We start from the raw sequence: 288,358 nt of genomic DNA, 5'->3' as shown, positions 1-288,358 counted from the left end.
CCTTGGTTTGTAAGTTGCTTAAAGGTGTGCGTGTGGTCAACCCTCCTCGGCCCAGGTATTCCACAATGTGGGATGTTACAAAGGTGCTTAATTTGTTGGAAACCTGGCCCACTAATGGTGATTTGTCGTTGAAACAGCTCTCTGCCAAGCTCACTATGCTTTTGTGTCTTATTTCATGTCGCAGTGTTTCGGATGTTAGGGCTCTAGATTTGGCTGGTAGGATGTTTTCCCCTCAAGGTGTTTCTTTTGTTATTACACGACGTACTAAGACCATGTCACGCTCATTGGAGTATCCCGCCTTTCCACATAACAGCAAACTATGTGTGTTGCAATGCCTCAAGTGTTATGAAGAACATACTCTTGCACATAGGGTGGATCCTTTGGGCCAATTACTGATCTCTGTTCAAAAACCCTTCAAGCCCGTGGCTGCGGCTACCTTGGCCAGATGGGTTAGATGGATCATGTCGGAAGCTGGCATTGATACATCTACTTATGGTGCTCATTCAGCTAGAGGTGCGATGGCTTCTAAAGCCTATTTGTTAGGCTCCCGCTTAGAGGACATCCTCAAAGCGGCTGATTGGTCTTCGGATTCAATGTTTAAGGTGTTTTACTATAAACCTATTCCTCATGTTTCTGATGCTGTGATTGATGAGCTTTGAACCAGCATAATCAGAAGCCTCCGGTCCTGCCATAGAATACAAAATGTTCTAGCTATCGCGACAAGAATTTTAGATTCTATTAAGGACACGGAGGCGAGGATTATCCCACCCGTTGGGACAGTTAGATAACTGTAAGTTGTTTGAAATGAGAATGCCTAACAACTTTGTACCCGCCCTTTGAGTCATAGGGTTTGTGGAATTCTTTTTTCAAACTTCTTTTTCTGTTTCAGGAAACGACTCCAACAAGAGTTAATTGCCCTCTGTGGATGGTGCTGCTGCTCTTCCCTGGTGGAGGATGATCCTTTGAGTTATGGATGTTTTTCTCCGTTGAGAAGTACAAAGGAACTGTTCTCTCCGTTGAGAGTTGCGGACTTGTTCTCTGTGACTAGACTGGTTCGCGCAAAGAAAGAGGAGGCCAGATTAGTGTCTCTATACTTTATATGCTTGTTACCTCTGTGATTGGTTACTGTTATTGGAGGCGTGGTTCAAAGCCTCATGGGAAATGTTGCTTTTTACTTATTGTATTACTACTTTCATTGGCTGCTGTTTGTGCGGTAAAGAAATGAGAAAGCATAATCCTCGCCTCCGTGTCCTTAATAGAATCTAAAATTCTTGACGCGATAGCTAGAAAATTTTGTATTACCTGGCAACCAGCCGATCAAGCTTGAAAACAACTCAGCATTCTCAGCACCGAATTTACATCGTTTTCTTTGTTATTAATGATAAATTTACACTTTCATCTTGATGACATATTGGATGAACTTCGCAAGTCAGTGTTTCATTTATTTCTTTATATATTTCTTTTCCTTCTGACCTCACTCGTTTTTTGTTTTTTTTGCTGTGTTTCTGGTCATGCATGCGATTTCACAGAGGGAATTTTGACAAAGCTTTATTAATAACTATTCAAATACAAATTATTACAATTGTGAAACTTTCAACTCATTAGCTGCACCAACTATGCAGCTAAATCCTCCTGCTAAGTTTTTAACAAAATAAAGGTGATCCTTCCATGCCTTGGCCTAGATGGAAGGAGGAGTTTATTAATGATATGAAGGCCGTTGACGGGGAGCGCATGGGCGCCGAAAGAAAGAAAAGCATCTTACTGCATTGCCTTGGTTCCGAAGGCCAAGCCGTGTTCAGAACTTTACCCCAGATGTCTTCACACTCTGATGGATGAGACAATATGAATGTGTATGTAGAAGCTTTAACTAGACTTGAAAAGAGATTTAAACCAACGGATAATATTGCTCTTAACAGATTTACATTTTACACTAGAGCGCAACAAGAGGATGGCTCTAAGATCTCTGAGTTTGCATTGCAACTTTGGAGCAATTTGTGATTAAATGATTTGTGATCAGATCATTGTTCACGTCAAAAACAAAAAGATACAGGAAAAACTTTGGTTTATGAGCGATCGAAAACTGAAAGAAAATATTACCATTGCTAAATAAAGGGAACTTTCAGAAAAATGGATGGATGTGGTTAAGAAAAATACTAATAACAGCAAATCTACTTTGGAAAAAGAAATATGAGTTGTTAAGCCAAACGTAGATACTAGGAACTCCAACGTAGTACATGGGAAGGTCAAACCCACCTACAATAGTTTTGTTAGTAGAACACAAGATCATTCTAACAATTTTCCTTCCTGTTATAGGTGTGGAAGCAGATAACATATTGCTTCTTTTCAAGGATGTCCAGCAATAAACAAGGAAGGTAAAGTTTGCGGAAGAATTGGACATTTCAGCAACGTGTGCAGAGATAGACGTTACAATAGTCAACCGCGTCACATTGCTACCAATACAGATGCCACAAAAGTTTCTTGTGTCAATGAGTGCCAAGAGGTCAATCGGGATTTCAAGAAAGGCTATGTAGCGTCTATTACTCAAAAGGGTTGTGTTGAGGTAAACTGTATGAGATCTCCTCAATGTAATTTTGAGATTTTGGGCATTGATTTAGAACTCATGGTGGACTCGGGTTCACCATGGATGATCATTAGTATGGAATATTTCAATGAAAAATTGCAAAGTGCGTGTAAGATTAAGGAGTTACAACAATCAGATATCATTGCAAAAAGTTTTGATGGATCTAGAATTGACATTGTTTTTAAAGGAAGATCGTCTTTTATCAAATTGTATATTGCCATTAAAGGGGTCAATGTCATGGGTTGGTGTGATCAGTGGGAATTGGGAATTATTCTCAATCCACGATCCAGAGAACCAGTGTCACTGTGCAGTGAACATGATGTGGTAAGTGTCACAACCATTAGTCAATGTATGGATGAAATGAGAGATATGTCCTTTTAGAGTCACAAACATAAAAAAAGTTTTCTGTGATAAATTGGGGAAATTAAAAGAATTTTCCCCTAAAATTGTGTTAAAAGAGAGTGCCATCCCAGTAAAACAAAAAATGAGAGGAGTGCCTATTAATGTTAGGGATGAATTCAAAGAAATGCTACATGATTTACTTACGGATAACATTATTGAGCCAATTGAGTCCTCTGAATGGGTTTCACCTATTGTTTTGGTACGCAAACCGGACCAAAAATTAGGTGTGTGTATTGATTTGAGTGCATCAAATTCCAACATCATAATAGACTGTCATCCCCAAATATCAACGAGTTAGTCTCTCTGTTTGAAGGTGTGCTCATTTTCTCTACTCTAGACCTAAGATCTGCGTACCACCAGATTGAACTTACTGAAGAATCAAAAAAATACACTGAATTCATCACGCCGATGGGTTTATTTCAATACACAAGGATGCCTTTTGGGCTGGCATCGGCAGCCTCTGTTTTTCAGAGTTATGTTTCAGATTTTTAGAGTTGTTGACTCTTTTGTCAAGTGTTTTCAAGATGATATTTTGGTCTTTTCAAAAAATGAATTAGAACTTGAATCACATCTGGGTGAAGTTTGAAAGAGACTTGAGAAATGTGGTCTTACCCTCAAAGCACACAAATGTAAACTTTTCTGTAAGTCGGTTGAATATCTGTGACACACACTTTCTGGTGAGGGTCTTATTCCTAAAAAATCAAATGTGGAAGCCATTCTTAATGCCCCAGCCCCAGTCAACAAGGAACAATTTTTGGGAATTCCAGGAGAGTAGCAAAGTGTCCTGTTTAGAATGTTGAACATTTTGGAATTATTATTAATCAAAATGGAGTTATAAGCAATGAACTAATGTGTGATTCTGTTGCATGAAGAGTCAAAGATAATATGCGCATCAGAAAAACACCCAAATTGTTTCAAGATTAAGTTTAATCATTTCTTTTTCTTTCCTTGTTATTTCTTTTGTTAATAAGGGAGATGTGTTACATCCTATGTTATTACTAGTTCATATATATTAATGCTGGTTTGCACATGTTGCTTTAAGGCATGCAACATGTATACTTTCCATGTGAATTCTATGTTCCAAACAGAACTTTCCTAATGTACTGTTCCATTACTATTGGGCAGTTGCATCTGGATTTTATTGCCTATGGACCTGTATATGCCGTGCTGACAATAAATATATTTACTTATACTAAATGGACTGAAGATTATTACAATTGTTTTAAATGTAAAGATTTTTGTAAAGGTATAATAAATGATCTCCTCAAGTCCATTTAAAATTTACAAAAAAAGACTTTTTTTACATGGTTGATTGGTTCAACACATTATCACAAGGGCAAAGCAGTAAATCCTTAGACCAATTATTAATGGTTGGGAACCTTATATAAATTTTGAGTTTTACATAACGCAAACTCGACCCAAAGGTATGAGAGGGATTTACATGAGCACCATTTGCGTTACAGATGGACACATTCATTTTGTTAGGCACAGGGAGAATTGCCCAGGATCACAGGATATTGAGTGTCCCTGCCAAGAATAGAACCCGGTTCTCCAGCTTTGAGGTCGACCCTCTAGCCGTTAAGCCTTAAAAATAATATAATTAACTAATATTCAAATTATACAAAACAATTAATTAACACAATACATTATGTAAATATTCAATTAAGAAACACAAACATATGACCACATTTTTCAAAAAAGACATAAAATAAAACAAACTCAAACTATATTATCAAATAAAAAAATACACTAAAAATAATTAAATACATTTACGATTAAATTATAAGTTATAACACGAAAATGAATAAAAGACTTTGGAAAAACAATATTCTTGCCTAATATAGCCTGCGGCATGATATTTTGGTGTCACATTATAGAAACATTACTTTCACTGAGCTCCTGGACACAGATGTTTCAGACTGATATTTCAATGAGCAACTGAGATGGAATCAGCAATGATGGAGGACTAATGTTTTGGGGTGTCCCACCTTGTATTTGGTGAGCTTTACCTAAACTTGTTAATTCTTACACTTTTGAACTTTCCTTTAATTCTCTACCCTGCCGTGTAGTGGCCTCAAGAAGTCATGTCGACATTTTAAAAAGCTTCTATATAGACACATCTATCAAGGTAGTTGTGACCTCAGGAAATAAAACAACTCTACAATGGAATCTGATTTACTCTAGCTTCAACATATGCATGTGTACAGTCTGTAACGGCGTGTCTCCTATGATGCTAGAAGGTTTCATCTCAGTTTAGTAGAACACTCCTGTTATTACTAAACATACAAAGTCATCAGCACCTCCTACCTGTGGATACCTGTAGATCCCCACAAGGTCAGCCATTGGTAAGGATGTTGCTGAAGAGAAGTCTCCGATGAACCCACACAGTAAGTCCTTCTTCTGACAGCCATAGTTTGGAACTGCTTCTGTTTTAGCTGATAATATATTTATAGCGCTGTGAAGTGCTTTCATCTCACTGGTGCAAGAGTCGTAAATCTGGTAGCCCAGTGTGAGGTTTGGTAAGAGTTCAGGGTTTCTATTGATCTCTTCTACGGCAAAAATAAGAGCCATGGCGTGTCGAAGCAAGCGGAAGGCAGGTCTGAAAGTGACAGAGTCAGAAACTTAGCATCACTAGATAAAGGCACCAGAATGACAAACACATTCATCTCTCTGTTATTCCATGTACTTCTTTAATGGTTGTGCATAGGATGGTGACAAACAACATCATTTCAGCCACACCACAGCACACTGAACCATGCTGCAGCAGTCTGAATAATACCACAGTAGACCCACCACCACCAGAACCAACTTTCACAGATGCATGACAAATGTTGCCGACTGGATGAAGAACAACTGCCCGCAGCTGAACACAGACAAGAAGGAAGTACTGATCTTTGGCAACACACGGAGCAAATCCTGGTGGCCATCAGACATAGGACCCACACCCACTCCCTCCAACCATGCCAGAAACCTCGGAATCATCATTGACACCACGCTCAACATGAAATCACTGGTCACCACCATCTCCTCCGCCTTTTTCCTCACTCTGCACATGCTACATACGATCTTCAAGTGGCCACCCTAAGTTCAGGCATTTATAAAGCGCACTACTCACCCAGAGGGTCTCAAGGCGCTAGAGGGAGGGGTTCACTGTTTATCGAATAGCCATGTTTTCAGTTCTTTTCTGAAGGAGATGTGGTTCTGAGTAAGGCGGAGGTGGGTGGGGAGTGAGTTCCAGGTCTTGGCAGCCAGGAAGGAGAAGGATCTGCCACCCATGGTGGTTTTTCGGATGCGCGGGACTGCGGCGAGGGCTTGATTGGATGATCTTAGTTGGCGGGTGGGATAGTAGAAGGACAGTCGGATGTTGAGGCATTCGGGTCCTAGATTATAAAGGGCCTTGTGTGCGTGGGTAAGAAGGCGGAAAGTAATTCTTTTGTTGACGGGAAGCCAGTGGAGGTTTTTTAAGTGACCGGTGATGTGCTCTTGGCGCGGGATGTCTAATATGAGTCTCGCTGATGCGTTTTGGATGCGCTGGAGCTTTTTCTGCAATTTTGTTGTAATTCCGGCGTAGAGTGTGTTGCCATAGTCCAGTCGACTCGTGACCAGTGCATGGGTGACAGTCTTTCTTGTTTCGAGGGGGATCCAGCGGAAGATCTTTTTGAGAATGCGAAGGACGTTGAAGCAGGAGGACGATACGGCGTTAACTTGTCTGGACATTGAGAGAGAGGAGTCTAGAATGAAGCCAAGGTTACGTGCATGGTCTGTGGGTGTAGGCGCTGATCCCAAAGCGGAAGGCCACCAGGAGTCGTCCCAAGCTGAGAGGAGGATCCTAGGATGAGCACCTCCGTTTTGTCTGAGTTGAGTTTTAAGCGGCTCTGTTTCATCCATTCGGCTACTTCTTTCATACCTTCGTGAAGGTTGTTTTTGGCGGTGTTGGGGTCTTTGGTGAGGGAAAGGATTAGCTGGGTGTCGTCGGCGTAGGAGATGATGTTGAGGTTGTGTTGACGTGCGATGGAGGCGAGGGGACTCATGTAGACGTTGAAGAGGGTGGGACTGAGTGAGGAGCCTTGAGGTACGCCGCAGATGACTTCGGTGGGCTCTGAGTAGAAAGGGGGGGAGTCGGACTGTGTGTGGAGGAAGTGTGTTTGGTGAGGGTCCTGAAGCAGTTGAACTTACAGGAGAGGCAGGAGAATGGGCCGTGGGTACGTCCTGGGGTAGCTTCGCAGCATAGTGGGGTGCGTCCGGCGTTGAGGGCGAGGAGAGTAGCGGCATCATAAGTTACTCTGGGGGGTTGGGAGCGGCATAGAGCAGGGGGACGGGCGCTGGGCGCGGTCCAGGCGCGGACGGGCACAGACGGGCTTACCTTTGGCGCACCTTCGGCGCAACTGGGGCGCGAACGCTGCGCGTGGACGCTGCGCGTTGGGTCAATGGTCATAAATGGATAGTGGAGGGGCGGAGCGTGGGAGGGGCAGCTGGGAGGCGGGAGCAAGGTCGAGGGAGGGCTCGGGTCAACCAGGAAAATGGCCGCAACAACAACAACAAGGAGCAATGGGGCGCTACGAGGGCCAAATGATGTTACAGATACTGTCGTGGTGGGAGCGGGTTCGAGCGCGGAGACAGAGCTAATAGTGACGCAGTCTCAAGTTAAACACAGCCAATGCAATCACAGATAATGCGCAGCCAATATTATCACAGGTAATGCACAGCCAATATAATAACAATGCACAGTCAGCCAAAGCGCTATGACAATATTTAAACAAATGTGCGCGCAGGCGGAAAGGCAGATGCAGAGATCAGCGCTACGATACCACAAGTGAAGGGTGAGGGAGAAAGCGAGGGGAGCGATCACTCGCGTTGGAGGCAAGATGGTCACCCTACACACAAGATGCACCGTGACACAGGCCCTTGTCACCAGCTGAATGGACAACGGGAACATACGCCAAGTAGGAATCACTGCACATCTCTTACAGAGACTTCAGACCATTCAGAATGCCGCAGCCAGACTCATCCTCGCACAAACCCACATTACACCCAACCTCAGGCACCTCCACTGGCTCCCCATACAGAACAGATGCCAATTTAAGCTGCCGACCCACTCACACAATTCTCTACACAACCATGGACCAGGAATACAATAACCACCACCTGAACTTACATCAACCATCAAGAAGACTATGCACCATCTCTTTTTCACTTGCCCACACTCCCTGCATCGACTGAAGCAGAAGTGGAGGATGGGCCTCCTCTCACATTGCAGCAAAGACCTGAAACAGCCTCCACACACACCTCCAGATATCACCTCACTTCCTGAATTCTGAATGGCCCTCAATACCCGGATGTTAGAATAAACCTCTGGGACCTGCAAACGCCTGGATACTCCATTGGGTGATTAACGTAAATGTATAAATCCTGATTGATTGACAAAACTACTGCAGACTGAACCATGTCATTTTAGACTGGACTACACGTCACCAGGGTGAATAATGCCACAGCAGACTGGACCAAACCACTGCAAACTGAACCATGCCATGGCAGATTGAATAGTCCATCCAGAACACGGCAGACAGAGAGCATCCTGAGTGCCGCAGCCAGACTCGTCCTCGGGACACCGCGTCATGAACACATGACCCGACACCTACGAGACGTCCACTGGCTCCCTTCAAACTCCTCACCCACGCCTACAAATCCCTCAACAACATCGGACCCAAATGCCTTAACGAGAGAGTATCCTTCCACGTATCCAAGAGGAACCTCAGTTCCGCCGACCTCATCCTGGCAGACGTCCCCTGCATCCGCAGGAACAGGCGGGAGAGCCTTCTCCTTCATCACGGCCAAGATCTGGAACGAACTCCCGCTGAACAGCTGGCGCTCCCTGACCCTGCACACGTTCAGGAAAGTCCTCAAGACCTGGATTTTCGACTGATCCAGAGCTGCCCTCCCCCAGCACCTTGAGACCCTCACGGGTGAGTAGCGCACTTATACACCTGATAGATTGATTGAATAGTGCCACAGCAGAGTAAACCATACCAGAGAGGACTGAAACACATCCTAGCATAGTGAACCACACCACAGCAGACTGAACCGTGCCGCAGCAGACTAAATATTACAACTGCAGACAGGACCATACCTCAGCATGCCACAGCAGAATGTCTTAACACTGTGGTGCAATAAGCATCATAACAAGGAATAAACCCCTAGATGCATCATTGTTGCCGTTTGCGATTCCTAAATTGCGAAAATTAAGGAATCGCAATTTAGAAATCGCAAACGGCAATGCATGAACAATTCGCATTTTTTTTTGCGAATCGGCATTTTTCCTTAATTGCGATTCACAATTTGCGAATCGCAATTAAGGAAAAACCTTCCCATTGATTCCTATGGGCCAAAAGGCCCATAGGAATGAATGGGAAGGCAATCACATTTTGCGAATTTCAAATTGCGATTCGCAAAATGTGAATGCAATTTCAAGGGTGCAGGGGGGGTCCAAAGAACCCCTCCCTGCACCCCTGAACTGTAACTTTAAATGCAATTTACACACACACATGCCCAAAGGGCATGTGTGTGTGTAAATTTAAACTTCCAAAAATGCAATTTGTGCATATTTGATAGTTTTAGGTAAATTAGCATGAAGTTCAATTTCATGCTATTTTACCCCTTCCAAACTGCGAATTCGCAATTTAAAAATAATCATGCATTGCATTTAAGAAATCTCTAATTGCGATTTCTTAAATGCAATCGCAATTTTAGAAATCGCAACGTGGTTGGGATTCCTAAACTGGCGAAATGCATGATGCATTCCAAATTAGTCAATTGCATTCGCAAACGGCCGAAAAATGCGATTCGCATCGTTTGCGAATGCAATTCTGTTTGATGCATCTAGGCATAAAAGCATTGTATTAGCCATTGAATAGCACTTGTATTCATAAGTTCATTTTAATCAGCTTGAGATTCCTAATGTGCTTTATGGGTTGGGGAGTACATAGCTACTCCTTATGTATCATTTATATAGTGATTCAAGGCACCTGAAGTTAGGCGCCTACAGAAGTGAGGCCCACAAAGAAGGAATTACAAAAACAAGACATGTGAGGAAGGGAAGCGTATTGACCACTTCCAAGATTCTGAGGCACTTACAGTAAATGCTCACCATATTGTAAGTGATTCGCCAGCTTGGAATGCTAAAGGTAAGGTTTTCCTTTGCAATTCAGAATTTCAGATGCATAAAATAGGGGAAACATCCTTTACAACGCAACTTTTACCACGCAGTGCCTTTACGACGCAACTTTTACAACGCAAACCATTACAACGCATTGTGCTGGGGGGCGCTCTAGGATAGGGAATACGTTTATTTACTATCCAACACCTTCCCTAGTGTCGACAAGGACTGGAGTTGGAATGGTAAATTAAACTATTCACTATCCAGCACCCCAAAGCGCTATGCGTTGTAAAGGTTTGCGTTGTAAAAACCGCATTGTAAAGGCATGCGATGTAAAAGCCTGTGTTGTAATGTCATACATCCATAAAATAGTAGTAGTAAGCTTTATTTCGATATAAAAAAACATATCATAAAAGCGAAACATCACAGTATAAAACAATAATCGAACAAACAACTTACAATTCATTGTACCTTTAAAAAAGATCTGTCCATTTGGACAAGAAAAACATGTTAAAAAGGGGGAGACATTATTGGATCATCAGTTTTTTAGTGGTTCTTATACGCCAAGCCCATCCTAGGAATTTTGCCAAACAGATGGCAAAGAAGGGACTTGTGTCTGAGAGCAGTATTCTCAAAGCTTCCAGGTGTGAACGGGTTCCTAGGCTCCTGAAAAGAGGCTTCAACCACCTCCGTCTGGGAGCCAAATAGGCTCGACACTCAAATAAAAAGTGTGCAACAGATTCTGTTTTCAGCTCACAAAATGGACAGTCGGGAACAGTTTGCAAGGGTGGTTTCCAGGTAGAAGTGAACTGGCATAAAGGTAAAACCCCAACCCTGAATTTAAAATATAAAGCCCTATCATAAGGACTGTGGATCAGGTCCATATAAGCTTCTCTGGAGGGTTTACATTTTACCATCAGGAAGTTGGCAACAGTTTTTGGATGGTTAGATTTGCCCAGTCTCTCACTATCGACCCAAGACCAATAGGCCCTCTTCAATTCCTGTTTGGGAGGTGCGGTTTTGTTTTCCCACGCAGATCCTAGACCAAGCAAGATAAGTGCCTTCTTAACCTCTCTAAGCCAGGTGATCTTGTGCCAGCCAGGGAGGGACAAAACGTCTTTTAGGGCATCCGCATAGCTGTGGAGTTCAGGAACGTTCCAAATTCTGGACCACAGCAATAAGGGACGTAATTTAGCTTGCTCGCAGATAGAGCGGGTACCTGCGTCGAGCAAGAGTGGGATTGTGGGAGTGCTCTGGGGTAGCCTCATCAAGTCTTTATGAAATTTATTTTCTAGGTGGGCCAAAGTGTCCACTCTCTGGGTTCCCCAAAGTTCTGCGCCATACAATGCTGCACTCACAACCCTGGCCCTATAAATGTCAAGAAGTGGCCCGATCGGTTTTGTTGAGGAGGCGCGTTGTTCTTTAAGTAGAGCGCCAACAACCCTCTTGTGGGTTAGAAACACTTTCTGGTGGTGGGCCTTCCAGTTCATGCTATCACAGAGGCGTATGCCTAAATAATCAAATTCTTTGACCCGTTCTAATGGAACGGAGTCTAGAGTGGGGGGTTTAACAGTTTTCTTCGGGGGGTTGAGAACAAGAAATTTGGTCTTGCCAATATTTATTGCTAAGCCCTTGGTATCACAAAACGCCTTAAAGCTGGTAAGTAGCGCCTGTATGCCTGTGGGTGACTTCGAAATCAGGAGGGTGTCATCCGCAAACAGGAGCGTCGGGATTTTCCTTCCGGCCAGGGATGGTGCATCTGCAGGATGTTGTAAAAGATGCTCCACCACTCCATTTACGTACAGCGAAAACAGAGTGGGGGCAAGCACACACCCCTGGCGGACGCCCCTGTCTACTGGGATACACGGTGTTTTTTCTCCCAGGGCACCCCATCTGATTTGAGCAAAGTTGTTTGCATGGAATTTTACCAATAAGGCCAGAAGGTAGGGAGGTAGACCTAGACCGTCAAGGACTTTCCACAATAATGCTCGTGGGACCAGGTCGAAGGCCGTCTTTAAGTCTATAAAGACTAAGTATAAACTGCCTCCTCCTAGGACCACTACCTTCCAATAGAGCATTAAAAGGCGGAAAGTCTGCTCGACGGTGCCTGTCCCTGATCTAAAACCCGCTTGGAAATCAGATAATATCTGGTTGTCGTCCACCCACTCCAGAATCCTGCCCAATACCACTTTCCCCGCCACCTTTTGCGTTGTGTCCAACAAACTGATGGGGCGGTAATTAGCTGGATCTTCCCTGTTGCCTTTCTTGAAAATGGGGACGACTTCAGCGCCCCTCCAAGAGTCAGGGAAAGATCCCCCCAACGTAACCTCATTAAGAAGTGCAGCAATTAATCTGCTCCAAAATGGGGGGTTATTTTTTATCAGGTCGCCCGGGATCCCGTCCGGGCCTGCCGCTTTGTTGGGAACAATACAACTAATTGCCTTCGCTACTTCTACAGCGGTGAATGCAACTTCGTTTGGTGGGAGGTCTGTGGAACTGAACCGTAATAGCAAATCTGGCTGGGGGGACCCTGTTTGCGCTGTATACAAGTTCGAAAAATGGGCAAACCAGGCAGCACCCGGGATGTTACAAGTCAGTTGGTGATCTATGGGCTTGTCTCTTGACCTTAGCAAGTCCCCAGCACCCCAAAGCGCTATGCGTTGTAAAGGTTTGCGTTGTAAAAACCGCATTGTAAAGGCATGCGATGTAAAAGCCTGTGTTGTAATGTCATACATCCATAAAATAGGTATATGGTGAGGAGGAAATACAATTAGACATTAGTCCTGTATTGCTGTGTGCCAGAAAAAGTAGGCAAAAATTAATCACCCAAGTTAAGGGGCCCTCTTAATAAAAAAAGATCCAAATTGTTATGTTATGTTATGTTAAACTGATTTATAAGGCGCACAGATGCTCCAGCAAAGGAGCGTCCTGGCGCACGCCAGGTAGCAGCAAACACAACAAGGCAAGGAAGGAGGACAAGGGGACTAAGGAAATAAAAAGGTTTTTACTGCCCGCCGGAAGGAGAGCAAGTCCCCGAGAGCCCGGATCTCAAAGGGAAGAGAATTCCATAACACGGCGGCACAAACTCGAAAAGAGCGGCCGCCGGCCCGGCAGCGCTTAAACCGGGGTGGAGTAGTGTGCGTCCCCGCTGATTGTAACCGCTAGCTGGGTGTCATCGGCATAGGACACCATAGTCATGCCCCAATGCCTGACAACCTCAGCCAGCGGTCTCACATATAGGTTGAATAATGTGGGACTCAGCGAGGAGCCTTGAGGAACCCCCAGTTCCAGCAGATGGAATTTGGACTGGTAGGGCGGAACGGCAACGCAGAAGGAACGGTTGGCAAGAAAAGAACGGAACCACTGGAGCGCAAGACCGGTGACACCTGCTTCCGCCAGGCGCTGCAGAAGGATCGGGTGGGCCACGGTATCAAAGGCGGCGCTAAGGTCTAATAGCACCAGCGCCGCCGTTTGTCCCGCGTCTAGCACGGAACGCAAGTGCTCCACCATATACAGTAGAGCCGTCTCCGTGCTATGCCCTGCCCGAAAACCATTCTGTGTCATGTCCAAGATGTTAGCTTGTAGAAGGTGGTCAGAAAGGACAGAGTTGACATGCGCCTCAGCAACCTTGGCAGGCCACGGGAGAAGGGATATAGGACGGTAGTTCTCCGGTTTAGCGGCATCCAAAGTTGGTTTCTTGAGGATGGGCACAACTACCGCCTGTTTCCACTTCACTGGGACCACGCCAGAGGTTAAAGAGGTGTTAATTAGGGAGCAGACCGGTGGCAGACTAGTAGACGGTAAGTCGCTAAACAAAGCCGGGCGAAGAGGGTCAGCCGGAGATCCTGACTTAACCTGTTGGGCCAACTTACCAAAACTCACCGACGTTAGTCTCGGGAAAGAATGTAACACATACAAGGTAATGGGGTTAAGGGGGCCAGCAACAGGGGGGGCAGCCCTCGGAAAGGCTCTATAGATGGCATGGACCTTTTCCAAGAAGAACGCTGCCAAAGCCTCACAGTGGGCAATAGAACCCTGGTGAGTCGCGATCACTTTTTTGGTAATGAGATCTTTCAGGGCTTTAAAGATAGTTTTGGAGGGGTTAGTACTGGTACGGAATTGTAGGGCATAGTATGCCGCACGGGTTCTGCATACTGCTCGATGGTAGACTTTTACAGCAGCAGAATACAAAGCTTTTTTATCGCTGGCATAGGCTTTACGCCATACCCGCTCGGCAAGTCTACAGATGTTTTTGAGTGCCCGCAAAGAATCATCGTACCAAGGACTCGGGTCCCTAGACCCACACTTACACGAAACTATCGGAATAAGGGAGTCAAGGGCCCTAGTGACCCACTCACAAAGACGATCATAGCCCACATCAACAGTGTCCTCCAGGCCAGGCGGGTCGGAGGATAGCAGATGGAAGAAATCCTCAAGTTTTAATTTAGACCAACACCGTCTAGAGATTGAACGGACCGTAGGTTTACGGTGCGGCTCGTGCAAAGGGCAATGGATGCATACCAAATAGTGATCGGTCCAAGCCAGGGGGGAAGGAGTCAGGACACTGGCTTCTGCTAGATTAGTAAAAAAAGGGTCAAGAGTGTGACCACCAACATGGGTGGGATGCGAGACCAGCTGGACTAACTGGAGCGCCTCAAGATCGGCAACCGAGCTAAAAACTGCCGGAAGGGACAGATTGTCATAGTGGAGGTTTAAATCTCCAAGAATGGAGAAATTGGAACAGCCAACAGCCAAGGTGCTAATAGCATCTGGAAGGGCCTCCCTGAAAGCCGAATTGCTGCCAGGGGGACGATAAATCAACAGGCCAGTGAAAGTGAAGTTGGGCGTGACTGAGATTTTAAACAGCGCACTTTCACAGCCAGTGATTTTTTGCCCTTGCCAGATACACGAATAGCACGACTTGACCGCCAGCGCAAGTCCCCCTCCTCTAGAAGCTCGGTTGAGGGTGTATACAGAGTATCCAGGTGGAAAAGCCAGATTAATCACAGCCGTGTCCGACTCCTGTAGCCAGGTCTCCGTCACACAAAAAGCGTCCGGTGGCTCCTTACCTAACAGGTCCAGAATATCGTGGTGGTGTTTAACCATAGACCTGACATTCAGGTTCCATAAAGTGAAGGGTGGACGGGGGCGGATTGCAGCACTATCAGAAACGTTGCCTAGGCAGGTAGTGGGCACTAAAAGATCGAACCTCCCACAAGTACAAGAGTAGGGTCCGCAAAGCGGCGCGACCCGTGGAGCATCACAGCTCCTGTGGCTATGCCCGATGGCAAAAAGGGTCTCCCTTGAATAACAGGGCATAATGCCAACAGCGATGATGTAGGGTCTGAACTCTGGCATGCAGAAGCAGTCAGACACAAAATGTATTATCTGTTTGATAAAAGTATGAAAAAGGTGCAGCTTGAAGATATGTGTATTGGAATGAACGTGCACAACCTCAAGCCACATCAAAACCTCAAGCAGAGTCAGTACAACTGTCACAGGCACTCCAAGCAGAACACAATGGAATGTGCTATGACAGAGGGGAAGGGGAACAAGATAACATATCAATTGCAATGCAAATCATAAGAGACATATACTGAGTGAAGAGAAATATACAAGTTTCCCAATCAGACAATATAAACAAATTAAAATAGATCTACGAGAGGCGTACACGCCTAGAAGAACTGCATTTACCGTGATGCTCCTGGGTTACACCCGCTGGTGGGTGGAGTAGTGTGCGACCCATGAACTTTTCATTTACAAATGGTTCCCTCGAGCCATTGGGCTGACGAGCTCGGACAACGCACCTACGCGCCGTGAGTGGTACCAGACCTGTTAATATTTGGCAGCCTGCACAGCGAACCCCCGTAAAATACCTATACTCTGCTGATGAAGGAAAATAATCCTGAAACACCGGTGTCCAGAGTTGGTGCTGCAACTTTGCTTTCTACACTTCCAGATCTACGAGAGGCGTACACGCCTAGAAGAACTGCATCTACCATAATGCTCCTGGTTTACACCTGCTGGTGGGTGGAGTAGTATCCCCTTTCCCTGCCTTGCTCCATACACCTTGTCACCAATGTAATTCGGGGCCCCCTGAGGCAGATAGAGGGCAAACTAGCAGGGGATAAGTAAATCCAAATCAAAGAAAAAATAGTCTGCCCTATATGTTTCAATTCAGAGGCTCATAAAGAGTCCTGTAGTAATGGCAGCACCTACTTCGAGCTCACTAGTCATGTACTGCACATAACATTTTTGACACACTTTCAGAATAATTTTATTTTATTTTTATTTTTCACAATAACAAAAATAATGGAAAAGGGTGTTTAGATACATCGTCATTTATATATATACATAACACAATATAGCACTTGGAGTTAAGAACAATACCTAGCCCGCGGGCACCCTCTCATCTTTCATTCATATTTACCGACCTATTCCACTAGGTCATACTCACACATTCGATTCATCCATCCACATTCACACAATCCAACGACCTCGCAGCCTATCGCAGACAATTACACTGAGGTTGTCCTGTAGTATCCTCTCAGCAGACTGCTGGGGGGAGATATGATATTATTAGCAGGACAGATGTTCACCACGCCAACGCGCGTTTCGGTGCCAAGCCCGATCTACGGCGGCACCTTCATCAGGGCATGTATACGAAGGAGAGGGGGGGCCACAACAAGGCAACTCAGTTTATCGCAGCCGTGACAACTCTTGATTTTAAAGCGGCAAAAGGAGCACACTCTTCATACTTTTGATGGCATACCGTCTATCTAGTCGAACAATAATGCAAGTTCAAGGGCGCTCAATGGGCCCTGCGATATCCGTGCTACTTTCTTATAACAGCTTCCCGCTTTAAATGCAGCAAGACAAGCACTGGTCGAACGTATTTCAGGCTTCCACGTTTTTCTTTTCTAACAGTCGATAGTCATCATGTACACAAGGGATGTGAAAAGCCCAGCCAGGGCGGGCCAACTTAGTTGAGATCCGAGGATCTTCGGGTAATCTTTTCTGCATCCGATATAGCGTCCGCAGCCGTGGTAATCTGGGCGCTCGAAGTAGGTGCATGCCATTACTACAGGACTCTTTATGAGCCTCTGAATTGAAACATATAGGGCAGACTATTTTTTCTTTGATTTGGATGTCCATACACCTTGTCCCCTATGTTCTTTATATGCTTTTCTTGATACTTATGTAACTTTTAACTGATTTAAATTGCAACTTTATTGGCCCTCATGTAAACCACTCTGATTCCTTCGGGTCTGGCCAGCGCTATATAATAACTCATTAATTAAATATGTTCCCATTTAGTACTCTCTCTCTCTTTGTCTACTTCCCTATCTCCTATCCCCTCTCTCCTGAATCTCTCACCTTGCCTGCTACTCTGCCTAGCCCACTGTCTTTTGTGCCCTTTGACTAAGCACTCCTTCTCCCCTTGTTGGGGACAGATCCAATATTTATACTCTGGAGTCTCAGCGTACCCGCTGAGAGAGTCCACTGCGCCTAGGGAGACACACACAGCTGAGGTATGGTATGGCACCCCTTGCCAAAGCACTTCCTCTCCCCTTTTTGGGGAAGTATTCAGTTTGTAGGCCTTGGAGTCTCAGAGACCTCTCTGACAGAGACCACGGTGTAAAGGGATCCTCCCGCAACAGAGATAGGGAAGTGATACCACTCCCCTGGGATCACAGCTTACTGGACTTTGGACGTTGCTTTGACTCGTCTACCGGTTTGTGTCCCTGTTGCCCTTCCCCTCCTCTTTCCATGCAGTGTCCTTCACCCTCCCCTCCTCTTTCCTGCCTTCATTACCTGTCTACTTCCCCAGCTCCTACCCCCTCCCCTGAATCTTTCCCCTTGCCTGCTTATCCCCTTATGTATTTGTGCTTATTGTTTATCTCGACCTTACAAGTAACTATGTTGCCATGCTCTAAGAACTGTGTAACTTTCCTCTGTTACTGGTTCCGCAGCACTGCACGACTGACGATTGGTTAACACAAACTAGATGCTCAGCACACAACCCTTCCGTCAATCAGATCCCCTTTAAACTTCTGCAATTCCTGTGAGGCTCACCTGGGTTTTCTGCAGGAGCGAAATGGATGGAACAGATGCTAGGTCCCAACTTCCCTCACCCACCTCCCTCGCCCACCAAGGTCAAAGCAAAAGAGGGACGATGGGGAAGAAGGGGAGACAAAACTAGGAAAGGGAGAAGGGGTTGAATCCACTAGATCATCCGATGAGGTATCACCAAGTCTTCTGATGTAAAAGTCACAAAGGTAAGTATGTTCCTATATACTGGTAGCCTGTGGTATAGCTATTGGGACTTTTCTAATATTCTACCTGTTCAATTCTAATGTAACAAATGCAACCTGGAAGGTGCCTGTGATGTACACATGTTTTTAGAATGTCCTAAAATTACAAGTTTTTGCGAAGAAGTAAAGAACACCTTAAACTCCATCTTAAACACATCTTTGTCAATAAGCCTCCCACTTGTCATCTTCGGGCTGGAAGATAACATCACAGGCAAGGCGAAATCTTTTCTTTTTTATGCAATCTTATTGGTGAGAAGACAAATTTGTATACACTGGGTAGAGAAAACACCCCCATTACATTCCCAGTGGCTCTCATCTTTATATGAAACATCCAAAGTTGACCTTAAAAGAACAGCAAGTAAGTGTAACATGGCTTTCTGGGATTTCTTAATCAACTGGAGATGATTCCGTTTTTGTTTTTTTTCCCGGGTCCAATGATTATGCCATGAACGCTCCCTGGACCAGGGCCAGCTCAGTTAGTTACGATAAAGGTCCTGCAGGTTGAAATATACCGAGATGGAGCTAAAAGAAAGCACTTTTCTTTCCTCTGGGACATCTCTGCCACTAAAACACTAAATCACGCAAGGTGGTTGGTATCTCCCTCTTCTTTTGAAGGAACGGCAAATGAGGACAAAAAAAAAAAAATATTCTACCTGTTGAAGGACCCGCTAGTCATATGTACAGAATATACACAACTAGAACTACGACCCATATAAGGTAGCAAAAAAATAAACACACACTTATTATTCATAAGGACTGCAGGAGTTTAAACACAGCCAAGGATGAAAATGAAATATACCAACCTTAATAGGAACCACCTTCGGCTAACAATAGAGCCATAACAAAAATATCATCCAGTTCCCCTGGACCAGGAAAAAAAATCTAATTTCCCTAGTCAGGAGGAAACAGAGGGGCATATTATCAAGGGGGGTTTGTCTCCGCTTTTTTGGCTTTAAAAGCCAAGAAAGCGGAGATAAAATTATCTCCCTATTACCGTTAGCGACAACTAATAGGAGATAGCGACCATCTTGGGCCCCGCTTTGCATGTCAGTGATATTTATCACTAATGACATGCAAAGTGGGCGTGCCAAGATGTTAGCGACTGGAAACAGTCGCTAACATCGCTATCTCCTATTACCAACTTTTGGAGATATTCGCGCTAAGCGCAAATATCTCCAAAAGCTAACACCTGCCCTGAGCAGTTCTTAGCCATGTTATCCAATGGGAGGTGGATAACATGGCTAAGAGCATTTGCTCGATAATGCATGAATATCGCTGACTTTTCAGCGATATTCATGCATTGCGGCCGTTTTTTATCGCATTTGCGATAAACCTTGCTAATAGCAAGGTTTATCTGCGATAAAAATCACCGATGTTCGGCGATAATTTTTGTCTCTAAACAAGTTAGAGACAAAAATTATCGCTAGTTGTTGGTAATATACCCCAGAATGAAGAAAAAATATGTGGGGAAAAAATGGAGGGTCGGGGGGCGTGGCTTAGCCGGCGATCATCGCGGTCGTTTAGAGCGTTAAGCTCCGGCCAGCCTGACAATATCCTACCATCTTATCCTGGCCCTGGGCATCGGAGGGGGCTCCCTGCAGGCGGAATCGGCAGCCGTAACATCGGGCTGCCCTCGGTGAAGATTTCATCCCGGTAGCTGCTCTGGGGCCAGTGTGAAGCCTTGCGGACACCTTGGATCACGCGAGGACCGGCGAGGCCTAATCAGCCGGGACCTCGATTTTGGCGGCAGCCCGGGCCGGGCGTGCCTGCTGGTGCCCGGGCGGGACTGACCTCTGCGCCCATATCCTTGGCGGGGCTGTGAGGGCGGTAGCGGAGCCCGGAGCTCGGACCTGGGGAAGGTGGTCCGGCAGGGCGGCGTGATTGCTCCGGCGGGCTCCGGGAGGCCTGCATAACCGGGGACTAAAGTTTGGAGTAGCCCGGCCTGAGAGAGACGGCCGCGCTGGCAGGTGGAGACGTTTAAAGCCTTTTATTCCCGGGGGGACCGTGTGGCTGGTGATCCCCCCCCGACCTGCCTTGCTCCCCTGCCCGTGGCTCCTGAGGCGACACCCTGTTGTGGGCGCAGTGGACAAGTACCGGTGATGGCCGGGGCGGGCGAGAGTCGCCATCTTGCGTCCCCCCAGCACTGGTGGATGTGGCGCTTGGCGGGACGGCTGGTCGTCGGCTGTGGACGGAGAGTGGCCCTACCTGGGTGGGAGAAACCTGCAGACCCGGCAGGACAGTCTTTCACTGCGGCCAAAGCCCGGCTCCGGGGCCTCAAGCTCCAATATGCATTGTTGCATCCAGCACGGCTGCGGGTCGTCTTCCAGGTGCTTCCATGTTGGGAGGTGCAGGGTGGGGGGCGGGGAGGGGAGGGTCTGGGAGTTGGGAGTTTTGGGGGAAGGTTTGTTGGCGTTCTTGCTGCTGCTTGCTGATTGCTATGTACGACACAGTCTGTTTGAAGGAGGTGAGGGGTCATTTCTTGCTGTTTTGCTCATATGGCTAATGCTGGAGTGGGTGGGCGGCTAGGTCCGGGCACCATGAAAATCTTGAGCTGGAATGTGCGCAGGCTGCTGGATAAGGTGAAGAGGGGTGCTGTCTTTCAATATGCTAAGCAGGCGGGGGCAGACGTCCTATTCCTACAGGAGACTCATCTGCTGGGGACACATGCTCTGTGCCTCCAGCGCGCTGGCTATATACATGCATTCCACTCTGGGTTCACTAGGGGCTCCAGGGGAGTAGCGGTCCTTGTTCACCGTAGGCTACCTTTTATTCTCAGGCGCACGTGGGTGGACACACAGGGCAGGTATGTGTTGGTTCAGGGAGAGGTTAGGGGGGACACCGTGCTCCTAGGCAGCGTATATGCCCCACCTCCGTTGCAGTGGCCCCTGGTAGAAAAGCTCATGTCCCTCTGGGATGAATTACCGACGGCCATGTCTATCATAGGGGGGGACTGGAACGATGTGATGGACAGGAGCACAGATAGATGGCGGGCTGCCGCTGCGATCCATGGCGCAGGGGGGGAAGACAGGGGTGCTGCCACCAAGCTGCGGATGCTAGCGACCGGATTGGATTGGGTAGACACCTGGCGACACAAGCATGGGTCCCACAGAGACTTCACGTACTTTTCCACGGCACGCGACTCCTTTTCCCGGCTCGATTACATATTTGTGCCCCGCGCCTTGATCCATAGGGTACTATCAGTAGAAATCTTGCCCAGGGTGTTGTCCGATCACTCTCCTCTACTCCTTACATTTGATACTGGGGGTGCCAGACAGCCGTTCCGGTGGCGCATGTCGGCCTGGCACTTAACGCAAACAGCTTATTATACGCATTTAACCGCCGAGCTCGACCATTTCCTCACGACTAACGTAGGTACGGTGGAATCGCCGGCAACGTTATGGGAGGCCATGAAACCCACGATTCGGGGCATAGACATATCATGGTGTGCGGCGGCTCGTCGTGAGAAGCGCAGGGACCTGGTGCGTCGGGAGGCGGAATTAGTGGAGTTGGAGCGTAGGGGCCGGAGTGAGGGCGGCGGACCCGTTAGGCGGCAACTGGCACTGGCCCAGCAGCAATACACGTTGGTGCTACTGGATGAGGCACGACAGGCCTGGCTGGCTACGCGCAGTCGAGTGTACCAATGGGGGGACAAGTCAAGCAAGATGCTGCACCGGTTAAGCCAAGGTATGATGCATGCCCAGCCGCTGCCCCAAATTGTAGGCCCCGGGAACACGTCTCTTCATGACCCGGTGGTGATAGCCGAAAGCTTCGCGACGTATTTCGAGGGCCAATATGTGCCTGCGGAGTGCCTGGAGGCGGAAGTAGTACAGCGGTTCGTTGATGACCTGCCCCCAAGGGCTGTCACGGACGAGGTGCGTGACCTCCTGGACCGCCCTCTGACCGGGGACGAGCTCGCTGCAGCCCTGGGCGAATTAAACCCGGGCAAGGCGCCCGGCCCTAATGGGTTTCCGAGCGAATACTATTGGCGCTTCGCGACGCAGTTGAGTCCTCATTTCCGTCCGGTGGTTGAGGAGGCATACGAACATGGGATACTCCCCCCTGACTGGCGCCATTCTGAAGTAGTGGTATTTCTGAAACCAGAGAGGCCTCAGGAGAGTCACGCGTCGTACCGCCCCATCTCCCTCCTGAACACAGAGGCCAAGATTCTGGCCAAGGCTCTGGCGAATAGACTAAAGCCATACATCTTGGACCTGGTACACCCCGATCAGGCGGGCTTTATGCGTTAGAGAGCCACCCGCCACAATATCCGGAGAGCCCAGGTGGCGGTTGCGGCCTGGAGGCATTTGGGGGAGCAAGCGGCAGATATGGACAGGTCATTTGACTCCCTGAGCTGGACGTACCTGTTTGCACTGTTGGGCCGCCTGAACCTAGGCCCGCGTTTTCTGGCCTACATTCGGCTGCTGCACACAGATCTCACTGCGGCGGTGCGAGTGGGTGGATGCATATCTCGCCCCTTTCCGATCCGGCGCGGGACGCGGCAGGGTTGCCCCCTCTCCCCATACTTATTTGCTCTCGCAATGGAGCCCCTGGCTGCATGGGTGCGTATAGACGCCCAACTTAAAGGCTTTCGGTGGTCGGCGGACCATACCGATAGGATTGGGCTGTACGCCGACGACGTCTTGTTCTTCCTTACGGACTTTGATAGGTCCGGGCCGAGCCTCCTGCGCATTCTGCAAATCTTTGGTGAGACGTCCGGTCTATATATGAACCCGAGTAAATCCACGCTGTGGCTGCTGGGAGGCTGATGCGCGTTTCTTGGGCCCCAAGATTCACAATCACATGAGCACTCCTATTCCTATAATTGGTTGATAAGAATTTTAAATCCTGTTCCTGAATAAAGTTTTGAACAAAGTTTTGAAAAAAGGTTTAGACCCTCCTCCGAGTGGTAAATTCATTTATTTTTCATGAAATTTATGTTCGTACTCCAATGTTTCATCGTAATTCAAATCATCATGCTATTATTGTAAATACATCAACTTTTCAAAATGCCCGATGCATTTCGAGCTAACAGCTCTTCCTCAGGGGACTTTTTGTCTGAAAAAATATGTCACATTACTAATGGATTGTAAAATGAAGTCAAAAGAAGTCAAAATTGAAAGTCAAACAAACATATGTTTCATTATTACATTGTCACGTTCCCATAATGTATATGTCATGCATGTATCTTGTGCACAGTGTATAACCTTATAACCCTTCATAAATATGATAGCCACATGTTTGAGCCTCTTATATAAGAGGAATAAGTGATACGGGTTGACTGGTTCACTAACCTGAACACTTTCTGCTATGTTCGTATAACTGTAAAACAACAAAAAGTATCTCCATGTTATCTTGGCCCGTCGATGTAACTGGTTTGTTATGGGCTCAAAAAGCGCATATAAGATGCTATCTGCTTTCTGTGATATTTCTCTTACTGATTATGTGTTCATTCCTCCTGTCTCGATCTACTCGCTGCGGCGTGCGACGCTCTATCTGTCAGCGTCTCTGTATGCTGTTATGGGCCGATCACGTGGTATGTTCGCTATGTGGTTACGCTGCGACGTGCAGCGCTCTTTCTATGACTCGGTGTGTCAGGGTGTTTTGGAGTATTCGGTCATGTGATGTTCTACCTTTCTCATACTAGAAGAATGGACTATGTGCAATATGCTGATGTTATGTCAGGCTGTCGGAGACTGGGCGACCGGACTCCAGCTGGCCTTTGACGGGGTGAAGTACTTGGGAGTGTTCTTGTCGGAAGACGTGACACTCTCGTATGAACATAACCTTGCTCCGGTTTGGGACCGTACGCGAGAAGACATGAAAATATGGTCTAAAATGGCTTTGACGATCATGGGTAGATCCGCTATCTTCAAGATGGTGGCACTTCCACGCCTGCTTTATCAACTCCAGAACTATCCCCTTGTGATTCCGCCCAGTTGGTTCCGACGCCTGAACTTGACGTTGGATGGGTTCCTGTGGGCGGGCGGCGCAGTGCGTGTGGCCCTGCGAACCTGTTTCTTGTCAACGTACACCGGGGGACTGGCCACGTCGGATATGCTCTCTTATTACCAGGCATCCCACCTGCTGGTGCTGAACGACTGGTGGTACGCGGACAAGAGGGATCCGGCCTATGCAGTAGAGCGGGTGTTGATGGGGACTGCGTCCCTTCACACGCTCCTATACTCAGTGCAGCTCCGGAAATCCCTTCCGTCGGTCACGCAGGTAGTATTTCTGGTCTGGAGGCAGGCCCTACGACGCATGGGCTGGTGGGGCGTGCTGACTCGGGAAACCCCGCTGTGGCGTAATGGTAGGTTGCCCCAGATGGATGCTCTGATGGGATTTGGAGGCTGGGATGCGATTGGCATCTCGACTCTGGGGGATGTTATGTCCGACAGCGTCCTCAAGTCGTTTGACACCCTGCAGCAAGAATTTGCGATGCCCCGTACCCAGTTTTATAAATACCTCCAGTTTCATCACGCGTTACTGCCCTATATAGCTGGGGTGGACCACATCCCTGACTTTAGTCCGTTGGAAGCCAAACTATTCATAGGGGAATTGCCAGATAAGAAAGTGTCCCGCATCTATCAAACTCTTGTACGGCACTGCTCCTCTGACCTGCAGCGGCTTAAAACCGCGTGGGAGCAGGATGTTGGGGACTTAGATGAGGAAGATTGGGTGGAGGCCCTAGAGAGTCCCAGGGGGATGGCTAACTCCGTGCGCAGCGCCTTATTCAGTTTCGGTACCTCCACCGCACGTACTACACTAGGCAACGCTTATGGAGGGCGGGCATGGTAGCGTCTTCAGACTGTCTACGATGTGGGAGCGCAGAGGGCACATTACTTCACACGGTTTGGGACTGTGGGGCGCTGCAGCGATTCTGGAATGGGGTCTTCCGCTGTTTGGGGGAGGTCCTGGCTTGGGAACTTCAGAGCGACCCTCGATTGGCATTGCTCCATGTTCTGGCTGGAATAGGGGTAAACAGGTACAAACGCCACTTATTATTGCTGGGGCTGACGCTGGCGAAACGAGACATTGCACAAGCATGGAAGGCATCGAAGGCTCCACCGTTGGCGGCCTGGAAAAATGGACTAGACTTCGGCATGGGGCTTGAGTTGCCCATTTTTATGGCCAGGGGTTGCCCTCGGAAGCATTTTAAGATTTTGAAATGGTGGGCGGACTATCGGGGCCTGGAGCTGGACCCACCACCAGAAGACGCTGCCTCACTGCCCTCCATTTGAACAGTCGGGTAGGATGGTTGGACTGTGTTTAATGTACATGGCTGATACTGTCTATGTTTTACACTCTGTGTGGGTTGAGCAAGCTGCAGCACTTAGGGGGGTGGGTAGGGCGGGTGGGGGGTAAAGTTGTTCCTTTACAGTTTAAGTATTCACGTATGTAAACTACTGAAGTAGACAATGCTACTATGATTCTGGCATTGGCTTCTGGCTTACAGAGCAGTGCATATGTTTTCCTGTGCCTTCAGTCAATAAAATCTGTTTAAAAAAAAAAAAAAAAATGGAGGGTCAGACTATGAAACTAATGTAAGCTATACGTGGTTCTACAACAGTCTCTTTATATTTCTTGCAGGAAGAGACGAGAAACAATCAAATAAATTGAAGCAAGTACAGAGCGAAGAAAACACACCTCAACAAACAAAGGAGACCAGCAATCAGATAAGTATAGGAGTGCTACAGAAAACCAAGGGCCCGATTCACAGAATGAACTTGAGACTCAATCCTAAACTTACTACTATTTTGGTATTCACAGAATGCACTTACTACTTTTGGCATTCACAGAATGAACTTACTACTTTTGGCAAACTTAAGACAGACTTAAGACAGACTTAAGACAACATCCTAACTTAAGTCTGTCTTAAGTCTGTCTTAAGTTTTTCTTAAGACAAACTTAAGTCAAAATCCTAACTTCTGTGAATGCCAAAAGTAGTAAATTCATTCTGTGAATGCCAAAAGTAGTAAGTTCATTCTGTGAATGCCAAAAGTAGTTAGTGCATTCTGTTAATACCAAAATAGTAGTAAGTTTAGGATTGTGTATTAAATTCATTCTGTGAATCGGGCCCCAAATCCCCATGTTTGGGACACTCTGCTGAATAAACCATTTGTGCCATGCCTAGCAATGAAAACCAGCACTTAATATGTTTTAAATGTGCCCTTTCTGTATCACTCAAAGCATGGTTGGACAATCTACGAAACTGATTGCAATTCCTTCAGTAGCACTATCGATTTCCCTGCACAGATTGTTCAACACCCATATATTGTTGACTCTGATAAAAGTATGAAACTAGTGAAAGTTGAAGCTAAGTTTATTGGATGGAACCTCAAGCGGCATGAAAACCTCAGGCAGAGTCAGTTCAACTGTCACAGGCACTCTAAGTAAAACGCAGTGGGATGTGGTTTGACAGTAGGGAGGGGGAACAAGGGCTCTTACCAAATGCTGTACAAAACTAGGGGTGGGTGAAGAATTCTGCTCCGGCGGGAGAGTTTGCAGAGTTTTACCCACTTTGTGCTCTGTGCGGAGATTCTCAAAACTTCGCAAAGTAATGTGGAGCCGGGTTTTTCTCACCTGCTGCTCACTAGCAGTCAGTTGGTGAGCGCACGACAGACAAAAATCCCACTAGACCTCCTCTCAGTGAGATTTCTCAATGCGTGCGGTCTCAGCAGATCGCGACTGTTCCCGTTGACAAATCTTCTGCAAGTGTTGAGGAAGCTGCAGCTCGGGTAGAATTTCTACTCGAGTGGCTGATAGCAACAGTGCCCTCCGGCATGGTGCACAGTGCAGTTCATGCTGATTTTACAGTGTGGGGCAAACTCCCGGTGCTTAAAATCAGTGTAAGCAGCGCACACTAACACACTCCGCTGTTGTGGAACTCCACGGAGCGCAGAGTGTTTCTGTCACTTCGCGGAGTTCCTATACAAAACATAAGATACAAATACTGAGTGAAGAGAAACATACATCAAGTTTACCAATCAGACAATGTACATTATATGGTAAGAGAAGCATCGAAACACAGTTCGACGTGGCACAAAAAAATGCCTCTAACAGGAAAATGTTTCCCATGAGCAGTAAAAATAAAAATTTTGAAAAAACACATTGATACTGCCAACTTATGAGCACAACCCCCTTTCAATGCATACTCTGACACATTGTAACTACATTCAGACTGACCTTCCTGCCCAGTGGATGTATTTTACTGTTGCTGCAGCACTCAGACAAAGATGTATGTTTTATACGGATGCCCCAGGTGCAGCTTTGCTCTCACCTGGTAGATGCCAACATGAAAAACGCTTCTGAGCATTGCAAAGCTTAAATCAATGACTGTGTGGGAGATTTCAGGAGGACCACAGTGATAATACTGTACAACACCACAGCAGGCTGAATAAAAACACAGCAGAGTGAACCATACCACAGCAGAGTGAACCACACCACAGTAGAGTGATCAACACCACAGCAGATTGACCAGCACCACAGCAGGCTGAACCAAATCACAACGGATTGAACCGCACCACAGCAGAGTGAACCAAATTACAACGGATTGAACCACACCACAGCAGAGTGGACCACACCGCAGCAGAGTGAACTGCACCACAGTAGAGTGAACTGCACCACAGTAGAGTGAACCACACCACAGCAGAGTGAACCACACCACAGCAGAGTTAACCACACCACAGCAGAGTGAACCACACCACAGCAGAGTGAACCACACCACAGCAGAGTGAACCACACCACAGCAGAGTGAACCACACCACAGCAGAGTGAACAGCACCACAGCAGACTGAACCACACCACAGCAGAGTGAACCACACCACAGTAGAGTGCACCACACCACACAACAGCAGAGTGAACAAACCACAGCAGAGTGAACTACACCACAGCATAGTGAATCACACCACAGTAGAGTGAACCACACCACAGCAGAGTGAACAGCACCACAGCAGACTGAACCAAATCATAGCAGAGTGAACCATACCACAGCAGAGTTAACCACACCCCAAGAGAGTGAACCACACCACAATAGAGTTAACCACACCACAACAGAGTGAACCACACCACAGCAGAGTGAACAACACTACAGTAGAGTGAACCATACCACAGCAGACTGAACCATACCACAGCAGAGTGAACAAACCACAGCAGGCTGAACCACATCACAGCAGAGTGAACCACACCACAGCAGGCTGAACCACATCACAGCAGAGTGAACCACACCACAGCAGAGTGAACAGTACCACAGCAGGCTGAACCAAATCACAGCACAGTGAACCACACCACAGCAGAGTGAACCACACCAAAGAAGAGTGAACCACACCACAGCAAGATGAACCAAAATATACATAGCAGAGTGGACCACACCACACCAGAGTGAATCACACCACACCAGACCTTACCAAATCATAGCAGAGTGATAGAAATCACCGCAATGGAGCGCACACCGCTAGCCCCTCCTCCGGATCGCCCCTCGGGACTCTGGTACTTGTAGTTCAATAGTGGATCACCCAGCTGGGTGCAAGTCGGTACTTGTTGGACTGATGAATCTCTAGACCCGATACATGTCCCGGGTTTTTGGGTATCGCCCGAGACATGGCTCGGGTTTCGGGATAACTTCCCTCATCAGTAGAGAAATGGTTAGGGGTGGAGGAGAAGGCCGCCAAAACAACCGTCAATGGCCTCGATGCCCGAACCGGCACGCAGGGCAGCATCCAGGAGCCCGTCGGCTCAAAGCTCAAGGGAGCCAATTAATAGAAACCACCGCAATGGAGCGCACACCGCTCGCCCCTCCTCTGGATCGCCCCTCGGGACTCTGGTACTTGTAGTTCAATAGTGGATCACCCAGGTGGGTGCAAGTCGGTACTTGTTGGACTGATGAATCTCTAGACCCGATACATGTCCCGGGTTTTTGGGTATCGCCCGAGACATGGCTCGGGTTTCGGGATAACTTCCCTCATCAGTAGAGAAATGGTTAGGGGTGGAGGAGAAGGCCGCCAAACAACAATTCATAGCAGAGTGAACCACAGCAGAGTGAACCACACCACAGTAGAGTAAACCACACTACAGCAGAGTGAACCACACAAGAGCAGGCTAAACCAAATCATTGCAGAGTGAACCACACCACATCAGAGTGAATCACACCACAGCAGAGTGAACAACACCCCAGCAGTGTGAACCACACTGCAGCAGGCTGAAAGAAATCACAGTAGAGTGAACCACACCACAGCAGAGTAAACAACACCCCAGCAGTGTGAACCACACTGCAGCAGTCTTAACCAAAATCACAGCAGAGTGAACCACAGCAGAGTGAACCACACCATAGCAAAGTGAACCACACCACAGCAGACTTTATCAAATCAAAGCAGAGTGAACCACACCACAGCAGATTATACAGTAGAAACAGTACAAGTTACTAGACTGGTGGACATTTGAATGAAAGTATTCATATTTTAATCACATCATTATTACTACCTCATCCCAGCACTAATGTCATAAAGAGTGTACAAACAATGGAGATACCCTCCAGGTCTGCCTTTCAAGGACCTACTCTACCCAGAAACCTCCTGTTTTGTTTGTCACCTTTGAAAGCATCCTATCTTGATTGGAAGTTCCTGCTTACCCAGTGGGCCCTTTTTGGGCCTTTTGTACATTCTCAGGATTATGTTTCTTGAATGTGCTCTTCACTCATTTTCGTTGACATGGTGCCTCCTTTCTGCTGGCATTGTATGAACCCTTGCACAACTGGGCTTGCTTAGGGCTCTGTGGAGCCAGTTCCTGTGATGGCAATGCTTTAACCTGCCGTCCTACAGGGCTTGGAGTTAGGCTCATGGTTCCCGACCTAGATGTTACTGTTGCTGTCTCAATGGACGTGACTCGCTTGGCACCTGGAAGGCAGCAATAGGATGTGGGATTTATCCAACGCATGTTTTCTGCGTGGCCTGGGCCTTGGGTGGAGTGGATATTTTCACCATATAGCACCCACTGACCCTCGAATGGTGGAGCTTATTGTAGGTCTTCCTGCTGGGCTTACGCCCATGATGTAACTGTATGCTGAGCAGCAATGGAGTCTTCACGACCGGAGGACCGGTTAGAGCATGATCTCCATGGAAACAGTCCAATGCAAACTGCCCGGCCAGGTTTTCCCTTGACTGGAAACAAGCATCCTGGGACCGGTTTTGGGTATTACACCTCATCAGCCAGGCTAGCTAGAATCCACTGGCACAACAAATGTAAAAAGAACAGATGGTGGACAGAATGTTGAACAATATCAAATATTCATACCCAGTCACAGATCTAGTCCTAAACCCATAGATTTTGTCCTCACCGTGCCACTCCAGTTTGGACTCAGCTATCTGCAAAGCATTCTTGACCCTGCTTTCTATGAGAGTGTTGACACATGGACGGCAGGGTGCCTGCCTCTCATGCGGGGCCAGAGAGTGTTGACACAGGGGCGGCAGGGTGCCTGCCTCTCATGCAGACACAAAAGGGGGTGGTGATGGAAGGAGTATCTGAACCAATCAAACACTCACCCCCAGTCAAAAGATCTGGGTTTAATCCATCACCGTTCTTTAGCCCACTCTGCCACCCCAGTTCAGACATGGCCATATGCAAATCAGTCTGACCCTGTGCCTCATGGGAACAGTCCAGCCCGAACTGCCAAGCCATGCCTTCCCTGGACCGGAAATAAGCTTCCGAGGACCAGTTTCTGGCATTACAGCCGTCTTCAGCCCGGCTTGCTTGAATCCAGTGGCAAAGTGAGCAAGGGACTCACGTCTGAGCATACCCTGCCACACTTATGGCGGCCAAAGCGGTACAAAAGGGGGTGGTGATGGAAGGAGCAGAGGCATGGAGTGTTGACACATGGGCGGCAGGGTGCCTGCCTCTCATGCAAGACCAGAGAGAGTTGACACTTCAGTGAAGCCAGGAGTAAGGGAGAGACAATTGCAAATATGCTCTTAAAACACAGTGAAAACCTTATCAGCACTGAGGGAGTTACACCATGAAGTCGTAGCAATTCAGAGGGAAAGGTGGCAGAAGGCTGGCAGCACCAAAGCGGCCAGCGAGATTTAGGTGTCAAGCGATGGCAAACCTACGTTACCTGACTCTACGTTGCCCTGTACGATGAGGTACAGGCATGGTCCAACTAGGTAGATCGATATGGTATTTTCATCATGCTCTGGTGGTCCTGGTTCAACCCAATTTCTAAAAAAGGGTCTATGCCAATGGTATATAGCGTGCCAGAAGCAGAATGTTGTCAGAATGTTGGCCAAAGCACTGTGGTGAGCATGAGTCAATGTGGTATATAGGGAATCGTGTGCGGAAGACATTGTGACTTAAAAGGGTTAGCTAGCTTAGGCAACATTGATCAGTGAAAATGCAAGCACAAAACCCCCGTACCAGGCAGTGCTAGCAGAGAATATTTTGACACTTGTTTTGGAATTTCTACAAGGCAAAATGAAATGTGCAGCCCAGGCAAAGGCTTGTGTAGAGACCCTGAACAGAACTGGGAATAGACTAGTGAGGAAGAATAATGAGTATCAGTAAGACCAAGTTGTAAACAGTGATAACAGCGCAGAACCTGCGAGAGGGAACTGAATGTGGTGTAAGCCAAATTTTATTATACAAAAAGGAGGGTTGCCTTTGCAACTGTGAAATTCACAGACAGAGTCGTGCTGAGCTGCTGTCGCCCTGAAGTCGCCGCTCTACCCAGTTGTGCCACTTGCAGGGAGGGCGTTAGAGAGTGTGGAGCGGGCTTCCCAGCTCTGTGAAAGGTTACATTCCAGGAGGAGGTGAAGGGCCTGACTCTATTGCTCTATCCTGACTTGTTAGTTTCTTATTAGTGTGACTTTAATTAGCTGCATTGCAATTGAATTAAGAGTGTGTATTTCATAGTCACTGTGCTGGCATTGGACCACACATATAGACATATGTATTAGATGTGACCATTTTGCTATTTTCAGCTGGAAGGTTGTGTGTGTTTCACCATCTCTGCACCAGCATTGTACTGTCTACTATTGTTAGTTGAAAGGTTGTGTATGTTTCACCATCATTACACCAGCATGGTACTGTCTACTATTGTTAGTTGAAGATTGTGCATGTTTCACCATCATTGCACCAGCATTGTACTGTCGACTATTGTTAGTTGAAAGGTTGTGTATGTTTCACCATCATTGCACCAGCATTGTACTGTCGACTATTGTTAGTTGAAAGGTTGTGTATGTTTCACCATCATTGCACCAGCATTGTACTGTCGACTATTGTTAGTTGAAAGGTTGTGTATGTTTCACCATCATTGCACCAGCATTGTACTGTCGACTATTGTTAGTTGAAAGGTTGTGTATGTTTCACCATCATTGCACCAGCATTGTACTGTCTACTATTGTTAGTTGAAAGGTTGTGTATGTTTCACCATCATTGCACCAGCATTGTACTGTCGACTATTGTTAGTTGAAAGGTTGTGTATGTTTTACCATCATTGCACCAGCATTGTACTGTCGACTTTTGTTAGTTGAAAGGTTGTTTATGTTTCACCATCATTGCACCAGCATTGTACTGTCGACTATTGTTAGTTGAATGGTTGTGCATGTTTCACCATCATTGCACCAGAATTGTACTGTCGACTATTGTTAGTTGAAAGGTTGTGTATGTTTCACCATCATTGCACCAGCATTGTACTGTCTACTATTGTTAGTTGAAAGGTTGTGTATGTTTCACCATCATTGCACTAGCATTGTACTGTCTACTATTGTTAGTTGAAGATTGTGCATGTTTCACCATCATTGTACTGTCGACTATTGTTAGTTGAAAGGTTGTGTATGTTTCACCATCATTGCACCAGCATTGTACTGTCGACTATTGTTAGTTGAAAGGTTGTGTATGTTTCACCATCATTGCACCAGCATTGTACTGTCTACTATTGTTAATTGAAAGGTTGTGTATGTTTCACCATCATTGCACTAGCATTGTACTGTCTACTATTGTTAGTTGAAGATTGTGCATGTTTCACCATCATTGCACTAGCATTGTACTGTCGACTATTGTTAGTTGAAAGGTTGTGTATGTTTCACCATCATTGCACCAGCATTGTACTGTCGACTATTGTTAGTTGAAAGGTTGTGTATGTTTCACCATAATTGCACCAGCATTATACTGTCGACTATTGTTAGTTGAAAGGTTGTGTATGTTTCACCATCATTGCACCAGCATAGTACTGTCTACTATTGTTAGTTGAAAGGTTGTGTATGTTTCACCATCATTGCACCAGCATTGTACTGTCTACTATTGTTAGTTGAAAGGTTGTGTATGTTTCACCATCATTGCACCAGCATTGTACTGTCTACTATTGTTAGTTGAAGATTGTGCATGTTTCCCCATCATTGCACTAGCATTTCATTGTTTACTATCGTTAGTTGATAGGTTATCAGAAGCAAACAAAAGTTATAATAAGTGTCAAGAAGGTGAATAAAACAAAGAGGTCCATCATCTTGCTGAGACAACTTATATATGCAGGCATATGCAATATTATAACAATCTGACATACTCCTACGATACAAACCTAAACCTAAGCAATTGAGGTGTATTGTATTGTATTGTATTTATTTTATTTGTAAAGCGCTAACATTCATCCTAAAAGGACATCACGGCGCTAAAGAAGAATTACAAGTGATTTAACGGCAACACTTTAGAAATTATTGATCTGGGCTGGGGAAAAGGAATGTTTTTAGTTGTTTCCTAAAAGAAAGGAAGCAGTCAGTTGTTCTGAGTTTGTGGGGTAACTCGTTCCATTTTGTTGCGGCAATGTGAGAGAAAGCCCTCTCTCCCATCCTGACAGTCCGAGCTCGGGTGATGGATGCTCTTCCGGACGTCATAGATCGTAGGTTTCTAGAGGGTTTATGAAATCTGATCATATCATGTAGGATGATGGGGCCTGTATCGTGGAGTACTTTGTGTGAAATACACAACAGTTTAAAAATGGCTCGTTGTCGCATTGGGAGCCAGTGGAGCTCACGCATACATTTTTTGGCTGAGTCATATTTTCTTTTATTACAGATGGCTTTGGCAGCGGCATTCTGAACCAACTGCAATTTGGAAAATAGGTAATCTGCCATTCCCACAAACAGTGAATTACCATAGTCCAACCTACTCAGCAATAGTGATTGGACTAGTGTTCTCCTGCTATCTGTCGGAACCCAGGGAAATAATCGTCTGAGCATCTTCAAAAGGCCAAAGCCTCTGCCGCAAACTATGGAGACATGGGATTTCATGGATAAGTCCTTATCCAGTGTTATTCCTAAGTTTTTAGCTTTTGTAGTCGGGTTAGGAGGCAAGCCCAAATCGCTCGGCCACCAACTGTTGTCCCAGACCTGTGTGCATCTGCCAAACAATAGAATTTCGGATTTGTCAGCATTAAGTCTAAGACAATGGTCCTGCATCCATGTTGCCAGTTCGGTCAGGCAGTTTGTCAGTCTAGTTTTAGAATCATCATTTTCATCAATGGTGACCATCAGCTGGGTGTCATCCGCATAGGAACACATTTCGACACCCCATTTTTTGCCGATGGTTGCCAATGAGGAGACGAACACGTTGAACAGAGTTGGGCTCAACGACGCCCCCTGAGGAACTCCGTATTTTATAGGTCGCGGAGGAGATGTATAGTCACCCAGGCGAACTGATTTGGTTCGATCCGCTAGGAACGATGTTAACCATCCAAGTGCTTTATCTTGAATTCCTTTCTCTGCCAGAGTATTCAATAATTGATGGTGGGGTACGGTATCAAAAGCCGCTGATACATCAAAGAGTATCAGAGCAACTGTACTACCTTGATCTACCTTGGTCCTAATACTGTCTGTCACCGCTAAGAGTGTAGTTTCTGTGCTGTTATTTGCCCGAAACCCCGTCTGTGAGGCATCCAGCAAACCATTAACTTCCAAAAATGTGGAAAGTTGTCTATTGACCAGCTTTTCCAGAACCTTTGATAGGTAAGGTAACTGGGATATTGGTCTATAGTTGGCTGGATTGTTAACATCTGTCCCAGCCTTCTTTACTAAAGGAGTAACTAGAGCCTGTTTCCATGATTTTGGGAATTCGGCAGAGCTAAGGGAAAGATTAAATACTCTGGTGACTACTGGACATATTACAGGGGTGAGCTGGGAGAAAATGTGATGTGGACATGGGTCGAGTGGTGAACCAGACTTGACCTCAAGCATGACTTTTTCTACTTCTTCTTCTGAAAAAGGACCAAAAGTATGACAGATGGTATGTGCAACATTTGGTGCATATTGTTCGTTTTTTTCCATCCCTGATTTTGAAAAGGAGGCATAGATGGTATCAATTTTTTCGCAGAAAAAATCATTACGTTTATTACAGTTCTCCTGTGAGGGAGTAAGATGTACGGAGAGATTAGTAGGGCTGCATAATTCTCTAACAATTTTAAAGAGTTCTTTTGATGAATTTTTATTCTCAGATACTCTGCGTGTGAAATAGTCCTTTTTTGCCTTTCTAATTGCTCTATGATAGAGTGCTTGAGCTTTTCTAAAACTATCTTTAGTTTCATCTGTCTTGGATACTCTCCATTTATGCTCAAGAGAGGTACAATTTCTTTTTAAAAGTTTGAGCTCAGGTCCGTACCATCTCTCTGATTTTTTATTGCCTGGTTTGTGACGGGATTGGGTGGTCGAACAATGTTCCAGTGCATTTTTAATATTGTTCTGAAGCAGGTCTATTTCCTCATGGATATTAGTGCTTATACAAGATGGGTGTGAGAAATGATTACTGAATTTCTCCAATGTAAAGGATTTCCAGTTTCTCATATTTGCTATGAATGCACTATGTTTTTTGGTCTGGGGGATGGGGAGATTAATACGGAAGGTGATCATATAATGATCGGTCCATACCAATGGAATTAGAGGGTCGATGTCAATAGATTCGATGTTGGAAAATATCAAATCTAATGTATGTCCTGCAATGTGTGTTGGTTGATGGACTCTCTGAGATAGCTGCAGGATAGCCATATCTTCCACCAATGTAAATGTAAGTTCTGCTAAGAAACCTCCGTCTGGATGATAGCCTCATTAAATGGTGGGTAAGAGTGTAGGCCCCAGTGGTCACGAACTGGACACCCCTCAAAGAGATGTCAATCAGTTGCTGGATGAAAGCTTCAGCTTGTAAGGACCCCTCGAAGTCAGCAGAAGTCTCCCCTCGGATTATACTTGAAAACAAAAGGTTATATATAGAAATAAGCATCCTTGCTTTGGGTCAAGATTTTGATCAGGCTGCATTGTTTGTCTTCCACAGATAGCTGTGTTGCCATATGGACGTAATAACAAACACATTTGTATAATGCATGTAGAACAAACTAGCAAGTGATTGGCATTGGTGTTTGGGATATCTCAGTGAGCTGATTGCGTAGTGGTTTTGTGAGCTCAAACCTCACTGCTAACTCATGTGGTGATCAACAGCAAATACATTTTAGTTTCTTCAAGGTCAGCTCAGGCTTCTATTCTTCTACGGTCAGCAAACTGATTATCTTATAATTGAGTACAAAATAGCACCTGCTCTAATTGCTTATATACTGCAGAAGGATAATATGAACAACTGTACAATAACAGATTATACTATTATTTGAGACTGTCTCACCAACTACCATCAACTCATGCAAGATCCAAGAAACTTCCCCCCAGATGCATCAACAAACCAATTTGCGATTCCTTAATAGCGAAAAATACCGATTCGCTATTAAGGAATTGCAAAATGGAATGCATCAAGAAATCACCCAAAAAAATTGCGATTTCTTAGAATTTCTTAATTGCGACTCGCAAATTGCGAGTCGCAATTAAGGAATACATCCCCATTCATTCCTATGGGCCTAGAGGCCCATAGGAATGAATGGGAAGACAATCTCAATTTGCGAATCGCAATTAGCGATTCGCAAAATGAGATTGCGATTTCAAGGGTGCAGGGGTGTCCAAAGGACACCCTGTTGCACCCCTGAAATTGATATGTGCACATATGTTGCGCACACACATGCCCTTATGGCATGTGTGTGCTCAACATGGAACTTTGAAAAATGCACAAAAGTGCATTTTTCAAAGTTTTTGCAAATTACCACGAGGTTGTACTTCATGGTAATTTGCGTGCCCTATTAGCGAATTCCCTATTTTAGAAAATTTCATGCATTGCATTTAAGGAATCTCAGATTGAGATTCCTTAAATGCAAATAATCGCAATTTAGCGATTTCTAGAATTGCGAGTTTTGCATTTGGGATGATGCATCCCAAATGCAAATATACCGCTCGCAAAAGGCCAGATTCTCAGAATCTGGCCGTTTGCGAGCGGATTTTGTTTTGTTGAATCTGGCCCTTCCTGCCTCCTGCAGGAGAACCTCAGTGTTCCTTCCTCTCACCTGTGATTTCCAACCACTACAAAGAGCCCCTCGGATACAGACTCATAGATAGCAACAGCAAGATCCATCAATACATCAACAAAACTTAACTCTACCTCATTGGTTAAAATCATTTAGTGACAGCAACATCCCCCCCATCTATTTCATGTGTTTTATTTTACGTACGTTTATAGTTGGTAAACAATCATGTGACCCACTCAAAACCTACATGCACATATACATATAATCTCTTCACAGATCAATGCTGGTGAATGCATGATTAGTGCTCTAGGTACTTACTCTGCACAGTACCAGGGTGGATAGTAAAACCATGAGAGGGCATCCCCCACATAGACATTGAGTGTGTGTATCTGTACGACTCCTCCGACCATGAGGTCCCCCTCCTTGTAGTAGGCTGGTTCATCACTGCTTGTCAAGGTACAGCCGGGAGTGTAAGGTGAAACTTCACAAGAAGAACAAATGATGGTGATGGAGTAAAAAGCAAACCACAGGCGCATTGTGACTCTAACAAGGGTGTGCTCAGATCATTGTTTGCTGGGAGTTGATTCAGTCATGATTCGGCAGCAGGAAATCTGAGCTGGTATCTTCTGTTGCTGGTGATTGATCAATGTCTCCTGACTGGATCTCTGCCCGGTGTTAGCAGGAGTGCTCTCACCAACATCCTCAGAGCTGGAAACACAAAGAGACATGCGGGGACTCACACAAAGGCACACATAGGAAGGAGAGTGCCACATTCTTCTGTGTTCTCCATTCTATGGTTACCTCAAGTCCAACAAAGTCCTAACATGTGAGGCACAAACGGGGGTCCAGGCGTATCCCTGATTCCACGACTTGGATGCGCAGCCTTGCCCAATGCAATACCAATAGTGTGGAATACTCCACCCAGATCCCAACTGCCTCCCGCCCAATTGACATCTGGGGCCCATACCGACAGTATATTAGCAGGATTACACGGGATACACACTCCCAGGCTTCTAGCTCTATTGTCCCAGAGGGGGTGGGCTAGGAGGTTTTCGCCAAACTGCCAGTGCGCTGCCTATTGATGTATGCAGGGCTTAGCGTCCACACACTACTGGAGTGGGGTATGCGTGACCTGCTGGTTTTGGACTGTATGCTGGTTGGGACCGGGACGTTTCCCTCCTCAGCTCCCTTACACACCTTACCCAGGCTGGAATGGTTGCTTCACCCTAGTCTTTGCTCTTGTCACTTTTCCTACCCTCGTCTGCCTATGCCTCTGATTATGCCGTCTTACTAGTCAATAGGTGTATTGCTTGCCGCTCTCTCTGTCACGAAGGCTCACTTGTTTTCGTTTTGTTTGTAGAAGGTTATATCTCTTTGTGCCATCTTTCCGCATGTGCAATTTTCCTTCAGATATGGAAAAGTGAAAATGGGATTTTAGAATGTGTTACACTGCTTGTAATGTCATTGGTCTAGTCCTCCATTTACTTCCTTTGTATAATGAACATTAACGTTTTCATTGTCAATGATTTATTGTGTACTTGTATGCTTGCACGGACCAATATGATGCTAATAAAGAGATTTAAAAAAAAAAACATGTGAGGCACAATCATTGCTAACCAGATGTTCTTCAGCCATATCATTGACTCATGTCTCTAACCAGACTTTTCTTAACACTATCATTAATCTATTGTTGGTACCCAGCCTCCTTTAGGGCCACATTGTATCCTAATGTTTTATCCAGGCTAGGGGACCTCAACTTCCACCTGGGGAATTACAACGACAACAACACCCCCACCCTGCTGGACAACCTCGCCAATCTCTGACTCAAACAACTGGTGAACACCCCCACCCACTACGCCGGACACACGCTCGACCCAATCTTCTCCTCCAGCAAGCACATCTCCTTCAGCCACTCCACCGGACTTCACTGGACAGACCACAGCTGCGTCCACTTCAGCTTCAGAAAGAACACAACTCACCACTTCCCGCAACAGGTCTCCCGCAGAAGCTGGAACAAAATTACCGCCGACCAGCTCACCACTTCACTGAATCAAAACGCTCCCGCCAGATCAACGGACCCAAATGAAGCAGCCATCAATCTCGCACAGTGGATCACCCACTGTGCTGACGACCTAGCACCCCTGAAAAACAATCCCAACAAGCCAGGAAGCAAAAAAGCCTCCTGGTTCAACGATGACCTCAAGAACTCCAAAAAGAACTGCCGCACCCTCGAGAAAGCCTGGCGAAGAAACCCAACCACAGACAACATGACCGACCTCAAGAACGCCACCCGCAAACACCACCAGCTGATCCGCACCACCAAGAAGTCAGCATTTAAGGATCGACTAGACAACAACGCCCACAACAGCAAGGAACTCTTCAGCATCGTCAAAGAGCTCACCAATCCCAGCGCCGGCAAAAACGACATCACTCCCTCTCAAGACCTCTGAGACTCTCTCGCCTCGTTCTTTCACAGCAAGATCGCAGACATACACAACAGCTTCGGCGACCAGACCACTGCCCCTACCACTGAACCGAAACCCCCCAAAATCCCCTACCGCCACCCTCCGCGCCTGGACCCCGATCAGCACCGAAGACACCATCTGCATGATGAACTCCATCCACTCCGGATCACCTACCGACCCCTGCCCCCATCACATCTTCAACAAGGCCGACTCCGCCATCGCACCCCAACTCCGGAACATCATCAACTGCTCCTTCAACACCGCTACCTTCCCGGAGAGCTGGAAGCATGCCGAACTCAGCGCCCTTCTGAAGAAACCTTCAGCAGACCCCACCGAACTTAAGAACTACCGCCCCATCTCGCTCCTCCCATTCCCCGTCAAAGTCATAGAGAAGACCATCAACAAGCAGCTCACTGCCTTCCTTGAGTCTAACGGTTCCCTCGACCCTTCACAGTCCGGCTACCGAGCCAACCACAGCACCGAGACCGCCCTCATCGCAGCCACAGACGACATCCGAACCCTACTCGACAACGGGGAAACAGCGGCCCTCATCTTCATGGACCTCTCCGCAGCGTTCGACACGGTTTGCCACCGCATCCTAGTACAACGCCTCAGAAACGTCGGGATACAAGATAAGGCATTGGATTGGATCATCTCGTTCCTCGCCGTAAGAACCCAGAGAGTCCGACTCCCCCCTTTCAGATCAGAGGCCACCGAAGTCATCTGCGGCGTACCACAAGGATCATCACTCAGCCCCACCCTCTTCAACGTCTACATGAGCCCCCTCGCATCTATCGCACACCAACACAACCTAAACATCATCTCCTACGCGGACGACACACAGCCCCCCAGTCGCAGCTGGATCAAGGCCACCCAAAAACTTCCCAGCAAACCACTTCACATGCCCATGGACGCCAACACCACAGCACATAACCTCCACCAATGGATCTCCAACTGCCCCGACACCCTGGTACCCTTCATGAAAATACCAGGCAAACAACACTCCAAGAAGGCCAGCTGGTTCAATCCCGCATTCCACAAGTCCAGACACACCTGCAGACATCTCCAGAAGAGATGAAGGCAAAACAAAGCCCCAGAAACTCATACAACCTTCAAATCTGCCATCAGTGCACACCACTGCCTCCTGAAAACTACTAAGAAGATGTCCCTCTAAGACAGATTAATGCCAACGTACACAACAGCAAAGAACTCTTTGCCATAAACAAGGAGTTCACCAGGCTCAACAGCAAGACCACAGATGGGCCCCCCTCCCAAGTCCTTTGCAAGAAACTCAGCACCTTCTTCCACCACAAGATCAGGAAGATCTAAAGACAGCTTCGACACCCCAGACCTGGACAAAACTCCCACCACCATCGCACACAACCAAGCCACACCCCAACTGACTGTGCTCTGCTAGGCCACGCTGACACAAAAGAGGATCCCTGTCTGTATCACATCTTCCGCATAGCTGCCGCCGCCATCACCGCCCAACTTTTCTGGACCATCAACTGCTCCATAGAAACCACTGCCTTCTCCGACAACTGGAAACATGCCGAGATCCCCTGCTGAAGAAGCCATCCTCAGACGTGACAGACGTCAAGAACTTCAGACCGATCTTTCTTCTCCCATTTCCCGCCGAGATCATAGAGAAGGCCATCAACGCCCAACTCTCTAAGTTCATCGAAGTGAACTACATTCTGGACACCTCCCAATCCAGCTTCCGAGGCTACCACAGCACGGAGACTGCACTCCTCGCCGCCACAGATGACATTTTGCTCCATCCTTGACATGTGTGAGACTGCAGCCCTCATCCTACTAGACCTCTCAGCCGCCTTCAACATTGTCTCCCACTGCACCCTATTCACAAGACTCTGAGTCATTGAGTCTTGCGAATAGGGTGCAAGGCTTTGGAATGAATACACTCCTTCCTCACCAGCCGGACTCAGCGAGTAGGACTACCTCCATTCTTCTCAGAACCCACAGTGATCAGCTATGGAGTTCCAACCTCGTCACTATCTACATGGTCTCATCGGCGCCATCTTCAGAAGCCACAAACTCAACATAACCTCCTACATCAATGATATCCAGCTGATCCCCTCCCTCACCAATTAACCCACAACTGCCAGAGCCAACTTCCACAGTGGAATGAAGGCTGCTGCTACCTGGTTGAAAGACAGCTGCCGCAAGCTCAAATCGGACAAGACCAAGTACTCTTCCTGGGACCCCCCCTTCAGCCCGGGACGACTCCTGGTGGCCAGCCGCTCTGGGATCTCCCTCCACCCAGACGGATTACGCGTTCAACCTCAGCATCATACTAGACTTATCACCCACTATGAACCGCCAAATCAACGCAGTTTCCTCTGCCTGCGTCCACACTCTCAACCTGCTTTGAAAAGAAATTGAGATGGATCCCCACAGAATCCAGAAAGATGGTCACCCCTATAACCATCACCAGCAGACTCCACTATGGCGACGCACTCTATGCCGGCATCACCCAGAAACACAAAAAAAACTACAGAATATCCAAAGCGCCACAGCCAGACCGGTCCTCTACATCCCCGCCACAGCCACATCACACAACACCTCCAACAACTCCACTGGCTCCCAGTCAACAAGAGAGTCACTTTCAAGCCCTTGACTCACGTCCACAAAGTTCTATGTGACAAAGACCCGTATACCTGAGCCACCGCCTCACACTCCACGTACCGTCCAGTCAAATCTGATCCTCCCAGCTCGCCCTCTCCTCCGTCCCCAGGATCCGCAAGACCAGAACAAGAGGAAGGTCATTCTCCTACCTCGCCACCAAGACCTGCCCCGGCACTTCAGGCAATCCGTATCGCTGACCCAATTCTTAACCCCTTCACTGCGGCGGATATTCCGCCGCAGTGCTAAGGGGGCGGGGTGGCCGCGCGGCGCTCCCGTGCTCGTGACGGAACCGCTCCGTCACGAGCCTCGGGTGAGCTGTGCTTGTGATGGAACGGTTCTGTCACGGCCCCGCCCGCCCAATAGAACGCTCAGCGCAGGCACGGAATTCGCGCCGCGCAGGCGTGGCTAGCGGGCCGTGACGGAACCGTTCCGTCACAAGCACAGCTCACCCGAGGCTTGTGATGGAACGGTTCCGTCACAAGCATACAAGGGGTTAAAGGACCTCAAGACCTGGCTCTTCTAATGATTCTCCACCCAGACCGACGAGCAGCCCGTAGAGACCCTCACCAGTGAGTAGCCGCAATTTACAAGTCCCTGATTGATTGGTTGTGTCTGCTGTGCTCTCGAACCTAGTGCGGGCTTCTTCTGGCTAAAGTGATGTTGTGTTTCATTACCAAAGGAGCAATATTGTGCTTATCAATTTTCACTCACCTTACATCAAGCAGATCATAGGCCCAGCTCCTTCTGCGTTGCTGACCTTGCTCTTAGGTATTAAAAGTCTGTTGTCTTCCAGCAGAACACAGGTGTTCAACATAAGCAGTAAACATGCGCTAAGCAAGGCATTATCTACGGTGAGTTCTTATAGAAAAAAGAAAGTGCTTGTGTTTCTCTGGGGCATCATAATAACAGTCTTTGGGCCCAACTAATACAAAGGTGCCAACCTCAAGGGACTGGCACAAGTAGCTACTTTTACATTCAGGAGAAACAGATTCTGTTTATCTTATTTCTGAATTCTGAAGGGAAATTTCCATAAAAACATGTTTATAGTCTGCCTTCCAAACCTCAGAGGTGTTCAAAGTAATACTGATGTGAAAACACTTTAATGGGCCCAGCAGACGCGCCATCTCCAACCTCAAACCTAACATTATGTTGGTCTCGTAAACATCATAGAGAAGATCAACAAGGTTGTCTCAAGATAGCTTCAAATTAGAGTCAGAAGCCTTCTTTGGGGCACGCGATTCAACCTGTCAATAGATCTTTTAGGTCTCAGCTGCGGGCAACGTTACCCAGCTGTTGGCAGACCTGTTGTTTCTAACACATCTCATATACTTACGGTGGGCTTTGGGTTACCCCTTGCTCATGATTAGATATCTGAGTTGTATACTCTTGACTCAATTCTTTCCTCTATGGTCTTGGCATTGACATCCTGGTTTGGGGCAAGACAAGACAAACTTAAGACAAAATCCTAACTTCTGTGAATACCAAAAGTAGTAAGTTCATTCTGTGAATGCCAAAAGTAGTAAGTGCATTCTGTGAATACCAAAAATAGTAGTAAGTTTAGGATTGAGTCTTAAGTTCATTCTGTGAATCGTGCCCGTAGACCCCAAACCAAGCCCAAGGAGATAACTAGGAGAAATAGAAGAGGTGTAGAGTGAGGCCATCACAGGGAAGGGCTGTGAGGAAAAGAAGTGCATGAAGCTATCGTATATGGGGAGGAAGAGCCTTTAAGGAAGCACTTTCTACAGAGTAATAAAAAATGGGAACAAATAAATATATAGATATATTCAACTTGCTACACAGGGAAGATGTAAGGATGAATCTAAGGCAGAGAAGAGAGCGCTGGCCACGTGTTCTAGTGTGCCGACCAATATTGATACAAGGCCTGCAGCTTTTACCATTTATTCCAGCATCTTTTGAAAGCAGCTGTCCACTCTCTCTTGCACAAACGTCTGGCACCTGCAAAAACACAACTGGAGGCCTAACCTCCCACCCCACACTGGAAATGTAGAACCTCCTCTGTCTACACCTCAGGGCCTCCTCCTCACTTCTAGAAGTTCTCAAGAAGCTGCAGACCTGGCTCTTCAACTAACCTTCATCAGATGAGCTTCACACCAGTGCCCTGACACCCCTCGGGCGATAAGTTGTGCTTTAAAGATCCGGGTAATTTAATACAACAATGGGTAAGCATTGGTGGTTCCCAAGCACATGCTGAACCTCTAGGTGGCATCAGTACATAACATAATCAATCAATCAATCATGCCATTTGTATAGCGCACTACTCACCCGGGAGGGTCTCAAGGCGCTTGGGGGGAGGGGTCCGCTACTGCTCGAACAGCCAGGTCTTGAGTTGTTTCCTGAAGGCGAGATGGTCCTGGGTCAGCCTGAGGTGGATGGGGAGGGAGTTCCAAGTCTTGGCAGCCAGGTAGGAGAAGGATCTGCCTCCAGCGGTGGCTCTTCGGATGCGTGGTACGGCTGCGAGGGCGAGGCTGGTGGACCGTATCTGGCGGGTGGGCGTGTAGAAGGTCAGGCGGTCGTTGAGGTACTTGGGGCCCAGGTCGTAGAGAGACTTGTGTGTGTGGGTGAGGAGCCGGAACGTGATCCTCTTGTCGACGGGGAGCCAGTGCAGGTTCCTCAGGTGGCTGGAGATGTGGCTGCGTCGGGGGACATCCAGGATGAGTCGGGCGGAGGCGTTCTGGATGCGCTGGAGTCTTTTCTGTAGCTTGGCTGTGGTTCCGGTGTAGAGGGCGTTTCCGTAGTCCAGTCGGCTGGACTGGTTCACTGAACATAGGTTCAGTTGCACTATAATCTTGATCCATCTTGGCCTTTGTGTGTCGTCCGTGTCACTCTAGTTTTCTCTCATTTCTTTTTTAGCATGCATCATCACGCGTCTTCTTATTTTAATTAAAAGAGGGCCTGTTCTCTCAAGAGGCTCAGAAATCCCTGAGATTTTTCTATTACCAGCACTGTTTGTGATTTTGTGTCCAATTGGAACCACAAAGCAAATGGATAGGCCTACCTGTATTGGATCTACCTCCAAAATAGTTCTGCAGCCACTGGTGCTAATGACCTGCGCTTGCTCAAGGTGGCTTAGGAACATTCTTAAAACAGGTCAAGGGATTATTCCTGAAGCGTCTTCTTTATCTTGTCGTTTTGCTGGGAAGAGACCAGCTTGGCTATTGCTGGGACCACCGCCAAACTACAGAAAAGACTCCAGCGTATCCAGAACGCCTCAGCACGACTCGTCTTGGACATCCCCCGACACAGCCACATCTCCGCCCACCTGAGGGACCTGCACTGGCTCCCGTCAGCAAGAGGATCACGTTCAGGCTCCTCACCCACGCACACAAGGCTCTTCACGACTTGGGCCCCGAATACCTCAACAACCGCCTCATGTTCTACACGCCAACCCGCCAGCTCCGCTCCGCCAGCCTCGCCCTTGCTACCGTCCCACGGACCCGCAGAACCACCACTGGAGGAAGATCCTTCACCTACCTGGCGGCCAAGACCTGGAACACCCTCCCCACCCACCTACGACTCACCCAGGACCATCTCTCCTTCAGGAAGCAACTCAAGGCCGGGCTTTTCGAGCAGTAGCAGCCCCCCCCCCCAGCGCCTTGAGACCCTAGCGAGTGAGTAGCGCGCTTTACAAATACTCTTGATTGATGATTGATTGATTGATTGATTGCGTGTCTTGGTTGTGTCAATAGCAAATTCCCTGGTGCGCCAATACTAAGCTCTTGGGTTATTTGGATCTCATACGTCTGGACATGTTTAAGCATGAAGTGGCCAAAGGTCTGAAGAATCTTGACCACATCCCCTTCATGATGTTCTCTCACATTTTGAACATGAATATTACCACGTCTTGATTTACCCTCCAGTTTTATACATTTCTCCCAGAGCACCTTGATCTTCGCTTCTATTTTGACATTGGTGGCCTATATTTTGTCAATTTTTGACTCATTGCAATAATATTGTCTTAATTTGTGGCCACACACTCACTAAGCCCTCTATCTCCCTAGTGATGTCAGCGATGTCAGATGCTGATTCCGCTTTCAAAGCTTGCATCTGTGTGGTGATCACGCCCAGACGAATATATGTTCCCGTTCCATTTATCTTGGATCCATTCTTGCACTCTTTCCTGTTGGGGTCGATATTCCAGGTAAATTCACAGTAGGACTACTTGATTCCCCCCAATGCGCTTATGAGATATAGCCCTTCTGCTCCTGAAAGTTCAGCTAGTTAGCAGTGTCACGGGTGGGTCATCGCCTCAAAGCATGGACACTCAAGGTTTATGCTTGAAGAACAAGATTTGAATAAAAGATGTGTCTTCCATTAGACACCATTGTCTCAAGCCCTTTGAGTGAGGGGAGCCGGCATTAGGAAACTTATCAGTATGAGGAAAAGCAGGGAGTGGAGCAACTGATTAAAAACAACAGTGCTTTTACCACGCATTCTGTTACAACGCGGTTTTTACAACGCAAACATTTACAACGCATAGCGCTTTGGGGTGCTGGATAGTGAATAGTTTAGTTTACTATTCCAACTCCAGTCCCCGTGGACACTAGGGAAGGTGTTGGATAGTAAATTAAATATATTCCCTATCCTAGCGCGCCCCCCAGCGCAATGCGTTGTAATGGTTTCGTTGTAAAACCTGCGTTGTAAAAGCACTGCGTTGTAAAAGTTTCGTTGTAAAGGATGTTTCCTGCAATGTCCAGAGAGTTCAGTGGATCCCCAATCGGTGTGCAGAGGTAAAAGCGGATAATTCTAATGCTCTTTTTGTGGCAGTGAGGGCAGCAGTTAGACTTATCAGAGGGTAGCGCCAAGCATGTGTCGTCACACACAGAGGCAATAAATGGTAGACACACTCAAGCTTAAATCCGAGACCAATCAGGAAAAATAAACTTGAATCTTTATATATATTTTTAGAAACCAATAACTTCATTCAACAGTGAATAAACGCTTTTTATGTCAATTTTTAACCAATGCAGTTCAAGACACAAATGCTTACAGGTTTTCAAGCATCAACGGGCAATACTGTCAGGCAGAGACCAGCACGATCAAAGGGAAGACAGGCATTAGGTTTGATAATGGATAAGGATAAGGATGTCTCGGCCTGGGGAGATAAATGGTGGTCTGAGATTCTCGGGAACCCTCCCGAGCCTAAGAGTGAGGTAAAAAACCTTGGAGTTTGGCTAGACTCCTCTCTTAATTTTATCCATCACACTAAAAAGGTTGCCGCCATGTGTTTCGCGATTCTTCGGAACCTTAAGCCGATTTAAAAAAAATTATTTGACCCACCCACCCGTCAGCTTATAGTGAAGTCTTCCATCCTTTCTCAATTGGATTATGCGAGCTCTCTACTTTTAGGGGCTAATCAGGCTGAGGTGGGAAGACTGCAACGGGTGCAAAACGCGGCAGCCAGAGCCTTGATAGGGCTCCCCCGCTTCCATTCGATCTCTAATACCCTGACTAAACTCCACTGGTTACCTGTGGAGAAGAGGATTCAATTTAAGACCCTTGTTTGTCATTTAAAATCCTGAAATCCGCATCTCCACCCATGCTCTGTCCCCTTCTGACTCCTTATATCCCTCTGCGAACCCTGCGTGCGAAGGGTCAGCACCTGGTAGTGGTTCCTCAAATAAAGCGCTCGCGGATGGGAGGACGCTCTTTTCGCTATCTTGTGGCAAAATGCCTTACCACTCCAGGTATGCGGCTTAAACGACCTTCTGACGTTTAGAAAGGCCATCAAAACCTATCTTTTCTGCTAGACTGCTCTGTTATGTTATAGCCGCGAGTCCATTCCTGCTGTAGCCGATTCTCCTGCTTTTTAAAGTGCCGGGATGCCCCTTAGCTGGGGCAGCTGCGCGCTATATAAGAATTTATAACATAACATAACATAACATAACAGAGCCCCTCCAACAGATTTACTGGCGTGATCGACGGACAATGGTTCCCAGAGTTCAGGAGAAGTTACTGTGAGTATTCCTCAGGCTGGTGGATGCGTTGAAGGGGTCAGTTACCAGACTGGTGACCAACAGGCCTTGGCTGCTGTAACTTTTGGATGACGAGGTGAATTGTGTCAACACAGTCTGTGTCGGTCTTCACCTCAAGACTGTTTTTTACCGGGGTGTCGGGATTAGTACCACTAGTACAAGGGAGGTCCCAGGCAATTGCTGAAGGCTGGCAGGGCTCTGGGGTTCTTGGAGGCTGCACAGGTCTCAGATAGGGACGGCAGATCTCAGTTGTCGAGTCCTTTTGCAGCTGTCAGGGTTTGGAGTGGTTTCTTCTGCAGCAGGGCTCAGTTCCTGGATCAGCAGCATTTCTTCTTCTTTTGTCTCTTTAGGCCCATAGAATCTGACGCGCGGCGGCCGCATGCTGGTGACAGAACCGCTCCATCACCAGCCGCGGTTGAGCTGTGCTCATGACGGAGCGGTTCCGTCACGGCCCCGCCCGCTCAATAGAACGCGCCGCACAGTCGCGGAATTCGTGCCGCGCAGGCGCGCCGAGCGGGCCGTGACGGAACCACTCCGTCATCAGCACAGCACGACCGCAGCTGATGACGGAGTGGTTCCGTCACCAGCAGGGGAGGGGTTAATAAATAAAACACTGACATCAGTAAGGATTTATTAAGACAAAATATTGGTACCAAATGCCTTAGAAATCAGTGAACCCATCATGGAACTAGGAGACCCGTGTTGACAAGTATCCAGCCCATGTACTCCTTATGGGTTCCCTGTTCCCTTACACAGAATTGGCTGGACATCGTAGGGGCTTATCTGCTCATGCAGCTAGGCCCACACATAGGGTATAGTGCACCAGGCCTTGGGGCTGAAGGCCTGCAGTAGGTTTGGCTTACCTGCACCTTATGCAGTGCATGAGAGTTTCCCAAAGAACCAGAAAGGACTGGGTATAAACAGTAACAAAAAGCAATTCCTTTCCGTGTTATTACTTTTCAGTATGTGACCGACCGGCCTACACGTTAATATGACCTTCTGACATGCAATAGTGACACTAATGATTGTATCTGTACACCAGTAAGCTTGTTTATAACTCTGTTATTTATTAGTTCATCAAATTTTTAATTAAAAAAAATTTCTGTATATACACAACACATGTTCATATACCATTTCAAGACAATTGTATACTCAAATACATGATGCTACACTAAGTATAATAATATCCTATACAGTACAAATTATAGATTAGACATCTCGTACATGATAGTTAGTTTTTCATATAAAACACAAAATACATCATATCATAAATAAAACAATAATAAAAATCCTTAGTCGACGCGTTTCGGTGCTTTGTTCTGTTACCACACCTTCTTCAGGACAGATCTTTAAGTTAAAAACAGTGTATCTTCAATCTAAAAATAAATACGTACAATTAGTCTTATTGCTCTAATATTGAGAGTAAAGCTCATTTTAACTACTTTAACTACTGGTTACACAGAAAGTCACTAACATGTTAAAGGCGTGGCACAGTGCATGGGAGGCATGGCACACAGCACTGAGTGTCATGTCAACTTCTTGGATTTTCCTGCACCAAGGTGCACAGCCTGCATAGTCTTGTTGAGGGGTCCCTGAGGTGGCACAACCAGTGCTGCAATCCCAGGGGACCCTCTTTGTTACCCATGCCCCAGGTACCAGGGACTAATTGGTTGACTGAAGTGGTGCTAACCGTGGTACAGTGTTTGGGAAAGAGATCTGGCCCTGGGACCCTGGTTAGCATGGACAGAGGGCACTTCCAGTTCAAAATCACCTCAGACATCAAGCAAAAAGTGGAGGCTAACCATGCAAAAATAGGCATTTTCTTCAGCACAAGGTTTCCAATAATTAGGCAAAACGACCTTAGCGCAGAGGGTACCCATATGAAAAACCCAATTAATTTCAAAGCGTCATTCAGGTTTTACTGAAAAACACACATAAACATGTTTAATGCTTGCAGTATGAAGAACCAAAAAATGGTGCCATAAGCATTTGTAATTTGTTAATTAGCTTCCTCAGAATTACTGAACAGTTCTGAATCTTTCGTTCAGGAATACAGAAACAGAGTTGGAATTAATAGTTGTGCATTCATTGCAGCTATTAACCTACTGCTCTCTGTTCATTAGCTTCTCAGTCAAATCTGTTGAATGGCCTTACTGCTTTTCCTTGTATCTGGTCTTTGGTGATGTTAATATGACTGCTTGGTTGTTTATATTTCTTTAATCTTTTGAGTATTTCTATAATCTTAGAAGGAACTGTAATTTATGTCTGATCAGAGACTCTTGAGGGATTTGGCATGGACTACAGGTCTTTCCTCATTAATGAGAGCATTATATCCACAGCTCATCTCCTGACACTGCTGCTTATGTCACAATGGTGACCATAGTGAAGTGGAGTGTCATCTTACTCTATGTAAATGTAGTGGTACTTGTATAGCGCACGAATCACCCATGAGGCATCTCGGCGCTTGTACGAATACCGCTGAGGAACCCTTCCTGGCCTTTCCCTGTGAAGTGCCCACTCCTGGGCACCCCCAAGGTGAAGCCAGGCATCCTTGCGTTGTGGGGGCCGTTGTGGAGATTAAGCAAACTATTGCCCAGAGTTGCAGAGTGGGACCCATGATTAGAATAGGCACCGAGGCGAGAATGATCAGGTCCGGGGAAATTGAGCCCAAGACCCACCGAGACGGGGAATTGAATCCTGGTCCCGGGCCAGACCTCTGCATCAGGGTCTGCCGCTCTAACCATTGACTTTTGTGCAAAGGTATCTACCCAGGCAGACAAATCAGACAGGAAAGCTGGCTATCGTGAAAAACACATAATTATAAACTACACATTGATACAATTAAAGCAATGGACTGGAGTGATATCAAAAGATTGATTTTTAATATAGTTAAAAAGCAAGTAAAAATACATATGATTCAGTAAAAAATGGTTACATGATATAAGTAAACATTACTTCATAAGACTTTTCATTGATCGATATAGAAAAGATATATTAATAAACATAAATGAAGGGGTAAAGGGCTTTTTCTTAAAAATAGTTTCTCAAATCTTTATATAAAAAATTATATATAAGGCTGTGTGTCAATGCGTTTCGACAAAGTCATTTGTCTTCATCAGGACAGATCGATATTCAGCCACTTTTTCTAAATAAAAGTAAAACAGAATCACATATAAATCACAGTACATTGCTTTTTTTAAAATTCACAAAGAAAGAACATGATTCAGTATAAAGGAAATTTTTCCCTCTTTTTTTCTCTCTTTTTTTCTTCACATAGCCAGACTTATATCATAGGACAACATCGATTTAAAGACACAAAGTTGGAAAACACTTATATATATCTCACATAAACATCACAGTATCATCAATAACGGGATTGACCCTGAAAAGGTGTTCCTTCTATAGAAAATGGCGTAACATTATCAATGACCTTTGTTTTTTTATTTTTTTATATATAAACCTACCCATAGTTCAAGTTTAACACAGTAAAATATTAGAGAGGGGGCTTCTTTCTCATATGTATCATAGGAATATATCTCATCTATATCTAGGATTATAAAGGTAGTCAGCCTATTACACCTAAGTAAGAGGAAAGCAAATTATAGCTAAAGATTAATTTTATTGAGGTGAGAAAACATTATTGAGCCTATATTGGGGTATCCTTTCATGATATTCGATTTAAGGACCAAAGGTAAATATACCAAATAGATAAGGAAAATCTAATCCTTCTAGTTACAGTTATGCTAGACTACAAGACCAATGAATGGTCGATATATTGCACGAGATTACTCACTCAAATTATAATCTGCGTAAGTTTATTTACATTTCGTTAGCGAATATCCTTACCCAAGGAAAAGAGAAGTTATCAACAAATAAGTTCGTGGTAGATGTAGCGGGTAAGGCACCTCTCCTCTTATGTCCGGAGACGGTATGTGATAACTGTTTAAGAGGGAAAAAATTCGATGTATAAGGTCCTACAACCATTTAAAGAATATTGTTGGATTCTATCAGTGTTTCAGTGAAGCGTTCTCTTTAAATAGTATTCTTACCTGTTTGAACAATAATCACTGCTTCCATCTTACAAATGCCTACAAATACTCTTCATCATCTTTTAAAATCAAGGGAAAACGTTCCTCACTGTTTTCATTAAAAGCCGGTTATTAGGTTCGCTAGAAGGAAATATTGTCTTATATTATTAACTGGTCAGAGAATTATTCAAAAAGGTTCATACAAAACCTCCTTTCTATTAGTGTTTACCTTTCATACGAATTTCAGGGAAGTACTGGGAAGGGCGGAGACCGTGATGTAATTTTTCTTTGTTTATATTTCAAAGGACCTCTGTATCTTGATAAGCAGCTGCAGTTCGTGAAAAATGAAAATTAGTTTGCGTTAAAAGGCTGCGTTAGGAAATGCATGCAGGGACTCAAAAACCTTCTTTTTATCGATGCTCACCCGTCATGTAAAACTCATGGACATCTTGATAAGAGGGGCGGCAAATATGATATCCCTCTGCTCCGTTCCGTTTGTATATCAGAATGCGGCCGTTGTTCAAAGGCGGCTGCAGTTAGTGATTACTGCCTGTTAAACGTGACAAAACACCCGTTTGTAAAGATAAAGGGCGGTGGAGGCCAAACTTGCTCAGTAAAAGTAGCAAAATATACCTAAAAGGTTACGATTTTAATAAGTATTCCGTTCGGGAAAAGCAGAAATGCAGGTTGACCAGGCGAGGATGACACGAAGCTTTAACAATTGCTTACCGATTATAACAAAACGCAGAGGCGGCAGACGTGATCTCTCTCTGCTCCGCTTGTGTTTTGAATGGCGGTCTTAGTTCAAAGACGGCCGCAGCTGGTAATTAATGCCTGTTCAGCAAGACAAACATCCGATGTTTAGTAAAAGGGTGTCGGCGGCCAAAGCCACTCGGTTAAAGTGGCAATAGATGACTAAAGATCTTAAAAAGTATTCCGTTTGGAAAATACGGAAATACAAGGCAAGAGTTGCATGGGGCTTCTGAAATAGCTTACCGGTATAACAAGCGCGGAGTGCGAAGCGTCTCTGCCTTCCACAAGGGTTCGTGTAGAAAAGGATGATTTCCTGTAGTCCTTTTACTACGGTTATTTATTTCCTTAATAGGCTCCGCCCTTCTGTTGGCTCTGCCCTAATTTAAAGAGATACTTCCTTTACATAGGTACTTACTATGTACTCAGTTAGTATTGTATCAGAAAAAAGGGATTTGAGGTTAGAACAAATTTATACTGAAAATTTTATAAGGAAGAGGGCGAGCATTATCATTTTATAGGACAAGGGGCGAGCATTGTCAGAAAGGAAAGAATATATTTTCCATTGCATATATTCGCCGCAATAATATGACAAAGAGTTCTATGGTATCATATTATCGCGTTTTCCCACGGCAATTCTTGGTTTAATCCATGGTCAAAAGTTCCAAGGGTGAAGATCCAAAAAACTTCCCTTTTCCTACGAACATCATCACCTCCTTGATTTTGCTGCACATGGATTTTTTCTAAAATCCGCCATTTCAATTCTTCAGGTTTATGTTTGAATTCTATAAAATGGCTTACCAACGGAGCTGTGATCTTTTGCGTTTTAATAGCTGACCTGTGTTCGGTAAGCCTAGTCTTTATCATACGTGACGTCTCACCCACATAACCAAGGTTACACGGACATGTGAGTAAATAAACAACATTTTTTGTGTTGCACGTCCAAAACTCTCTTGCTTGAATCTTTGTCTTATTGAAATCCATTGTTTCACCTATTATAATGGTATCACAAGAATGGCAGGAACCACAACGTGAAGTACCTTTGATCGCTTTTGCGCCATCGATTGATTTTTGAATAAAGGGAGTACTCATAGTTTCACCTTTATGTCGGGAATGAACCACGTGATCTTTTAGGTTTTTATTTCGCCTATGGGCAAACATGGGTTTTTGTAGTTTGTTCTGATTGTCTATGACATTTAAAAGGTGCCAGTTTGAATTAATTATCTGTCTAATTGTGGAATTCATGGTTGAATGTTTAGTAATGCAAACTAATTTTGGATCAACTTTCTGTTTTTCTGAGTTAAAAAGAGTGTCACGATCGTAAAATGCTCCTCTAACTAGACGACGAGGATATCCTCTTTCAATGAACTTTAGTTTCATGATTTCAGCTTGAGTGTCAAAATCTTTTATGTTGGTACAGTTCCGTCTTACTCTCAAAAATTGAGAGAAGGGGATACTGTCCTTCTGGCATCGTGGATGGTAGCTCTTGAAGTGCAAAAGGGTGTTTCGAGCGGTGGGCTTGGTGAACAAGTCCACTTCGAGAGCACCCTCATTGTTTTTAATGTTAATGTCTAGGAACTCAACTTTCGATTCATTAATATGTGCCGTAAACCGTAGATTTTCATCCGTAAGGTTTAGCCACAGAAGGAATTCATCCAGAGTCTGTTTCCCATCGGTCCAAATGAAGAAGATGTCGTCAATGTAGCGGTACCAATGGGAAACAGACTCGAAGAAAGGTGCTACCTCATTGAAGATAAATTTGTTTTCAAACAGGATCATATATATATTGGCTATTGACGGAGCTATTGAAGCTCCCATGCTTACTCCTTTGACTTGTAAAAACAAATCCTTACCAAATTCGAAAAAGTTTTCCTTCAAAACTAAAGTCAGACAGTCTTTAATAAAAGGTTTAGAACAGGGAATCTTGTGTAGATCGATAAACCACATTGTGGCCTCAATTGCTTCTGCCTGGGGTATATTACTATACAGCGACTCTACGTCGAGAGTCACTAAAATATCATTATCTTCTTTGAAGGCTAAATTTTCAACTTTAGTAATAATATCACCAGTGTCTTTTACGTAGGATTGCGAAAGAGAAATGTAAGGGCGTAGGACCTGGTCCAAGTATTTAGAAAGGGCTTCTAGTGGGGTCCCGATTGTAGAGACTATTGGACGATATGGTGGATTTTTTTGGTCCTTATGGATTTTAGGCAATCCATATATACAGGATACCTTTCTGTCGGATTTGTTTAGGAATTCATATTCCTTTTTATTTATTATGCCCTCATTCATAGCTTTAGTGGTTAATCTATTTATAGTTTTAACTATTCTCTCAGTTGGATTAGTTTTTATTTTTTTATAAAAGGTCGGGTCATTCAACATTTTAATCATATTCTCTTCATAGGTGTTACAATCCACTAAGACTATCCCTCCGCCTTTATCACTACTTTTAATGACAATGGTGTCATTGTTCTTCAAACTTTCGAGAGATTGATGTTCTTCTCTTGAAATGTTGTACTTAGGTTTTGGTATAAACCTTAAAGATTGATCTAGCCGTTTCAATACGACCTTTTCAAAAATACCCACTTCTGGGCCCACCTGCTGTAGAGAAGGATTAAAGGTGGATGGCAGGGCTACAATATTATTTCTTGTACTATCTAATTCTAGAGGATCAGTCTGTTGGAAAAAAAATTTTAATCTTACTTTTCGTAAAAAAGAATGGATGTCTCGATAAAGTTCAAAAGTATTCAAATTTGCATGAGGGACAAACGATAAGCCTTTAGAAAGGAGTGACAGATCAGGGGCGTTGAGGATATGAGAGGATAGATTGAATATTGGGATTACATCCCGTTCCTCCAATACTGCTTGCTCCTCGTCTCTAGATATTGCTGAGGTTCCTGGGCATATTGATTGGTTTGGTAGTTGCCCCTCGAGTGATTCTGAAACCTCACTCTCTGTCGGCCACCCCTCCCCCCTCGGTGACCTAAAAAAGGTTGACGAGAATTTCTTTGGCCATTTCTGGGGTTAAAGGGTCTATCATCCTGATATCCCACATTATCTTCCCCTTCTGATTCTGAATTTGAAGCTGAAGAATGAGAAAAATTATTTATTCTATTTTGGAAGGTATGGTTATTTGTTCCTTGTTGTGAGTCAGGCTTATAAAAGCCTTCTACAATGTAGGGATATGTTTTCTCTACAGAGTAGAATCTCTTGTCTTTAACAAATTTGTCTTCCTTCCTTTTCTTTAAATATTCAGAGAATGATAGTATATCTTTTTTAATTATCTCTAGTTGTTTATCCGCCTCTGCTGAGGTCGTGGATTTTTTCAATTTGTCTTCAAGTTCTTCTATTTCTTTCTTTATTTCAGCAACTAATTCTTTAGATGTGGAGATGATCAAGATCATAAGATCTCTTGAGCACCGGCTGGCGATCATGCTCCACTTCACTAGAAAAGTTTTCATGTCTACAAAAAGACCTGGAATGTTCCGAATTCTAAGGCCCATAGGGATTATGCCGTTCTTAAGATAATTCAGCATAAATTCCCCATGGGCTTCTACTCTAATCAGTTTCTTCTGAAGATTTAATAGCTTGTTGTAATCACTGCTATTTTGTGGATTTCCTGTTTGGTTAGCACCAAAATCTACATTGGTTCCTACCAAAGTAGCAAAATCCTCATCAGAGAATCCGAACGTTTGAAGGTTAGACATTCTTATTTAGAAGATTAATCCTAAAAGGTTTTTTGAGAAAATGTTACGCCAAATCCTTGGAGACAAAAGCAATTATCAGTTATTGGGAAATCTGAAAACATCCAGTAAAAATAAGGGATAATTTCCAACAGACGAAGGGTAAAGTAGAAGAAAAGGTCCCACACGGATATACCGTGGGTAATATTTTGTGGGCAACAAGGACCCCCTGATATGGATCGTACTCCTGGGTCAGGGAAAACAATTTTTGTGCAAAGGTATCTACCCAGGCAGACAAATCAGACAGGAAAGCTGGCTATCGTGAAAAACACATAATTATAAACTACACATTGATACAATTAAAGCAATGGTCTGGAGTGATATCAAAAGATTGATTTTTAATATAGTTAAAAAGCAAGTAAAAATACATATGATTCAGTAAAAAATGGTTACATGATATAAGTAAACATTACTTCATAAGACTTTTCATTGATCGATATAGAAAAGATATATTAATAAACATAAATGAAGGGGTAAAGGGCTTTTTCTTAAAAATAGTTTCTCAAATCTTTATATAAAAAATTATATATAAGGCTGTGTGTCAACGCGTTTCGACAAAGTCATTTGTCTTCATCAGGACAGATCGATATTCAGCCACTTTTTCCAAGGAAAAGAGAAGTTATCAACAAATAAGTTTGTGGTAGATGTAGCGGGTAAGGCACCTCTCCTCTTATGTCCGGAGACGGTATGTGATAACTGTTTGAACAATAATCACTGCTTCCATCTTACAAATGCCTACAAATACTCTTCATCATCTTTTAAAATCAAGGGAAAACGTTCCTCACTGTTTTCATTAAAAGCCGGTTATTAGGTTCGCTTTCATACGAATTTCAGGGAAGTACTGGGAAGGGCGGAGACCGTGATGTAATTTTTCTTTGTTTATATTTCAAAGGACCTCTGTATCTTGATAAGCAGCCGTCATGTAAAACTCATGGACATCTTGATAAGAGGGGCGGCAAATATGATATCCCTCTGCTCCGTTCCGTTTGTATATCAGAATGCGGCCGTTGTTCAAAGGCGGCTGCAGTTAGTGATTACTGCCGATTATAACAAAACGCAGAGGCGGCAGACGTGATCTCTCTCTGCTCCGCTTGTGTTTTGAATGGCGGTCTTAGTTCAAAGACGGCCGCAGCTGGTAATTAATGCCGGTATAACAAGCGCGGAGTGCGAAGCGTCTCTGCCTTCCACAAGGGTTCGTGTAGAAAAGGATGACCATTGAGCCACACTTCTCCACCATATGTCACATTGGTGACCAGAGTGAAGTGGAGTGTCATCTTACTCTATGTGTATGAACACCACAGAGGGGGGTGCGAATGAACACTAAGGAGGATGGAGTGTGTACACCTCAGCAGCAGTGACTCCAGATGAGCTTTGAAAAGTCACATTGTCCAAAAAATCCAGCATTCACTCAGCTGTGGAAGTGAGTAAATGAAGAAGTCTCAGCTGGCCAAGATTAGCAGAAACTTGCTCAGAGATTGGTCTCTGCATTGTTGTTTGAGAGATGCACGTTAAAATATTCACTGCGTCCAAAGTTAGAGAGTGGTGCTCCTGAAACTCACAATTTGCCTCTGTATCACTTGCTTTTTAAAAAAAAACAAATTACCTCAACCGGTGGATTCATTTGTGAGTAACAAGTTGGAAGCTGAAGGATGTACGTTGCTACAACGCATGTTTTTACTACGCATGCCTTTACAACGCAGGTTTTCCAACGCAAGTCGTTAAAACGACTTGCGTTGGCGGGTGCTGGATAGTGAATAGTTTAATTTACTATTCCAACTCCAGTCCCCGTGGATAGTAGGGAAGGTGTTGGATTGTAAAATAAACTATTATCTATCCTAAAGCGCTCCCCAGCGCAATTCGTTGTAATGACTTGCGTTGAAAAACCTGCGTTGTAAAGGCACTGCGTGGTAAAAGTTGCGTCGTAAAGGATGTTTCTCGAAGCTGAATGGCAGAAGAAGTGAATAACCAAACCTCCCCCTGCTGTAAAAAAGGTGGATGTTGGTACCGTGTTGGGTGTGTGGTATGATTTCAAGCACACGCTAATGCTCTATTCCCTGTAAAGAATACACAGGTGATGTGTACTGGGAAGCCTTTTTAAATTAGGAAATTGATCAACCAGCTCTGTTAACCCTTGAACTACATGTGGTTGCGTGCATGTCGGCCATGTTGGTTTGGGAACAGTTTCTTTGATCTGCACAGCTGTGGAGTCAGTGGGATGAGGCGCGCGTCTGATTGTGGAAAGCTGTACATACTGTTTGAAGAAGGAGATGTCTAATAAGGGATTGCTAGAGACAGCTCGGTCTCTTTTAGGGACCAATGTGATTTCAATTGAGATAGCCGCAAGAAACTATCAATCTAACAGGGTTTGTAAAGCACTACTATTCACCTGTGAGTCAAGTTATGTTATGTTATGTTATGTTATTATTATTTGTACCGCGCACAGCTGCCCCAGCGAAGGGGCGTCCTGGCGCATGTCAAGTCAAGTCAAGTCAAAATTTGTATAGCGCACTACTCACCCAGAGGGTCTCAAGGCGCTTGAGGGGGAGGGGGGTCGCTACTTATCAAATAGCCAGGTTTTGAGTTGTTTTCTGAAGGAGAGGTGGTTCTGTGTAGGCGGAGGTGGGTGAGGAGAGAATTCCAGGTTTTGGCTGCTAAGTAGGAGAATGATCTTCCTCCCATGGTGGCTCTTCGGATGCGTGGAATTGTGGGGAGGGCTTGATTGGACGATCGTAGTTGGCGGATGGGGGTGTAAAAGGTCAGGCGCGTGTTGAGGTATCTGGGTCCTAGGTCGTATAGGGCTTTGTGTGCGTGGGTGATGAGACAGAACGTTATTCTCTTGTTGACGGGGAGCCAGTGAAGGTCTCTCAGGTGACCGGATATGTGATTGTGGCGTGGTATGTCTAGGATGAGTCGGGCGGAGGCGTTCTGAATTCGTTGGAGTTTTTTCTGTAATTTGGCTGTGGTTCCGGCGTAGAGGGTGTTTCCGTAGTCCAGTCGGCTTGTGACAAGTGCTTGGGTGACCGTCTTTCTTGTTTCGATGGGGATCCATCGGAAGATCTTTCGGAGCATGCGTAAGATGTTAAAGCATGATGATGAGAGAGGGCGTGGCTTAGCCGCTGAGAGGAATGGACGCGTGAGCATCGCGCTCCTCGCTGGCTTTCCTGATTATCCTGGAACCCGCTGACGGGGGCTTGACCGCATCCCCACCCACGCACCATCGGACCCTCGTGGATATCGAGGAGCGGTCCCGGTGACAGCAGAGGGGCGTGCTAGCCTCGGGATCCCCGACGCGGCGCCGGCCATTTTGAGCGGCCTGGGCGCACGGCTGGATCCCCGTCCTTGCGTGGGCGGGTGGCCGACCCGCGGTGAGAGCTGCCCGGCCGCCGCCCATCACATGAGCCGGCTAGACGGGGGTGCAGCCGGAGCCTCGGCGGAGAGACACGGACCATTCCCTCGAGGCACAGGGGCAGTGACAACTAGCGGAGCCCATCGGAGGGAAGACCGGACCGGCGCAGGTGGCGGCGAGAACTTCTGGAGCCCGGACCCGGGGAGGCACGGCACACCTCCGGGAGTGGACATCTGACGGTAGGTGCCCCCCCCCCCCTCTCCTAACTGCATTACTCAAACCCCTGGCAGTGGGAGCCTCGGGGGAACAGCGCTGGGGGGACCACCGAGGTGTCTGAGGCCTGGACCATGCTGTTAAGCGCTGCTGGCCTGGGCGCTGCTACGTCAGGGAGGCCTCTGAACTGTGGGCTCCAGCCCCCGGGACTGGTACTGGCAAGACGCGAACTGGGGCTGGCCCACCCCACCCTGGGTCAGGATCCCTCCACATCGGAGGGGTACACACGCTGCCGACCGCCGGACTCCCGGACGTGGGGTGTTGGACCTGGCGCCCCCCCTGTGCTACAGTGAGAAGCGGGTAGTGGCCCTGGGACTGGGGGCCCTTCTGCACGCCTTGCGCCCTCTAGGGAGCGGAGATTGAGGTGACGCCTTGCGCCGGAGACCGGCTGCCACCATGGGGCGCCGCCTAAAGCCCCCAACAGATGTGGAGGAGGGAGCAGCGAGCAGCCAGAGCTCTATAGTAGACGAGGGCCCGAAATCGGGCCTCCCGCAGGGCCAACTGGACCAGATTTTACAGGCCATTGCAGACACCAGGGAGGCACTCCGTCTGGATATCAGCCAGGTGTCCACGAGCCTGGGGCTCCTGCGAGCGGACCATGGCAAGTTGGCAGACCGGGTCAAGCAGACGGAATGTCGAATGGACGCGCTGGAACCAACGGCCAAGACGACTGAGGTTGCACTGGTGGAGCTGCAGCACAGGGTGCACCTACTGGAGCAGAGAGCAGAAGACGCGGAAGGGCGAAATCGCCGCAACAACATCCGAGTGGTGGGCCTGCCGGAGAAAATTGAAGGGGCGGACATGCTGGGCTACCTGGAGCCTTGGCGGCGCGACGTGGTGGCGCCGGAGGGTCTGACCCCGTTCTACACACTGGAGCGCGCTCACCGGGTCCCGGCTCGGCCCCCAGCTGAAGGCAGACCTCCTCGTCCAGTGGTGGCGCGCTTGCTGCACTACAAAGACCGTGACTTTATCCTACAGAGGGCGAGGGCGCTGGGGCCATACCGAGTGGACAATGCTCAGGTCTCCATATACCCGGATTACTCTCTCGAGGTGCAGAGACAGCGTTCCACCTTTCTAGCAGTCAAGAGAGCACTACGGGAGGAGGGTATCCGCTATTCACTTCTATTTCCTGCACGCCTGCGGATCATGTTAGATGGTAAATCTTCCTTCCATGATTCTCCAGACGAAGTGTGGGATTGGCTGGAACGCTACAAGGCTGGGTCGGATGCTCACCCTGCACTTGAAGACCAGCGAAGGAAGACACAGAAATCCAAGCGCCCCAGGAGACCCAGAAAACGACCGCCGAAGGCTGGGACACCTTCTGTCTCGCAGACCGAGCTGGAACGCAAAGAGGCCCTTCGGGCGGTCTCTACTATTTCCAGAGCGGTCACGGCGGTGTCCGCGGCGGAGACGGGCTCACGGGAGGGCTCAGAGGACGCAGTGTCGGAGGAGTCGGGCGCTGGTGGTCCGGGGCCACCTCATGTCACGCCTGGGACAGCTGATGGCTTATTGGATGAGTGACCCTCAGGACCTGTTCTACTGGTATCGTATTTGCAGCTGGACCCCTGTTTGGGACTAGGGCAGAGGCATATGACTGGGCTGTGTGGAGTGTTGCGGGGTGGTGCAGGGATTCCCTCCCGCTGCTGATGGTTTATGCCTTTGCGTGGGTGGGGATGTGGGGCAACTGGGGTGCACTGAGGAGGGCTGGCCTGGTGGCATGGTTAGCTCAGGGCCTGTTGGGCGTAGCGACAGGCCGCCCCCCCCATTTCTCACACCTATTGTGGGACTCTGGTAGTTACCGGAGATTGTTGTACTCAGTTTATTGACATTTGGATGGGACTCTGCTGTTTGGGGCCTATTCTGGGGGTGGGTGGGACATGGGGTTACTGGGAGGTGTTCAGGGGTTGGTTCAGGGGTGTTGTCAGTGTGTCTAGACCCTTATCTATCGACAGGACTGCCATTATTTCTGTGAATGGGGATCATACCTGACCTAAAGTGTGTAACCTGGAATGTGAGGGGACTGAACTCTATGCTGAAGCGCCATAAGGTACATGCCTATCTTGTTCGTAGGGGGGTACAAATAGCCTTTCTGCAGGAGACGCATATTGACCAACGTGAAGGGCGGGCTTTACAGCGCAGATGGCGGGGTCAACTATTCCACACGAGCTACTCGGCCTTTGCGCGGGGGGTTTTGATCTGGGTGCGGGCGAGAGTCCCCTTTCAGCCAGTGCAGACGGTGCTCGACCCTGAAGGGAGGTTCGTAGCTGTGCAGGGCCGCCTGGATGGGAGGGATGTGACACTTTGCAGCATCTACGCCCCCAATGTAGACCAAACTGCCTTCTTTGCATGCCTATCAGGGAAACTGGCGTCAGTGCTAGCCAACGCGGTCTTACTGGGGGGGGACTTTAATTCAGTGCTTGATGTGGGGTTGGATAGGTCTCACCCTCCGCTGGCGCAGGCAGCAGCGCACAGGCTAGCGCAGAGCAGGCGAGCGTGGCAGAGTAGCTGGGGCCTGGTTGATGCATGGCGAACCCAACACCCGACGGAGAGAGATTTTTCGTTCTATTCCCCCCCGCACGAGCTTCATATTCGCCTTGACAGCATTCTATGCACGCCGGATATTCAATGCTTGGTCCGCCACAGCGAATACCTGGCTAAGACAATTTCTGACCATAATCCTTGCCTGGTGGCGGTCCACTGGACGCGCCAACGCCAAGCTATACCGACGTGGCGATTGAATCCGTTGGCGCTGGAGGACACTGTGTTTAGGGCCGAGGTAGGTAATGGGGTGGAGGGCTATTTTGGTGCTAACGCGGGCGCTGCTTCCAGTAGGGCGCTGGAGTGGGACGCCTTTAAGGCAGTGATTCGGGGAGTCTGCATTTCAGCCACAGCGGGGGTCCGCAAGACTCTCCTACAGGACCTTACATGAACCGAGGATCGCTTGCGCGAGGAGGAGAGGCGTTCCCACACGACCCCGGAAGCTCGCGAGGCGGTTTCGGTGGCACGGGAGGAAGTGGCGGGGGCGACTGAGAAGGTGCGCTGCTTTGATTACAAGGAGTTCCTTGTTCGGGCTCATGCTGAGCGCGACAAGGTGGGCTCACTCTTAGCCTGGCTGGCCGCTCCAGGAGCCCGCGGCACCCCGATTGTGGCTCTGACTAGGCCGGACGGGACTGAGGTTTACACTCAGTCGGAGATTAATGGCCAATTTTTCAAGTACTACGCGCACCTTTATAGGAGTGCGATGCCAGGTGTGCCAGAGGAATTGGATGAGTTTCTCCAGGTGGCGCAGCTCCCTCAGCTTGACCCTGAGCACGTGGCCCGATTGGGTGGGGACATCTCTGAGGGAGAAATCCGGGTGGCCATTAAACAGATGGCTCGCCGCAAGACTCCTGGTATAGATGGGCTACCAATCGAATTTTATGCTGCTTATGCAGACGTGTTGGTACCGCGATTGCTTGTGGTATACCAGGAGGCCTGGGAAACTGGAACCCTCCCTGCAACCGCCCGAGAAGCCTTGGTGATCCCCTTACTGAAGCGGGATGGCGACGCTACCTCACGCTCGGCCGACCGCCCACTGTCCATGCTCACGACGGACTATAAGATCTTGAGCAGGATTCATGCGATGCGACTGCTGGCCCATATGCGCGCTTTAGTGCATCCGGACCAGGCGGGGTTTATCCCCCAGCGCACTACTGCCACCTGTGTGCGTCGACTGCTTCGGGTCATGGGGGGCTATGTTGATGGCCCACTGGGAGCCGCTGTTCTGTCGACCGATATTGAAAAAGCGTTTGACAGCATCGAGTGGCCGTACCTGCTTCGTGTGCTGGAGGCCTTTGGCCTGGGCGAGCGATTTGTGAAGTGGACCGCCTTACTCTATGCTGCGGCCACGGCCCGAGTCAAGACCGGGGCTACTATTTCGGCCCCATACAGGGTGGGGCGAGGGACCAGACAGGGGTGCTCCTTGTCCCCCCTCCTATTTGCGTTAGCTATAGAGCCCCTGGCAGCTCATGCCCGCCTGGGCCATGCATATGAGGGCCTTCAACTGAGAGGCGATACCCACTTCATATCCCTTTATGTCGATGATTGCCTGCTGTTTTTGGCTGACGCGGACGCTGCCCTGCGCAGGGCTAGACACCTGCTGTTCGATTTCGGCCGACTCTCGGGACTGAGGGTCAACTGGGGGAAGTCCTGCATCTTCCCGCTGATGCCGGGAACGGACGACTCCCAGCCGGAGGAGGATCTGCGATGGGAATATCATTGCCTCCCTTATCTAGGCACACGCATATATCGGTCACAAGTGGACCTCCTGGAGGGTAATATTGAGAGAGCGATTCGGAGCCTACGTGGCTGCATGGGGTTCTGGCGGACGCTGCCGTTGTCGGTCGCAGGGCGAGTGGCGTTACTTAAAATGGTGGCGCTGCCCCGACTATTGAACTTGTTTCGCGCACTACCGGTCTGGATCCCGGCATCTGTGTTCACCAGGTTGCGCTCCTTGCTCACCGAGTTCATTTGGGGAACGGGCAGGAGGCGAGTGGCGCTGGCCACATTGATGCGCCCTAGATCGGACGGGGGACTAGCTGCCCCTGATTTCGAATGGTATTATTTAGCGGCCCAGTTGCAGTGGCTTACCCAGGCGGTGGCTCTCGAATTTAGAGGCCCGGAGGGGACTGCAGGCGGGTTCCTGCCGAGACATATCATGTCCTTCGTTATTTTGGGACAGAAACTGGACCTTTCCCTACTCTCAAGCGAGGAGCGGACGATCCGCAACTGCTGGCTGCGCTGTCATAGGCGAGCTGGCGTCGCTCGCCCGTATGCCCCTGAGATCCCACTAGGGATGTGCACTGCCTTCCCGCATGGTGGGGATTGGTCAGCACTGGCGACTTGGGAAGAACTAGGCCTGCAAATGATCGGTGATCTGTATAAGGAGGGATCATTGCTTTCGTTTCAGGAGCTGCGCGATGATTACGACCTCCCGAGGGGGGATTACCTGTTACACGCCTCGCTGGTGGCTAGTATCCAGCGCCATTGGAGGAGGGGTCTCTCTGAACCACCGACATCTGAGAGCTGTCAATATGTGGTTATGGCGGCTGGCACTTACAAGGCCGTCACCTGTCTCTATCGGAGACTATCAACGGAAACGCTGCAGCCCTTGGACGGATTGAAAACCAAATGGGAAGAGGATATTGGGCGACCGATTCCCGAATCGACTTGGCCGCAGCTTTTGCGGCGAGCATGGAAAGGCACTAGGGATGCCAGGTTTCAGATGGTCCAATTTTTCTCTCTCCACCGAGCTTATCTGACGCCGGTTAAGATCTCACAGTATTTTGAGGGCGCGTCTTCACTCTGCCCTAGATGTGGATTGGAAGGTGCGGATTTTGCCCATATGTTCTGGGCTTGTACGAAGCTAACTGATTACTGGGAGGCGGTGGTGGCCTGCCTGAATGCTGTCACGGATCGGCACATTGAAGCGGATATGGGCGTTTGTTTATTATTATGGTTCCCTCACACCCCCCAGAATCGCATCACTAGTAAATTCTATGACTTGGGCCTGATACTGGCCAAACGGGAAATCACCATGCATTGGAAATCCAGCTGGGCCCCCAGCTACTCGTGCTGGAGATCTACCCTGGAGCGATGGGCGAAGGCAGAGAGTGCGTTGCGGCTGCAAAAGGCCAGGCGACTAGATAATGATAGGGCGCTAGAATCAGGCAGGGCGTGGGAGGCCCTAGAGACCGAGCTGCAAATACCTGAGGGAGATCAGAGCGGAGATAGTGAGGCACAGACGCCATAGGATGTTTCGGAGGTGAGGTTCCCCGTTCCTGGTACGGTACACAACTGACATAAGTAACGACAAGGGTTATGGGAGTTCAGGTTCCCTAGTGGAAGGCATCGCCTACCTTCTCCTTTCAATTGCTTCCAGGAAAGAACGGCTTGTTGATTGTTGGCTGTTGAGAAAGAGGACTCTGACGCACTGACAAGGGGGGTGGGCCACAGGGAGGGATTGGTTGCGGGATTGTTATCATAAAAGGCATGTACTCAGAAAAGAAACGTCATCCCATCCTCTTGGATGTGCATTTAAGTACTGATTGCACTCATGTATAGCTGTATTCTGAAATGCCAATAAAAATTGTTTTTACAAAAAAAAAAAGCATGATGATGAGATGGCGTTGACTTGTCTGGTCATCGAGAGGGAGGAGTCTAGAATGAATCCCAGGTTGCGGGCATGGTCTGTTGTTTTGGGTGCGCTGCCCAGGGCCCGTGGCCACCATGAGTCGTCCCATGCAGAGGGAGATGATCCTAGGATTAGGACTTCCATCTTGTCTGAATTCAGTTTTAAGCGGCTGTTCTTCATCCACTCGGCTACGTCTTTCATCCCTTCGTGTAGGTTGGTTTTGGCGGTGTTTGGGTCTTTGGTGAGGGAGAGGATCAGATGGGTGTCGTCGGCGTAGGAGATGATGTTGAGGTTGTGCTGGCGTGCGATGGGTGCGAGGGGGCTCATGTAGACGTTGCAGAGGGTGGGGCTGAGAGATGATCCTTGTGGTACGCCGCAGATGACTTCAGGGGCCTCTGATCTGAAAGGGGGGAGGCGGAGTCTCTGGGTTCTTCCGGCGAGGAACGAGATGATCCAATTCAATGCTTTTCCTTGTATCCCAACGTTACTGAGGCGTTGTACAAGGGTGCTGTGATAGACCGTATCAAACGCTGCGGAGAGGTCCAGGAGGATCAGGGCAGCTGTTTCCCCGTAGTCGAGTAGTGTTCGGATGTCGTCTGTGGCTGCGATGAGGGCGGTTTCGGTGCTGTGTTTGGCTAGGAAGCCGGACTGTGAGGGGTCGAGGGACTCGAGGAAGGCGGCGAGCTGACTGTTGACGGTCTTTTCTATGACTTTGGCAGGGAATGGGAGGAGCGAGATGGGGCGGTAGTTCTTAAGTTCAGTGGGGTCTGCTGTAGGTTTCTTCAAGAGGGCACTGAGTTCGGCATGTTTCCAGCTTTCCGGGAAGGTAGCGGTGTTGAGAGAGCAGTTGATGATATCCTTGTGATGGGGTGCGATAATGGAGTCGGCCTTGTTGAAGATGTGGTGGGGGCATGGGTCGGTTGGTGATCCGGAGTGAATGGAGTTCATCAGGCGGATGGTGTCTTCGGTGCTGATCGGGTTCCAGGCGCAAAGGGTGGTGGTGGGGGGCTTCAGTTCGGTGGTAAGGGGGGTAGACTGGTCGCCGAAGCTGTTATGTATGTCAGCGATTTTGCTGTGGAAGAACGAGGCTAGAGAGTTGCAGAGGTCTTGAGAGGGAGTGATGTCGTTGGTGCCGGCGCTGGGATTGGTAAGCTCTTTGACGATGCTGAAGAGTTCCTTGCTGTTGTGGGCGTTGTTGTCGAGTCGATCCTTGAAAGCTGATTCCTTGGTGGATCGGATCAACTGGTGGTGATTGCGAGTGGCATCTTTGAGAACGGTCATGTTGTCTGTGGTTGGGTTTTTTCGCCAGGCTTTCTCGAGGGTGCGGCAGTTCTTTTTGGAGTTCTTGAGGTTGTCATTGAACTAGGAGGCTTTTTTGCTTCCTGGCTTGCTGTGATGGTTTTTCAAGGGTGCTAATTCGTCAGCGCAGTGGGTGATCCATTGTACGAGATTGATGGCTGCCTGATTTGGGTCCGATGATTTGGCGGGAGGGTTTTGGTTTAGCGATGTGGTGAGCTGGTCGGTGGTAATTTTGTTCCAGTTTCTGCGGGGAACTTGTTGTGAGTGGTGGTGGGTCGTGGTGTTTCTGAAGTTGAAGTGGACGCAGCTGTGGTCCGTCCAGTGGAGACCTGTGGCGTGATTGAAGGAAACGTGCTTGCTGGAGGAGAAGATTGGGTCGAGCGTGTGTCCGGTGTAGTGGGTGGGGGTGTTTACCAGTTGTTTGAGTCAGATATTGGCGAGGTTGTCCAGGAGGGTGGTGGTGTTGCTTTCGTTGTTCTTTTCCAGGTGGAAGTTGAGGTCTCCTAGGAGAATGTAGTCCTCGGAGGGGAGGGCGTGTGGGCTGATAAAGTCAGTGATGTCTTCGCTGAATTGTGTGCGGGTTCCTGGTGGTCTGTAGATGAGGGTGCCTCTAAGTGTGGTCTTGGGGTCGGTGTGTATCTGGAAGTGAAGGTGTTCGGCGGCTGTGAAGGTGTCGTCGGAGCTTGTCGTGATGCGGATGGTGTTCTTGTGGACGATGGCGATGCCTCCTCCTGGTTTGTTGATGCGGTCCTTTCGGATGATCTTGAAACCATCCGGGATGGCTATGGCGATGTCGGGCGCTGATGAGGCGTCCATCCAGGTTTCTGTAAGAAAGGCGACGTCCGGCGTTGTGGTGTCTAGTAGGTTCTATAGTACAATGGCTTGTCTGTGGACCGAGCGGGTGTTGAGCAGGATGCACTTCAGGTGGTTATTGTCGGAGCTCTGTTTGGCGATTGTGGATGTAGTGTGGGTCTTGATGCAGCAGAACTTGCAGGATTGGCAGGTGAAGGGTCCATGGGTGCGTCCTTGGGCGGCTTGGTGGCAGTCGGGGAGATGGCCGGTGTTGAGTGCAGAGAGGGTTGCGGCGTCGTACGTTAGGCGGGTGGAGTGGGTTTTGCAGGGGCCAGGGGGTCTGGCGCTGGGCGCAGTCCAGGCGCAGACGGGCGTAGAAGGGCTTACCTTTGGCGCGCCTTCGGCGCGCATGGGGCGCGTCCGCTGCGCGTATGTCGCTCTAACATAAGTGGAGAGTGGAGGGGGCGGAGCGAGGGAGGAGCAGCTGGGAGGCAGGAGTGGGGTGGCGAGTGGGGAAGGGATCGATTTGGAGATGCTGTAGGGGACAGGGGTGGGACCGCGGATGAGCAGCGGCAGGGACGGGCCGAGAGGCACAACAAAATGGCACCAGAATAATAATGCGGCCAAGATCGGGGCGCAGTCAGGAGGTCACCTGCACTAACACCAAAGCAATGCAAAGCTAGGCACAGATGCAGGGGTGCGACAACAAACGGACGAAATCACGATTAAGATGCAGGGGTACGATATTAGACAGATGAAATCAGCGCCAATACCAAAATGATGCAAAACAATGCTAATCTGGGCACAGATGCAGGGTTACGATACCAAGCAGATGGAAGCAGATGGAATTACGAGTCCAGGCAGTCCAAGCAGATGGAGTTTAGGTACAGGATGGCAAAAGCGATTCAGGCACAGTCAGGAGCGGGAGGAGCGACCGGTTCTGACCAGGTCAGGTCGGCCACCTCTCAAGGGTCTCAAGGTGCTGGGGGGCAGCTCCGTTGAGTGCTGAGGTCATCTAAAGAGCCATGCCTGACAGCCGGTCCGCCGGAATATAAATCCCATAGAATAAATCCCATCGCTATCCGACACTGTTGTGACTGGGTAACCCATCTGCCGAAATCCAAACCAGCCTCTTATTTTGTCTTTAAATTAAGGTTTTTCCTTCATGCATTTGTTTAAAACCCTTTTCTAAAGTCGCGTATGATTTCTTCTGGCCCCATGAGGCATTGTATTGAGTTTTTGGTAATGCACTTTCAAGGAACATTTTAACCCCTTCGCTGCAGCGGCTATTCCGCCGCAGCGCTAAGGGGAGGCGGGGCCGCGCGGCGCTCCCGTACTCATGATGGAACTGCTCCATCACGGCCCTCGGGTGAGCAGTGCTTCTGACGGAACGGTTCCGTCACGGCCCCGCCTGCTCTATAGAACGTAAGCGCAGGTGCGGAATTCACACTGCGCAGGCGCGGCGAGGGGGCCGTGACGGAACCGTTCCGTCACCAGCACAGCCTACCCGAGGCTCGTGACGGAACGGTTCCGTCACGAGCATGGGAGGGGTTAAAGGATGGCTCTGGAGGATTGGCTATTGTCGACCAAAGTATTCAATTGAGGGTATTTTCATAGTAAAGCTGTAATCTAAAAAAAAAAAAAGTGCTGTGTCTAGTTATTATTTACTTTATAAGTCCAAATTCTAGAAGAAGCTTTGATAGTGATATTTATATGGGGATCTTAAAGACTCGTCTGTAACCTTCATCGATAAACCATCAATGGAACCTGAGGTTCTACCTAGGGGAATGTCGCGACTATCAGTGAGTGTTAGAAGAATCTTTGCTGCCGTTACGGCTAGAATTAGACCCTGATGTCAAGTCAGCCAGTAGCGATGACTCCAAATACTTACCTTCATTGTCTAAAATTGCCCTGAGGGGGGAACAGCGTTTACATCGCAACTTTTACAACAAAGTACCTTTACGACGCAACCATTACAACGCAACTTTTACAACGACTTGCGCTGGGGGCGCTCTAGGATAGGGAATAGTTTTAATTTACTATCCAACACCTTCCCTACTATCCACGGGGACTGGAGTTGGAATAGTAAATTAAACTATTCACTATCCAGCGCCCCCCAACGCAATATTTTACCAGCTCAAGACAAAGGATGCTCTTTACAGATAGCAGAGGGTATTCTGTTTGTATTCAGAGCCCCATCCCACCCAAGAATGTATCTTTGTTATTTTGAATTCATAGAATAAAAAAATATTTCTTCTGACACTCTAAGTCTGAGGAGCTGTTGATGTTTGGGGTTGAACATCTGGGACGCTGGAATGTTTCTGCATTTGTTTAGTTTCTTTGGTTTCTGACACAGGCTACTTTTCCCCAAAAGACATCTGACTGAGTTTTCTTATCCTCCCTCTGCTCCTCCTCATACTGCTTTTTTGAGCTTCTCAACTGATTGAGCATGTATAGTGTTAGTGCCAACTTCTTAGAGTGCTAAAGCTTGGTTTATTTTCTGTTTTGATGGTCTGCAGGCAGGTGAGATGTTGTTTCTGGCCACACACTTGTCCTGTAGTTGTTCCTTTGTTAATGATACCAAAGAAAGTTCTTACTGTAGAGAAGGATGAGTGCTGAACTGAAGGCTTCCCAGGTTTTTATTGGGTATGCATGCTGACCCTCAAAGCTGCCTATTGTTTCATCTGCTCTAATGGCGAGCTGGACGTGTGAACAATCTGAAAATGTAATCCTCTTGCAGTCAACAATATACAGATGGCCAGCATTATCTGGCGCCTTTGGGTGGCTAGGCAAGAGCAGATTGAGTTCCATGACGCCGGGACGATGGCCGTCTCTAGTTTGTATAATTTTAGCAAAGGGATTGAATTTAGAAAAATCGCAAAGTAGTCAACGATTGATTGTGAGCATGTAAATGTAAATGTATTGCGACTTATATAGCGCATGTATCACCCGAAGGCATCCAGGCGCTTGCCTTGGGAACCCGTCCTGGCTTTTCCCTGTGAGATACCCCCTACTGGGTATCCCCAGGGTGAAAAACAGGCATCCCGCAGCGGGTGGGCCGCCGTAGTGGAGATTAAGCAACTATTGCCCAGAGTTGCAGCGTGGGACCCCATGATTAGAGTAGGCACCTAGGCGAGAATTATCGAGTCCGTGGACATTTTTGGGCTCAGGACCCTGCCGCGTCGGGAATCGAACCCTGGTCCCGGGCCAGACCTCTGCATCAGGGTCTGCCGCTCTAATCAGTGAGCCACACTCCTCCATAGCATGTCCTATAAAGAGCAACATGTAGCGGGTTGTCGTTTGCAGTTCTTCCATTTAGCACCCCCATAACTACGTACTCAAGTTCACGTATGAAATATCCACCTCCTCTTCAATTGCATGAAGTAAATACGGAGATTCGTATGAAAGTCTCTGGTTAGATGAAAGGAGAGAACCAGAAACTGTTGAAGTGGTCCAGCTCCCTACGGACTTTACAGTGGAACTAACCCCCAGATTCATCAAAGTCATGTTTCGTGAGTCCTTAATAGCGAATTTTAAGGATTCGCTATTAAAGACTCGCAAAACGGAATGCATGTAGGAATCGCAATATTTTTCGTGATTTCTACTGATTCCTTATTTGCGATTCGCTAATTTCTAATCGCAAATAAGGAATGGCTTTCCCATTAATTCCTATGGGCCTCTAGGCCCATAGAAATGAATGGGGAGTCATTCCTTATTTGCGATTAGCAATTAGCGAATCGCAAATAAGGAACCAATTTCAAGGGTGCCAGGGTGTCCAAAGGACACCCTGTTGCACCCCTGAAATTGATATGTGCACATATGTTGCGCACAAACATGCCCTTAGGGCATGTGTGTGCGCAACATGAAACTTTGAAAAATGCACTTTAGTGCATTTTTCAATGTTTTTGCAAATTACCACGAAGTTGTACTTCATGGTAATTTGCGTGCCCTATTAGCGAATTCGCTATTTTAGAAGCTTTCATGCATTGCATTTAAGGAATCTCAAATTGAGATTCCTTAAATGCAAATAATCGCAATTTAGCGATTTCTAAAATTGCGATTTTTGCTTCCCAAATGCAAAAATACTGCTCGCAAAGGGCTAGATTCTCAGAATCTGGCCCTTTGCGAGCGGATTTTGGTTTGATGAATCTGGCCCATAGACCTTTGACTGGCCATGCCAATGCAGATGGCATTTCCTGGTTTTTCCCCTAAGATGATGAGAACCACCAGGATAAGAGCTAAGTTGTTCTTCACCTTTCCTCTGGAAGGGGGCATGTAACGAAATGCCTCTTTTTGCATGTTCACCTCCACATTTTTCGACTTATGCTGCTGTTTTTTTGAAAATGCGCTGAGTGCTGCAACCAAACATCAGTGTCAGTGTTTTGACCCTATAAAATTAGCATATTAAATTGGACACATCTAATTGGGAAGGCCTGAATTACTTATAAATCCATTGTATATGGTACCCAGGGCACCCAGGCCATGCAAGACAGAGGCCCTGATTGGCAGAGGGGTTACTCAATCCCAACTTTGACGGATATCCTGTCCGTTGAAATATAAATCCTATAGGATATAATGGGATTTACATTTTTTTGGCGAAGATAGCGAAGATAGCAGAATATCGAAAGAAGATGCAACGCGGAACACGAACTACACTTACCACAGTCCTTAGGGGCGATCCCGCTGGTGTGTGAGTAGTGTGCGACCCCACCCCCAATTGTTACATTTTAGTAGATGAGATATTCATCACCGATGTGATTGAGTAACCCTCCGCCGAGCTCTAAATCTGCCCAAGAGTGTCCAATCTGGAAGGACAGTGGTTTCATTGCCAGTTCAACTTTGCCATTTAAACTAATGACAAAGCCAACTCATCCCTTAACATTACATGTACTTCTCCCATTAAGAAGGCCTATAAAGTCCTAGGACAGGGAGCTATATTTTGTTAAGTAAGACATATATTTTACAAAACAAAATTGTAAATTTTCAGTGGGTAAAGTTGGTAGCCCCTTTGGCTAGTAAGGAGTTAACGGATGGCATCCCAACCCAATAACTTTTGACTGGGACTGCCAAACTGGCCCATGTGAGGTATCAACTTAATCATGGCATTAAGTGCGACCGGATGCCAAGGTCGATATTAATGTCACTATTAAACGAGGGTAACTTTTAACTCGTCCAGCAGCCTCAGAAAGTAGACACCCACAGACCGCTTTCTGACCACTTGGCGAGATGTGAGAATGATTTCCAGGCTCAGGACCAAAGGCAGTGCTGCAGCAGTGAGGTGTTATCTCCTTTGGTACGTTGACCACTCGGGGTTAGACCAGAGGCTTGCTTCAGAGGGAAAGGTGCCTTGGATGGGCCGCCTAGCACAACACCCCTCAGCAGGATGCCATGTGTTCCTTTAGACAGTATAGCGTCAGGACCAGAGAGGGGAATCTTGCCCCAAACCAGTTTTACCACGGGCGTGTTGTCCTCAGATAGCTGCTTCACTAAGGTGGGCAATCCTGCTTCTCATAACTGAGGAAGGCTAGTGCTTTCTTGAAGGGGGGCAAGATGAAGCACTCACATAGGAGACCTATAAGTCACATAGGAGTGACTTATAGGTTACTATGTGTTTATATATAAGGTAGATATAGATATACTATATCTAAGTAAGGGGTGATTACACCACCTTACCCAAGCTGAGTGATCAGCCTGTGGTGTTAGTTTCGATAGCCAGCCAGGGGTGGCATAATACAAGCTACAGCCCCTGGTAGGCCTTGGATGCACCTATGCCTTGGGTACCTATGGTACACTATACAGGGGCTCACAAAGGTGACCCAATATCCAATCTGGTATGTACCTAAAGTACATGGTATCAATTTAGAGAGAGAACCGCTGGGCTGTGGGTCTGATTAGCAGGCCCACAGCCACACTAAAGTCGAAAAACCAGAAAATCACAGCAAAAAGTGGGGGTGACCATAGGAAGCAGACCCTATTCTCCTACAGGCTAGGTCATGTCAACCCACCACTTCTCAACCTTTCACAGCAACATGCCTTTTTGTAGCAGTTGTTCTACATAAGCACCTCAATAAATCATGGAAAAATACAATGAATCAATAGCTTGCTCCCCAAAAGCTTTGGGAGAGATATCCGGCTGTTCTAGAACAACCAATGATGAAAATAACACTCACTACACAATATGATTATTGGGGTATCTGAATTAGCGATCATTAATACTGAAATCTCCAATGCAAATTTCCCATAATGAACCCTTAAGTCTGCCAACTGGGGTGGACACGGTGGACATGTGTTTTGGCAATTTCCCTGAATGATAAGAATAACTTTGGCAGATCTGAAATACACTCGAGAGCAGGGTACATACCCCTCGACACTTAATACTAGTTCTATGCCCCTCTCCACCTTTTTAGTTAGGCAGTTTACCTCTGGAATAAAATATTGTGCTAGGACTAACTGACCTATTTTAACCCACTCCCTTCCTTCTTCATCTACACATACTAGGCCCCTCACCCTCACTGCACCCACCGGCAGGAACAAAAGATCCCCGACAAAGAGCCCCGGTTCCGGGTGCCTGCCAGGTATTGCAGCGCCGACCTGGCGAGGGGCAGGCTCAAATGACGAAGCATGACACCTAGCTTGCTGCGTGTGTGAGAGCCCTAGTTCCAACAAGGAGAATCCCCTCTCCTTATCACACACCGTTACCGCCTGCCTGTGACCACACTACCCCCACATGCTTGTGATCCTCTATCACACCTACCACGAGGAACTTCGTACTTCTCTTCCTTGCATAGATCTGAAATACAATCATCCATAGAGACTGCCACATTGCTAATGTTGACTGATTGTTTTCTTCCTTTACCCGCTATCACGCTAGCGGGTTTTCCCCGCTGTGCGCTGAAATTTAAAAACAAAGCCAGCTCGTCATCCGCGTAGCGCAGTTAACGCCCATGACGAACTGGCTTTGTCATCCGCGTCGAAGGGGTTAAAGACTCTTTGGAAATGGCCTAAATGTTCCCCCTGATGCACTGTTTGCCCAGTGCTGGACAATTTGTATTATTACTTATGTGGGATTTAGATCCACATCTAAAACAGAATTGCTGATTTTTCTTTTGTATATTTCTGTTAAACTTATTTTTGGTAGAGCTAACACCTCCGAGCAAGAATGCACATTAATGTGTGAGGTGGAAGGATACTCAATAGACATACATCTGCTTGAAACCATGGAGCCTTTCAATTGCTTTGGCCACATCAATAACCTAAGCTAAGGAATGATCCCTACAGCTCATCAATCATTCCTAAATTTTCTTTGAGCAGCAAAAAAAGCTAATTAATCTCTCAAGCAAGTGTCTAAAGATTCACCAAAATTGCAAGTTGACCCCAATAGTCATCAATCAATTTCTTTCTTTTGAAAAAATGTAATATCTCATGCAGATTTCTTGTGTGCAGGTTTTCAAAGGGCTAGAAGAAGAAGTGCTGCACACAGAAAACATTAGCGATGCATGCAACAAAGTTATTATCGCAGCATCACATTTACAAGGCAAGGCATCGCAGATTCAGGCGTGCAGAAAATAATGTAGTGTTGCACCGCAAAAGGTATGTGCATCATGACCATCCTTTAAAAAAGCGCTAGGCACCATAAAAGGACGCAATGTATTTTGGATGTCCAAATACACACAATGACAGAGAACCTTGCACCACAACTTAATCCTGCTACCAATAACTCCCTGGAAGGATCTCATGATAGAGTAAGAAAAAGAAAAAATAGGTTCACACCAGAGCTTGTAGAAATATTAATACCTGAGGTCAGCAAACATGAGCACCAGTTATTTATAAATACAAAAATACCTCAAGGTAATCAGAATGCATTATGGAACTCCATATTAGCCAAAATGAATGTAGTTGCACCCACCTCCAGGATGGGTGAATAGTCTAAAAAGAGATGGAATGACATCAATGCCGTAGTAAAGAGAAGTTACCATGTAATTGCTGTGCCGCGGCACAACTGGAGGTGGACCTGGATATACAACTCATCATCCATGATGTTAAAGGACTCTATATCTCTATCCTAAATCGAACTCGTCCGCATCATACAACTACGCCTGGTTAACAAGTGACTGAAGGACTTCAATTATATGTGTTTTTTACCTTCTTCTATTTACATATCGAGTTTTCTATGTCAAAGACGGGTCACCTGATGAAGGCTTCCAAGCCGAAACGTGCGTAGTGCATCTAGCGCTTTGCCTGCATCATGTCTCTCTCTCTTTTTTAATGTTTAATTATATGTATGTTTGTATATATTTGAAAAATTCCAAAAATAATACCAATATATCATGTACTGCACTGAAATGTGGTGAAAAATTATCCATCTATAAATAAGCCAAAAACTATATTTTTCAAAATAATAAATCCTAAAAAATATATATATATTTGTGTAGTCGTTGACAGTTTTGTACATAGTGGGTTTTTAAACTGTAACTGTATCGTATGACTAGTTATAGGCCTTTCCAAACCAGGTGGACCTGAGAGCAACATTGAGTTCACACCTATGGAGGAACAAGTTTTAACTGTAATACGACCTGACTTGGTTGGTGGGGTACAAAGTCCTGCGGAGCTTGAGGAAAACGAAGTTCATGGCAAAGTATAATATTACACACATTTCTATTGATTATAAAAAGGTTGCAGGCCATGCAGTCATATTGTAAATGTGTATTGATCATGGTAGTAGTTGTATATGTGTAAGGTATATGTGTGTTGGATAAGATTGTAAGGGGCAGATTACCAAACATCTAGCGTTGGGTTAGTGTCTAGCGGTAAGGGGACATTGCATGTACACACAACAATGTTGTTACCAGTAAAAGCAGTGTCGATGTATGTCATGATCTAGGAAAGCATAACCATGTCTATATCAATAAAAACATTATCACTGTAGGCTATGACAACTGTTCACAAGCGATTGAGAATGTCGATCAAAATGACACCAGTGACTGCCTTATTATTTTCAGGATTTCAATGTGAACTCGTGTCGTTGCTGTCGGATTTACCCAAGGTGGCCTCCCCATCAACCCTGAGTCTGAGATACGTGGTCGGACAGGCTTCTTCACCCGTTTCAATGCCGATCAAATAACAGGTCACAGTTGGATCCCTCTTAACCCACAGATAAGTGCATGCCCAGGGATTACCTTGATCGATCCCACAGATAGATAATTGTACTACAAACGGGAAACATCCTTTACAACGCAACTTTTACAAAGCACTACCATTACGACGCAACTCTTACAACGCAAGTCATTACAACGAATTGCGGTGGAGGGCGCTCTAGGATAGGGAATAGTTTAATTTACTATCCAACACCTTCCCTACTATCCATGGGGACTGGAGTTGGAATAGTAAATTAAACTATTCACTATCCAGCACCCCCCAACGCAAGTCGTTGTAAAGACTTTTCATTGTAAAACCTGCGTCGTAATGGCATGCGTTGTAAAAGCATGCGTTGTAACGTCATACATCCCTACAAACAGGTCCTCCAGAGATAGCCCTAAAAAAACATTTGGCCGAAGGCTCACGTTCCCCAAAAATACTGCAAAGCTAGGTGCCACATGTAGATAGAAACACTCAGACAATCCGGATACAACAAGCACACCACACTTAGTGATCTGGCGTTCCTCATACCAGACATCTGGACACATATGAACTGACTACACAATAGCTCTTCCCAAATTCGAGAGCCATCTGTGTCCTTATCAGACACCCAAACTTCTTAATGTATGAATGTAATGCCTTTTAAGAATGCAGAAATCGATTTATAGTGCTTCACACGACATGTTTAAAAGCAGCCAAAACATGATACACCAAGAGATTTTCCTCAGATGCATTCTGTCAAGACTCTCCCAGTCGCTGCGTTAAATTAAACCAATTTGTTCCTGTTTTGCCAAAAGCCTCTTGTCTTTTAATTTGTTTAGGGTAAATTTCTATTTGAGCAACATTTTGGTGAAACAGCCAGGAAAGATTGGTTTATCGAGCCCAACTGCTGTCAAAAGGACAAGGGCCCCTGCCAGAACGGATTCATCTGCATAAACAAAGATCGATGAGCAGGTGCGATAATGGATTGGAAATTCTGCTGAATCCACGAAGCAGAGGTCGAACGGAAGACAGCCTTTATAAAGTAGGAGACTTATTCTGATTCTTCGTTCCAGTAAGTAGCATATGGCAAACTAGGAGAAGCGTAGATAAATTTAGCTTTTTCTCTAGTCAGCACAATAAAGAGGGTACTATTTGGGGCCACTGTAGGGGACACAGGGTACACCTCATCCCTGAGTGATAGTAAAGGATTGCTTGGACCTTTAGGCATCCATCGGAGGTACGCTTCATCCCTGGGTGTCAGTAGGGGATCGCTTGGACCTTTGGGCGTGGTACAGAGGTACGCATGGGCCTGAGTGTAATGTGGAGATACCACCTTGATGTTATGTTTTAGCCACTTGACCCACTGTGGATTAAGAAGTCGGTACACACTTCCCTGGAGTGTGATATAGGGTTTAATTCAGGTGTTAGAGAAAAACTGGCACCTTGTTGAATAATGTATAACTTGTGTCTGGCCACAGAAGGCTGTTAAATGTCAGATTACTCCATTTTCTCCACACAAATCGTTGTAAATGTTTGTCCTCTGAGCTGATAGCCACAGACTATCAAGCTTACTTAACTCTGCGTGCTGTGTGGAGCATCCTCTCTGCCTAGGCTGTAAATGCTAAGTTTAGAACAAAAAGAATAGTTTTTAGGTCAACCATTCTAGATTTGATATTTTTATGTATTTATCGATATCGTGCTGCCATTATGTTTTGTAATATGATGCATGTCTAAACGTTATGTCATTGTCTCTGCTATTAATGAAATAGTAACCCATTTCTTGGACTAGGATTTAATGTTTGCTAGTTTACTGCTATAGACCAACTCGTACTGCTCTGAACTAACAATTGCATTCTGTTACAGGTTGTTATTATTTCATTTGTCTATAGTTTTATGTTAAATAACCTTTTCAATGCTGAAGTACTAAAAAAATATACCACAGAGCTATACTTACCAATAGCCCATACACCTGATTTACCAAGAATAAGTCAGTCGGCAATGGAGAAGGGTCAATCGTTTATTTTGCAAAAGCGCCCTATATAGGGGAGCCTCACTCTCGCCACAGCCCTCAAAGGTGTGCAGAGGAGACTGCTGGATTACATACAAAACAGTGCATATATACTTTCAGCATACCTCATGGAAACCCTGTACATGGACATGGAAAAGTACCACTTCTCGTGAAGCCAGCAGGAAAACCCATATAAGGCACAACTGATTCATTCGAAACTCAGCTCAAACTATTCCGGGGGTAGGTCAGTGAAGGTGCCTCCCTGTCATTCTAGGAGCACGGGAGTACAGGCACAGCATCTGCAAAAATGTGCTCATCTCACAAGAAAGGCAGATGTGACCTTGAGTTTCCCAAGTTAGAATCAATGGTCCATTCATAGCCTAGGCCAACCTCTCAAGCTCTCTACACAGTAGCAGGTCATGTGCTTTCCTAACTAACGAAAGAGACATGGGGAAAGCAAACCAAAATGGCGTTTGTTCAGTCTACGCCCGATTCTTAATGTATGCATGGTTCGAGTGTATTTACAAGGGGTTTTCCTAAGGTAGCATGTTAATATATTGGATACATTAGGTCAACATTAGCTGATATTGATTTTACATTCCTTCAGACCGCCCTTTTGGCATGATGTAGCCAATATATAATATAGCAGATCTTCTAAACCAAGAACACACCTTCATCTATTTGCATGAGGTCGGTAACCTCCTTCTGCACTAACTGCTTCTCAATTTTTGCCTGTCTTGAAACTGTCAATGAGGAAGTGAGCTTGGCAGCACAATAAGAGCAGCATGCCGGGCCACAATGAAGGCACAGGCAACAAACAAATACCACCCCAAGTGCTCCAGCAAGAATCATGAAGATTTTCCAACCCCAAGTGGACAAGAGATTCCAGAACCACCCTGTTAAGGACCAGGTACCAGTGTCAGCATGAACTTCAGCAGCTAAGTGATGTAATTTTTGAATGGCTAAAGGTATAGTTGGAGCAGAATCAGGGATATACACACAACGGGAGCTGCCAATCACTCGGCATGCTCCTCCTCGAACAGCTAGGATGATGTCAAGCACCATCCGATTTTGAAGCGAAACGAGTCTCGTAGCCTGAAGCTCTACCGTCAGGTTTGTCAAAATTCCAGCAGTGGTTTGAACTACATTTTCCACTACTCTAGAGAGACGTCTAACATCCCTACTAGTAAAAATAGGACCCCATTTAGGAAAGAGGCCTTTGCTATGTCCACAAACTGCTGTGAAGCGGTGTCAGTCTGGTCAGTACTATCAGTATCGATACTTCTACTAATTGGGCGTGGCTTGGACGCTGGTGAAATGGCGGCGTAATTTTTGACCTCCTCCAGGCGGCTACGATCTCGAGCTGCTAAGAGCTGCCCTTTCAGTCCCTTTCCATATTCAACCGGATAAACCAAATGTTTATCCGGTTTATCCGGTATAAATGTCGGAACTCCATCCTGGCTGATCCTGAGATTCTGGGCATAATCCGAGCACGGAGAACGGAGAAAACCACCCTCTGTCGATGACCGCTGGTTCCCCGGACTCGAGCGGAGCCTAAACCCGGCTGAGCCTGTGGAAAATTAGTACGGTTTGGTAAACATTATCTGCGCCATCTTGCCTTTTCCCCTGATGCCACACTTTTTGTCGTGCGCGCCCGCCATTTTAGGTGCCTCGATCAGGACCATCCCTTTTGCATGCCACTGGCCCCCAGCATAGCCCTTCACCCTCACCAAGCCTGCACGCTGACCAACCCCCTCGCTCGCACATGCTTTGGGTCATAAACCCCCCTTCAGCGCAGCCCTGACTCAGAACCCCATCCTGTTCCCAGCGCGACCCCTCCCTTCATTCCTTTCAGGGTCCCAGATCCTTTGATGCAAAACCCCTTTTTCCTGTGCCCGTTTGTCTTCCTCGTTCCCAGGCCGACACCTAGCTCTGCCGATACTGTTTGTTGCCCCTCCCCCGTACAGTAGAAAGCTTCCCTCATCAAAGGACCCCCGAGCTGATCAAAGCCCCCACCCTATGAGATCCGATCAAACCCCCACATTCCGTGAATCAGCGGAATGTCCAGCTGTGCGATAATCATCACCTGTTGTGACCAGGGAGGGGACTTCAACTGTAAATGTGTGTGGGAACAGGCCTGGGGGAGAGATTCAGAGGATGTCCTTTCATGCTTCAAAGCATTGCCATGAATATGTAATATGTAATAAAGTAATAAACCCGAGATGTGGTTAGAGCACCTCATGACGATACCTGCTGTCTGATTTGTCGTGTTCTCCTCCGGAGAGAATAAACCTTGTTTCCTGCCTTCCAGTCTCCAGCGCCTGCCTCTTCATTAATTAATAATTCGTGGGTTACAGAGGCGATACCGCCGGGCAAATATCGATTGTCCCCGACCTTAGTTTCTACAATTGGCGTCCCAAGCGTGGGGCCCATCAGCGACTCGTGGATCCAGTGGGAGAGGTCCTGACGACAGAGTGAACGACTGCAACGATCGGGAGAGCTCGTGCCCAATAGACCCTCGTCTGGCAGCCGATCATCCGAACTTCACTAGTTCCGAACAGACCTCTCTCGAGTGATCCACGGTCCTGACTGGGAACCATTAGGAGTGCTGCGAGAAATACGAGAGAAAGAGGACGATCGGGCGCTGGATTCGGAAGACAAGAAACTGTCCATACGGTCCGGGTAAGGTCGTGTAAACACGAAAAACTGCAAAATAATTGTATTGGTTGTTCAGAAAATACTAGTATTACTCTTTATTGACTTATTTGGAGATTCACTGTCTGCGCACGGAGAAACAGTAGGCTCTTTCCCTTGTACAAACAGTGAAGGATAGGTAACGCAGCCGTCGTGCCTATTTTTCTCCCCCACTGATTCTATTATTTATTAACGGTTTTCGGGAGATTCCCTCTCCCACACTGATTAACTGGGTTCTTTGACCCCGAACTACTGTTCACGGATCGTTTTCTGGAGATTTGCTGTCTGCAAACAGGAAATAACAGATTCCTCTTTATGGATAGTGAAAGGGTAGAGGACGCAGACTTTTGCGCCCCTACTTATTCTCCCCACTGACTTTATTTTATTTTATTTTATTTTATTTTTATTGGTTGTTCTTTGTTATTGGTTCATGAGGTATTCACTGCCTGCAAACAACGTAGAATAGAAATATTCTGTCTAGTCTTTGCGCACAGTGATAAGATAGGCAGTGCTGACTTTTTGTCCCTCGTTGCGAGCCGTCATGTCTGTCTTCTCCCCACTGATTGATAGCTGGTTCAGCCCGGACCGTTTATTAGAGGTGGATCATCTAGCTCCGCTGGAAGGCACCCCTAATAAAGACATGTTCATAAACTATGGATTAGTTACCATAGCCTATAATAAATTGTGGCACAGGTATACCAAAGAAAGTCAAGACAAACAGTGGCCACTGGTAGGATCCTTCGATCTTGATAAAATAGAAACGTTAGAAATAGCCCTTCGTAATAATAAAACAACGCCTATTATGCTCGACAGTCTCGGTATGTGGCGCAAAGAGGCAATGCAACGAAAGAAAAGAGACGAGGACAGAGCAGGTAGAGGAATATATCAACAGGACAACCCCTGGACACCATGACCCGAAAGTTATCCCCCGACACTACGCACAGGACGGCCAGACTTAGGGCAAGACCAATGTGCTTTTTGTAAATGTGTCGGACACTGGAAAGCACAATGCCCGACTTTACTGAGCGAGGGTAGGAATAGAGGACCGACAGGAATAGCAGTCCGGAAGAAAGGAAAAAAGCGCCAGACAAAGAAGAATCAGACTGACATGGCCGGGCCAGATAGAACCACCACGTTCGATTATGCCCGATGGCACAGATTTCGCCAGACCGATTTCAGCGACATGTTCGAGTTTTCCTAGATCGGACAATGATAAGACGGGAACCCAGTCTAGCTCTAAATTAACAGACGGAGAAGGATAATTATGGCCAATAACTGTTTTATATTTGTCTTGGGTCTCTGTATGTCGTACTTGTACTGTCTCCCGTCTGAGTTTGTGTGTACGTGAGGCATGAATCTACGTCATCCCTCTGCATGTGTTTCCGTGTTACTTAACCTCTGTTAACAGAAACTTTAGCATGAAACAACCTGGAAAGAAAGAAATGGGAAAACAAAATCCGTAGGCCACTGATGAACTTGAACTTTTTATTTAACATAACGAACAAGAAATAAATAACAATACGTAATAATAAACACCTATTAAAATACCCTAACAACAGAAAACGTTTGAAACAGGAACGGTAAAACCCAGAAAATGAAAGTCAACGGAACATTCGCCCCCCACACTCTGGAACCTTCCAAAGTAGGGCAGGGTTACGGCTACGCCCAACCGGCAGCAACCCATATAAGGCGGGCCCTGCTGCCAGCAATCGGTCAGGAAATCATAACATAGGGTGGAGCCGGAGGAGAGGCAGGGGCCAGCGGAGTCCGGCCGCAGCGGCCCTGGATAGCTGCAGGCAGTCCCGCCACATGCCTTCCCGGCCCGGCCACGGTGGCGCATGGGAGTTTCAGGTAGTCCCGCCACATGTCCCCCTGGTCCGGCCACCAATGGCCAGGGACCGGGGCCAACTGGATCCGGCTGCAGCCGATAACCTAAGGAAGCCCGGCCCAGAGAAGGACGAGACACCTCTTTCTTTTCCCCTCCGTGATAGCCGCAGCAACACGCCAGGCGCCACTTCTGTCATGAACAATGGCCGCGACAACTCTGGGTGGCGGGATGTCCTGTTCATACCTCCACGAAAATTAGTCCAAGCTGGGCTGGGAGGGAGAGGCGACGCGGACGAGCCTCTCCCACCTCCCTGGATAGGAGGTCTCCCAGCCCCCGGCCCAGCGCCGAACTCCCCCAGCCAGACGGTGGTGCCAATACCTGCGTAGCACCGAACGTACCATGGTGGCGCCCCAGTACTTGCGCAGCACCGAACATGCAACGGTGCCCATATTTTCGGAGCACCGAATATGCAATGACTGCACCGATACTTGCGCAGCACCGAATGTGCGCCGCAGGTGGCCATACCTCCGCAGCACTGGGCATGGGCCTTGTGGAGCACAGGGTGTGGAGAGACCGTCATGCATGCCCATGAAAGAGAGCGGCCTGGAGTGCACCGGGAGAAGGAGATGGCGCGAACGAGTCTCCCTCGCCCCCCAAGTGGGGGGCATCACGGCTGCACCCTAGCCGAACGTCCCACTTCCACAACACAGAGTTCCATTCCCTATTTGTCCTCAGGAAGGTCTCTTCCACTCTTGCAGACTCGACGAGAGGGGACTGCTGCAGGGCCTCAAAATGGCGTCTGGGCCCGCTGGAAGGTGGGTCTCGGCCGCTAGAGTAACTTTGAACAGCAATGTAACTCGGTCGCTCGCCCACTGGAGCACGAGCCCCCACCTCCGACAGCATCTCCACAGCCTTGAAGAGTCTACAAAGGTCCCCGGAGGAGCCCTCGGCCCCTGCAGGCTTCCGGTAAGGGACGACTGCCTTGATCACTAACGAAACAAGCATGACATTGCCACTCTTTCTGTTAGCGGGAATTCTAGAACTGCCGAAAAGGACTCTGGTCCAACTGCCGGTTGTAGGAAACATTTTTCTCTGATGCTACTTCCGGACTAACCCGGCCCCGCCCAAAATGGCGCCGGTATCAATAGGAACTTACGAACACCTCGTGGTGTTCCTTTTAACTAATACAAAACTTGATGTTCTGAGACATATATGATCCTTTGTACACTGGACAAGAAAGAAGGAGAGCTCACTCGACGAGCATGTAAAAGGATCCTGTTAAAAATGTTGATTACAAATGTACGATGTATTATATTTTTATATAGCTGATGTATAACCTCGCTTATGACGCGCGCACACGGTATGCATATAGGAAATCTGATTGCAACTATTCTGACTATGTTCCTAAATTATGAAATAAATGCCCCCGATCCCCCCAACCAATTGATAGACGTTTTTGTTTCCTACGGATGAATGAATAAACCTTTCTAACGTTTTTATTGCTGCAAAATAACACCCCCACTGTACGCACTTTAGCCATTGCCGTGTCCGGCCAAATACGACTGCACCCTCATAATCTACGTACTGAAATGACTTTGCAAAAATAAAGGTTTTCGAAACTATGAACGGGTATTGCATGCTTTATTTAAAAATATGGGATCGGCGGGAGAATTCTTTTCTGTGCACCCTACTCTGCTCTCTCTTTAAGGTTAATAGAAGATGGTTGCCCAGCCCCGGATGGAGGATCGAATCTGAGACACGACACTCTGCCGACAAAAATGCGACTGACTCAGGGACTCGCGCATGGAGAAGGACCTCGACTTCTGGGGATGGGTAAAAGCGAAATGGTGTAATATAAAGGATGGGTGAAAATGTAACGATGTAAATGATAGAATATTATAAAGATACGACACTCAAAAGGTACTAGGGAACAGAGTTGACCGAAGAGCTGATAAACCTTAAAACATCACAGCGTTGAAAGAGATTTAAGGACCCCGATAGTTAAATACACCTACCAACTAGAAACTTCGCGCTAAGTACTTCTGATTCTCTGACGTTTTCCTACTCGCAGCCTATAAGGACACACTGCCCCCCCCCCCTCTTTGGCTCCAGAAACCACGACCTCAGGGATTCTATCCCGAGGAGATAAGACGGGTATGAGGTAAGTAAAGGACTCTTGAATCCATGTATTTGATATGCGTGAATGTTGTCCCCCTCCCTTCCCCTCTTTTCCCTCCCTCTGCAGGTTACATCAGAGATCACAACCGAGGTGTGGCGAAGATCTGAAGCCTTGCCATGTCTGATACACGAAACAGACTAGCGCCACAAGGTGGCACCTAAGCACACCCACCAACTGCTCATGTAACAAACGAGCCACTAAATAGTATGACTTGATAAGAAATGATCACCCTTAATCCAGGTTGCGCGAGTGGACACATGCCACATGTGTCTGAAACTATGAAAGAATGTCTGTGCGTGACTGAAGCGTCGACTCAACTGGTCAGAGGACCAAGAATGCAAGGAGTACGACACAATGATGCCCTTTTCCTTTTTGTCAATGCATGTCCCCCGTGCCCGACCTAATGTTTGCCCGTCCTGAACCGCATGCTTTCAAAATACTAACACAGACCCGCGATGTCTTGTATCGAGTAATGCGCTGAATAATCTATCTTAAATACACGGCCGCTCCCTATGTCGCACGTGTACTATCTAGCCTATTGTTGCACATCTCTCTCTCTCTCTCTCTCTCTCTCTCTCTCTCTCTCTCTCTCTCTCTCTCTCTCTCTCTCTCTCTCTCTCTCCCTCCTCCACACTCTCACTCTTCCGAACAACTAGCTCCTAAATTGGCAAACCGCCACCCCTAGCACACCACCCAATTGGCTTCAAATACCGCCAGTATTTGCACAAAACTTGTCTTTAATGCAATCACCCTAACGCTGTGTCACTACCTCTCCTTTCCGCTAAAATTTTTTTGATGAAACCGAGAATTGGCCATAAGGGAAAGGACAGGTAAGACGACTGAGGTTCCCTAATCTGACCCGTAATGAGGGAACTACATGTCAGCGGCTCCTATGATGAAATAAAATGCCTCAGATGACGCGACCTTCGCCGTTCCGAATTGTCGCAATACCCAAACCGTAAAGGTAATCGAAACCTCCCCATCTTCCCAGGACGCACCCAGTATTGTATCAGCTGCCCCAGATAAGAGTTTTAACTATCCTTCACCCCAGATTGTAAGAGATGGGTCGACTTGCGACTAACGCAGGCCAGCTGTGGTTCCTAGAAATGATTTTTTGATAGGCAAATTACAGAGTTTGGAATTCGAGAAATGTCACTGAACGCTCACCAACTGAACTGTGGCCTTCTGCCGATAATGCCCTTATAACCCAACGCAAGACAATATTCCCTCACCACAGTTTTCTATGTCCCTAGTTATTTTCCCTTGAGACCCCTGTCTTTTCTAATTTAGTAATCAGGCCGTAAGAGGCTGCATAGGAACCAGAATGATGTTTTACAAAGTTGAAAATTAGTACCGAAGCGAAGAAAACCATTACAATGAACCCTGTTGAAAGCGAAAATGTTTAGTTAAAAGGCAGGATGCATTGATAAAATGAAAAACGCTTAGCCTATGTTCGTCCCTCAGCGAGATACCTATTAGTACCATGTTGATAGCTCACAACACCCTTTGTAGATATAAAGCCCTAGGGAACGGTATAGCTTTTGTCAGGCTTGTATTACGAAGGTGGATCTCCATCAAATGAACTGTCGTGACTGTAATAAATAGTTGTGAAGGAAAGTCATAAGTAAATCCAGCAGGTCCACCATCGATCATTTATATGTCAGTTGTGAACCCTAATATAACGGACGTTTCCATTTTTCTGCCTGGAGCTGGGAGAGAAATAGACTATGTGATTACCTTCCTCTGCCAATTCTCTAAAGACTGTCTATTCAAACTCATTTAAGGGTGCGACTGTCGGAGGAAAGAAGGACCGGATGTGGGAGCACGTGGCCTGACTACAGACTATGGAACATCTGCGACATTGGCCAAGGCGAGACCGCGACAGAAAGGAGTTGCAGGACGAGGCACTATTCCCGACAAAATGAGAGGAAAGGGCTAACCCGATGCCCCTGCTCAATGTTCAAATATGTGCCGAAAGGTCCCCGCTCCATAAACTCGGTCATGAGCCCGCCTACCTGAAATTTTCCGTCCCCCTAGTCTGTTCCCGACCTGGCCCTGCTCCATCCCCCTTTTTTCTCCGACCTACCCTATGGACTACTTACACACTCTTCTTCCACCCGAACTTTTTGACTATCGACTCCAAAGGACCCAGGGCGGAAAAAAAAGACCTTTTTGACCAGAAACGCGAGGAAAGGGTCATGCCCTGCAACACGGAACTTAGAATAGAGCTGGACCCGTAGCTCCACCGCCGGTGCTCCACAGTGCCAACAGAAGACAAAAAAAAATGCTGAGAAACTCGCTAAACTTCGAACATTCCTTCATTTTCGTTTCTACTATGACTCATTTCTCTCCCAGCCACCATTGTATTAATTATGCTCCAAACAAACCTGAACAGAACTCACCTATGTAATGACCTATCAACGCATGTTCCAAACGACTATAAGAAGCTATGAAATGTACCCCACGCTCTCTCTACAAAATCATTTCTGTTTGTTACTATATTACTGCGACTTTCCTGCAAACAAGTTTTTTATCGATAGACCCGCCTCCTAAGATGAAAGATTTTAAAAATGTAATGTTTATAGCTCCTTTACCTGGGTTCCTACCTTTTTACTTATGACCACCGCAATAGACATGAATAGGAAATAGACCAGCAAGATGTCTTGAATATGTTAAAGGGAGGACTGTGGAAAATTAGTACGGTTTGGTAAACATTATCTGCGCCATCTTGCCTTTTCCCCTGATGCCACACTTTTTGTCGTGCGCGCCCGCCATTTTAGGTGCCTCGATCAGGACCATCCCTTTTGCATGCCACTGGCCCCCCAGCATAGCCCTTCACCCTCACCAAGCCTGCACGCTGACCAACCCCCTCGCTCGCACATGCTTTGGGTCATAAACCCCCCTTCAGCGCAGCCCTGACTCAGAACCCCATCCTGTTCCCAGCGCGACCCCTCCCTCCATTCCTTTCAGGGTCCCAGATCCTTTGATGCAAAACCCCTTTTTCCTGTGCCCGTTTGTCTTCCTCGTTCCCAGGCCGACACCTAGCTCTGCCGATACTGTTTGTTGCCCCTCCCCGTACAGTAGAAAGCTTCCCTCATCAAAGGACCCCCGAGCTGATCAAAGCCCCCACCCTATGAGATCCGATCAAACCCCCACATTCCGTGAATCAGCGGAATGTTCAGCTGTGCGATAATCATCACCTGTTGTGACCAGGGAGGGGACTTCAACTGTAAATGTGTGTGGGAACAGGCCTGGGGGAGAGATTCAGAGGATGTCCTTTCATGCTTCAAAGCATTGCCATGAATATGTAATATGTAATAAAGTAATAAACCCGAGTATAAGAGGCCAGGCCTCAGAGATGTGGTTAGAGCACCTCATGACGATACCTGCTGTCTGATTTGTCGTGTTCTCCTCCGGAGAGAATAAACCTTGTTTCCTGCCTTCCAGTCTCCAGCGCCTGCCTCTTCATTAATTAATAATTCGTGGGTTACAGAGGCGATACCGCCGGGCAAATATCGATTGTCCCCGACCTTAGTTTCTACAAGCCCGCTAGACATCTCGGAGCGCCACGGAGACCCTGCATGCTTCGCAATGTGAGACATCGGGTTCACACGGCGATGTCTCCACTTCGATTCCGCCCTGCAAAGGACTCGTGAGTACAGGATGCTTCAGAAATAACTGAGAAAAGTAATTTATTTGTGAGTAAAAACGGCGCGAAGGCACTGCTCAAAATGGCGGCTTGCCGATGCTCCTAAATGCGCACGAACACCCAGCGGCCCCGTTACCATGATCCACGCTCTCAAACACAGACTTGTAGGCTGCAATAAAATGCTCCCCATTGTGTGATTTCAGCTATTATTTAATGGGACACTGACCTGGTGGTCCGACGCCAACGAGGGAGTACCAGACCAATGCATGATATCTAAATTTTTATGCTAATGAGCTGCTGGGTCCTATTTGCCTACAGCTAGTGAGAACTGAGATAATATTGTTTGCCCTTGTGTCAAAGTGAATGCCAGCAGCCAGCGACCGTTAGAAGTTATTCACGCTTTGCAACACGTGAAGTAGAGACTATCAGTGGACCTTCTTACATTTTCCAATGTTAGGATTGCTATGCTAGTGCTCTTGCGCTTACTTATCAACGCAACATGTTTTTCAGTGCTATTTGTCACGATAAGTAATGTTTATTATATTTACACAGGAAATGTCAGACCATAAATCTATTGTTTGTTCTACAGCTTTTATGATCGTTATGATTGCTAGGTTGGGTAAGCCGATGAACGCATTTACACCCTGTTTGAGAAGGCATATGTTTACCGTTACCAATGGCTTTATCTTTTTGGCTTACCTCACCACTTTGTTAACTGGCACATGATACGCACAACTGCTTGGCAGTGGTTCACCTCAGACTTCAGACTTCAGACTTCAAACTTCAACATACCCTGGTCAGTACTAGTTATAGTGCTTAGTGGTGAGATTTCGTACTCATAGTCTTGCGCCAGTTTATTGCAGGTGTTTACAGATTTTCACAGATTTTCACAGATTCTCACAGATTTTCACAGACTGTGTGCTGTCTATGCACTGTTCATGTTTAGCGGATTGTTACTGAGCGACCCTGCTATACACAGTACTCCAACCGATGTATAATCCATGTTGGTTTGGCAGGTATGAGACTCCTGCTATGTCCACCTGCCTACTTCCTCTAATGTTTGTTAGACCACTAATCTGCAAGTTGGTTTGGCTGGTATGGGATTCTTGCTATGTCTACCTGCCTACTTACTCTAGTGTTTGTTGGACCACTAATCTGCAATATGTTTCGCAGCTCTTATGAATAACATGTTTGAATAAGCTGCTTGGAGGCGGCCTCGCGGTCGTTCCCGAGTCGCCATGTTCTTTTTCTACTATTGGGGTGGGAGGGGAGGGTTGGGGGATGGGGTGGTGGGTGGTGGGAGGAAGGGAGGAGCGGGGGGAGGAGTTGTACTTACACTGATTGTATTATTTGTATTTGTATTGTTTTGTTTTGACTTTGCTGATCCTTCTAATTTGCGACCTATTGTGCAACCTTACGTACCTCTTGCAACCATTTTGACTGTTATTTACAATATGTTTATCTTCTGCGCAGTGCTATACATAGGACTACATGCAACCTTTAATGACAATATAGCTCATGGCAGTAAGCTTGATTACCACACATGGCAACGAAGATGACTCACATTATAGATACTCCTATAGGGACGACAACCATAAACAACCTTAAAGTGCTTTCATTGAATGTAAAGGGCCTGAACCAGCCGATTAAACGACAAAAGGTACTCGACTATCTCCGAAGACAACATGGTGACATTGCCCTATTGCAGGAAACAAGACTAGAAGAAAAACACTTTCATACCCTACGTAATAAATTCTTTACTGAAGTTGTAGGCTCTAGCGCTGTGTCTAAGAAAAATGGAGTAGTAATTTTGCTAGCCAAGAAGTCGAATGTGGAGGTGATTTCCTCCTCTATAGACAACAAGGGGAGATGGGCCTCTGTGAAACTAGTTAAGGACGACACTGAATTCTACGTTACAACGATATATGCCCCTAATACCCACGAACCTTCCTTTTGGTCAGGGCTCACAAAACAGCTACACACTATCCCAGACTCATCGGTCCATATACTAGCAGGAGATTTCAACCTACCCTTTGATCCTGCCTTAGATAGGGACTCTAGATGCACCTTCAGACCTGGCAAAGCGCATAAGGAATTCACTAGACTATGCAAAAAATTCCACATGATAGACACATGGCGTATTCAACACCCCGATGGTAGGGACTACTCTTTCTACTCCCCACCCCATGACTCGTTTTCAAGAATTGATTACATTTTCATAACCAGGAATGCAATACCCAGAATAGATGAAACAGATATTGCACCGCGGCTCGTTTCTGACCACTCCTGCGTTTCACTCACTCTGTCAAATGTCAAACCAACAACTCGCCAATCAATGTGGCGCCTTAATGATACCATTTTGAGCAACGAGAAACACAGAGAAACTATAGAAGGAGCCCTAAAAGACTACTTAATAATTAATAAAAAAGGTGACACCTCTGACTTAACTAGATGGGAAGCACTTAAAGCCGCGATAAGAGGACTGATTATAAAGATATCATCAGCAATGAACAAGGATCATAATGCCGCCCTCTTAACCCTGGAAAAAGATATATCTGTGCTACAACGCGAGTACCTACACAACAGAAATCCAAGATCACTATCTGAATTACCCAATCGAAAATATACCTATAAAAAACTAGTGAGTGAAAGAGCGGGAGTCTGGCTAGACAAGAGGAAACGCTTTAAAATTTGTGACTCTAATAAGGCGGGGAAAGGTTTAGCAGCCTACCTTAAATTTAAAATTCAAAAGAAAGCGATAGATTCACTAATGGATGACCAAGGCAACCCCACTTCGGACCCCAACAAAATTGCAAATTTATTCAAAGACTTTTACGAGAAGCTGTATGCTAAAAACAAAAAGGTAAATAAGGAAAAGGTGGTGGACTTCCTCGCCAAGTGCACACTTCCAAAGCTTACCCCCTCAGAACAAGAATCCATAAACGAACCGATATCTGTAGATGAGGTTACGAATGCGATCAAGTCCCTTAAGAGTGGGAAGGCTCCTGGCCCCGATGGGTTCACGGCAAAATTTTATAAATCCTTCTCACACACGCTTACAGAACCACTTCTGAACGCACATAGTGAGATTAGTGTTACGGGCGAGGTAAAGGGAACGATGGCTGAGGAGGTGATAGCTGTGATACCTAAAGAAGGGAAAGATTCCAAATTGGCAAAGAACTACAGACCCATTTCACTGATAAACCTAGACTGTAAGCTTTATGCATCAATCTTTGCAAAACGTATCCAAAGAGTTCTGCCCTCCCTAATCCATCCCTCACAAGCCGGTTTTTTGAAAAATAGATTGTCTAGTGACAACACCAGAATCCTAAGCCATGTCATAGAAAAGGCTAAGCTCCTCCCCACGCCAACTGTGGCGATAACACTCGACGCAGAGAAAGCGTTTGACAAAGTGGACTGGTCATACCTGGAAGCGGTATTACAGAAATTCAATTTGGGCCCACTTTTTACTAAAATGATAATGTCATTATATACCTGTCCCACCGCTAGAGTGAGGGCTGGTGGAGCCTTCTCGTCACCTTTCAAACTAGAACAAGGAACCAGACAAGGCTGCCCCCTGCCCCCATCCCTATTCCTCCTGGCAATCGAACCCTTTCTGTACCGTATCCGAGAAAATCATGACATACAGGGAATCCCATTCAATGAGTGTGTTATAAAACTCACGGCATACGCCGATGATGTTTTAGTACTTAGTGAGCAGGCTGACAAAGCTGTACCCGCGTTACTTTCCACGATTGAAGAGTTCTCCGATGTATCCGGATACTCCATGAATAAGGACAAAACTGAGGTAAAATTGCTAAATAATTTGGGTAATAGTACCATCTTGGGTGACTCTGGGCTCACTTGGCAGCCTAAGAGCTTCCAATACCTTGGCCTGGAATTCGAGAAGGACCTGATTATGACGCTGAAAATCAATGAGGACATACTCTTCAAAAAAGTAAGCAAACTCCTGGAAGGGTGGTCCCCGAAATTCCTCTCGTGGTGGGGTAGGGCGGAAACGTTAAAGATGATGATCACCCCCTTGATCAATTATATGGCAAGCATGCTCCCAATGACCTTCACGGAGGACTTTCTGAAAAAAATAACCAAATTAATTAGTAATTTCCTATGGAAAGACAAAAAACCGAGAATCTCTATGAAAAAACTGCAGCTCCCCAAACAAAAAGGTGGACTAGGATTGCCAAACTTTCGGAACTACCAAACGGCCTTTTTATGTAAACAAGGAATCTCCTGGTTCCATGAAACTCCCGGCTACACGCCATTATGGGTAAACATAGAGAAAGCTATCATTGGTAAGGGCCCTCTATCAGCAATTTTAACCATGGACCTGTCCCACCTCAGGCACTCCAAATACATCATGCTTAATACAAAAAGGGCTCTTCTCAGACTTGACCGAACACATAAATCTGGCCTACAGTTAGGAAAGTCGTCGTCCTCGTCTCTATGGTGTAATCCACTCATTAAGGTTAATGGCTCGTCCCCTCTTTGGAAGCATTGGTCAGACAAAGGACTCAATGTTATCTCAGATCTCTACGACAACCATGTGCCGCTGCCCTTCTCTTCAATTCAGTCTAAACACTCCCTTGAACCAATTGACTTCTATGCTTTCCTTAAGCTAAAGTCAGCTATATCTCACTCTCGATGACCAGACAAGTCAACGCTGTCTCATCTTCATGCTTCAACATCCTACGCATGCTCAAAAAAACATTTCGCTGGATCCCCACCGAAACAAGAAAAACGGTCACCCACGCACTGGTTACTAGCCGTCTGGACTACGGAAACACCCTCTACGCCGGTACCACCGCAAAACTGCAGAAAAAACTCCAACGCATCCAAAATGCTTCAGCCAGACTCATACTAGACATCCCCCGCACAGACCACATTTCCATTCACCTGAAAGACCTTCACTGGCTCCCCATCAACAAGAGGATAACGTTCCGTCTCCTCACCCACGCACACAAAGCCCTATACGAACTTGGACCTGATTGTCTCAACACGCGCCTTTCCTTTTACATCCCCACCCGCCAACTGCGTTCGTCCAACCAAGCCCTCGCCGCTGTGCCACGCATCCACAAAGCCACCATGGGGGGAAGATCCTTCTCCTACTTAGCGGCCAAAACCTGGAATTACCTTCCCACCCACCTACGCCTTACTCAAAACCACCTAGCCTTCAGAAAACAGCTTAAAACCTGGATATTCGATAAGTAAACCTCCCCCCCTTCCTCAAGCGCCTTGAGACCCTCTGTGTATGTAGTGCGCTATATAAATCTCGACTTGACTTGACTTGACTACACGTACATTCATACAAGCAACGCCATGGTTAGAAAAGATGCTCCCTCTCCTGCAATCTTCAAGCCATTTTGTATCTAAAGTCTACAAGCTCCTCACGCCGAACTTGAGTAAAACACTAAGACGTAACGAAATTAAATGGGAATCAGAACCTAATGACACCGGTATAACTATTGACTGGGATAAGATACACGCCTCAGCCCTCACACACAAAGTATCACCAATCCTCTCGCAGACCAAATACATGATACTCAATAGGGTGTTCTGGACTCCCCAGAAATTATTTAAACTAAAACTAAGAGACTCCCCCACTTGTTGGAATTGCTCCCTGGCTGATGGAGATCTTCCGCATATGCTGTTTCACTGTACCTTGTCGAAGAAATACTGGTCTGATATATTTGACTATATTGAACGCATATTTAACATCAAACCTGTGAGGGAATTTATTTACATTATTCTAGGTGCCATCAACTCCTAGACTTGTTCCTCACCTTGGCCTGTAAGGTTGTCCTCTGCCACTGGAAGACGGCTTCTGAGGTTTCTTTCACTGCCTGGAGGGAGTGGTTGGCTTGTATTAGAGGGGTGGATAATCCGGCCCTAAACTCATCCCCATGGCGCACTACAAGCAAGAGACTCTGGTCTTCACTGGACGCGACCTCTCTCTCTTTCGAACCACCGTGAGGTCCCCTCAATTATGTATGCACATCATATTGCGATAGGCAACCCTGGCACACGCATTGTTTGTTGAAATTCATTCTGGTTGCACAACTAGGCTTGTAAGTTTTATAGGCGCATCAGCATAACGTTGGCATATGGCTTGTATAGTTTCCAGAATTGATTATCACTCTATGCCCACAATGTTATCATAAATACGTTGTTCTGTATTATTGCTTTGCTGAAGCTCGGCAATGTTTCCCATGATCAAACATTTGACACTTTGCTTATAGACCCATATCTCAAACGTCAATGTCAAATGTATGACTGTCAAATGCTAATCAATGATGACGTGTGGCTCTGATCTCTCTTATTTTCATTTCTTATTCTCTCTTTTTCCTATTTCATTTTTCATATTTCATATTTTCTTATGTTCCTTTCCACTCATTTCATTACCGTAATGTAACCACATGACTGTATCACATTAAGCCTGTACATTTGTTTTCTGTTTTATTGAATAAAAATGATTTGAACACAAAAAAAAAAGGATCTGAATTTTGTTTAGTCAGCTGGTGTGTCTTATGATAATTAGAAGGGGCTATATATACTGGAGGATAAAGGAAAGACAGGGAACACTGCCCTACCCATCCTCGGGGAAGCCAAGTGTAAGCATTCTCACCACAGACAAAATACACATTAGGCGGGGTTATCAATGGCGGGGTGCTATTGGTGTGTAAAGAGTAGCTGTAGTTACATCTACTATCTCCCACCCTCACATGACCCTGCCTTTTAATACAGAATGAAGCAGTACTATTTAAAATAGGAACTGACATTGCCCTGTCATCGGTAACATTACGGTCTTGGAAATACTGGAAATATTGTGTGGAGTTAAAATGTTCAAAATCTAACATTTCTTCCTTCAACCAGGTAGCATTTTCATTGGTGGTATACATATTAAGCATGAGCGTAAAATCCGTTCCGCTCGCGGATTTTGCGGATTTTCGGTAAATTCGCAATCCGCGAACTCTCGCGCACTTGCCGAAAATTCGTAAAATCCGTGCAAAGCGGATTTTTTGCTTGGTCACACTTGCCAACTAGAATACTATACAATTTCGCGGGAGTAAACACTTGCGAACACGTAGATGCGGCAGGCAGCGACAATCTCGCAATTGCGAGATTGCAAAATTTGCAATTTCGCACAAGAAATCCACCAGCAGGCAGCATAAACCTTGAAAATTATGATTTTTATCAGAATAACTCCTCAGGTTGACATTTGCCTGCACTTTTTCTTTGCAAGGAGTCCATTTTGGGGGGGGTTGTGGGAGGAAGGAAGTGCCCCACAGTCTCCAACTTCCTGTTCCTGTCCAGCAGGCTCCTCCCAGTGCTTTCTTCATGTGCTGGTCACTTTGATTTGGATCTTGACCTGGAAGGGTTACTTTTTGTGGATGCTGCTGGATATTTGGATTTTTGCAAAACTGAAAGCACTTAGCGGGTGCAAAAGTTCAATCTTATCATTAGTAACCATTCCCTGTAGTGCTTCCTGAGGGGCCCCTTCAGAGTTCATTTGCCTACTTGCAACTATTCTATGACCCTGCTCTGACCCTCACAGCAGGCTCAGAGAATAGCTACAAGTATACAGCAAAGGTCCTGTTAAAAAAATTACACTGCAACAGAAAGCAATTACAGACAAAACTGAAAGCACTCAGCAGGTGCAAAAGTTCAATCTTATCATTAGTAACCATTCCCTGTAGTGCTTCCTGAGGGGCCCCTTCAGAGTTCAGTTGCCTACTTGCAACTATTCTATGACCCTGCTCTGACCCTCACAGCAGGCTCAGAGAATAGCTAGAAGTAGGCCACAAAGGTCCTGTGAAAAAAAATTGCACTGCAACAGAAAGCAAATTACAGATAAGGAAGCAGGTGCCAGCCAGACTGGAAGTTTAAATTCAGTGACACATTAATCAACCCCAAATTAATTCATGTCAGTTGAAGCAGGGCAGGTGTGCTTGCTTTTTTTCACCCCCATAATCTACAGTGATAAACCAACCAGAGGGTGGCAGTGATGTACCAGAGGGTGGCATGGGTGTACCAGAGGGTGGCAGTGGTGAAACAGAGGGTGATGTGAACCTGTGATGATGAACCAGACGTAGAAACAACATAGTTGCGGCCGTTGCGAGCCGACAAGTAAGTTCGCAATTGCGAACTCGTACACAACCCTCGCGAACTGGCAGAAACCCTTGCGAACACAAAAAAAATTTAAAATCTGCAAATTCGCGAGAGTTCGCGGATTTTGCGGATTGCGAATCCGTAAATACGCAAGTTCGCGGATTGCCAATTCGCAAAATCCGCCCATGCTTAATACATATTCATACAGGCATCTGGATCTAAAGATCCCTCTCCCTGGTTTCCCAATGCATCAAATCCCTGATGTTGTTCTATATAGCTTAAAACAGCTTCATATTCTTTTTCGGTATATCTTTTGGGGTCGGCTACATAATGCAGATACATAAGAGATAGCAACTGAAACCAGGCCTCACAGCTCGCTAAATGTGATAATGGCAGAGAAATGAATAAATGATGACAATGCATTGCAGATGGCAAAGGCCACATACCCAACAGTTTGTCTTGTTTGTAGTGCTATGAGCTTCATGCAATATTTCAATGAACACATTTTTAGCATATGTTTCTCGATGTCTTTCCTTGTGGGGAGGCAAAGTATAAAAGAAATGCTCAGGTGGGGCTGCTGTAGTACCTAATACCTTATGCAAAGGATATTGAAATTCTAAATACATAAACACACTCATTAATATTATCATAATTACTGCAATAATGATTACAAAGGCTACCTTCACTCTAGTAGCCCAACCGGAAAACATGGGGACATTTTCGAGATAAGGTCTGGGAGCTAGAGGTCGCTCGTCTTCAAAGGCAAATCAGGCAAAGGGCTTCATCCTAACTAAAAAGTCCAAACTAAACTCGGGAAAAGGTGCAAGCCAACTGCCAGAGGGTTTCTTCTCCCTGTGTCCGTCTAGCGCCTCACAGGCAGGCTCCTATTGTTCATCCAAAGAAACAATTTTCACTTTAATTTCACCGTTGCAATTTTAGGCCCTTAATGTAACACAGTCTTTCTTTCTGAACAGAGCAATGTGACAGTTCCAAGCTCTCAACGGGTTCAGTCCAGTGTCTTGCTCAATACCCCAGTAAAGAGCTATCTCCAACCCTACAGCTCAAGTCTTTCCCTACCTCCTAAAATCCGAAACTGGGGTACCGCGTTGCTTTCGGGGCCGTAAATTGTATCGAAAACGGCCAGGTTGTTCCTGGTCATGAAACAACACTGCAGCAGGGACATTCGGTGCAACAAGATTTTCAGAAGCCTCTGAGGAATCAGCCTTATCAAGAGATTCAGAAACTGGCGCTGATTCGTCCCCTTGCGGTGTCAATAATCCTTCCTCTTTCCCGATTTCAAGGGCATACGAGAAAGGCACAAAACTCAACCTCCGCTCTCCCTCTTGCGTTAGAATTCCGTCTCGGTTCTGCTGATCAAAGGGAGCGGTAGGGGCAATATCTTCACGTGTGAAACATGTATACAGTGCTTCTTCCCGTCCACTTTCACTGCTGTCCGTGTTGCCAAAAGGATCTGGTAGGGACAGCTCCACCTGGGTTCCAAACTCGATTTCCGCTGATAATTTCGAACGAGGACCCACTGTCCTGGCTCCAAGCGATGTCCGGGACCCTCCGGCAGCGGCTGCAGTACAGCTGACACCTGTTGATGAATGAAACGCAAATCTTTAGTTAAGCGTACAGATAATCTGTCATCATAGGATAATAATAATAATAATAATAATCCACATTTGTAAAGCGCACAATCACCCGTAAGGGTCTCTAGGCGCTGGGGGCCGTCGGGAAGATTAAGCGAGCTATTGCCCAGAGTAACATGGTGCTGGTCTAACCTGCCGCCGGAGCCGGGGATCGAACCCTGATCCCCAGATTCCAGCGTCAGTCGCCCTGGCCGCGGCGCCACACCTCTCCTCAAGATCTCGGAAGGACCTAGGTCTCGGGACACCCCACACATTGGCTGGTCGACCAAAAACGACCAAAAACGACCACATAAGGTGACAGCACGGCCCTTGAATGGGGGTTACTCTTAATGACATTAATGCTAGGGGTAGAGCAGCAGGCCAGCTCAAACCCGTGCTCTCTTGAATGTTTGCCATTTTTAATTTCAGTATGCCATTATATTTTTCAACCAGTCCTGCAGACTGAGGATGTCGTGCTGCATGAAATTTCTGTTTTATCTGTAAACCATTACAAATATGTTTGACAAGTTCTGCATTAAAGTGTACCCCGTTGTCTGTCCAAATGACTCGAGGCAAACCAAATCGAGGCAGGAACTCTGATTAGGGCTTTTTCAGTGGCCATAGCGGTGTTATCTTTGGTAGGGTAGGCTTCAACCCATTTACTAAAAGCACATACCACCACCAGCACGTACTTAAGGTTATTCACCCTTTCAAGTTGAATATAATCCATTTGTATTACTTCAACCAGTAAAGAAGGAGGCACACAATTTCCACTAAGGACTGTCTCCCTCCCTCCAGGATTATGCTGTAAACAGACCATGCAGTATTTAACCACATGGGCATCAGTCTTTGGGACATTCAAGTTATTCCACAGAGGGTCCAATTATGCACAAATACCTTTCGCTCCAATGTGAGCGGTACCATGGTCCATCATCACAACTGCGTATACCAGTACATTGGGCAAAAGCCATTGTTGTTTTTCAGTCAGATCAATCCAGCAATTGTTTCTGTCCAACTTCCCTATTTCCTGTTCCCATTTTATCATTTCATCAGGAGCGGCTTCTTTCTGTAATTCTCTAAAACTTTCAATGGTATTGTCAAACACTGTGGTCTCCACCACCCATCTGGCTGATACACTGGGGAACATAGCAGACATTTTAGTTTGCGCTGTATCTTTTGCTACCTGGTCAGCAAAGGCATTTCCCTCCCCTGTAGTATCATTGATTTTCTTGTGGGCACTACACTTAATGATGGCCACCTTCTCTGGTAAGGTTAATGCATTCAACAATCTTTCGATCAAGGGACCATGTTGTATTCTTTGACCATGGGAGGTAAGAAATCCTCTTTCCCTCCACAGCCGCCCAAAACTATGGGCCACGCCAAAGGCCTACTGGCTGTCTGTAAAAATATTTACTCTTAAACCTTCGCTCAGTTCACATGCTCTTAATAATGCTATTAGTTCAGCTGCTTGTGCTGAATGATGGGAAACCCGAGCGGTCTCCACTACTGTTCTAAGGGTAGTTATAGCATAAGCAGCTGTTGAGGTATTCTGACACTGCACACACCTTTCCCCTCCTGAGGCTGTAGCCGGGAGGTCTCTTGTCTTTCCTGTTTTAATAATTATATTCGTGTTTTTACTTGGTGACATGGTCAATCGTAATTTTCACACCTGAGCTTAATAGGTGTTTGAGATCCCCCTAGCACTCAGCAGCGCCTAGAAATCAGCTTACCCCCTCCCTGCAGCTCCGGTCCCGCTCTCGGCCGAGTATTGACGCCGAGAGCGCTGGGCGCCGGTTTTGGCGGCCATCTTGGGTCGGGCTGGGTTGGTGAGGCCATCGACAGCGCTATAAAAGGCGCCAGTAGTAGGAAGCAGGTAATTCTGACACTGCACACACCTTTCCCCTCCTGAGGCTGTAGCCGGGAGGTCTCTTGTCTTTCCTGTTTTAATAATTATATTTGTGTTTTTACTTGGTGACATGGTCAATCGTAATTTTCACACCTGAGCTTAATAGGTGTTTGAGATCCCCCTAGCACTCAGCAGCGCCTAGAAATCAGCTTACCCCCTCCCTGCAGCTCCGGTCCCGCTCTCGGCCGAGTATTGACGCCGAGAGCGCTGGGCGCCGGTTTTGGCGGCCATCTTGGGTCGGGCTGGGTTGGTGAGGCCATCGACAGCGCTATAAAAGGCGCCAGTAGTAGGAAGCAGGTAATTCTGACACTGCACACACCTTTCCCCTCCTGAGGCTGTAGCCGGGAGGTCTCTTGTCTTTCCTGTTTTAATAATTATATTCGTGTTTTTACTTGGTGACATTGTCAATCGTAATTTTGACACCTGAGCTTAATAGGTGTTTGAGATCCCCCTAGCGCTCAGCAGCGCCTAGAAATTAGCTTGCCCCCTCCCTGCAGCTCCGGTCCCGCTCTCGGCCGAGTATTGACGCCGAGAGCGCTGGGCGCCGGTTTTGGCGGCCATCTTGGGTCGGGCTGGGTTGGTGAGGCCATCGACAGCGCTATAAAAGGCGCCAGTAGTAGGAAGCAGGTAATTCTGACACTGCACACACCTTTCCCCTCCTGAGGCTGTAGCCGGGAGGTCTCTTGTCTTTCCTGTTTTAATAATTATATTCGTGTTTTTACTTGGTGACATTGTCAATCGTAATTTTCACACCTGAGCTTAATAGGTGTTTGAGATCTCCCTAGCGCTCAGCAGCGCCTAGAAATCAGCTTACCCCCTCCCTGCAGCTCCGGTCCCGCTCTCGGCCGAGTATTGACCCCGAGAGCGCTGGGCGCCGGTTTTGGCGGCCATCTTGGGTCGGGCTGGGTTGGTGAGGCCATCGACAGCGCTATAAAAGGCGCCAGTAGTAGGAAGCAGGTAATTCTGACACTGCACACACCTTTCCCCTCCTGAGGCTGTAGCCGGGAGGTCTCTTGTCTTTCCTGTTTTAATAATTATATTCGTGTTTTTACTTGGTGACATTGTCAATCGTAATTTTCACACCTGAGCTTAATAGGTGCTTGAGATCCCCCTAGCGCTCAGCAGCGCCTAGAAATTAGCTTACCCCCTCCCTGCAGCTCCGGTCCCGCTCTCGGCCGAGTATTGTCGCCGAGAGCGCTGGGCGCCGGTTTTGGCGGCCATCTTGGGTCGGGCTGGATTGGTGAGGCCATCGACAGCGCTATAAAAACAGACAGCTATGGCTCCGCGCAGCGGACGCGACCAGCGGACGCGCCGGACCTGCGCCGGAGTCGTGCCAGAGTCCTGCCCGTCGGCGCCCGTCCGCGCACGATCGGGCTCTGGGCTCAGAAACTCCGGTACACGCATCTGCTATTCCTCATTGGATCTCCTAGCACTGAAATCTGACAGGTACACCCTACCTCCTATTACATGTACCACTCTTAAGGAGAATAACATCTTGCACTTTCACAATTGTGAGAACTTGAGTCTTCCACCCCCCCTAAAACTAGCCACCCTTAATACCAGGTCATTGCAGAAACACCACCTGGAAATTTTCACCCTTTTACAGGATGAGACGATCGACATCCTGACACTCACCGAAACTTGGTTGAGTGATGTCTCTTCCCCGGATATCATCGCCGCACTTCCTAGCGGGTATGATATGATCTGGCATAATCGGCCAGAGGGGGCCCGAGGTGGGGGTGTAGCAACGATCTTTAAAAGGCAGCTTACGGTAACCAAAATCTTATCGGAGACCATAAATACCATCGATCTACTAGGGATAAAAATTACCATGAACAACTCCTGTCTTATTATTCTAACAGTGTATTGTCCACCTCAAAGTACCTCATTGTTCAATGATCTTTTTTCCCCTATAATATCAGATTTATGCACACGTTACAAAAACATCTTGGTAACTGGTGACTTCAATGTCCATTGGGATAAAAGTGATCAAGATCCGTTAGTCCAGAAATTACAGACCACTATGACCGCTCTTGGACTGGTACAACTTGTGAAAGCTCCAACCCACATAAAAGGCCATATTTTAGATCTCATCTGGTCTTCTATGCCAAAGGTGGCCATCACAAGCATTACATCCTGCATCTGGTCGGATCACCACCTAATCCTATGTGACATACCTCAAAACAATTCTCAGACCAAACTTCCTTTAAAAATCAAAAAGGTGCGCCAATGGAAAAAAGTGAATTCCGAGACCCTGGCCAAAACCCTGCCCAAATATAAACAGAATTTCTCCCCAGATGGTACTGACCTCGACTCAAAGTATGATGCGATAATAACTACCCTCAGGCAATCAATTGATGAGTTAGCCCCCGAAAAGACACAAAAAGTAAAGGGTGCGGAGAAAGGAGCCCCTTGGTTTACCCAAAGTCTACGCGAACAAAAAAGAAAGCTTCGTTGTCTTGAAAGATGTTGGAGGAAATCCAAAAGGGATACTGATAGGGAATCATATAGAACATCGTTTCAAATATACAAAAAGCTTATTGTTTCAGCGAAGAAGGATTATTACGAGACACGCATAAATAACGCTACAAACATCCAGAGAGAAACCTTCCAAATCCTGAAAGAGTTAAGCAAGAAGGAGGAAAAGGCAGACATATTGATCGACTGTGATACCTTTCAAGGATATTTCCTTGAAAAAGTATTGACCATCTTGTCTGATATCAGGGAGAACAATCCAGTCTCACACGCCGAACAACTACCTCCTGTAAACTCCTCAATCCCTATCCTTACCAGATTCCCCGAAATCGACTCTACCATCTTAAGACAACTTATAGCATCCACTAAGTCAGGCTCGCCAGCTGATCCCTGCCCACCCGACATCCTTCGACTAGCAACTCCGATTTTAGAGGATCAGATCTTAGACCTCTTAAACACTTCACTAGCGATGGGATCATTACCTACCTCCTTTAAAGAGGCACGCGTCAGACCCCTGATAAAAAAGCCTGGGGCAGATCCAACCAGTCTGAAGAACTATAGGCCAATCTCCCAGCTGCAATTTTTGGCAAAAGTACTAGAACAGCACGTGCTAAAATCTTTGTCATCCCTCCTGGAATCTTCTCCAGGAGCAGCAAGCTGGATTTCGTGCTCACCATAGCACGGAACTAGTAATGCTGTCTGTACTAGATGAGCTTAGATGCATGGCTGACAGCAAAAAGCCAAGCGCCCTGATATTACTAGATCTTTCAGCGGCGTTTGATACTGTCAGCCATGCACTGCTTCTGGGTAGATTGGCCAGGTTTGGAATAGGAGAGCAAGCCCTCAAATGGTTAACAGCCTTCTTGTCGGGGAGGACGCAGAGGATCCAGCTAGCAGATCAGGTTTCTGATGTGGGTACCTTAGCCTGTGGAGTCCCGCAGGGCTCTGCACTTTCTCCACTCTTATTTAATCTCTATCTACAGCCATTGATAGAGTCCCTGGCTAATATGAACTGTAAAGTTTTTAATTATGCCGATGATACTCAGCTGCTGCTGAGTATCGACAACACACTTTCGGCTCAGTCTAAGGCCCAAGACATTTTACGTTTTACAGTAAATTGGATGTCGTCCAACCTATTGAAAATCAACCCAGACAAAACGGAGGTTCTAGTAGTTTCAACCTCCGCCTCCCCATGGAGTGATCTGTTTTGGCCACAAGAACTTGGACCTTCTCCAAAACCGTGCCCTAGTGTCAAGAGCCTTGGTATGAAAATCGATCAGGAACTCTCGATGACTAACCAAGTGTCCGCTGTAGTTGGTTCTTGTACCAATCTGATCAGACAACTGCGTAAGCTCGTCCCCCTACTCTCAAGGAACATGCTTAGAACCATTGTCTCAGCCACAATAGTGTCTAGAATTGACTACGGCAATGCGTTATACCTTGGCCTCCCAAAAAACTCCATCAACCGTCTTCAGGTTACTCTGAATGACGCGGCGCGTTTGATATTCGGAGTGCCGAGGCGGACTCATGCCTCCCCTCTGCTTTATAGGCTACACTGGCTGCCTATAGTACAAAGAGTCGCATTCAAGAGTATGTGTATCTGCCACAAAGCAATCCACGGACAGGCGCCGGCCTATATAAAAGACAGGCTAGAAATATACGAACCTAAGCGCGCCTTGCGATCATCCGGTTCTTTTTTGCTATCCTGCCCACGCTTTAAGCTGGCAACAAAAGGAGGCAGATCCTTTTCAGTTCAGGCTCCGACCAGCTGGAACAAGCTACCGGAGGCGCTTCGTAGGGAACCCAACCTTCTCCACTTTAGGAAGTCCCTGAAGACTTTACTCTTCAAAGACGCATTTACACCTCAGTAGTCGGCCACTTGTTTCAGACACTTGTATACTTTCATTTTGTTTCTTGTTGCTGTATTTGTCAGAAGCGCTTTGAGACCTGTCGTGAGCTGGCGCGATACAAAACTCAGTTACAAATTACAAATTCAGTTACAAATTCAGTTGTCGTGCCATCTGGTAACTTGAAACAGGAGCCATCCACAAACAACTCCCCTTGGGGTTCAGATAAAGGGGTGTCAGTGAGGTCTACTCGTCCCTTCGTTACTTCTTCAGTCCAAAATATACAATCATGGGCATTGTCCTTTTGATCACTCGAAGGGAGGGGTAGTAACGTGGCTGGATTCAGAGTGGCACATCGTTTAATAGTAATGTGGGGTTCAAATATAGTTAATTCGTAACCAGTCAATCATGCACTCGTGAGGTGCTGAGTTTTTGTTCGATTCAATAATATATCCACAGCATGCGATACCATCACTGTGAGGTCAGTATTCAAAACAATCCCCTACGACTGTCGAATGGCCACCGCCACTGCAGCAGTAGCCTTTAAACAGCTAGGAAGGGCTCTGGCAACATTATCCAATACTGCCGAAAAATATGCACAAGGTCGTTGCTTTCCGCCAAAACCTTGTGTTAGCACTGAAAGTGAACAATTGTCCACCTCATGTACGTAAAGTACAAAAGGTTTTCGGTAGTCCGGAGTACCCAAGACGGGTGTAGAGCAAAGAGCAGATTTCAAGGAATCAAAAGCATCCTGACATTCATCCGTCCAGGGCAAGGGTTCATGCAAATCTTTGGTAGTCAAATGCAACAAGGGTTTAGCCAGAAGAGAAAAATTAGTAATCCATTGGTGACAGTAGGAGGTTATACCAAGAAAAGCACGAACATCACGTTGAGTACGGGGCACAGACATGTTAGTAATAACAGTTATTCGTTCAGGAGTTAGTCTTCTCCCCGCTTTCGACAGTAAATGACCAAGGTAGGTCACTTCCTGTCGACAATACTGAAATTTGGATAAGGATACTTTTTTACCGTTAGCTGCTAAATGAGTCAATAATTTGACGGTGGCCTCTTTGCAACCGTCTGCTGTGTCTGATGCCACCAGTATGCCATCCACATATTGGATGAGAATATTACCAGGGGGTAGGACTAATTCATCTAGTACTGCTTTTAGTGCTTGGCTATAAATACTTGGACTCTCGGTATAGCCTTGAGGTGCGCGACAAAATCTAAAACTGCGGCCAGATAATGAGAATCCGAAAATATGACGGCTGTCAGAGTGGATTCAAATGCTAAGGAAAGCATTCTTCAAATTGATCACTGAAAAATACTGGGCAGTAGGGGGAACCATCGTAAGAATTGCAGTGATACACATTAACACCGTCACTTCGGCTTGCTTTTTCCACCTCCGCCGAATCGGGAAGATTCGCAGGTTTCTATCTCAAGAGGCCCTTATTCTTGTAATCCTCGCCCTTATCACCTCACGTCTAGATTATGCCAACTGTCTATACGTGGGGGTCCCTGCCTGCCATCTTTCCCGACTCCAACTGGTCCAGAACCAGGCAGCCAGATTAATTTTTCGGCAGCCCAAACATCAGCATGTCACTCCTTTGCTGAAAACTTTACACTGGCTCCCAGTTGCACAGCGGTGTGTTTTTAAAATGGCCTGCACCATTTTCAAATCTTTGTTCCTATGTGCTCCTGCTTTTATTTCTTCTTGTTTGCACGCCTATATCCCTTCCCGCCACCTCAGATCCTCGGCTCACAACCTCTTGATCACCCCCAGGTTCAACTGCAAGAAACATGGAGGAGCTTGTTTCTTCTTCCTTGCTCCTGCTACCTGGAACTCCCTCCCTCTTTCCATTCGTCTGTCTATCGACTATCGTTGCTTTCGCAATTCTCTGAAAACCTACCTGTTCCGTCTGGCGCACGGCTAGCGGCCCTGCCCTCGAATGTTCTTCTCCCACCTGGTCTCGAGCGCCAAGAAACCAATTGGTGTATGTGCGTGGTACCAAATCCTTTTTAACAATAATAATAATAATAATAATAATAATGATATCAGGAACCACAGGATATTGGGGAATCACTATCTTATTAACCTCTCTGCGGTCAATCACAAAACGATAGGTATCTTTATAGTCAGGGTCACTGTCCAGTGGGGCCTTCTTCAAAATTGGTAAAATGGGGCTATTACAAACATTAGCAGCTGTTTCCTCTACCACTCCTTTCCTAATCAAGTCACGAATGATGTGTAATAAGGCCTGTTCACCCTCTGGCGAAATTCGATATTGTGGGATACGTGGCAAATGTGCATTCGGTTTCAAAGTAATTGATACAGGGGGTATTTTTAACAATCCTACATCTGTGTCCCCTCGAGCCCAAAGGGTCTGGGGAATCTTGGAAAATTCAGGGGGAAGATGTTCATTTTTGGCAAAATATTGAAACGTGCATTTAGTGGGAGGCTGCATGGTTAAATAAACACCATCAGGAGGGAGAACAATATATGCGAGCATGCAATTTCTTTAATATATCCAATCCTAACAGATTCTCCCCACAACTGGAAGTAAGCAAGAATGATTAGTCCACAGGAACTGGGCCGATAGTAAATGGAAGTGGCTTGGAAATGGGGCTAACCACGGGAATTCCTGAGAAACCCACTGATACATTATTTTGCCCAGACAGAGCAGCCCCTGGGACCAGTGAATGAGCAGCAGAACTATTCATTGCTCTTGTATCCACCAAAAACTTCTCAGATGTCCCCATCAATTGCCCCTGTACATAAGCCCCCCCCTGTTGGTCAACTGGTACTGATATGTGGCCCCTGCTCTGTCCGTGGCTGTCTCATGCATAACCATTTCCATCATAACCATCCTCTCGATAATCTTCATTGTAGTATTGTCTCCCTTGAGGATCATCAAAATAATTCCTCCCTGTCTCTCCACCGGACATTTACCCACGTCTCATACTATTCCGATCACTACCGCCTCTTCCTCTAATAAAAGTTCCTCGTCCGCATAATAATGGACATTGAGCTCACCAGTGTCCCTCTTGTCTACAATTGGAACACTGATTTATCCTATGCTCGGAGTCGGACCCATTCCTCCGCCATTTATCCTATGCTCGGAGTCGGACCCATTCCTCCGCCCGACCCATCATTGCCCTTCTTGGAAATGAACCTCTGCCCACTCTCCCAGCATTTTGTCCTCTACTAACTTGTTGCAACAGCACTCGGGTCTTTAACTCCTTAACCTTTTTATCAGACTTGTCCTTGCTCTCATTCTCTCGATGTTCATAATACTGGGCCATGCTGAGATTAACTGAAGGGGTTGAGGTGGTCCATGTACTTTCAGCAGCCTGTAATCGGGCCATTACTTCAGGCAATAAGTTAGTGACAAATCTATTTACGAATAATCGGATGCAACCTTCTGTGGACAAGTCTTGTCCACTAAAGTCAATAAATACTTTTTCAAATCGGGTGAAGAAATCAGATACACTTTCATCCTTTTTCTGCCTACAGGCCGTTAATTTGTCCCAATCCACTTTTCGTGGGGGAATAAGAGTTTGCATGTAGGTTATGATTGAAGTGGGTATAGCTAAAATTTCATCCTTAGGCTTATCACCCGGTTTCCGATCTTTATCCCATACTTTAATCTGATCCCAGGTCCCTCCATGTTCTACAGCATGATCTGAGTCGTGTTCCTGTCTCCATATATCTACCAGGATCAAGAGGCCGAAAAATAGCTCTATATCAGCTAAAGTCATAACGGCCGAGTTTGCGGCTTTCGGTTAATTCTTTATAATAGGCTGTAGGATTTTTACGTGGGTCAGGAAGTTGGGCTTTTACTGTGAGAACTTCGCTCCACTTCCAAGGTGTATAAACCCACTGCTCTTGGAAACGTGCCTCTACACGATTTCTGGTCACAGTTCCACCTCCATCTCTTACTTCGGGAATTTCTGGATGAAAAAGAGGATGCACTTCTCTCATAGGATATTGTGCCCCCCAGTCTGGACATTTTCTATGCATTCGTTCTCGGTATTGTATCCGGGTCTTAACATTCTGGAATACTTCTTCGACTTGCAATTCGAACTTAAAAGCTCGATCCCTGATATCACACAGTATCTGAGGAGCCAGCCCTTCCTCAAAACATTGTTCCCACAAGGAAATCAATCGGATTGCCATGTGTTCCAATGCTAATTGTTGCGTAACTGGTTCAAAATGTTTCATAGTACTCCAAATGTCTTCTAAGGGATAAACCGGATTCCGCATCCATAGGGATTGCTGAATCACTATGGCCCATCTTTCTTCAGTTCCTAAGGACGATCGAGTAAAAACTCGTCGACCTTCCAACCCTCCTACGGGGCGACGTGGAGTAACATCTGAAGAGGCAGTAGTCATTCCCATAGGGGTGACTGTTGGTCCTCCGGATGGGGGTGTTAAAAATACCTGGGACAAGGGAGAAGCAGCAACCGGCCCGGGTAGTAAAGTAATCAAATCTGAGGTAGTTGGACGAAGGGTAGGAGGAGAAGACAATGGAGCCGGAGGGTGCACGGCTACCGGTGCGGTAGCAACTGAGGGCACTGCTGTGGGAGATGGGGCTCCAGCCCTCCCCGTCCTATCCACTGGGACCGCCGGATACAAACCTTGGGGGGCATATGGAGGTGGCGAACGGGTGTCTAATAATTCCTCTATTTCATCTTCTGCCTCAGTCCGTGTCACATAACTTTTATCTGTCTGTAATCGAAACAGCCTATCCATTTGTTCAATATTTTTTTCTACCTTTTCCTTTTCATATGCCACTGCCTTTTGGGTAACAGTCTGTCCTGCTTTAATTTTTCCCAATTTTTCTTCTCTTATTCGCCCTCGTTTCACCTCCTTTAACCCCAGGTTCAGGGAGTCGAACATAGTTTGACGGCTCCTCTTCAAAAACAAATTGTTCTGTAAGTAATTAATGTTTCTATCATCAAAAGACCCCGTTAAAGGCCAGTGTAATTCTGAGTTATCTTTAGTATACTTGTTCCATAGTGTATTAAACAAAATGGGAGAAATAACATGTTTGACGTACATGTCAAAACTGGGACTGCCTTCCGGAAGAGCAGGCTGTCTTTCTTCCAGCCGTCCACTCCGCCGACGGCAGCATCCAAAACACAATTTACTAAAACACGACATATTAATGAATTCAATAACTCATACCATTTCAACCAGACTTACTCACATGGACACGTCCGTTCACCGCATACCCTTTCACTCCTGACTCATATAATCTCACTTACTTATCATACATCATACATAAAGTGCATAAAACTCGATCGATAGAAACAATTCGGTCATGAATTCAAAATACCAAATGACATGTCTTATACTCGAACAGAGCCCGTCGACTCCTGTTCGGGGAATCGATCACATCGGATTCCAGACCACCAAAGATTCACAAAAAGACAGTCCAAAGACTGCCCTGAGATCACTAGACAGGCGAACCACGAACCCTCTTACAGACCATCCCATAGTCCTGTCCTGGTTGGGCCGGGCGTCTGGGCACGTAGCTCCAGAACCCAAGCTTACCCAGTTGCTCCTAGGGCTTTTCCGAAGGGGATTTGGCCGAGTGAGCACCCTCCGTACAACACTAAGGCGTCCGATGTTGGCTCAAATAGTCACCAAACAAGTCTGTGGGGCATCCGCCCGTGCAGTCATTCCACTGCCACGTCCGACCCCCAGATTCCCTGTGGTTAACTAACCACCAAATTTGATACACAGTTAACTGATTCTCTGAGCCACTTCTCGAAAGTGCTTGTTCCAAAGTCAACAAAAGACTAACAATACAATTCACTCACCTGCGCGTTCTTCACTGACGACTCCTTTATAGATCAGCACGGTCAGCCCAAAGGACTCCGGCGAAGGGTTATTTAGCAGCTGGGAAGGTCACTGGGCTCGATAGTGGAATTTCCTTTTCTACTACAAACTGGTTTCTCAATTAGGATCCTTTTTCAATCCACCCACTCGACCAGAACCCCTCCCGTCCCTCTTCTCCTGTTTACAGGAGGGGAAAACCCTATCGCGGAGTCCCGGCGGAGTCGCCAACTGAAGTACTAAAAAAATACACCATAGAGCTATACTTACCAATACCCCATATACCTGATTTACCAAGAATAAGTCAGTCGGCAATGGAGAAGGTTCAATCGTTTATTTTGTAAAAGCGCCCTATATAGGGGAGCCTCACTCTCGCCACAGCCCTCAAAGGTGCGCAGAGGAGACTGCTGGATTACATACAAAACAGTGCATTTATACTTTCAGCATACCTCATGGAAACCCCGTACATGGAAAAGTACCACTTCTCGTGAAGCCAGCAGGAAAACCCATATAAGGCACAACTGATTGATTCGAAACTCAGCTCAAACTATTCCTGGGGTAGGTCAGTGAAGGTGCCTCCCTGTCGTTCTAGGAGCACGGGAGTACAGGCACAGCGTCTGCAAGAATGTGCTCATCCCACAAGAAAGGCAGATGCGACCTTGAGTTTCCCAAGTTAGAATCAATGGTCCATTCATAGCCTAGGTCGACCTCTCAGGCTCTCTACACAGTAGCAGGTCATGCGCTTTCCTACACGGGGAAAAGAAACCAAAATGGCGTTTGTTCAGTCTAGGCCCGATTCCTAATGTATGCATGGTTCGAGTGTACTTACAAGGGGTTTTCCTAAAATAGCATGTCAATATATTGGATACATTAGGTCAACATTAGCTGATATCGATTTTACATTCTTTCAATGCATTGAGTGTTTATAGAGCTCGTAGCTAGCAGTCTGTTTTCAGTACCACCCCATGTACACTGTTTCCCAAAATTAGAGACGTATTTGTGATGATTTTTTGAAGAATTTCAAGACAATAAAAATATGTAAAATCCTTAAATCATGGAGACCCCATTAAGCCATCTGCAAGTGTGGTTCCCCACCCATGGTTGGATGCTAGAGAGATGCTACCATGAGTGGCATGAAATCACCAAAATGCACGCATTCCCCTGGACTGAGGGGGAACCTTCGATATCAACATCATGGAATGCACCAGAGCTTACATCCGATGCAGACAATGGGGCCAAGAGAGAGAAATAAAATTGGCCCTGCTGAATCTATAGGCCGATCCCCGGGTGGCTGAAAAATGCAAAGCACATAACCCTAAAATGAGCAACTACAAGGAAGAGAGCTCCAGCTCCTCCAAATCCAACAGCGAGGGTGAGAGGACAGGGTGGGGCCCGCCAACACAGAAAGAAGATAGAGTGGGCACGCTGGGGATCCTGCGGGTGCTTAAAGACGTGTTCACATCACTGAAGTGTAGGACCACCCTGAGAAAGGCCCCTTGGACACAATGTAAGCAAATGGGACACCATACCACTTTCTAGTGGATACCTGTGAGGCAAAGTCCTGCTTGAGAGAAGGAGCTGCACCTGTGTCCAAGAGCACTTCCACAGTACAAGGAGTCCTGGGTTCCATGGCAAAGGTCCCCCTCACAGAACCTCTTGAACTAGAACTAGGAGGAAACTAGCTCAAGGGACAATTGCTATACTGTACATCCCCTCTGACTAATATATTAGGGCAGAACCTGTTGTCCAAACGTATGATGTCCATCCAGTTCACAAAGGATTGACCTGTACCAAGTCTCTCCCCTGGATCACCTCTAGAAGGCGAACCACCAGGGTGATCCCGGACCATTGAGCCCATGCCAAAGGGTTAGTCGAGGATCACATGTGGGAACCTCTCAGAGCTATCGTTTGCACTCGTTGACGCGCGGACATCATTTTCCCTCGATACTACGACCACAAGCCTCAAGGCTAGGGATAGCGGATTTGCTTCCCTGAGCCTCCCGATCGCTTATCCGGCGTCGGACTTTTTCTAATTCCTTGAATACAAAGACGCTTGGAAAGCATTCTCTTCCACGCGTCCTCCGTCTCTAACACCCGATCAGGACCGGGTTGGAACTATCACCGGTCCGACGACACAGCTTATATCATCATACCCTACAGCCCTGAAGAGTCACGGGTTCACCCCGGTGTTGACGAAACACGTGTCGGCTGGTTTTTTCTTGTGAAACAAGTACTGAAATTGATTGAATAAACACCTTACGAGTCAAAGACATTGGAGTTTGATCCTATCCTTTCCATCAAATGAATACCGAACTTAACTGTTGAATATATATGCAGGTTGTGTGCGCTTGACTTTGTGTTCAAACCTCTCAGAGCCATGTAAATGAGCTCTGCAGTGGACCGGCCGTGCCCAACATTTCTTAGTAAGAACAACCAAGAAGGTAGAATGTAGGGTGTGAGGTGAGCCAGAAGCCTAAATCCACGGCTCGCACCAACCCACCGCAACAAGACCATGTGCTACCACGGGGTAATAAGTCCAGCCTTTGTCACCACAGGGGATTCTGGGAAGGGAAACTTTGGGGGATCCACGCAAGCCATACCTCATTGGAATCCCCAGGGTGTCTAGTTTACAAAAATATATGGGTTTGGTAGGTTTCCCTAGATGGCTGCGAGCCCATGGCCAAAAAACAGGTGCACACCCCCACAGAACCAGTTACTTTTGTGATAGGTAATTTTGAAGTCTCCACAGTATGATGTGGGCCATTTCCTGTTGCAGCTGTTATGCTTACCCACACAAGTGAGACACTATGGGGGACCTGAGGGTATGCTGGGTGGTAGGAAATGTGTCTCAGCCCGGTGATCCCACAATTTTCCCACACACAAATTTGAGAACAAAATTATTTTTTCAGCAAAAGTTGAGTGTTTGTAGGGGATTCTGGGTAGAGAAATGTTGGGTGATCCACGTAAGCCATATCTCATTGGACTCCCCAGGGTGTCTAGTTTTCAGAAATGTGTGGGTTTGGAAGGTTTTCCTAGATGACCGCCGGGGCCAAAAACTCATGGGACCCTTCTTGCAAAAGAAGATATTTTTGTGATAGGTAGTTTTGAAATCTCCACAGTCCGATTTGGGCCATTTCCTGTTACAGCCACTATGCCTACCCACACAAGTGAGGTACCATTTTTATCAGGAGACCTTGGGGAACGCTTGGGAATGCTGGGTGGGAGAAAATTTGTGTCAGCCTGGAGATCCTACATCTTTCCCACACAGGAATGTAAGATAAAATAGATATTTTCAGCTAAACTTTGAGGTTTGCTAGGGATTCTGGGTAGGGAAATGTTCAGGGATCCATGCAAGCCATACCTCATTGGACACCCCAGGGAGTCTACTTTTCAGGAATGTGTGGGTTTTGTAGGTTTACCAAGATGGCTGCCGAGCTCGGGGTCAAAAACTCAGGTGACTGCCCCTTTGCAGATTCTTTCAAAATAGGTAATTTTGATGTCTCCACCATATGTTTTGGGCCCTTCCCTATCACAGGTACTTGCCCCTTCCACACAAGTGAGGTACCAATTATATTGGGATACTTGGGGAAATGCTGGGTGGTAGGAAATGTGTTGTTTCTTTCAGAAGTGTGAAAATGTTGGCACAGTAATGCAAGGAAAATGTGACAGTCACATTTTGAGGTTTGCAGGACATTGTGGGTACGATAACTTGTTGGGTTCCACAAGAGAGACATCACCATGTACTCCCATGGGTGTTTAGTTTACGAAAATATCTAGAGTTGGTACGTTTTTCCTGGACGAAATGTACACCTTGGCAGAGAAAGATAGAAAAGACAATTATTACTGTACAACCATCTATTCCTCACGCACAGAGACATGCTGGTTGGAATTGGCACGAGGGCGAGTGATGGTTCAGTGTATAGAATTTTATTAACAGGAAATTTCACAAAAATGAAATGCACAGTCAGTAATTGAAAGGATAAAAAACTGAACCAGTGACTCACAGCTCGTGATCTGTAAAGCCATGTCAAGGCCCCAACCGCTTTACAGGCCATTCACACTACTTTCGTACGTGATACACACAAGACCATTCTCACTACCAAGCATGGAACCAACACATTACAACATTGATGAAAAAGGACAAGGTACACCCTGCTTAAGAAAGACAGAGAGGACAAACATTACTGCACAACCTACTATTCCTCAAGCACACATACATACCGGTTGGATTTGGCACGAGGGTGAGTGATGGTTCAGTATATACAATTGTATTTACAAGAGATTTCACAAAGATTAAATGCACTGTTAATAATTGATAGGGCGAGAAACTGAACCAATGACTCACAGCTAGGCCTGGGCGGTAAATTCCGTTCCGCTCGCGGACTTTGCGGAATTTCGCGTTCCGCGGAGAACACGAAATTGCCCAAAATTCTGTGTTCCGCAACTTCGCAACATTTTTTGCTTGTTCGCGTTCCCACATCCGTGTTCGCAGGATATTTCTCTCGAGCACGCAAACAGCGATTGCAAACAGTAAAAAAGCATCGCGAACAAGCAATTCTGCGTGTTCGCGGAATTTCTGCATGTTCGCTGAGATTTTTTACCGTTTTGCAGAGATTTGCGTAGCGCGATTACGCAAATTCCACCGACCCCTACTCACAGCTCATGAGCTGTAAAGCCACGACAAGGCACCAACCTCTTTACAGGCCATTCATATACCTTTTATACATGTAACACATACAAAACCATTCACACCTCCAGCCGCGAGTCCACCACATTGCAACACTCACACCAGCAGACAGCGCCATTCAAGGGCCAATCACTTTCACACGCCTACATGCCTGACACAGCAACCACACCAGCTGACAACTTGTGTGGACTGGCATTTGGCTAGCAGTGTGTGTAGTGTCAGCAGTAAGTCACTACTCATACACCACCAGCCAAGCGCCAGTCCACGCACACCACCAGCCAAGCACGAGTACACGCACACCACCAGCCAAGCGCCACCCTACACACACTCGCAACCAAGTGCCAGTCCATTCACACTGCCAGCCAAGTGCCAGTCCACGAACACTGCCAGCCAAGTGCCAGTCCATTCACACTGCCAGCCAAGTGCCAGTCCACGCACACCACCAGCCAAGCAACAGCCTACACACACCGCCATCACATTTAGGGTTTTTTAATACAAAAAAGAAAACACAAACAAATTATAGGTAGATAGAAATCTACTATCACAACATCTGAAACTAAATACATTGCACAAACACCAACCTTGAACCTAAACAAAAATATAAAACAATACAGACCATGGAGTTCACTTTACCACTCATGTATGCTCCCAAAAATTCTTATGCTTGTGGTACATTCTAAAACAAGGAGGCACACAAAGCGCAGAGTTAGAAGGACACTCGGGCAGTACATTTGAGTCTCCTTCAGTGTACCTCTTCACCAACAGACTCTACATCACCTACTGGGAAAGTCTTTTGAGGGTGTAGGAGGAATGTGAACAGGAAAGTGGTGATTTTTCAATCTAGCCACATCCTCCACCACTCCAACTCTAGGAACACTTGCTTGTTCCACCACAACAAGGCTGCCTATTACAGACTTCTGAAACTCAGCAAAAGTCATATTGTGTAATCATTATATATTCAAGTTATATATTTTAGGTGTGGTATGACTATTTTGTAGGGAAAATGGGTGGGAAGTTAATTGAGTAAGAATTAATTACTGATTAATTATTCATTTCTATAGAATATTGATTTTGTTGATAATTTTGTGAATTATCTAACAATTGTATTTGTTATGTTATATATTAGGTGTATTTTGTTGATCCACTTCTGCGAAATACCAGAGGTATGGGTCCGCCTATGTAAGCCTAAGAGACCTTCTGTGGTTATAAAATAACCTACTAGCAAGGGAGGGTGAAATATAGGTATATTTTAAACCTGTTTCTATTTAGCATTATAACATGCTTTCTCCCTTTGTATTTTATGGAATAGTAACTATGCTGAAAATGATGTTTCTAATAATATGTCTGCTTGTATTAGCTAAGGTGCTGCACCTGAGATCACGGCGTTAGAAATAAATATTTCAAACTTGCTTGTGTCTTCTTTTACTCCATATTTTGTACTGGTATGAGAGAATAACAATAGAGTGTTCTTGTTTTCCACATTGCCTGAGGTAACCTAAGTCACATGTTCTGGGTTGTCTAATCATTGGTTCCTTTGCTATAGGACAGAGAGCTAATGAGACACTGATGCTAGTCTGGTAGGGGATGTTGGGTACTAAGGTGAGTTTTGGCACACCCTAATTCACTAAGGTCATAAGTCTCTGTGCACAGTTCTATGTAGGAGCAGAATCCCTGCAACATGGCGCCCTAACGATGGTGGTCATATTTACAAGAGGCTTGAGTAGTGCTTATATCAGTCCATTACCCCCTCACTATTGTTTCCGGTTAACAGTGGTGACGGATAAACCTACCTATAGTTACATAGGTCTTTTCAAGCTTGAATCTATCAAAATGGTTTCCTTTTGAATTACTACCCATTAGTGCTACATTGTATTGCATTGTACTTCTTTTTTCTGTGTTGTTATGGCTGACATTGACATACCGCAGCATAGTCGCATTGCGGTCCGCAATCATTTGCAGGCTTATAATGTCACATTGGAGGGCATTTTTTAAGTGAGTCCTAGGAAACCAAGGGCTATGTACTGCACAGCTCTAGGGCGATGCGCCTCTAGAAATATTTTGTCAAAGGTAAATACATTATGAAAACATGTTTATTCACATTTTATTCATACGTTTGCTTATAGTTCTCCAAAATCATGTTAAATGAGAAAAACCAATTCAAATACAAAAGGAAAATTCAATCTAATGCAAGTATATCTGAAATGCATATATCAATCAAAAATGCATATTGTGTTTACAAGATTTTCGAAAGCTCAAAAGAAGCCAAATTTAAATAACCCAATGCATTTCGAGTTCAACCTGAACTCTTCTTCAGGGGTTTGTTGAACTTCACATAGAATATGAATGTAAATCAATATTCAAGATTCAAATCCTTCGGAGAGGTACAGATACGGAATCTACAACAGAAAATACAAATGATCACAGGTTGGTCAATGCGCTATTTGTAGTGCACTTTCACCTATAACCTTAGGGTTTGCATTCTCAAGAAAGATAATGTGAATTAAAAAATGTAATGATAGCAAGAAAAATAACGAGAAAAGTAATATCCATGTGAATAGAGCTTGCCGATGTGATCGCTAAAAGTAGTCCCTTATTCCACTGAATCCAACACCAAAGGAAACATTGAGATGAAGATTACCCTAGTGCAACGAAGCAAGAGATAAATCAACAGATAAATCAACCCCAAACGTAAAGTGAATATGTCAATACCTAGCTGGCTATCGCAGTTGAGGTAGCCTGAAGCTTGTTCACGAATTAAATTAGACATGCACCAGGTTGCCTGTGAACAGGATCACATGTATAATCACCCAAAAGTTCAATGCGTATGCGATAATCCCCTCCTTAGCAACCAAGAATAAATGTAAAAAGACATACCCCATATATCCGAAAATGGAGTGTATTATTTCCGATGTCTCCAGTCTACAAGATTCGAGATGCTCCATGCAATGTCTTGTCTGAAAAAATTATGAACCACAATGTCACCCCTACCACTTATCTCGGGCGATTAATGTGTGTCCTCAAAAAATAGAGAATTCTTACCCAAAAGTTCAGAAATGGATCTTAATCTCCTCAATATTCTTGTCAAGTCGGAACTCGACCTCTAGAAAAATCAAAGAACAAACTATCACTGCTTCCATTTAAACCAGACTAGCCCTCTCATACCAAAGAAAACTCGTCGAGGGTATTGCACATACCTGTATATTCTCTTGCCACCAGCTGTCCTGACCCGTAATAACACTGTAACAAGCTTGATACTCGGCGTCCTGAGTTAAAGGGTGCGCCGCATTCGACTGTGGTAGTCTTGAGGACTACAGTAAAATAAACCTATTATAAGATGGCGCCTGAATCTAACTTCGAAATTCTCGATAAGGAGAAGGTTCGAGACCGCTATACATCTCAATTCAAAATGAAATAGTCTCATGAGAGGAGGGAAAGTGCTAGAATGTATATGTTGTAAAAAGAAAGGAAAAAACCAGCGAAAAAACCCAAGTCAACAATTATAATAAAGGTGAAAAATGTTCAAGAGAGAGTGCAAAGGACCCCTTACAATCTAGTAGATGAGAAAATGCAAGAAGATGAGAAAATGCACATTAATAAAAAGCACAGCATTTCATAATGGTCATTAAGGCCCCCCGGGATTACAGTCCCCAGTTTTTTGATTCATGTAGTTTCTTTACGTGCTAGTGTGGTGTTGATGTCCATGCCAGTATGTGTGGTGATATGTTCTAGAATGGTGAAACATAATTGCGGAATAGTATGCGCAGAGTTCACCCAATGTGCTGCCAGTGACGAGTTCATATTTTTATTTCTAATACGACTCTTGTGTTCTACTATTCTTGTTTTGATCTTTCTACTTGTTCTGCCCACGTAGACAAGTCCACATGGGCACTTGATTGCGTAAATAACATTTTCAGTAGTACAATCAGATGTATGTCTCAAAGTTATAGATTTTCCAGTTTTGGGATGCTGAAATTCTTTTCCCACGATTACATTGCCACACTGGCCACAGTTGTAGCATTTTCTCATTCCTTTGAATGCACTCTGTTGTTGTGTGTTCCTAGTGGTTTTTAATAACTCTCTTAGATTTTGCGCTCTGGTGTGTGCAAACAACGGTGGTTGAGTGAAAACTGTTTGGAAATCAGGTTCATTCTCCATCAGCTCCCATCTTTTCCGAATAATGGCTTTGATTTTTGGTGCCTGTACTGAATGTTTCATGACAAAATCTTCTCTTTTTGCAGTGGATTTTTCATGTTTTTTCAGTAGATCTTCTCTAGCTTTTCTAGACACTGTCCTTTTTGCTTCTTGTAGAGTGGTTTCTGGATAGCCTCTTGTTCTGTATCTTTTCTCTTGTTCATCAATTTCTTCTTCACACACTTTTTTATCCGATGTGATTCGCTTTATTCTCATCATCTGTGAAACCGGTAAATGTTTCTTCAATGACAATGGGTGCGCACTGGAGAAATGTAGAGCACTGTTTACGTCAGTAGGTTTTTTATAAACCCTTGTTTCTAGACCTGTGTTGGTTTTCAATATTTCAATGTCCAAAAAATGTATTCTCTCCTCATTGATTTCAAATGTAAACTGAATTCTACTATTGAAGGTATTCAATTCTCCGAGACATGTTTCCAACAGCTGACGTGAACCTTTCCAAATTACTAGAATGTCGTCAATGTATCTGACAAATAAAATGCAATGTTGTTTCCACTCTGGGTGACTCAATATATGCTGGTATTCAAAGTGCGCCATGAATGTGTTGGCATATGCGGGTGCCCCCAGAAATCCCATTGAAGTTCCTGTCCTTTGTACATAAAAGTGATCCTGCCATCGGAAGTAACTATGGTACAATGAAAAATGTAGAAGTTCCATCAAAAATACACATTTGTCCTGCAGTAAATCCGATTCAAGTAGCCTCCATTCGGTGGCTTCCAGTCCCTCGTTGTGGGCTATGGACGTATACAATGCCACAACATCAATCGTGCATAGAAGTATGTCCTCTCTGAATGTTTCCTTAATGACTTCAAGTTTCATTAGACAATCCGTGGTGTCCTTAAGGTATGTCGACCAAGTTTGGACAAGTGTTTGAAGGTGATAATCTAAAAAGTTGCCTAGATTTTCATGTATGGATCCACATCCCGCAACAATGGGGCGGAAGGGCGGGTTCTCTCTATTTTTGTGCACTTTGGGCAACATGTATATAGATGGAACTTGTGGATACATGTTGAAAAGAAATTGTCGTGTTTTGACATCAATTGCTACCATCTCCACTCCTTTTTCAAAATAGCACTTAGAGTTTGTTGAAATCTCTGGGTAGGATCATCAGGCAGTCGAATGTAAGTGTCTTCACTATGAACATGCGAATTTACACTACGTTGATAGAAATCAGTATCAAGAACCACAAGGGCCCCTCCCTTATCTGCAGGCTGGAAAGTTATGGTTGTGCCTTGTCTCATCATGTTAAGAATCCTCCGTTCTTGTGTCGTGAAATTAGAATATCGGGATTGCGAGTATTTGATTTGTTCCAAATCTTTTCTAATTAAAACCTCAAAATTATCCAGTGTTTTATGGGATATCAGTGAGATAAACTTGCTTTTGGGTTTAAATTGACGTTCGGTTGTAGATTGCGTCTCCGATGTATCCTCATTGGAAAAGAACCACCTCAATCTCAATTTTCTCATAAATTTGAATAGGGACACTTCTGTCTCCAGTTCATTAGAGATGTATATGGGAACAAATGTCAATCCCTTGTTGAGTATGTGAAGTTCTCAGTTAGTCAATACTTTTCGTGAAATGTTTATCACTAAGGATCCCTCCTTAATTATTTCTTCACGTCTCTTCTCGGTCTTCCCGTTTCTGTTGGAGTAGAATCTTTGACTTTTTTTGTGATTTTGTCCCCTACGGGTCCTCCGTTTCCTGATGGTGTTTTGTCTGGGTTTTTTTTGTCCCCATGGCCTACTTCTAAAAAAGGTTGTCCCGTGGATAAGCTTGTTGCAGTTTCCTCTCTTGGTCTAACTATGTTCTGTGATGCTGATATAGCACTCGGCCTCTGCATTGATAGGTCTTGATCAGTGGCAACACTTTCTTCTGATGAGGCAGTTCCAGGTTTTTTTAAAGCTCTTTTTTAGGCATAGTTCTCTGCCCGAGTGTAAACCTCATCCAACTTGTAGTCAATAGTATCCCGTCTAAATTTACGCGTCTTGCATTCATGTACCTCACGTGCATGAGTGTCCAGTGTTTTATTGATGTTTTCCAAAATCATTGTCCAATCATCGTCTTCTAATTTACTGGACAATTCATCCTTAAGTTTGTCTATATCCAGTGTGAGTTCCCTCAGTGCGGATGAGATTTCTTCAATTAGTAGCAATATCAAATCCAAAGAGCACTTGTTTAGGATTGCATACCAACGTGCCATGAAAGTCTTATCAAATTTGAAGAGCATTGGGCGAAGTGCAATGCGCAATCCTCGGGGTATCCTTTTGACCTTGTGATACTCTATAAGTGTGGTAGCGTGCAAGCGCTGATTAATCTCTTTCTTCATAAGGTATTCCAATTGTCATAGTTGATTTGTTGTAGATCCGGTCACCGAACCAAACTCCCTTACCTCTCTGATTAATGCATAAATGGTATTAGCTTCTTCTGTAGAGTAGGCTTTTGTTTCTGCCTGATTGGTGGTAAGGTTAGATATGTCTTGCCACATTTTTATTCTCTGGTGCAAGGTCCACAAGTTGGTACCAAAAGGTAAAATGTGAAAAGGAATTGGTGGGTCTGCACACCTTGGTAGATGAATGAACAGGAGTGTAAAGGTATGTACTCAGATTCGTAAGAGTGAGTGCGTGCAGTGCAATGGGAGGGGTACCAAATCCCTGCGTAATCAAATTTGAAGTGAGTCCTAGGAAACCAAGGGCTATGTACTGCACAGCTCTAGGGCGATGCGCCTCTAGAAATATTTTGTCAAAGGTAAATACATTATGAAAACATGTTTATTCGAATGTTATTCATACGTTTGCTTATAGTTCTCCAAAATCATGTTAAATGAGAAAAACCAATTCAAATACAAAAGGAAAATTCAATCTAATGCAAGTATATCTGAAATGCATATATCAATCAAAAATGCATATTGTGTTTACAGGATTTTCGAAAGCTCAAAAGAAGCCAAATTTAAATAACCCAAAGCATTTCGAGTTCAACCTGAACTCTTCTTCAGGGGTTTGTTGAACTTCACATAGAATATGAATGTAATCAATATTCAAGATTCAAATCCTTCGGAGAGGTACAGATACGGAATCTACTACAGAAAACACAAATGATCACAGGTTGGTCAATGCGCTATTTGTAGTGCACTTTCACCTATAACCTTAGGGTTTGCATTCTCAAGAAAGATAATGTGAATTAAAAAATGTAGTGATAGCAAGAAAAATAACGAGAAAAGTAAAATCCACGTGAATAGAGCTTGCCGATGTGATCGCTAAAAGTAGTCCCTTATTCCACTGAATCCAACACCAAAGGAAACATTGAGATGAAGATTACCCTAGTGCAACGAAGCAAGAGATAAATCAACAGATAAATCAACCCCAAACGTAAAGTGAATATGTCAATACCTAGCTGGCTATCGCAGTTGAGGTAGCCTGAAGCTTGTTCACGAATTAAATTAGACATGCACCAGGTTGCCTGTGAACAGGATCACATGTATAATCACCCAAAAGTTCAATGCGTATGCGATAATCCCCTCCTTAGCAACCAAGAATAAATGTAAAAAGACATACCCCATATATTCGAAAATGGAGTGTATTATTTCCGATGTCTCCAGTCTACAAGATTCGAGATGCTCCATGCAATGTCTAGTCTGAAAAAATGATGAACCACAATGTCACCCCTACCACTTATCTCGGGCGATTAATGTGTGTCCTCAAAAAATAGAGAATTCTTACCCAAAAGTTCAGAAATGGATCTTAATCTCCTCAATATTCTTGTCAAGTCGGAACTCGACCTCTAGAAAAATCAAAGAACAAATTATCACTGCTTCCATTTAAACCAGACTAGCCCTCTCATACCAAAGAAAACTCGTCGAGGGTATTGCACATACCTGTATATTCTCTTGCCACCAGCTGTCCTGACCCGTAATAACACTGTAACAAGCTTGATACTCGGCGTCCTGAGTTAAAGGGTGCGCCGCATTCAACTGTGGTAGTCATTGAAAGAGGACTACAGTAAAATAAACCTATTATAAGATGGCGCCGGAATCTAACTTCGAAATTCTCGATAAGGAGAGGGTTCGAGACCGCTCTACATCTCAATTCAAAATGAAATAGTCTCATGAGAGGAGGGAAAGTGCTAGAATGTATATGTTGTAAAAAGAAAGGAAAAAAACAGAAAAAAACCCAAGTCAACAATTATAATAAAGGTGAAAAATGTTCAAGAGAGAGTGCAAAGGACCCCTTACAATCTAGTAGATGAGAAAATGCAAGAAGATGAGAAAATGCACATTTATAAAAAGCACAGCATTTCATAATGGTCATTAAGGCCCCCCGGGATTACAGTCCCCAGTTTTTTGATCCATGTAGTTTCTTTACGTGCTAGTGTGGTGTTGATGTCCATGCCAGTATGTGTGGTGATATGTTCTAGAATGGTGAAACGTAATTGCGGAATAGTATGCGCAGAGTTCACCCAATGTGCTGCCAGTGACGAGTTCATATTTTTATTTCTAATACGACTCTTGTGTTCTACTATTCTTGTTTTGATCTTTCTACTTGTTCTGCCCACGTAGACAAGTCCACATGGGCACTTGATTGCGTAAATAACATTTTCAGTAGTACAATCAGATGTATGTCTCAAAGTTATAGATTTTCCCGTTTTGGGATGCTGAAATTCTTTTCCCACGATTACATTGCCACACTGGCCACAGTTGTAGCATTTTCTCATTCCTTTGAATGCACTCTGTTGTTGTGTGTTCCTAGTGGTTTTTGATAACTCTCCTAGATTTTGCGCTCTGGTGTGTGCAAACAACGGTGGTTGAGTGAAAACTGTTTGGAAATCAGGTTCATTCTCTATCAGCTCCCATCTTTTCCAAATAATGGCTTTGATTTTTGGTGCCTGTACTGAATGTTTCATGACAAAATCTTCTCTTTTTGCAGTGGATTTTTCATGTTTTTTCAGTAGATCTTCTCTAGCTTTTCTAGACACTGTCCTTTTTGCTTCTTGTAGAGTGGTTTCTCTTGTTCTGTATCTTTTCTCTTGTTCATCAATTTCTTCTTCACACACTTTTTTATCCGATGTGATTCGCTTTATCCTCATCATCTGTGAAACCGTTAAATGTTTCTTCAATGACAATGGGTGCGCACTGGAGAAATGTAGAGCACTGTTTACGTCAGTAGGTTTTTTATAAACCCTTGTTTCTAGACCTGTGTTGGTTTTCAATATTTCAATGTCCCAAAAAATGTATTCTCTCCTCATTGATTTCAAATGTAAACTGACTTCTACTATTGAAGGTATTTATTCTCCGAGACATGTTTCCAACAGCTGACGTGAACCTTTCCAAATTACTAGAATGTCGTCAATGTATCTGACAAATAAAATGCAATGGAGACATCGGAAATAATGCACTCCATTTTCGGATATATGGGGTATGTCTTTTTACATTTATTCTTGGTTGCTAAGGAGGGGATTATCGTATACGCATTGAACTTTTGGGTGATTATACATGTGATCCTGTTCACAGGCAACCTGGTGCATGTCTAATTTAATTCGTGAACAAGCTTCAGGCTACCTCAACTGCGATAGCCAGCTAGGTATTGACATATTCACTTTACGTTTGGGGTTGATTTATCTGTTGATTTATCTCTTGCTTCGTTGCACTAGGGTAATCTTCATCTCAATGTTTCCTTTGGTGTTGGATTCAGTGGAATAAGGGACTACTTTTAGCGATCACATCGGCAAGCTCTATTCACATGGATATTACTTTTCTCGTTATTTTTCTTGCTATCATTACATTTTTTAATTCACATTATCTTTCTTGAGAATGCAAACCCTAAGGTTATAGGTGAAAGTGCACTACAAATAGCGCATTGACCAACCTGTGATCATTTGTATTTTCTGTTGTAGATTCCGTATCTGTACCTCTCCGAAGGATTTGAATCTTGAATATTGATTTACATTCATATTCTATGTGAAGTTCAACAAACCCCTGAAGAAGAGCTCAGGTTGAACTCGAAATGCATTGGGTTATTTAAATTTGGCTTCTTTTGAGCTTTTGAAAATCTTGTAAACTCAATATGCATTTTTGATTGATATATGCATTTCAGATATACTTGCATTAGATTGAATTTTCCTTTTGTATTTGAATTGGTTTTTCTCATTTAACATGATTTTGGAAAACTATAAGCAAACGTATGAATAAAATGTGAATAAACATGTTTTCATAATGTATTTACCTTTGACAAAATATTTATAGAGGTGCATCGCCCTAGAGCTGTGCAGTACATAGCCCTTGGTTTCCTAGGACTCACTTCAAATTTGATTACGCAGGGATTTGGTACCCCTCCCATTGCACTGCACGCACTCACTCTTACGAATCTGAGTACATACCTTTACACTCCTGTTCATTCATCTACCAAGGTGTGCAGACCCACCAATTCGTTTTCACATTGGAGGGCATGGCAGTTATTTTAGTGATGAGTGCTGAAGTAGCATACCCTTTTGAGATTTTCTACTCATGGGTGATGTTTCCTGCTGTGGAAGCGGCTACTCAGGTGTTTCACACTTATACTCACACAGCCGTGCCTGTGGAATATATCCCTTATAGGACACAGGAAGTTCCGATTTCTGTGTGGCAGCACCGTGTTTGGTTTAATGGCAAACTTCCCCACAGTGAAATGGCGATTAGATTAGGTCCTTTGTCTATTCCAGGCGCTTTTCCTGCCTGTTTTGGCTGGATTGACCCCGCTTCCTCGTGCGGGGACAGTCCCCGTTGCTGACTTGAGGCTCCTATATAACTCCGCAATAGGGGTTATTAGGGCACTGGTCCAATATATCACCTGCAATTTCCAGGGCCCCTGGTGTTGCGGCGCTTCCAGTTGGACCGAGCGGAATGAAGCTTAGTCCCGTGATGGTTAATGCGGTTATGGGCAAGCGTCCAGAAGATAAGGATGATATGGCTTTCTAGCTTGCCGAGAAATTTGACCAGCTGGAAGCAGTATTTCCTAATTCGAGTCCTGTAGAAAAACACAGGATTCTTACAATTAGTTTGCCCAAGGACTTGGTGCCTGAAGCCGGTGACTGCGAGTCATGGGGAGGAATTTTTACAGCAGTGTACACGAGGTGCTTCGGCACTCCATCAATGGCTGTCCTTCCAACGGCCATTAAAAGTGTTCAGGATGAGCACGGACCGGAGCAGAAGCTGAATTGGGAATGAGACTTGTTGGCACATTTGATGTGGTTTCCGATCTTGTCCCTTCTAACATTAAGGGAGATGCGGTTAACTTTCAAGTGGCTAATGCCTTACGCGATGTCCCCGATGCCGACAAACCCCATCTGTTACCGTGAATTATTACGGCGGCTTATAAGACCATTGGCCGTAATAGTTTAGGTCTCAAGCCTTTTGATACAAAAGACAAAAAACAGACTCCGGCTCCGAAGTCTGATAAGGTTGATCAATCCAGAATTGGAGTAAGAACAAGAAACAGGGTAAACAGCAGCAGAAACAGGAGTCACGTCCCGCGTCACCTGTGCCTGCTTCTACTGACCGCACTTATGACTTGCGCGACCGTGCGACAAATAAATCGCCTGATCGTTTTCAGGTTCCTGATCAACATTCTCCTCATTCTTTACAGGACACATCGGCCTCACAGTCCGGTGGTGGGAGGGGCGGGAGAGGAAGGGGAGGCCAGCAGAGTAGCGACCAGCTCCGCCCGAAAGACAGAAAAGGCAAACAGGACGATTCTTCACAGGAAAGACTCCAGTTTCAGAAAAAGAAAGTTGCCACTTTAACAGCGATATATGCCACAGATAGTGAGAACGCAGTTTCGGAATCTGACATGGGCCCTGGCGCTGTTGGACAGCGTGGCGGAGATTACCATTGTTCGAGAGGCCCTGCGTCCACTACTGAAGGTGACAGCGACTGACAAATTTGTTGTTGTTGAGACAGCTGACACTGGAATAGCACCCCCTGACAGGCTTTATGAGATTGACCTTTTAATTGAAGGTGACATACAACGTACCATAAAAGGGTATTTTGGGAAAATCTTATGACTACCTATAATATTATGTTACCTTTTGTTCTCGCAGCTCCGAGAGGGGAGGGGGTAATCCTCCCAAGTTTCGCACATATAGTGTCTAAGGAGCATGCGCTGAATTTTGCAGAAGAGTGGGCGAAGGAATTTGCGCCGGCTTTGTATCGACTCACTGTGGTTGGGATAAATTCGGACCCCAACATCAGATTTCCTTACGGTCAATGCAATAGCCTCAACCTCAATACCCCATGCAATGCGAAACAAAGGCTTCCGTGGCGGAAATCCTTGAACAATTGGAATATCAAGGCGTAATTGAAACTTGTGTGTCTCTGATGAATAACCCACTTTTTACTGTGACCAAGCCTGACGGTTCTCACCGTTTGGTATTGGATTACCAGGATTTAAACTCGAATTGCCATAACTGTGCAGTACAGAATACCCACGGCTCTGCTTTGGTAGATGGTCTTGTGCGTAAGCAGTTTAAAACCACGCTTGACATATCCGATGCTTTTTTTGCCCACAACTTGTCTGGTCGAAGTTCCCAATGAACCAGTTTTACCAGTGGCGGTAAATAACGCCAATTTAGACGCTTGGCCATGGGTTATAGGAATAGTCCAGGTGTGTTTGCTGCCGGTATTGTCTCTCTTTTGGAGAGAGTCGACCCGGATGCCTGTTCATATGTGGATGACATTTATCTCACAGACGACAAAATATGGGCGCATCTGTGTCTCGTTGACCGCATAATTTGTTGTTTTGCGGACTTCGGTTACAAATTCAACTTTGCAAAGTCTCACATTGCAAAGCACACAGTGTTGTTCCTGGGATATGAGCTCAACAATGAAGATCTAGGATTGGCCCCTCACTTCTTGGAGAAATGCGCACAACTGCGCGCTCCGATAACACTGAAAAAATTACAATCCTTGCTGGGATTTTTTAATTTTCGAGCGTACTTACATTCCCGATTAAGCCTAGCGTATCAAGCCACTGTATGCTTTGATACAACCTACTTTTAACAAATCGTGCTGGCTGCCTGAACATTCAGCCCTTTTGCAATCTTTGCAGGCTCATCTACTGACTCGTGATAACCACACCAACCTGGGGATAAGAATCGTCCCTGGGGCGGTGGGTTTCACGTACCTTACTTTTAACGAAGGTGACACAGTGCCTATCGCTTACAAGTCACACTTGTACACTTTGGCTGAAATGTGGTTTTCCACTGTGGAAAAAGTTTTAACAGCAGTGAAAATGGCGATTCTAAAGGAACGCACACTGTCACAGGGAAAACGCATGTTGGTTGTTACCCCGTATCCTGCCCTAGAAGCAGTGACGAAAGCCAGTGTACCAAATTCTAAAGCTTTGCACCCCCAGTGGATACAATGGGCGACATCATTGACGTCTCCGATGTCACGTTAATTTTTTATGCCTTCTTGCAGTCACAGGAGTATTTACAATATGAATTTGTTCATCCTGCTCCTTTGACTATGCGTCCTTTGGAGGATTTCCGTTGCATCATTTACACTGATGGTTCTACGCAAGTAGCGCATGGGTCCAAGCACGCATATATTTCAGCCTGCGCAATTGTGGTCGGTACAATGGTGAATGGAGAGTTCAAGTCCGATGTCGTGCATACACAGACATTAGGGGACTGTACTGCCCAGTTGGCAGAGCTCCGTGCTCTACTGTTTGCATTGGAGTGTGCAGATCCTGGTGTGACTACTCTTATTGTGAGTGACTCTTATTACTGTGTCCAGTCTTACAATGACAATCTGTTCTTTTGGACTAAAAATTATTATCGCAATTCCAAGGGTAGCACAATAAAACATAAAATTTGTGTATGTAATTCATACTCTCGGTCATCAGCGTGTGGGAGTTCACGCTGTTGGCAATAGTTTGGCCGATGAGGCCGCAAAGTCAGCAGTAGCGACAAATTTGGTTGCAACAGTTACACGTTCCAAAAGTAAGATTGATGATGATATCTTGGCAGCAATTGCCGCTACTGAGAAGGGAAGTAAATGTCCTACGGGATTTCCTTCAAAGTATACTTATCACTTAAGGCCTGATAAAGTTCCTTATGTGAAAATACCCGACGGTGGTGACAGATTGATTCCCAACGCGGACCGCAGGCCCTCACTGATTACAGCTGCCCACAAAGGTGTTGCATCTGCGCATGCAGGTGTTTCGGCTACTGTGTCTCAGCTACAGCAAAGTTTCTGGTAGCGGGGACTGTACAAACAGACGCGTGATTATGTCCTTCAATGTGACATCTGTCAGCAGATCAAGCCTTCGACTGCTGCGCGTCACAGTTGTACATATCTAATAAACCACTTGGGTGTGTTTATTTAGATCACTGTGGTCCTTTTTCCTCAGATACTGCGTATAAGTATATCTTAGTTGCAATTGATTCATGCACATGCTTTGTTTGGGTTTGGCCACACCGCAGCGCTGATTCGCGAACTGTCATAAGAGACTTGCATGTCTTGGAAATTTTTGCACTTTCCATTCGGACCAGGGTCCAGTGTTCGCTCTAAGGCGTACTAGGATGCCATGAGTTCATTGGGGGTCCAAGTCAAATTTTCGCCTCCATACCGGCATGAGGGTAATAGTGTTGTGGAGCGAATGAACCGTGATTTAAAGCAGTCATTGACCGCCAGGGTTATAGGTACTGGCAGGAACTGGCTAGCCCATCTCAATAGCGTACAGTGTAAACTTAATAATCTCCCTAGAAGGTCTCTGGGTGAGCGGACCCCATATGAAATGCTCTTTGGTATCAAAATGTTCATCCCAGGTCTTGAAGGTCTAGACCAGGCGGGGGCTGCTGCCCCCTTTGACATAGATGAATATTGTCATGTTTTACAGAATCTACAAGAGACAAGAGACAGTCTTGCAAAGGAACACTTGCCCTCCACTTGCCCTCCACATCTGATGCTGCGTTGCAGATCCGGGTAGTTGGCTGGCTACCCCGATTTGGAGAACTGGTTTGAGAGAAGATTGAGAACAAGAAGAATTTGGTCCTTCATATCGAGCTCCAGTTCCTGTGCTTGGCGTGCAGGGCACAAGAACGGTCATTTTACCACCTCTTCCAGGTCGTAAAGAAAAAAGGTACATCTCCATTGACAAAGTCAAACTACACTGAGTGGCCGATTCTTCTTAGTATGAAACCTACGGTGTCCTGTCCGGCACTGCAGAGGAATTCTGTTTTGGCTCCGGCTCCTATTTTTTGTATAAACCTATATGTATTATTTTATATCGTTTTTATTATTTTTGGTAAATGTATTTTTTTGCGTTTAATTTGTTAATTATTTATATGTGTTTTATATTAGTAAATTAGAATTATACTATATATAGTATAAAATGTAATTAAATTATGTATTTTACATTATAGCTATGTTATTTTTTAAATATTTATTGTTTGCAATTCCCTATATGGTCCTATTGAAATGGAATATTTTTGTCTTTTTTACCAATATTAGAATATAAAACGAAGGAGGATGTTAGAGTGGCTAGGGAATTCTATAAGTCTACCCAAAATAGCTCAAGAAGAAGATGGGAGGAGTCGATTTGGGCAGAGATGCTGACCGCAGCTAAGGCAAAAGATAATGTGGGGTTCTGGAGGTTGGTGGCCAATGGGTCCCATGCAGGCAGAGTTGTGAAGGATGTTTTTTTAGATGAGTTGACTTGGGTAAATCACTTTACATCTCTCTATAAACAGTATGACAATGGGACTGATGTTACACCTTGGTCTTCCCCACCGATTGAGTGCATGAACTTTACAATCAATGAGACAGAAAGAGCCATTGCTGACCTAAAAAGTAGCAAAGCCCCTGGCCCCGACAAAATTCCAGGTGATTTGTATAAACACGAGGCCGAAGTCTGGGCCCCTTATATAAATCACCTGTTCAATGCCCTGTCTAGCAATTGCCAATTTCCAGACAGTTGGCGTGCTGCGGAGTTTGTTCTTATATTTAAAAAGGGCAGTAGGTCGGTTCCGTCGAACTATTGACCGATTAGTTTGATGGACATTTTGCAAAAGCTTTATTCCAAACATTTATTGTTTCGAATGAATGATTGGATTGAGGAGAATGCCATACTTACCAAATTACAAGCTGGTTTTAGGGGTAAGATCAGTACCATAGACCAGGTGTTTAGATTTTGCTGTTTATATTGGAAGTATGTGCTTATCAGGAAGGGTCGTTTGTATGTCGCCTTCGTGGATCTGAGGGCGGCTTTCGACCTCGTTCCTCGCAATCTGCTCTGGAGGACACTCAGTGAAGCTGGTTTTCCTGGATGCCTCCTGGCCCAAATAATCCATCTACATGATAGGATCCACGCCAATATCAGGTGGGGACCATGTGGAGAACTGACACGCGATATCCCCATAGAGCGTGGAGTACGCCAAGGATGCGTCCTGGCACCCACTTTATTTTCGCTCTTTGTTAATGACATCCCTGATTATCCCTGATCCCTGATTATCTGAGCAGTAGTCCCAACGATTCACCTAAACTTAGCGGGGAGTTGGTGCCGGCGCTACTTTTTGCGGACGACACCATCTTGGTATCACAAACCAAGAAGGGTCTGCAAACCCTTCTGAATTCCTTCAGCATATACTGTATGAAGAAGGGCCTAGAGATAAACATTAATAAAACCAAATGTATGGCTCTAAATCCACCTAAGCCTGATAGGGGGACCCTAAGTTTGGATGGTCAAATTTTAGAAATAGTGGATAACTTTTCGTATCTGGGTGTAGTGCTAGATTCGAATCTAACCTGGAAAGACCAAATAGAGAAAAGTAAGATGTCATATGCCCACAACGTTAGACCAATTATCAGTAAACTAAAAAATTGCTCAAGTAAAAGTATTACTCCTGCACTTGAGCTATTCAAATTCAAAACACAGTCTGCTGCCCTTTACGGGGCCGAGATATGGGGAGCTTGGTCGAAAGATAGCTTCTACGGACCAGATAACAGATTCATGAGATCAATCGTAAGGGTCCCCAAAAGCACCCCCTTGATTCCACTTCAAATGGATTTGAATTTTAAAAGAACTGATAACTATGCAACCTTAAGACCACTAATGTTTTGGGTACGTCTATGGTCCACCCCTGAATTAATTGATTATAGGAAAGGACTCCAGGAGATATTGGGTCTTGATTCCCTGCATTCCATTGTATGGCTCAGGCATATAAAAAAATGGTTCTTTATCCTGGGCTTATCACAGTTTTGGGAATGCCCGGAAGGGTTACCATCTAATGCAAAACTCATGGTGAAACACATATTTTGGTCTTTCATTTCAACCCGTCTAGTAAGCGGTAACAGTATCGGATCCCTTACCCAAAACTTCCTAAAGTTTAAGGAAGAGCCTTTTTTTGAGACTTTCCTGGACGAGATTGAGCCTCCGCTCGCTAAGTCCCTATTCCTGAAGTTTAGGTATGGGAACCTTATGACAAGCTGTAATGTTGAACGCTGGTCTAAGAAAAATGGGGACGGGGTTGACCCTATATTAGGGAAGTGTGTAATGTGCCCAGGCTCGCACATGGAAGATGAGAGACATATCCTTTTTTTCTGCTCAGCGTACGACAAAGCAAGAAAAAAATGGATCAAAGCCTTGTGTAATATCCTAGGAATAAGAACATGCTCCCAGGCGTATAGGATTGCAAAGACAAATACCCTACAAATTGTCGTATTTAGTATTAGTAGATTTCTCCTGTCAGTTTACTATTCAAGAAGGAAGGCTGGTCAACCGTTATGAGTAGTTAAATTATGTAAATATTTTGCCAACTAATATGGTGTATGACTTTGCCTCTTGAGGAAAAATGTGATTGGTGACACAACTTTTTTATATGTATTATGTATTTTATTGGAAATGGTCTTAGCATTTTATAATGAGATGTATTTTATCCTGTATATGCAATATATTTGCAGTGTGTTAGGCTGTTGTTTTATATGTATCTTTTATGGCTGAAAGTCGAAATAAAGATCAAATTGAATTGAATATTAGTGAGAAACAATGTTTTTTTCTGTATTTTTTTATCACAATATTTGTGGTCTCAATATTATGTTGCTTCACCAGTTCACCAATGGCATTGTTTGCTGTTGGGTGGGTGAGTCAGTAATGTTTCTACGTCCATGTTAGATTCATACCACATTTAATGAATGTCCGTCTATTCAGTGATATAATCTGATGTGCTTACGTGGAAGGTTTGTGCATGTTAACCCCTTCGCTGCGGCGGCTATTCCGCCGCAGCACTAAGGGGGTGGGGCGGCCGCGCGGTGGTTTCGTGCTTGTGACGGAACCGCTCCGGCACGGCTCGCGGGTGAGCTGTGCTTCTGACAGAACGGTTCCGTCACGGCCCCGCCCGTTCTTCAGAACGTTAGCGCAGGCGCGGGATTCGCGCCGCGCAGGCGCGGTGGCAGGGCCGTGACGGAACCGTTCTGTCACTAGCACAGCCCACCCATGGCTCGTGACGGAACGGTTCCGTCACGAGCGTGGAAGAGGTTAAAGAAATACACTTTTCTTTTTATTTTGAGGAGCCTGCATCACATGTTTACATTAGGTGTGTTGCACGATATACATGTCAACTGTTTTAATGGCTTGACTCGAGTACAGATTCCAACAGACTATTTAGGTGACCCCCCTGTCTTCCATCAGACAACCAGACACCTCCGCTCTGCGTCCCTTTCTGCAACCCTAGCAGATCATAGCAGATGTGGAGGTCGCTCCTACTCCCACCTACCAGCTTCTTCTCCTACCTATCAGCTCCTTATCCTACATAGCATTTCCTTCTCCTACCTAGCAGCTCCTTCTCATATCCAGCAGGTCTTTCCCCTGCATAGCAGTTCCTTCTCCTAACCAGCACCTCCTTCTCCTACCTAGCAGCTCCTTCTTCTACCTAGCAGCTCCTTCTCCCACCAAGTTGTTCATTCTCCTACCTAGCAGCTCATTCTCCTACCTAGCAGTTCCTGCTCCTGCATAGCAGTTGCTTCTCCTACCCAGAAGCTCCTTCTCCTACCTAGCAGCTCATTCTCCTACAAGCAGTTATTTCTCCTACCTAGCATCTCCTTCTCCTACCCAGCAGCTCCTTCTCCTACCTAGCAGCTCCTTCTCCTACCTAGCAGCTCCGTCAACTACCTATCAGCTCCTTCTGCTACCTAGCATTTCTTTCTACCCTGCAACTCTTTCTCCCACCTAGCAGTTCCTTCTCCTACCTAGCAGCTCCTTCCCCTGCCTAGCAGTTCCTTCTCCTACCTAGCAGTTCCTTCTCCTACCTAGCAGCTCCTTCTCCTACACAGCAGCTCCTTCTCCTACACAGCAGCTCCTTCTCCTACACAGCAGCTCCTTCTCCTACCTAGCTGGAAGGACATGGAATGAGCTACCCTTTCATCTACGGACCTCCCCATCTCTTTCAGAGTTCCAAAAGTCCTTGAAGACTTAGCTATTCGGCTTATCAACTGTACCCTGCCAGCGCCTGGACACCATCACAGGTGATAAGCAGCGCTGTACGAATCTACTGATTGATTGATTGATTGATTTAGAGCCAAGTCAAAAAACCTTTACTTAGCTCTAAGTCTGTTTATGCATTTATTTATTTATATGCTTCTATAGCGCCTGAATAGACCCCCGAAGGGGTATCTCTGCGCTTTGCCATACAGAGGAACCAGCTATTATGCCCGGGCAGTACTAGTGGGTGGTGGGCGGGGGGGAAAAGAATTAAATGCTGGAAAAAAGATGAGTTTTCAGGATTTTTCGAAAAGACAGGTGGTCCGTGATGAGCTTTAATGAAAGGGGGAGGGAGTTCCAGAGAACAGGTCCTGTATATGCCAGAGCCTTGCCTCCTTGGCGGGTTTTTTTAATTTTAGGAACCTTAAGGAGCTGGAGATTGCTGGAACGTAGCGAGCGGCCAGGAACATAGGGAAGAAAGGCTGTGGTGAGAAATTTGGGGCCCTTCCCAATCAGGCATTTGTGAATTGTACACAAGATTTTAAATTTTGTACGAAGTCGCACTGGCAGCCAGTGGAGTTCCATCAGTAGTGGAGCACCCATCACTATTTGCAACTTGTCAGTCACTTGATAAAATGATTTGTAAAAGTCGAAGGCTGCCAACATGGAACCCCACCAATTCACCGATTTGCAAACTTTACCGTCAAGGTTTCTCGTAGCAGAGATGAAGAAGAGTGCGTGCAGTGAAAATACTTTTACAGTGAGCGATCCCTAGTCAGGCACTCCAAGCGTTGTGTTGTATGTGACCACAGTCATGCGTTTCCAGGGAGAGCTATCAGGAATGGGACGGGCATGGGCGTAGATTGAGGGACGATTGAGGGACGATGTTCAGGGTGTGACACCCCCGGATGCATTCTTGTCTGGGTAGTTGGGTCTCGGTCCGTGAGTTGGACTTTCTCTTTCTGTGTCAGTTTTTCTCAGCAATCTTATTTCACTAAAATCTTTTAACTTCTTGGTTTATTGTAGAGGAAACTTCAATATGTATACACTCACCGGTTTACCAATAAAAAAAGAAATCTGCAGCCATGGATGTATGACATTACAATGCATGCTTTTACATCGCATGCTTTTACAACGCGAGTTTTACAACGCATACCATTACAACGCATAGTGCTTTGGGGCGCTGGATAGTGAATAGTTTAATTTACTATTCCAACTCCAGTCCCCGTGGATAGTAGGGAAGGTGTTGGACAGTAAATTAAACCTATTCCCTATCCTAGAACGCCCCCCAGCGCAATGCGTTGTAATGGTTTGCGTTGTAAAAGTTGCATCGTAAAGGCACTGCGTGGTAAAAGTTGCGTTGTAAAGGTTGTTTCCCGCAGCCATATGAGTACTCTTCCAATGGGCGCGAATCTACAACTTTTTGGAGTTTACAAACATTGGCGGCAGTAGGCTTGGAACGCGACAGTCTCAGGTTTCCAGGCATACTACTGGTAGTCAAACACCCAAAGGTTGATGGGATAGATGTTTGTTGTTATTCATTTGTTCAGCGTAAAAAAAAAAGTAAATGTAGGGCTTATATAGCACACGATTCACCCCCGAAGGTGTCTCAAGGCGCTGTACACATACCGCTGTGGAACCCTTCCTGGCCTTTCCCTGTGAAGTGCCCACTCCTGGGCACCCACAAGGTGAAGCCAGGCATCCTAGCACTCTTGGGGCCATTGTGGAGATTAAGCAAGCTATTGCCCAGAGTTGCAGAGTGGGACTCCATGATTAGAATAGGCACCGAGGCGAGAATTATCAGGACTGGGGAAATTGGCCCAAGACCCACCGAGGCAGGTATTGAACCCTGGTCCCGGGCCAGCACTCTGCATCAGGGTCTGCCGCTCTAACCATTGAGCGACACTTCTCCACAGGTGAGTAGTCGTGCTTTATAAGATTACTGATTGATGAATTGTTGTCTAACCACTGCATGTAGCCGTTTCTAAATGTGAACTGTGCATTTTGGAAATGCTAACAACCATCAACTTTTAGTTGACGGTAATATGTGCATGTGTTGGAAAATGCACAAAAATGCGTTATTCAAAGTGCCATGTAGGGTACACATGTGTGTGTTTTACATATGCACACTTACCTGTTTTTGTGGGGTGCTTCAGGGGTGCCTTGGGCCCCCGGGCACCCTTGAATTTGCATTTGCTATTTGCGATTACCACTTAGGTAATCACAATTAGCGAAAGCAATGCCGTTCATTCCTATGGGCCTGTAGGCGCATAGGAATGAATGGAGTCACATTGCCAAATAGCGATTCGCAATATTCCGAATCACTATTAGGTAATGTTAAGGGATCGCACATTTGTTTTGCGATTCCTACATGCATAGCATTTTTGCGAATTACAAATAGCGAATCGGGAAAAGGCTTGATGCGTGTGCCCCATACATCTGTTTTTAACTAGCACGAAGGACTGTAGATTGCTGAAAAAGTGTCAAGATACAACATTATCTCTTCACATGGACTCGCCCCCCCCTCCCAGCTCCTCTTCAGACCTCAGCTGTGGTCTTTCTTCCTTCACAGCATGAGCCCTCAGGGGCTGTGTCCCTGGTTCCTGTGCCCTGAAGGATGTTTCCTATTTTGTTCTCTGCTCTGTGTCTCTCTTGACTGCGGCAGAGTCCGCAAGGACTGCGCGGTCCTTGCTAAGTACAGGCTGTCGCGGAACAACAAGTGTCACCAAGAGGCGGTCGTTAATGGCAGCAACTGTTTTAGACACAGTCCTTGTCTGAGGTCCCCTGAGCCTGGCTCTCTCCATCCTCAGTGCCTTCAATGCACAAGAACCTGCAGTAAAACTCATATCAGCAGAAAATACATGTTATTCAATTTACCATTTATTCATTACACAAAATAAAGAACTGTGATCTGCTCTGTTGGACTGAAGCAGGTGGTGGGTCAGTGACTGACAGCTTCTGAGGCTCAAGTATTCAGTCACTGATGGACGGATGTACGTCGTTACAACGCATGCTTTGACAACGCATGCCTTTACGACGCAACTTTTACAACGCATGCCTTTACTACGCAACTTTTACAACGCAAGTCGTTACAACGACTTGCGTTGGGGGGTGCTGGATAGTGAATAGTTTAATTTACTATTCCAACTCCAGTCCCCGTGGATAGTAGGGAAGGTGTTGGATAGTAAATTAAAACTATTCCCTATCCTAGAGCGCCCCCCAGCGCAAGTCGTTGTAATGACTTGCGTTGTAATGGTTGCGTCGTAAAGGTGCTGCGTTGTTAAAGTTGCATTGTAAACGCTGTTGCCCCTGATGGGGCAGTCATAGATTTGTTAATCCAGAGAGTCCTCTTTGTCCCTCCGCGCCGGGACACTCTTGAGTATCTGTGCGCGTTATAAAATTAAATAACATAACATCTTGCACTGTCACCAAGTCATCTTGCTTTACAAACAGGTTGGACAGGATGTATGACATTACAACGCATGCTTTTACCACGCATGCCGTTACAATGCAGTTTTTACAACGCAAACCTTTACAACGCATAGCGCTTTGGGGTGCTGGATAGTGAATAGTTTCATTTACTATTCCAACTCCAGTCCCCGTGGACACTAGGGAAGGTGTTGGATAGTAAATTAAATCTATTCCCTATCCTAGAGCGCCCTCCAGCGCAATGCGTTGTAATGGTTTTCGAAGTAAAACCTGCGTTGTAAAAGCACTGCGTTGTAAAAGTTTCGTTGTAAAGGATGTTTCCCGGTTGGACATTGTGTCAAGCTCTAGGGCTGTCTGGATGAAAACACAGCCTAACTACAAGAGAGATTCAAAGTGCAGATCACAGAAACATTAAACCGGTGTAAAATGCAACACAAAGCTGTATTCATAATGTTGAATGTAAACAAATCCTTTGGGTAAATGCAACAAATGTCTACCTTATTCTACTGTCTGGATTACAAGACATGGATTTGAAACATGGAACTAACCTGCCCCTTTTCTGCATTATATGAGAAGCAAAAATTTGCAAAAAACAGATTGCTTTATTTCAAACCTAGACTGAAATATGCTCCCAACTTGAAAGACAGTTCAAAGTGATTTCTTCCACTTGATATAAACTTGCAGCTCCTTGATAAGTTTAGTGTGTGTTACACATACTTGGTACATTCGCCGGACACTCAGGGCCCGATTCACAGAATGAACTTAAGACGCAATCCTAAACTTACTACTATTTTGGTATTCACAGAATGCACTTACTACTTTTGGTATTCACAGAAGTTAGGATTTTGTCTTAAGTTTGCCTGATGATTACTCTAAAGCGCTGCCGGCCATTCCTTGGTTGTAGGCACTGAGCTGTGTTCATACTCACAATTGCCAATAAAGGTTTTGAAAATTAAAAAAAAAAAAGTTTGTCCTAAGACAAATTTAAGACAGACTTAAGACAAACTTAAGACAAAATCCTAACTTCTGTGAATACCAAAAGTAGTAAGTGCCTTCTGTGAATACCAAAATAGTAGTATGTTTAGGATTGAGTCTTAAATTCATTCTGTGAATCGGGCCATGCGGCCCAGATTGATGCAACTCAGGTTATGAAGCAAAGTTGTTCAGCTGGGCTGCATTAAATGGAGAGAGCAGAACATTGCCATATATACAAAGAGGCTGCACAGATCTGCCCTCTCCCTGGGCTGGTGAACTGCCCATAGCTGTGCTCTCTTATGCCATGGTGCAAGGGTGTCTGCATTGTGGTCAGCATAGATTGTGTACAGGAAGGGATGCAAAGCTTTAAATACATGTCCTCTTTGTATGTATGCCGCAGGATGTAGCAGACATGCAAAGAGGAAAAACAGATAGAAGTATACATTTTCCTCCTCATTCCATCAGCCTCAGGGGGGATCAGGAGTTTGGCAAAAATCAATGTCCACAATTCTTTGTAGATAAGGCGTTGCTTCAAAATCCATGGGAGGATGTGTGGGAACGCCCATGGAACACACATGGAATGACATCACTTTGGCGCACTTTGACGATTTGCATGAAACTTGGTGCCTCATTTATGAGGCCGTGCGTCACTTTTACGCCGCCGGTGCGTCACTTTTTGCGACGCACCAGCAGCGTAAACAATGTGCCTTGTTGCACCATATTTACAAAGTGACGTATCTAGGTAGATGCGTCACTTTGTAAACCCCTGCGCAACATTATACCTGCGCCAGGTATAATGTATGCAAGGGGGGCGTATTGACGCCAGAAAAGGTCATGGAAGTGATGCAGTAAAATCTATAGGATTTCGCTGCGCCACTTCTAGGACACAAATGCGTCAATTTCTTACGCCTGTCTCACAGCTGGCGTAAGACTGACGCAGGCCCTTTCACATGGGGCTTGCCCCATGTGAAAGGACGCATTGCTGGAGTTGCGTCACTTTTGTGACACACTCCAGTAATGCGTCACTTTTGCGCCATACAGATACGTCAGAAATACTGATGTATCTGTAACTCCTTGCGCCATGATGCGTCATACTGTAAATATGACGCATCATTGGTGTCGCAAGGAGTGCGCAGTGAAAAGTTACGCATCGCTGTTTTCACGCAGTGATGCGTCACTTTTCATAAATGAGGCCCTTGGAATCCAGCAGGATAATCTCAGTTCAAACCAGGGAGGCCATGCGACCAAACCCCACTATATACAGCCGCAGTGGGTGTGTAGCCTGTGTATAGTGCAGAACAGGAACACACTAGGGGAACGCGGCATAGCATAAAAAAAATTGGAATTCACTGCAAAGGACACATTAGTTTAGCGAAAACAAAAACATCATATTCAGTACTTTTTCGTTGGGTATAAAAAAATAAACAAACATGGATGTCGACAAAGAAAAAAACATGACAAGGGCCTTAGTTATGATGTGCGTTACGCGTTGCACCATAGAGAGAAAATGCAGGACTTTTTGGGATTTGTGTAAACTGAATCATAAGGAAATCAAAAAAATGTAAATTGATGTAAAGCGCACTACTCACCCGCAAGGGTCTCAAGGCGCTTGTACGAATACCGCTGTGGAACCCATCCTGGCTTTCCCTGTGAGGTGTCCACTCCTGGGCACCCCCAAGGTGGAGGCCGGGCATCCTAGCGCTGTTGGGGCCGTTGTGGAGATTAAGCAAGCTATTGCCCAGAGTTGCAGAGTGGGACCCATGATTAGAATAGGCACCGAGGCGAGAATTATCAGGTCCGAGGAAATTGAGCCCGAGACCCGCCGAGGCGGGGAATTTAACCCTGGCCCCGGGCCAGACCTCTGCATCAGGGTCTGCCGCTCTAACCATTGAGCCACACTTCTCCACAAAAGGCATATGTAGAGTGCCCACATACTCCAGGGAGTGTCCCAGCGCTAGAGAGAAAAGTCACCTGCAGAATAAAAGAAAGAAGGTTTAAGCCACTTGCTGGAAAAGCTGAGGGCCATATTTATGAGCCCTTGCGACAGTTTTGCCCTTCTGTTACGTCACTTTTTGTGATGCAGCGCCAGCGGAAAACATGCATCCTGTTGCGCCCTATTTACAAAGTGACGCATCTATGTAGATGCGTCACTTTGTAATTCCCTGCGCTACATTATACCTGCGTCAGGTATAATGTATGCAGGGTGGGCGTTCCCGCATAAGTAAGCCTCGTAGAAGTGACTTGGTGAAATCTAACAGATTTCACGGCGCCACTTCTAGGGTACAAATGCGTCAATATCTTACGCCTACTGTCTGAGGCAAGCCCTTTGACATGGGGCTTGCTCCATGTGAAAGGAAACATTGCTGGAGTTGCATCACTTTTGTGACACTCCAGCAATGCGTCACTTGTGCACCATACAGATATGTCCGAAATACTGACGTATCTGTAACTCCTTGCGACATGATGCGTCATACAGTAAATATGATGCATCAATAATGTCGCAAGGAGAGCGCACTGAGAAGTGACGCATCGCTGCTTTCACGCAGCGATGCGTCGCTTCTTATAAATGAGGCCCCAGGTTTTTAGCCTCCTCCTGGAAACCAAAAGCTCTGGGATGACATGCGATTCCAGAGGGAGTGTGTGGAGGAGTGTGGCTCGATGGTTAGAGTGGCAGACCCTGATGCAGAGTACTGGCCAGTGACCAGGGTTCGATTCCCGCCTCGGCGGGGTCTCGGGCTCAATTTCCTCGGACCTGTTAATTCTCGCCTCGGTGCCTATTCTAATCATGGGCCCCACACTGTAACTCTGGGCAATAGCTTGCTTAGCCTCTACACCGGCCCCAACAGCGCTGGGATGCCTGCTACAGCCTGGGGGTGCCCAGGAGTGGACACTTCACAGGGAAAGCCAGGAGGGGTTCCACAGCGGTATGAGTATCAGCGCCAGGAAGCCAACTAGGCGACACCGCAAGGTGACCGTCTGGTGACAGTGTGCTCTATAAGTACCATGACATTTACATTTACATTTCAGGCCTTTGATCTGAGATAAGAAAAGGATTATCCACTAATTCTGGCCTGGCAATCTTTAGGAATGCTTGCTAGATGGCCATAGGTTGACCATAATACCCTTGGCGGGGAATATTCATAAATCCACCTTCTCAGGTGCACTGCTCCCATCTCATGCAGTCCACTTGTTTTTACAGAATTGTATGCGGACGCACATCAAAGATAAAGAGATATTTGGTGACTTTAGATCGATTCAAGCCCAGGATCACAGCTATAGCTTCATGATTAACCATACTACGTCCCTTTCTGACTTCGGAGCCACAGGCCACATCATTTGCCTCCTTGCCACCACTTGCACCTGGTTGCCCAATGGTGTCCCACACTTGGTCCTGATGAAGACCCTCCTGTAAGAACTACATTTCTCTACACCTACCCCCGGGGTATAAACGTCGACGGCTTGATATTGTTTTCACCGTTGTGGACAAACAGAGATAGGTCCCTCATGTGTCCCAACACTATGGTGTTGTAAATAGATCGGCCATGTGTCTCAGGCCGGACTAGCATCTTTAAACCTTTTGGATGTATATATTGCTAACTGCACTCCCCTTTTTTCACTTACCCTCACCATTGCACATTGCTGCATTTACCCTTCCCTTCCTTCTGGGGCACCTTCCTTTAAATGTTTTAACATTGATGTGTTCCTTGTGAACTTAAGAACTCTTGTTCCACATGGAATAAATGTGTTAAACATATTGTAAAATTGTTCTGAATTAATTTTACAGGCGATGTTTAATGGTGTGCTTAAACATTGTGTCCAGTAGGGCCATTTGTTCCATGTACCATTCTCATGCAGGGCTTGATGACCCAGGGCCACTGTCTTAAAGAGATTCTTCATGGGTAGCCAGTGGAATGATTTCAGACGCGGGATCATATGGGTTCTAGGAGCAAGATTGAGGAGGGTTCTGGCTGCCGCAGTCTGGGCTACTTGCAGACCATGTGTGAAAAGAGAGAGGTACCCCTTAAACTAGTCAATGGAAGTGGGCTTATCTAACCCAAAATATCAAAGGTTCCCTTGAGTCAAATTGCAAACAGATTCACATAAACATACCTATAGGTGCAAAGGGTGCATTCATATATAACACAAAAGATTACGGGTATTAAAAAAATCATTTATTATGGATACATAGAGATTAAAAACAATGTTGTTAAGCTAGCTAATCTAATGTCCTAATCTAAAAGACAAAAGTACAAAACAATCAATTATGACCTGCACAATTGAAGCTAAAGACAGAAAGAGTAAAACATAAAAATTGTTAAATACAGGTTGTACATTCGGACTCCATTATAGTTTCATCGATATTTTGTTACTACAGCATCTGCGCGTCAACATCGATATCAGAGTCTTGAGTTATACCAGGGCTGGCGTTGACGCGTTTCGGTGGGTTCTAGTGATAATTACCACCTTTATCAAGACTTTCTGTATATCTGTCACAATAAGGGGGTCCGTCGAATCTCCCCTAATTTCCCAGGCAGCTGGTATTCTAAATGTCCAGGTCTGTACCTTGTGTTGTATGAACAATCGTAAAAATATGTATGATCGGTTTTCCTTCCTGTTTAGAAATCTGCGAATGAATATTATTTGTGCTGTTACGAGTTTGTACTAGTTCTCATTTCTGGAGAAATTTTCAAAGGTTCGGCCGCTATTGTACAGGTCCCAGATAACCTGCGGCGGAATGAGTCTGAGAGCAGTATCTCCCGAATGTAAATTATAATTATGGGTCGATGCCGTCTCGCTCGCTCGCTATCAGGATACTTGCAGTTACCCTGCTACGTCCCTGATTATGACGGCGCGTACTAGGGTTCCGTGATGAATACAATCTTCTGAGTGCAGACCACTCAGAAGATTGTCAGGAATACTTAGATAAATTATATTTCCATACTGGAGCCTGGAAGTAATCATGGCCTGGATCACAGTTTTCTAGTTTCAACAGATAGAAGAGGTCAACAATGTTTATGTAGCTGCCAAAAATAGGTGCCCACAAGAGCCTGAATTTGGGGATGAAATGACAGGATACAGTCAAATTTGACTCCCAAATGTTTCACCGAGCTCAGATGAGTAGTTGAATGAGGGACACCTTGAGGCCACCAAGAACTTCAAACCTCAGACCAAAGATCACAATCTCCGTTTTATTGGATTGCATTTTAGTTGGTTAATGGACAGCAAATTGAACACCTTAGTAAGACAGACTTAATAACTCCCCATCAAATGTTGCCCCTCTTTTACAAGTAAAGAGCAGCTGAGTATCGCCAGTGTATGATATTACTTTAGCCCTCGGCAAGAATTTCCCTTCTACTTTGTTCTTTTTGGTGTGAGTGCATGTGTGGATAGAGTCAGGACAGACTTTCCATTGAAAAAGCATATTTTGTTTCTTTACTAACTTTGGCTTCTTCATGGATCCTTTTGTGTAAATCAATGAAGCTGGGACCAAAAAAAAGGGAAATCCAAAAAGTGTGATTTCCTGTTTTTTCATAACAGAATGTGTTGTTTTTTTGCCAAAGCATGACCCAGCCAGCCCGAGAGGATACATTATGTCACATAATAGAAAGTATGGCTTAATCCCCAGTGCAAGCTCCATAAACATAATAAGATAAAGAAAGGAAAAATATCAAAAGAAACACATTAACATGTGCATATTGTAGGAGAGTAGGGTCTGCTTCCTATGGTCACCAGCCACCACTTTTTGCTGTGTTTCACGGGTTTTTCGACTTTAATGTAGCTGTGGGCCTGCTAATCAGGACTACAGCCCAGTTGTTCTCTCTCTAAATTGATACCATGTACTTTAGGTACATACCAGATTGGTTCCTGGGTTACCCTTGTGAGTCCCTGTATAGTGTACCTTAGGTACCCAGGGCATAGGTATCCCAGAGGCCTACCAGGTGCTGAAGCACATATTATGCCACCCCTGGTTAGCCTTCCAAAATAGCACCACAGGTCTGCACTTGCAGCCTGGGTAAGGTGGTGTAAGCACCATTATTTAGATATAGTATACCTATATCTACCTTTACATATAGACACATATTAACCTATAGGTCACTCCTATGGCAGGCCTTGACAATCCTGGAGGCAGAGTGCTTGGTTTTGTTTGAGAGGGTACCCTAGCATGAGCTGAGCCCCTCTGCAGCTTTCCAAACCATCTCCTTATAGCTGTTCTATGATATAGCCACACCATATACTCTTTAGTGCATTATAATCCTCGCGGTAAATGCTAATTTTGGTTTGGCTTTATCAAAACATGTCGCAGTGTCCTAGTCATAAGGGGTTCCATCGTGGTCCACCTCTAGGTGCCCTTAACCTTTAAAATTGTAACTTGTTTGTTCTCTATAGGAAAGTCAATGGTGATCCGCGGCCGTGTTTAGACACTGCACGCGTCCCCGGTGGACCTCCTGCGTCCCTACCTTTGGTGGTTCCTGGTTGCCCCAGCGGTCCTACAGGCCCAAGCCTGATTTCTATCCCTCACGTGGTTCTTATACCACTATTTTAGTATATGGTTTGTGAGGCCCCTATAGCAAAACGTATACTGTGCAACTTATTGTATGCTAATTAAGTTCCTTGTATTGTACTTTTACCTCTGACCTCGTAAAGAGTCCAGAGGGGTTGTGTTTAGAATAAATACATATATATTTGTTATATACCTTGTGTGGTGTGCTTTCATTTGGTCATTCAAGAGAATATAACTGTTAAAACAACTTGCTTAAGTCGCCTCTAAGTCTTAGCCTGAAGGCTGCTCTCCACAGCTACCATTAGGATAGCTTTCTATAAGGTTGACTTTACAACCTACCATCAATAAGGGTCGTTTGGACTGGTGCAAGGTGCCCACTAGAGTAGTGGACATCATATACCAGGCCAACTTCTCACACATATTACCCAGTTCGTATCCACCACTGCTGCCGATACAGCGGTCAATGTCCAATACATGCCTAAGTCATAAGACTTGAGAGTCCACTCATCTGTCCGTACCTAACCTCGGCATCTAGTTGCTGTTCTGCAGTCCGTATATGCTCCAGAGTCAAGCTACAATAGTCTGCCGATCTCTGCCGGATCTTAGAATGTTTTTGAGGCCATCCCCTTGCCTGGAACATTGTGACCTCCAGACCAATACAGATGTTGATACCGCACTTCCAAACACCCAGAAGCAGCAGGTCTGTGTCATTCCGCTGTTGTGCAATGTCTCTTTAGGCCAAGTGAAGCCAAGAAAAAGTAAATGATGTTTATATCTATTACCACCTATACCTTCAGCACTATTGAGGTGAATCAATTTTGGGGCCAACAGGATATCCTAGGCAAGCACTTCAGCCAAGCAGGAACAACACCATGCCAAAAGAGGGTTAGCTCCCTACAGTCCCGCCCAGTATGGAGAGATGTAGCGTCTTCAGTCTCATACTCTAGGCACCCAGGAGAGCAAATAAGGCCCATACGCTATAGGCAGTGCCTTGCGAAATTGGCTCTACGAAGATACTTGATACACAGGTGTGTAGATATTGCCACCCCGCGAGGAGACTCTAAAGCCTCTACGTAGTCGTCATCGTCAATTTTACCCCAAGTCCCCTGCCCCACCAACCTGTGGAGCTGTTTGTATCCAGGGTCTGGTATATTTTGGAGTTGTATTCGTTGCCATAGTGGCTCATTTAAAGTTTACCCTCGAGTGAATTGAAGTTCGGGAGAGCCGAGAAAATGTGGATGTATAGGGATAGGGCATGGCGCAGCTACAAGTATTTATAGAATTGGCTATGGGGCAGCGGGAATTCAGATTGGAGCTCCTGAATGATTTAAGTATGAGGCCGCACATAACATCACCCAACGTGGATATACCTATGTGGCCCATCCATGAATCCCCTCAGCCCAGTGCCCTGCAACAACGGTGTCTCATGTGTTAGACCGCTCCACTCTCCCATTTTACGAAGGGAATGCCTGCATACCAGAATCACCTCTCTGGTCACTGGGAGAGGGTATCAACCTCTGTACAATAACTTTAGTGTAGATGTCTCATCCATTACCCATCGTTCTACGGCATATGCTAGATCCTAAAGTGTGCCATACCACCACTCATTTAGAACCTGCAGGTAGGAGGTGGCATGGTAGAATTGAATGTCAGCAGCGGCCATGCCTCTGCAGTATGTGGATTGGAAGCAGGTTCAGAGTGCCACAAGAGCAGTATCCCCGCCCAACAAAAATTGACCCGAGATTGCATTAATCTCTCACAACTAGGTGGAGGAAATGCAATATGGATAGTTCTGTAATTGATACAGGAGCAGTGTAGCAAATTCATCTCAAAGATGGCGGATCGGTCAAATAAGCATAGAGGCAGCTGGGACCAAGACCTGACCTCAGCCTTGGCATGCTCCATGAACTGGGCTAAATTACGGTCCCACGAGATAATTGGGACATGCAATAAATATACACTGAAGTATTGCAAGCCATCTGCAACATAGGCTAGCTCTGTAGTCCACCCTAAGTCAACTGACGACCCCTTCACCAGCAAAAGCATAGACTTGCCCACATTCATAGAGAGCCCCGACGTCTCCCTGAACACTTGCATGATTCCCAAATTCTGATTTGCCAAAACTGGGAGGGGCCGACCAGAAAGAACAACACGTCTTCGGCATATAGTGCGATGTGATCTGAGACTTCCATGGACCATTCAAAGCCCAGCACCTGAGCCTCCACCATGACCCAAGTGTCCAGTGGCTCCGTGGGCAAGTCAAACACCAAGGGGGACAGGGGAAGGCCCTGTCTGGTGCCCCGGCCGAAATGGGAATGGGGCCGACACCGACCCCGCAACACTAACCAATGCAGTCAAATCTGTATACAACAGTCGAACATAAGAGAGAAATCAAGGCCCCATATTAAGACACTGGAGGAGCACAAACACATATGTCCATCTCACAGAATCAAAAGCCTTGTCTATGTCTGCTAAAAGGAGAGCTGCTGGTCACCCCAGTTGATCTACAAGAGCCATGGCATTATGGGCACAGCGAATATTGTGACGAGTGGCACAGTGGGGCATAAAGCCGACCTGGTCAAGATGGACCAAATCCGGCATAAGAAGTATCACCCTGTTGACTAAAGCTTTAATGAGGGAGTTTGACCTCAATATTTAGAAGAGAGATTGGGTGGTAAGTGGAGGGAACATTCAACGAGGAACCCGGTTTAGGGAGTATAACTAACTCTGCATGTCCAATCTGGAGGCATCCACGTCTCTTTTAGCCCAGCATGAACCGATTCTAGTAGGTGAGCCCCCACCAGCTGCATATATGAGCTCTGAATAATTCACTAGGGAACCCATTGGGGCTGGGGGCTTTCCCTGGGTGCCATTCTGTATGGGCGGCAGTCAATTCCTCTACTGTATGTGGAGCATCGAGCAGTGCCTTGGCCTGTAGGAGTCAAGTCTTTGGGGGAAGGGCCTCTATGAAATGATTGATTCAATGTACTCTCACAGCCTCTTTTTCTATGTTTGAAGCCTCATAGTAGTCAGTGAAGCTTATGGCCACCTCACTAGGACCAGACACCAACGTCCCCGAGCATCCCGGCACAGTCTATGTAGCAATTCTCTACATTTGTCTCCCGACTGGTATATGCGGTTCATGAAGGCTCGTCATGCACACTTGGCCTCCTGTAGGAGCACTCTTTGATGCTGTTGCTGTTGCTGGGTCAGGTCCATATGTCATCACGCCATCCCACCCCCTTTGTCCTGGCCTTGCGTCTCCAACTCTAGCTCCTGAGCCTCTATCAGAGATAGCTCGTTTGACTGTAGTTTACACTCTGCAGTACAAAAACTAATACTTGCGCCTCTAATGGTGGGTTTCAATGCCTCCCATAGTATGATTTTGGAAGAGGCAGTTGCCATGTTATGGGAGAAATCGTCTACCATGGCCTGGTGCATGTGTGTTTTATATAGCAGGTTTGTAAATGTGTAAATGTAAACGTGTGTGACTTGTAAAGCGCACAGCTGCCCGTAAGCGTCCCGGCGCTGAAGACCGCTGGGGAACCCGTCCTGGCTTTCCCTGTGAGATGGTCCCTTCTGGGTATCTCCAAGGTGAATCCAGGCATCCCCGGCGTCTGTGGGGGGCCGTTGTAGAGATGAGGCAAGCTTAATGCCCAGAGTTGCTGAGTGTGATCCCCGGTTAGAGTAGGCACCGAGGTGAGAATTATCGAGTCCGCTGACCCTGGTCCACGACCCTGCCGCGTCGGAAATTGAACCCTGGTCCCGGGCCGGTCTCTGCTTCCGGGTCTGCCGCCTCTAACCAGTGAGCCACACCACTCCACTGTGCCACTGTGAGAGTTGCCATCTGGATGGGGTATTATTTGAAAACAACAAGGGAACCCAAAGAAGTCAGCAAGGGACCTTGGGAGTCAGTATTATTAAGGCAACAGTGGTCCCTTACAATTAATAATGCTTAATCAATAAATATAGACGAAGCCGTTGCTATATTTGAAAACGACATGGCCAGCCGGGCAGAGGTCTAGGTATTTACTTTTCAGTCAATGTAAAACATGAATAATACACAATATACAAGACAGGGCACAAGTCTGTACCCAGTCAATCACAGAAGAAATATCAGGACAGGGAACAATTAAAGGGAACGAACAAAAGGGCTTAGGCAAGAGCTTAACGTTCTGTAAACTTGTTAATCCCACAGTTTTGATTATAAAACAGAACAATATTTACAGGCTGGATCTGGATCCAGAAAGTGTGTTTTTTATAATTTTGGGTAAATCCATTCAGGAGTTTAAGAGAAATGAAGGCTCAAAAATGACATACATATATCGTGCCACTGTGGAATCCCGGATATGCTAATGGAAGCACACTTTATGACTGGTTGGCTGCAACCTGAAGGAACAGTTGCACCCACCATCAAAGGTTCAGGAACTCAGTCCCTTAGTCCCACAAAACAGAATAAGATATTAGGGGGCAGGGTAGGGAACCCCGGATCCCCTGGGCCTTGTGGGTGGAGGGATTCCGATTTTGGGGATCCACTGCAGTCCTTTCTGGAGAATCGCTGTGGATGAGCGCAGCAGGAAATAAAAAGAGAAAAAGGTGTTTGTGTTCTGTAGGTGGTTGGGCACAGGACCTGGTGGTGTAGAGCAAAGGACTTTACATTAAAAAAATCATTGACATTCTCTTAAAACAAATATGTTGGGATTTGTAATATAACTTTAGTTGACATTAAAAAAGTTTTGAAATTCACTTAAAAGAACAAAGTTTGAAGGGACTGTGGTAACCTAGCAATCATTTGATTAAGCATTAGCAGAAGACATCTCGTGTTTAGAGATTATCTTGTCCGTTTACGGAATCCATTTTGTATTTCTGTCGGCCATTTTGGCTGCCATGTGCATGGTCCTACCTCCCTGTCAAGTGCTCTTGAAATCTGCCTAGAGACAAGATATCTTTATCCTCCTCCGCTTTGCGCATGCTCTGTTTAGCGCACAACTGTTGCTACCTTGTAACTGTCAAGATGTGTATACCAGAATAGGCTAACAGACAGCCCTTCCCACTTGTTGCTAGCACACTCTCTGAATGACCTTATATGCACTGTAACCATCATGCTGTGCCTTGTACCGCCTTCACATGAGCCCCTGTGTGGGTATAAAAGAACCAAGTTCCTTCTCGTCAGTGTGCTACCTCATACTTTACCAAAGGGTGTTGTGTGAAATTAGTTCCACCTCTTGAGGTTTAATAAACTCTGTCTTTTCTATTCCAGTTTCTGTGCCAACTTCTTACTATTGGCCTAAAGGACTTTATGCAGAGAAGGGCGAATCCCTTGCACTAGTAGGCCTGGCTGAGGCTTGCCACGACAGGACTGCCAAATGAAACAAGATTTTTTACCTAACAAACCACTGAAACTCACCAGTGCTAGTTACATCACCTAACTAGAACAGCGCCCGGCTTGTACCCTCACATATTACATCACTCCTGACATGTTCAATGACTGCATTGATAGCATCCTTAATGACATGAAATGACATCATTCATAACAACACTGAGCACGGCGAGGGCACGGGTTATAGTTACTCCACCTGCAGCAAGACCCTAACACCAGGGGTTTGAGTTTTCTTTAGGGATCAAGTTCCAGTTACTTGAGATATCTAGAACTCGTCCGCGAAAGAAACTTTAACTCTCACCCCGGCCATGCACAGTGTTGTCATCAATGATGTCATTTCAAATGCGTCAATGGTCTTTTCAATGGTGTCATAGAGCATGTAGTGTAATATCTGAGCTGCAAGGAAAATGCATGTTCACCCCCACATTTTTGGACTGTTGCTGCTGGGTTTTTGAATATGAGCGTGCACTGATGCCTGCTAACCAGACCTCAGTGCTAGAGTTCTAACCCTATATCACTGATATGTTTAATTGGATGCAGCCAATTAACAAGTACTGATTACTTATAACTCACTAGTATATTGACCCGGGGTACCAAGGGCGTGTAAGGCAGAGTGTCCAGTCAGGTCTGCAGCACTGTTTGCGCCACCCTGAATTTGACAAAGGACAGAATGGATCTCCGCCTGCCACTGCAGACTGGAAGGGTACTCTTTACGCTGCTAGTTCGACGTTGCCATTACAAGTAACGACAAAGCCACCAAGTCGCTTAGTGATATATGTAGGCCTCCCCTAAGGAAGGCCTAGAGAGCCCTTTTGCAGTTAGGTAAATATTTTTAAGTAAGACATATACTTTTCATATGTCTTTTCAGCAACAGTTGCAAAATGTTGTTGTAAAGGATTCTAGCCCCATTGGCTAACACTGCGGGCATATTATCAAGGGATTTATCTCCGCTTTTTTGGCTTTAAAAGCCAAGAAAGCGGAGATAAAATTATCTCCCTATCAGCAACAGGGTGCTAACACGCAAATTCGCATGTTAGCACCCTTTTTCTCTACGTTTCCCCTTGCATCTCTAATGAGATGCAAAGGGGGCGTTCCAGAGAAAAATAATAGGAGAAATGTTGTTAAGCGACATTTCTCCTATTATCAAGGATTTCGCTAACCCTGTTAGTGATAAAAAAAGCAGCGATAACCGCGGTTAGCACTGCTCTTTTTACACCTGGTATTTTCCTGACTTAGCCTCGATATCCTATGGAAGGTGGATATCATGGCTAAATTTGTGAGCCCCTATCATCAAGCTAATGCCAAACTTCGAGCGATTATCGTTGGTTTTCCAACGATAATCTCTCATTTGGCAGTTAGCGCGAGGATTTTTATCACTTCTGAGACAAACCTCGCTAATAGCAAGTTATCTCTGCAATAATTTCCGGCGATGCTTAGCGTTATAAAATTTGTTGCTAAGCATCGTTAGCGTTAAATATCGCTAATCGTTGGTAATATGCCCCTGGGTTCCTTGATTGAACCCCAGCCTGGCTAACCTCTTAATGCAATGACCTAACAAGTTCAAGAATGGTATCAAACTAATTGTGGCATTAAACCCAACCCGATGCTCATTTTGAATTTAATGTCACTATTAAAGGTAAGCAACATTAGAAAGTGGCTTGCTGCACTCCAGTTACTCCGGAAGCGTCACTCACACCGCGTTTTGCCTACCTGGGAGATATGGAAACTACTGGCAGGCCCAGGAGCAAAGGCACTTGCAGCAGAAGAGGTGTTACCTTCTCTCCCAGGTTTGCCACTGGGAGTGTTAGCCCAAAAGATGAGCTTCAGAGGGCAAGCCTCCTTTGAAGGGCTGACAGCCACAACACCCCTCAGCAGGAGGCCGTTTGTTCCTGCAGACAATTAGAAGACGGATCTAGAGAGGGAAATCCCGTCCCCTAACTGGTTTGCCCGTGGGCGTATATCCCAATGATAGCCGCACCTCTCGGGTCGGATACCACTTTCCTGATGACCAAGGAATCAATCAATCAATCAATCAACGGCATTTGTATAGCGCGCTACTCACCCGTTAGGGTCTCAAGGCGCTGAGTGGGGGGCGGGGAGGTCGCTACTGCTCGAACAGCCAGGTCTTGAGTTGTTTCCTGAAGGAGAGATGGTCCAGGGTCAGCCGTAGGTGGGTGGGGAGGGAGTTCCATGTCTTGGCTGCCAGGTAGGAGAAGGATCTACCTCCGACGGTGGATTTGCGGATTCGTGGGACGGAGGCGAGGGCGAGGCTGGCGGAAAGGAGCTGGCGGGTGGGTGTGTAGAATGTGAGTCGGCTGTTGAGGTACTTCGGGCCCGTGTCGTGGAGAGCCTTGTGTGCATGGGTGATCCTCTTGTTGATGGGGAGCCAGTGCAAGTCTTTTAGGTGGGCAGAGATGTGTCTGTGGCGAGGAATGTCCAGGATGAGTCGTGCTGAGGCATTCTGTATGCACTGGAGTCTTTTCTGGAGTTTGGCTGTGGTTCCAGCATAGAGGGTGTTCCCGTAGTCCAGACGGCTGGTGACGAGGGCCTGGGTAACCGTCTTCCTGGTTTCTTTGGGGATCCATCGGAAGATCTTTCGGAAGGAAGGGTCATGTCATCTCATAAGGGTCAAGAAATGGGCAATCTGGGATAGCCAGATCCTACACTATGCTGGAAACACATCACTAGGTGGAAGGGGACCCAGTTGCCCATTGGCTAGTAACCACGTGGTCCCCTCAGGGCTCTTTCCTGGGATATCTGTGACACTGCTGGCATCCTGACCCTCAGATAATAATAATAATAATAATAATAATAATAATAATAATAATAGGGGCATTTATAGAGCGCTGAGTTACGCACACCGCGTGTCCCCGCGCTGAGAAGTGGGAGAGGCGGCAAACAGGGAAGAACAGCTGCCAGGCAGGCATTTATCTAACATAGAGGTGGGTTTTTAATTTCACTCGAAACCTCATTTCTTCAGGTTCCAGGCGCAAATTATACTTATTATTATTATTATACAGATCATGCTGGAGTTGAAGAAATCGCTGACGAACGACTGCCCTGCTGTACTTGAACTGCACAAAGAGAGTCTGCACATTCAAGAGGACTGACCTCGCTGCACTTTGGGCTAGTAAAGCTTGGACTGTGCCTGCAGCTTCTGTCGCAGAGAAAAGTTGGTTCACAGCCTTCACCCACAGCAGTGAATCCAAGAATCAGTCGGTGATCCCTGGAACCAGCACCAGAAACAAAAGAGCTGAAGAAGGCCAAACCAACAAGCCGGTAGCCTCTTCACCGTTTTGCCACTTCCGTTTGTAAGGCGCACCAAATCTGAGATAGCCAAAGGTTGTAGCCATTTTTGCTGATATCGGGAGTTCTATCAGAGTCTGGATTCATCGTACTCAAGGGACATTAGCCCCCAACTATGGATTTTGTCCAACCGTGGTGCAGGGACACCAGCAGCCTAGCATCTGCTGGCACAATACTGTATCACAGAGGACTTTGAAGGACTCCAATGTCTGTGGTCAAAGATGCCCCTCATCACCTGTGGACCGAGGGACAATCACGTAGACACCCTCGTTGACTGCACCTCGACCAGAGCATCCTTTGAGCATCCTATCCCTGCGTCATCAGCATTAAGACTACTCCATTGATGTCTATGGGGATTAGCTCATAACAATAATTCCCAATTGGAAAGCGCACACATATCACCCCTTAAGAGTTTCAAAGTACTCGGGCTGTGGGGGAGATTAAGCGAGCCAGGGATTGAACTGTGACACTCAAAGCTCTGGAATCAGCCACTCTGGCCTCTGCACCACACCTCCCTCTCTTAGAACTTGCATTAAAAATGATCTGGTGGCCGGGTAGCTGTCTGAAAATTCCTCTCTAGCCCTCCTGACCTTTTCCCGGCTGGATTTGGCAATCCGACCTGGGCCGGAGCGCTCACACTAACTCTTTCAAACTTTACAAAAGTTTACAACATTTTTGATGACCATTGTGTGTTTGAAGTTGCATTTAAAAACAAGCATTGGCACTGCCCATAGATCTCGCCTTTGGGACCTTATAAGTATTTAGTTATCCAGCACAATATCCTTGGTGCAACATCATCAACTGTTGCATGGCTAAACATTTATAAAGTCCCAAAGGCGAGACCTATTGGCTATGCCAATGCTTGTTATTTTTGAACTGGTGTCTCCCACCCTAGCAGTTAGTGACGCACGAAGCTCATTGGTGTGTTAATGTCCCTTGGCTGGAAGCCATGGGCTATTCCAGCTGCTCAGGTTCGTTCCGAACCCTTCAAAGTTCGTGACAGCTGCTGAGGCTCACGCTCCAGCCCTCCCTGCCCTGTTATCCAAGCCCTGACTCTTTCGTGGTCTGCCACAGGGGCTACTAATGCCACCAAGAGGACCACCACAGCCCCTCCCAGGGCAAGCGGCGAGTTTAATCCCACACTCAATATGCGGTCAGTGGTCAGTTAACCTTGAATGCGGCCCTCGGTCTGCAGAACTTGAAACTAATATGTGGCATTTTCATGTATTTGAACACTAATTCTGCAGCAGGGGGAAACTTCCTTTACAACGCAACTTTTACAACGCACTACCATTACGACGCAACCTTTACAAAGCAAGTCATTACAACGAATTGCGCTGGAGGGCGCTCTAGGATAGGAATTGGTTAAATTACTATCCAACACCTTCCCTACTATCCACGGGGACTGCAGTTTGAATAGTAAATTAAACTATTCACTATCCAGCGGCCCCCAACACAATTCGTTGTAACGACTTGCGTTGTAAAACCTGCGTCGTAATGGCATGCGTTGTAAAAGCATGCGTTGTAGTGACATACATCCGCAGCCGGGGGAGGGAGAAGAAGAAGTGGTGATGCCTCCCCTTTAATGTAGCCCCGGTGCGACTCTGCTCCTAAGATGTCTTCCCTGGCCGCTCCCCCTCAGAGCGGGCACTGGACGGGGCCAGGCTGGCTCAGCTGCAACAGTTTCTCGGTGCCGGCGGGTCCGCTGACACTGAAAGGCTACAAGCCTCCTAGGGCGGCCGCAGCCTCTGACTAGGAAAACATTGGTAGCTGGACAAGAAACCAGATCCCAGCCCTGCGGACGGCATGGGCGAGCTGTGTGGAGTACCTGCCAGTCCCCCTGAGGGGGGTGAGGGTGTGGCGGCCATAGAGGGTGATTTAACAAAGGGGAGATATGGATCTACCTTAAAAAACACTCAAACAAAATGAGGCCGAGCTGTGGGGCATGCCGGTTAGTCCCCTTTTCAGTGGTGATGGGGGAATTAAGGAAGAGAAGAAACGGAACTAGCTTAACATTATATAATAGAAAAGCTCCTTAAAACTTTAAACTTAAAAGTGTGAAGAAAAACAATACAGGGCTGAGCTATTGGGGTCTGTCAGTCCCTCCTGTGGAGTAGGGGGTGATGTAGGATGGAGAGTTAACTCTAGAAGACGAAGGGCCCGATTCACAGAACTAACTTAAGACAAAATCCTAAACTTACTACCATTTTGGTATTCACAGAAGGCACTTACTCATTTTGGTATTCACAGCAGACACTTACTCATTTCGGTATTCACAGAAGTTAGGAGTCCTAACTTTAGTACTCCTAAATGCCTTCTGTGAATACCGAAAGTCTTAAAATGAGAAAATCGGAATCCTAAAGTTAGGAGTCCTAACTTTACTACTACTAAATTGAGAAAAATCCTAACTTTAAGACTTTAGGTATTCACAGAAGGCATTTAGGAGTCCTAAAGTTAGGAGTCCTAACTTTACTACTCCTAAACTGAGAAAAATCCTAACTTTAAGACTTTCGGTATTCACAGAAGGCATTTAGGAGTCCTAAAGTTAGGAGTCCTAACTTTACTACTCCTAAACTGAGAAAAATCCTAACTTTAAGACTTTCGGTATTCACAGAAGGCATTTAGGAGTCCTAAAGTTAGGACTCCTAACTTCTGTGAATACCAAAATGAGTAAGTGTCTTCTGTGAATACCAAAATGGTAGTAAGTTTAGGATGTTGTCTTAAGTTAGTTCTGTGAATCGGGCCCGAAGAGCCATTCTAGAATCCAAAGCGACATCAAACCGGGAACTGCAGTGTGGACCACTGGGGCCTAGTTGTTGAGACACAGAGGTACCATTCAGTCCCTCTTCAAGAGTCAGAAGATGGTGAGTGACGTCACTTTCCCAACACATTCAAACTGCTTTGTGGTGATCCCTGCTCAAAGTATGGAAGTACCTGTCAGCCTGCACTTCCGAGGTCAAGGGGTCCACATTTTACTGTATACATACATTAACGCCCACACAGACATAGGTACAGACAGGCTACTAGAGGTCATGGCCTCCACTGTGGAGAAGCTCAGTCCAACCCCCACCACATTAGTGTGCTGTATGCAACCCGGCAGTGGGGGCGAGTTCACCCGGCTACTTGACCACCGCCCACGGAGCGCCAATGTGAGGTTCAGATAAGCTCCTTTTCACGTGCCCACCCCCACGAATATACCAACCTCCACACACACAGGCAAACACTGCTGTGATGCGGCCGGGGCCCAGCTTTGTCCCTACACATCAGCCTCTTCTTCAGGAGTTTTCCAAGGACAGCAGGACAGGGGTGGGAGAAGTGTGTACAAGATGGTAGGGTCTGTGGTGAGAACCATGCAGACTCCAGGGCGGGGGAGAGGTGGTGGATGGAGGGCAGTATGAACTTCATGGCAAGACATATATCTCTCCAGCCCCCCAACTACACCCAGACTGGTGTGTGCAGGGCTGGGCGCTAGCAGTGAAACTAGCCTGCCATCACATGTTCAAGGCTTTGCCATGTGCTACAGAGAACAGGGCAGTGATGGGGAGGGTGGACAGGCCGCCAGGGTGCCTATACAGGCTCTGGGCCCTGACAGCCAGGCTGCAGGGAGGATGGCAGGGTCTGTATGTGGCAAGTACCCTGCAGTAACAAACAGCCAAACACAGTGAAACATGCCAAGACAAACACTGCACACGGAGAGACTGCCTTGCCCACCGCACTCCAGGCAGTGGTCACTGTCATGACACACACCAAAGGGCCTCCTTTGGACAGGCAGTGAAATGGTGGGAGACGGTGCTGTGAGGCACACCAGTGCCCCATACACAGATGGGCCGCTATACTCCATGCCGGGGGTCACCCCAATGACACCGTATCGCCTGGTGTGGACAAGCAGTCAATCATCTGGAAGAAGGTGCCAAGACACACAACGCCCCACACACATGGACCACCGCACTCCAGGCAGGGGTCACTGCCATAACACACACCGCAAGGCCTGGTGTGGACAGGCATTCAAACGGTGCTGAGAAGGTGCTGTAACGCGGTACAAAAGGGGGGTGGTGATGGACGGAGCATCTGAACCAATCAAACACTCACACCCAGTCAAAAGATCTGGGTTTAATCCATCACCGTTCTTTAGCCCACTCAGCCACCCCAATTCAGACATGGCTAACCCAGATCTTTTGACTGGGTGTGAGTGTTTGATTGGTTCAGATGCTCCGTCCATCACCACCCCCTTTTGTACCGCTTTGGCCGCCATAAGTGTGGCAGGGTATGCTCAGACGTGAGTCCCTTGCTCACTTTGCCACTGGATTCAAGCAAGCCGGGCTGAAGACGGCTGGAATGCCAGAAACCGGTTCTCGGAAGCTTGTTTCCGGTCCGGTTCTTGGAAGCTTGTTTCCGGTCCAGGGAAGACATGGCTTGGCAGTGAGGCTGGACTGTTCCTATGAGGCACAGGGTCAGACTGATTTGCATATAGCCATGTCTGAACTGGGGTGGCAGAGTGGGCTAAAGAACGGTGATGGGTCAAACCCAGATCTTTTGACTGGGTGTGAGTGTTTGATTGGTTCAGATGCTTCGTCCATCACCACGCCCTTTTGTACCGAGAAGGTGCTGTACACCCCTCACATACACAGATAGGCCGCCACACTTCAGACAGGAATCACTGCCATGACACACACCGCAGGGCCTGGTGTGGACAAGCAGTCAAACAGCGGGAAGTGTGTGCTGAGAGATGCACAGCACCCCACACACAGGCAGGGGTCACTGCCACAACACCACTGGGACTGGTGTGAATTGACCTCAGGCACCTCGGGCAGCAGTGAGCCCGGAAGAGGTTAAGACAGCTGAAGAGTTAGGGTTTCCCTGCACCTGACGGTGTGCCCTGACGTGTTTGAAGAGCCGGGCAGTGCCATGTTGTACCACCGCTACCAGAGCCCGTGGCATGCCAGCCACATTAATAAAGTGGATTATATTTAAAGCTCATCCTCTTACGCCGTTTGTTCTCCTCGCTGTGCTAGACTCGCGCCTTAGATTATTCTACCACTGTAACGCAGCCAGTGGGACCCCGGATGCGAGGGCGGGGTCTGCTTTGCCATGGTTACATTTAAGCTGTTGTTTGACGGTTGTGAGCACCGACCCTCACTTTGGAGACCCGGGCGTATTTCCCACCATCTAACTTTGATCCAGATTGAGGAAGAGAAAACGCAGATTCGGGCAAAGCAGAAGTAAATGGTGACAAAGGAAGGAAGCAGGTTGAAAAAGAACCTTCAAAAGAGTGAGTATTGCGTGAATACTTATCACATCATGGTGATATATTCAATATGGATACTGGGACATTATCTATCAAAAGTTTGACAAAGACCCATCTACCTAATTGGTCCGTACAATGTGAGAGTATTTTAACAGAGAGAGATTTTTTAAACAAAATAAGAACAGCATTACGTTTACCGACGCCCTGGGAAAAGAGGACTTCGCCCACCCAACTTCTTTTCAACTTTGCAGATTCATCAGCTGATAGATGTGACTCTTGTAAACAAGCGATATCTGTTTGCAACTTAGCTAAATGAGTCAAAATTCTCTGCCGCTTAACGGGTGAATGTAAACCTCTGACATTCCAAGATACCATTTTTAAAGGCATAAAAGAGATAGAAAATAATGCTGTAAATATGGAAACAAACAATGAATAAAATATCTAATACCATTTCCATCAATGAAGCAACTTTAACTATAATGAAGCAACTGAGATAACAAGAAGAAAAAGAGAAGAGACAGATAGTAAGAAATATGTGATAAGTGATCATAGAGAACGGGCAATGAGAGAACAAAAGCTAGCACTAAAGATGAAAGTGAAGGTAAGTAGTGTGAAAGAATAAAAAGAGTGAAAAAGAAAGAAAAGGGAAGGAAAACAGTATAAATGCTAAGAAGAGAAAATAAGAAGAGAAACTTACAAAAATTCCAGACCATACGAGGTGTGGGAGGCCACACGGAACAATGACTTGTTCGAGACTCACGAGGGAAGGCGGGAAAGGATAACGGTACCAATGGAATGTAGTAAAACTTGAGGAGATAAGCATAAGGTATAAACAGTAAAAAGAAGAAGGAAAAACAAAGTATTATGCTCCAGAAACTGGGCAATAAGTGAACTATATAATAATGGCAAACATGAAATAATAACACAATGAAACTTGTTTCAAAAGAAGGATCACAGGTAAACTTGTATCACCAAAAGGAAAGTGAAGTTCATACAAAAAGGTATAGGTACACTGAGTCACAAAGAACTATTTCGGATGTGATGATGAAGTGGTGTCCATTGAATAAGTCGAAAAGGAGTATAGAAAGCTTTTGAGCTTCAGTGGATCTTCATAAGTAGTAGTTTTGTTGTTGATAGTTACTTTCAACAGGCAAGGATGAAAAAGACCATATCTTGCTCCCATCGAGCGCAATTGGGGCCTCATTGCCAAGAACTCTTTGCGACGGTCTGTGGTTGATTTAGGGTAATCCTGAGTGAAGAACAGCATATTTCCCGACCAAGTGATTTTATTCAAAGCTCTGGCAGCAGAAAGAGCTTGCAATAGATCGGTGTATTCAAGAAAATATAATATCACTCCTCTTGGTTTACTCTTTGACGTCGCAGATGCCAAGTGTGACAAGGATCCCAATCGATGAGCTCTTTGAATGTTTACGGTGGTGCTTTCCGGAAGCTTGAGAAGTTTGGGAAGAAAGGACCTCAAAAGGCGATGGAGTCAGTCCCTTCTGTCCCCTCCGGCAAACCATAAATACGTAGATTATTACTCTATTTCTGTTTTCTAAATTTTCAACTTGTTTGTGTAGGAGAGATACCTGAGAGCATACGGTCTCTATCTTAGAAGTCGATGCATTTAAAGAAACTACATTTTGCTCTAGAGTGGTGACGCGATTTTCTACACAAGACCATTTATTAGACAATTCTTGAAGTGTAGAAGTAGTCTCTTGAAGTGTAGAGGTAGTCTCCTCAACAAATGGGCGTAAGGCCCTGATTTCCTCTAGCAGTAAGTCCATGGTAACTGAAGAGACTTGCTTAGGAGGAGAAGGAGGAATCTTCTTTAATCTTTTAGTTGAAGCATTAGTACCACCAGAAGCCATAGTAGTCGCTGTTGATGACGTGGGTTTCGGTGAAGAATTAACTGAGTCATCCATACCTAAGCACTGGTAACGTGAATTAGTCAGAAGGAGAAATGTAGATTTAGAATGAAGTGTCTTTTAAAAATGTTTTCTCATAGATATGCCAAGAACTGCAGTGAGGAGTCAATAACAGTAGCACTGTGTAAGAGAAAAGGTTAGATAATGCTCTCCCCAATACAATAATACAGAAAGCAGAAAAGGCAACCTCAAGAAATATAAAGAAAGAGAAAGAAATCGTGAAAGGCTAAAATCTTCTATACCAATAGAAATTTCTAGAAAGGAGAGCTCAAAACATTACATTAAAATGACATTGTCCATCCAGTACACATATTATAGGATAGATGACTCTTAATGTAGTAAAATGCAGAGTTCACATTATGCAGCAGACCTGTAGAGAGTGCAGTACGATGCAGCAGGTGAGGAAACAGGTGAAAGCAACCAGAAACCGTTTAAAGAAACTGCAGGAGCATTATTATGACCATAAATAGGGTTAAATGCACATAGTCAGTCAGCACTCTTTTGTAGAAGACCTGTAGAAAGCGCAGTACGATGCACCAGGTGAGAAAACAGGTAAAAAGCAGACAGAACCCGTTTAAGGAAGTTGCAGGAGCGTTATTGCGGCTATAAATAAAGTAAAATGCATATATTTAGTCAGCGCTCCTTGTTAGATTCAGAATTCTACTATCCAAAATGGCGGGTCCAAAGCAAGAAGAAACACCTTGTCATATTTGTTTCCCATAATAACCAAAAGGTAAAGTCAAGAAAGCTGGGAAGGCGTTTATGCACCAATTTTAGTAGATGCTGCGATGACAAAATGCCAAATAAGCTTCCTCATACCGCCTGTGAGCTCCGTCCGTGTCGGGGCATAAAATGGCGGGCGCTATCACAGGAGTGCACCGTCACAGGTTACCATTGCCGTCAAGGGGCTTCCACCGCCGCATTCATGATGTGGAGCCGAACAACATGAAGCTGGGTGCTTCCGACGTCCTCTCCTCGCTATTCGGAATACAGCCTAGGCGAAATATCACCGTCGGGCCGATTCCATCGCCGCCGCCTCTGGAGAGCAAGAACAAGCCGCCATTACCTCCGGGGCGCTAGCCACTCCCCCCCCCTGCCTTGGAATAAATTGAGGAGGTAAATGTGCTAGTTAATCTGTTTTGCCTTGCTCAGTGAATGTAAACTCAATTTTAAGACACCTCAGTGGGTTGCAGATCTTACTGCATATACCTATGTGTAGCCAGACGTTTCAAATTATAATAGTGGTAAGATAGTTCATGTGCCTAATGCACTAAACAGTGAGATCACCGTGTACACAGAATAAATATAGTTGTGTCTACTGTAAAGTCTTTCATGCAACGTACAGATCACAGATTTATACGAGGCATACTAGTTCACTGGATTAATGTGGTTGTTGCAGAGATCCTTGTGCAACCTACAGGAGACAAGTTACAAAAGTAGTAAAGCAGCTCAGGGTGCTTTACACTATCAGCAAATAATTGCATATAAGATTCAAGATAATGTAATTTTTTATAAGGATTTACGACGTTACAACGCGTACTTTTACAACGCGTGCCGTTACTACGCAACTTTTACAACGCAAGTCGTTACAACGACTTGCTTTGGGGGGCGCAGGATAGTAAATTTTTTAATTTACTATTCCAACTCCAGTCCCCGTGGATAGTAGGGAAGGAGTTGGATAGTAAATTAAACTATTTACAATCCTGAAGCGCCCCCCAGCGCAAGTCGTTGTAACGACTTGCGTTGTAAAAGTTGCGTGGTAACAGTACTGCTTTGTAAAACCTTCGTTGTAAAGGTTGTTCCCCATTTATAATTATAAGATTGTTAAAATGAGCTCTGTTATGTGGTATTAACTTATTACAGTTTGTAAGCTGGTGCGTTGGTTCGACCAGCTAAACACTTGCTCAAGAAACATTTAGTGATCGACAGGACACAATTTCAAAGACATTTCATCCTTCTAAGCTCGAGTCTGTTTTACTGTCACCTAATTTCTGGTGCAAACATTAGCCCCTCGACAGGGTAATTATGATAATCCTCATTTATGGTGGTCGGAAATGCAACAGGTATGCGATATTAAAAAAACAAATGTTCAGAATTATGGGGGTCATTACGATCGTTGCGGGGTTGGGACCGGCCGCCATGCATACGGCGACCCCGCACTCCTAATGGCGGTCGTATTTTGCAATTTAACATTGCAGCACCCGCCGGGTGCTGCAATGGGCTCCTGCTGTTGGTTTACGCTCTCCTTTGCACTTCGTTGTTTTACAGCTGCCACACTTTGAATATGTTTACGTGTGACATGTACGTGTCCTCATGTGTGACATGTCCATGGTTTTTGTGAGACACTTCCGGTAACGTAAAGCAAATTTAATCACAACCTCAACAGAGAAAATGTCTGAGAACTTTAATCTCGCCTCTGTACAAATTATCTGAAGAAAGTGTATTCTCCTCTACAGCCACGCGATGGCAGTGTCGTCCAAGACATGAGCGCCTCGCTGGCAGTTCAGTTTAGGTGCAGGTTGAAGGACGCCCATTTGTGGAGGAGTGAATTCAAGGTGTGCTTGAGAAGAAATGGCTCTGGTTAACCTCTTAAATAATTTCTTCGGTCCAGAATGCATTTACACTAATCATTTTCTTAAAAAAAAAAAGTAAAGTATTGTAACTTGTTGGCTTGCATCTTATGAACTGGAAGTAACAATAGAGTCTCTGTGACAAACGCAGTAACCCACTGAGCTATCTACATAAAATACAAACCTGTCCTCTGCATGTTACACAGTGTGCTTTGCAGCAGGTCCATCAGATCTTAGCTGCTGCTTCATGAGTCAAAAGTGCGATTAGACAGAACACAGATCCCACTGGCAAGTGCAAACTTGCTAGGCACAGAAAGATCTGTGCAGCAGGCGCCTTAACCCATCAGATATTTCAAAACGCAGCCTTTTTGAGACCAATTATGTAAGCAGAATATATTAACTGCCTCATTTGACCTTGCTGCCAATTTCTTTGCAGCTAATTTGAAACAAGTAAACCTGTACCTTGACTGTCGCTCTCTCCTTTTCATGACTCCACTCCCTTTCCTCTGCCACACATTGACCCCCAGTTTATGGATTCTCATAGTATGTTTTTTTTGTTCACAGTTCCTCCTCCGATTGGTCTTAATATCTTTGAGACAGAGAAGCGAAGCATGAGAAAGAGGTTTATCGCAGGCTCGTGGCGCCACCCAGTGGACTCTGTGCTAATGTCAGGATGGATTAGTAAAACTAGCAGTCATTCGGGGAGGCGAGCTGTCAGGAGGGGGTCAAACCTATACGTGGGAGTGCGGGGAGGGAGGGGAGAGGCGTGTCAGCGCTCACATTGAATGCCCAACCGGGCACAGAACGCGCAAGATGCAGAGACATACACAGACAGCTCACCACACGCAGAGGAGCACACATGCTCACCACACTCACAGTTCAAGCACACATGTGCATCACACTCACTATCCAAGCACACGTGCTCACCACACCACACACACAGACCAACACACGTGCTCACCACATGCACCGTCCAAGCACACGTGCTCACCACACAAAACCACACACACAGTCCAAGCACACATGCCCACCACGCACAGATAGTTCACACACATATGCTCACCACATGCCCAGTCCAGGGCACATACTCACCACATAAAGTCCAAGCGCACATGCTCACCACACGCACAGTTCAAGCACACGTGCTCACCACACACACATTCCAAGCACACGTGCTTTCCAAACGCACAGCAAAACACACATGCTCACCACACACACAGTCCAAGCACACGTGCTCTCCACACACAGTCCAAGCACACGTGCTCACCAGACACACAGTCCAAGCACACATGTGCACCACATGCACAGGCCAGGCACATGTGCTCAACACACATAGACAGTGCAAACACATGTGCTCCCAAGCGCACATGTTCACCACAGACACAGTTCAAACACACATACTCACCGCACACACTATCCAAGCACACATGCTCACCGCACTCACAGTTCAAGCACATGTATTCACCACATACACAGTCCAAGCACATGTATTCACCACATACACAGTCCAAGCACACATTCTCACCACACACAGTCCAAGCACACATGCTCACCACATGTACAGTCCAAGCACTCATGCTTGCCACACACACAGTTCAAGCACACAAGCTCACCACACACACACACAGTACGAGCGTACATGCCCATCACATGCACAGTCTAAGTACACATGCCCACCATGCATACTCACAGTTCAATGCTCACCACATGTCCAAGCACATGTGCTTACCATATGCACAGTCCAAGCACACATGCTCCCTTCACACACACAGTCCAAGAACACGTGCTCACCACACGCACAGTCCAAGCAGACATGCTCACCACACATACAGTCCAAATGCACTTTCTCACCACACACTCACAGTCCAAGCACACATGCTCACCACACACACACACAGTACAAGTAGACATGCTCACCACATGTACAGTCTAAGCACATGTGCTCAACACACACAAACAGTCCAAGCACATGTGCTCACCACACGCACAGTCCAAGCACACATGCTCACCTCACACACACACAGTCCAAGCACACGTGCTCACCACACACACAGTTCAACACACAGTCCAAGCACACGTGCTCACCACACATACAGTTCAACACACAGTGCAAGCACACATGCTCACCACACGCACAGTCCAAGCACACATGCTCATCACACACACAGTTCAAGCACACATGTGCACCACATGCACAGGCCAGGCACATGTGCTCAACACACATAGACAGTGCAAACACATGTGCTCCCAAGCGCACATGTTCACCACAGACACAGTTCAAACACACATGCTCACCGCACACACTATCCAAGCACACATGCTCACCGCACTCACAGTTCAAGCACACGTGCTCACCACAAACACAGTCCAAGCACATGTATTCACCACATACACAGTCCCAGCACACATTCTCACCACACACAGTCCAAGCACACGTGCTCACCACATGTACAGTCCAAGCAAACATGCTCACAACACACACACAGTCCAAGCACTCATGCTTGCCACACACACAGTTCAAGCACACAAGCTCACCACACACACACAGTACGAGCATACATGCCCATCACATGCACAGTCTAAGTACACATGCCTACCATGCATACACACAGTTCAATGCTCACCACATGTCCAAGCACATGTGCTTACCATACGCACAGTCCAAGCATACATGCTCCCTTCACACACACAGTCCAAGAACACGTGCTCACCACATGCACAGTCCAAGCAGACATGCTCACCACACATACAGTCCAAGTGCACTTTCTCACCACACACTCACAGTCCAAGCACACATGCTCACCACACACACACACAGTACAAGTAGACATGCTCACCACATGTACAGTCTAAGCACATGTGCTCAACACACACAAACAGTCCAAGCACATGTGCTCACCACACGCACAGTCCAAGCACACATGCTCACCTCACACACACACAGTTCAAGCACACATGTGCACCACACGCACAGTCCAAGCAAACATGCTCACAACACACACACAGTCCAAGCACTCATGCTTGCCACACACACAGTTCAAGCACACAAGCTCACCACACACACACAGTACGAGCATACATGCCCATCACATGCACAGTCTAAGTACACATGCCCACCATGCATACACACAGTTCAATGCTCACCACATGTCCAAGCACATGTGCTTACCATATGCACAGTCCAAGCACACATGCTCCCTTCACACACACAGTCCAAGAACACGTGCTCACCACACGCACAGTCCAAGCAGACATGCTCACCACACATACAGTCCAAGTGCACTTTCTCACCACACACTCACAGTCCAAGCACACATGCTCACCACACACACACACAGTACAAGTAGACATGCTCACCACATGTACAGTCTAAGCACATGTGCTCAACACACACAAACAGTCCAAGCACATGTGCTCACCACACGCACAGTCCAAGCCCACATGCTCACCTCACACACACACAGTTCAAGCACACATGCTCACCACACACACAGTCCAAGCACACATGCTCACCTCACACACACACAGTTCAAGCACACATGCTCACCACACACACAGTCCAAGAACATGTGCTCACCACACACACAGTCCAAGCACACGTGCTCTCCACACACAGTCCAAGCATACATGGTCACCAAACACACAGTCCAAGAAGACATGTTCACCACAGACACAGTTCAAACCCACATACTCACCGCACACACTATCCAAGCACACATGCTCACCGCACTCACAGTTCAAGCACATGTATTCACCACATACACAGTCCAAGCACATGTATTCACCACATACACAGTCCAAGCACACATTCTCACCACACACAGTCCAAGCACACATGCTCACCACATGTACAGTCCAAGCAAACATGCTCACAACACACACACAGTCCAAGCACACATGCTTGCCACACACACAGTTCAAGCACACAAGCTCACCACACACACACACAGTACGAGCATACATGCCCATCACATGCACAGTCTAAGTACACATGCCCACCATGCATACACACAGTTCAATGCTCACCACATGTCCAAGCACATGTGCTTACCATACGCACAGTCCAAGCACACATGCTCCCTTCACACACACATTCCAAGAACACGTGCTCACCACACATACAGTCCAAGTGCACTTTCTCACCACACACACACAGTCCAAGCACACGTGCTCACCACACACACAGTTCAACACACAGTCCAAGCACACGTGCTCACCACACATACAGTTCAACACACAGTGCAAGCACACATGCTCACCACACGCACAGTCCAAGCACACATGCTCATCACACACACAGTTCAAGCACACATGTGCACCACATGCACAGGCCAGGCACATGTGCTCAACACACATAGACAGTGCAAACACATGTGCTCCCAAGCGCACATGTTCACCACAGACACAGTTCAAACACACATACTCACCGCACACACTATCCAAGCACACATGCTCACCGCACTCACAGTTCATGCACACAAGCTCACCACACACACACAGTACGAGCATGCATGCCCATCACATGCACAGTCTAAGTACACATGCCCACCATGCATACACACAGTTCAATGCTCACCACATGTCCAAGCACATGTGCTTACCATATGCACAGTCCAAGCACACATGCTCCCTTCACACACACAGTCCAAGAACACGTGCTCACCACACGGACAGTCCAAGCAGACATGCTCACCACACATACAGTCCAAGTGCACTTTCTCACCACACACTCACAGTCCAAGCACACATGCTCACCACACACACACACAGTACAAGTAGACATGCTCACCACATGTACAGTCTAAGCACATGTGCTCAACACACACAAACAGTCCAAGCACATGTGCTCACCACACGCACAGTCCAAGCACACATGCTCACCTCACACACACACAGTTCAAGCACACATGCTCACCACACACACAGTCCAAGCACACATGCTCACCTCACACACACACAGTTCAAGCACACATGCTCACCACACACACAGTCCAAAAACATGTGCTTACCACACACACAGTCCAAGCACACGTGCTCTCCACACACAGTCCAAGCATACATGGTCACCAAACACACAGTCCAAGAAGACATGCTCACCACACACACAGTGCAAACACACATGCTCACCACACTCACAGTCCACGCAGACGTCCTCACCACAAGCACTGTCCAAGCAGACATGCTCACCAAACGCACAGTCCAAGTCGTACACCTGCTCACCATACACACAATTGAAGCACACATGTTCACCTCACACACAGTCAGAGCACACATGTTCAGCACACACATAGTCCAAGAACACGTGTGCGCCACATGCAAAGTCCAAGCATACATGCTAACCACACACACAGAACAAGCACACATGCTCACCACACATGCACAGTCCAAGCAGAAATGCTCACCGCACACACATTTCAAGTACACGTGCTCACCATACGCACAGTCCAAGCACATGTGCTCACCATGTACACAAAGTCCAAACACACATGTCCACCACACACCCAGTCTAGGCACACGTGCTCACCACACACACAGTCCAAGCACATGTGCTCGAATAGCACTCGTTACAACGCGTACCAATACAACACGGGTATTAGTACGCGTTGTCAATTACAACACAATACCATTACAATGCAAACTTTTACCCCGACTATGCCTTCACCACGCATGCCATTACAACGCAAAAACATACATGATAAAGGTATAGTTGTGGTAAAAGTTCTAAGGTAAGTGACAGTCTTCTCACTACATTTACACTACCCAGCACAACCCCACTACACTACCCTAATCCCTAAAACACTACCTCGAGCACGACCTACTACAATACACAAACACCACAACACTACCCTAAACCCTAAAACACTACCCTTCACTACACAAACACCACAACACTACCCTAAACCCTAAAACACTACCCCCAGCATGACCCTGCCCCTACACTACAAAAACACCACAACAATACCCTAAACCCTAAAACACTACCCGCTGCCCGACCCCCTACACTACACAAACACCACTACACTACCCTAAACCCTAAAACACTACCCCCAGCACAACCCCCGACCCCCAGTCCTGTCCCTACACTAAAGCACTACCCAGCACACCCCCTACACTACCCTAAACCCTAAAACACTACCCTCAGTACGACCCCGCCAAACCCTCTAAACACTAAAAAATAACTCCCACCCCATGCCCAACCCCCCTTACCTCTCTCTCCTCCTGGTTCCTCTCTCCTCCTGGTTCCTGCTTTACGTCATCTCTGAGGGTTGGTGCACGTCGTTGTGAGGAAACGGAACAGCCTCTGTTTCCCTACAACGACATGGATCGTCTACATTTTTTTAGAACGCATGGTCATTTACTATACATACCTTTACAACGAAATTCGTTGTAGAGGCATGCGTTCTAAATGACCATGCGTTCTAAATTAATGCGTAGTAATAACTTTGCAATTTACAACGCATGCGTGGTAATGCATGCGAGGAATGGTATCGCAAAGTAAAAAACTTGTAGAAATGGCTGTTTACCCATGTGCTCACCACGCACACAGTTCAAGCACACATGTTCACCGTGCACTCAGTCGTGCACAGGTCAATGTTCCCTACACATGAGTGTCAAGGACACATCTAGGAGCTAGCATTATCCAGAACTAATAAACAGCAGCCCTGATTAAAAACACACCAGATACCTGCTGAAGTAAGGATTACTTATAAATCTCAGGTCTTACATACATGTACACACCTTCGAGGGGGTCAGGATCACCCTCAACACGTGCAGCATGGGGTTATGTCACTCTGCATAACACAACAAAAGCAAAGTGCACTGCATGTTGGGGATGTATGTCGTTACAACGCATGCTTTTTCCACGCATGCCTTTACAACGCAGGTTTTACAACGCAAGTCGTTACAACGACTTGCGTTGGGGGGCGCTGGATAGTGAATAGTTTAATTTTCTATTCCAACTCCAGTCCCCGTGGACACTAGGGAAGGTGTTGGATAGTAAATTAAACCTATTCCCTATCCTACAGCGCCCCCAGCGCAATGCGTTGTAATGGTTTGCGTTGCAAAAGTTGCATCGTAAAGGATGTTTCCCGTGCAGGGGGCCGGTGTTGGCGCTAGGCAACCAGAGATGTGGCAGTGCTAGGAAAGGACAGGAACGTGCAGTATTATGTTAAATATTGCGCAAACCTGCCCTTTCACGCAGTACAGCAAGGTGGTTTGCTGCGTTCCACAAAAAAATGATAAATATGGGCCCTCATTTCTTTTGGAAGACATGCCTTATATCACCAATCTGACCTCCAACACCACAATGATTTTAGTTGAATCTTTCACTGTGGAAGGCATGTTAACTGTCGGTCAGGCAGACTCCTGGCAATAATTCACCCACACTAGCCCAGTGCCCCCCCCCCCACCCCCCATTCGCGGGACGTCTCCTCCTGCGTTTGCTAATAATAACCAACTCCTTTTGTACAATAGAAAAAAATAAAATAAAATAAAATATAAAATATAAAATATAAAATATAAAATATAAAATATAAAATATAAAATATAAAATATAAAATATAAATAAAATAATAACCACAAAGCTCCCTAAAGTAACTGAGATGGCCCAATCCTTCCCTGACACTGGTTTAAGTCTTGAGAACTGATTTCCGGGTGGGAGGGGCACCTCCCTTCTCTGCCCCTTGGCTTCCCATATCAGATTGTAAAGCTTGGTCTGTCCAGAAACTATCCTAGTAGTGATTTGTGCCAAAAACATGACTTTACTTCATCTCAGACAGGCTCGCGCGCTGTCTCCTTCCTCCCGGAAGTGAGTGGTTTTATCAGAGCACACACACACTGGCAAACAGGAAGTGAACCCTCTGCAGCCGCACGAGTCACCCAGCTCCTTCCTGGGGTTTAGTGGAGTAACCTGTCAACAGCCCTGACACAAATCAGAGAACAAATCTGTGCATCACAACAAGGTGTCGACAAAACCTCTTCTTTGCTTCCTTTTCTTCGCTACTCGCCCCCCTGCGGGTCATTGAACCGGAAGCTCTCTTTAAAAGCTCCTTTTAAAACCTGCCTTTTCTTGGCTCCCCTTATCTAGTCAGCCTGAGCTTCTTTCTTTTCTGCTTCCCTTTCTTCTGGGTTGTTTTGATTTAAACATGCAGCCCCAGGATGCACCTTGGGTGTTGCAGTGCGCTTTATAAGTTTATAATTCATTCATTCAACTGAACGCGTCCATCACTATTTGTCATTTATACATGTCCTTTTTCTTATCACACCATGACTCAGGGCTGCATCTTACTGCAGGTTTCTCGACCATAGGATATGAAAAATGTCCCAAAAAAGCTGTTAGCCCAGGCTCCACATTTGGTAGCCAGCATCTCTTATTCTGCTCCTGGGCCTAGTTCCCCAGGCTGCCAAATCACAAATGTACCTATGTGTGACATTTCCATGTTTTCAGCATTCTCATGGGTGATATTTTAAAGCACTATGGGGCATATTATCAAGGGCCTAATCGCTGCTTTAGCGGGACTTTTTCCCGCTAAAGCGGGGATAATTTAATCGCCATATTAGCAAGCTGTCGCTAACAGCAGTTAGCGACAGTTTGTAGGCGATAGCGAGCGGTTTGGGGCCCGCTTTGCATGTCTGCGATATTTATCGCTAATGACATGCAAAGTGGGCGTACCCAACCTGCTAGAGACTGAAAGCAGTCGCTAACATCGCTATCGCCTATTATCAACGCAGGCACAGCGATAAAAAAATGTGCGCTAACCGCGAATATCGCCAAAAACTAACGCCTGCTCAGACCACTTCTTAACCTGTATATCCAATGGGAGTTGGATATTCAGGTTAAGTCCCTATTGGCGTTAATGCCTGAATATCGCTGGATTCCCAGCGATATTGAGCTATCGCCGGATATTTGATCGCATTTGAGATAAAAGTTGCTAATAGCACATTATCTCTGCGATAAAATCCGGCGGTGCGCGGCGATAGAAAAAATATCGCTAAGCTCATTTAGCGATAAATATCGCTAGTTGTTGGTAATATGCCCCCATGTGTGTCACTCTATTACGTGTAGGAGAGAACAGTTCTGTGCATTCATGACAGAAAGTGTCCACTTTGTGCATTGCACTGATAGTCACTCAGCCTCTGGACAGCTACAGTGCCTTTAAAGAGCGTGTGCAAGTCCAGAAACAGCACTTTCCCCATCACTCCTTCCGCCCCAGGGTGTGCAGGGCCTGTGCTGTGTGGTGTCTTGGTACCTGCATCTCTTTGCACCAGGATCAGAGGCTGAGTTTCAAGGACAGGGCTGTAAAAAAACTGTTTAGAATGTGATACAAACTGAGGATGGAGGGATGTGAAATGTGAGTAGGGGACTGAGATGCAATATTAATAATAAATGTGTTCTTGACCATAATGGTGGAATCTGTCATACACAAGTCCCTCTGGGGGTAAATACAGAACTGAACAGGAGCATTTGATTTCATTCAGATCTTGGAGACTTTGAGACCAATTGAAAAAAGGCATTTAGGAGTACTCTGACCCTACTCATAATTGTCTGTGTAAATTAGCCCTGAAATGTCTAACTCCTGATTAGTAAAAGTGCAAAGTGGGCACAGTCCTTTCTGTTGGTACTAAACATTCCCTGTATGTTCCCATATTAGATGTTTTGTGACAACTTCACAAAGCCTTTAGGAGTAGTTAAAGTAGCACTACTGGTTTACTGCTTCCCACACTCATTCACCCTATTAGCAGGGCCACTGGAGTTATGCAGCCAGGTAGCACCAATGTACATGGCAGGGTTGACTAAGTTATGTGGCATGAAAAGGGGAATTATGCGGCATAATGCAGCACTGTTTTGACAGTATTACTTCATTATTTTCTCATTTTTGTGCACAGTGATACTGTTTGGGTAGAGATTTCACCTCATTAATACCAGTTTAACAACCTCTACAGGAATAATCAACTCACAGATGAACAGTTAACATTTGGAAAGTGCCTTCTACTGCGCCTGAACATGTTGCAACGTTTTTGGTAACTTTTGATCCATTTAAGCTAGAAAAAAAATTCTACTGATTATGCAGCAGATGGTGGATTATGTGGCAAATGCAGGAAATCTATCATTATGCACAAAAAAGCCACAGATGCAGAATCACATAATTCCACTGGCCCATCCTAATAATGACATTGGGACCTTTCAATATATATTTGCACTTGTTTCCAGTGCTCTGTTCCATTCCAGGTATCAGCCTGGTTTCTGATTGCCAACTTTATGTCGTAAGCATAAGGTGATGTAATATGTAGGGTATCCTCCAATACTATTTCATCTCTTCTTTGTCTGGATTTAATTATTTGTGCTAGTGAGTCAGCCGATAAGGTGAAGACTACAAGAAACACTCAGTCTTATTCCTCTAGATATCTTCCAACAGTCAGATATATGCAGGGCTTAATTTGTAAAACAATTAAGTGCCGGGGCTCTTGTCAAGAGGCCACCACAGTTTGCATCACAAATGCCACTGTATTTAAACAACTACTAACCATCACTTCTACAAGTGTGGCAATTCAGTCTGTTCAAGGCTGCCAAAGCTTGAGGATTGGCTTGGGGGCAGGTGTTAGTTGTTTTTAATGGATATTGAATTACCAAACAACTGTTTCTCTGCTCATCTTTACATTGCACAAAGATCACCGTCATGTGACAGCTGTCATAAGTGCGGGCTCCGGAAATTAAGTTCAGTTGTTCGCAATTAAGAGCCGGGGCCGAGCTTGGCAGTTCAAGCTGGACTGTTCCCATGAAGAACAGGGTCAGACTGATTTGCATATAGCTGGGTCTGAACTGGGGTGGCAGAGTGAGCTAAAGAATGATGATGGATTCAACCCAGATCTGTGACTGGGGGTGAGTGTCTGAAAAGTTTCAGCACTCCGTCCATCATCTCCTTGTGTATGCTTTGTTTCCCGTAAGTTGGCAGGGTATGGCCAGACGTGAGTCCCTTGCTCACTTTGCCACTAGATTCAAGCTAGCCAGGCTGATGAGGGGTGTTACCCCAAAACCGGTCCAGGGAAGACCTGGCTTGGTAGTTCTGACTGGACATTTCCTATAAGGAATAGAGTCAAAACTGACTTGCATATGACTGGATCTAAACTGGGGTGGAGCGATGATCTAAAGAACGATGTTGGATTTAACCCAGATGTAATAGTGACTGGGGTTGAGTGCCTGAAACCTTTCAGCTCTCCTTTCATCATAATATTGTGCTTGCTATGAACATTGGAACCACCACCTCAAATTAAGCACTGGATATATGCCTTCCTGTTTTCACTCAGGCCTCACCGACGTGTAGGACTACCATTCTGAGAAATGTGTCTGGAAAAATGACTCAGCACCCACCAACTATCATAGAAAATGCAAAAGTAAATGTAATGCAGTTATATTGTTACATCACACTGGGATGATAATCCACAGACTCTGTCTTGGCTTTTCTTTAAAATATTTCTTTATTCAAAAATCTATGTTTAAAAAGAAAAAACTTTCTTCTTTGATTTTTGACGTAGCTACTTCAAAAATAAAAGTAGGAAGGTGCAGAAGATAAAGGGGCATATAAACAAGGCGGTGATATAAAATTATCGCCGTTTTTGCCGAAAAGCTGCAATAATTTTATCGCCTTATCAGCAAAGACACGCTATCGCGTGTTTTGCTGATTTTGCTCCCGTTTCCAGCACGCCAAACTTCGCACCGCTAATGAGATGCAAATTAGGCGTGTATGTGGAAACAACATGGGTAAATATCGCGAAAGGCAGCTACATGATATTTACAACGCGGGGAAGCGATTATTTTAATCGCGCTAAGTATGCCTTTACGCAGGAATTTAACGTCTGTTAAATTCCTGTCGCGACCTAACATGGGAGGTGGATTCATGTGATGCGACCACAGGGTCGTATTATCAAGCATATCGCCGTTTTACATGGAACATGGCTGAAAAACCAGTGATGTTCCATGGAAAAGGGCGCTATCGCTGGAATATTCATCGCCATGGCGCTAAACGTTGTTAATACAACGCTAGCCTGGCGAAATATTCCAGCAATAGGAAATAATGTGGTATGCAATGTCAGCGATAATCATCGCTGCCTGTTGCAAATATGCCCCAAAGTGACATGTCTTCCAGACTCACGCACTGCTGTTCTCCATCCTCAAAACCCACTGCAGTGATGAGTGTGTTTCTGTTGCCTCTGTCTCTTCTTGTAAATCACCCATCTGAGAAATGTGTCGCCCAGGTCAAACCTCAGGAGGTTTTTAGACATATATTGGCAGTCTACCATGTCAAAGGCCTTATGGCCATCTAAATTGACTAAAGTGCGTGTTTCTTGGGTTCTCCCCACGTGTCCCATCAGTAGAAACACCTTTCTGGGGTTCATGCTGCTGCTTCATTCGCCCACGAAAGCTGCCTAGTGTGTATGTGTTGTTTCTTCAGCTGCCTTTGACCGATGTCTTGCCAGTGTTTTCCCCAAAATGTTGTTGTCCGCATTTACCATTCACAGGTGTCTATAAGGCTAGCAGTCAAGGAGGTCTCTTTCTACCTTTGGGAGCAGCACCACCATTGCCCCCCTCATCAATTCTGGGAGATTCTTTCTCCTGGTTTAAGTCCAACAGCCAGGCGCCGGTAGTTCTGCACATTTCCTTTAGAATTCAGTTATCAAGCCATCATTCCCGGATGATTTACCAGTCCTCCTTCGTCTGATGGCTCTTTGTATGTCACCTTACTCCGTTGGTGATTTTAGTCTTCATGGCTTCAATAAAACCCTTACTCATTAAAATTCAAAAGGCTTAATTTCCTCCCATGATCCTCAATCCTGACAGCAATAACACCTTGGCATTTACAAAGTGCCAGCATTTCAAACCCTGTCCCTTAAGCAACATCAAAAAGTGGTGCATTGTGAAAGAGACATTAGGGGGTTCGCTGGCAGTCAATCAATCGATCAATCAATCATGGTTTTGTAGAGCGCACTACTCACCCGTGAGGGTCTCAAGGTGCAGGGGGGGTGTGGGCAGCTCCTTTGGGGTCATTCGAAGAGCCAGGTCTTGAGTTCTTTCCTGAATTGGTGCAGTGTTGTGGTCTATCGGAGGTGAAGTGGGAGTTCGTTCCAGGTCTTGGTTGCGAGGTAGGAGAAGGATCTGCCAGCTGCTCTGGTCCTGTAGAAGAGTGGGACGGTGGTTAGGGCCAGATCGTCTGGGCGGAGGTTTCTCTTGGGGGCTTGGAAGGAGATACGTCATTGAGATATTGGGGTCAGGTGTTGTGGAGGGCTTTGTAAGCGTGTGCGAGCAGCTTGAAGGTTATTCTTCTTTCGACTGGGATCCAGTGGAGGTTGTGGAGGTGTTGAATGATGTGGTTGTGTCGTGGGATATCGAGGATAAGTCTGGCTGCAGTGTTCTGGAGTTTGCGGAGGAGGTCTTCATTGATTCCGGCATAGAGGGCGTTGCCGTAGTCAAGTCTGCTGGTGATGAGAGTGTGGGTGATGGTTCTGCTGGAGTCGGGGGGATCCACTTGAACATCTTGCGAAGTAAGCAGAGGGTGTTGAAGCATATATAGGATACGGTGTTGATCTGGCAATTCATGGTGAGTGAAGAGTCGAGTATGATGCCGAGGTTGCGTGCATGGTCTGTTGGGGTGGGTGGCTTTCCGAGGTTGGGGGCCACCAGGTGTTTTCCCATACGGAGGGGGCGGAGCCGAGGATAAGGACTTCTGTTTTCTCCAAGTTGAGCTTCAGGCAGCTGTTGCTCATCCAGGTCACAACGGCTTTCATCCCTTCCTGGAAGTTGCGCCTGGTGATGTTGGGTTCCTTGGTGAGGGGGAGGATGAGCTGGGTGTTATCAGCTTAGGAGAAGATGATCAACCTGTGTTTTCTGACGATGGTTGCGAGGGGGGCCATGTAAACTTTGAAGAGTATGGGGCTGAGGGAGGATCCTTGGGGTGCTCCGAATCTGATCTCTCTCAGCTCTGAGAGGAAAGGCAGGAGTTTTATGCTCTGTGTTCGGCCTGAAAGGAAAGATTGTATCCAGTCTAAGGGTTTTCCTTGGATGCCGGCGTCGTGGCGTTCGGTGGCTAATGTGCGGTGGGAGATGGTGTCTAAGGCTGCTGATAGGTCCAGGAGGGTGAAGACTGCCTTATGGCCTTGGTCGAGGTGTGCGCGGATGTCGTCGGTGGTGGCGAGGAGGGTGGTCTCGGTGCTGTGGTTGCTGTGGAATCTGGATTTAGAGGTGTCTAGGATGCTGCTGGTTTCAATGAAGTGTGCTAGCTCGGTGTTGACTGACTTTTTGATGACTTTGGCAGCAAAAGGAAGCAGTGAGATGGGCATGAAGTTCTTGAGATCCATCAGGTCTGCGGAAGGCTTCTTTAGGAGGGGGATCACTTTGGCACGCTTCCAGTTGTCAGGGAATATCGCGGCCTCGAGTGAGCAGTTGATAGTTCTGCGTAGCTCTGATGTGATGTCAGTGGTGGCCCTGTGGAAGATGTGCGGCGGGCAGGGGTCAAAAGGTGCTCCGGAGTGGATGCTCTTCATTGTCTTTATGGTGTCTTCTGTGGTGAGAGGGGTCCAGGTGAGAAGGGTCTGTTGGGTGGAGTCATTGGGGGTGGGAGTTGAGGCTGTGCTGTGGTCTTAGTTGTCGAGGTTGTCATAGAGTGCCTTGATCTTGAAGTCAAAGATGAAGCTGAGTTTGTTGCAGAGGTCTTGGGAGGGAGGGACGTCGATTGTTTCGCTGTTGGGTTTGGTGAATTTCTGTATGATGGTCAAGTTGTGGGTGTTGGAGAGTATTCTGTCTTTGATGAATTTTTTCTTTGTGGATTTGATGGCTGTTTTTTAGGCAAAGCTTGTGTCCGTGGTTTCGCTGTTTCTCCGCGTCTTCTCCAGTCGTCGGCAGGAACGATTGGATTCTCGGAGATCTGTGGTGAACCAGTTGGCTTTCTTGTTGTGTCATCTCGTGGTGTTCTGGAGGGGGTCAAGAGTATTGGCACAGTTGGCGATCCATTGGTGGAGGTTGCTTACTGCTGTGTTGGTGTCTGTCTTAGTTGGGGGTGAAGTGCAGGTGAGGGCGGAGGTGAGGTGTTCTTCGGAGACTTTGTTCCAGCTTCTGCGTGGGAGGCGGAGGGTGTGCTTGTGTGCGGTGGGTTTCATAAAGGAGAAGTGGATGGGGTGGTGGTGGTCTGTCCAGAGCAGTTCTGTGGTGTGGCTGAAACGAATGTTGTTTCCTCCGGTGAGGATGGGGCCGACTGTGTGTCCTGCTGTGTGAGTGGTGGTGGATACAAGTTGCACACTTTGTAAGCAGTTGTGAACTGAATAGGGCAGAAGGTAGCATCTCAATGCTTGCCCCCACAGAGCACAAACTGGCATTAGTGCAGATCCAAATAACTAACCTGTCCTCATACTTCTGATCCTGTTAAGCACCCTCTTTCCCCCCTAACCTGCTGCTCCCTCCCTGTCCTAATTAAACTGCTCTACTCCTTCCTCAGTGGACACTGATTTCTGAGGTTCCTCAGAGCATACAAGATTTTTCAGGTCTTTATTTTACACTTTCATACCCTTGGGTTGGCTCACACCATAGAACATGCTTAAATATACATTTAAAACCCTTATGATGGTTATATTCAAAATAGGTTATGATTCAGGTTTTGCACTACGCTTATGTTTACTATTTTTTTGTCAAAACTATTGTGTGTGCCTCAAACATGTATTCCGTCATGGCCAGCTTGGCCAAATTCCTAATGTTCCGCTGCTTCTTTTTCATACAAGAAGTATTTATTGATATTTCATAACAAGTGGTCCCACGGCTGGGTTCGGTGAAAGCAAAACAGATATTTTCAAATATTCTGGATTTTCAAAACCACTATTTAGAATAATGATGACATCACCAAAGATTACACAACATGACATTAGGCTCAATCATGACGTCACAGGAAATCAAATCCCATGATTCTTGATGCGGAACTCAAATCAGAAGAAACGACAGCGTGGATTTGGACCTAGATGACAAAATTATATATAAAAGACTTGGAGTCATATTAGCAAGAACCTCGTTAAAATTATTGCCGTTTTAGCGGCAGGAAACTGCCGCAAAAACGGGGATAATGGACTTGCTAATATGTGTTATAGAATTCCAATAGAAGCCCAGGTTAGATGTGTAGGACATGGAACCTGGGCTTCTATTGGAATTCTATAAGGCATATTATCAAGCCCATTATCGCCGTTTTAGCGGAAGTTTCCTGTCGCTAAAACGGCGATAATTTTAACGAGGTTCTTGCTAATATGCCCCTTAATGAGTGACTTTTGAACAGTGTGGCCAGCATTAACCCCACTAGCACTGCACTGACCAACCAGATACCAATAGGGGCCTTATCCAGGGTTAACCACAAAACAAAGGATTAACAACATCAGAAAAATGAAAACACAACTCAACGTGCTACAATGCAAAATAAAAATAAGGAAAAGACAAAGCACGCACTGCCACTATAACAGAGCCTTCAGAAGAGGCATGAGAAGAACAAAAAGGCACCACAGTTGTAAGCCTTCTTGGACAAAATCTCCATGGAATTGCTCCAAAAATTAGAAACCTAGAAAATGACCTTAATGAAACACATCTAAAGCCAGCCCTATGCATGACCCAACCCCCATAGAAGGAGACAAAAGCAATCTTCCACACTAAGGGGCAGATTTACACGGTCTGGCGCATCGCTGCAAATCAGCAGGGATGCGCCAGAAAACTTCCGACACGCAAAACTACCCGTCGCCACCACGGATGCGCTGCATTTATAATGCGGCGCGCCATGGCGCACGAAGAGGCAGATGCGTATTGTATCTTCTGGCGTAAGGTTGGTGCAGTGCTAGAGTCATGTCGAGGGCGTGACGCAACTCCAGCACTGTTCCAACCTGGCCTATCTCTAACATGCTGCATCACGCCTTACGCCTGCTTCAAGTAGGCGCAAGGTTTTGACGCAGCGGCGTCGGAAAAGTGACTGAGTGAAATCTTGTAGATTTCACACAGGCACTTTTCCGAGGCTGTCCTGGGATGGACCGCCCACACTGCGACGGTACGCCAACATTATACCTGATGCAGGTATAATGTGGTGTCGGGGTTTACGGCGTGACGCATCTCCCTAGATGCATCACTTTGTAAATCCATCACAGCATAGCGCTTGCTTTACGCTGCCGCTGCATCACAGAAGTGACTCAGCGGCGGCACAAATGCGTCCCAAGCGCCTTGTAAATCTGCCCCTAAATACATTCAATAACATCTCAGAAAAGATTTCCTCGATATTATCATCGCAAACAAACCATCAGGGTCTACTTCAGACTCAGCACCTTCAAAAATCTTTTTGGAAGGTATCCTTTGCACAACCTATGCAGAGGAGGTGTTAGAAGCGTAATCATCAATTGCTTAGAACAAAGTTCATTCCCAGGTGTGCTGAAACACTCCTCCATTTGACCATTCCTCAGAAAGACAAACCTCGACCTATCTGACTCATCAAACTACATACCAATATCTACAGGCCCAAAAATACTTGAAAGAACAGTGTTTACGCAGCTTTCCAAGTTTACGGGGGAACATGACTTAATATCAGGACAACATTCTGGTTTGAGACCAGGCTGAGGCATGGAGTTCACCATCATATCAATTTGGGTTGACCTAAAGCTTGCTTTGGACAAGAACAGATTGACTACCTGATAACTTCTGGTCCAATGGCCTTTGACATATGCAACAGCAAACTTGACATAACCACCCAAGTCAAGAACGTCAATGCCTCATGCTTCCACACTTTGAAAACGCTGAGGCAGATTTTCAAATGGCTTCCAATCAGCACCTGGAAAACCATCACAGACACCCTGGTCAAAAGCAAGCTGGAGTGCAGAAACACACTCTATGCCGCGATCGACAAAAAACCCTATCACTCAGAAGTTGGTGGCCAGAAGCGCTCTCAATTTCCTAGACTGCACCCACGTTACACCACACCTGAATGAACTCCACTGGCTACTCAGGCACAAACAAAGTACAAACACAATTCAAACTCCTCACCCACACTTTCAAGACACTACATAACATTGGCCCAGCATACCTCAACAATCACATCTGCTTTCACAAACCTTCCAGACACCTTCACTAGTCCGGACTCCTACTTACACACATCGAATCACATACAGAAAACCAGATCTGACTGCCGAGCCTTCTGCATCACTTCTAAAGCATGGAACAACCTGTTGCTACACATATGAGCCTTCTCCTCACTTGTTCAACTCCACAAGAAGCTGAAGTCCTGGCTTTTGAGCTATTCCCGTTAGGCCATAGGTTTGGCTAGACTCAGACCTGCTCAGCACCAGGATAACCTCTGAATGATAATGCACACTACAAATCTGCATAACATACACTACTACAAAGACGCCTGCATCTCACAATATGTGAAAATGCTCTAAAGTCGATTGCTTCTTGCCTCAGACAGACAATCATGATATACCTACCATCTTTCACACCAGCTCCCCACACCCAGTGTTGTGGTGTACCTCATGGGTCCACCATATCTGCTCAATTATTCAACGTCTACCTGATCCCCTGGCTAGATCTGATGTCCTGATTACATCTTTCAACCTCACCTGCTACATCTACGCAGAGGACATTTAAATCCTTCTAAAAGTGGATGGCTCACAAGACCTCCCCAAATCACAACATGACCACTGAAGTCATGTATTAAAAGCATTATTAGCTAGTAAGCACCTGAAGCTCAACACCACAAAGACAGAGATCATGACATACAGACACCCGCTAATAAACTAGCCAACGTCTATGTGGCCGAAGGAACTCAAGGCACATCCAACAACATCAAGAGAAATAAGAAACCTTGGGGTAACCATGGATACAGATTTGTCCTTAACCCCTTCCGTGCTCCCGTCGGCTGTCGCGAGCACTACCTGGCTGGTGCTGCGAACGGCCAATGGCCGACGTGGCCCCACCCACTCCTTAAAACGCCCGCACTGCACCGAAATAACGGCTGCGGTAAACAGGTTAATATTACATGCCAAGGAAATGCAGTGTACCAACCTTTCAGGGTAGCACATCACCTATCAACACAGAATCTTCAACCAAGACTAGCTCTGTATGCCCCTTAGCAGATATCAAACAAAAATTATCCTATACTGAACAATACTCCAGTTCAAGACCTCCACTGTCACCTCCACCCCACTCGAAAGTCTGAAACGATTCAGTGGTAGTCCTGCTACAGCCAGCACACCTTCTGATGATGTGACTGATCGTAACATTTTGCAGCCATAAACTTAAAAGCATCTTGGTCACTAGACCAACCTTATCACTCTGCAAAGACTAAACCCACACATAAAGGTGGGACTAATATCAAGGAATTTTGTGCATTTATATTTTTGTGCCTCATTAACAATGTGCAGAATGTATTTTCACACTTAATTAAACATATATACACTGAAATAATAATGTTGTCTTTGGAACAAACGTTCTATGATATGTAGATGTGTGTTTTTCTGACTTTTGTCAGCTAGGCATCAATTTAGGCCAAGTCGCCATTTTGTTTCAAAATGGACGTCACTCTTGTCATCTTTGCCCTTCCCTGCACATCTCACTGCCCAAAGTTTCTGCAGCACATAGCCAAGCAGAATATTATTTGTTTATTTCTAATGTCTTTGTTCATGCTGTCTTCGAATAACTTTCTTCAGCTCAGCCACAAAACTGCAACTATTTCTTTATGGTCTTTCTACTAGATCACTGTACCCGATTCATTCATATAACACGCTGCTTCTTATGCATCTAGTTTGTTCTACCTTCTACGAAAGACATTAGCCTAGAGGGGGGCAGAATAATTATTCATGCAGTGGGATAGTGCTTCAGCGCTAAGGCAATATGAGATGTTATAAGACTGGCCGCTGATTTCCTATGATTGATACATTTTCCATCTTTGTACAATGATTATGCAATTCTGTTGAGTTCACACATGAAAATAATATATAAACACCCTTGATTTGACACTAAGCTAGAGACATTCCTGTACTATTATGGGCACTGTCCATTTCTTTACTAATTTTGCTGCCGACTTGGGACTTAAAGGCAACTTTATCATTTTGCATTTCTCTGTTTTGTCTTATTTCCTGAGAGCCTTCCTGTGCAACCTGACCTTTAATCCCTTCCATGCTGGTGACGGAACCGCTCCGTCACCAGCCTCGGTCACGCTGTGCTGGTGACGGAGCGGTTCCGTCACGGCCCACTCGGCGCGCCTGCGCGGTGCTGATTTCGTACCTGCGCGGCCCGGTTCTATTGAGCGGGCGGGGTCGTGACGGAACCGCTCCGTCACAAGCACAGCGCGCCCGAGGCTCGTGACGGAGCGGTTCCGTCGCGAGCATGGGAGCGCCGCGCGGCCTCCCCTCCCCCTAGCGCTGCGGTGGAATTGCCGCCGCAGCGAAAGGGTTAAGTTGTGTAATAAAACCCTTTAGCCATTCCATTGATCTAGATCGCAGTTTTGGAGTTGATCATTTAACTCAATTGACTGTATTTCTTGATTTGCGATGCGTTGGGATGTGCCGTACCTTGGGGACACAACGGCTCATGAAATTAAGGTTTAACACCAAACCTGAAACTGTGAACGTACTGTTGAGGTAAATTTTGGGGTATCAAAATTGTGGGGCTACCGTGCCAACACAACCAATACTCTCCTGGACTAAAAACACACCCTTGGCAACCTGGATTTAATCACCAAACACAAAAGCCATATAGTAAAGTGTGTCTCGTAAACAGATCTACAGCGAGACACAATCATCCAATTATTAAATTATTCATAGAAATAAAAAAGCCAAGGAATGTGGTGGGAGATCCCTAGTTGACACAACAGGGCTGATGCCCAAAGGCTCTCCCCAAAATTGGGAGAGCCAACATTATGGAGGGCATGGCAGGGCCAGACTGCAGGGTAAGATGGTCGACCAACAGATGTTGGCAGTAGGAAAGGGCCTCTTTTGACATGGTTAGCCCCCACTTTATGACTGGTACATTATGTGATTTCGAATGAACGTGCACTGGGTCCCTGCTAACTAGGTCCCCAGTGCCAGAGCTTTTCCCCAAAACTGTACCGTACTCTCCAACTGACAATACTTCAGCCCCCTTGCAAGTGCCTAGTAAATGGTACCCCTGGTACCTAGGTCATTGGGAAAGAAGAGGATCCTCTAGGGCTGCAGAGCCAATTGTGCCACCGTAGGGACCCCAACCAAGACCATGCAACCTGCCATTGCACGCTGCATGCTTTGGTGCATACAAAAGTGAAGAGTTGACATGGCACACGTCCCTGTGTGGCATGCCCTCAGGCACTGCAGGAGATATGTTATGTTATTATGTTATGTTATTAAATCATTTATTAAGCGCACTAACACTGATTAGTTTCTTGGCGCTAATTTGACGGTAACACAACAGGGGTAAAGAAAGATAGGTTAAAAAGCTTGTCTGAAAAGCCATGTCTTCAAAGCCTTCCGAAAAGGTAGAAGATCTTGACAGAGCCGAGTTTCCAGTGGGAAGGTATTCCATAAGTAGGGAGCAAGTGTTGCAAACCTACGTCCACCAGAACGTTTAAGCTTGAACGGGGGGATCTGAAGAAGGCCTAGGTGGAGAGAGCGAAGGTTGCGGGGGGGAACATAACTGGTGATTAATTGATGAATAAATTCAGGACTTCTGCCATGCAGTGATTTAAACATCATACAACCTGCCTTAAAGGCACAGCGTTGTGTGATCGGAAGCCAATGCAATTTAATGAGAAGGGGGGTCGCTGCTTGCCACCTTGGTTGCTTCAAAATCATTCTGGCAGCATAGTTCTGTACCATCTGGAGACGCTTGAGTAGATAACCTGGAAGACCGAAGTAGATGGCATTGCAATAATCCAGATGGGACAGAACAGTGGCGATCACAACCTGGGTAGTAGCCTCAGGCGTAAGTAATCGCCGAACCTTCCTGATTTTTTTTAGTTGGTAGAAACACTTGGAGACCACCTGGCCCACTTGTGCCTTTAGAGAAAGGTCATTGTCCACGATAACTCCCAGTGTTTTAGCCGATGGTGATGGTTGTGGAGCTTGACGCAGGTCTAGGGGCCAGTATTGGGGGCCCCAGTGTTTGGCGCTATCCCTGGTCAATACCAGTTCAGTTTTACCTGGGTTTAATTTCAGTTGATTTTGGTCCATCCAGGATTTAATAAACCTCATGGTCGACTGGAAGTGACTGACGGATTTTGCGGAGTTGTCGACGGTGAAGAGTAACTGCAGATCATCTGCGTAATTAAATACTCTCACCTGTCTGTCCCTCAAGGTTTGTATAAGGGGGAGTATGTAAATATTAAAGAGGTGAGGTGACAGGGAGGAACCCTGTGGCACTCCGCATGGGGTAAGTTGTTTAACACCGGTTAGGTCCCCCAGGCGCACCGCTTGAGAGCGGTCCTCCAAGAAGGATCTCAACCAACAGGCCGCCGTGCCCTGAATGCCGGCCTGTCCGACACGGTCGACCAAAATATTGTGGTCGACCATGTCGAACGCGGCCGACAGGTCCAGGAGCACCAGTGCCTGGGGAGAACGTCTGTCTGCACAGTCTCGGAGGGTGTCCAGCACTGCGGTGACCACTGCCTCCGTTGAATGTGCAGGCCGAAATCCAGCCTGATGGGGGTCAAAGCAGGAGGACTCCTCCAAAAAGTTAGAGAGGATTCTCGCCACGTGTGCCTCTAGAATTTTTGCCAGGTAAGGCAACAAGGAGATGGGCCTGTAGTTTGCCTTACATGCCGGGTCAGCCCCAGGTTTTTTTAATAGAGGTATGACCGTGGCTTCTTTGAAGGCAGACGGGACTATGCCCGACAGGAGGGAGTCATTAAGGAGAGCAAGAACTGGGTTGGGGTAGGCGGAGAAGCATTCTTTCAGGATGCGGGGGGGGGCAGATATCCAGTGGGGAGCCGGATTTAACTCTCATCAAAAGTTCCGAAAGCTGGCCATGAGTTATGGATGAAAAGTTGGTAAGAGTGGCAGAACCGGTCTTGATTGCCATGCCAGTCGTGATTGGTGTCTTTGGTTGGAGAATGCTAGCTTTTATATCTGTGATTTTGTCACTAAAGTAGGTGTTGAGTGAATCACACAAACACTGGGTAGGAATTACTTTAGGACGAACATTCTCCAAGTTGGTCAGTTCGTTAAAGACCGAAAAGATATCTTTGGATTTGTTTGTTGATTCTAGGATACGGGAACAAAAATACTCTGTCTTCGCTGCAGAGATGGCATTCATGTATTCCTTCCTCGCACTAGTATATTTAATTTTTTCCTCTGTGTCATAATCGCGGCGCCACAGGCGTTCAAGGTGCCGGAGGGCCTGTTTCCTGCTTTTCACGTCGGCTGAGAACCACCTGTTGGCATCCGTGCGCCGTGCTAGTTTAATTGTTTTATAAGGAGCATGAAGATTGCTGGCCGTTTGTAGCCAGTTGTTTAAGGTGGATACTGACAGGTTTATGTCCTTGTCCAAGGAGGGGACGTCATTGGCTAGTGACTGTAGGAAAGCGTCCTTATCCATAGTGTTCCAGTTTCTGGCTGATTTGCCAGTAATTGGCACCGTGGTTCTGATATGCTTAACACAGATCTTAAATCTGAGAATGAGATGATCTGACCATAGGCAAGGCAGAATTAGCTGGGAGGACACACAAGTAGTATTAGACCACACTTGGTCTAAGATGTGTCCTTTAACATGGGTGGGAGAAAGCACCAGTTGCTTAAAATTGAGGTTAAGCAAAAGGTCGGTCAGTTCTGCCGATTGAGAACCCTCTGCTGGATCTTTATACCAATAGTTGAAATCGCCTACTAACATGACCCTGGTGTGATCCAAAGCCAGATTAGCAATTTGCTCACTAAAAGACATAGGAAACAGTGGCATTGAGGTGGGTGGTCTATACAGGAGAACACATACTATAGTCATGTGGGGAGTAGCAATTTTTAATACAAGGTTATCTGTGTTGACTAGCGTCATGCAGGTAAGAGTGGTGACATCCAAGCTGGAATGGATAATCGCCGCGACTCCACCTCCTCCTTTCCCGGTAGCGCGGTCAGCCTGAATAATGTAGTAGTCAGGTGGCAGTGCTGCTATAATATCGGGTGCTGAAGTAGGGGTTAGCCAAGTTTCTGCCAGAAGGAGGATATCTGGCTTCTCCGTGTCTAATAAAAGGAAGATGTCCATCTGATGCTTGACAAGAGAGCGGGTGTTGAGATACAAGATGGCGAGTTCATTAGTGGGTAGGTTGGGCGAGGCCGGACATGCTGCACGGGTGGAAAGGGGACAGCCTTGGCTCAAGATACCATACTTGCAGAGCTGATGGAGTGTGTTCTTTGATAAAAGGAGAAGGTCGTTATTTGTATTACACTCCATAAGGTCGGCCCTGGAGTAATGAATGGTTTGGGTATTATGAGGTGCCCCTAGTCCCGGTCGGTCGCGGACGGGCGCAGATGGGCTTTCCTTAGGCGCGCCTTCGGCGCGCATTCGTCACGCCCGCTGCGCTCGTCCGCTGCGCTTCCGAGGGAGACACATGATTTATGGAAGTATGGGCGGAAGGCGGGGGGCGTGGCCTCCGAGGGGGCGTGGCCTACGGGCCGAGCGAGGCGTGAGTGAAGCGTTCTGCGCCAGGTGACAGCGGCGCTTTCCCGCTTTCCAACAGCGTCAGGGGTAAGTGCACAGTTAAAATACACAGCAGTTATACAGTTTTAAAAGAGAGACTATCTCCCGGCTTTCCGCCTCAGGAGTGTTACAGCAAATGGTGGCGCTCGTAGATCAGCGTCCCTATGTAGCAAGGGCGGGGGGCGTGGCCTCCGAAGGCGGCGTGGCCTGCGGGCCGAGCGAGGCGTGAGTGAAGCGTTCTGCGTTCTGCGCCAGGTGACAGCGGCGCTTTCCCGCTTTCCAACAGCGTCAGGGGTAAGTGCACAGTTAAAATACACAGGAGTTATACAGTTTTAAAAGAGAGACTATCTCCAGGCTTTCCGCCTCAGGAGTGTTACAGCAAATCTAGGTAGGTCATGCCTACTGCAGGCCTTCCAGCCCTAAGGCAGGGTGCATTAGATCACATATGCGGCCATATCTATCAATCAATCAATCAGTCATTTGTTAAGTGCACTACATACCCGCAAGGGTCTCAAGGCGCTGGGGGCCGCTACTGATCGAACAGCCAGGTCTTGAGTATCCTCCTGAAGGTCAGCAGGACTTGGGTCTGTCGTAGGCTCAGTGGGAGGGTGTTCCATGTCTTGGCAGCGAAGTGGGAGAAGGATCTCCCGCCGGCTGTTGTTCTTCGGATGCGCGGGACGGTGGCGAGTGAGAGGTCGGCGTAGCATAGCTGCCGGTTGGGGGTGTAGAAGGAGAGCCGTGTGTTGAGGTAGGCTGGGACGGTCTTGTGGAGTGCCTTGTGTGCGTGGATGAGGAGCTTGAAGGATATCCTTTTGTTGACAGGGAGCCAGTGCAGGTTTCTCAGGTAGGGGGTGATGTGGCCGTGTCGTGGTACATCGAGGATCAGTCGTGCCGAGGCGTTTTGGATGCGTTATAGTCAATTGATGAGCTTGGTCGGGGCGCCCGCGTAGAGGGCGTTTCCGTAGTCGAGTCTGCTGCCGACGAGGGCCTGGGTGACTGTCTTTCTCGTATCTGTCGGGATCCATCTGTAGATCTTGCGGAGCATGCGGAGGGTGTTGAAGCAGGAGGAGGAGACGGCGTTGACTTGCATGGTCATTGAGAGAGTTGAGTCGAGGATGATTCCCAGGTTGCGTGCGTGGTCAGTGGGGATCGGGGCTGCTTCCAGTGCCGTTGGCCACCAGGAGTCGTCCCAGGCTGACGGGTTGGAGCCGAGGATGAGGACCTCCGTCTTGTCCGAGTCCAGTACCTGAGCAAATATGTCTCTGCAATATCTCATTCTATTCTTGTATATTGTAAGTGCACAGGGAAGCCATAGGGGAAACTTCCTTTACCCCCACAGTCTCAACAATAACTAGCCTTTACAACGCAGTCACAACTCCGACTGTGACATTACCATGCCTTACTATAATCCGCAAGTCATTAAAACAACTTGGTATAGGGGCCCGCTGTAGGACTGGTGCTGGATTTTTAAGTCCAACTCATTCCCTACTACTTCATAGACTGGAGTTGAAATAGTAATTTATACCATTCCAAAGTCCAGCGCCCCCTAAAGCAAGTCATTGTTATGACTTGCGTGGCAAAGTGACATGTGGCAACATCGCAGTCGGGGCAGTGGATGCGTTGCAAAGGCATGTGGGGTAAATGCATACGGGGTACTGACATACAACCAACCACAGAGAGTACATGTGCTGGACACCCATCATTATGAGTTCCCCAGCACCATGATGGCTGCTCTGTACCGAGATGTTTGGTACCAAACATCTCATCTTAATAAACCCACACTTAAGCCTGTGTTAGGTTTGTTGATAAATGCACATGGTGAGCTCATTAGAGGTGTCCCCTGAAAGTCTACCTCCTACTAATATGGTCTCTGACTGGTCTCAGCCACCCTGCCACGACTAGACATCTTCTGACCTCATGGGCTGCGAGCCAGCACTCTCATAGGTCGGGAACAAAGCCTAATCTGGGAATAGGTGCTTCACAGGTGATGCCACCTTTGAAATGCAACCCAGGCGTCTCCAGCTAGTGGAGGGTGACAAGACCTCCTATCCTGCCCTACTTTTGGTGGGAGGACAGGAGGGGAAATGAGTCAGATTAGGAGGTGTGACCACGTTCAGCCAGCACCACCTTTAAGGTGGGGCAGGTGAGATGGACCCCACAGTTTAAATTCCTCTATCTTGTGTTAGAGAGAATTAGACAGCTGGGGTCAGGGTTATGCCCACTACCCAACCCTGAACTTCAGATATGACGGACCTAGGAAGAAAATGCACAAAGAAGAGCTGGTGAAACCTGAGAACCGAGTATCTGCTGTTTACTTAGGGAGCAAAATCTGGCCTGCCGCTGCAAGACTCAACCATCATGGTGAGCTGTCTCGTCCTGCCGCTGTGAGGGCTCTAAGAACCCCAGAGGACCCCAGCAGGGGCGTAACACAGGCCCCCGCAGCCCACGCTGTGCGGGGGGGCCTCTAGCTCCAAGGGGCCCCCTCGGCACTGAACTCTGGCCGGGAGAGCTCCTGATTGAGCCCAGAGGGGGCCCCCCTAAATACAGTGCAGGGAGGACCCCTCACTTTTCGTTACACCAGTGGACCCCAGCCTACAACAATAGCCCAAGAACTCCCTTGAAGTAGAGGAGCAGCAGAGTTCAGCTTACCAACTTGCAGCAACCACTGCTGCAACCGCTCAGGAAGAGGTCCTCGTACTCCAGGAGGTCAGATCCATCTCTCCGCTGAGTGTGAAGATGCCAGGACCTACTGGAGCCGTGCCATACCATTCCCCGGGGTACCGGACCACTTGCCACCAGCACTGACCGAAAGAGTCTACTCTGGACTCCAACTGTCCAGGAAGCAAGCTCCAATCGAGAGATGCCAGAACCTCAGAGACCTTCATTGTGAGTGGCACAGCTGTCCAGAAATTGTACCTGCAACGTGCATGTCCCTAACAGCGAAGACCATCTTGACACGCGGAGCCCGGCTGACCAACCTGTTCTGCACCCAACCTGCCAGGTCTGGGTACCGACAAACTAGCTATGCTCCTGAGGCCCTTGCAACCTGATCCCCCATTTTGGAGTTCTCAGACTTGCCTACAAGTCACGCTGTGCAGCTTGTTTTCAGATGGCCCCCTCCTTCGTAGCATACCAGCTACCAACGCCTTCACCACACTCCTCCTGGCTGAATCCGGGACTCTCCCGATGATCTGCTGGTGGAACATTGGACCTTCGCCTCCTGCTACACTAACCCTTGAAGGAGAACCTCTAGAACCAACTGGATGTTTATTTACGCATTTTTTAATTTTCTCCCATAGAAATTCATTGTACCTAACTGCGCACAATAGTGAACAATTTTTTTACCTTTAATAATCTATAAGAAAATAAGTACTTGCCTGTGAACGAAGTTCTTAGTTTGAATATCGATATAGAAATCTGTTATTTTGACAAATTGGTCTTGAGTGTGTGTCTCATTTATTGCCTCTGTGAGTACAACAAATGCATAGCACTACCCTCTGATAAGCCTGACGGCTCACCCACACTACTACAAATAGAGCGTTAGTATTATCTACTTTTGCCTCTGTAAACCAATCTCGGTGTCACTGGGAATCACCGGACTCTCTGTACAGTGTACGTCATTTTAGTACTCTATATAGAGAGCCACCTTTCTTGCAGGGACCTAATGCCCCGGGGAGTTCTCACAGTGATTGTTGGTGGTGGGAGGGCGTGGTCTTGGGCCACCTCAGTTAAAAGTGCTGTGAGATAGAGTTTGTATATCAAGGAAAATGTGTCGAAAGAGTTGGGCTCTTTGTCCTGCCATCCTCGCTGTGATCACCTCCTTCAGCTGCTGTGGGCACCCTCTGCGGCCGTAAGGGGCTGCAGGCTAGGGGATTTTCTTTTCCTCACCCACCCATCCCTTTAGTCAGTGGAGATGGTGAGGTATAGATGTGTCTTGGAACTAAAATCAGCTGCTCTGCCGCTGAGTGTTAGAGTATTAATTAGGGTTGGGCGTAGTTTGCGAAGTAGCGCTACGCAAAGCTATGCAAAGTGCACTTCGCACAATGTGAGCTACGCGTAGCACTACGCAAACTGCGTAGTACCTTGTTCGCACTGTGCAAGATGTCATTTTCAATGATTGCACAGTGCGGACAAGCATCCAGCACTGTGCAATCATTGAAACGGCATCTTGCACAGTGCGAGCTGTAGTTTTCTGCCTCTCGAGTAGATTTTTGCCAGAGCAGCAGCTTTCTCAACGCGGACTGGTAGTTTCTCATCGTGAGCGGTCGCGAGCATACGCGACCACTCGCAATGAGAAACCTGACCTCCCCGCGTTGAGGATCTCGCCGGGAGGTTTATTTTCCACGCTCGCGATCGGCAACTTGATGTTGCTGATCGCGAACGAGGAAAAAGTCTCGCCGGGATGTCATTTTGCCTGCTCGTGGTCGCCAACTTGACGTTGAGGACCACGAGCAAGCAAAAAATGACCACTGCACAATGCTACACGTGTTTGCACTGTGCTACGTGCAGTTCGCGTAGTGCGAAGTAGTGCAAACTTCGCAAACTACGCGAGCGTAGCATAGTGCTTTGCCCAGGGTTAGTATTAATATGTGTGGGCCAAGAGTGTTACATATGAATTGACATTACTATATAGTACCCAGGCTCGACGTAGGTCAGCCTTTCATAACTTACCTGGACATAGTAAGCAGCGTGCTAGTCTGATTGTTCCGTATCTGTGGACTGAACATTGCACATCTGGTGCTCCTTTTGCGCAGCGTCTTCACTGCCTGCCCTTGGATCGCCCGTATGTTGACCCACCATGTTGGCATATTTCTTATGCAAATAGACCTGCAGCAATGTTTTCTCCCCAAACAATGTGTCTTGTGTGTGTTTTTATTAGGTGATTGCTGTGTTTGTGGGTGGGGTGTTTTGCCGACATTGGCACTATGTGCTAGCGCGTGCCTGAGCTCCTATCTGCGGTACAAAAGGGGGTGGTGATGGACGGAGCATCTGAACCGAACTGCCAAGCCATGCCTTCCCTGGACCGGATACAAGCTTCCTAGAACCTTTTTCTGGCATTACATCCATCTTCAGCCAGGCTTGCTTGAATCCAGTGGCAAAGTGAGCAAGGGACTCACGTCTGAGCATACCCTGCCAACTTATGCGAACAAAGCGGTACAAAAGGGGGTGGTGATGGACGGAGCATCTGAACCAATCGAACACTCACACCCAGTCAAAAGATCTGGGTTTAATCCATCACCGTTCTTTAGCCCACTCTGCCACCCCAGTTCAGACATGGCTATATGCAAATCAGTCTGACCCTGTGCCTCATGGGAACAGTCGAGCCCGAACTGCCAAGCAAGCCTGGCTGAAGACGGCTGTAATGCCAGAAACCGGTCCTAGGAAGCTTTTTTCTATCTGTAGAAAAAAAGGAAGAAGCCCCCCGCCACTTACTTTGTCAAAACCGCCTCTGGTACAGTAACCTACTTCTCTCCCTGGAGACCGCATACTAACTGGTGCATGAACCGTTTCTGTTTATAAAGCCCTTTCCTAACAAGGCAGCAGGAAAAAAACGCCCTGTCATTATGCTTCGTAGTACTAGACCATTCGGTTAGTTCAAAATTTCCGCCGTTGCCGGAGTAGTGGCAGCGCCACGCTGGGAGAATTCCCCTCCTGAAAAACATAAAGTTAAGGGAAATGTATGAGGAAAGGAGTTGATATTAAAATGTTTCACGTAATGCAGAACGCATACAAAAAGATTGGGAATTACACAGGGATAGTATTTCGCCGTTTCCCTGCCCAGAAAACAAGTCCTACTCTGGGTTGGTTAGATGTAATGACTACTACCTAAGTGTGATATTACTTCAACCACGCTACTCACTTATAATGTAGAGCAGATGCGTCCCATGTTTGATAGGTTTATTCTTATTACTGATTGCATTTAACCGTGGACGAAGCGGTCTGTGTTTTACGATACATATTTCATACTAATGGCTGCTTCGTTGGTTCTTATCAACCGTTGAGATGTCCCATTATCAGACAGATGTTACCTGAAGGATCTCTCAATGATGCATTCCCAGTGAATCGTAACACACTCTTATCACGCTCAGATGTACCATTGCTAGACAGATGTATATGAGAATCTCTCAATGAAACATTCTCGGTGTTATCCCGTATTACTAATCACTTGTAAGCAGGGGGTTACTGTTTTAAAGTGTCTAATCTTTATAACACAATATTATGGGGTGGGACTCCTTCATAGTTATTGTTAGATGGCTCTCGAACTATCCTCATGCGACTGTGTACACACAATACACTAAACCCTGTCTAGGAGGTGGACACCTCCCTGTGACAGGATGCCGATTGTCCCACTTCCTCTGCCCGAGCATGGCTTAGCAGCAGGAGGGCAGAAATGTGTCTCTGGTCAGGAGCAGCCATTTTGTGCTGTCCGTGTCTAGAAGGTTAGGACCGGGAACACGATGGGGACGATTCACAGAACTAACTTAAGACAAAATCCTAAACTTACTACTTTTGGTATTCACAGAAGTTAGGATTTTGTCTTAAGTTTGTCTTAAGACAGACTTAAGACAGACTTAAGACAAAATCCTAACTTAAGTTTGTCTTAAGACAAACTTAAGACAAAATCCTAACTTCTGTGAATACCAAAAGTAGTAAGTTTAGGATTTTGTCTTAAGTTAATTCTGTAAATCGGGCCCTGGGAGCCTAACGGAGGGCTCTTCCAGTGCTTTGAATCATACTTCCCACACCTTTTACGGTGTGTGTGCAAGATTTGAACATGTTTGACACCAAACATGATAGGATTCGTTGCAGCCAGTTTCGAAATGGTCATCGAATAATTACGTGGTGCCCCTCTATATAGTACATGGCTGCTTCAATGACAACCCGGGAGAATGGACCCCGTAGGCTGCAGGGGTGTCCTGCTTATGCAGGGGTATCCTCTCACTTAGAATCAAGCACCCTGCTTTCAGGATTGTTAAGGCCTGCTAAAGGGGTGACTTATAGGTTTTAGGTTCAGTGACCATAGATATAGGAAACCTATATCTTTAGTAAGTGGTGATAGCACCAACGTACACAGACTGCAATAGCAGGCCTGTAGTTCTATTTTGAATGACCTCTAATGGGTGGCATAATACATGCTGCAGCCCACGAGGGACCTCTGGGGAACCTATGCTCTGGGTACCTTGGTACCATATGCTTGGGACTGACAAGGGTACCCCAGTATCTAATCTGGGATGTACCTAAGTACTGAACACTACACAACAATTTAGGGAGAAAGCAGATAGACTGGGGTCATGATTAGCAGGACCCCAGTCAGACTAGTCAGAAACAGCATCACAACAAGCAAAAAGTGGGGGTAACCATAAGAAGCGGATCCTGCTTTCCTACAGTAAGTTTCCAAACTACTAAGCGAAGGTGCAGTAGCATGTTTCTAACACACACAACAGGTACATGATGTGTACGTCTGTCCTGAGAATAATCATCGACTGTGGACAGTGCAAGTTTGCATCACACACAGAACAGGTACAGTACGCACCGACACTACAAGATTGCCCTCACACAAAGAGCAGATACAATACAAGAATTGCAGTAAATGTTTCCTAAGGATCCCACACAGCATATGCACAAAAAGAGCAGCAACGCAAGCTTCAATTACACAGATAGAAAGGGTGCAGCACTGGCAAGAGAACGACAAACTTCACTCGAACAAAGCTAGGACAATACAGGCCTCTGCAGTGCAAGCGTCCCTCACACACAGAGCAGGTACAGTATGGTCATCAACAGTGCAAGCTTCCCTCACACACAGAGCAGGTACAGTACGGTCATCAACAGTGCAAGCTTCCCTCACACACAGAGCAGGTACAGTACGGTCATCAACAGTGCAAGCTTCCCTCACACACAGAGCAGGTACAGTACGGTCATCAACAGTGCAAGCTTCCCTCACACACAGAGCAGGTACAGTATGGTCATCAACAGTGCAAGCTTCCCTCACACACAGCGCAGGTACAGTACGGTCATCAACAGTGCAAGCTTCCCTCACACACAGAGCAGGTACAGGACGATCATCAACAGTGCAAGCTTCCCTCACACACAGAGCAGGTACAGTACGGTCATCAACAGTGCAAGCTTCCCTCACACACAGAGCAGGTACAGTACGATCATGAACAGTGCAAGCGTCCCTCACACTCAGAGCAGGTACAGTACAGTCATCAACAGTGCAAGCTTCCCTCACACACAGAGCAGGTACAGTACGATCATGAACAGTGCAAGCTTCCCTCACACACAGAGCAGGTACAGGACGTTCATCAACAGTGCAAGCTTCCCTCACACACAGAGCAGGTACAGTACGGTCACCTACAGTGCAAGCTTCCCTCACACACAGAGCAGGTACAGTACGATCATCAACAGTGCAAGCTTCCCTCACACACAGAGCAGGTACAGGACAGTCATCAACAGTGCAAGCGTCCTGCACACACAGAGCAGGTACTGGACAGTCATCAACAGCGCAAGCTTCTCTCACACACAGAGCAGGTACAGTACGATCATCAACAGTGCAAGCTTCCCTCACACACAGAGCAGGTACAGGACGTTCATCAACAGTGCAAGCTTCCCTCACACACAGAGCAGGTACAGTACGGTCACCTACAGTGCAAGCTTCCCTCACACACAGAGCAGGTACAGTACTGTGGAAAAGTAAATTTTGCCATGTTATATGTGCCTACGTGTTCCCCATATTATGCTATATGTGCATGATCGATATGCATGTATTCCCCTATGATCGATTAAAGACGCAATTATAGTTGTGTCCATCTCTAGTATGCCAGTTTCCAGTTCTCGTGAAAGCAGCGAGTATTAGGCCTATGTTACCACATTTTACAGTGTGCACGTAAATTCATTGAATTGTCCCCGTTTCTAGGCCTCAAAAGGGCCCGGACATCAGATTCAAGCTCCAGTCTCCTGAACCCTCTCCGAGGAGCGATACAGCCCCCACCTGCATCCCTGACCCTTCACTTACTTCCTGCCTCGCAGTGCCCGGCCCGGCCTGGCTCTGCCTCCCAGTCTGCCAAGAGTATGTTATGCTTCTAGTTATCAGTCCAGCCCTCCTTCTCTGCATTCCTAAGCTACTGAATCGCATCAATAGCTTCAGCCATGGTCTAGCCTTCCTGTCTCCATGAAAGAGAAATACTGTATTAATATTCATAGAATATTCCTAGCACACGCAATACATGTAGAATTACGCATGCACCAGTCTTAGTGTCAAGTAGCCTTTGCCCTGATAACTTTTGGATTCTATCAACATGTACTCCAAACACCAGATACTAGATATACTATAGGTACAAGTCGCCCTGACACTGTAGACTTTAGTCTCCTCTTCTAGCGCAGAAGTCATAGCCCCCAGTTTTTCCTGGTAACACGTCATTGCCCGTTTGCGCGCACCACTAGGTTAAAGGTCCCAGCTGCTCAGGTAGCCCCCTCCATGTTTCCGCCCCATTTATGACACTTCTGTGACGTCTACATCACATGTCTATGTATACGCCCTGTACACGCCTTCTTGTTACACCCATTTTGCTCTTATCTTTCGCGACTGCTACGAGTTACGCCTACTGCTACGCCTACTGTATTGAATGTAATGTAATTGTTTTAGTATATATACTATGTACTGTTACTGAAAGTTACCCTTCCCCTTACCCATGCCATTCCCATTCCCTGGCAGCTGCCATCCATTCTATTTCCGTGCAGGCTATCCCGTTCCTGTCCCTTCCCTTATGCCTGATTAAAGCCTGTAAGACTCCAATACCTCGAATCCTGTCTCTTATTTATTGAGCTATCTGTTTTATTCACTGTATTCAAAAATAGTACCGGTAATTAATTATTTATTTACCACATAATGGCGCCCGAATAGGGACTTGCCCTTTCCCCACGCGCCGGCGAAGCCACGCAGGCCCCCTGACCCTCTGCAGCCGTGACGGAACCATACCGTGCACGTGCAGATATTTCTGCTTCAAGTATCCCTCAGGCCCACGGAGGAGACGGAGGTTGCGGTCCAGCATCCAGACGAGGCGGTGAGGAACGCGGCGAGTCCCGACCAGAGCCCAAGCCGAGAGTACAAGGTCCGAGGTATCCGGAGGCCCACCTGTAACTGAAGTCCGAAGTTCGTAGTCCGACGTCGTAGCAGTCCAGTCCAGTCCGAGGCCTTCCGTTCTTGCTGCCCGGTGAGTACCGTTGCTGGGGTAGTATCTAGACAGGGTCAATTAATTTGTCTCTGGTCCAGTGGGTTTGGGTACACAGATCCAGTCCGAAGTGTTCACCTAGGTGGACACGGGTCCTGACGTGTCTCTTTATGGGACCGGTATGTTTCGTACTGTTTTAGCAGTGCATCTAGTAATTCTAGTAAGTTTCGTTCTCGAGAAATTCATGTGTTCTGTTTTCAGTATACCAGGTAATATTCTGTCCGAACTGTTATTCTAAATGTTATTTAATGTGTTTTTAATGTCGTGGTATGAGTGATTTGTTTTTCTAGTCATTACTGTGTTTATCGTGTATTGTATTGTGTTCGGATTCAAGTTTAGAATGCCTCTGTTCTCCAAGTTACGTCAGTTAAAGACCAGAAAAGGGTTACTCGAGGAAGCAGTTCCTGTCCCGCCTAGGGACAGTCCCGGACATTTTATGTATCATAAGCATGGCTTAGGTGCCATATTATATCTAGATTTATGGGCGGACTATACCAGGGAGTTGGAAGAGAAATATAGATGGCCCATATCAGGTACATGGGATGCCGAGTGCATCATGCGAGTAGAAGAAGCATTATGGAAAAAGAAAGCCAGACAGTCCCAGAAAGATGCCATCAAGTTATGGCGCAAAGAATCTCATAAAAGAACTGAAAAAGAAATCAGAAAAACAGAATTAAGTAGGGAATCCTCAGAAAGAGCCCAAGAAAGAGAATTAATCGAAGTAGGTGAACGAGTTAAAGCAGAACAGTCCGACAGACAGAGAAATGCCCTTATTAAGGGTATGTATCCTCTTCTTGCCGAGGGCTTGCCAAATGCAACCCCGGAAGCACCATGTAATTTCCCGCCGCCATTGGTCCCGATTAAGCTACGTCACAAACCGACTGCAGCTGATATTTTTCTCTCGTCCTATTTGGACGATACAGTCCCAGAATATGCAAATCCTGTTCCGCCTGCTCCCGTAAATAATGTAATTCCTGTTCCTCCAGCCACCAGGGCCGTGGGTACAGTTCACGTTACCGCACCCGTTACAGCATCTGTTACAGCACCCCCGGCCCAGCCTACAGTACATGCACCCGCTACATCAGTCACTCTCCCAACACGTACAGTACCCACCGACAATTCCAGTTTAGGAGCCGCGGGGGGAAGTCCTCCTGGTACCCCGCCTCCACACAGACGTATGACGCTATATGAACTAGCGTTACAGCGTACGCCAAAAGTTCATACATTCACAGATATCAAGCGAGCACTTACCGAATGTCGTTATGATCCAGTCCCAGGCGATGGTACTATGGTCATATATTCATTACGTTTAAGACGGGTGACCGACTATTTGGACACCCTGCCCGATATGAGAGAACATCTAGACAGAATATATCGCTTTATCCGTACAGGAGTGAATCCAGAAAGTGTTCGCGAAGCCATGGCTCAAAGAAAGGTCGAGACTCAGCTCATGCTTTTAAAGTTTTTAATTAATTGTTTAATAAGAGAACAAGATTATCTGGAAAAAGATCAAGAGGAAATGAAAGTCCTGACCAGGTGGAGTGACCATATAGCCGAGGGAAGACACAAGACACAAAACTGTATAGAGAGTATGTACAAGAAAATTCGTAGGGAAATAATAAAGTTACACGAGAAACGAGAAGCAGCGCAAGTAACCGAGAAAGAAGACGACTCTCCTAATGAAGAGGTAGACGACGAGAATCCCTCCAGAATAGCGTATGTAGGTAGAACTAGACTTCCCGACCGACATTCACGCCTAGATCACAAGAAAGTTTTCCCTCCTCCAGCACCAGAACAAGGTTCTCTTGAGCAAGTATTCCAAGCTACCGATCACATTCTGAAATCACGAATAGGTTATAGTGAGCTCAGTAAAATGCATGAACAAGAACTAGCCCGATCAGCAGTCCGGTGGACTACTGATTCTACCACTTTTCCAGACGAAATAGTGGCACAAATGTTTCTGAAACTGCCTCCAGCCGAGCAGCGACTGGTGGGTATGTCTATGATCCAGCACCTCATCACATTGTATGAGGAACAGCATTCTGATCCAGGTCCGCTACATGATGTTTTGAACGAGTTACTCCAGTACAGATGGAGAGGTCTAGGTACTGATTTAATTAGTGTCATTCTAGAACAGCGCCACAAATATCGAACGTTTCTGAATCCACATTTTGTTCACGTCTCATCTCCAGAAAGTAAATCATTTTACATAGATAGACAGAATCCGTTACGAGAAGTACACCCAGTTAGGACAACGGGTGGTGATCTAGAACGAGTATTTGTTTACACCCCCATCACAAAGATGGAACTCTTAGAGATGAAGAAGCTAATTCCCTGTCATGACAAAGATCCAGCAGGGTTCCACCGTGAATTAAAAGACATGCTCCGTATGGGAGAATACACGTATCCCGATATCATTAAAATGTTAAAGGTCCTGTTGCCCGCAGGGGTATATGAAAAACTCAAGGAAAAAGAATGGGAGGTGGGAGAGAAAAAGATCGATTGGACAGCTCTAGAAGCTGAAGATAATACACGAATACCAGGTACCGGTCTTGGGGGTAAAGCTAAAGAATTGCCCGAGTTATTGATACAAGTTTTGCCAAGATTACTTGCCACGAAAAAGGAAGATTGGGATGCCATTTCAGCTTGTAAACAGAAACAAGATGAAGACACTAGTGATTTCTATTCTAGATTTGAAAAATGTTTTATTATTAATAGTGGTCTGAAAACAAGTAGTGAATCGTACCCTCATCTTTTTGTTACCAAACTAGTCGAGAATTCAAGTCCACAAGTTAAAAATAGAGTATTGAAAGTCGAAAGTACCTGGCAAGCTAATACTCCGTCACAGATGCTTCAAATGCTCCAGTATCACCAGAACCGAATCAGGGAAGAGCAGGAACACGAAAGGAGACGTATGAAAGACACGAAAATGAAAGTATTAGTTGCACAATCTGTTCCACAAGACAGTCAGAAGAGGGGTCCGAATCAAGCCAGTCATCCTGCAGCTCCCGTTAAGGGGACCTGCAATTACTGTAAACAGCCAGGTCATTTTATAAACGAGTGTGCAGTTCTGAAACACAACATAGCTACTGGTAAAACTAAAGAAAGACCACGTCCGCCTAGACAAGAACAAGTTTCACAGACTTCTCAGCCACCACAGAATGCACAACAGATAGTCACAGCACCGCAGCCTATCGCTGCAACACAGCATGTTACACAGCAGATGTACCAGTATGCACAGACAGATTATCCAGATTATCAGCCATATTCATGAAACAGCCTAGAGAGGGAGGTAGGCTTGCCTCTCATCGAGATACCTGTAGATCAAGAGGGTCCCTATGTACACAGTCAAGTATTAGGGAAAGACAGAAAGTTTCTGATTGATACAGGGGCAAGTAGGACTACCATCAGTCATGACGAGGTTCCAGGGGCTCCGCTCTCAGGCTCTAGAAATATTTCCCTTGGATTTTCAGGAAAACCTATTGTTAATGAAATATCGAAACCAGTTACTCTAGAAGTCGGTCCATTGTCCCGAACTACTGATTTGTTACTCACGAAATCTTGTCCAGAAAATTTGTTAGGCATTAAGACATTGAAAGAATTAGGAGCAGTCATTTGTTGTTCCCCAGAGGGGGTCCGCCTGTTCTTGAGAGACTTCAAAGGTCATTATGTATTACGTGATTTTGATCCAAGATTATTGAATGTACCACAGCATTTATGGGCGCAAGGTCCAACTGATGTAGGTTGTATGCATATCACACCCCATCGTGTGACTCTAAAGCAAGGTGTTGTTCTACCCCGAATCAGACAGTACAAATTGCCACCTGAGGCTGTAGCCGCCTTATCCAAAATTATTGACGAACTTATTGCTCAAGGAGTGGTTGTAGAAACTGACTCCAACGTATGTAATTCTCCTATCATTCCAGTCCTGAAACGTACTGATCCAAATGCACCTCCAGTTTATCGATTAGTGATTGACCTTCGAGAACTTAATAAATGTATCATACCCCAGTACCCAGTAGTTCCAGATATTTCTTCCCTATTGACAGCCATTGATTCTGAAGCAGAGTTCTTTACTGTTATTGATCTCAAGAACGCATTCTTCAGTGTCCCCATTCATCCAGACAGCCAGTTCCTTTTCGGTTTTTGTTTAAATGGAAGAAGCTATAAATTCACACGAGCACCTCAAGGTTTTACAGAAAGCCCTAGTATTTACAGTCAAGCACTTAAGAGACAACTAGACAATATTCACATGCCAACTGACACTGCCCTGCTCCAGTATGTCGATGATCTACTGATCACAGCCCGTTCTGAACGTGACTGCGAGCGAGCGTCACTTACAGTTCTGTATTTCCTGGCCGAGATGGGGCACAAGGTGTCCCCTTCCAAATTACAATTCTGTGTCCAGCAAGTGGTCTACTTGGGACACTTACTGTCCAAGTGGGGTAGGCAGTTGACACCTGACCGTATCCAGTTAATAGCGAGTCTTCCACAGCCCAAGACACAGAAGGAGGTACGAGCTTTTATCGGCCTCACTTCTTACTGCAGACAATGGATTCCGCAGTATGCATATCTAGCCAAGCCACTGATACAGTTAACGACACAGGAGGCAGCCACATCGACTGTCCTCCCTTGGACCCAGGAACATACACTTGTTTTCAATGAGTTAAAGAAAGCCTTATGCCAAGCACCTGTTCTAGCAACACCGAACTACAGTAAGCCTTTCACACTTTTTGTCACTGAATGAGATGGTACTGCATTATCTGTTCTTACACAAGATCAAGCAGGACAATACAAGCCCTGTGCTTATTTTTCTAGCACATTAGATCCAGTGGCCCAGGCTCTGCCTGCATGCCTCAAGTCAGTTGCAGCCACAGCTCTAGCTATCAGACAAAGTGATTCCATAGTGTTAGGACACTCCCTGACAGTCCAAGTTCCACACTCCGTGGAAGTTCTTTTAAACAGAACACAAACTCAGCACTTGACAATTGCACGTTTAACAGGTTATGAACTGACACTGTTTCAGCCACACATAGAAATCAGACGCTGCAACATTTTAAATCCTGCTACACTGTTACTGTCAGTTACCTCAAATCCTGCCACCCATGACTGTGTGGAAGTTGTTAACACTATGACAAAGCCAAGACAAGATCTGACAGATATTGCATTACCCGATCCCAACCTGACACTTTATGTGGATGGTTCATGTATGAGAACAAGTACAGGAGAACTAGTAGCCGCGTATGCAGTGACTACTGACACCGAAGTTATAGAAACACATCGTATTGACACCCTGTCTGCTCAAGCAGCAGAGCTCGTCGCTCTGACCCAAGCCTGCATACGTGCCAAAAACCTGAAAGTAAACATATACACAGATTCACGTTACGCATTCGGAGTCGTACACGACTTTGGAGTGCTCTGGCAAGAACGAGGTTTCATGACTTCTCATGGAACCAAGATCCAGCATGGTCTCCTCATTCAAGCTCTGTTAGATGCAATACATTTACCGACAGCTATTGCTATCATGAAGTGCAAGGCACATACGAAAGTCACTGACATTATTTCCCAAGGTAACGATCTAGCAGATCGAACAGCCAAGCTCACAGCTCAGACTCCAGACACTCCAGTTAACATGACACAGACACTCACTCCAGATCAGACTACTTGTATGACAGTTAAGGACCCTACACAAGATGTCATAGACATACAGTTACATGCTACTCCCGAGGAAATCAAGAAATGGTCCGAACAAGGAGGGGTCCAGACAGATCAAGGATGGTTGACGAAGGGAAAAGCCACATGGTTTCTCCCCGACTCTATGGTTCAAGTCATTATTAATACCGCACATAGTCCAGCACATCTAGGAGAAAAAGCTATGTTAGACAGTATTCAGAACCTTTGGTTCAACAAGCATTTACGAGCTGCAGCCAAGCAGAAAGTACGTACCTGTATGATATGTTGTCAGTTCAATCCAGGTAAAAGTGTCCCGGTGGAACAAGGTGGATTCCAACCTCCTGACCACCCTTTTGAAGTCCTCCAAATGGATTATATTCAGATGGAGCGATGTCGAGGTTTCAAGTATGTCCTCGTAGTTGTATGCGCTTTGTCCAGGTGGACAGAAGCATATCCAGTTCCAGATTACACTGCTGCGACCACTGCCAGGCAGTTGGTTCGTGAGTACTTTCCCCGCTATGGATTGCCTAGGGTCGTGTATTCAGATAACGGCCAGCCATTCTCATCCGAACTCATGAAACAAGTTTCCCTTCTGTTAGGGTACCAGTGGAAGTTCCATTGTGTGCGCCATCCTGAAGCAGCCGGTCTCGTAGAGAGACATAACCAGACTTTGAAAATCCGCATTGCTAAAGTGTGTACAGAAAAAGGTGTAGATTGGTTAGTAGCTTTGCCAGTTGCTCTTTTTTTACATGAGAATGGTTGCACATTCCAGATCAGGTCTGTCCCCTTATGAGGTCGTATTCGGCCGCCCTCCAAACATGTGGGGTACACCTAGACCCCGTAGCATTACAGACGTTTCCAGTAATATGCTGACAGATTACCTAGCTTCCTTGATGTCTGCCCTACACTCTTGTCGTTCACAGGTTGCCGCTGCATTTCCAGACAACACCGAGGTGAAACCGCATGAAGTCGTTCCAGGTGAATTCGTCCTGGTGCGCAATTTTGATCGTTCAAGTCCGCTGGAACCCCGTTGGAAGTAGCCCCAGCTGGTGTTATTGACAACAAGGACTGCTGTCAAGCTCGAGGGCCGCAAGGGCTGGGTGCATACCAGTCATATAAAGAAATTCCATGGATTGCGACAAAAGACATTTATCAAAGACTGCACTATTCTTAAAGACTGCCCTATTCTTAAGGACTGCCCAAACACAGACTCTGAATTCAAACTTCCCCTGTTAGAGAAAACTCCGCAGCAGGAGTATAAAGCCAAGTTGAGGTCTAGTAAAATAAGTCAGCCAGTTTAATTGTCTAAGTCCCTCTCGGGTGAAACGGTTAGACAGGTTCCTGACATGTATGAGACAGACCCACACAGTGAGAGAGTTAGTCAAAACTCTAAAAGATGTATTATCGTTCTATTCTTCTTATTATTTTTGAGTCTTATGGTTACATGCATAAGTTATGCTTTACATTTATGTTTTCCAATTTCACATGTACATATGTTTTCTAATGCTACAGTAGAGCACACATTTAGTGATCTGCCTCCTCACGAGCTATCCTATCGTCTTGCTATGCGTAACAACACATTCATCCGAATGTTGCACTATTCACACCAGACCAGCAATGCCACTAATTGTTGGGTGTGTGGTCGACTCCCACCTTACCAGACACCGAAGGGAGTTCTGCCACTCTTTCCTTATCCGTTTTCACATAATGGTTCGTGTGGAGCATGGTCCACGTTAACATCATCCTCCACTGATATGTCCCTTCTGAATCGAACATGTTTCCCAGACAAGCAAGGTCTTCCCCATAGAACAGGGTTAGATCTAGAAAATGAAGTATATGATTTAGGTAATTATTCTTCGAATTTCATGGTCCTGAATGTTCAGTCCGATACTACTCCAGATTTGCCTGCTATTTCAGTACTACCAGTCAAAGGCGAATTATGTGTCAGAAAGAATGGTTCCGCACATGTAGGACATAGTGAATGTACTACTATTGTCGAGTATAGTGACAGTGGGAAATCTATTTTCAAAGCCTCACGTCATTCTTATTTTGTTTGTGGTCAGACCGCATATGTTTGTCTGCCCCTCGATTGGGATGGAACATGTTACATTGCCTTCCTACTGCCACCAGTTTTTCTAGCCCCATCCGATTATCACAGAAACACACATCTAGTACACGTCAGACCTAGAAGGGAGATCGAGTCCCCAATTGTCGATCAAACTGAAACTGCTCTAGAACAATATCAAGACTTCAATAAAGGTTTCTTCTTCTTTATAGGCCCTGTCCAGAATAGTAAGTTAATACGTAGGTTAACCAGAACCCTTGAAGCAGTAGTGAATGAGACTACTTCCGCTCTAGGTAACTTAACCGAAGAGCAATCTGCTATGCGTTTTGTTGTGCTCCAAAATCGTCTCGTTCTTGACGTCATACTGGCCGATAGAGGAGGAGCTTGTAGAGTCATCGGATCTAGTTGCTGCATTTTCATTCCTAATAACGCGCCGTCTGTTTATTCAGCTATAACCAGACTTCATAAAATCGCCCATCAGTTACACCAGAATCCAGGCACCTGGACATGGTCCGGTTGGCTCTGGAGTATCATATCTGCCTGGGGATGGAAAGTATTGTCATTCCTGGGTATTGCAGTAATGATCGTATTCAGTTGCTGCCTCTGTTTACAATGTGGCCCTGCGATTTGCGGCATGTGTGCTACCTCTTGTATTCCTAGTCCTAAATCCCGTTCCAAGACAATTCGAGACGAGCAAATGATGCTATACGAACAGATAGATGGTATCATGAATATTGATGTTTCCTGATGGAAACGTAGGGCACAAGGAGGGAATGTGGAAAAGTAAATTTTGCCATGTTATATGTGCCTACGTGTTCCCCATATTATGCTATATGTGCATGATCGATATGCATGTATTCCCCTATGATCGATTAAAGACGCAATTATAGTTGTGTCCATCTCTATTATGCCAGTTTCCAGTTCTCGTGAAAGCAGCGAGTATTAGGCCTATGTTACCACATTTTACAGTGTGCACGTAAATTCATTGAATTGTCCCCGTTTCTAGGCCTCAAAAGGGCCCGGACATCAGATTCAAGCTCCAGTCTCCTGAACCCTCTCCGAGGAGCGATACAGCCCCCACCTGCATCCCTGACCCTTCACTTACTTCCTGCCTCGCAGTGCCCGGCCCGGCCTGGCTCTGCCTCCCAGTCTGCCAAGAGTATGTTATGCTTCTAGTTATCAGTAAAGCCCTCCTTCTCTGCATTCCTAAGCTACTGAATCGCATCAATAGCTTCAGCCATGGTCTAGCCTTCCTGTCTCCATGAAAGAGAAATACTGTATTAATATTCATAGAATATTCCTAGCACACGCAATACATGTAGAATTACGCATGCACCAGTCTTAGTGTCAAGTAGCCTTTGCCCTGATAACTTTTGGATTCTATCAACATGTACTCCAAACACCAGATACTAGATATACTATAGGTACAAGTCGCCCTGACACTGTAGACTTTAGTCTCCTCTTCTAGCGCAGAAGTCATAGCCCCCAGTTCTTCCTGGTAACACGTCATTGCCCGTTTGCGCGCACCACTAGGTTAAAGGTCCCAGCTGCTCAGGTAGCCCCCTCCATGTTTCCGCCCCATTTATGACACTTCTGTGACGTCTACATCACATGTCTATGTATACGCCCTGTACACGCCTTCTTGTTACACCCATTTTGCTCTTATCTTTCGCGACTGCTACGAGTTACGCCTACTGCTACGCCTACTGTATTGAATGTAATGTAATTGTTTTAGTATATATACTATGTACTGTTACTGAAAGTTACCCTTCCCCTTACCCATGCCATTCCCATTCCCTGGCAGCTGCCATCCATTCTATTTCCGTGCAGGCTATCCCGTTCCTGTCCCTTCCCTTATGCCTGATTAAAGCCTGTAAGACTCCAATACCTCGAATCCTGTCTCTTATTTATTGAGCTATCTGTTTTATTCACTGTATTCAAAAATAGTACCGGTAATTAATTATTTATTTACCACAGTACGATCATCAACAATGCAAGCTTCCCTCACACACAGAGCAGGTACAGGACAGTCATCAACAGTGCAAGCGTCCCTCACACAGAGAGCAGGTACTGGACAGTCATCAACAGTGCAAGCTTCCCTCACACACAGAGCAGGTACAGTACGATCATCAACAGTGCAAGCTTCCCTCACACACAGAGCAGGTACAGGACGTTCATCAACAGTGCAAGCGTCCCCCACACACAGAGCAGGTACTGGACAGTCATCAACAGTGCAAGCTTCCCTCACACACAGAGCAGGTACAGTACGATCATCAACAGTGCAAGCTTCCCTCACACACAGAGCAGGTACAGGACGTTCATCAACAGTGCAAGCTTCCCTCACACACAGAGCAGGTACAGTACGATCATCAACAGTGCAAGCTTCCCTCACACACAGCGCAGGTACAGTACGGTCATCAACAGTGCAAGCTTCCCTCACACACAGAGCAGGTACAGGACAGTCATCAACAGTGCAAGCGTCCCTCACACACAGAGCAGGTACTGGACAGTCATCAACAGTGCAAGCTTCCCGCACACACAGAGCAGGTACAGGACAGTCATCAACAGTGCAAGCGTCCCTCACCCACAGAGCAGGTACAGTATGATCATGAACAGTGCAAGCTTCCCTCACACACAGAGCAGGTACAGGACAGTCATCAACAGTGCAAGCGTCCCTCACACACAGAGCAGGTACTGGACAGTCATCAACAGTGCAAGCTTCCCTCACACACAGAGCAGGTACAGTACGATCATCAACAGTGCAAGCTTCCCTCACACACAGCGCAGGTACAGTACGGTCATCAACAGTGCAAGCTTCCCTCACACACAGAGCAGGTACAGGACGTTCATCAACAGTGCAAGCGTCCCGCACACACAGAGCAGGTACTGGACAGTCATCAACAGTGCAAGCTTCCCTCACACACAGAGCAGGTACAGTACGATCATAACAGTGCAAGCTTCCCTCACACACAGAGCAGGTACAGGACGTTCATCAACAGTGCAAGCTTCCCTCACACACAGAGCAGGTACAGTACGGTCACCTACAGTGCAAGCTTCCCTCACACACAGAGCAGGTACAGTACGATCATCAACAGTGCAAGCTTACCTCACACACAGAGCAGGTACAGGACAGTCATCAACAGTGCAAGCGTCCCTCACACACAGAGCAGGTACTGGACAGTCATCAACAGTGCAAGCTTCCCTCACACACAGAGCAGGTACAGTACGATCATCAACAGTGCAAGCTTCCCTCACACACAGCGCAGGTACAGTACGGTCATCAACAGTGCAAGCGTCTCTCACACACAGAGCAGGTACAGGACATTCATCAACAGTGCAAGCTTCCCTCACACACGGAGCAGGTACAGTACGATCATCAACAGTGCAAGCGTCCCTCACACACAGAGCAGGTACAGGACGATCATCAACAGTGCAAGCTTCCCTCACACACAGAGCAGGTACAGTACAGTCATCAACAGTGCAAGCGTCCCTCAAACACAGAGCAGGTACAGTACGGTCATCAACAGTGCAAGCTTCCCTCACACACAGAGCAGGTACAGTACGGTCATCAACAGTGCAAGCGTCTCTCACACACAGAGCAGGTACAGGACGTTCATCAACAGTGCAAGCTTCCCTCACACACGGAGCAGGTACAGGACGATCATCAACAGTGCAAGCGTCCCTCACACACAGAGCAGATACAGTACCATCATCAACAGTGCAAGCGTCTCTCACACACAGAGCAGGTACAGGACGTTCATCAACAGTGCAAGCTTCCCTCACACACGGAGCAGGTACATGACCATCATCAACAGTGCAAGCGTCCCTCACACACAGAGCAGGTACAGGACCATCATCAACAGTGCAAGCGTCCCTAACACACAGAGCAGGTACAGGACGGTCATCAACAGTGCAAGCTTCCCTCACACACGGAGCAGGTACAGGATGTTCATCAACAGTGCAAGCTTCCCTCACACACGGAGCAGGTACAGTATGGTCATCAACAGTGCAAGCTTCCCTCACACAGAGCAGGTACAGTACGGTCATCAACAGTGCAAGCGTCCGTCACACACAGAGCAGATACAGTATCGCCATCAACAGTGCAAGCGTCCCTCACACACAGAGCAGGTACAGTACGATCATCAACAGTGCAAGCGTCCCTCACACACAAAGCAGGTACAGGATGATCATCAACAGTGCAAGCTTCCCTCACACACAGAGCAGGTACAGTACAGTCATCAACAGTGCAAGCGTCCCTCGGACACAGAGCAGATACAGTACCGCCATCAACAGTGCAAGCTTCCCGCACACACAGAGCAGGTACAGTACGGTCATCAACAGTGCAAGCGTCCCTCACACACAGAGCAGGTACAGGACGATCATCAACAGTGCAAGCTTCCCTCACACACAGAGCAGGTACAGTACAGTCATCAACAGTGCAAGCGTCCCTCACACACAGAGCAGATACAGTACCGCCATCAACAGTGCAAGCGTCCCTAACACACAGAGCAGGTACAGGACGATCATCAACAGTGCAAGCTTCCCTCACACACAGAGCAGGTACAGTACGATCATCAACAGTGCAAGCGTCCCTCACACACAGAGCAGGTACAGGACGATCATCAACAGGGCAAGCTTCCCACACACACAGAGCAGGTACAGTACAGTCATCAACAGTGCAAGCGTCCCTCACACACAGAGCAGGTACAGTACGATCATCAACAGTGCAAGCGTCCCTCACACACAGAGCAGGTACAGTACGATCATCAACAGTGCAAGCTTCCCTCACACACAGAGCAGGTACAGGACGGTCATCAACAGTGCAAGCTTCCCTCACACACAGAGCAGGTACAGGACGATCATCAACAGTGCAAGCTTCCTTCACACACAGAGCAGGTACAGAACAGTCATCAACAGTGCAAGCTTCCCTCACACACGGAGCAGGTACAGTACGATCATCAACAGTGCAAGCGTCCCTCACACACAGAGCAGGTACAGTACGATCATCAACAGTGCAAGCTTCCCTCACACACGGAGCAGGTACAGGACCATCATCAACAGTGCAAGCGTCCCTCCCACACAGAGCAGGTACAGTATGGTCATCAACAGTGCAAGCTTCCCTCACACACGGAGCAGGTACAGTATGGTCATCAACAGTGCAAGCTTCCCTCACACACAGAGCAGGTACAGTACGGTCATCAACAGTGCAAGCGTCTCTCACACACAGAGCAGGTACAGGACGTTCATCAACAGTGCAAGCTTCCCTCACACACGGAGCAGGTACAGTACGATCAACAACAGTGCAAGCGTCCCTCACACACAGAGCAGGTACAGGACGATCATCAACAGTGCAAGCTTCCCTCACACACAGAGCAGGCACAGTACGGTCATCAACAGTGCAAGCGTCCCTCACACACAGAGCAGGTACAGTACGGTCATCAACAGTGCAAGATTCCCTCACACACAGAGCAGGTACAGTACGGTCATCAACAGTGCAAGTGTCTCTCACACACAGAGCAGGTACAGGACGTTCATCAACAGTGCAAGCTTCCCTCACACACGGAGCAGGTACAGGACCATCATCAACAGTGCAAGTGTCTCTCACACACAGAGCAGGTACAGGACGTTCATCAACAGTGCAAGCTTCCCTCACACACGGAGCAGGTACAGGACCATCATCAACAGTGCAAGCGTCCCTCACACACAAAGCAGGTACAGGACCATCATCAACAGTGCAAGCGTCCCTCACACACAGAGCAGGTACCGGACGGTCATCAACAGTGCAAGCTTCCCTCACACACGGAGCAGGTACAGTATGGTCATCAACAGTGCAAGCTTTCCTCACACACAGAGCAGGTACAGTATGGTCATCAACAGTGCAAGCTTCCCTCACACACGGAGCAGGTACAGGACGATCATCAACAGTGCAAGCGTCCCTCACACACAGAGCAGATACAGTACCATCATCAACAGTGCAAGCGTCTCTCACACACAGAGCAGGTACAGGACGTTCATCAACAGTGCAAGCTTCCCTCACACACGGAGCAGGTACATGACCATCATCAACAGTGCAAGCGTCCCTCACACACAGAGCAGGTACAGGACCATCATCAACAGTGCAAGCGTCCCTAACACACAGAGCAGGTACAGGACGGTCATCAACAGTGCAAGCTTCCCTCACACACGGAGCAGGTACAGGATGTTCATCAACAGTGCAAGCTTCCCTCACACACGGAGCAGGTACAGTATGGTCATCAACAGTGCAAGCTTCCCTCACACAGAGCAGGTACAGTACGGTCATCAACAGTGCAAGCGTCCGTCACACACAGAGCAGATACAGTATCGCCATCAACAGTGCAAGCGTCCCTCACACACAGAGCAGGTACAGGACCATCATCAACAGTGCAAGCGTCCCTAACACACAGAGCAGGTACAGGACGGTCATCAACAGTGCAAGCTTCCCTCACACACGGAGCAGGTACAGGATGTTCATCAACAGTGCAAGCTTCCCTCACACACGGAGCAGGTACAGTATGGTCATCAACAGTGCAAGCTTCCCTCACACAGAGCAGGTACAGTACGGTCATCAACAGTGCAAGCGTCCGTCACACACAGAGCAGATACAGTATCGCCATCAACAGTGCAAGCGTCCCTCACACACAGAGCAGGTACAGTACGATCATCAACAGTGCAAGCGTCCCTCACACACAAAGCAGGTACAGGACGATCATCAACAGTGCAAGCTTCCCTCACACACAGAGCAGGTACAGTACAGTCATCAACAGTGCAAGCGTCCCTCGGACACAGAGCAGATACAGTACCGCCATCAACAGTGCAAGCTTCCCGCACACACAGAGCAGGTACAGTACGGTCATCAACAGTGCAAGCGTCCCTCACACACAGAGCAGGTACAGGACGATCATCAACAGTGCAAGCTTCCCTCACACACAGAGCAGGTACAGTACAGTCATCAACAGTGCAAGCGTCCCTCACACACAGAGCAGATACAGTACCGCCATCAACAGTGCAAGCGTCCCTAACACACAGAGCAGGTACAGGACGATCATCAACAGTGCAAGCTTCCCTCACACACAGAGCAGGTACAGTACGATCATCAACAGTGCAAGCGTCCCTCACACACAGAGCAGGTACAGGACGATCATCAACAGGGCAAGCTTCCCACACACACAGAGCAGGTACAGTACAGTCATCAACAGTGCAAGCGTCCCTCACACACAGAGCAGGTACAGTACGATCATCAACAGTGCAAGCGTCCCTCACACACAGAGCAGGTACAGTACGATCATCAACAGTGCAAGCTTCCCTCACACACAGAGCAGGTACAGGACGGTCATCAACAGTGCAAGCTTCCCTCACACACAGAGCAGGTACAGGACGATCATCAACAGTGCAAGCTTCCTTCACACACAGAGCAGGTACAGAACAGTCATCAACAGTGCAAGCTTCCCTCACACACGGAGCAGGTACAGTACGATCATCAACAGTGCAAGCGTCCCTCACACACAGAGCAGGTACAGTACGATCATCAACAGTGCAAGCTTCCCTCACACACGGAGCAGGTACAGGACCATCATCAACAGTGCAAGCGTCCCTCCCACACAGAGCAGGTACAGTATGGTCATCAACAGTGCAAGCTTCCCTCACACACGGAGCAGGTACAGTATGGTCATCAACAGTGCAAGCTTCCCTCACACACAGAGCAGGTACAGTACGGTCATCAACAGTGCAAGCGTCTCTCACACACAGAGCAGGTACAGGACGTTCATCAACAGTGCAAGCTTCCCTCACACACGGAGCAGGTACAGTACGATCAACAACAGTGCAAGCGTCCCTCACACACAGAGCAGGTACAGGACGATCATCAACAGTGCAAGCTTCCCTCACACACAGAGCAGGCACAGTACGGTCATCAACAGTGCAAGCGTCCCTCACACACAGAGCAGGTACAGTACGGTCATCAACAGTGCAAGATTCCCTCACACACAGAGCAGGTACAGTACGGTCATCAACAGTGCAAGTGTCTCTAACACACAGAGCAGGTACAGGACGTTCATCAACAGGGCAAGCTTCCCTCACACACGGAGCAGGTACAGGACCATCATCAACAGTGCAAGTGTCTCTCACACACAGAGCAGGTACAGGACGTTCATCAACAGTGCAAGCTTCCCTCACACACGGAGCAGGTACAGGACCATCATCAACAGTGCAAGCGTCCCTCACACACAAAGCAGGTACAGGACCATCATCAACAGTGCAAGCGTCCCTCACACACAGAGCAGGTACCGGACGGTCATCAACAGTGCAAGCTTCCCTCACACACGGAGCAGGTACAGTATGGTCATCAACAGTGCAAGCTTTCCTCACACACAGAGCAGGTACAGTACGGTCATCAACAGTGCAAGCTTCCCTCACACACGGAGCAGGTACAGGACGATCATCAACAGTGCAAGCGTCCCTCACACACAGAGCAGATACAGTACCATCATCAACAGTGCAAGCGTCTCTCACACACAGAGCAGGTACAGGACGTTCATCAACAGTGCAAGCTTCCCTCACACACGGAGCAGGTACATGACCATCATCAACAGTGCAAGCGTCCCTCACACACAGAGCAGGTACAGGACCATCATCAACAGTGCAAGCGTCCCTAACACACAGAGCAGGTACAGGACGGTCATCAACAGTGCAAGCTTCCCTCACACACGGAGCAGGTACAGGATGTTCATCAACAGTGCAAGCTTCCCTCACACACGGAGCAGGTACAGTATGGTCATCAACAGTGCAAGCTTCCCTCACACAGAGCAGGTACAGTACGGTCATCAACAGTGCAAGCGTCCGTCACACACAGAGCAGATACAGTATCGCCATCAACAGTGCAAGCGTCCCTCACACACAGAGCAGGTACAGTACGATCATCAACAGTGCAAGCGTCCCTCACACACAAAGCAGGTACAGGACGATCATCAACAGTGCAAGCTTCCCTCACACACAGAGCAGGTACAGTACAGTCATCAACAGTGCAAGCATCCCTCGGACACAGAGCAGATACAGTACCGCCATCAACAGTGCAAGCTTCCCGCACACACAGAGCAGGTACAGTACGGTCATCAACAGTGCAAGCGTCCCTCACACACAGAGCAGGTACAGGACGATCATCAACAGTGCAAGCTTCCCTCACACACAGAGCAGGTACAGTACAGTCATCAACAGTGCAAGCGTCCCTCACACACAGAGCAGATACAGTACCGCCATCAACAGTGCAAGCGTCCCTAACACACAGAGCAGGTACAGGACGATCATCAACAGTGCAAGCGTCCCTCACACACAGAGCAGGTACAGTACGATCATCAACAGTGCAAGCTTCCCTCACACACAGAGCAGGTACAGGACGGTCATCAACAGTGCAAGCTTCCCTCACACACAGAGCAGGTACAGGACGATCATCAACAGTGCAAGCTTCCTTCACACACAGAGCAGGTACAGAACAGTCATCAACAGTGCAAGCTTCCCTCACACACGGAGCAGGTACAGTACGATCATCAACAGTGCAAGCGTCCCTCACACACAGAGCAGGTACAGTACGATCATCAACAGTGCAAGCTTCCCTCACACACGGAGCAGGTACAGGACCATCATCAACAGTGCAAGCGTCCCTCCCACACAGAGCAGGTACAGTATGGTCATCAACAGTGCAAGCTTCCCTCACACACGGAGCAGGTACAGTATGGTCATCAACAGTGCAAGCTTCCCTCACACACAGAGCAGGTACAGTACGGTCATCAACAGTGCAAGCGTCTCTCACACACAGAGCAGGTACAGGACGTTCATCAACAGTGCAAGCTTCCCTCACACACGGAGCAGGTACAGTACGATCAACAACAGTGCAAGCGTCCCTCACACACAGAGCAGGTACAGGACGATCATCAACAGTGCAAGCTTCCCTCACACACAGAGCAGGCACAGTACGGTCATCAACAGTGCAAGCGTCCCTCACACACAGAGCAGGTACAGGACGTTCATCAACAGTGCAAGCGTCCCGCACACACAGAGCAGGTACTGGACAGTCATCAACAGTGCAAGCTTCCCTCACACACAGAGCAGGTACAGTACGATCATAACAGTGCAAGCTTCCCTCACACACAGAGCAGGTACAGGACGTTCATCAACAGTGCAAGCTTCCCTCACACACAGAGCAGGTACAGTACGGTCACCTACAGTGCAAGCTTCCCTCACACACAGAGCAGGTACAGTACGATCATCAACAGTGCAAGCTTACCTCACACACAGAGCAGGTACAGGACAGTCATCAACAGTGCAAGCGTCCCTCACACACAGAGCAGGTACTGGACAGTCATCAACAGTGCAAGCTTCCCTCAAACACAGAGCAGGTACAGTACGATCATCAACAGTGCAAGCTTCCCTCACACACAGCGCAGGTACAGTACGGTCATCAACAGTGCAAGCGTCTCTCACACACAGAGCAGGTACAGGACATTCATCAACAGTGCAAGCTTCCCTCACACACGGAGCAGGTACAGTACGATCATCAACAGTGCAAGCGTCCCTCACACACAGAGCAGGTACAGGACGATCATCAACAGTGCAAGCTTCCCTCACACACAGAGCAGGTACAGTACAGTCATCAACAGTGCAAGCGTCCCTCAAACACAGAGCAGGTACAGTACGGTCATCAACAGTGCAAGCTTCCCTCACACACAGAGCAGGTACAGTACGGTCATCAACAGTGCAAGCGTCTCTCACACACAGAGCAGGTACAGGACGTTCATCAACAGTGCAAGCTTCCCTCACACACGGAGCAGGTACAGGACGATCATCAACAGTGCAAGCGTCCCTCACACACAGAGCAGATACAGTACCATCATCAACAGTGCAAGCGTCTCTCACACACAGAGCAGGTACAGTACAGTCATCAACAGTGCAAGCGTCCCTCAAACACAGAGCAGGTACAGTACGGTCATCAACAGTGCAAGCTTCCCTCACACACAGAGCAGGTACAGTACGGTCATCAACAGTGCAAGCGTCTCTCACACACAGAGCAGGTACAGGACGTTCATCAACAGTGCAAGCTTCCCTCACACACGGAGCAGGTACATGACCATCATCAACAGTGCAAGCGTCCCTCACACACAGAGCAGGTACAGGACCATCATCAACAGTGCAAGCGTCCCTAACACACAGAGCAGGTACAGGACGGTCATCAACAGTGCAAGCTTCCCTCACACACGGAGCAGGTACAGGATGTTCATGAACAGTGCAAGCTTCCCTCACACACGGAGCAGGTACAGTATGGTCATCAACAGTGCAAGCTTCCCTCACACAGAGCAGGTACAGTACGGTCATCAACAGTGCAAGCGTCCGTCACACACAGAGCAGATACAGTATCGCCATCAACAGTGCAAGCGTCCCTCACACACAGAGCAGGTACAGTACGATCATCAACAGTGCAAGCGTCCCTCACACACAAAGCAGGTACAGGACGATCATCAACAGTGCAAGCTTCCCTCACACACAGAGCAGGTACAGTACAGTCATCAACAGTGCAAGCGTCCCTCGGACACAGAGCAGATACAGTACCGCCATCAACAGTGCAAGCTTCCCGCACACACAGAGCAGGTACAGTACGGTCATCAACAGTGCAAGCGTCCCTCACACACAGAGCAGGTACAGGACGATCATCAACAGTGCAAGCTTCCCTCACACACAGAGCAGGTACAGTACAGTCATCAACAGTGCAAGCGTCCCTCACACACAGAGCAGATACAGTACCGCCATCAACAGTGCAAGCGTCCCTAACACACAGAGCAGGTACAGGACGATCATCAACAGTGCAAGCTTCCCTCACACACAGAGCAGGTACAGTACGATCATCAACAGTGCAAGCGTCCCTCACACACAGAGCAGGTACAGGACGATCATCAACAGGGCAAGCTTCCCACACACACAGAGCAGGTACAGTACAGTCATCAACAGTGCAAGCGTCCCTCACACACAGAGCAGGTACAGTACGATCATCAACAGTGCAAGCGTCCCTCACACACAGAGCAGGTACAGTACGATCATCAACAGTGCAAGCTTCCCTCACACACAGAGCAGGTACAGGACGGTCATCAACAGTGCAAGCTTCCCTCACACACAGAGCAGGTACAGGACGATCATCAACAGTGCAAGCTTCCTTCACACACAGAGCAGGTACAGAACAGTCATCAACAGTGCAAGCTTCCCTTACACACGGAGCAGGTACAGTACGATCATCAACAGTGCAAGCGTCCCTCACACACAGAGCAGGTACAGTACGATCATCAACAGTGCAAGCTTCCCTCACACACGGAGCAGGTACAGGACCATCATCAACAGTGCAAGCGTCCCTCCCACACAGAGCAGGTACAGTATGGTCATCAACAGTGCAAGCTTCCCTCACACACGGAGCAGGTACAGTATGGTCATCAACAGTGCAAGCTTCCCTCACACACAGAGCAGGTACAGTACGGTCATCAACAGTGCAAGCGTCTCTCACACACAGAGCAGGTACAGGACGTTCATCAACAGTGCAAGCTTCCCTCACACACGGAGCAGGTACAGTACGATCAACAACAGTGCAAGCGTCCCTCACACACAGAGCAGGTACAGGACGATCATCAACAGTGCAAGCTTCCCTCACACACAGAGCAGGCACAGTACGGTCATCAACAGTGCAAGCGTCCCTCACACACAGAGCAGGTACAGTACGGTCATCAACAGTGCAAGATTCCCTCACACACAGAGCAGGTACAGTACGGTCATCAACAGTGCAAGTGTCTCTCACACACAGAGCAGGTACAGGACGTTCATCAACAGTGCAAGCTTCCCTCACACACGGAGCAGGTACAGGACCATCATCAACAGTGCAAGTGTCTCTCACACACAGAGCAGGTACAGGACGTTCATCAACAGTGCAAGCTTCCCTCACACACGGAGCAGGTACAGGACCATCATCAACAGTGCAAGCGTCCCTCACACACAAAGCAGGTACAGGACCATCATCAACAGTGCAAGCGTCCCTCACACACAGAGCAGGTACCGGACGGTCATCAACAGTGCAAGCTTCCCTCACACACGGAGCAGGTACAGTATGGTCATCAACAGTGCAAGCTTTCCTCACACACAGAGCAGGTACAGTACGGTCATCAACAGTGCAAGCTTCCCTCACACACGGAGCAGGTACAGGACGATCATCAACAGTGCAAGCGTCCCTCACACACAGAGCAGATACAGTACCATCATCAACAGTGCAAGCGTCTCTCACACACAGAGCAGGTACAGGACGTTCATCAACAGTGCAAGCTTCCCTCACACACGGAGCAGGTACATGACCATCATCAACAGTGCAAGCGTCCCTCACACACAGAGCAGGTACAGGACCATCATCAACAGTGCAAGCGTCCCTAACACACAGAGCAGGTACAGGACGGTCATCAACAGTGCAAGCTTCCCTCACACACGGAGCAGGTACAGGATGTTCATCAACAGTGCAAGCTTCCCTCACACACGGAGCAGGTACAGTATGGTCATCAACAGTGCAAGCTTCCCTCACACAGAGCAGGTACAGTACGGTCATCAACAGTGCAAGCGTCCGTCACACACAGAGCAGATACAGTATCGCCATCAACAGTGCAAGCGTCCCTCACACACAGAGCAGGTACAGGACCATCATCAACAGTGCAAGCGTCCCTAACACACAGAGCAGGTACAGGACGGTCATCAACAGTGCAAGCTTCCCTCACACACGGAGCAGGTACAGGATGTTCATCAACAGTGCAAGCTTCCCTCACACACGGAGCAGGTACAGTATGGTCATCAACAGTGCAAGCTTCCCTCACACAGAGCAGGTACAGTACGGTCATCAACAGTGCAAGCGTCCGTCACACACAGAGCAGATACAGTATCGCCATCAACAGTGCAAGCGTCCCTCACACACAGAGCAGGTACAGTACGATCATCAACAGTGCAAGCGTCCCTCACACACAAAGCAGGTACAGGACGATCATCAACAGTGCAAGCTTCCCTCACACACAGAGCAGGTACAGTACAGTCATCAACAGTGCAAGCGTCCCTCGGACACAGAGCAGATACAGTACCGCCATCAACAGTGCAAGCTTCCCGCACACACAGAGCAGGTACAGTACGGTCATCAACAGTGCAAGCGTCCCTCACACACAGAGCAGGTACAGGACGATCATCAACAGTGCAAGCTTCCCTCACACACAGAGCAGGTACAGTACAGTCATCAACAGTGCAAGCGTCCCTCACACACAGAGCAGATACAGTACCGCCATCAACAGTGCAAGCGTCCCTAACACACAGAGCAGGTACAGGACGATCATCAACAGTGCAAGCTTCCTCACACACAGAGCAGGTACAGAACGATCATCAACAGTGCAAGCGTCCCTCACACACAGAGCAGGTACAGGACGATCATCAACAGGGCAAGCTTCCCACACACACAGAGCAGGTACAGTACAGTCATCAACAGTGCAAGCGTCCCTCACACACAGAGCAGGTACAGTACGATCATCAACAGTGCAAGCGTCCCTCACACACAGAGCAGGTACAGTACGATCATCAACAGTGCAAGCTTCCCTCACACACAGAGCAGGTACAGGACGGTCATCAACAGTGCAAGCTTCCCTCACACACAGAGCAGGTACAGGACGATCATCAACAGTGCAAGCTTCCTTCACACACAGAGCAGGTACAGAACAGTCATCAACAGTGCAAGCTTCCCTCACACACGGAGCAGGTACAGTACGATCATCAACAGTGCAAGCGTCCCTCACACACAGAGCAGGTACAGTACGATCATCAACAGTGCAAGCTTCCCTCACACACGGAGCAGGTACAGGACCATCATCAACAGTGCAAGCGTCCCTCACACACAAAGCAGGTACAGGACCATCATCAACAGTGCAAGCGTCCCTCACACACAGAGCAGGTACCGGACGGTCATCAACAGTGCAAGCTTCCCTCACACACGGAGCAGGTACAGTATGGTCATCAACAGTGCAAGCTTTCCTCACACACAGAGCAGGTACAGTATGGTCATCAACAGTGCAAGCTTCCCTCACACACGGAGCAGGTACAGGACGATCATCAACAGTGCAAGCGTCCCTCACACACAGAGCAGATACAGTACCATCATCAACAGTGCAAGCGTCTCTCACACACAGAGCAGGTACAGGACGTTCATCAACAGTGCAAGCTTCCCTCACACACGGAGCAGGTACATGACCATCATCAACAGTGCAAGCGTCCCTCACACACAGAGCAGGTACAGGACCATCATCAACAGTGCAAGCGTCCCTAACACACAGAGCAGGTACAGGACGGTCATCAACAGTGCAAGCTTCCCTCACACACGGAGCAGGTACAGGATGTTCATCAACAGTGCAAGCTTCCCTCACACACGGAGCAGGTACAGTATGGTCATCAACAGTGCAAGCTTCCCTCACACAGAGCAGGTACAGTACGGTCATCAACAGTGCAAGCGTCCGTCACACACAGAGCAGATACAGTATCGCCATCAACAGTGCAAGCGTCCCTCACACACAGAGCAGGTACAGGACCATCATCAACAGTGCAAGCGTCCCTAACACACAGAGCAGGTACAGGACGGTCATCAACAGTGCAAGCTTCCCTCACACACGGAGCAGGTACAGGATGTTCATCAACAGTGCAAGCTTCCCTCACACACGGAGCAGGTACAGTATGGTCATCAACAGTGCAAGCTTCCCTCACACAGAGCAGGTACAGTACGGTCATCAACAGTGCAAGCGTCCGTCACACACAGAGCAGATACAGTATCGCCATCAACAGTGCAAGCGTCCCTCACACACAGAGCAGGTACAGTACGATCATCAACAGTGCAAGCGTCCCTCACACACAAAGCAGGTACAGGACGATCATCAACAGTGCAAGCTTCCCTCACACACAGAGCAGGTACAGTACAGTCATCAACAGTGCAAGCGTCCCTCGGACACAGAGCAGATACAGTACCGCCATCAACAGTGCAAGCTTCCCGCACACACAGAGCAGGTACAGTACGGTCATCAACAGTGCAAGCGTCCCTCACACACAGAGCAGGTACAGGACGATCATCAACAGTGCAAGCTTCCCTCACACACAGAGCAGGTACAGTACAGTCATCAACAGTGCAAGCGTCCCTCACACACAGAGCAGATACAGTACCGCCATCAACAGTGCAAGCGTCCCTAACACACAGAGCAGGTACAGGACGATCATCAACAGTGCAAGCTTCCCTCACACACAGAGCAGGTACAGTACGATCATCAACAGTGCAAGCGTCCCTCACACACAGAGCAGGTACAGGACGATCATCAACAGGGCAAGCTTCCCACACACACAGAGCAGGTACAGTACAGTCATCAACAGTGCAAGCGTCCCTCACACACAGAGCAGGTACAGTACGATCATCAACAGTGCAAGCGTCCCTCACACACAGAGCAGGTACAGTACGATCATCAACAGTGCAAGCTTCCCTCACACACAGAGCAGGTACAGGACGGTCATCAACAGTGCAAGCTTCCCTCACACACAGAGCAGGTACAGGACGATCATCAACAGTGCAAGCTTCCTTCACACACAGAGCAGGTACAGAACAGTCATCAACAGTGCAAGCTTCCCTCACACACGGAGCAGGTACAGTACGATCATCAACAGTGCAAGCGTCCCTCACACACAGAGCAGGTACAGTACGATCATCAACAGTGCAAGCTTCCCTCACACACGGAGCAGGTACAGGACCATCATCAACAGTGCAAGCGTCCCTCCCACACAGAGCAGGTACAGTATGGTCATCAACAGTGCAAGCTTCCCTCACACACGGAGCAGGTACAGTATGGTCATCAACAGTGCAAGCTTCCCTCACACACAGAGCAGGTACAGTACGGTCATCAACAGTGCAAGCGTCTCTCACACACAGAGCAGGTACAGGACGTTCATCAACAGTGCAAGCTTCCCTCACACACGGAGCAGGTACAGTACGATCAACAACAGTGCAAGCGTCCCTCACACACAGAGCAGGTACAGGACGATCATCAACAGTGCAAGCTTCCCTCACACACAGAGCAGGCACAGTACGGTCATCAACAGTGCAAGCGTCCCTCACACACAGAGCAGGTACAGTACGGTCATCAACAGTGCAAGATTCCCTCACACACAGAGCAGGTACAGTACGGTCATCAACAGTGCAAGTGTCTCTAACACACAGAGCAGGTACAGGACGTTCATCAACAGGGCAAGCTTCCCTCACACACGGAGCAGGTACAGGACCATCATCAACAGTGCAAGTGTCTCTCACACACAGAGCAGGTACAGGACGTTCATCAACAGTGCAAGCTTCCCTCACACACGGAGCAGGTACAGGACCATCATCAACAGTGCAAGCGTCCCTCACACACAAAGCAGGTACAGGACCATCATCAACAGTGCAAGCGTCCCTCACACACAGAGCAGGTACCGGACGGTCATCAACAGTGCAAGCTTCCCTCACACACGGAGCAGGTACAGTATGGTCATCAACAGTGCAAGCTTTCCTCACACACAGAGCAGGTACAGTACGGTCATCAACAGTGCAAGCTTCCCTCACACACGGAGCAGGTACAGGACGATCATCAACAGTGCAAGCGTCCCTCACACACAGAGCAGATACAGTACCATCATCAACAGTGCAAGCGTCTCTCACACACAGAGCAGGTACAGGACGTTCATCAACAGTGCAAGCTTCCCTCACACACGGAGCAGGTACATGACCATCATCAACAGTGCAAGCGTCCCTCACACACAGAGCAGGTACAGGACCATCATCAACAGTGCAAGCGTCCCTAACACACAGAGCAGGTACAGGACGGTCATCAACAGTGCAAGCTTCCCTCACACACGGAGCAGGTACAGGATGTTCATCAACAGTGCAAGCTTCCCTCACACACGGAGCAGGTACAGTATGGTCATCAACAGTGCAAGCTTCCCTCACACAGAGCAGGTACAGTACGGTCATCAACAGTGCAAGCGTCCGTCACACACAGAGCAGATACAGTATCGCCATCAACAGTGCAAGCGTCCCTCACACACAGAGCAGGTACAGTACGATCATCAACAGTGCAAGCGTCCCTCACACACAAAGCAGGTACAGGACGATCATCAACAGTGCAAGCTTCCCTCACACACAGAGCAGGTACAGTACAGTCATCAACAGTGCAAGCATCCCTCGGACACAGAGCAGATACAGTACCGCCATCAACAGTGCAAGCTTCCCGCACACACAGAGCAGGTACAGTACGGTCATCAACAGTGCAAGCGTCCCTCACACACAGAGCAGGTACAGGACGATCATCAACAGTGCAAGCTTCCCTCACACACAGAGCAGGTACAGTACAGTCATCAACAGTGCAAGCGTCCCTCACACACAGAGCAGATACAGTACCGCCATCAACAGTGCAAGCGTCCCTAACACACAGAGCAGGTACAGGACGATCATCAACAGTGCAAGCGTCCCTCACACACAGAGCAGGTACAGTACGATCATCAACAGTGCAAGCTTCCCTCACACACAGAGCAGGTACAGGACGGTCATCAACAGTGCAAGCTTCCCTCACACACAGAGCAGGTACAGGACGATCATCAACAGTGCAAGCTTCCTTCACACACAGAGCAGGTACAGAACAGTCATCAACAGTGCAAGCTTCCCTCACACACGGAGCAGGTACAGTACGATCATCAACAGTGCAAGCGTCCCTCACACACAGAGCAGGTACAGTACGATCATCAACAGTGCAAGCTTCCCTCACACACGGAGCAGGTACAGGACCATCATCAACAGTGCAAGCGTCCCTCCCACACAGAGCAGGTACAGTATGGTCATCAACAGTGCAAGCTTCCCTCACACACGGAGCAGGTACAGTATGGTCATCAACAGTGCAAGCTTCCCTCACACACAGAGCAGGTACAGTACGGTCATCAACAGTGCAAGCGTCTCTCACACACAGAGCAGGTACAGGACGTTCATCAACAGTGCAAGCTTCCCTCACACACGGAGCAGGTACAGTACGATCAACAACAGTGCAAGCGTCCCTCACACACAGAGCAGGTACAGGACGATCATCAACAGTGCAAGCTTCCCTCACACACAGAGCAGGCACAGTACGGTCATCAACAGTGCAAGCGTCCCTCACACACAGAGCAGGTACAGGACGTTCATCAACAGTGCAAGCGTCCCGCACACACAGAGCAGGTACTGGACAGTCATCAACAGTGCAAGCTTCCCTCACACACAGAGCAGGTACAGTACGATCATAACAGTGCAAGCTTCCCTCACACACAGAGCAGGTACAGGACGTTCATCAACAGTGCAAGCTTCCCTCACACACAGAGCAGGTACAGTACGGTCACCTACAGTGCAAGCTTCCCTCACACACAGAGCAGGTACAGTACGATCATCAACAGTGCAAGCTTACCTCACACACAGAGCAGGTACAGGACAGTCATCAACAGTGCAAGCGTCCCTCACACACAGAGCAGGTACTGGACAGTCATCAACAGTGCAAGCTTCCCTCACACACAGAGCAGGTACAGTACGATCATCAACAGTGCAAGCTTCCCTCACACACAGCGCAGGTACAGTACGGTCATCAACAGTGCAAGCGTCTCTCACACACAGAGCAGGTACAGGACATTCATCAACAGTGCAAGCTTCCCTCACACACGGAGCAGGTACAGTACGATCATCAACAGTGCAAGCGTCCCTCACACACAGAGCAGGTACAGGACGATCATCAACAGTGCAAGCTTCCCTCACACACAGAGCAGGTACAGTACAGTCATCAACAGTGCAAGCGTCCCTCAAACACAGAGCAGGTACAGTACGGTCATCAACAGTGCAAGCTTCCCTCACACACAGAGCAGGTACAGTACGGTCATCAACAGTGCAAGCGTCTCTCACACACAGAGCAGGTACAGGACGTTCATCAACAGTGCAAGCTTCCCTCACACACGGAGCAGGTACAGGACGATCATCAACAGTGCAAGCGTCCCTCACACACAGAGCAGATACAGTACCATCATCAACAGTGCAAGCGTCTCTCACACACAGAGCAGGTACAGTACAGTCATCAACAGTGCAAGCGTCCCTCAAACACAGAGCAGGTACAGTACGGTCATCAACAGTGCAAGCTTCCCTCACACACAGAGCAGGTACAGTACGGTCATCAACAGTGCAAGCGTCTCTCACACACAGAGCAGGTACAGGACGTTCATCAACAGTGCAAGCTTCCCTCACACACGGAGCAGGTACATGACCATCATCAACAGTGCAAGCGTCCCTCACACACAGAGCAGGTACAGGACCATCATCAACAGTGCAAGCGTCCCTAACACACAGAGCAGGTACAGGACGGTCATCAACAGTGCAAGCTTCCCTCACACACGGAGCAGGTACAGGATGTTCATGAACAGTGCAAGCTTCCCTCACACACGGAGCAGGTACAGTATGGTCATCAACAGTGCAAGCTTCCCTCACACAGAGCAGGTACAGTACGGTCATCAACAGTGCAAGCGTCCGTCACACACAGAGCAGATACAGTATCGCCATCAACAGTGCAAGCGTCCCTCACACACAGAGCAGGTACAGTACGATCATCAACAGTGCAAGCGTCCCTCACACACAAAGCAGGTACAGGACGATCATCAACAGTGCAAGCTTCCCTCACACACAGAGCAGGTACAGTACAGTCATCAACAGTGCAAGCGTCCCTCGGACACAGAGCAGATACAGTACCGCCATCAACAGTGCAAGCTTCCCGCACACACAGAGCAGGTACAGTACGGTCATCAACAGTGCAAGCGTCCCTCACACACAGAGCAGGTACAGGACGATCATCAACAGTGCAAGCTTCCCTCACACACAGAGCAGGTACAGTACAGTCATCAACAGTGCAAGCGTCCCTCACACACAGAGCAGATACAGTACCGCCATCAACAGTGCAAGCGTCCCTAACACACAGAGCAGGTACAGGACGATCATCAACAGTGCAAGCTTCCCTCACACACAGAGCAGGTACAGTACGATCATCAACAGTGCAAGCGTCCCTCACACACAGAGCAGGTACAGGACGATCATCAACAGGGCAAGCTTCCCACACACACAGAGCAGGTACAGTACAGTCATCAACAGTGCAAGCGTCCCTCACACACAGAGCAGGTACAGTACGATCATCAACAGTGCAAGCGTCCCTCACACACAGAGCAGGTACAGTACGATCATCAACAGTGCAAGCTTCCCTCACACACAGAGCAGGTACAGGACGGTCATCAACAGTGCAAGCTTCCCTCACACACAGAGCAGGTACAGGACGATCATCAACAGTGCAAGCTTCCTTCACACACAGAGCAGGTACAGAACAGTCATCAACAGTGCAAGCTTCCCTTACACACGGAGCAGGTACAGTACGATCATCAACAGTGCAAGCGTCCCTCACACACAGAGCAGGTACAGTACGATCATCAACAGTGCAAGCTTCCCTCACACACGGAGCAGGTACAGGACCATCATCAACAGTGCAAGCGTCCCTCCCACACAGAGCAGGTACAGTATGGTCATCAACAGTGCAAGCTTCCCTCACACACGGAGCAGGTACAGTATGGTCATCAACAGTGCAAGCTTCCCTCACACACAGAGCAGGTACAGTACGGTCATCAACAGTGCAAGCGTCTCTCACACACAGAGCAGGTACAGGACGTTCATCAACAGTGCAAGCTTCCCTCACACACGGAGCAGGTACAGTACGATCAACAACAGTGCAAGCGTCCCTCACACACAGAGCAGGTACAGGACGATCATCAACAGTGCAAGCTTCCCTCACACACAGAGCAGGCACAGTACGGTCATCAACAGTGCAAGCGTCCCTCACACACAGAGCAGGTACAGTACGGTCATCAACAGTGCAAGATTCCCTCACACACAGAGCAGGTACAGTACGGTCATCAACAGTGCAAGTGTCTCTCACACACAGAGCAGGTACAGGACGTTCATCAACAGTGCAAGCTTCCCTCACACACGGAGCAGGTACAGGACCATCATCAACAGTGCAAGTGTCTCTCACACACAGAGCAGGTACAGGACGTTCATCAACAGTGCAAGCTTCCCTCACACACGGAGCAGGTACAGGACCATCATCAACAGTGCAAGCGTCCCTCACACACAAAGCAGGTACAGGACCATCATCAACAGTGCAAGCGTCCCTCACACACAGAGCAGGTACCGGACGGTCATCAACAGTGCAAGCTTCCCTCACACACGGAGCAGGTACAGTATGGTCATCAACAGTGCAAGCTTTCCTCACACACAGAGCAGGTACAGTACGGTCATCAACAGTGCAAGCTTCCCTCACACACGGAGCAGGTACAGGACGATCATCAACAGTGCAAGCGTCCCTCACACACAGAGCAGATACAGTACCATCATCAACAGTGCAAGCGTCTCTCACACACAGAGCAGGTACAGGACGTTCATCAACAGTGCAAGCTTCCCTCACACACGGAGCAGGTACATGACCATCATCAACAGTGCAAGCGTCCCTCACACACAGAGCAGGTACAGGACCATCATCAACAGTGCAAGCGTCCCTAACACACAGAGCAGGTACAGGACGGTCATCAACAGTGCAAGCTTCCCTCACACACGGAGCAGGTACAGGATGTTCATCAACAGTGCAAGCTTCCCTCACACACGGAGCAGGTACAGTATGGTCATCAACAGTGCAAGCTTCCCTCACACAGAGCAGGTACAGTACGGTCATCAACAGTGCAAGCGTCCGTCACACACAGAGCAGATACAGTATCGCCATCAACAGTGCAAGCGTCCCTCACACACAGAGCAGGTACAGGACCATCATCAACAGTGCAAGCGTCCCTAACACACAGAGCAGGTACAGGACGGTCATCAACAGTGCAAGCTTCCCTCACACACGGAGCAGGTACAGGATGTTCATCAACAGTGCAAGCTTCCCTCACACACGGAGCAGGTACAGTATGGTCATCAACAGTGCAAGCTTCCCTCACACAGAGCAGGTACAGTACGGTCATCAACAGTGCAAGCGTCCGTCACACACAGAGCAGATACAGTATCGCCATCAACAGTGCAAGCGTCCCTCACACACAGAGCAGGTACAGTACGATCATCAACAGTGCAAGCGTCCCTCACACACAAAGCAGGTACAGGACGATCATCAACAGTGCAAGCTTCCCTCACACACAGAGCAGGTACAGTACAGTCATCAACAGTGCAAGCGTCCCTCGGACACAGAGCAGATACAGTACCGCCATCAACAGTGCAAGCTTCCCGCACACACAGAGCAGGTACAGTACGGTCATCAACAGTGCAAGCGTCCCTCACACACAGAGCAGGTACAGGACGATCATCAACAGTGCAAGCTTCCCTCACACACAGAGCAGGTACAGTACAGTCATCAACAGTGCAAGCGTCCCTCACACACAGAGCAGATACAGTACCGCCATCAACAGTGCAAGCGTCCCTAACACACAGAGCAGGTACAGGACGATCATCAACAGTGCAAGCTTCCCTCACACACAGAGCAGGTACAGAACGATCATCAACAGTGCAAGCGTCCCTCACACACAGAGCAGGTACAGGACGATCATCAACAGGGCAAGCTTCCCACACACACAGAGCAGGTACAGTACAGTCATCAACAGTGCAAGCGTCCCTCACACACAGAGCAGGTACAGTACGATCATCAACAGTGCAAGCGTCCCTCACACACAGAGCAGGTACAGTACGATCATCAACAGTGCAAGCTTCCCTCACACACAGAGCAGGTACAGGACGGTCATCAACAGTGCAAGCTTCCCTCACACACAGAGCAGGTACAGGACGATCATCAACAGTGCAAGCTTCCTTCACACACAGAGCAGGTACAGAACAGTCATCAACAGTGCAAGCTTCCCTCACACACGGAGCAGGTACAGTACGATCATCAACAGTGCAAGCGTCCCTCACACACAGAGCAGGTACAGTACGATCATCAACAGTGCAAGCTTCCCTCACACACGGAGCAGGTACAGGACCATCATCAACAGTGCAAGCGTCCCTCCCACACAGAGCAGGTACAGTATGGTCATCAACAGTGCAAGCTTCCCTCACACACGGAGCAGGTACAGTATGGTCATCAACAGTGCAAGCTTCCCTCACACACAGAGCAGGTACAGTACGGTCATCAACAGTGCAAGCGTCTCTCACACACAGAGCAGGTACAGGACGTTCATCAACAGTGCAAGCTTCCCTCACACACGGAGCAGGTACAGTACGATCAACAACAGTGCAAGCGTCCCTCACACACAGAGCAGGTACAGGACGATCATCAACAGTGCAAGCTTCCCTCACACACAGAGCAGGCACAGTACGGTCATCAACAGTGCAAGCGTCCCTCACACACAGAGCAGGTACAGTACGGTCATCAACAGTGCAAGATTCCCTCACACACAGAGCAGGTACAGTACGGTCATCAACAGTGCAAATGTCTCTCACACACAGAGCAGGTACAGGACGTTCATCAACAGTGCAAGCTTCCCTCACACACGGAGCAGGTACAGGACCATCATCAACAGTGCAAGTGTCTCTCACACACAGAGCAGGTACAGGACGTTCATCAACAGTGCAAGCTTCCCTCACACACGGAGCAGGTACAGGACCATCATCAACAGTGCAAGCGTCCCTCACACACAAAGCAGGTACAGGACCATCATCAACAGTGCAAGCGTCCCTCACACACAGAGCAGGTACCGGACGGTCATCAACAGTGCAAGCTTCCCTCACACACGGAGCAGGTACAGTATGGTCATCAACAGTGCAAGCTTTCCTCACACACAGAGCAGGTACAGTACGGTCATCAACAGTGCAAGCTTCCCTCACACACGGAGCAGGTACAGGATGATCATCAACAGTGCAAGCGTCCCTCACACACAGAGCAGATACAGTACCATCATCAACAGTGCAAGCGTCTCTCACACACAGAGCAGGTACAGGACGTTCATCAACAGTGCAAGCTTCCCTCACACACGGAGCAGGTACATGACCATCATCAACAGTGCAAGCGTCCCTCACACACAGAGCAGGTACAGGACCATCATCAACAGTGCAAGCGTCCCTAACACACAGAGCAGGTACAGGACGGTCATCAACAGTGCAAGCTTCCCTCACACACGGAGCAGGTACAGGATGTTCATCAACAGTGCAAGCTTCCCTCACACACGGAGCAGGTACAGTATGGTCATCAACAGTGCAAGCTTCCCTCACACAGAGCAGGTACAGTACGGTCATCAACAGTGCAAGCGTCCGTCACACACGGAGCAGATACAGTATCGCCATCAACAGTGCAAGCGTCCCTCACACACAGAGCAGGTACAGTACGATCATCAACAGTGCAAGCGTCCCTCACACACAAAGCAGGTACAGGACGATCATCAACAGTGCAAGCTTCCCTCACACACAGAGCAGGTACAGTACAGTCATCAACAGTGCAAGCATCCCTCGGACACAGAGCAGATACAGTACCGCCATCAACAGTGCAAGCTTCCCGCACACACAGAGCAGGTACAGTACGGTCATCAACAGTGCAAGCATCCCTCACACACAGAGCAGGTACAGGACGATCATCAACAGTGCAAGCTTCCCTCACACACAGAGCAGGTACAGTACAGTCATCAACAGTGCAAGCGTCCCTCACACACAGAGCAGATACAGTACCGCCATCAACAGTGCAAGCGTCCCTAACACACAGAGCAGGTACAGGACGATCATCAACAGTGCAAGCGTCCCTCACACACAGAGCAGGTACAGTACGATCATCAACAGTGCAAGCTTCCCTCACACACAGAGCAGGTACAGGACGGTCATCAACAGTGCAAGCTTCCCTCACACACAGAGCAGGTACAGGACGATCATCAACAGTGCAAGCTTCCTTCACACACAGAGCAGGTACAGAACAGTCATCAACAGTGCAAGCTTCCCTCACACACGGAGCAGGTACAGTACGATCATCAACAGTGCAAGCGTCCCTCACACACAGAGCAGGTACAGTACGATCATCAACAGTGCAAGCTTCCATCACACACGGAGCAGGTACAGGACCATCATCAACAGTGCAAGCGTCCCTCCCACACAGAGCAGGTACAGTATGGTCATCAACAGTGCAAGCTTCCCTCACACACGGAGCAGGTACAGTATGGTCATCAACAGTGCAAGCTTCCCTCACACACAGAGCAGGTACAGTACGGTCATCAACAGTGCAAGCGTCTCTCACACACAGAGCAGGTACAGGACGTTCATCAACAGTGCAAGCTTCCCTCACACACGGAGCAGGTACAGTACGATCAACAACAGTGCAAGCGTCCCTCACACACAGAGCAGGTACAGGACGATCATCAACAGTGCAAGCTTCCCTCACACACAGAGCAGGCACAGTACGGTCATCAACAGTGCAAGCGTCCCTCACACACAGAGCAGGTACAGTACGGTCATCAACAGTGCAAGATTCCCTCACACACAGAGCAGGTACAGTACGGTCATCAACAGTGCAAGTGTCTCTCACACACAGAGCAGGTACAGGAAGTTCATCAACAGTGCAAGCTTCCCTCACACACGGAGCAGGTACAGGACCATCATCAACAGTGCAAGTGTCTCTCACACACAGAGCAGGTACAGGACGTTCATCAACAGTGCAAGCTTCCCTCACACACGGAGCAGGTACAGGACCATCATCAACAGTGCAAGCGTCCCTCACACACAAAGCAGGTACAGGACCATCATCAACAGTGCAAGCGTCCCTCACACACAGAGCAGGTACCGGACGGTCATCAACAGTGCAAGCTTCCCTCACACACGGAGCAGGTACAGTATGGTCATCAACAGTGCAAGCTTTCCTCACACACAGAGCAGGTACAGTACGGTCATCAACAGTGCAAGCTTCCCTCACACACGGAGCAGGTACAGGACGATCATCAACAGTGCAAGCGTCCCTCACACACAGAGCAGATACAGTACCATCATCAACAGTGCAAGCGTCCCTCACACACAGAGCAGGTACAGGACGTTCATCAACAGTGCAAGCTTCCCTCACACACGGAGCAGGTACATGACCATCATCAACAGTGCAAGCGTCCCTCACACACAGAGCAGGTACAGGACCATCATCAACAGTGCAAGCGTCCCTAACACACAGAGCAGGTACAGGACGGTCATCAACAGTGCAAGCTTCCCTCACACACGGAGCAGGTACAGGATGTTCATCAACAGTGCAAGCTTCCCTCACACACGGAGCAGGTACAGTATGGTCATCAACAGTGCAAGCTTCCCTCACACAGAGCAGGTACAGTACGGTCATCAACAGTGCAAGCGTCCGTCACACACAGAGCAGATACAGTATCGCCATCAACAGTGCAAGCGTCCCTCACACACAGAGCAGGTACAGTACGATCATCAACAGTGCAAGCGTCCCTCACACACAAAGCAGGTACAGGACGATCATCAACAGTGCAAGCTTCCCTCACACACAGAGCAGGTACAGTACAGTCATCAACAGTGCAAGCATCCCTCGGACACAGAGCAGATACAGTACCGCCATCAACAGTGCAAGCTTCCCGCACACACAGAGCAGGTACAGTACGGTCATCAACAGTGCAAGCGTCCCTCACACACAGAGCAGGTACAGGACGATCATCAACAGTGCAAGCTTCCCTCACACACAGAGCAGGTACAGTACAGTCATCAACAGTGCAAGCGTCCCTCACACACAGAGCAGATACAGTACCGCCATCAACAGTGCAAGCGTCCCTAACACACAGAGCAGGTACAGGACGATCATCAACAGTGCAAGCTTCCCTCACACACAGAGCAGGTACAGTACGATCATCAACAGTGCAAGCGTCCCTCACACACAGAGCAGGTACAGGACGATCATCAACAGGGCAAGCTTCCCACACACACAGAGCAGGTACAGTACAGTCATCAACAGTGCAAGCGTCCCTCACACACAGAGCAGGTACAGTACGATCATCAACAGTGCAAGCGTCCCTCACACACAGAGCAGGTACAGTACGATCATCAACAGTGCAAGCTTCCCTCACACACAGAGCAGGTACAGGACGGTCATCAACAGTGCAAGCTTCCCTCACAAACAGAGCAGGTACAGGACGATCATCAACAGTGCAAGCTTCCTTCACACACAGAGCAGGTACAGAACAGTCATCAACAGTGCAAGCTTCCCTCACACACGGAGCAGGTACAGTACGATCATCAACAGTGCAAGCGTCCCTCACACACAGAGCAGGTACAGTACGATCATCAACAGTGCAAGCTTCCCTCACACATGGAGCAGGTACAGGACCATCATCAACAGTGCAAGCGTCCCTCCCACACAGAGCAGGTACAGTATGGTCATCAACAGTGCAAGCTTCCCTCACACACGGAGCAGGTACAGTATGGTCATCAACAGTGCAAGCTTCCCTCACACACAGAGCAGGTACAGTACGGTCATCAACAGTGCAAGCGTCTCTCACACACAGAGCAGGTACAGGACGTTCATCAACAGTGCAAGCTTCCCTCACACACGGAGCAGGTACAGTACGATCATCAACAGTGCAAGCGTCCCTCACACACAGAGCAGGTACAGGACGATCATCAACAGTGCAAGCTTCCCTCACACACAGAGCAGGTACAGTACGGTCATCAACAGTGCAAGCGTCCCTCACACACAGAGCAGGTACAGTACGGTCATCAACAGTGCAAGATTCCCTCACACACAGAGCAGGTACAGTACGGTCATCAACAGTGCAAGCGTCTCTCACACACAGAGCAGGTACAGGACGTTCATCAACAGTGCAAGCTTCCCTCACACACGGAGCAGGTACAGGACCATCATCAACAGTGCAAGTGTCTCTCACACACAGAGCAGGTACAGGACGTCCATCAACAGTGCAAGCTTCCCTCACACACGGAGCAGGTACAGGACCATCATCAACAGTGCAAGCGTCCCTCACACACAAAGCAGGTACAGGACCATCATCAACAGTGCAAGCGTCCCTCACACACAGAGCAGGTACCGGACGGTCATCAACAGTGCAAGCTTCCCTCACACACGGAGCAGGTACAGTATGGTCATCAACAGTGCAAGCTTTCCTCACACACAGAGCAGGTACAGTACGGTCATCAACAGTGCAAGCGTCCCTCACACACAGAGCAGATACAGTACCGCCATCAACAGTGCAAGTGTCCCTCACACACAGAGCAGGTACAGTACGATCATCAACAGTGCAAGCGTCCCTCACACACAGAGCAGGTACAGGGCGATCATCAACAGTGCAAGCTTCCCTCACACACAGAGCAGGTACAGTACAGTCATCAACAGTGCAAGCTTCCCTCACACACAGATCAGGTACAGGATGTTCATCAACAGTGCAAGCGTCCCTCACACACAGAGCAGATACAGTACCACCATCAACAGTGCAAGCGTCCCTCACACACAGAGCAGGTACAGTACGATCATCAACAGTGCAAGCGTCCCTCACACACAGAGCAGGTACAGGACGATCATCAACAGTGCAAGCTTCCCTCACACACAGAGCAGGTACAGTACAGTCATCAACAGTGCAAGCGTCCCTCACACACAGAGCAGTTACAGTACCGCCATCAACAGTGCAAGCGTCCCTCACACACAGAGCAGGTACAGGACGATCATCAACAGTGCAAGCTTCCCTCACACACAGAGCAGGTACAGTACAGTCATCAACAGTGCAAGCGTCCCTCACACACAGAGCAGATACAGTACCGCCATCAACAGTGCAAGCGTCCCTCACACACAGAGCAGGTACAGTACGATCATCAACAGTGCAAGCGTCCCTCACACACAGAGCAGGTACAGTACGATCATCAACAGTGCAAGCGTCCCTCACACACAGTGCAGGTACAGTACGATCATCAACAGTGCAAGCGTCCCTCACACACAGAGCAGGTACAGTACGATCATCAACAGTGCAAGCGTCCCTCACACACAGAGCAGGTACAGTACAGTCATCAACAGTGCATGCTTCCCTCACACACAGAGCAGGTACAGGACGGTCATCAACAGTGCAAGCGTCCCTCACACACAGAGCAGGTACAGTACAGTCATCAACAGTGCAAGCGTCCCTCACACACAGAGCAGATACAGTACCGCCATCAACAGTGCAAGCGTCCCTCACACACAGAGCAGGTACAGGACGATCATCAACAGTGCAAGCTTCCCTCACACACAGAGCAGGTACAGTACAGTCATCAACAGTGCAAGCGTCCCTCACACACAGAGCAGATACAGTACCGCCATCAACAGTGCAAGCGTCCCTCACACACAGAGCAGGTACAGTACGATCATCAACAGTGCAAGCGTCCCTCACACACAGAGCAGGTACAGTACAGTCATCAACAGTGCATGCTTCCCTCACACACAGAACAGGTACAGGACGGTCATCAACAGTGCAAGCGTCCCTCACACACAGAGCAGGTACAGTACAGTCATCAACAGTGCAAGCGTCCCTCACACACAGAGCAGATACAGTACTGCCATCAACAGTGCAAGCGTCCCTCACACACAGAGCAGGTACAGGACGATCATCAACAATGCAAGCTTCCCTCACACACAGAGCAGGTACAGTACAGTCATCAACAGTGCAAGCGTCCCTCACACACAGAGCAGATACAGTACCGCCATCAACAGTGCAGCGTCCCTCACACACAGAGCAGGTACAGGACGATCATCAACAGTGCAAGCTTCCCTCACACACAGAGCAGGTACAGTACAGTCATCAACAGTGCAAGCGTCCCTCACACACAGAGCAGGTACAGGACGATCATCAACAGTGCAAGCTTCCCTCACACACAGAGCAGGTACAGTACAGTCATCAACAGTGCAAGCGTCCCTCACACACAGAGCAGGTACAGGACGATCATCAACAGTGCAAGCTTTCCTCACACACAAAGCAGGTACAGTACGGTCATCAAAAGTGCAAGCTTCCCTCACACACAGCGCAGGTACAGGACGATCATCAACAGTGCAAGCTTCCCTCACACACAGAGCAGGTACAGGACGTTCATCAACAGTGCAAGCTTCCCTCACACACACAGCAGGTACAGGACTATCATCAACAGTGCAAGCTTTCCTCACACACAAAGCAGCTACAGTACGGTCATCAAAAGTGCAAGCTTCCCTCACACACAGCGCAGGTACAGGACGATCATCAACAGTGCAAGCTTTCCTCACACACAGAGCAGGTACAGGACGTTCATCAACAGTGCAAGCGTCGCTCACACACAGTTCAGGTACAGGACGATCATCAACAGTGCAAGTGTCCCTCACACACAGTGCAGGTACAGTACGATCATCAACAGTGCAAGCGTCGCTCACACACAGAGCAGGTACAGGACGATCATCAACAGTGCAAGCGTCCCTCACACACAGCGCAGGTACAGGACGATCATCAACAGTGCAAGCTTCCCTCACACACAGAGCAGGTACAGGACGTTCATCAACAGTGCAAGCTTCCCTCACACACAGAGCAGGTACAGTACGGTCATCAACAGTGCAAGCTTCCCTCACACACAGCGCAGGTACAGTATCGCCATCAACAGTGCAAGCGTCCCTCACACACAGAGCAGGTACAGGACGTTCATCAACAGTGCAAGCGTCCCTCACACACAGAGCAGGTACAGTACGATCATCAACAGTGCAAGCGTCCCTCACACACAGAGCAGGTACAGGACGATCATCAACAGTGCAAGCATCCCTCACACACAGTGCAGGTACAGTACGATCATCAACAGTGCAAGCGTCCCTCACACACAGAGCAGGTACAGTACGATCATCAACAGTGCAAGCGTCCCTCACACACAGAGCAGGTACAGTACAGTCATCAACAGTGCATGCTTCCCTCACACACAGAGCAGGTACAGGACGGTCATCAACAGTGCAAGCGTCCCTCACACACAGAGCAGGTACAGTACAGTCATCAACAGTGCAAGCGTCCCTCACACACAGAGCAGATACAGTACCGCCATCAACAGTGCAAGCGTCCCTCACACACAGAGCAGGTACAGGACGATCATCAACAGTGCAAGCTTCCCTCACACACAGAGCAGGTACAGGACCATCATCAACAGTGCAAGCGTCCCTCACACACAGAGCAGGTACAGTACAGTCATCAACAGTGCAAGCGTCCCTCACACACAGAGCAGGTACAGTACAGTCATCAACAGTGCAAGCGTCCCTCACACACAGAGCAGGTACAGTACAGTCATCAACAGTGCATGCTTCCCTCACACACAGAGCAGGTACAGGACGGTCATCAACAGTGCAAGCGTCCCTCACACACAGAGCAGGTACAGTACAGTCATCAACAGTGCAAGCGTCCCTCACACACAGAGCAGATACAGTACCGCCATCAACAGTGCAAGCGTCCCTCACACACAGAGCAGGTACAGGACGATCATCAACAGTGCAAGCTTCCCTCACACACAGAGCAGGTACAGGACGATCATCAACAGTGCAAGCGTCCCTCACACACAGAGCAGGTACAGTACAGTCATCAACAGTGCAAGCGTCCCTCACACACAGAGCAGGTACAGGACGATCATCAACAGTGCAAGCTTCCCTCACACACAGAGCAGGTACAGTACAGTCATCAACAGTGCAAGCGTCCCTCACACACAGAGCAGATACAGTACCGCCATCAACAGTGCAAGCGTCCCTCACACACAGAGCAGGTACAGGACGATCATCAACAGTGCAAGCTTCCCTCACACACAGAGCAGGTACAGTACAGTCATCAACAGTGCAAGCGTCCCTCACACACAGAGCAGGTACAGTACGATCATCAACAGTGCAAGCGTCCCTCACACACAGAGCAGGTACAGGATGATCATCAACAGTGCAAGCGTCCCTCACACACAGAGCAGGTACAGTACGATCATCAACAGTGCAAGCGTCCCTCACACACAGAGCAGGTACAGTACGATCATCAACAGTGCAAGCGTCCCTCACACACAGAGCAGGTACAGGACGGTCATCAACAGTGCAAGCGTCCCTCACACACAGAGCAGGTACAGTACAGTCATCAACAGTGTAAGCGTCCCTCACACACAGAGCAGGTACAGTACGATCATCAACAGTGCAAGCTTCCCTCACACACAGAGCAGGTACAGTAAGGTCATCAACAGTGCAAGCTTCCCTCACACACAGAGCAGGTACAGTACAGTCATCAACAGTGCAAGCTTCCCTCACACACAGAGCAGGTACAGGACGGTCATCAACAGTGCAAGCGTCCCTCACACACAGAGCAGGTACAGTACAGTCATCAACAGTGCAAGCGTCCCTCACACACAGAGCAGGTACAGTACGATCATCAACAGTGCAAGCTTCCCTCACACACAGAGCAGGTACAGTAAGGTCATCAACAGTGCAAGCTTCCCTCACACACAGAGCAGGTACAGTACAGTCATCAACAGTGCAAGCGTCCCTCACACACAGAGCAGGTACAGGACGATCATCAACAGTGCAAGCGTCCCTCACACACAGAGCAGGTACAGGACGGTCATCAACAGTGCAAGCGTCCCTCACACACAGAGCAGGTACAGTACAGTCATCAACAGTGTAAGCATCCCTCACACACAGAGCAGGTACAGTACGATCATCAACAGTGCAAGCTTCCCTCACACACAGAGCAGGTACAGTAAGGTCATCAACAGTGCAAGCTTCCCTCACACACAGAGCAGGTACAGTACAGTCATCAACAGTGCAAGCTTCCCTCACACACAGAGCAGGTACAGGACGGTCATCAACAGTGCAAGCGTCCCTCACACACAGAGCAGGTACAGTACAGTCATCAACAGTGCAAGCGTCCCTCACACACAGAGCAGGTACAGTACGATCATCAACAGTGCAAGCTTCCCTCACACACAGAGCAGGTACAGTAAGGTCATCAACAGTGCAAGCTTCCCTCACACACAGAGCAGGTACAGTACAGTCATCAACAGTGCAAGCGTCCCTCACACACAGAGCAGATACAGTACCGCCATCAACAGTGCAAGCGTCCCTCACACACAGAGCAGGTACAGTAAGGTCATCAACAGAGCAAGCTTCCCTCACACACAGAGCAGGTACAGTACAGTCATCAACAGTGCAAGCTTCCCTCACACACAGAGCAGGTAAAGGACGATCATCAACAGTGCAAGCGTCCCTCACACACAGAGCAGGTACAGTACGATCATCAACAGTGCAAGCGTCCCTCACACACAGAGCAGGTACAGTACGATCATCAACAGTGCAAGCGTCCCTCACACACAGAGCAGGTACAGTACAGTCATCAACAGTGCAAGCGTCCCTCACACACAGAGCAGGTACAGTAGGGTCATCAACAGTGCAAGCTTCCCTCACACACAGAGCAGGTACAGTACAGTCATCAACAGTGCAAGCTTCCCTCACACACAGAGCAGGTACAGGACGATCATCAACAGTGCAAGCGTCCCTCACACACAAAGCAGGTACAGGACGATCATCAACAGTGCAAGCGTCCCTCACACACAGAGCAGGTACAGTACAGTCATCAACAGTGCAAGCGTCCCTCACACACAGAGCAGGTACAGTAAGGTCATCAACAGTGCAAGCTTCCCTCACACACAGAGCAGGTACAGTACAGTCATCAACAGTGCAAGCGTCCCTCACACACAGAGCAGGTACAGTACAGTCATCAACAGTGCAAGCTTCCCTCACACACAGAGCAGGTACAGTACAGTCATCAACAGTGCAAGCGTCCCTCACACACAGAGCAGGTACAGGACGGTCATCAACAGTGCAAGCTTCCCTCACACACAGAGCAGGTACAGTACAGTCATCAACAGTGCAAGCGTCCCTCACACACAGAGCAGATACAGTACCGCCATCAACAGTGCAAGCGTCCCTCACACACAGAGCAGGTACAGTACAGTCATCAACAGTGCAAGCGTCCCTCACACACAGAGCAGGTACAGTACAGTCATCAACAGTGCAAGCTTCCCTCACACACAGCGCAGGTACAGGACGGTCATCAACAGTGCAAGCGTCCCTCACACACAGAGCAGATACAGTACCGCCATCAACAGTGCAAGCTTCCCTCAGACACAGAGCAGGTACAGTACAGTCATCAACAGTGCAAGCTTCCCTCACACACAGCGCAGGTACAGTACGGTCATCAACAGTGCAAGCTTCCCTCACACACAGAGCAGGTACAGGACGATCATCAACAGTGCAAGCTTCCCTCACACACAGAGCAGGTACAGTACAGTCATCAACAGTGCAAGCGTCCCTCACACACAGAGCAGGTACAGGACGATCATCAACAGTGCAAGCTTCCCTCACACACAGAGCAGGTACAGTACAGTCATCAACAGTGCAAGCGTCCCTCACACACAGAGCAGATACAGTACCGCCATCAACAGTGCAAGCGTCCCTCACACACAGAGCAGGTACAGTACGATCATCAACAGTGCAAGCGTCCCTCACACACAGAGCAGGTACAGGACGATCATCAACAGTGCAAGCGTCCCTCACACACGGAGCAGGTACAGTACGATCATCAACAGTGCAAGCGTCCCTCACACACAGAGCAGGTACAGTACGATCATCAACAGTGCAAGCTTCCCTCACACACGGAGCAGGTACAGGACCATCATCAACAGTGCAAGCGTCCCTCACACACAGAGCAGGTACAGTACGATCATCAACAGTGCAAGCGTCCCTCACACACAGAGCAGGTACAGTACGATCATCAACAGTGCAAGCGTCCCTCACACACAGAGCAGGTACAGTACAGTCATCAACAGTGCATGCTTCCCTCACACACAGAGCAGGTACATGACGGTCATCAACAGTACAAGCGTCCCTCACACACAGAGCAGGTACAGTACAGTCATCAACAGTGCAAGCGTCCCTCACACACAGAGCAGATACAGTACCGCCATCAACAGTGCAAGCGTCCCTCACACACAGAGCAGGTACAGGACGATCATCAACAGTGTAAGCTTCCCTCACACACAGAGCAGGTACAGTATGATCATCAACAGTGCAAGCTTCCCTCACACACAGCGCAGGTACAGTACAGTCATCAACAGTGCAAGCGTCCCTCACACACAGAGCAGATACAGTACCGCCATCAACAGTGCAAGCGTCCCTCACACACAGAGCAGGTACAGTACGATCATCAACAGTGCAAGCTTCCCTCACACACAGAGCAGGTACAGTACAGTCATCAACAGTGCAAGCGTCCCTCACACACAGAGCAGGTACAGGACGATCATCAACAGTGCAAGCTTCCCTCACACACAGAGCAGGTACAGTACAGTCATCAACAGTGCAAGCGTCCCTCACACACAGAGCAGGTACAGGACGATCATCAACAGTGCAAGCTTCCCTCACACACAGAGCAGGTACAGTACAGTCATCAACAGTGCAAGCGTCCCTCACACACAGAGCAGGTACAGGACGATCATCAACAGTGCAAGCTTCCCTCACACACAGAGCAGGTACAGTACAGTCATCAACAGTGCAAGCGTCCCTCACACACAGAGCAGATACAGTACCGCCATCAACAGTGCAAGCGTCCCTCACACACAGAGCAGGTACAGGACGATCATCAACAGTGCAAGCTTCCCTCACACACAGAGCAGGTACAGTACAGTCATCAACAGTGCAAGCGTCCCTCACACACAGAGCAGGTACAGTACGATCATCAACAGTGCAAGCGACCCTCACACACAGAGCAGGTACAGGACGATCATCAACAGTGCAAGCGTCCCTCACACACAGAGCAGGTACAGTACGATCATCAACAGTGCAAGCGTCCCTCACACACAGAGCAGGTACAGTACGATCATCAACAGTGCAAGCGTCCCTCACACACAGATCAGGTACAGTACGATCATCAACAGTGCAAGCTTCCCTCACACACAGAGCAGGTACAGTAAGGTCATCAACAGTGCAAGCTTCCCTCACACACAGAGCAGGTACAGTACAGTCATCAACAGTGCAAGCTTCCCTCACACACAGAGCAGGTACAGGACGGTCATCAACAGTGCAAGCGTCCCTCACACACAGAGCAGGTACAGTACAGTCATCAACAGTGCAAGCGTCCCTCACACACAGAGCAGATACAGTACCGCCATCAACAGTGCAAGCGTCCCTCACACACAGAGCAGGTACAGTAAGGTCATCAACAGTGCAAGCTTCCCTCACACACAGAGCAGGTACAGTACAGTCATCAACAGTGCAAGCTTCCCTCACACACAGAGCAGGTACAGTACGATCATCAACAGTGCAAGCGTCCCTCACACACAGAGCAGGTACAGTACGATCATCAACAGTGCAAGCGTCCCTCACACACAGAGCAGGTACAGTACAGTCATCAACAGTGCAAGCGTCCCTCACACACAGAGCAGGTACAGTAAGGTCATCAACAGTGCAAGCTTCCCTCACACACAGAGCAGGTACAGTACAGTCATCAACAGTGCAAGCGTCCCTCACACACAGAGCAGGTACAGGACGATCATCAACAGTGCAAGCTTCCCTCACACACAGAGCAGGTACAGTACAGTCATCAACAGTGCAAGCGTCCCTCACACACAGAGCAGATACAGTACCGCCAGCAACAGTGCAAGCGTCCCTCACACACAGAGCAGGTACAGTACGATCATCAACAGTGCAAGCGTCCCTCACACACAGAGCAGGTACAGGACGATCATCAACAGTGCAAGCGTCCCTCACACACGGAGCAGGTACAGTACGATCATCAACAGTGCAAGCGTCCCTCACACACAGAGCAGGTACAGTACGATCATCAACAGTGCAAGCTTCCCTCACACACGGAGCAGGTACAGGACCATCATCAACAGTGCAAGCGTCCCTCACACACAGAGCAGGTACAGTACGATCATCAACAGTGCAAGCGTCCCTCACACACAGAGCAGGTACAGTACGATCATCAACAGTGCAAGCGTCCCTCACACACAGAGCAGGTACAGGACGATCATCAACAGTGCAAGCTATCCTCACACACAGAGCAGGTACAGTACAGTCATCAACAGTGCAAGCGTCCCTCACACACAGAGCAGATACAGTACCGCCATCAACAGTGCAAGCGTCCCTCACACACAGCAGGTACAGTAAGGTCATCAACAGTGCAAGCTTCCCTCACACACAGAGCAGGTACAGTACAGTCATCAACAGTGCAAGCTTCCCTCACACACAGAGCAGGTACAGGACGATCATCAACAGTGCAAGCGTCCCTCACACACAGAGCAGGTACAGTACGATCATCAACAGTGCAAGCGTCCCTCACACACAGAGCAGGTACAGTACGATCATCAACAGTGCAAGCGTCCCTCACACACAGAGCAGGTACAGTACAGTCATCAACAGTGCAAGCGTCCCTCACACACAGAGCAGGTACAGTACGATCATCAACAGTGCAAGCGTCCCTCACACACAGAGCAGGTACAGTACAGTCATCAACAGTGCAAGCGTCCCTCACACACAGAGCAGGTACAGTAAGGTCATCAACAGTGCAAGCTTCCCTCACACACAGAGCAGGTACAGTACAGTCATCAACAGTGCAAGCTTCCCTCACACACAGAGCAGGTACAGGACGATCATCAACAGTGCAAGCGTCCCTCACACACAGAGCAGGTACAGGACGATCATCAACAGTGCAAGCGTCCCTCACACACAGAGCAGGTATAGTACGATCATCAACAGTGCAAGCGTCCCTCACACACAGAGCAGGTACAGGACCATCATCAACAGTGCAAGCGTCCCTCACACACAGAGCAGGTACAGGACGATCATCAACAGTGCAAGCTTCCCTCACACACAGAGCAGGTACAGTACAGTCATCAACAGTGCAAGCGTCCCTCACACACAGAGCAGGTACAGTAAGGTCATCAACAGTGCAAGCTTCCCTCACACACAGAGCAGGTACAGTACAGTCATCAACAGTGCAAGCATCCCTCACACACAGAGCAGATACAGTACCGCCATCAACAGTGCAAGCGTCCCTCACACACAGAGCAGGTACAGTAAGGTCATCAACAGTGCAAGCTTCCCTCACACACAGAGCAGGTACAGTACAGTCATTAACAGTGCAAGCTTCCCTCACACACAGAGCAGGTACAGGACGATCATCAACAGTGCAAGCGTCCCTCACACACAGAGCAGGTACAGTACGATCATCAACAGTGCAAGCGTCCCTCACACACAGAGCAGGTACAGTACGATCATCAACAGTGCAAGCGTCCCTCACACACAGAGCAGGTACAGTACAGTCATCAACAGTGCAAGCGTCCCTCACACACAGAGCAGGTACAGTAAGGTCATCAACAGTGCAAGCTTCCCTCACACACAGAGCAGGTACAGTACAGTCATCAACAGTGCAAGCTTCCCTCACACACAGAGCAGGTACAGGACGATCATCAACAGTGCAAGCGTCCCTCACACACAGAGCAGGTACAGGACGATCATCAACAGTGCAAGCGTCCCTCACACACAGAGCAGGTACAGTACGATCATCAACAGTGCAAGCGTCCCTCACACACAGAGCAGGTACAGGACGATCATCAACAGTGCAAGCGTCCCTCACACACAGAGCAGGTACAGGACGATCATCAACAGTGCAAGCTTCCCTCACACACAGAGCAGGTACAGTACAGTCATCAACAGTGCAAGCGTCCCTCACACACAGAGCAGGTACAGTAAGGTCATCAACAGTGCAAGCTTCCCTCACACACAGAGCAGGTACAGTACAGTCATCAACAGTGCAAGCGTCCCTCACACACAGAGCAGGTACAGGACGATCATCAACAGTGCAAGCTTCCCTCACACACAGAGCAGGTACAGTACAGTCATCAACAGTGCAAGCGTCCCTCACACACAGAGCAGATACAGTACCGCCATCAACAGTGCAAGCGTCCCTCACACACAGAGCAGGTACAGTACGATCATCAACAGTGCAAGCGTCCCTCACACACAGAGCAGATACAGTACCGCCATCAACAGTGCAAGCGTCCCTCACACACAGAGCAGGTACAGTATGATCATCAACAGTGCAAGCGTCCCTCACACACAGAGCAGGTACAGGACGATCATCAACAGTGCAAGCGTCCCTCACACACGGAGCAGGTACAGTACGATCATCAACAGTGCAAGCGTCCCTCACACACAGAGCAGGTACAGTACGATCATCAACAGTGCAAGCTTCCCTCACACACGGAGCAGGTACAGGACCATCATCAACAGTGCAAGCGTCCCTCACACACAGAGCAGGTACAGGACGATCATCAACAGTGCAAGCGTCCCTCACACACAGAGCAGGTACAGGACGATCATCAACAGTGCAAGCGTCCCTCACACACAGAGCAGGTACAGTACAGTCATCAACAGTGCAAGCGTCCCTCGGACACAGAGCAGATACAGTACAGTCATCAACAGTGCAAGCGTCCCTCACACACAGAGCAGATACAGTACCGCCATCAACAGTGCAAGCGTCCCTCACACACAGAGCAGGTACAGGACGATCATCAACAGTGCAAGCTTCCCTCACACACAGAGCAGGTACAGTACAGTCATCAACAGTGCAAGCGTCCCTCACACACAGAGCAGGTACAGTACGATCATCAACAGTGCAATGGTCCCTCACACACAGAGCAGGTACAGGACGATCATCAACAGTGCAAGCGTCCCTCACACACAGAGCAGGTACAGTACGATCATCAACAGTGCAAGCGTCCCTCACACACAGAGCAGGTACAGTACGATCATCAACAGTGCAAGCGTCCCTCACACACAGAGCAGGTACAGTACGATCATCAACAGTGCAAGCTTCCCTCACACACAGAGCAGGTACAGTAAGGTCATCAACAGTGCAAGCTTCCCTCACACACAGAGCAGGTACAGTACAGTCATCAACAGTGCAAGCTTCCCTCACACACAGAGCAGGTACAGGACGGTCATCAACAGTGCAAGCGTCCCTCACACACAGAGCAGGTACAGTACAGTCATCAACAGTGCAAGCGTCCCTCACACACAGAGCAGGTACAGTACGATCATCAACAGTGCAAGCTTCCCTCACACACAGAGCAGGTACAGCAAGGTCATCAACAGTGCAAGCTTCCCTCACACACAGAGCAGGTACAGTACAGTCATCAACAGTGCAAGCGTCCCTCACACACAGAGCAGGTACAGGACGATCATCAACAGTGCAAGCTTCCCTCACACACAGAGCAGGTACAGTACAGTCATCAACAGTGCAAGCGTCCCTCACACACAGAGCAGATACAGTACCGCCATCAACAGTGCAAGTGTCCCTCACACACAGAGCAGGTACAGTAAGGTCATCAACAGTGCAAGCTTCCCTCACACACAGAGCAGGTACAGTACAGTCATCAACAGTGCAAGCTTCCCTCACACACAGAGCAGGTACAGGACGATCATCAACAGTGCAAGCGTCCCTCACACACAGAGCAGGTACAGTACGATCATCAACAGTGCCAGCGTCCCTCACACACAGAGCAGGTACAGTACGATCATCAACAGTGCAAGCGTCCCTCACACACAGAGCAGGTACAGTACAGTCATCAACAGTGCAAGCGTCCCTCACACACAGAGCAGGTACAGTAAGGTCATCAACAGTGCAAGCTTCCCTCACACACAGAGCAGGTACAGTACAGTCATCAACAGTGCAAGCTTCCCTCACACACAGAGCAGGTACAGGACGATCATCAACAGTGCAAGCGTCCCTCACACACAGAGCAGGTACAGGACGATCATCAACAGTGCAAGCGTCCCTCACACACAGAGCAGGTACAGTACGATCATCAACAGTGCAAGCGTCCCTCACACACAGAGCAGTTACAGTACAGTCATCAACAGTGCAAGCGTCCCTCACACACAGAGCAGGTACAGTAAGGTCATCAACAGTGCAAGCTTCCCTCACACACAGAGCAGGTACAGTACAGTCATCAACAGTGCAAGCGTCCCTCACACACAGAGCAGGTACAGGACGATCATCAACAGTGCAAGCTTCCCTCACACACAGAGCAGGTACAGTACAGTCATCAACAGTGCAAGCGTCCCTCACACACAGAGCAGATACAGTACCGCCATCAACAGTGCAAGCGTCCCTCACACACAGAGCAGGTACAGTACGATCATCAACAGTGCAAGCGTCCCTCACACACAGAGCAGGTACAGGACGATCATCAACAGTGCAAGCGTCCCTCACACACGGAGCAGGTACAGTACGATCATCAACAGTGCAAGCATCCCTCACACACAGAGCAGGTACAGTACGATCATCAACAGTGCAAGCTTCCCTCACACACGGAGCAGGTACAGGACCATCATCAACAGTGCAAGCGTCCCTCACACACAGAGCAGGTACAGTACGATCATCAACAGTGCAGGCGTCCCTCACACACAGAGCAGGTACAGTACGATCATCAACAGTGCAAGCGTCCCTCACACACAGAGCAGGTACAGGACGATCATCAACAGTGCAAGCTTCCCTCACACACAGAGCAGGTACAGTACAGTCATCAACAGTGCAAGCGTCCCTCACACACAGAGCAGATACAGTACCGCCATCAACAGTGCAAGCGTCCCTCACACACAGCAGGTACAGTAAGGTCATCAACAGTGCAAGCTTCCCTCACACACAGAGCAGGTACAGTACAGTCATCAACAGTGCAAGCTTCCCTCACACACAGAGCAGGTACAGGACGATCATCAACAGTGCAAGCGTCCCTCACACACAGAGCAGGTACAGTACGATCATCAACAGTGCAAGCGTCCCTCACACACAGAGCAGGTACAGTACGATCATCAACAGTGCAAGCGTCCCTCACACACAGAGCAGGTACAGTACAGTCATCAACAGTGCAAGCGTCCCTCACACACAGAGCAGGTACAGTAAGGTCATCAACAGTGCAAGCTTCCCTCACACACAGAGCAGGTACAGTACAGTCATCAACAGTGCAAGCTTCCCTCACACACAGAGCAGGTACAGGACGATCATCAACAGTGCAAGCGTCCCTCACACACAGAGCAGGTACAGGACGATCATCAACAGTGCAAGCGCCCTCACACACAGAGCAGGTACAGTACGATCATCAACAGTGCAAGCGTCCCTCACACACAGAGCAGGTACAGTACAGTCATCAACAGTGCAAGCGTCCCTCACACACAGAGCAGGTACAGTAAGGTCATCAACAGTGCAAGCTTCCCTCACACACAGAGCAGGTACAGTACAGTCATCAACAGTGCAAGCGTCCCTCACACACAGAGCAGGTACAGGACGATCATCAACAGTGCAAGCTTCCCTCACACACAGAGCAGGTTCAGTACAGTCATCAACAGTGCAAGCGTCCCTCACACACAGAGCAGATACAGTACCGCCATCAACAGTGCAAGCGTCCCTAACACACAGAGCAGGTACAGGACGATCATCAACAGTGCAAGCTTCCCTCACACACAGAGCAGGTACAGTACGATCATCAACAGTGCAAGCGTCCCTCACACACAGAGCAGGTACAGGACGATCATCAACAGTGCAAGCTTCCCTCACACACAGAGCAGGTACAGTACAGTCATCAACAGTGCAAGCGTCCCTCACACACAGAGCAGATACAGTACCGCCATCAACAGTGCAAGCGTCCCTCACACACAGAGCAGGTACAGTAAGGTCATCAACAGTGCAAGCTTCCCTCACACACAGAGCAGGTACAGTACAGTCATCAACAGTGCAAGCTTCCCTCACACACAGAGCAGGTACAGGACGATCATCAACAGTGCAAGCGTCCCTCACACACAGAGCAGGTACAGTACGATCATCAACAGTGCAAGCGTCCCTCACACACAGAGCAGGTACAGTACGATCATCAACAGTGCAAGCGTCCCTCACACACAGAGCAGGTACAGTACAGTCATCAACAGTGCAAGCGTCCCTCACACACAGAGCAGGTACAGTAAGGTCATCAACAGTGCAAGCTTCCCTCACACACAGAGCAGGTACAGTACAGTCATCAACAGTGCAAGCTTCCCTCACACACAGAGCAGGTACAGGACGATCATCAACAGTGCAAGCGTCCCTCACACACAGAGCAGGTATAGGACGATCATCAACAGTGCAAGCGTCCCTCACACACAGAGCAGGTACAGTACGATCATCAACAGTGCAAGCGTCCCTCACACACAGAGCAGGTACAGGACCATCATCAACAGTGCAAGCGTCCCTCACACACAGAGCAGGTACAGGACGATCATCAACAGTGCAAGCTTCCCTCACACACAGAGCAGGTACAGTACAGTCATCAACAGTGCAAGCGTCCCTCACACACAGAGCAGGTACAGTAAGGTCATCAACAGTGCAAGCTTCCCTCACACACAGAGCAGGTACAGTACAGTCATCAACAGTGCAAGCGTCCCTCACACACAGAGCAGGTACAGGACGATCATCAACAGTGCAAGCTTCCCTCACACACAGAGCAGGTACAGTACAGTCATCAACAGTGCAAGCGTCCCTCACACACAGAGCAGATACAGTACCGCCATCAACAGTGCAAGCGTCCCTCACACACAGAGCAGGTACAGTACGATCATCAACAGTGCAAGCGTCCCTCACACACAGAGCAGATACAGTACCGCCATCAACAGTGCAAGCGTCCCTCACACACAGAGCAGGTACAGTATGATCATCAACAGTGCAAGCGTCCCTCACACACAGAGCAGGTACAGGACGATCATCAACAGTGCAAGCGTCCCTCACACACGGAGCAGGTACAGTACGATCATCAACAGTGCAAGCGTCTCTCACACACAGAGCAGGTACAGTACGATCATCAACAGTGCAAGCTTCCCTCACACACGGAGCAGGTACAGGACCATCATCAACAGTGCAAGCGTCCCTCACACACAGAGCAGGTACAGGACGATCATCAACAGTGCAAGCGTCCCTCACACACAGAGCAGGTACAGGACGATCATCAACAGTGCAAGCGTCCCTCACACACAGAGCAGGTACAGTACAGTCATCAACAGTGCATGCTTCCTTAGCTCACAGCACGTACCACAGCAACAAGATTCTCTGTCACACACAACAAATACACAATGCGGATGCTTGTCCTCAGCACAAGAGTCTGCACAACAAGCGTCCCTCCCACACACAACAGGTGCAGTGCAAGCATTTGCAGTGCAAGCTTCCTACAGTTCCCGCAAAAACATACACAGAAGGGAAGGCTAGGTACAGCACTGGAAGAAAAAGGACAAGCTTCACTTACATAGATTAGGCACCATCCAGCCATCTGTAGATCCTGCTTCTCTCACACACAGGGAAGGCACAGGCATTCATAAGACAAGCTTCCCTGACATGCAGAATGTACAGTAGACAGTCTCTCATAGACACAGCAGGTACAGTGCAAACACTGCAATGGAATCTTCTCTCAGCACACACACCCAGAGCACAGACAGCAAGGGCAGCAGTGCAAGCTTCCATCACACAGACTGACTGGTGCAAAACTAGTAACAGAAGGACAGGCCTCGCTCACACACTGACCAGTTCCAAAAACAGTATTGTCTTTCTGCTCAAACATTTGCCAACACCTGCCTGCATTTCATCTCCCTAAGTTCCACCCATTCTGAGTTCTTGGATCTGTAGACTCATGTGGCCAGAAGAGGTCACCAGGTTCATGTACTTTGCCAGTTACTCAGCCTGGTGGGTGCAGCACCCAGAACCTTTACAAAGTCATTTCCACTTCATGCCATACTGTTTTCAGTGAGTAACAGGTTTATTGTAATTCTTACTTCATTGCTCACTGCATTCAGCCACAAAGGTTTGGTGAGTCCCCTAATCTGTATTGTGGTCTTTCCTTCATCCAAGGTTCAGCCATTACAAGAAAAGAAAATTCACCTAAAGTAGCTCCGGCCTACTGGCTGTGACAGTTCTTGTTTCCACAGAATGCCACCTACAATGCCTCAAGGGTCCAATACAACAGGTGTAGATTCTGAATACCAACTACAGAATAATGTGGGACACTAATATCATAGAGAAGATATCGAGAGACAGAATATTGAAAGGAAGGTATCGATAGATTTTCTAAACCCAACTCAACATATATGCACCTCAACTATATAAATATAACTTCAAGGTGCATAGATGTTGAGCTAAGAATAGTAAATCTATACCACCCTATATGCACTTATCTTTTCATGTTTTGTCCACGGTATTGGTGGGCCACAATATTGTGGTATTCGATATTCCAGAGAAGGATCTTTCCAACAGACCCTTGTTAGTGGCTGGTTAGTGGCTGGTTAGTGGCTGGTTTACTCACAAGAGACCCAAGAGGCTTGTTTGCACCAGAGCTCCAATGACCTTCAAACACACCCTGAAAACACACAATAAACACAGGCTGCTTGAGCTAAAAAGATGGTTTCTCTGCAGATACTGTGATGTCTACGCCAATAGAAGAGCAGCTGTAAGCTATGTGATGGGTCAATCGATCAATCAGGATTTATAAAGTGCGGCAAATCACCCGTGGGGGTCTCAAGGCGCTGGAGTTGCTGCTTCGCGGTGCTATGTTCATTCAAACAGCCAGGTCTTGAGCCCTTTACTGAATTCCCAGAGTGTTGCGCCGTTCCTCAGGTGCTCGGGCAGGTCGTTCCAGGCTTTGGCCGCGAGGAGAGAGAACAAGCGTCCTCCGCTGTTGAATCCGCGGATCCGGAGCTGTCTGCGAGGAACAGGCAGGGGGACCGCAGGTGTCTGGTCTACTGAAGGGCAGCCTTTAGTAGATATAGGGCTAGATGTAGGTAATTTAGATTTACCGATTCGAAAATACCGAATTTTACCGATTCAGTATTTTCGAATCGGTAAATGCAATGTAGATAATTATTCGGTAAAAAATACCGAATCGGTAAGATTCGGTATACCGATTCGGTAATTGCCATTCATTCCTATGGGCCTGGAGGCCCATAGGAATATTTATTTTAGGAAACTCAGGTGATGTAACACTTGTCCTATCCGCCTGTCCCTGGAGGCCCATAGGAATGAATGTCAAATACCGAATCGGTAAATACCGAAAAATTCAAGGGTGGCAGGGTGTCACTTTGACAACCTGTTACACCCCTGAATAGTGCTGGTGTGCACATGTGGCATACATACATGCCCTAGGGGCATGTATGTCTGTCACATGGCACAGGTGTAAATGCACATTTATGCCCTCGTCACTAGCCGACTGGACTACAGCAACGCCCTCTTCGCCGGAACCACCGCCAAGCTCCAGAAGAGACTCCAGCGGATCCAGAACGCCTCAGCCAGACTCATCCTCGACATTCCAACGAAACAGCCACATCTCCGGACATCTGAGAGACCTGCACTGGCTCCCCGTCAACAAAAGAATCACCTTCTGTCTCCTCACCCACGCGCACAAAGCCCTACACGACCAAGGCCCGAGCTACCTCAACAACCGGATCAACTTCTACACTCCCAAGCGCCACCTCCGATCAGCCAACCACGCCCTCGCCGCCGTACCCCGCATCCGAAGAGCGACAACAGGAGGAAGGTCCTTCTCCTACCTGGCCGCCAAGACCTGGAACTCACTCCCGACCGACCTGCGCCTGACCCAAGACCACCTCTCCTTCAGGAAGAAGCTCAAGACCTGGCTGTTCGAGCAGTAACGCCCCCCCCCCCCCCACCTAGCGCCTTGAGACCCTACGGGTGAGTAGTGCGCTCTATAAATGACTTGATTGATTGATTGATTGATTTACAGATGAATTCCTTATTTACCACCAACTAATAGTTGGTGGTAAATAACGAATCCTTAAAGCCCAGAAGCACTGTTTACAGTGCTTCCTACATCTCATTTACCGATTCGGTAAATGATGATTCCGTAAATACCGAATCGGTAAAATAGCCTCCTACATAGGAAAAGGCTTTTACCGGTCGGTAACGGCCGATTTCGGCCGTTACCAACTGGTAAAAGCCTACCTACATCTGACCCATAGTGCCTTAAGGCAGGTGGGGGTTTGTTTCTGGAGCTGGAAACACCCTTTGAGCATCTGTGCTCTACAATTCCTCCTTCTCCGATTTCGTGGTGGACGGCTGAACTTCGCAGTTGGTCGTCAAGCAGCCTGGTTCATAGAGCCACTTTCTGGAGGTTCTCCCAGCCCCAGGTCGTGCCCAGAGCACCCCTGGATTGCCACTGTTTAAATGAGGGGTTAGTGTTGTACCAGGTGCACTCTGAGCCTAGAGCCAGAGGGTGCACATGCCCCTGCGGTGGGCGGTAATGGTACAACAGCAGTCTCACCGCTTCTCTGTTTTCTGGCTGAACCCCTCTCCATGGGTCTCAAACACAGGGTTACCCCGGCGCCTCTTCGGGGTGCAGAAAGTTGGGCTGAAGTAATAACCTGCAAACTGTGACCAGGATGAGAGGAATTTTCACGCCATGCTGCGGACAACCGTCTAGTTTTTATTTTATTTTTAAAAGTCGTATATAGTGTGAACAGGACCCTAGTGGGTATCAGAGCACTTTACATAAGAGGTGAGGAACCCATAAAGCAATGATATAAAGCAATAGCAGCCTGTTAAAAATGACTATAAAATGACATAAAAGAGGCAGGCGATGGGGTGATACAATTGCCAAGTAGGAGGCTCAACGGACCAGGGAGATCGCTTCCACAGGTGAGCGGCTTCCGAAATGAGGTTCAGCATAGTTCCAGTATAGCGATGTGAAGTGTGAACCAAATGTCTGAGTGTGGGTGTCGGATGGCCCGGTTACGAGGGGGATAACTACCGATAAGGTAATCCCTGAACCCGGGAGCTCCAGGGGTGAGCTCCTACTCGGCAGCCATCTTGTTGCAGAACGTCGGATATTCCGTAGAAGTGCATGCACAGCAGCGGTGTGCACATGCGTGTTCCCAGGGGAGGTGTTGTGTGGTTACCAAGCACTTAGGACCAGTATTTATGAAGTTTGTGGCATAGGGCAGCAACGCAAGCCACCTTCATGGCCTGCCTTGAGTCAAAGGGAAAGGGCAGCAATGCGCCATAATAATCCAGTATGGCCCATTCTTGTCCTTTTATCTCATACTAGTGCCGTTTCAGCAGCCTAGCACCAACACAGGCACCCCTGCACCGTCATGCAAAGAGGCCTCTGTTGTAGTCAGGATGGTTTTTGGGCAGGAAGGAGCGCCTTCCTGCACGAAAACCAGTCCTGAGAGGCAGATTCCTCTTTCTACGTGTGCTGCAGAATGCATCACACATAGAAAGAGGAAAAAACGAGGAGAAATAAACATATTTCTCTTTGTTATGCACACCATGGGGAAGCGATTCTTTTTGGTTTGCAAGATCTTGTAAATGTGATAATGCGTCAAAAAGCATGGGAGTTGCATGGAAACACCGACGCAACACCCATGGAATGCCCATAGAACGCCTACCCAGGGCAGAGTAACACAACACAGCGATTTGCACTGCATTGTGTTACACCATATTTTTGGAGCCACTCAGAGCAACGCACAAGGCCCGATTCACAGAACTAACTTAAAACAAAATGCTAAACTTACTACCATTTTGGTATTCACAGAAGGCACTTACTCATTTCGGTATTCACAGAAGTTAGGACTCCTACCTTTACTACTCCTAAACTGAGAAAAATCCTAACTTTAAGACTTTCGGTATTCACAGAAGGCATTTAGGAGTCCTAAAGTTAGGAGTCCCAACTTCTACGAATACCGAAATGAGTGAGTACCTCCTCGGAATACCAAAATGGTAGTAAGTTTAGGATTTTGTCTTAAGTTAGTTCTGTGAATTGGGTACAAAGTGGCTTTGTACGGCTGTAAAATATGACATATGGTATCCATCATTCTTACACCATGTTGCGTGGTACAAGTGTGATGCACACTTGGTCATAAATATGGCCTTACAATTCTTGGAACTCCCAAAAGCCAGACTGTGTGAATACTCCCAGCCCCCATTGCCTCTGCCGCCACCGAAGGCAAGTGACGCTGAAACTAGGGGTGCAGGAGGTGCTGCCCCCCATAAATCTTGAAAGAGCTTAGATGGAGAGTGAATAATAAAGGGGTCTTTCTAATGCTATTCTTCTGACAGGGTTAGTTGTATTTTTAAATACAGATTGTCACGTATCCCCTCCACCTATAATGAAGTGATTTTATTGATAAACACCCTCACTATAAAAACCATGAGCCGCACCTTTGCTTGTAAGTGCAATTCATCATAATATCACCCATGCCCGCCCTCCCGATTCAGGCGAGAGACTACCGATTTCAAGACTAGCCTCCCGATTCCTGTGTGCAAAAAACCAGGAGGGGTCTAGTGAGACTAGTGCTCACTGCCAGTCACCTGCTCCTTCAGGCAGTGCACGACATTTGTGTCACGCACTCTGCCTATCATGGCGCATTCTCTGTGCTCCTGACAGGTAATGGAAACAAGCATTTACAATGCAATGGTCTCGGCATTATTAAAGGTAGAGCTATTGGCATTGCTCATGACTTTTTTATTTTTTTAAGTCATAAATAAATGGCATTGTCATTTACAATGCCAATAGCTTAATCGCTCGCAAATGCATGACCTATTTCATTTGCACACACATAGAGCCACCCACACAGAGCCACCCACACAGAGTCATTCACATAGAGCCACCTACACAGAGCTACCCTCACACATACAGAGCCACCCACACAGAGCCACCCACACAGAGTCATTCACATAGAGCCACCTACACAGAGCCACCCACACAGAGTCATTCACATAGAGCCACCCACACAGAGCCACCCACACAGAGTCATTCACATAGAGCCCCCTACACAGAGCTACCCTCACACAGACAGAGCCACCCACACATAGAGCCACCTACAAAAAAAGCTATCCACACAGAGCCACACACACACAGAGCCACACACAGAGCCACACACACACACACACAGAGCCACACACAGAGCCACATACACACACAGAGCCACATACACACACAGAGCCACATACACACACACAGAGCCACATACACACACACAGGAGAGCAAGCACAGCGAGAGGAGAGCCACACACACACAGATGTTATTCCACCCTGCCCCCACCTCCCACCCGCAAACTCCCTTCCCATCCAGACACATGCTCCACACGTTCACACAAGGGGGGCAGGGGTAGGAATTGTGGCTCAGGCTTCACAGGAGCTCATTGTATACAGAGCTCTGGTGCAGCCATCCAGGGATCATGTGATCTGGAAAGCCAATGAGCTCCGGGGATCTATATGGGACACTATTGAAACTTACTTCGGCACGATGAGGATAGTGGATGCATCCCACTTGGTTATCCCCTGAAACATCATCTCTTAGACGCTTGCAAACGGCTGCCACCAGGCCTGAAAATCCTACTAGGTCTCCAGCATTAACCTTTGTATCCTGTACTGCTGTTCTTGTATATTTTCTGTCTGGCTTTTGTTTACTGGTTTTGTAATGTTCTTTCTCAAAATGAATGACTGGCAAATTCCATGCAGTATCGTTACTAGAACATATAAATGCATCTACAATTAGAATTACTTTTGAAAGTTATGAGCCGGACAACAGTTCTCGTAGCCAAAGGTTAATTGGCCTCCATCTTCCCGTCTGTCCCTGGCTTTGTATCATTCTGTTTCTTTGCCACGATGGCTTTGTGTGTCTAATGCACATCTCAGGTCTCAAGCTCCGAGGCAGCAGACGGCTGGTTTACAGATGACGAGAAGTTGTTTCCACGTGCTTTTAAATACAGATCTCCCCTTTAAGTCCCGACTGGAACTACCCTTTTCTTTCTGGCAAGAGCTCCGAGCGCCCCTACTTGTAAGATTGTCTCTGGAACACTTAGCTCTACGGCAAAGCTTTATTTCCTATCTTTCAAGACACACAAGATCAGTCTGGTCTTTCTGGGGTCACGGAAGGGTCTAAGGCTACTAAAGTGGGCCATGTTTTGGCTATTAAGGGGGGGCTGCAGAGCAATTAAGGCCTAAGTACACCTAGACATGTGTGCTCCCCGCAGAGAACAGGCGGGTCGGGCCTGCGCCTTATTCGGCCCTTAAATGAGCCCTACATGCCCTAAACGACCCCACCCCCATGTTTCACCACACTAGGCCTGGATTTGGGATTACAACAAAATACAGGTTTCGAAGAAAGTGTTCAAGTCTGAACGATGAATCATGCGTTTCTAGAATTATTCACCAATATCTGAGGGGGGAGGAGGGGGGTGTAGGAGTAGCTTTTATAAATACACAGCATTACTACTTGGTTTGATTTAAATTCTAGTGTGATCAAAAGTTGCTTATTTCGTGTTAAGTTTATCAGGTGTCACCATGCCAAAGAGGGCACCATGGTTCCAGAACTGACGCGCAACAAGCAGCTTTCTGGGGCTTGTAGTGCTGACCTGGTGGAAATGAAGCAACTTTACCAGATTTCAGTGGTTTGTGAAAAGAGAGGCCAGGGTCGGCAACTCAGAGTCTATCCCTTGTGACAAGGAGTCTTTTAACAAACCTGTACTACACCCCTTCTGGTGCATGTTGGGAGGGGGAGTACCCACCGGCTCACTTTCTTTTTGTAGTCTGCAGTGTTGTTGGGGTCAGGCAGGTTAAGCCTACAGTTGTAATTTCTCGACTCATACATAGCACGTACCGTTCGACATTTGCATATTGTTTAGGGTCATAGAGCATCCTCTGTGTCTGAGAAAGTGACAAAAAGCGGGAGCCCGTGAAAGGCCCGGGGTGTGCTTTGCAGGAAAATTGGCGGACCGGTTGAGGCCTGGTGTTGCTTGCCTGTCATCCATCAGAAAAGAACTCGACAGGTTCAGCACATTTAACATACCGACGTTTAGTTTTATCTTCGCAGATTGGAGTCCCTACAGGCCCTTGTTTACGTACTAGATGCACAGCAAATCCTCAACATTTCAAACAGTCGGAGAACAAATTGTCCTCTGCTGGGACCTGTAGACCCACTGAGTTATCTCACCTTAAACCCGTTTTAGGGAATCAGCAGGATGGTCTGACCTTTGACCTTTCAGATTCCGAGCAAATAATTTACGCCAGCTACCTCGGTGGATGAAGTGGAGGGCCCGGGTCATCAGAAGTGTCAAGGCCTTTTCTTGCTGTCCTGCCTTTTTCCAAGCCACACATCGTGTTTTCATGAGGCCAGCCTTAATAGAGTGCGGGCGAGCAGGGTGCCACATGCCGAAATGGCCAAATATCTGTTCCGGGTACACTGTGAATTAAAATAGACTGTGACTGGTCATTAGGAAGTCTTCAGAGCAATTAATACGTAACTACTCTGCGTGATGACTATTCAAGACAGAAGCCGGAGCAGGGGCGTGACTGTAAACAGAAAAAAAAGGCCAGCCAGGCTGAACTTTTACAGCGTGTTGGTATGTTTGCGTACAGGCCGGAGCAGCACTCACCGGGACTCCTGGGGTGGATGCTTCTCCTCGGCACTGCTCCTATGCTGCGTCTCCCGGCGGCCAGGACTTCCTCTTTGCCGCGGGTTCCCTTCGGGTCAGCAGGCAGTCCGGGGCTCTCCCTTGCACTCGGGAGCCCCGGGCAGGACACGGCAGGCTGCTTCCGGCTTCCTCGGCACAGGAGCGTGGGGTGGGCTCCCGTCCGCTTCCTGTTTGGGCTTTCAGGGGCAGCCAATGGCAGCGCGGCCCTTAGGACGAGCCTCTCGGCTCTGGGGCGCGCTGGCCAATAGCAATGCGGTGATTCTTCTCTGGGGCCGCCAATGGCAGCGCTACCCTGGGGGTATGGAGGCGGGAACAGTGCCTCACAGGAGATCCCCGGGCCGGCCGTGGTAATTCCAGCACCAAATGAGGGGTGGGCACCCTCGAAGTAAATATTAAAGCTTGGAATTCAAGGGGTAGGCTCCCTCAAAATAAATAATAAAGCGGGGCGGCCCCCATTAACATCAGCAATCTTGCGTGGCAAATGCCGGGTGGGCACCGGCTTGGAAATGCAGCAACGGGGGGATCCCCACGCCGGGGAATCCCCCTTGGAATGACGATTGCAGCCCCGGGCTGCAGATAAACATAGGAGTGCTGGATCCCCCTTCTTGGAAACACTTATTAAAACAAGTACTCACTGGAAGACTCGGCGGCGGCCAGGCAACAAGGGCGGCCGAAACATCCGAAAATTTCGGATTCGGGGGCGTGTTTTGGCGTTCTGAGTGACGGGTGACGTCACAGTCGAAAGAACGCAAAAAAACACGCCCCCGAATCCGAAAGAGACAGGGCTTTATTGGAGTGACGCCTGTCTCCTCCAATGGCTGGCCTCCGTTTAGGAAGCCAGCCAATGGAGGAGAGAGGAGGAGAGAGGCGGGTTCAAGCCCCCATACTCCAAATCATTAAATCTCCTCCCGGAGACTGCACAAGCGCAGCCTTTCGGTCCTCGACATAAAAAGGATTATATTTTCATGTAGTCCCAGTACATGACAATAGACCAAATTCAGGCCTCAATGGAAGTCAATGGGAGGAATACACTCTCATGATTAATTTTTTTTTTAATCTCCCACGTCCCTCTTCTCTATCAAATTATCGTTTTGGAGTTGCATGTTGTGTATTTTACTTTTGATAATTTATATTGGTTTATTGGTTTCTAGGTTGTATTCTCAGCACAAATTGTTATTGTGCCCTGTACTCCAAATGTATTACTTATTTGTTTATTTTGTTATATTGTTTGAAAAATGTAATAAAGAATTTTAACTTAAAATGTTGGCATGTGTGTAAGATAGCTAAGTTTCCAGAGAGGGAAGGGGCACAGAGCACCCCCATAATTCATGGCAGGAGATGGGACGTTTCTCAACTTTCAAAAATATTTTCCAGATGGAGAAGAAAAAGTAAAACATAACATTTTCCAATGTAAATGCCTACTATTTATACATATTTGAGTACATACAGTGCAGTAGGTCTATGTATATTCAACGTGTTGCTCCAGGCGATTTTTCCCAACCATATAAAAGTCCTAATTCTGTCTAAATTATGGGAGTAAGTCCAGAGTGGGTTTAATTTGGATTTTGTTCGAAAAATTTGGAATATGTTGGTGAATCGGTCAAGCTAAGGTTGTCTGCAGACGGGTTCAATCAAGAATCCGGCAGGAGACCGCGCCCTCTGCAGGGGCAACAGGTGCACTGCACCCTCCTGGAGAACGGGGAGGGGGGAGATGGGGGGCGTCATTGGTGTTAAATTAAACAGGGGGCCTCATTTATGAGGCCTTGCGTCAGTTTTGCGCTTCCGATGCGTCACTTTTTGTGATGCATCGGCGGCGTAAAACATGCCTCCTGTTGCGCACCATTTACAAAGTGAGGCATCTAAGCAGATGCGTCACTTTGTAAACCCCTGCGCCACTTCTAGGACACGAATGCGTCAATTTCTTACGCCTGCCTCACAGCAGGCGTAAGACTGACGCAGGCCCTTTCACATGGGGCTTTACACATTGCTGGAGTTGCGTCACTTTTGTGACACACTCCTGCAATGCGTCACTTTTGCGCCATACAGATACATCAGAAATACTGACGTGTCTGTAACTCCTTGCGCCATGATGCGTCATACTGTAAATATGACGTATCATTGGTGCCGGAAGGAGGGTGCAGTGAAAAGTGACACATCGCTGCTTTCACGCGCAATGCGTCACTTTTCATAATGTGAGGCCCTTGGTGTTTTTATAGCGCACATCGACCGATGGTGCTGCCTCATAGTGATAGCACTGTAGGTTGTGTGACTTGAGCATGCAGTTCCGATACAAAGAGGCCTCGCTGCAGGACCACGTTGCATTCGCGGATGTTTAGTTGTGTCATGGACTGCTCTGAGCATGTGTGCGCCTCCTGGTTACGTATTCTGGTCTCTTGGCCTTTGCTACGTTAAGCTGTTGCGTGCTCGTGACGGAACCGTTCGGTCACAAGCCTCGGGTGGGCTGTGTTGGTGACGGAACGGTTCCGTTGCGGCCCGCTCGCCGCGCGGCCCGAATTCCGTGCCTGCGCTGAGCGTTCTATTAGGCGGGCGGGCCGTGATGGAACCGTTCCGTCACAAGCACAGCCCACCCGAGGCTCGTGACGGAGCGGTTCAGTCATGAGTACGGGAGCGCCGCGCGCCCCCCCCTCCCCCTTAGCGCTGCGGCAGAATAGCCGCTGCAGCTAAGGGGTTAAAGCATCTCTGGACAGCTATCTTTACGGCATTGCAAGAGTGGCCGCTGGAGGGCGCCAGAGTGCAACAAATGGTCCCCAGAGACGCCCTGATTCCTACGAGGAAAGGGAGAGCCTGAACGTCAAACCCCCATTTACCTGTGGCCCTGAAAAGTAGTCAGTGCGCCACAGCTCTCAGGGGTCTGTGTTCAGGGGGGTGTGTGTGTGTGTGGGTGCTGATGGATGAAGGACTCTGCTTGTGGTCAGTCATTTATCTGAGGCTGGATTCTCTGGAATGGAACGGTTCATTCACAGTACTGACCGCTTCAGACAAGATGCCACTAGGGGGCGTTGCATGCATGAATACTGTCTGTGACCTCTGCTCATGAGGCTGGGTCACCAGCAGTAATGTTGGAACAGGTTTAATAATTCGGAATGAACCTACATGTCACAGCAGTCATACATGCAATGCCCCTGGCACCCAAGAAAGAAAATCAGTAATAAGACTCACTAACGCAGAATGAATTACAATGTAAATATCCCAGATGTGGGTTCCAGAAATGGGAACAACAGTTCTCTAGAACTTGGCACAATACTTCAGACGTGGCCTCCAAATCTGCGCACTTAACAGAGATGAGCGAGATATCTAGAACCAAAGTGAGCAAGGCCTCCAGAGCTGGGGACATTAACAGAGCTGAGCGAGGCCTCCAGAACTGGGGACATAAACTGAGATGAGGGAGGCCTCTAGAACAAGGGACATTAGCAGAGAACAGTGAGGCCTCCAGAGCTGGGGACATTAACAGAGCTGGGCAGGCCTCCAGAACTGTGGATATTAACAGAGATGAGCGAGGTCCTCAGAGCTGGGAACATTAACGGAGATGAAGAAGGCACCAGAACTGGGGACATTAGCAGAGATCAGTGAGGCCTCCAGAGCTGGGGACATTAACAGAGATGAGCAGGCCTCCAGAACTGTGGACATTAACAGAGATGTGCACCGCATCCAGAGCTAGGGACATTAACAGAGATGAATGAGGCATCCAGAACTGGGGACATTAACTGAGAAGAGTGAAGCCATCAGAACTGAGGACATTAACAGAGGTGAGTGAGGCCTTCAGAAGTTGGGAGATTAACAGAGGTGAGTGAAGCCTCGAGAACTGGGCACATTTAATGGAGATGGTAAAGGCCTCCAGAACTGGGAACATTAACAGAGATGAGCAAGGTTTCCAGAACTGGGGACATTAACAAAGATGAGTGAGGCCTGCAGAACTGGGGCCATTAACAGAGATGAGTGAGGCCACCCGAACTGGGGACATTAACAGAGATGAGTGAGGCCTCCAGAACTGGGAACATCAACAGTGATGCGTGAGGCCGCCAGAACTGGGGACATTAACAAAGATGAGTGAGGTCTCCAGAACTGGGGACATTAACAGTGATGAGTGAGGCCTCCAGAACTGAGGACATTAACAGAGATGAGCAAGGTTTCCAGAAATGGGGACATTAACAGAGATGAGTGAGGTCTCCAGAACTGAGGACATTAACAGAGATGAGCGAGGCCTCCAGAACTGGGGACATTAACAGTGATGAGAGAGGCCTCCAGAGCTGGGACATTAACAGAGATGAGCGAGGCCTCCAGGACTGGGGCTATTAACAGCGATGAGTGAGGTCTCCAGAACTGGGTACATCAACAGTGATGAGTGAGGCCTCCAGAACTGAGGACATCAACAGTGATGAGTGAGGCCGCCAGAACTGGGGACATTAACAAAGATGAGTGAGGTCTCCAGAACTGGGGACATTAACAGTGATGAGTGAGGCCTCCATAACTGAGGACATTAACAGAGATGAGCAAGGTTTCCAGAAATGGGGACATTAACAGAGATGAGTGAGGTCTCCAGAACTGAGGACATTAACAGAGATGAGCGAGGCCTCCAGAACTGGGGACATTAACAGTGATGAGAGAGGCCTCCAGAGCTGGGACATTAACAGAGATGAGCGAGGCCTCCAGGACTGGGGCTATTAACAGCGATGAGTGAGGTCTCCAGAACTGGGGACATCAACAGTGATGAGTGAGGCCTCCAGAACTGAGGACATCAACAGTGATGAGTGAGGCCGCCAGAACTGGGGACATTAACAAAGATGAGTGAGGTCTCCAGAACTGAGGACATTAACAGAGATGAGCAAGGCCTCCAGAGCTGGGCACGTTAGTAGAGCTGAGTGAGGCCTCCAGAAATGGGGCAATTACTTCACTGATAAGCTCATAAGCACACTGTACCGAAGAAGAGAACTAGAACTGTTTACAGTAGTAACACCACCTCTTTTCTGGAGATATCTCTTTCCTTGGCGGCAGCACTGCAGTCCAGTCACATCGATTGTGGGCCTCCATATTTGCAGTAGTTATATATTGGTTTTTCACAACATAATACAAGAAGAGGTGGGGAAACACATCTGCCAACTAACTCCCAACCTACTCTTCCCATCCTTCGAGCCCCCGTCCCTGTACTCCCATGTGGCTACCCCCTGAAGCTATGCATTGTGTTACTAACTTTGTTCCCTCCCTCGCAGTACTGCACGCCTCAGTGTTTTAATTTGACCCTGTATTGCTATGAGTTTGGGGCACGATACTCCTTGCCACAGCTGTTCTTGCAGCTCCTGCGGGCAGTCTCCCGCGTTGCCGTAGTCGGATAGCTGTGGAGAAATGTGGCTGAATGGTTAGAGCGGCAGACCCTGATGCAGAGGTCTAGCCCGGGAGCAGGGTTCAATTCCCTGCCTCGGCGGGTCTTGGGCTCACAAATTCCATGGACCTGATAATTCACGCCTCGGTGCCTATTCCAATCATGGAGTCCCACTCTGCAACTCTGGGCAATAGCTTGCTTAATCTCCACAACGGCCCCCACAACGCTAAGGATGCCTGGCCTCCACCTTGGGGGTGCCCAGGAGTGGACACCTCTCAGGGAAAGCCAGGATGGGTTCCACAGCGGTATTCGTACAAGCGCCTTGAGACTCTTGCGGGTGAGTAGTGCGCTATACAAGTATCAATTTACATTTTATAGCTTCCTTACTGAGGGTTCCCCACACATCCCCTTTTAGCACATCTTGAACCATTCCCTTTCCACTTCCCTACGTCATTGTAAGGTAAGTATTCACAGATCTGTTCACTGGCTTGATTTATCACAACTGTTCCTTTCAGTAGGGACTTGTTCCATCTTCAGGGGACCACCTGGACCCCCTTGCTGGGAATGCCAGCTGTGGAGCTCAGTCACAAGCCTAGGTTCTCTTGAACAATTTTAACATATGGATGTGTAATCTTTGTTTTTAACAAATCTGTTTTTAAATGTATTGATTTTTAAAATGTCTATATGAAATTGTTATTGCACAATAATTGAATTGTATGAAACAGAATAAACATATATGTTTTAATTTTGTAACCACACTCTTGCCACAGACATTTTTTACTTGTACACCTATTGTTTTGTTAGAATTGTGTTTAGGTATTGTGTTTACAAATTGCTAATACCATTGATCTATATACCCTATTGTTAGTCCCTTTTGATATGAGTAAGTTCATACTTTTGTGGTTGTGAGGTTGACCCAAAAAACAGGCTAGTCCTATGGTGGATGCATAGTATCTTTTGGACCAACGTTGTAATCCATTAGATACATGCTCTAGGGACATCATAGATCTTTTTGAGTATCTTTACCCTGGTCCCAACATAGCCAATTCAGGGGGCCTCCTGATTTTTTCTTTGTTTACAAGCCTAGGTTGAACATTGTCAGGGAATCTGCTCCACGGAGACCACAGTCTTTTATTAAGGATCAAGTGATCTGTTGTCTACATCTGGGCCCAGATTTTCTATGGTTTTGCACAAGCTTACGTCACTTTCTTAGCGTTTCATGCAGTCGCCCGTGTATTTTGACGTAAAGCCAGACTTACAAAGACTTGTAAAACTGGGTTTGTGCCAAAATGGTGTGCCTACCCGACGGAGACATAAGGATGCCAAATATCTCCATTTCTGCACATTGCTTCCTCTTTCCATGTGTGCCACAGCTCATATATAGAGAGGAATATGTCTCTAAGGATTGTTTTTGAGCAGAAAGGTATCCCTTCCGGCACAAAAACAATCCTGCCTTTAGCGCAGGACATAGTGCAAGAGTGCCAGTCCGACAGTGCAGGGAAAGAGCAAAAATGATCTATATCTTTGTAAATATGGAGCATTTCTACTCTGTGCCTTTCACGCAACAAAGCTCAGCAAGTTCTCATTGCTTGAAATAATAGTAAACATTCCCCTCGGTGTCCCAGGGAGTAGTGATAGTAATGACCATGTATACACTAATCCCTGGGCCTTCAGCCACTGATTCCTTGTACCTGAAATCGCTGAGGTCCCTCCTTGCTTCTAGCGTGACATATCCTGCTTCGGGTACATGACTGTGTTAGAGCCCTTGCCTTTTATTGAAGGATCTGTGGCAGATCCCACTCTCTCCTGAGTAGTGTGCCTGAGGAGGGGTTCCTGACCAGGGCTGGAAGCATAAATCGATGCCATGCCCTCGTCCATTGATCTCCGGCTCCTTCTGTCTTGGTGAAACCATTGTGGAGGTCTTTCAGCATTCCCACTCTAGCCATCCTTTTGGGACCAGATGAGAAGGATTGATGGAGAAAACCTTGGGACCATAGCAGCTTTTGGTCACCATGCCGGCGGAGAGGCCCTCGAATACGGCATGTGTGCGTATGGAAGTTGGATAGCTCCTGGAGTATGCTAAAGCATTTCACTGTCTGATTAGGCCCCTACCAAGGCTGTGAGGTCTGTCCCAGTGAATTATGTTTGAGGAACGCCCCCTCCACCTATGTCAGCCAAGGGGTTACTGGTTTGAGGTTCCGTAAAAATTATTACGATGTTCTGAGCATTGCCGAATATAGACGAGTTTGGTATCTACGAACCGCAAATGACGAGTTCGGCAAGTGTGCGAAATTTCGCTACACTACCTGCCAGGGTTCGTCTAATATTACATGATTCTTCGTCTGAACCCTTGGGTTCCATTTTAGATACGGCATCCATTTTTTTCTTGCCCTCACGTAGTCAGCGAGCAGGTAACTGTTCGCCCCTTGACCCTCTAGTTCCCAAGCCTTGCGGAAGACGCATATTCCCTTCATGCGTCTTTATGGCCGGAGGAATGGCACAGCAAAGGCAGATGGCACAGCTTGAGGGTAATCTGGTTGTACCAGTCTATTGTGACAGCCTTGCAGGCGATAGATCCAACTCTTTTGATCCTACGATCATGTTTCCGATATTACCCCCACACTCTTTTCTCAACACATGTCTGACTTCCTTGCAGCTGCTCTTGACTCTTCTTCTTTGTCATTTACAACTCTAATGGGTGTGCTTAATGGTGGGAAGATGTACTTTTACAGTTGGGAACCGGCATGGCTATTGTAATTATGTTCCGGGATCCTGAACACATGAAAGCGATCTTTTTGAAGTTTACTGTGGGAACCGAATTGTAATCTTTTGTCCACATGTTATGCAATGGCAACATTCTGTATAAAAGAGAGCAACCTACAGATACAATTTGAAGCAGACTCTCAGAACCTACACACTGTTGTACTTCTTGTGACTTTTGCCTCCCTGCAGTAATAAACGCTGATCTTTGACGCCGAAGGAAGTGTCCCGTGTCTCTGTAGTTTGTGCGCCGAAACAGGTATCCCATGAAGGTTATAGGTGTTGTTCCCTGGCACCGCTGATACTGTTAAAAGTCCAGTCCTTCAGTTGGCGCCCAACGTGGGGCGACTTCAGCGGTACCGGTCCAAAGCCTGATGATCGTGAGGAACTTCGTGTGAAATCTCCGAGGGAAGGTGCACCCCGCTTCATCGATCCTGTTGTCGAAATAAGTGGCCCGAAGTTTTTCCCTGCGAAGATTCCCGCCTCCTGACGGCTGCGACGGACCGATGCCCTGACTGTCGACCTGTCTTCGACGCCCGGCGCAGACCTTACGTACAAGCGAGACGATAAACGGGCCTTCCTGGTGACGCCATTGAAGTTCTGAGTTAAGTATTTTGTGGGTCGCTCCCAGTCCTTAGTGGTTGTTCTAGCTTCTTGAAAGCTTTGTTGTTAGCCTTTAAGGCTTTGTTGTAATAGCTCACTGAGCTTTGTAATAGCCTCCTCAGGCTTTGTGGTTAGTTCTCCGAGCTTTGTGATAGCCTTAAGGCTTTGTTGTATTGCATGGTTCCATTGCATTTGTGGTTCTTAGTATTGGTTCCTAGTATTATTTGACAGTTGCAATTGCCAAAAACCGAGGGTTTTGACTTACACGAGGTTTAATTACTTCGGTAATCCTTGAAGTTTGATACTAGGTTAGTGTGCACGATGCCTAGCCATAGTGGTTTGTTTCGTATTTTCCAATGTTGCGCAATGGATTCCCGGTTGGAGGACTCGTGTCCGATACCTCCAGTTGGAACTCCGATACATGATCTTTATAGTCGACATGGGGTGGGTCCTATAATATATAATGATTACTGGGTCCGCTATACAAAGAAAGACGGTGACCTTAGATGGCCACCACATGGAACTTTTGAACTTTCGATTTTAGACAATCTTGAGGCTAAATTATTTTTGAAGAAAGCTAGGCCAGCTATGTTTGATTCCTTTCGGATATGGCGTAAAGAGGCCAAGCAGAAAGAAATCAAACAACTTAAAAAGGATCAAAAGCAAGGGTTCGTTCCGATAATGCAAACTATAAAAGAATGTAAACAGGACAAAGTAGAAAAGGAAATGGAAATCTCTACTAGATTGCATCACATGAAAATAGATAAATGTTATCCGGTTTTACCGAATAATCTAGAAAAGAAAGAGGAAGATTTGAAGGAGGATTCCTTGCTGTCATATTTGATGAAATCACCACCTCCTTATGTACAGGGTGCTACTGCTCCTGTAGCTGCTCCTGTAGTACCTCCTGTTGTACCCCTTGGTGCTCCAGCGGCTGCGGGTCAGCCCGTTGTTAACCCTACGTATGTTCCACCACCTGTCCTTGTTCCTACTGCTCCTGTACCTGTATCTTCGCAGACTGTTGTTTCTGCTACTCCGACTATCTTGTCAGTTCCTACTATGCCTTCCTTCACCTCCAGTGTTGTTGCCCCTGTTTTTCTTTCTCCTTCTGTTCGTAAGCGTGTTCCTAACTCTGTTGCTACCCTTTATTCACCTCTTTCTGGTCCGTTATTTTCGTCTGATTCATCTGAAACTCCTCAGAGACGGAGTCAGATCCCTAGTGGTAGGGAGAAAGAGACGTTAGTAACAATGGCACATAGGTGGATACGACATCCTGCCAACTACACTCCTCGTGTGGTCTTTGACACGTTTTCTCAGTTTAATGAGCCTACGCAGAGATTCGTGTTTGAGGAGATGTGTAACTTTTTGAGGGAAGAATGGTATAATGATGATGTAGATAATGTACCGTCCGACATAATTGAACTTCAGAGTCACTTTTCGACTGGTATGATTATAGGAGACGATGTGCGACGTGCCGTGGAACGCTTATTAGCGTTTAGATCCACAGCACATTCTCGGGTGTCCTCAGATGATACCACTGAGAATTGGAAAGCGGTTCCTGGTCAGTATCCCATGAGAGAGGTTCCGCCACTTTGGGTGCCTGGTGACCCTGCTGCTAACCCTCCGGTTCTAGCGCATTTTCGAAGGGTATGGATACATCTTCCATGGAAACGATCGGAAGTTTTGCAAGTGAAGCAATCCTTACCCGATCCGCGTAAAAATCCGGCTGGTTATTATAAGGAGTTATCACAACTGGTGGAAGCTTCTATTATGAACCTTGCCGACATCGACATGTTGTTTGGCAATATTGTACCGCAACCAGTTTGGGCCAAAATTCGTCAAGCCAACCACGCAGTTGAATTAGGGGGTGATTGGGCTGCACTGCTAGCGGCTGATGCATTACAAGTTGGTGGGGCTAAGCCCGACCAGCTAATCTTAGACTTGCCGCAGAAAATCATTACGCTCATGAAAACTATCATGCCAGCGATGAAGGTGAACTGGGATAAGTTAACAGCTTGTAAGCAAAAGAAAGACGAGAGTGTCTCGGATTTCTTTACAAGGTTTGAGGAAGCGTTTGTCGACCACAGCGGTCAGGACATGGGAACTGAGGGAGGCCAGCGGTTATTTGTTGACAAGTTTGTATCAAATCTGTTGCCTGAACTAAGCAACAAATTGAGGAATTCGGAGAGTGCGTGGGCGGTTTCAACCCCTGCGCAAATACTAGCAACGGCCCAGTATTATGAGAATAGGGAAAAGGAAGAAAGTGATCGTGTAGAAAAGAAAACTAAGGAGCTCAAAACGAAGGTTTTGTTGCAGCAAGCATACCCTCCACGATCAAACCAAAATGATTCACAACAGCAGTATCGACCACGAGCACAGCCTGATAGGACACAGCCGCGCTCTGACAACTTTGATTATAGATCTTCACTTGGGTATAATCAGTGCGCATATTGTAGAAAAGAGGGACACCTAAAATATGATTGTCTTGCCTTACGAGACCGTCTGAATGGTGTGTCGACACGTGGAAACCGTGGTGGTGGTAACCTCCAACAGGCACCACGTGGTAGAGGTCGTGGTTCATCCCACAATCAGATTGATCGTCATCAAAATCAATCGGATGCGAATAATTATTTTGACCAGCGAAATACGGGGTCAGTTCGATCTGCACAGTATAATGTGGATGATTATTACATAGAGCATGAGACTGTTGTAAATGACAATTACTAGGACAGCCAACGACAAAGAGAGGGAGTAGTGTCAGTTCCGGTCGATCAGAGTGGGCCTTACGTTGCAGTGGCTACATCGGGTGTAGTTGAGCCTTTTCTGTTAGACACTGGTGCGACAAAAAGTTCCATCATGCATTCCAAACTCCCTGGCGCACCTTTGTCTGGCTTAACGAACGTTTCCGTTGGATTCTCTGGCGCCCCTGTTAGTAACCCAGTCTCTAACCCTTTGCCCCTTATGATTGGACCTCGTGAGCTAACGGCTCCGCTGATTCTATCTACAGGTTGTGGTGAAAATCTGTTGGGCCTGGATTTGTTGAAACGATTATATGCAACATTGTATTGTTCCCCCGAAGGAGTGGAGCTTACATTGGGACGGAGAGTGATCTCTCCCATGTATTTGTCGGTCGATAAATTCCCACCGGAATTGAGTTCCCTCCCTGCGTCCTTATGGGCCACAGGTCCCAATGACGTGGGCCTGTTAGACATTCCACCCTATGTAATTCAATTGAAACCAAATGCGCGATTACCACGTTTACCTCAATATCGTATTTCTCTTGAGGGCGAACGAGCGCTGTTAGCAATCGTTCATGATCTCATTGGAAAGGGTGTTGTTGAAGAAACTCGTGGAAATGTGTGTAATAGCCCTGTATTGCCAATTCTGAAACGAACTGACCCAGCTAAACCTCCTGTGTATCGTTTCGTTATAGATTTAAGAGAGGTGAACAAAATAGTGGTTCCACAATTTCCTGTGGTTCCCGACATTACGGCCTTACTAACAATGATTCCGGCATCTGCCTCCTGGTTCACAGTGATCGATCTAAAGAATGCTTTCTTTAGCATCCCGATTGCAGAGGAAAGCAGAGACCTATTCGGATTCTCATTAGGTGGTCGCAGTTTTAGGCTAAAACGCGCTCCACAGGGCTACTGTGAGAGTCCGTCAATCTACAGCCAAGCACTTAAAGGTCAGCTTGATGCCTTTGTATTACCTAAAGGTGCAGCTTTGATTCAATACGTTGACGATCTTTTAGTGGCAGCTGATACAGAAGCTATTTGCAAAACGGCTACAGTATCATTGTTACACTATCTACATAACTTACACCACAAGGTATCGCCTTCAAAGCTACAGTATTGTTGTCAAGAAGTTACCTATTTAGGTCACTTATTGTCAAGAGAAGGGAGAAGGTTGACCCCAGAGAGAATTGCAGCGATTTCCTGAATGACTGTGCCAAAAACCCAGAGAGATGTTCGCGCCTTTTTAGGTATTACGTCCTATTGCAGACAATGGATTCCAAATTTTTCATTGTTGGCGAAACCATTGATAGCCCTTACGTGCAAGGATGTCTCATCCCCATTGCCTTGGTCTGAAGAGTGTCGGAAAAGTTTTTCGGAATTGCGTGATGCGTTGTGTTCGGCTCCTGTGTTGGGCACTCCTGACTACAGTAAGCCGTTTACACTATACGTTCACGAGAGGGATGGTTGCGCGTTGAGTGTTCTGACACAACCTTTTGGTGGCAAACAACGCCCATGTGCCTATTTTTCTTCGACTTTAGACCCAGTAGCTAAAGCCTTGCCGAGTTGTTTAAGTGCAACAGCGGCAGCTGCGGCGTCCATTCGACAGTCCGCAGGTTTAGTCATGAATAATATGCTCACGGTAATGGTTCCGCATGCAGTTGACACTCTATTGAATCGAACGAAAACTCAACATCTGACGAGCGCAAGATTGTCTGGATATGAGTTGACGTTGCTGGCCAGTCACATACGGATAAAACGATGTAATGTGTTAAATCCAGCAACATTGCTGCCGATCGACACAGAATCAAATGGTGAAGCAGTACATGACTGCTATCTCAGAACTGAAGAGGAAACTAAGGGTCGTATTGACCTAAAAGATACTCCATTGACAGATCCCGATGGTACTTTATATGTGGATGGTTCCTGTTTTAAGTTACCGAATGGTGATGTGACAACTGCGTATGCTGTAGTTACATTGAGAACGATTGTGGAAAGCGCAAGGTTAAGTCAGAATTCGGCTCAGGCTGCTGAGTTAATTGCTTTGACGAGAGCGTGTGTGTTGTCTAAAGATAAACGGGTGAATGTGTTTACAGATAGTCAATACGCGTTTGGTGTGGCACATAGTTTTGGACGACTGTGGAGAGAGAGAGGATTCCTTACGTCGCATGGCACGAAGATTCAACATGGTCAGCTTGTAAATGATCTTTTAGATGCACTCACATTGCCTAAACAAGTGGCCATAGTCAAATGTAGCGCACATCAGAAAGTAACAGATGATGTGGGTCGTGGAAATGCGTTTGCGGATGAAACGGCTAAAGAGACGGCTAAAGATTTGACAAACAGAATGTATGTTACGAGCTCAGTGAGATGGCCAACAGAGACTGGTATGTGTGAAGACACATTTGAAAGTGTGAAAGGAATACAGAATGAAGCCACTGAGACAGAGAGGAATAAATGGAGAGAGAGCACGGGAAGATTGGATGAGAATGGATGTTGGGTTGATTTATCAGAGAAGCAGAGATGGATGTTACCGGATGCGTATGTGCTCGCTGTTGTTACAATGGCTCATGGTATGGAGCACATCAACACGAAGGGTATATGCAAGTTGTTGTCTCATGTATGGAAGAATGATGGGATTACTAAGTGCGCCGAGAGAGTGGTTAAGAATTGTATGGTATGTTTGATGCACAATCCTGGTAAGGGCACCCCCACTCCACCTGGCCATTTTGCCCCTCCTACGTACCCTTTTGAAGTTATCCAGTTGGACTTTATCCACATGGACCGATGTAATAACTTGAAGTATGTATTGGTTGTGGTGTGTGCATTCTCTAGGTGGATTGAGGCCTACCCCCTTAAGGATAATACGGCTTTATCCACGGCAAAAATTTTGCTCAAAGAGTATTTTCCCCGCTACGGAATGCCTCGGGTCGTATGGTCGGACAACGGAAGTGAGTTTGTTGGGAGTGTGATGAAGAGTGTGTGTCGCGGTTTAGGGATAGTACAAAAATTTCATAGTGCAAACCATCCACAATCAGCAGGCTTGGTGGAGGGATATAATGGCACTCTAAAACTGAAATTGGCTAAAATTCAGGCAACAACTGGTTTATATTGGCCCGACGCTTTGCCTCTGGCTCTCCTGTCGACCAGGGCAACTGTACACTCTCGAGTAGGGCTCAGCCCATATGAGATTGTGTTCGGTCGTCCTGCTAATGTATGGGGAGTTCCAAGACCTAAGGAATTTGACAGAATTGAATACCCTATGTTGATTGATTATCTCTATGATCTGACTGCTAAATTGAGTTTGATTCATCAACAGGTCTTTGAGTCTCTGCCATCACAAACAGAGGGTCCTGGTCATCGACTTCAACCAGGGGACTGGGTCCTCGTCAGAAACTACGGACGAAAACGAAACCTAGAACCAAGATTTGTGGGTCCGTTTCAAGTACAGCTGGCTACAAGAACGGCGGTTCGACTACACGGACGTCGGAACTGGGTACATGCTACCCACACCAAAAGAGTCCCGCTTCCTCTGCCGTCGGACACCTGGATGAGAAGAGGTCTTTCTTCATCTGAGACCGACACTCGACCACAATTCGTTCCATTCAGCGAAGCTCGACTTGTATCTGACACCGTTACTGACTCCTCTCAAACAATTTCCTCCACGTCAACCTTGGAAAATTTGACTGTTGAACAATTGCCTGAACAATTGAACACTCCTTTGCCGTCCAATCCATTGTTTGAAGATCAGACTCGCCCTGGAAGTAGCCGATATTTCCTTCGTCGACGAACAAGCCATAAATAAAAAGATTTTTTTTGTTTCTAGGTTCTACATTGCTCTGAAAACAGTGGACATTATATATTGTGTATCTTTTTCTTTTTTCGTACAGCCAAGAACATTATTTAGCTAGAACCTACCATCCAGGTTGACCGTAAGGCCGTGCGGGTACTTCCTTCTGTTTAGCAGCTATCGACACAAGGTTGGTTTCTATTATCAATTTCTGGGAATTCCTGGGAATTGATAACCGCTACTCAGAACGAAGTGCGTCAAGAACGTCGCGGACGGTCGTTAGGGGATGGAATCATCATTGTCTGAGCTGTCGAAAAGAGAAGAAATGTTGGCGCAAAGATCTAGATTGCAGAAAATATGTCATACAAAATGGTTTTTCTCACAAGTAATCATACTGTTTCTCACCATATCTATACTATTGGTAGGAGGAATATATTATGGGTCTCAGTTCTTATTGTCTTCTGCTACACCTACTCTTCCATCTCATGATCAATATTTCATATCTACTGTTTCTCCACATTCCTTTTATCCTCTGCCTCAACACGAACAAATCAGACGTGCGGAATTCAGAAACAACTCTTTTATACAACTCTTGCATCAGCATCAGTTAGTGGTAAACACTACCAATTGTTGGGTGTGTGGATTAATGCCACATACCATGGATAAGGGTATTCCGTACCTAGTTCTGCCTTATAGTGCACAAGGGTCAGCTCGAGCATTACAAACTATGTTCCGTAGCGCACTAGATTCCTACCCCCATCGAGAACCACGCTCAGCAAACTCTGGTCCTGGCCCGTACCACAAGACTCTGGCGAGAGCTATTGCAGACTTAGATAGAGATATTTTTGACGCATCGCTCATCCCAGAGGAAGAGGTGCGAGCATATAAGGAACTAAGTGAAGCTGAGTACAGCTTATCAGTGGGTGAGAGACAGCTTAAAAGCTCGCCACCAATATGGATTGTACCTCACCTTGGTAATTTCTGCTTGAAAGGTCTTGGTCGAAATACGAGAGCTCAGTTTGGGGAGAGTGCTTGTACTGAGACGTATGTCTTACCGACGCTCTCTTCCCCTGTCTTCCTGCCTGCCAAGGGTACCTACTTTGTATGTTATGATCGAGCCTATACGTGGTTACCTCATGACTTCTCGGGTACCTGCTATATTGCAAATCTTTTGCCTCCGACTTTCACTGTGGCCTCTGATTATCACAGAAATAGAATTGTAAGAGGTGTGATTAGCAAAGAAGATACTTCCGGACAAGAAGCGGGAGACTTCTTTAAGGGTTACCTACCGTTCTGGGGACCGATGGTTAATAGCAGGAACCTGAGACAGTTAACTCGTGTAGTAGAATCAACTGCCAACATAACTGCAAATGCCCTTGGTAATTTAACAGCCGAAGTTCAGGCGGATAGACTGATGACGTTGCAGAACCGTATGGTTCTAGATATCGTTCTAGCAGATAGAGGTGGGGTTTGTACTGTCATCCATTCGAGCTGCTGCATATTCATACCTGATAACGCTCCAACAGTTTATCAAGCCATCTCTAAGTTGCACAAAATTTCGGAGTCCATACACGTGGACGAAGGAAATTGGACGCTTCTGGGATGGTTTTGGGGTCTGATATCGACTTGGGGTTGGAAGATTCTGATGATCATAGGGGTTGTTGTGACATTTCTGTTCTCATGTTGTCTTTGTGTGCAATGTGGTCCTGCCTTATGTGGCCTTTGTGCTACGACGTGTATAAGACAGCCTGTTGTCACCAAAGAGGCATTGAAGGATAGAATAATGTATCAACAACATCTGAGTGATCTGATGAGTATCGAAATCGATTATGATTCCGACTAGTGCTTGCCTACATGAGGGCAAAAGGACCGTCTGAGGTTCCGTAAAAATTATTACGATGTTCTGAGCATTGCCGAATATAGACGAGTTTGGTATCTACGAACCGCAAATGACGAGTTCGGCAAGTGTGCGAAATTTCGCTACACTACCTGCCAGGGTTCGTCTAATATTACATGATTCTTCGTCTGAACCCTTGGGTTCCATTTTAGATACGGCATCCATTTTTTTCTTGCCCTCACGTAGTCAGCGAGCAGGTAACTGTTCGCCCCTTGACCCTCTAGTTCCCAAGCCTTGCGGAAGACGCATATTCCTTTCATGCGTCTTTATGGCCGGAGGAATGGCACAGCAAAGGCAGATGGCACAGCTTGAGGGTAATCTGGTTGTACCAGTCTATTGTGACAGCCTTGCAGGCGATAGATCCAACTCTTTTGATCCTACGATCATGTTTCCGATATTACCCCCACACTCTTTTCTCAACACGTGTCTGACTTCCTTGCAGCTGCTCTTGACTCTTCTTCTTTGTCATTTACAACTCTAATGGGTGTGCTTAATGGTGGGAAGATGTACTTTTACAGTTGGGAACCGGCATGGCTATTGTAATTATGTTCCGGGATCCTGAACACATGAAAGCGATCTTTTTGAAGTTTACTGTGGGAACCGAATTGTAATCTTTTGTCCACATGTTATGCAATGGCAACATTCTGTATAAAAGAGAGCAACCTACAGATACAATTTGAAGCAGACTCTCAGAACCTACACACTGTTGTACTTCTTGTGACTTTTGCCTCCCTGCAGTAATAAACGCTGATCTTTGACGCCGAAGGAAGTGTCCCGTGTCTCTGTAGTTTGTGCGCCGAAACAGTTATCCCATGAAGGTTATAGGTGTTGTTCCCTGGCACCGCTGGTACTGTTAAAAGTCCAGTCCTTCAGGTTCTGTCTCTGAGTTGAGAGCTTGGTTCATCCTCCTTCCGTCCGCAAACGGGCAGGATTGAGGGATGATTTCAGTGGTCAGTCGGGCACTTCCAGACCAAGCATCCGCAAATCCATGGCTCTTTGCCCACTTCTTTAATGATCACTGGAAAATTCAATCTTATGACTCATTTCCTTTCTAGTTTCCTGTTAGACCTTGCCTCCCCATCCCTTCTGTGCCCTCAGTGTGACCATTCACTGAACCTGAGATTTCACCTCTTACGCCGCTCTTCCAGGTCTTCTAAATCACACCTTATGAGTCTCAACTCTTTTATAGGTGTATATGGCCATAGAGTCGCCGATGTCCCACGGGTACTTAACATTCCCCACAAAGCTCCATATCAGTAAAAATGTCCGAAACATCTCTTTGGGTTAGGGGTTGGAAGACCCCCGGCCATATTTATTATTTACACACACACATAAAACAATTTTGCAATCATAAGTTGCACATTAACCACACTATTTACAACTTGTTTACAAGTGAGACCTAGCCATAACAGAGGAACTAGTCCATGGGAATCACCGAACCATAACTAGTCTGTTGATGTGCAACCAACAAAAAACATAACCATTCCGAGTGAAATCATGACTGGCTCTGTGACCCTTCCTCTTACTCCCCCCGTCCAGAGGATGGGTCCCTCCTTATAGGAGGGCCCCCTTTCCCCTCCCATACTGGGAGCTCTTGTGCAGGGGGCCTAGCAGCCCTTAAGATACCTACAGTGGGCCCCCCTAAACCCAAGTTCCTCGTCCGCCAAGGGCATGTGCTAACTCGCGCCAACTGCACCTGCTTAAGTTTTTGATAGGTAAGGTCTGTGTGGCAGCAACCGCCCGAACCCCTTGCGCCCCTACAACCACATTGACTTGCTGCCAGCACCCCTTGGTGGGTCCAGTAGCGCAGGTGTTAATTTGGTACAAAAAAGGATGCCGTAAAGGGACCTCCAGTGTCCTCACCTAACGACCAACTTAACTACGACAAATCAGCAAAAACATAATACATTGAAAGCTAGAAGAAAAGCGTTAAGCATGACATTAATTACATAAACAATTGATGGCCTGATCATCCTGCAAAAGAAAAAAAGGATATTAATATGTCCTATATCACATAACACCCCACCACCGGACACGCCCCTACCCCCCTTGGGCCGCTTGCTCTGGAGATGGTGGGTGGGTAAAATCTCTCCAGCCCGTTGCTGCTCCCGGCAACGTCAAGGTGAGGGCTGCTCACAGGCAGTGCTGTGAGGTCGGGGGCCTCAGGGACCGCGCAGAGCGCGTTCTTCCTTGGCGGCGAGCAGGAGCAAAGATACGTACTCGTGGGGCTTGGGCCGCGCCACCCCAGAAGCACTCTAGTACTTCCGGGACAGAGTCCGACCTGGCCGAATCCGCGGCCTTGCCACAAACCAGGACCTGGGGTGAAACGCCCTAGTCCTGTGAGTGCCCCCCCAAGCGCCCCACCATATTATCGGTTCTCCCGAGTGGGAGGGCCTCTGGAATAAGCCTCTGCAGAGCCTTCCAAACTCCTCACTGATGCCCAGGGCTTGAGTCGGGGGTCCAGGCGGTTGGACGGCGTCCCCCCACTCTTTTCACAGGGTAGACGCCGTCCCGCCTGCCTAGAACTTGGGCCCCACGGGAAGTGGTGAAAAAGGAAACCGTTCGTGTAAGCAGTATTGTCTAATTGCAGTAATATGAAACAGCGTTCATTTGCCGTCCTGTGACTTTAAAACACAAATCGGCGAAGAACTGGGTTAATCGCGCAGCATTCACTGCGATTCTTTGCTATCTAGTGTGGGTAGCCGAGGGGCAGCTTCCTCTAGTAATCCAGAGCCCCCAGCTGTCCCAGAGTCTTGCGTGAGTCGTTCCCTCAGTCCAGGGGCCTCATTTATGAGGCTGTGCGTCACTTTTACGCCGTCGGTGCGTCACTTTTTGTCACGCACCAGTGGCGTAAAAAATGCGCCTTGTTGCACCATATTTACAAAGTGACGCATCTAGGTAGATGCGTCACTTTGTAAACCCCTGCGCCACATTATACCTGCGCCAGGTATAATGTATGCAAGGGGGGCGTATTGACGCAAGGAAGGGTCATAGAAGTGACGCAGTGAAATCTATGTGATTTCACTGCGTCACTTTTAGGACGCCGTTGCGTCAAAATCTTGCGCCTGCCTCACAGCAGGCGTAAGACTGACGCAGGCCCTTTCACATGGGGCTTGCCCCATGTGAAAGGACACATTGCTGGAGTTGCGTCACTTTTGTGACACACTCCAGCAATGCGTCACTTTTGCGCTTACAGATACGTCAGAAATGCTGACGTATCTATAACTCCTTGCGCAATGATGCGTCATACATTAAATATGACGCATCAGGAATGTCGCAAGGAGTGCGCACTGAGAAGTGACGCATCGCTGCTTTCACGAAGCGATGCGTCATTTCTCATAAATGAGGCCCCAGGTTTCTACTTTGTATACGATGTCTTTATTTGCGCATTTTTCTAATGGGATAAGCAGGGCTACAAGTTCCAGAATACAGAGTAAAAACTTGGACTGGACGTAGGAAATGTGCGAGCTCTGCTTTTCATGACGTCATGAGGCAATTTGCATATTGTCAGTCCCCCACTTCTTTTTTATAGGACTTGTGCCCTGCTGATGCCCAGTAATAATGTATTGAAGCGCACTGAAGCTGATCCCACGGCACACTTCCCGCTTTCATCTCAGAATAGACGTGTTTTGCTAGCTGGGAACCCTGAACCAAATGCATATGACAACATTAAGGGGTATATTTACGAAACATCACGCAGAGCAGCAAGAAAAAAGTCTGAGCTACATCGTATGAGAGAGCAGGAAAGCGCCATATGTACAGAGATATGATACTGTCGTACTCCTCCCCAGAATCAGGCTGCCTAGCGCCACGTAAACGCCTTTCGTACCATAGTGCAAGGGCGTTTGTGTGATCTCTAGTATAGGTTTCGTACGGTAAGGGTACCCTTCCAGTACAAAATATTATGCTTAGACTAACTTTAAAACCTTTCCCGCTTTGCATGTGTGCTGCGCAGCGCAACACGCTTCCAAAGAAGGAAAAGTAAGGTAAAAAAAAGCATTTCACCTTGATAGTGCCAATGTCAAAAAGGCGCTATCTTTTTCATGTAAAACACTGCCTACTTTTTTTAAACAGATGCACCTAGATTCATCATCGGCATGTTTTGCGAGTCTGTAATAGCGATTATTAAGGAATCGCTATTACAGACTCGCAAAACGGGATTCTTGTAGAAATCGCAATATTTATTGCGATTCCTACAGCTTCCTTATTTGCGATTAGCTAATTGCTAATCGCAAATAAGGAATAACTCCCCATTCATTCCTATGGGCCTAAAGGCCCATAGGAATGAATGGGGAGTCATTCCTCATTTGCGATTAGCAATTTGCTACTCGCAAATAAGGATGCGATTTCAAGGGTGCCAGGGGTGTCCAAAGGAACCCTGTAGCACTCCTGAAATGAAAATGTAGACTGATGCTGCGCACACACATGTCCAAAGGACGTGTGTGTGTAACATACAACTTAGAAAAATGCACTAAAGTGCATTTTTCTAAGTTTTCTCTATTTACCGCGTAGTCAGACTTCATGGTAAATAGCGGCCAAAAATTGCGAATTCGCAATTCAAAAATGGTTCAAGAATTGCATTGAAGGAATCTCAAATAGAGATTCCTTAAATGCAATTCCTCGCAATTTTGCGATTTCGCAATTAGCGATTTTTGCATTTGGGATGATGAATCCCAAATGCAAAAATTGCGCTCGCAAAGGGCCGGATTCTCAGAATCTGGCCCTTTGCGAGCCCATTTTTCAATGATGAATCTAGCTGATATAGTTTTGTGTCAAAACCGTGGCTCGTTGCATTGGAAGGCCGATGTACCACCCATGAAATGTCCCCTTGACGCACAGTAATGCAAACTAGCGCTAGGCGAAGCTATGTGTTATTTTCTGGTGACTTTCTAGTGTAAAAAAATGTTTTGCTATGAAGAGTAAATTTAAAATTAACATTTTGGGTCACGTCGGCGCACCATGTTAGTAAATATGCCCTTGTGTATTTTCATAAATTGACGACGACTGAGTGGCCGTCCTCGGTGAATAAGGCCCAGGCGGCCCTTCCCCGGGTGAGCGGGTGCAGGACCTGTGTATTCCTCATCGGAAGCCTGCAGACTGCAGCAGGGCCTTAAATTAGCTCTGATCTGCCTTGGCTTCATCTCCTCCTATTGTTCCACAGATAAATCTGACTTTGACCCACTGCCTAAATGTTTTCAGTAGTTTGTCCTACTGATGGCAGGCAAGTGACCGGCCGCGCCCCGCGCGCTCTCCTCTTCCTTCCTGCCCTTCCTGTCTCTGCTTCCCTTCCTGCCCAGCCCTGGGTGCCACATCTGCACCCTTCTCCTTCAATACCAGGCCAGCACGAGGGAAAGGCAAGAGAAAGTGCAGAGGGGGCACAAGGCCTCTGAACTGATGCTTTTGTGGCCTCATGTCTCAAGTGCAAGTGTTAAGAAGTGCTCATGAACTGGTGCATTTGTGGCCTCGACTCTGAAGTGCAAGTGTTAAGAAGTGCTCATGAACTGATGCATTTGTGGCCTCGACTCTGAAGTGCAAGTGTTAAGAAGTGCTCATGAACTGATGCATTTGTGGCCTGGACTCTGAAGTGCAAGTGTTAAGAAGTGCTCATGAACTGGTGCATTTGTGGCCTCATGTCTGAAGTGCAAGTGTTAAGAAGAGATCATGAACTGATGCATTTGTGGCCTCGACTCTGAAGTGCAAGTGTTAAGAAGTGCTCATGAACTGATGCATTTGAGGCCTCATGTCTGAAGTGCAAGTGTTAAGAAGTGCTCATGAACTGGTGCATTTGAGGCCTCATGTCTGAAGTGCAAGTGTTAAGAAGTGCTCATGAACTGGTGCATTTGAGGGCTCGACTCTGAAGTGCAAGTGTTAAGAAGTGCTCATGAACTGATGCATTTGTGTCCTCATGTCTGAAGTGCAAGTGTTAAGAAGTGCTCATGAACTGATGCATTTGTGGCCTCATGTCTGAAGTGCAAGTGTTAAGAAGTGCTCATGAACTGATGCATTTGTGGCCTCGACTCTAAAGTGCAAGTGTTAAGAAGTGCTCATGAACTGATGCATTTGTGTCCTCATGTCTGAAGTGCAAGTGTTAAGAAGTGCTCATGAACTGGTACATTTGTGACCTCGACTCTGAAGTGCAAGTGTTAAGAAGTGCTCATGAACTGATGCATTTGTGTCCTCATGTCTGAAGTGCAAGTGTTAAGAAGTGCTCATGAACTGGTACATTTGTGACCTCGACTCTGAAGTGCAAGTGTTGAGAAGTGCTCATCAACTAGTGCATTTGTGGCCTCATGTCTGAAGTACAAGTGTTAAGAAGTGTTCATGAACTAGTGCATTTGTGGCCTCATGTCTGAAGTGCAAGTGTTAAGAAGTGCTCATGAACTGATGCATTTGTGGCCTTGACTCTAAAGTGCAAGTGTTAAGAGTGCTCATGAACTAGTGCATTTGTGGCCTCATGTCTGAAGTGCAAGTGTTAAGAAGTGCTCATGAACTGATGCATTTGTGGCCTCATGTCTGAAGTGCAAGTGTTAAGAAGTGCTCATGAACTGATGCATCTGTGGCCTCGACTCTGAAGTGCAAGTGTTAAGAAGTGCTCATGAACTGATGCATTTGTGGCCTCGACTCTGAAGTGCAAGTGTTAAGAAGTGCTCATGAACTGATGCATTTGTGGCCTGGACTCTGAAGTGCAAGTGTTAAGAAGTGCTCATGAACTGGTGCATTTGTGGCCTCATGTCTGAAGTGCAAGTGTTAAGAAGAGCTCATGAACTGATGCATTTGTGGCCTCATGTCTGAAGTGTAAGTGTTAAGAAGTGCTCATGAACTGATGCATTTGTGGCCTCATGTCTGAAGTGCAAGTGTTAAGAAGTGCTCATGAACTGATGCATTTGTGGCCTCATGTCTGAAGTGTAAGTGTTAAGAAGTGCTCATGAACTGATGCATTTGTGGCCTCATGTCTGAAGTGCAAGTGTTAAGAAGTGCTCATGAACTGAGGCATTTGTGGCCTCGACTCTGAAGTGCAAGTGTTAAGAAGTGCTCATGAACTGATGGATTTGTAGCCTCGACTCTGAAGTGCAAGTGTTAAGAAGTGCTAATGAACTGATGCATTTGTGGCCTCGACTCTGAAGTGCAAGTGTTAAGAAGTGCTCATGAACTAATGCATTTGTGGCCTCGACTCTGAAGTGTAAGTGTTAAGAAGTGCTCATGAACTGATGCATTTGTGGCCTAGACTCTGAAGTGCAAGTGTTAAGAAGTGCTCATGAACTGATGCATTTTTGGCCTCATGTCTGAAGTGTAAGTGTTAAGAAGTGCTCATGAACTGATGCATTTGTGGCCTCGTGTCTGAAGTGCAAGTGTTAAGAAGTGCTCATGAACTGATGCATTTGTGGCCTAGACTCTGAAGTGCAAGTGTTAAGAAGTGCTAATGAACTGATGCATTTTTTGGCCTCATGTCTGAAGTGTAATTGTTAAGAAGTGCTCATGAACTGATGCATTTGTGGCCTGGACTCTGAAGTGCAAGTGTTAAGAAGTGCTCATGAACTGGTGCATTTGTGGCCTCATGTCTGAAGTGCAAGTGTTAAGAAGAGATCATGAACTGATGCATTTGTGGCCTCGACTCTGAAGTGCAAGTGTTAAGAAGTGCTCATGAACTGATGCATTTGAGGCCTCATGTCTGAAGTGCAAGTGTTAAGAAGTGCTCATGAACTGGTGCATTTGAGGCCTCATGTCTGAAGTGCAAGTGTTAAGAAGTGCTCATGAACTGATGCATTTGTGGCCTCGACTCTAAAGTGCAAGTGTTAAGAAGTGCTCATGAACTGATGCATTTGTGTCCTCATGTCTGAAGTGCAAGTGTTAAGAAGTGCTCATGAACTGGTACATTTGTGACCTCGACTCTGAAGTGCAAGTGTTAAGAAGTGCTCATGAACTGATGCATTTGTGTCCTCATGTCTGAAGTGCAAGTGTTAAGAAGTGCTCATGAACTGGTACATTTGTGACCTCGACTCTGAAGTGCAAGTGTTGAGAAGTGCTCATCAACTAGTGCATTTGTGGCCTCATGTCTGAAGTACAAGTGTTAAGAAGTGCTCATGAACTAGTGCATTTGTGGCCTCATGTCTGAAGTGCAAGTGTTAAGAAGTGCTCATGAACTGATGCATTTGTGGCCTTGACTCTAAAGTGCAAGTGTTAAGAGTGCTCATGAACTAGTGCATTTGTGGCCTCATGTCTGAAGTGCAAGTGTTAAGAAGTGCTCATGAACTGATGCATTTGTGGCCTCATGTCTGAAGTGCAAGTGTTAAGAAGTGCTCATGAACTGATGCATTTGTGGCCTCGACTCTGAAGTGCAAGTGTTAAGAAGTGCTCATGAACTGATGCATTTGTGGCCTCGACTCTGAAGTGCAAGTGTTAAGAAGTGCTCATGAACTGATGCATTTGTGGCCTGGACTCTGAAGTGCAAGTGTTAAGAAGTGCTCATGAACTGGTGCATTTGTGGCCTCATGTCTGAAGTGCAAGTGTTAAGAAGAGCTCATGAACTGATGCATTTGTGGCCTCATGTCTGAAGTGTAAGTGTTAAGAAGTGCTCATGAACTGATGCATTTGTGGCCTCATGTCTGAAGTGCAAGTGTTAAGAAGTGCTCATGAACTGAGGCATTTGT

The sequence above is a fragment of the Lissotriton helveticus genome, chromosome 1_1, assembly GCF_964261635.1.
Source record: "Lissotriton helveticus chromosome 1_1, aLisHel1.1, whole genome shotgun sequence".
NCBI lineage: Eukaryota > Metazoa > Chordata > Amphibia > Caudata > Salamandridae > Lissotriton > Lissotriton helveticus.
This window is presented reverse-complemented; position numbering follows the sequence as displayed.